This window comes from Falco rusticolus, chromosome 3 (genome assembly GCF_015220075.1).
Source record: "Falco rusticolus isolate bFalRus1 chromosome 3, bFalRus1.pri, whole genome shotgun sequence".
Lineage (NCBI taxonomy): Eukaryota > Metazoa > Chordata > Aves > Falconiformes > Falconidae > Falco > Falco rusticolus.
In genome coordinates, this window is record NC_051189.1 from 44308854 (window position 1) to 44597211 (window position 288358).

At 39.7% G+C, this 288358-nt stretch overlaps 2 protein-coding genes across 3 annotated transcripts; one reads left to right on the forward strand and one right to left on the reverse strand.

Moving 5' to 3' along the window:
• Nucleotides 1–226: 226 nt before the first annotated feature.
• Nucleotides 227–112516, forward strand: ASPH (aspartate beta-hydroxylase). Its single transcript, XM_037379130.1, has 29 exons — nt 227–454; nt 16276–16425; nt 17183–17227; nt 18500–18568; nt 32514–32558; nt 39742–39828; nt 41394–41468; nt 41963–42124; nt 43258–43317; nt 44849–44905; nt 46257–46295; nt 49917–49955; nt 51123–51167; nt 51284–51325; nt 52815–52865; nt 53847–53891; nt 63582–63623; nt 75473–75561; nt 77608–77694; nt 81120–81270; nt 82294–82430; nt 87909–88007; nt 88263–88269; nt 88544–88632; nt 92424–92561; nt 99025–99160; nt 100013–100104; nt 104220–104353; nt 110029–112516. Exons 1-29 carry the CDS (start codon nt 394–396, stop codon nt 110177–110179), a joined length of 2424 nt encoding a protein of 807 aa, XP_037235027.1. The 5' UTR covers nt 227–393; the 3' UTR covers nt 110180–112516.
• Nucleotides 112517–113585: 1069 nt separating this feature from the next.
• Nucleotides 113586–219330, reverse strand: CLVS1 (clavesin 1). Of its 2 annotated transcripts, XM_037382316.1 has the most exons (7): nt 218877–219330; nt 211947–212081; nt 207324–207948; nt 179873–180047; nt 132923–133033; nt 131794–132029; nt 113586–115536 (listed from the first exon to the last, which is right to left on the reverse strand). In XM_037382316.1, the coding sequence occupies exons 3-7, from the start codon at nt 207710–207712 to the stop codon at nt 115449–115451; spliced, it is 999 nt and encodes a 332-aa protein (XP_037238213.1). In that variant the 5' UTR covers nt 207713–207948; nt 211947–212081; nt 218877–219330; the 3' UTR covers nt 113586–115448. The 2 variants fall into 2 exon arrangements, with proteins under 2 accessions (XP_037238213.1, XP_037238212.1); XM_037382315.1 differs by lacking the exon at nt 211947–212081.
• Nucleotides 219331–288358: the final 69028 nt, after the last annotated feature.

Consider the following 288358-nt stretch of genomic DNA (forward strand, 5'->3'; position numbering starts at 1 on the left):
GCGGCGGCGGCCGCCGCGGCCCCGGCCCCTCCTGGCGCGCGCGGCCGAACCCTCGCGAGAAGTCGCCGCTCGCTCCCGCGTTGCCACGTTCAAAGGCACCGGCGGCGGGGTGCGTGTCGGACACGCGCACCCGGCACGCGGCCGCTCCCCCTCGCCCCGCGGCCAATCGGCACTGAGAGGCGCCCCGCCTCGTTCCCGTGGGCGCCCCGCGATTGGCTGGCGGCGGGCGGGCGGGACGGGCCGCGGTGCGCTGGGCGCTGCGCTGCAGGGGCCGCAGGGCGCTGCCGCACGCGGGGCTCAGGTGGCGGTGGCGGTGCTTGTCTCGTTCTCGCGGCGGCCCCGCCGGCTGCGCTCCGCCCTGCCCCCGCCCCCCGCTGCCTGACAGGAGGTGCCATGGCCTCACGCAAGAGCTCCAGAGGCGCCGGCAGCAGCCCCAGCCCCGGTTCCAAGAGAGGTGAGCGGCGCCGCTGCGGGAGCGAGGCCGCCGTTCTGGGGCGAAGGGGCGGGGGCTGCCGCGGCCCCAAGCGCTGCGGGGCGGCGGCGGCCGGAGCCCCGTAGCTGGGGGAGGGGAGGGGAAGGGAAGGGAAGGGGCCTTTGCAGCCCCTCGCCGCGGCGCGGGGGAGGCCCCGGGCGAAGCGAGGGGGTGCTGCGCCTTCCGCGCCGCCTGCGCCCCGCGGCGGGCTGAGGTGCGGCCTCCCCCGCCCTCCCCCTCCCCTTCTGTCGCGCGGCGGGGGCCTGCGGGGGCCGCGCTCCCCCCCGCGCCGCGGGGCAGGGGCAGGTTGCTGGGCTCCTGTCCCGCCATTTCCATCGTCCCCCTTCTGGGGAGCTCATGCGGAGGCGAAGCTTGCGTGGCCGGGCCTGGGCGGTGGGGACGACCCTGGAGAGCTCCCCGAAGGAAAGGCGAGCGGCGTGCAGGCCGCCTGGCTGCGGCGGGTTTCGACACCTGCGGGTATCCCGGAAAGGTGCACTCAGACCGTGCTTACCAGAAGCCGAGAGTAGAACTGGGCTGCCCAGTGTCTGGTGCTAGTGAGGTCGTTGTTATTCTTGTGTTAAAATTTGGAACACCTCCTCGGGTTCACCTGTGTAGCAGCACTGGTCTAAAGTTATTAGATCTGTTGTAGGTATAGCATCTAAGTTTCTGTGAGTTTAGAAGCAAGGAGGAATAATCTTGGAAGAATGCACGCAGAAGACTTTTTGATACAGCTACCTACCTGCCCCGATAGGGAACACCTTAGGAAATCTAACTATTCCTGAACTACTACGTGTGAACAGTTTAGGTAGGGAAAGCTGGAAAGCTCCGTGTGCAGTAGCATTTTTAAGCATAGCAGAACATGCTTGAAAGAGGAAAAAGGTATATACTTCTGGAGTCAGCATGGAACCTTGCACACTGCACTAAAGAAAGGAAGTGCTTTTATGAGAGATTGAATGCTTGCTCTTTGTAACTTCTTTGATTTTGAGCTTGACACGCACAGAGCTCTGGTGATGAAATGTGGTAATGACACTGAAGTAGTGTCTGGTTTTCCTCTTCGAATATAGCAGTAATATGGAGAACAGTATTAATTAAAGGATGAACCATATAAGATTATTTTACCTATCACATGATGAATTAAGAGAAAAAGCTTTCAAATATACTGAAATATACAAGAGTTTAGAGATCATGTTACAATATTATGATGTTCATGGAGGTGGTTTTGTTGGTAGGGGTTTTCTGTTGTTTTTTTTAATCCTTTTTTGATTGCTGGCCTATGCCAGTGTCTATATTACACTTTTTGTTTGGACTGGAGGTGCTCTGATCATCATGTAGTATTAAGCATGCTAAATACAGATTTTCGATTATAATGCATTAAGAACATGCATCCCTGGTATATCTTTCAGTACTAAACATGGTTCTGTGAATACTTTGAATATCGCTTAAAAGGTTTGTCAACCTTTGAAAAACAAATTTATCAGGAAACTGAATCTCTGGCTAAGTAAAAAAGTATGCCATAATTTTTTATTTTCGGTTTGAGTAAAAATTTAGCTCTTTATATTAAAAGATACATGGTTTGTATAATTGTACTGGGGACACTTTATTTACTGTTATCTATGAGGGGATGAAGCAGTATGAGTAATGCGTTAGGCACTTGCCTAAGATGTAACCTCTTAAACTTGGACAAACTTGGACAAGTATTTTGTTAGTTTCAGCAACTTCTAGTTAGAATCCCTTGGAGGACTGTAGAAATTACAGCGTGAAGCTGATGCTGTTTTCATAGTTGCAGCTGCAGAAAGAAGTAATGGATGATTACTCTTGTGTGAATAGAGTAACAGTTAGAGGAGCAGTCTTCACAGCAGCCAGTAAGCCTTCCATAGTTGAGGGATGTGAAAATGAGATGAGGAAGTGAATTTGACATGGCTAGTAATCGAGCCTGTGAAGAAGAAACCTCAAGTTTGAGGCAGTTGTCAATAATGTAGTATTCACTTTCACAGCAGTTCGTAGGAGAGTACGTGGCTTCTTGCCAAGGTGTTGCTCATAGCTGTGAAACCACTGAAGCTGACAGCACATCTAGAAATCTGTGCACTGAGACAATGCCTGCATCTGAATGTAGTAATCTGCTTTTATGTTTTGCATCAGAAAATATTGACAGTAATCTTACAAATAGAATAAGTCGCTAATAGTTCTAATTGTAGTTTATATAGGTGTCTTCAGATTCATTGAAATGTCAGAGCTGCAACTAAATAATTTTTAGAACTAGAACTCTACCTTTTACTTTGACAAGTCATATACTAGAAGCTGTCAAATCAATCCTAATAAAAAAAATCTTTGTACAGCTACTGATGGACACTTCTTTGAAAGTGACATTTACTGAATTGTATGAATAGGCCAATGATTTTATTTGGAGTACAGAAGTGAAAACCAGGTAAAAATTTGACAGTTTGGGGATACTTGTTGAGGGAAATGTGTTGTTATCTTTATTAGGAAGTCTGGCTTCTTGTCACTAGTCTACAGAATTCACTGTAAAAACTCTAGCCTCTCTAAAAGGACTAAAATAAATTTTAAACAGCTAGATGAAGTAATAGATACTTGCTGGAATATTACTTAAAGCTTCACTGGATGAGGGACAGTTTTGGTACAGAACAAGTGTGTGTCACCTGTCGTGAGTTAACTCCCTCAGATTTCACGAGATGGGAAATTTGGAAATGTCTTGGGCATTAGTGGCTGGAGAAGCCTTTCAGTAAGAATGAGGATAAGTAGCCCAGCTACTTTTGAAATACAAATGACTTACAAAATGTGAATTACTTTGTAAGCTATACTTACTTGCAGGAGTACTGATAGTAAGGCATCTGTCATTATATTGCTGTATGGGTATCTTTTTTTTTTCTTACGAGAATTACGTTTTTAAAATTACTTAAACGTAGTTCTCCCTGATTATGTAGTTGTGCAGTAATTGCTATTTGTTTTCTTTGTATTTCTAATGACAAGTGGGGGAGTTCTAATCTAATGACAAGCTAGACGCAATACAAAACCCACATTTCCAACACAAGACATCGTCTGTATCTACAGACAACTTAATTTTATATATATAAAAAAAAAAATAAATCCTGCCTCTGGTAGTTCTGAGGCTCTGTTGCTACACCGATTGAAGTCAAAAGTACTCTACTGTTGCTTTGATAAATTTTCTTTAATCTCCGTAATAGTGATTGAGGTTATCTTCTGACATCTCCCACTTTTCTCTGCAAGATCCCAGGACATGCTTCATTTCACTTTTTCCTGGTTAATCAGGTAGTTTCCTTAGATATCTAAGCGCAAATGTATTGCCAAGCTTTTAACTCCTTTAACTTGCCTTTTGGACCTTCTAAGGTCCCTTATCTAATCCTTTCATTAATTTCTGGCTTCTTTAACTTTGTTTGTTGTTTGTTGGGGGGTTTTGTGGATTTTTTTGTTGGATTTTTTTTCGGTTGACCTGATGTCATTGTCCAAATGCGATTTTGTACTAATAGTACTTCTTTTTCAGTTCTAGGAAGATAGTTGTGCCTGGTAGTTTGCATGAACTTTGACTTTTTATCTCATCTCTGTTGTAAAGACTATTTTATAGTGTACTTTCCCTTGATGAAGGCTTTCTATTAGCTTTTTAATTTACCTAAAGAGCAGAGAAAGTTCATCAGCTAAACAGGTTGCTTATTTCCTGCTGAAGCTCTTTTGTTGGCTCATGGAAACACTGAACTTCCCATTTAAAGCACTGGAAGTAGTAATGTGATTACCCATGCCTTCTCTGGTCTCTCTCAGCTACCCGGCTGTGCTGTGGTATAATACCTAATTTTCATATATGATGGATTCTATGTAAATATCATGCTTCTATCTATCTACAAATTCTGTCTCTCTAATTTCTGATCTGAAGTACTGGTCAGTATGCTTACTTTATGCTCTTGACATTACAATTGTGCAGTGTATAATCTGATTTATTGTGTTACAATCTATCTGTTATTTCCTTCCTCATTTTGGTTGTAAACACTTTTATGGAAAGTCGTTTGGATAGAAGAGATTGCTGTGTGGCTGGGTGTCAAGGGAGGATGAGGCTGAATTAAGAGTTTGATTGTGTCATCATGGAGCCATGGTGTGAATGTAGAAGGTGAATGGTTGGTTTGGAAATGCTATTGTAATGGCCTGATATACGGGGGCTTCAGTAAAACAAAAAAAAAAAAATCGGTAGAAGGCATGCATGTTAAGGTTGTTTCTAATTACAGAGTGCATAAAGAGGTGAGATTTCGGTATTTCTGTTTCTTTAAACTGAAAATCCCTTTACTGATCACCTGTACAAAAAGAAAAAAAAGTTTGTTTTCAGCTGGACCTTCCTGAATCACTGTGAAACATGTGATAAGTGTTCCTGTGCTAATTCTTATGTTGAATTCTTCATTGTAGAGAACTTGAGCAGTGAAGTTCTGAGTTACCCCAAGTGATTCTTTCCCGATGAAGATCACAAACTGGTAATCTGTGTGATAGCCTGCAGCAGTGTTATTCTTAACTGCATCCTACGGGCTAGCTCTTTGCATGGCAGAGTTTTGAGCTATGCTTTGAAGTGGAAATTGTAACTCTGTTGTGTCTTTAAACACACTGGAAATTAAGTATGCAGATAAACATATACTGAGTTTAAACAGACTGTAGTATATGTGGTCCAGCTTTGTGACAGCTTTATAAATGAAACAAATTTTAGTCTCCTTCATATGGAGTTGCACTATTACTTTGCATGTACTTACCCAGCGTAACAACTGCTACCGAGTTGTTTGTTTAAAGGCTTTCTTTTTAAAACCTGTAATAGCTAGGGGTTTTGTAACAATTGAGCAGCAGTTTTCTTGTTTTACAGTTTTATTTCCTGAGGTTCTGGTTGAGTAATAATAAACAATTAATTACTATTATAGCATATCTCACTTTCCATGCCAGTGTTTTTTTAAGGTGGTGTGGGTTTTTTCTGTTTGTTTTGTTTTGTTTGTGTTTTTACTATTATTAAAGAAAGTTGACATAGCAGTTTGTAACCGTGGTATTATTTCTTCCCATAGTAATTGGAGGACACAGCTATATCTTTTGAAGCAAGAAAGTTGTGAAAAGAGCAATACTTTTGCAACTGAGATCTCCTAACAACATATTTTAACAACTATTAATAAGAGTGTAGGTATGAGACACCTAAAAACTCTTCTGACATCTGTAGGAGTTGCAGATGTGTATCACCTCTTTGAACTAACACCTAATTAAATTGACTAGGTAGCAGACTTGAAAATTTGATCAGTTTTAGGCATCAAATAAAGGATTTTAAAATGTTCTTTTTTTCCCATGAGCAGAAGCCTGTGAATAGCAGGGCTGTAGGTACTTGCATGGTAACTAGATTTTTACTTGTTTCAATTTGAAACTTGCTCAGACCATGAGAAAAATAGAAAAAACTGAAACAACGTAATGTTTTCTTTATTTTGTGATTTAATTAGGACTTGTTGCTAAAACAAATTAATGTGACCCACATTACAGGATAGGAAATTGGAACAAGGAAAAAATGCCCTAAAATAAATGCCTGCGTGCTATACACAGAGATGAGGATTTTCAACCTTATGTAATAGAAACTTTTTTTAAAGGTCACCACTGGCAGAATTTGCATGTTGGGTGTTTAAGTATTTCTTGTATTTCCTTTCCACTTTTACCTTTCCTGAACTCTGCTTTGGCCTAAATACAACCAAACATTTAATTAACCTAGTAATTATGTAGGACTATTGGCTACATTAAATCATTCAAACATGAGATAGGTAGATCATATAATTTTAGATCTTATTTCCAAATGTTCAGTGACAGAGAGCTGGTTAGTCAAAGTAGCAGCTAGTTAAGATCTTTAAGTCATCTGCACAGTTAAAATCAGTATGAATTTTGTCTTATCAGTGTTACAGTCTAAACAGATATGTTGATCCTATAGCATGAGACAAACAAATTTCGTTATAAGGTTGTAGTCTTAACCTTGAACTTCTTTCTTGATGTTTTATGTATAGTGAGTTTACAAGAGGTAAGTTCTAAATCAGTTTTGGGCATTAATTCTATTTTTTTTGGTTTTATACACATAAAAACAAGACTTGAGAAAAATTGACTAAAGTGTTTGGGAAAAATATCGGAATGTGGGAATCGGAATCTATTTAGATTAGGTAAATAGATAACACAAAATGGTTTTGTTCTGTTTTTACAGGACTTTTTATTTTTTCCTGAAGTGCTATTTAAACCTGTTACTGTACTATCTTTAAGTTTGTGGATAAAAGGTTTAAAAAAAAAAAATAATCCAAACTATTCAGCTGGTATGTGATAGATGCATTAAATACTGCTTTAAATGTGTTCCAGTTGATAGTCAGCATTAATTATAAAACTCTTCCAAGTTGTAAGCAATGTCATTATTGATCATCCAAGCTGTGTGCACATTATGCACATTTTTCCTTGTAATAAATCCAAATTGAAGAACTATTCAAATAGATATTCATCTAAACAGCCAAGAAGAAAAACCCAAAACATGATGTGGACAAAATTTGACTAGCTTTTATAAATGTGCTAGACAGAGAATCATTTTCAGAAGAAGCAGATGCAGATTCAGGATTTTTTCTTAGGAACATGTATCTGTATTCATTTTTACCTCTTCTGACTTCAGCAGTTATGCTTGGATAAACAGAACTCCAGAGGGAAGTTTAACAGCAGCAGCACTTACGGGGCAAACAGCTGGTCTCCAAACCTCCCTGAAAAGTGCAGAGTTAGCACTGCAAACTGTTTTGCTGCCTCTGACAAGTCTTGCAAAACTATGTAGCATCCTAGGACAGAATTTGTCATTAAGTTTCTTTTTGTCTTTAATTTGTGACTATTTTTCTCTTAGAGAGAAAAACTTTTATTCTTTAAAAATAAGCCCAGAACTAGTAATTCCTTTGATGTTTCGTTTGTGAGTAGATTTCTTCTGAATAAATTTTTCTGATTTTTGTTTTGTATGTATGTCTTAGAAGAATCATTTAAATGTAAAGCGATCGGGATTTGTTCACTATTTACAGTCAGAGTAAATGTAACCTCATAAGAATAATAATTAAAAAAACCACCCTGGGAATGATGCTTGACATCAGTCAGCCACATGACAATCTTATTTGTGTTTTGTATTGTTATTTTTTTCGGAAGAATAATTAATTCTGACTTAGTAATAAATCATCTTAGCCTGCAACTAAAAAACTTTTCTAAATGTTGTGGTGCTTCCTGTGTACCGGAAAGGTATCTATAGGCTTAAAAGTACTTTGAACTGTAACAGCTTATATTCAGAAATGGGCTGACTTTTAAAAAAAGTATTGAGCCTCTCTCTTTATAGGCTGAATATAAAAAAGGAAAAAAGAAAACCCTACATGCATCTATTTTACCTGAAGCATAACCCCCCCCACACACACACACATATGCATCTATTTTACCTGAAGCATATTTTCAAAGAATAGGGTTTCAGTTCTGATTCTGTGTAGAACAGGGCTGGAAAGAGTGGTGTTTTACTTCTGTGCAACTTTGGTAACTAGAGCTGACACCCAGGACAGAAGAGAAAAATAATTCCATTTTCTTCTTGAAGAAGTAAAAAGTTTGGTTGACTTTCAGTGTTGCAGCTGCTGTTTATGGGGTATACTTGAACAGGAGTGAGAATGTATGTTTTCAATTCTTGTTGTTGAAACTGTTCCAAACCAATGTGAAATGAGATTCAGCCTGCTGAGACCGAGTATGATGATAGGCCTGTTATGTCTGGAGTCCCCTTTTTTACCTAGAAAGGAGGGGAAAAGCTGGGCTGTAGTCTGTTCTGTGGAGCTCCTCTCTTAGAGATTGCTGTTGTGGCCAGTTAAGATTTGACTGTGCACTAATGAACAGCTTCATTGTGGAGGACTAAAATGGCTTTGCTCTCATACCCTTGGGTATACTTAAAAATGTCTTGTATACCTCTGAAGAAATTCAAACACTGTTTCCCAGAAAAGAGAACTGAATCTCTGATCTTTCGCATCCAGATTAAGTTCTGAATTCGAGATGGTTCAATGGAATTGCCTCATTTGTTGAAGGAAGGAGCTTCCTTTCACTAGGGAAGTGCAGCAGGGCACTTAGAATCCTGGAGTTTTTTAACATACTTTGTGATGCATTTCTCCCCTCCCCACAGTTGCACTTGGTTACCCTCAGCATCTCCTCAATCAGCCTGTTTAGTTGTCAAATCCTGAATTTATGCCTTTGCTGTTGTTTTCAGTGTTTGTTATTTTTTCATCATCAACTGAAAGGCTTCAGTTGGAAGGGACCTTAAAGATCACCTAGTTCCAACCCTGCTGCCATGGGCAGGGACACCTTCCACTAGACCAGGTTGCTCAAAGCTGCATCCAACCTGGCCTTGAACACTTCCAGGGATGGGGCATCCACAGCTGCTCTGGGCAGCCTGTTCCAGTGTCTCACCACCCTCACAGTAAAGAATTTCTTCCTAGTAGCTAATCTAAATGTACCCTCTTTTAATTTGAACCCATTACCCCTTGCCCTATTGCTGCAGGCCCTGGTTTGATTGCTTGTATTGTAGATATTTTACTATGTGAAATCTTGTAGGAATTGGAAATTAGGATCTTTAAGGTTTTTGTCAGGATTGATTATATGTGGAATAAGGAAAAGTTCCTCAAATACTAAAGTAAAATCGGTGAAGTGGCAACAGGAAAGCCTATATTGCCTTTAATTTGGCTAATTTGTTATTTCAACTTTAAGTACTGGACTTTTTCTTTGAACTAACAGCTCTTTCTGTTCCATCCATTTCCCTGTTCATAACTAGTAAGTTTCTGAGTTAGTGTATTGAAGTTCTTTGGTAATGTGCACAGCTATCTTTATAACCATGTAGACTAGATTATATGAAGTGCAAAGCAGAGATCTAGTTTATAATGATGATGATGATAATAATAAAGCCCCCCCCCCCTTCTACTAAGGTTACAGTGCTGAAGAATGTTTCTTAGATACCAAAAGGAATAATCAATTTTGTATCACAAAGAATTTATATTGAATTTATTTAAAGTAAACCTTTACCTTAAACTTCAGATCTTGTCTCTAAAGACCCTGCTATCATGATTGTAAAACAAGCAAAAATTTCTAAGAGTGGATATGGCTATTTGTGAAAGCTTAAGGTTGGAATATTTAGAATTGATTATAGAAACATAGTATATTTATATGTAATATATCCTATATATAAGTACTTACACAATTTAATAGAATATTTATTTCATAAGTATTTTAGTAAAAATCTTAGTTCTGTCTTCAAGTAAACAAATAAAACAGTAATCCTGCCTCCCTTACAAATGAAGTAGAGTTTGTAAAAGCACATCAAAAGCACAAATCTGTTCATTGAAAGTGTATTGTTCCACCTTTGGTACACTGAATGAAAATTACATGTTGAAAATCTGTTGTACCTCAGGATAGCGCTTGCAATCATGGTGCATGGACTTCTCAGAACGGGACGGTTCAATACATGTGCTCATTGAGTATAGATTTCGAAATACATAACCTAAACAAATACACATATATGACCCGTCTCACGATAGTGGGGGGATGTGTGTTAGCTCATATTTTAATAGGGGGAAAATAGTATCAACAGAGAATGCTGTAGACTTCCCTTTAACAGATATTTTACTCAAAATTTTTGTTACTGACCCCACTCAAAAAAACTTTGTGTAAAAACCATTTAAAATAATTAACTGGAGTTTTATTACCGAGAATGGCTTGCAACAGTTGTTTTACTGTTAGTCATACTGGAAAATATAATTTGGTGAGTATGTCAAGTGGTAGTAGGCCATGCTCATACAAGAGAGGTTGTTTTCTGTCTTTGTGCTGCTACTAGTTCTGTTCTATTTGTGGTAGGGCAGTTGCATTTTAACTTATTTTAGGTTTACTTCTCTCCCATATCTTTTTTTTTTATCACTTTGCATTTTGCTTTTAAAACAAGCTTGTTCTAAAGTCTCCCTATGGTCTAGCTGATTGATAATTTTTACTTAAGAAATTAGATTTTTAGTTATTTCTCTGAGGTTAGTGTTTTGTTGTTTTTCCTTTTAGTGTGTTTTCCTAATTTCTAGCAGCTGCCTGCTGCAGTGCACCCTTCTCTTAATGTGATAATCCATAATTGCTTCAGTATTACTTCCTAATGCACCTTTGTTGGAAATAATTATACACATTACAAAAGCTTAGCTTGATGCTTTGAATCCTGCCTTTATTTTTGTGTTCATAATTGACTCTTTTCCCTCTAAGCCTCTCTGCTTGCAGTTTGGTAGTGATCTACAGGTGGAAGTAATCCTGCTAGTCTTGATTGTCAATTACACTTTTCTAAATTTACATAAAATTGCATGGACTACATAGTTGTACCAAAACTAACTTGTATTACTGTTTCAACTTTAAAAACTATTTTCAAGTGAGGTGAAGAATAATAATTTTGAGTTCCTTCAAAAAAGAACCAACAGGCAAACCAGCATTTGTACACAGTAGAGCGAGACCTTGCAAGAAGTCTGCACTGTTGGCTTAGCCTTCTCAATCTTGAAGTGTATTTTAAATATATATCATTCAATTTAACCTTTGTCTTTTGCAAAGCTAACCAAAATTATGTTGTTTGGTATTGGAAGCATGGCATTCAGAGAGACATGTGTAAGCTGTATTTTTCAAGGTGTGTGTTAATGTATGTTTTTCATGGGGTGTTTGTTTTGTGGCCTTTTGGTCCATCTTCCTTTTGATGAGTCTGAAGAGCTTCCCCATTTTAGTTGGAGCCTCCCCTTTCAGGAAGGAAGATGTTTGTAATTTCTTGGGAAGACATGTTCTTGCAATCAGTTGCTTTTTAAAGGGCACAAGATAAGGCTGTTGGTACTTGGTTAAGGGTCAAAATATGTGTGTTAGTTCAGATTGGGAATGTATATTTGAAACTAATTTATTGACTGTCTACACTCACTTTGCTTTTATGCATTGTACTGTTGTCCCTCAATATACTTAGGTTTGAGTGAAATGAAGCAGAAAGTTCTGCTGCAACCACTTACAGGCATTCAGCCAGGTAAGATCTAGTTTGGATCAATCCCCTCAAAATACGTAGAACATGGACTTCAGGTTCTCGGCATTGGTTGAATGTGCCATGAATCCACTTGTAGTAGGATCTGGTATCTGCAAATGCAGGTGCAGCTGAAGTGAATTTGCAACAAATTGCCTAATATAATACCAATCAAAACAATATAGGTTTTACATGCAATAGACCACATATGATTGTGTGCAAAATTATTTCCCTTAATAAGCTCTTGATTTCTCCATATATTTGGTGACTTTTACCCTTTGTTTAAATTTTCCTCCTGTCTTGCTCTAAATTGCTCGTGCATTATGTGAGTTGCTGAAATGTACTAGTCAGGAGGTCTTTCTTAGAGCATCTGTTCTGTTTGATATATTCAGGTGGCTTTAAAGATAGTTAAAACACACACCAGTTACAGAATCAACTGCCTGTAATTCCTTTGCATCCTTTTGAAATGTCTTAAACTCAGATGTTATTTCTCACTTCTTTCTCCCTTGAGCTATTGTGAATTGCTTTTGGTAATTAGTCGCTGGATGTTAAAACCACAGGAGGCATAAGTTGTTTTTCAAAGTAGCTGTGACATTCTACTGTTCACTTCATCTACCTGATCGCTGTGTTATTTAAAGAAGCATGGGAGAAGAAGGGCAGAGTGCTAGATCCTCAAGTTTTAACATAGGGTTGCTGTTAATGAGAAAGGAATTTTTCTGTCTTCCTCCCACCCACAAGGAGGTGGCTTTTGTTTGAAATGCAGTGGGAAAAGAATAGTTTGCTGAAATTGAAGATGTAAGTTGAATAGTGTTTTATGGGTTTTTCCTCCTTTTCTGGTCCTTGAGAAGAAGAGAGTATGTTCGATCATTAAGCATTGGTGTTTGCTTTAAATTGTGCAGGTAGCATTCATATTGTCAGAACTTAAAGGAGAGGTGAGTGAGATGAGTTAGTCCTTTCTGGAAAGTGAGGGCAACAAAGCAAAAACAACACCTCTGCTACTTTTAACAAGCAAGCACTAGAATTTTTTCCTGGTTTAGCTTTATGGCAAGTGGTGTATTGCACTCTAGGGAAACAGGCTTTGCTTTGGCGAAACTATCAGTAACCCTCCTTTAGGTCTGCTTAGAAGCAAGTATGAGGTATACCAGGGGAACAGTTATTATCTGAAAATTCTTTGGCAGGAATATGCATGGTTGGTTTTGAGTAACTCTTTTAGAAGACTCAAAACTATGTCTTAGAAATTAGCAGGCTTTGATTCTTAGAGTAGTTAGCAAGTTTCAAATGAGCCATCTCTACAGGATACTCGGGAAGCCTGGTAGAGGAGTGCCAACATGGAGAAAGTTTCTTGGGTGAGGGCCAACTTGACAAATGCAAGCAGGCAAGCTTTGTGTCCGGACTTGTGTTTCAGCTTATGCTGATGGATTTAATGTCCTTAGAGCTCAGATGCTGTGGCATACATTGCAGTGAAAATACTACAGTACAGTGTGCTCTGTTTCATTTGCTGCTGTGTTGGAGGATTAAGGGGAGGGGAAAGAATCAACTACCCAGGATGCTCTGTTTGGAGGAGTAAGTGAATTTGATTGTCGTCAGACCTAGATTGCCATATGAGTTCTGAAAAGCGTTTGGCTCCTGAGGATAACTGCTCTAAAAATAGATTTGGAGGAGAGGTTTCTCATGGGTCCAGTTTCGGGTTCCAGCTGAACTGGCTTTAGGAAACTTGTTTGCTCCTGTTGCAGGACTACAGTGAGGATAAATCATTTCTTATTCTGCCTTCAACATTAATTTTTGGAGATACCGACACACTCACTCTGTCTGGGGAAATCAAGCGCTGATGTTATGGCTGATGACACAGGTAGAATCCTAACGTTTTTGTCAACAAGTGGAAAATGCATAGTCTCAAATACCGGCTGTGTCTGCTTTTGTAATCAGCAAAATAACTGGCTTGCTGTGGTATGTTGGCGTTTTCTAGCCAGTTTGCTGTTCTAATCTGCATTACAGGCTGCCTTTGTTCTCTTTGATTGAATGGTCTCTGGAGTAGAGGTATGTCATGAGTTTATGGCAGGTGGTTAATTGTAACTTAAGTTTTTGCTTGAGTAGAGTACACTTTAATGTAAGAAACATAGTTTTGTCTTCAGATATCTGACTTTGAAGTTATTTGTGGACTATGTGAAATTACTAGGTGTATTTAACATAAGTAAAAGGAAGAAGGTTTTCGTACACCTTAATGTAAGTGTGACTTAATGGGGGATGGGTGAGTATAGGACTTTAAAAGATTTGCCGCTGAGGAATAGAGCACACTTTAAGACTTTCTGATGTCTGCATAAAGACATCTGGTGGTGCAAGCACAGGCTTACCAGATATGGCAAGTGACCTACTTCTGACATGGCTGGCAGCATGTGCAGAGAAAGGGCTTGAATTGAGAATTAACTGGAATGAGCTCTGAGCCAGCTTCAGTCCTTGCAACATTTTGTTCTGACCCATGTGTAGGGTTATCTGTGCATGCCATAGGTAAATTTTATGTTACATAACTTCAATTAATATTGAAGCCTTGCCTGATCAAGCTGCTGTGGTTGAATTCTTAGCAGAATCAAGAGTTTTGAAAATAATTTTCCTGTAAGATAGGAAGCCACAGCACAAAAATGTAGTGTTGTGACAGTTGTGAATGGTATTTTTATAGCAGAACTTGGTTTTGAGGGATTTGCATGCCTTTTAGACTGTAAAAAATATGAACAGCTATGCTTGATTAATTAATTGTCTTCCATTTTCCTGTTCTAATAAGTAAAGCCCCTTTCTTGAGAAGCAACTAGCAGTAAACACTAGAAAACAATAAGGTAAATGAATAAGTGTGAAATAACAGCAAAATTCTTGTTAGTGTTTGCCTCTTCTAATACCTAATATGCTCTAGAACAAAGTTGTAACCTGGTATAATTTAAATTTTTACCCTTATGGTTTAATTTTAAATACATACAAGCTTCCATTAGCTGCATTGGAACACAGGACTAGTGAAGTTCTGCTGTTAAATAGTCTGTTTATTTCTGAATATTAATATTTCCTGGTCAAGAGTACTTTAAATATTTTTTATACACAGTCAGTTCTGTTTCTGAATGTGATGACATGCCTGACGTGAGGCCAAGTTGTCTCTGTTTCTCTGAATTATTGGGCAGCCTATACCAAGGGAACTTTGTGTGTAATATAGAAAAGATACAAAATAGTTGGTATTTGATCTTTGTACAGAGTAGGCTTAATCAAATAATATGTTTTTTCAATAAAATGCTGAGCTGGCTAAGAGCTGATGTGAGTCAGTTGGGTTTTTTTATTGGTCTGATTTCAGTATATAGCACAGTGAATGTAATAAAAGGTTAGTTTATTACAGCTGTGAACCTGATTGCAAGCAGGGTCTGAAAGTACTTCTATATAATATCTAATACACAAAGAAGTCACCAATCTCTCATTACTGTCATTACAATCAATCATCTTTCAGAGCTACTCCATTTTCTTTAAAACCAATCATATTGATATTTAGCCGAGACTATTTTTGGTTTTTTCTATGATCAGTGTTGATAAAGACATCAAACATTACTTGTAATTAGTATGATAAAAATAACTCCCTACCTTATTATACTATCACAATATTCATGACAAACTTCCTTGAATATTCCAAAATATGTAAGAAATAGCTTAACTTCAATAACTAGGAGTGAACGTGGCTGAACTGGCAAAGGCCGGTGCTTAGAGGGGAATGAAGTGGAATAGACTGTTAGGCATGAAACTGTGGCCAAGTGCCAGCTTTGCGGCAGTAGTAATAGGAGGCAGAAGAGCGGATGTTTAGCTTTGGAGAAAGGCCACAGGTCTTTTTGGATGCACATTTGTTTCCTACATGTACCCCTCTTACCCTAAAATGATCTTAAAGCAATGGACCAAGCAATTTATGTTTTTTCTAGTGCTGATGCCCATTTGAAACCCCCTACATATATGCTAGGCTGAGATATTTCTTTTCTCAGTGGTTTGTCTGTAACTACTGGATTTTTTACATACACTTACTTTCCATATGTGCAGTTACAAATGAAGCTGTGATTTGCATTAGATCACTGTGTCATACTTTCACTTGTATATTCCATAGGACTGGAAATCTAAAGGTATTCAGCATGTAGTGAATCTGCTTGATTCTAAGCCAACAGGGAGGATTTTTTTTTAGTTGGTAGAGTGTCTGAACTTGGAGTCTTATCCTTAATATAGATTTTGGAGCCCTCTTAGGCTATTGGAATTTTCATGTTGATTCTGTGGGCTAATTCAACTAGCTTTGAAACTTGCTTCAGAAGAAATGCTTTTCTTCCAAAGTGGTTCTGCTGCTCATATTGCCCTCTGGTGGCAGTTTGAGAACTGTTGTCACAAATGCAAAACATCTCAAAAATGTTAAGCTCTGTATAAATATACATAAGGGGAGGAAGGGGAGATGTCCAGCTAAGTTGTTAAAATAAATTACATGCGAGTGTTTGGGTTTTGGTTGGTTGTAGAGCTTTTACTTAGACGATCATTGAGCTTCCCACCATAATTTGCAGTGTTATGAAAAGCAAGTAACAGTGGTGAAGTTTGAAAAACCAAAAAGAACAAAAAAAGTGTTACTCAAATGTCTTGTATTCTGTGTAGTCATAAGAAACACGGGTTAGAATTATATGTTGAACCATGATTTTCTAAGTCTTACACAAATATTTTTTCCTACTTGTTTACCTTATTTTAACAGAGACTAAGCATGGAGGAAGCAAGAATGGAAAGAAAGAAGGACTCTCTGGAAGCTCGTTTTTCACCTGGTTTATGGTAATTGCTTTGCTGGGAGTTTGGACATCAGTAGCAGTTGTCTGGTTTGAACTTGTAGATTATGAAGAAGTTCTAGGTAAGAATTTTAAATCTTAAGTTGCTTCCAATAATTATTATGATATGCATTAAATGGAGGTCATTTTAAATTTCTAGATAGCTGATTTGACTACTGCAGTGTTGCAAATGACCTACATGATAAGAATAGGCAATGTAGTTCAAAAAGTACATTTTAATGCTGAACTCTACTATGATGTTAAAATGGGATTCTCATAAGACTGAAAAAGGTTATTACTGCATTTGTTAAAGAATGGAAGAAATCTCCAAGGAGAGATCTGGGTCTCTTTGTAACATGTATACTGTAGTTCATTTGAAATATCAGCTAAATATGCATTGCTTCAATTTAAGCTCTCAGAAACTTGCAGCAGAAAATGGGCAGGTAATGTTACCACTCCTGTGCTGGGCTGTGTTGCCTGTGGAGTTGGGACAATTGATCAGTCATCCTCTCATGAATGAGCTGTTGAATGACCTCAGTTTAAAGCTTGTAACAGTGATAACTGTATCTCAATATGACAATGTTAAGATGGTATTGTTAATATGATATTGAAGGGTAAAAATCAATGTCTCAAATTTCAAGATGTATGTCCATAGATAGAGCTATTGTCCTGATGTCAACATGCGCTTTTGCAGCTGCTGATTTTACAAGCTTTACAGCTTTGCAGATCTGTTGGTACATGCTTTTGATTTGGACTGATTTTAAGAGAAGCTTCTGGTTTGAAACTTCTTTGGGTCTAGTGATGCAAATAATGGTTTCTATATTTTTACCATGCATGCAGCCAAAGCAAAGGATTTCCGTTATAACTTGTCAGAGGTCCTACAAGGTAGGATATTAGAGAAATAAGCTTGCTTTACAGTCCCTTGGCTAAGAATTTTGGTTTACTTTTTAATGTTTTTAATTTTTGAGACAATTACTGTTCTTCTACAATGACGTGAAACTCGGTCATTTCTCATCTGTCTCATTCTTCATGGTTTTGAAGATGATGCAATTCTTATTTCTAGAGAATTAAGTTTATTCTACCACTCTGCTATGTTTAACCATAAACCAATAATCTTCATAATTCATTGCTTCCATACAATGTTGATGGCCTTATTTTCGCCTGTTCTAGACCCAAGTCTGAACTTTTTCTTTGACAAAACTGTTTTCTGTTTTTCTAAATACCATATTAAGAACTATATTTCATTTATTTTAATGGCAATCAAGTTATGCCTCCATTTAAAGAATGTCAAATATATTAAACTGGCAAACCATAAGGACTTGCAGTTCTGCAAACAGTGTGCAGAGTTTCTATGCTATTAAAAATTGTCTGAATTTTATCAAAACTAATTAGATAGATAGCTCCCTACTCACTTGGTGATCCCAGGATGCTTCTAATCCTGGATACCACGATTCTCTGCTAAAAATTCTTTTTGAATAACTAGGTTCTCCTTTTGCCTATACTTAGGGTTGGTAGAGCTGCAGTTTCAAAAATAAAAGGGAGATGTCTGGTGTGTTGGTCACCTATAAAAGAATGGACAACTTTTTTGTCTGCAGTGAATTTTATGCAGTTGTTGATTAAAAAATTATGTATATTTTCCTTTGTCCTTCAAGTACGTTCCTTATTTTCTATTAACTTGACACTAAAAATTACATACCTATTTTTTCCTGAGAATTTAGAATGGTAAGAAGCATATAATCAGAAAACAAATGGTGATTTTTTTTTTTGATTTGGTTTATTATTCCTTTCCCCTCAAACATGTTGAATTCCCTGTGAACTTAAATTTTATTTTGAGCAAAGCATGTTCACATAAAGTGCATCACTTAATTACAGATTTGTTTTAAATCTGTGAACAACAAAAGAAATGTGTGAAAAAGACTTGTGTTCAGTCTAAAGTCTAGGAAGTGCAGAAAGGAACTTAATATTATTATTAATATTTGTGATATTTCCCAGGAAATGTAAAATGTGGTTAAGAGTTGTATGACTAAATCATAAAAAAATAAATAAATATGGTAACAGCCTGGCATTGACAGTCAACCATTGCACATTGAAAACACTGTGCTGGAAACAAACTGCTGAATCCTTAATTGTCTCTTCTCCCTCTCTTTGCATTTCTAGGCAAGCTTGGGATATATGATGCTGATGGAGATGGAGATTTTGATGTGGAAGATGCTAAAGTATTGCTAGGCAAGTACAAACGGGTGGAATAATCTATGTAATTCATTTGTCATTCATGTTTGTTTTTTGTTTAATGTCAAAACAATATTTCTGCTTTTTCCAGATTGGAGAACTTAAAATGATTAAATTGTGGTGGGTTTTTTTCTTAATGCAGGTTGTAGGATTGTGTGTGAAACTTGTTCAGGTTGTGTTCTTTTTCTCCTAATATAGCAATATAAGTGGAAAGCATTTATAGGATGATTTTGAAGTTAGGTGGTTGATGCTGCTGTAGACAGTTGAAAGAGGGCTGTGATTATTACTCAGATGCAGGGCTTAATACGCTTCAAGAGTTAAAACATTGTTTATGTAACGTGTTATGTCCATTTTTAATTTTAAATTTGACTTCCAACAGGCCTTTGTGCTTCCTAGATCACTGTTTACCATATTTTATTAGTCTTTTCCTCTGTTCAGGGTTCTCCACAGGTCTGTTGGTTTTCTTTGCGCTTCAGTGGTCATGCATGATGTGGATTTTTCTTTTTTGACTTTGAAACACTGTTTTTAGGCTTCTGTTCCTTGGAGTTTCAGAGAATGTCTTTCTGCTCACTGTGTATCTTCAAAGAGAAATTTCAATCACTATAGATGCTTCATGATATTGCCCTTCTATCTACGTCTAGCAGTTAAAGCACTACCATCTTCAGCTTCACAGTCAAGCATTGGATAGATACTTCTTGCATACCTGATGTTAGAAATTTACTTTTAAAAATTGACTTGTTCAAATGTAAATCTATTCTGAGCACACAAACCTAGCCATCTAAACATAAACAAAACGACAAAATAGTATATAATAGCTTGAGCAGAGGGCAAAGTGGAACGTCTCAAACTAGTTAGTTATCAATGGTATGTCAATAGTATATCAGGATGTTATGGCTTGCTATTTGAAGCTCATACTCCATAAAAATCAGTTTATTAACGGTTTATTTTTCCCAACTTACGTTTGCAGAAATAAGCAAATCTTCTGGGGAGGGTTCATTTGTTTAATACCTTCATGGTTTAAAGAAAACCCATGCCATCAAAATTACTGAACCAGTTTGCAGTGGTGTAAATGTGAGAGGCACTTCAGAGACTCTCCTGGGGTCTGAATGCCTTCTGAGCTACAAACTGGGTGTTAGTTATAAATGGTAGATAAGATAACACTATATAGTTACAATAGACAGAGAAAGATTAGGATTATGTAGTGTATAGAAAGTGGATATCAATCCCTTGTGGATCATATTAGTTGGATTCAGATTACCAAGGTGGTAGCCAGAAACATGCTGCTACTTTGTTATCTCTCTCTGTTTTATGCAACTTGATAGAGCTGGGAATTATGCCAGTACATGACAGTGTTTCTATTATAAGCTTGTCTTATCATACATTTAAACCTTATACTTCAAATGTGACATTAAAAGGTCACGGATCAAAAGTTATTTTTATTACTTTTGAATACTTGCTCAGAAATTTGTTTTAATCTCATTTAATTTTAAAAATATTTTCTGCAGTATGAAGAAAATGGTAAATTTTGAAAAGTTACATGACGTTGATAATATTTTCTAGTAACTACCATGTAATAGTGTTAACTGAAGATCCAAGTAAATTATTGCACTTGTTTGTATTTAATATTTAATATGAACTAAAAAATGAACGCCACCATGCAGTCTAAAATTATTTCATTGATGCAGAAACTGGTAGACTAGATTCCCTCTTCAGGAATTTGTTTCCAGAATTACGTCTTTGTAGTAAAGAAAATCATCTAGTAAGTCTACATTCAACTGCAGTAGGGTAGCTTTCTAAATATTGAATGCATAGCTTCTTTTGTATTTTATTTGTGATGATTTTGTTAATACATATGCTGTGTATGAAGACTCGTTACTTTTTTTTTCTCTGAGTCAGACTACTATGACATCAAGTGGTTTCTCTGCTAATTTATTACTGACTTTAAAAGGAAATCCTACTGTTTGATGTTTAATGCTAGGAAGTCATATGCTTTTTTATTTTCTGTTCAGTAGTTATTACTAAACTACTATATATTGAAATTGTGGCATGTGTAGTGGTTTAATGTTGTCGACTTCCATAATCTTTAGTTTTTGCTACAAATTTAAAGATTTAATTTGCATATTAATTACAAATACATTTTAAAGTTAATTTAATTCTGAGAAATGCATCTACCAGCGTGTTTATTTTATGTTTCAAAGACTGGTTTAGAAGCTGATACCTTCATCATTTTCTGTAATACTTGTGCACACCTAAATAGAAGAATTAAAAATTAGTATTTTATTTCTTGTATGTATAAGGTGTGATAGGACTTGTTCTTTTTATTTGTGTAAATCAAAGGAGGTTTGACAAATTAAGTTCTCTTGAGGTGTTTGTGTAGTTTTAAAAATGATGTGCAAGACGTGTGTTCTTCCCTGCCCCTCAAGTAAAGGCGAGGGGGGATGGAGCCCCGTGTAAAACCCAAGTAGCCAACCAACCTCAAATATTTGTTGACTTAGTTTTGTATTCATTTATTAAAAAAAAATATCCAGGGCGGAAGTGCAAGCTTGGTGAAGCTAGTTGGCAGTTACCTGGTGGATTCTTTTTCACAGGTATTTCTAATGTTCTGTTTACTGAATTCTTTTTGGTAATGGGAATAGAGGCTTCTTAATCCACTCCTTTGAGGGCTGCTGTTATCAGTAATTCTTTTCCAAGTTTTTGTCTACTACATTTTGATTAGTCTTTGAAAGAGGTTATTCTTCTAAGGAAGAGTTTTCCACCTCAGTACTTTTAGCTCAGTACAAAGAAACAGTGGCTTTAGTAGTATTACGAAGAAATACATGTATAGGGAATACCAATGTCTGTTGTAACAGAATCTTTGGAGCTGAGCCATTTTTTTGTACTTCGTCCTTTTAACAAGCAATAATATCCTGAGAAATTCTACTTAAATGGCCACAGTAGTTAGTATAATTTTGGAACTGCAGCTACAGTAAGTCATCAATATATTGTTCTTGTGCATTTGGTTCAGCATAGTCTGGCTATACAGAAAAAGGAAAAAAACCAAACCAAAAAAACCCAAAATTAGTGTACCAGCAAACAAAGTAGTAAAAAGCAGAATCCAAGCTTCTGTAAACCAGCTTTTTTTCCCTGGTGCACCTATAGTAGAAAATTTTTTTTGCAAGCAGTCATACAAAGATGGCACATTCAAAAAGTCTGTGTTGAGATACTAGGAGTTAAAAGAATGCTTTTGTATGGTTCAGCTGTTTAGGATATGTTTCATACTGTTCTCTAGTTTTCTCATGTTCTATTGTAGCACTTCTAAATATTAAAGGCTTGCGTATGCTCATTCTCATAAAAGAGATGTTTGCAGGAGAAGAAAGGCTTTGTCTTGTTAAATGAATGTAGTCAAGCCCTCTGCACCGTAGGTTGTGGTAATACTGTTGAATAGATAAAAAGATTTTGACTCCCTTAATCACTGTTTGATTTAAATTGTAATATTTAGACTTCTCTTGGAGTAAAGTAGTTACTTCCTGTGGGTCACTGATTTAACATGGTATGTCTGCCTGGTTGGGCAGTTCCAGTTGTGTCACCATTTGCAGGCACTTCTTCCCATGCTTATGTGTGCTTATCAGTACGTGAGTTTTACTTTGAAAAGCAGTTCTTGATTATGGTGATAAATGAAGACCAAAACCAGTTTGAGTATTAGTTTGGGTTCTTTTTTTTATTTTAACTCTTTCTAAGAAAGAAAAAAGATAATTCTATGAAATAGTGTGTTACTTTCTGTAACTCAGGCTGAAAATTCTTTCCCACCCTTCAGCCACTTAGATTCAAAGGCCATTATATTAATCATGAATAGTTTTTGTAAAGAACTGTAAGGAAAGGTTTTGGGGTTTTGTTGTTTGTTTGGTTTTTTTTTTTTTTTTATGGTAAAGACTCTAAGATACATTCTTCCAGTTTCTATTGTTCCCTTTGGTGTCCCAATCTTTTCAAAGAAAATATGCTGCTGCATGCTATGTTATATTTTGCAAAGAAATTTGCCCAGGATTCTTATTCTTGACTTAGTGCAAGAACAGGAATATCTATATGGTTCTTCATGTGCTTGCAGAAGGGTTATCTAAAGCCTCGTGTCTTTTGTGAGTGGTAGTTTGGTTTTTAGTTGGTTGGGTTTTTTTTAATGCCAGATTCTGACAGAGTAGATTGATACAAATCTATTGTGTTTGTAAGTTAGATTTGATTATTTTATTTTTTTTTTAAGATCCAGGTTTCCATTCTTAAATTGAGAATTTGTAGTAAAGTAAAACATACTTTATGTCTTTACATCTTGCTTGATCCGAATCTTGAAAATAAATTAGAATGATGACTGACTACCATGCATAAAGTTAAGTCTATAAAATTTAATTTTTATAGAACTAAGCCATGGAAGAAGTTGGAGAGGGATATTTATAATACCTTGATTGCCTCCTGGATTCAATCTATCAGTTTTAAGCCTTTGGGCTATCCAGTGAAAAATACTGAGAATGGCTGGTCACTCAAGTAGAGGTTCTGGACATCCAATTACAAGGATGTGGAACATCATGGACTTGGAAGTTTCCTCAGAATTATCATTGATACTTTCACTATGTGCTGTAAGAAAAACGTGTTGAAATGTGTTGAATGTCTTTGCCATGAACTCCCTTATCTTGAATGTTTCATTAACCTGCACTTAATACTGCTTTGTAGTCTGCATGTGCAATATGTTCACTTAATTTTGTCTCAATAATCTGTCTTCACACTTAATCCACCTTTCTGCTTCTCCTTCCAACACAAACAAAGGTTTGTTCTGGTTAGAAGTGGGGGAAATTCCTCCTTGCCCTGCTTTAAAACTTACCAATAATTGACGTTTGTCATTGCTTAGTCATTCTGTTGTACTTTTCCCAGAATGGAAAAGTTGAAATGTTATTTAGTAATAACTGTAAACCAGTGGACTTTAATTAAAAAAAGAAACAACAAACAAAACAAAAACCAGGAGGGGGAAAAAAAAGCATTAATCATGGCTTATTTGTGTTTTACAAACACTAGTTAGATCAGTAGGTCTCATAGCCCAGGGTAGCAACTTCTGGTGTTAGAGTTTAGAAGTGACGAGCTCTTTCTTAGCTGCTCTGGCCATCTCTACTTCAGCTGTCTTTAGTCTGCTTTAGATTTTCTATGTAACAATATATACACCCTTTGTATTGGGTACCTATTCATTTTTATCTGGTGTTCTTTATATCCTCAGATTTGGGATTAATTCCTGAGGATCAAGTATATAGTATAGAATACATATCATAGAAGAAAAATGATTGAGAAGTATGTGAAACAAATCCAAACAAACAAAGAAACCACAAAACAACACGCACACCCCCCGCAATTAAGAGTCCTCACTTTTAAGCAAAATCAAAATTCTGCATGGTAGAATAAATGTTATCCTTAAGAGTATGTCTGTGAAAAGTTTGTTAAAGTACTGTTTGCTTTTAAATGTTATTCTCAGCTATCAGTTGCAAGCTCTCAAATTTGAACATGATGGTTTAAAAAAAAAAAAGGCAACTTGGATGATTTTCAGTAGTGGAGGATAACTGTTATAAAATTGTTTAAAGGTAAATGGTGTGGCAAGAAAACTACATATAAATGGATTTGGGTTTAGGACTAGAAAGAAGGGAAAGCAAATCTGCCACCTTCTATTTAAGGTTTTGGCATAATATTGTGCATGTTTATTGTCCAGATTGGATTCTGTGCTTTGAAAGATTCAACTTTCTTAACATTTTTCTATTTCCTAATTAGCATTCCTGTAAAGACTACTGTCTGTGACATGAGATGTCTTTCACAGATCCTCCTTTTACAGTTTCCTCTTTCCACCTAACTGCTGTCTCTTTTTTTCCCTTCTCTTTGTCTCTCTCTCCCCCTCTCTCCCTCTCTCTCCTCTATTCTTGTATAGGCCTGACCAAAGATGGCAGTAATGAAAATATTGATTCCCTTGAGGAAGTCCTTAATATTTTAGCAGAGGAAAGCTCTGATTGGTTTTATGGCTTTCTCTCATTTCTCTATGATGTATTGACTCCTTTTGAAATACTAGAAGAAGAAGAGAGCGAAGCTGCAGATGATGTTGATGGTACGTCACAGAATGAAGGGGTTCAGGGAAAAAAGACTTGTGTTATTTTGGATTTACAGAACCAGTAACTGAGAGACTAAATTGATTGGCTTTCGGAAATGTCCATGAAATCATCAGTCTTAATATAACAGGAATTTATGGCATAGAGCGAAACTCCCAAGTGGACACTATAAAGATTTAGTTCAATATAAAGTCAGCCATGCCATGTAGTTTCACTAGTTGAAAGCCTATCAATGACTTTTCCATTTTTGTGAAAGGATGACAAATACTACACAGTTGTGTAAATATGTAGAATAAAACATGTATCTGTGGTTGTGTAGTTGGTTTCTGTATGTGCTTCAATTTGTGCATTTTGTGCACAAAACTGACAAAGCTAAGTGTAATAACCTCTGTTAACACTATAACATTTGTCTTTCTAGCAAACATTAACTGAAGTGTTTTGTAACAGTTTTAATTGTATTCTAGCATGACATTATGTAAATACATATTTATATGTTAATCCTCAATATAGACATGACAATGATAATTCTTTTGTGAAATATAATTTTAATAAATAATTTATTTTGTGATTCACTGATTTCTCAGATAGATTCTTTTTACATTTTCAAATAAAAGCACTTCATTTAAAAGTGCTTGAAAACTACAGAAACATTTATTTCTAAGTTAGCTAACATCTATTTTATTCAGAAGATACTATGTCATTATATGGTTTATCCCCACTGATCTGTCTGTTTTCAAACTAAGTTTTAGGTAATTTCTTTAATATAACAATCACACCACAAGGGCTGTTCTAAATATGTTTGAGATCTTTTTTTAAGGTGGGCCTTCTATGGAAGTTGGAACTTGTGATTATGTATTCCTAATGTAATACTGAATATATTAAAGACTAATTGGAAATTAGAATTTAATGTCTTCTATTTCTTGCTAAATTCAATAACTTAATGCAGTTTAGCAAATTTTAATCCTTTTCCTCTGAGGCTGTTTTATGACAGTTGTTTACAAAAATATTTTCGAAGTACATAGAATTCTATCTGCTATCATGAAATTATTGGTATAGAAATGGGAGTTTATAAGCGCATTCTGTAGTTTGTATCAGTACTGAAAGCTGAAACTAAGCTGTCTCATTAATACATGAATAATGTACTGAATCAGATTAGTATTAAAATTATATGATACTGTTTGTTGTAATGCTTGCTATGCTTAAGCTTGTATTGGTTTCCCATATAAAGTTTATACTCAGGTTTTAACCCTAGTGGATGCAGGCTGAAATTATAACATGTTTTTAAACTAATGAATTTTCATTTGCTTTGGCATGGCAATTTTAAAGCAATTTAACATTCATTGAATCATCCAACTCAGGATTCTACTCAATTTTTAAAAAGTAATAAAAAAGAAAAAATGTTAAGCAATTGAAGTGGTTAAAAAAAAAAAAAGTTGTGACATGTTAGTACTGCAGCTTAAGATTTACAAATGAAATGGAGCCACAAGAACATTAGTCACTTTTTTCTTTCAAGTATTTCAGGACCTAGGATATAAAAACGTTAGTAACATGTAAATTTAATGGCTTTTAGGATGAGATATATGAAGCATAAGGCAAAGAAAATAAAAAAACCCCACCTGTACATCATGGAAAAAAAAGCTAGATCTGTGGACTATTACTGAGAAGTTTCTTAGCAAGTGGAAGAAACTTGCAAAGTATGTGAGACATATGAAATAAGCAATTTGGTTGATTTTTTTTTTCTTCTAATTCTAGAAACAGATTTGAATTAAAAATAAAGAGTTTCATCACTATTATGGGATAATAGTGTCTCTCAGTATGAATTAGAAAAATTGTCATGGAACATTGAATTCTCTTGTAGATGCTTCAGTAGTGGAACTAGAAAGCCAAAAAGAGGAGGAAAACCTCTAGTATGAGATTTCCATATTATGAAGTTTATACCAAAAATCTTAAAAACATATTGATCATCTGATGAAGTTTCAAGTGCAATAGAGATATGTTGTTTGAACCATGAGAAAGCTGCAGGCTCTAGAATAGGTAATAATTACATCAGTAAACATTAAATTTAGCTTGGGCTGGGGAGATGACATGCAGGCCAGGAAAGTTCTGATTTGATACCATGGGAGTTCCTTGTTGATTTTAAGAGTGTGGAAGTCAGCTCAAATCAATGATGGTGGGAATAAAGAACATGTAGGAGGAGAAAATAGGTGGAGGGGTGAAGACCTAGGGGAAGTGTTGACAGCAGATAACTTTGTAGAGCATTTAGTTTCTGAAATACAAGTGGGGTTTTTTTCAGAAGTGTTCAGTCTTGCCTGGTGTTGTTCGTGTAACAATTAAAACACTCACCAGTGGTGAGCAGAGCTGTTAAAGCTCTCCTAAAGATTGGGGAAGAAGACTTTCATTTTAATGCATTGCATTAATTATTGTGATTGCAAGCAGGGCTTAGGTAGTAAGGGTGGTAGTAAGATCTAGATGTGTCTTCAGTTATGTTAGTGTGGCAGTTAAGAAAAGGCATTTTAACAGTAGAAGGGTTAAGCTGAGCATGATATGCAAATAAGCAAAGCAAACTGAACTGTGTCTCAACTCTTGCATCTAAGTTAACATAAAGTATTTGAAATTACTTGAGGAAGTTGAAGCCTCAATTTTTAGTTTGATTTATGGTAACTATCAGTTATATAAAATACAGTCAGTATATTAATGTTTTAAAAGAAGTCCAGAAAACTTTTAAAGTGGTTTTAAACTGTAGGTAGAAGGATGTAGCAGCTTTGCCTTTTGATATTATTTTAGAATAGTTATTTCAGAAGGTGAAGCTACTCCTTTTCTAACTACATTTTTTTTGTTTCAGTATTTAAAATAGGAGTGAATTAGTAGCAAACAACCTTTTTCATGAGAGAAATACATTATTTGAGTGATAGAACTTGCTAGATTTTGTAGCTAGTAAAGAATTAACATCTAGTGATTTTATGTTAAATTGGGCATGCAGCTTTCTTTCATTAGCTACCTTCATGTTCCTTACAGTTTATTTCCATTATTTTTCACAGAGCTCCATAAGTAAATGTGACTAAAGTTGTAGTCTTGCAGTTTGGCCAGCATTTTCAGAAATAATGTGGGATGTTTTGCTTGGCCATTTTCTCGTGTTGGTAAATGTTTGATATTTTAACTGCAAGTCTTCTGCAGAAGTTTACAAACCTCAAACAAAACACTGCATTAACCTTTGTAGCATAAGCTCGTCCTTGTTTTGTTTGATACTAATATAATGAAATTGCAGAGAAAAAACCCTTAATACCCATATATCTGAAATGGCTGAGGATTTATGAAAGGTTGGAACCCCAGATTTCTGTGACCACCGTCAACAATATTTAATTTGAAAGTAAGACAGTGTTTATATGGGGGTGGGGGGGATGGGAATCACAGTGCTCATAGTATATACAGTAACAGAATAGAAGAGAAAAAACCAAAATTGTTTGCATAATTGTTGAAATTCTTATTACAACAACTTTTTGCCAGTACCCTCCCACCCCCCAAAAAAATGAGCTTTTTTGAGTGCGTGTTCAGTCTTTCACTCTTGGTATTTGTTTCAAGGTAGTGAATGAGCCTTACCACCTGCAGGTTTCATTTTGTGGTAGTTTTGCAGTATTAGTTAGTCTCAATTGACTGACCTTAGAAGAAATTGAATTTTTGTGATAGTTATTCTTGTAGGTTACAGTTGGATGGAGGGATAGGAAAAGAAGCATTTGAAGGATTTTCATTTCATTTCATGGTCAGATGGGGAGGAAAAAAACACCTGTGTTGTAAACATGATTTGATTAGTATTTGAGAACTGGGGAAAAGTGGTGGGTACAGTTCAGTCATTTTGGACAGTTGCATATAATTTCCTATTCAGTTGCCATCAGTTAAGCAGCTATCATAATGATGGCACAGCAGCATGAAATGCATTAACTACTGACTGTCTTATGGTCAGTTACGATGGACTCCTCAAGATTAGACTAATAAAGGCAAGACTTGCTTGTTGGTTTCTTAAATCTTTTCATACAAGATGCAACATATGTATCTGTGACTTCAGAAAAGAAAAGGCTTTCAGCTGTTTGGCTCTGATTTAGTTTTTCCTTCTAAAATTAGAGAGATAAGCAAGAGGTATTAAAACAACTGAGAATGTATTGAAAGTATTTTTATTTTTTTTTTAATGCTAGTTGTATGAATTTAAAATGCTGTCTTGCATTTGCAAGGTTTACAGGCTTTGGTATGCCTGGTGCTCTGCATACAGGTAACGAGTTCAGTTTAAGGTAAGTGGGTGCTAGCTTTCTGTCAGTAGGCCATTTTGTTTAGTAGATGAACTTGTGTATCCAATGTAGCATATTATAAATGCACAATAATAGTAATAATTATATGCAGATGCATATGAAAACAATCACAGCTTTTTCTGACATGCAGTCCTTCTGGAGAAGGAAAACAAAAAGGAGAGAAAAAGGTTAATAATGGTTTTGGCTTACACATTTGTATTTCTTTTTTTAGTTCTGCAATTTTAACATCTTTTGCTAATTTTCTGTCTGACGAAGGACTTTTTGATGGGACCTCATGAATTAAGGCGAGTCTGAACACAAGCTCTAATGTTTAAAGCTTGATACTTCCTGTTCTGTTATCCAAGCTTTGCACAAATTACAGAAGGGTAGCAAGTTCTGTCTGTCAACTACTTAGTGCTAGCCTTGACGATATGCTTTGTATGGTAAATGTGAAGTAGCCTCTTCCTTTTTCACGTGTTAAGTGGCTAAGCCACCTTAATTGTCTTACATTTGTTAATGATGCTTCAGGTTAAAAGGATTTATGCAGATAGTTGTGCTGAAATTGATTTATAGGGTTTTTGCATGTGGCAAAACCTTTTGTTTAGAAAGGCTATAAAAGTTTCCATTATTATTAAATGAATAATATAAAAGTTGCATATGCAAGAATAAACATTAAGTTTCTCAATATATCATTAAATGTGAGAATGTTATCTGTCAGCATCTGTGAAACTGCTCAAAAAGACTGAGTGCTTTGTGTTATATACTATTTCAGTTTTGCAGTGTTTATCTTTCTGAAATGGTATTCATATATTTTTCTTTTGATGCTGAAATTCTAAACCTGTGCTCTCACTTGGGGGCTCTTTTTGTGGAGCTTGGTCTTGAAGATTTTTATGGGGAAAAATAGACAAAACTGTTTTTTGTTGTGGAGTTAGAATGTTTTGTAATAATCTAAGTTTCACAGAATCGGTTAAGTAAGTTATCTACCATTAAGCATTGTGTAAAAATGACCACTTTGACATGAATATTTAATTTTTAGTATGACTGTTTAAAGCAGTTCTTTGGAAAATACTGGAAACCTATCCAGCTATGCTAAGTTTGAAGTCTACCTTTGAATTCACTGACTCCAATAGTAGCCATTTCTGACATTCTGCTATAACTACGTGTGTGATTATAAATTCTGTATTGCTTTTTGTATTGCCAGCACTGGATAGCTGTAATGTAAGACTAAGTGAAAAAAAGAAGGAATTTTAAAATTAGCTAAAAAAAAAAAAAAAAAAAAAAGTGTGAAGACACTTGAATTGGAACTTAGAATAAGGGTCGCCAAGTTTAGTTACATGATTCATAAAATTCCAGACATTGGTTTGTGTGCCCCAATGCTGTAGGAGCCTATGTCTTTGCTGTTGAGTTTACTTAGATACCAGATATTATCACATGCCCCAGGACATTGGCGTCTTGGAAAAGTGAAGTGTTTTGCACCCATGTCTTGCTTCAGGCTATTTGGGGTTCACAAATGAGACTTCCCTGTGCTCCAGCCTTCTTAAGGACCCAGTCCAGGTGGAAGTAAGATGCAGTGGGATTTCTGTCTTGTGATTCTTACATGATATTAAGATTTTGAAATATAATATTCTATATAAGTTTCCTGTAAAAGGTATATTCACATCTGTTAAATGTATGCAGAATTTATGGAATTATGTCATGCATTGATAATTTGCTGAGTATCTTAACATTATTCATTGTATAAAAGCAGATTGAAATAAATGACTGCTTGCCTGAGTATTTAAGTGTCAATAATCAGTGAACAAGGTATTTTGTATTCTTTCAACATAGTGCATGTACTTTTATTTTAAAAGAAACCCAAATATCTGTGATAATTTTTGTGTTTACAAGCCTCTGTAAAATTGCCTCTTTTCCCTGTCAAGACATGCTTTTAGGAGTGCATCTCAAAATACCCAGTAATGTTTAAATTTACCATGAAAAGAGGGAGGAGCTGGAAACTTAGATATGGCTTTATGGAACTTTGAGTACGTTTTATATTTTCATTGATCCTGTAGTATAACAAAGGTGGAGTCTGTTCTTCCTTTTATATGAACAAATTGTTTACTTAATTTTCCATATACTGCCTAGAAGTAATAAGATTGCATAATGAGTTTAGTCAAGTTAGAAGTCTGGATTTCATCGATGATGGTAATCTCTAAGGAAAGAACTTAAAAAGGCATTCATATCTCAGGTACGATTTTGTAAGGAAATGGGTCTAAAAATTGTAATTTTACCTGGCTAACACATATTAAAGAAATTTTGGCCATGTCAATGCTTGATGCTTTGAAAAAGTGTAAGATATAAAATAGATGCAAGCTGATTAAAGAATACAGGCATTACGTTCATTGCAAATTTATGATTTTTCTTTTAGTGTAGAATTATGGGGGGTTGTTTGTTTTGCTTTTTAAGAATAAATGTTGAAGTATATTGACACAGTTTGGGTAGTTATTAGTTGTTTTCTGGAAACCTAAGCTTGAGGTTCAAATGTCCAATGTAGGTGCTTCATGTTTCTCAATGAGAAGCCTGATGCTGAGACATGGAAATATCTCTTCTAGTTTAAAAAATGTATTTACCATAACTTTTTATTCATTTTCTAGTTGTTTTTTTGGGTAGCAATGCACTTGAGTTTTTGTGATTAAGGTAGTTATGTTTTATGAGATTTAGATCTTAATCCATATCAGCGTGATGGTGATAATCCAATGTCTTTTTATGGTATTAAAAAGATGAGGTTAATTATTATTTGTATTTTGGGGAAGGCTTTTGCCTTCATGCCTTTTGTAGAACTAGCTATAAAGTACAATCAAGATGCGGGATGACCTCAGTTTCTGTTAGCTACAATGGGGAAAGAGGGTAGCACCTGACTTTAGAGAGTAAGGTTTATGCTTTTTGAATAAAAGTCTTAACAGTCTTAAATAGTCTTGAGTAAAGCAGTAAGTATTTTAACGGAAATAAAATAGCAGCTTCTTTTTGGAATTAGAGCAATACCTTCAGCAAAATACATATTTTTCATTGGATAAAGAAACACAGATTTTGTAATTCATTGTAAGAAAATACTCAATCTATATAATCTACAGTACATATGTGCTTGAATATCTTTTGAGTTAATATGTTTATTAAATATTTATAAAAGTGTATAGAAACATAAGTTAGTGGGTTTGGGAGAGAACTAGAGAACTGACGGAATACCTACCAGAGAAATCAGCTGGGATATTGGTCATAATTACATGGCATCACGTTGTCTGGAGAGAATTGGGTTAGCTCTAAGAAATAAGAAGCACCTCAAGTAGTGTGCATCTGGTAATGTGATACCTTTCTTGGATTAATTAGTCTTTCATCTCAGTATTTATGGTGGTGTTGCTACTGAAGATGCTTCATTCTTAATGAGTTAACATTTGGTATCTCTATAGCGTTGCAGTGTGCTATGGAAAGATAATTTTTTACATAGCATGGCAGATTGGAAAAATTTATGTCATGATTTTGAACATCACAGATATGTTCATAACCTATTTCCATTTTGCAACAAATCAGGTGAGGAGCCAGGAGGGGTAGCCAAGAAAAAAACTAAAGTCAAAGGTATTTTTAATTTCTTTTTCTTGTGGAACTGTATGCAGATAATGATGCCTGAAATGCATGTGCATTGCCAGTACAAATTGCAGGTTGTAATAATGTTTACTAATGCTAGCTGTGTTGGCTAAGTGTTGTCTAATGGTGCAGCAAAATATCTTCCCTATTTTTCAGTAAGGGTTTTTTTTTTTTTTTTTCTTACTACTGATTGTAATTTAGTGGCAATGTGAGTGCTTTCCTAACTAGAGATTATATTTTTTGGTGCAGATTTTTTTACAACAGTTGTGGTGTTTGGATTATACATAGTTTATAATAACTTTATATTCTGCATGTTTTAAAAAAATGTCCTGGTGTACATGCAGATTTCTTTCTGTGTGAAATCCTCCTTTAGTTATCTTCCATGAATTCATGATACTATTATTATTATATTGTAATTGAACTTGAGCACCTCAGTTTCTGCTTAAGCCTGTACTTAAATAGTTTCATTTGTTTCTTATGGGAGGAGAAATTTAGGTAAAGTTCAGTAATTTCCCCTTTAATATTATTTGCAAGATTGATGGCAGTGATGATACTGACAAGTTTTCCAAAAGCTTGAAGTAGGATAGCTTGCAACCAATCTATGCCATATATTTATTTGCAGTTACATTGTTGTACGGGCAGGACATAATGGTCTAAATGTGTTCAGTGCAACAGAGAGACTAAAAAGACTAATTAGCCTCAACAAAACACCAAAGTACCAGATGTACTTCAGGTGCTTAACTTTCTAGATGTGCTCAGTTGCCTCCACACATGATGGTGCTATTTAAAGAACAGTCTCTTTGTTGCATTAAAGACAGTTACACTTCAGTGTCTTTTTTCTAGTGGTATGTGAAAAATGCACACTGTTCATAATACAAAATCTCATTGGGAAGGCAGTGTATTTGCTAAGGGAGGCTCTCATGCTTATATGAATGTGACTTTTCTTAGCATCTTGCATGCGTGTTGAGATTTTTAGCATTTGTTCCACATTGTACTTGGTATGACTTGGTTGCAAGTTGTGTGTTTCCAAGAATGTAATAGATGTAATTTAACAATTCATTCCTGAGTTTTGGATTATTTTTTAATGTTTGATATGAGAGTGGAGAAATTATATATTTCAAATGCTTTATACCAAAAAGCAGTTGGAAGGAAGCATGATGTTATTCATTTTAGACTGAGCTGTGTGATTGAATTGTTCACTCAACAGAAATGTTTCACAGCGGTTAGAGGCAGGTGTCGTAGGAGGAATGTTGTTACTTGCCCTGCTTTTTACCTCAACAGACTGCAGTTGCTCTCAGAAGTCTGAGTAAAAATACAGCTGTTGTATTTTATATATAAAATCTTTATGGCTTTTTTTAGTAATGTGGGAGTATTAATTTTAAAACTAAACACAAATATGGCATGCGGAGATTTAATGGAAAAAATTCTAAATTTTATTGAGTTAAAAATTCCTTATTCTGTAGAATGCTGCTAGTACTGACAATTTTATTTAAAAAAAAAAGAAAAAAAACCTGTGGGTGCAGTGGAAGTAAATACTGAACACTTACATTTCAAGTATGCTGTTTTGACTGCTCTGATACATTATCTAGGCATAATGTCACAGCCAATTGAAATAGAGAAAATAAGCAGAAAAGATACAACTCCAAAAGTAAAACAAACAAAAAAGTATCACTAATAAATACTACATATAGAAAAACAAGATGTAAGAATTAATTTACAATTGTTACTTTGGTTTCAATGAATACAGTCAAACCAAGTTAACTTTTTTGGAGTTGATTTAATTCACTAGGATATTGCTGTTTCTTAACTATTGTGTACTTATTTTTGTAAAATACATACTTCAGATACATTTTTCAGACTTGTCTTAAACTGAGGGAACAATGTCAGTAAAATGTTGCAGTATACATTTGATTTGTGGTGTTACAACACTTTCATTTGTAGTTTTAAGAAAATTGAGAAGAGAGAGGAAGAAACTATTTTGGTGATGCTCTTGACATTTCTAGATCCTACAGTTGTCAAAGATTCAGAATTTGTTGTGATTTTCAGGCTCACAGACAAAACTGGTTTTAGCATTCTGCAGAAATTACTTAACAGTAAGATAACAGAGGCGTGGTTTTCACTAGATTAATGCTTTATTTGGATGCAGTTGCAGTAAACTAAGGTTATTGGCTGGCTGCATGGTGTGAGAAATTGCTAAAAGTCAAAACTAATTTGTTTAAATTGCTTAAAGCTTCAGTAGTTAATTATACAAGTTTAAATTGGCATCTAACAAACATTAAGTAAGAATTTGATCGAAGCTGTTAGGCAAGTTGTTCATAAGATGTTTTCTGGTCTAAGAATGGTTCTCTTATTGAACATTTCCTCTTTTTTAAATGAAAAACTAAAAAGTAAAAGAAGCTATTAAAGAACCGCTCAAGAAATTAAGGGAGAAGCAGGAATCCAAGAAGGAGGAAATCAAAGATGAGGAAGAAAAAAAGAAAGCCAGGAAAGGAAAAGATGCTACTGATCGAAAGGACAAGAAAGCTGTCGATATGAATAAATTAAAGAAAGATTCTGACAAGGCTAAAAGAGACAGAGGAAAGGAAAAAGGCCCAGACAAAAATGTAAAATCGAAGGAGACTACAAAAAAATCAGCCAGTGAAAAGGATGGTACTATTCAGGTGGGAAAAGACAAAGAAACAAAAAAGGTAGTTAAAAACCCATCTAAGGAAGACAAGAAAGAAAAGAAATAAACAGATTTCTGGTTCTGCTAATGAGGAACGTACCTCAAGAATGAGAAATTCAGCATATTTATATGAATGGGGTAAATATGGCAATTGAGAAGATGTTTTCTGAAATAAGTGTGAACTAAGGCTATATATAATATTTTTTTGAAAACTGTTAAGTGTATACTGGCATTGTAAACACAAAGCAAAAATGTCTGCTGTGAAACTCATATATGTACATATGTTAATATGCCCGGCTAACAGTGTGTATTGAAAATAGAAATGTCTAATTGATGCTAATTACTTCAAGAATACTTCAAGTCTGTTTGGGTTACTCCCCCCCGCCCCTCCCCCGTTTCATTGTATTGAAGTGTTATTTTCTTGATGTGGGGATGAAAGTGTAATGCTGTATTTCAAATGCAAATCTAAAAGCACTATTAGGAGGATTATCTTGACACATCTAGTGGAAACTCATAAGAAAATATTTCTGTTTCACAAAAAACAACTTAGAGGAGCATTAATGGAATGTATTGTCATAGGAATTTAGCCAATAAATTTAAATTATTTCCTGCTAAACTTTTTTTTCCTTAAGCAGACTGAGAAAAATATTTTTATATGCAAATACTCAAACCAATTTCGGTGTTGTGTTTGTTTATAAGACCTCAATGTATACTCAGCCAAAATGTTGCAACAGTTTTGTTTATTGATCCTGTGACAATATGTTTTGCTTTTCTTCCTTTGGTTTTTGGGGTTTTTTTTTGGTTGTTGTTGGTGGTGGTGGTGGTTTGTTTGGGTTTTTTTTGCTATCTTTAGGTCTGGAAACTTGATTCATTGTCACTTTTCAGTTAACTATGTCCTGATTTTTTTCCAAGTTTTCTAAGCTTCTGGTGATGAATACTTCTGAAAATTAGGCCACCTATTTCACTATTGATGGATATTGTGGGATTCCAATGACATTTTAAGAAGTGATATGCTACTACTACTGTATTCTGGTTGAACTTGATTAGAGAACAGCTTATGTATTTTTGCAACTATCGTTTTCTTCAAACAACACTTTTCAAGTACATGATACTTCTTGTACGCAAGCTCCTGTGTGACTTTGCTTTTACAGCTTCTGTATTTTTAGCACCAAGGGATGATTTATCCAGGAGTCTCATTAGAATAAACAGTTGCAAAACATATCTGCAGAGGTATTTTAGTATGTTGTTGAATCTGTACTTGCTTTCAAGTTTATATGGGAAAGGAATTTTTTTATAATTTTATCAGATGAGTAATATCACGTAGTATATTGAAATAGTAATTGCACAACAAAATTGCAGAATATTTGGAAAATACGTAATGAAAGTTGAAGATTTATTATTGTTATACTGCAGTATTATTGTAAAGAAAACAAATCTCAAGAGTGAAATTCAGCATGGGTATATTCACGTGGGTAGTGGTGTAAGATTAAAAGTCCTGAAGGTTGATTCTGTTTGTGGATTTGCTGTAACAGTGGCTTGGCAATATGCGTATCTCAGACTTTCAATAGAGCACATACATGGCTCTGTAAGATGCTTTGAATCCCTAAAGGTATAAGATGTGGTAATAGGGTAAGATAAAAATCTGATTTTCTTATTTTATAGAGGGAACTTATGAAAAATAGTTCAAATGAAAGCTGTAGAAAATAATACAGTAGCTTAAGATTCTAGCTGTAACAATTAATAGAGATGGTATACTGAGCTATTTTCTAAATATTCATGTGTGTGAAGAGGGAGGGAAAAGATTTGTGTGTTATGAACATCATAGTACTTATCAAAAAACTTGACAGAATGAGGATCTAGTAAAGGCGCTTGCATAATGAGCATTCTCTTAGGTTTTGGTAACGATAGACGTGTTTATTGATCTCTGCTCCGGTAAGTGTTAAGATACATATTTGACAGAGGAGCACTCAAATCACGCTTCTCAAGAATGGTGGCACAGTGGTATAGTGCACATCACTATATTTTCTCTCGTAATGTGGCAGAAGTTGTAACTCTCTTGGAGTAAAATTTGGAATGAGTTGCCTTTCTCATTAACATATTATTGTATCTATGACTCAAAGTTTATCTGGTTCTAAAAAAGCGTGGGGGTTTTTCTTGGGTTTTTTTTTTTTCCAAAGAACATTTTATTTGAGCAGCAATCCAATCTATATAGATAGCCACACAATAAAACGAGATTTTTGTTCCAGAGACCTGTTGTACTGGTGTATGTCTTTATGAAATATTAATGTCATTCACCTTAATGTGGTAGATTACCACAGAAGCTTAAAAAAATGCACCACACAGATAAAAGCTGAGTGCAACTTTATTTTAATGATGAGAGAAAACAGTGTTCTGCAAAAAGTAAATGACTTGACGTTACGTGCTCAGCAGGATAGAATAGGAATCAGTGATAAACACAGAAGTGTATAAAAAGCTTGAGAGCTAAGTTGAGAAATGTGCAAGCAAAAGAAAGAAATACTCTTGCTGTCCCTTCTTTCCTTTTACACAGCGTAAGTGCTTGTTGTCTGTGAAATATTTACTATCTTTTGAAATACTTTGAATCCTTTTAATTGTTCATGAAGCAGAACAAATGGTTATCTGGAATTGGAAATGTGGGCTATTGGAGGATATGAGGGCTTATTTAAAGAGGCGTATATGCAAGGGAGATGAACTGTATTTGTGAAAACAGGGTAGCTGTTTCCACACTTCCAGATTCTGAAGTGTGAGACAGTGGCTAATTTAAGTAACAGGTTTTGTCTCCATATGTAGTTAAAGATGATTGTAGAAGGAAGTAACTTCTTACTCTTGTAGCCATTAATACTACTGCAGCAAAAGATGAATGTAAGTCTTAATAATATTTTTTAAATATTTATGGTGTTTTATTAATGACACACAAGAAAACTAGCAAAAAAGTAAATCTGGCTTTTTTTTCTAGCTTCTGATCTTGACTGGATAGTACTGGACTCAGTAATCATATACTTTTAGATACAGCCTAGCTACTTGCCTTCATGTAATATAACAGATATTGAAAGGTGTAAGTAGAATTAATTCCAAGTAGAAGTAGTTCCCGTTACATACATAAGACAATGAGTTAAATACATTTTTATCAACTCTGTAGTTTACACAAAGTTGTTTTGAGGTAATACTAGTCCTATTTGCATTGACTCAGTAGAAACATGATAATTTTTTTTCATGAATTTTAACAACTGGAAATACAATACACTTACAGTTATTTTTACAAGATTGTTAGCAGTGCAGGAGTGTTGATGAATTTCTGTGCATAGAGCTTTTGGGAAGCTAGTTTGTTTTGGGCAGTGTATATGTGTGTGTTTAAGAAGGTAGGTTTATCTTAATTGACCTTGGAACTTACACTTAAATATGAACCTAGGAAAAATGGTGTAGGAGTATAGAATTTCATTTGGAAGGGACTTCAGAAGATCCTTATTCTAACATCCTTCTCAAAACAGAATCATCTCAGAGGTATGACCAGGTTATGCTGGCTGTTACCCAGTGTGGTCTTTAAAACCTCCAAGGACAGGGATGCACAACCTCTCTGTGCAATGCTTTCCACTGATCTGACTGCTGTCATGGTGGGCAGTGTGGGCGGGTATGCGTGTGTGGGTGTAAGTTTTTTCTTATGCCCAGTCTGAACCTTTCTTGTTTAAGTCTTGCTTGAATCCTTCCTAAAGGTCGAGAGGAGGATTAGGCTAATACCAATACATTCTTGAGGATTTGGTGTCTTAAGAAGTGGCATAATCTTTCAATGCTATGAATTGTCTTGATCTTGTATCGTGGCATTGAACATTGCTGTTACTGGTTGCTTTCTTTTCATTGTGTTTTGATTGAGAAAGGCTCTGTGGTAGAGACAGTAAGCATCTGAGCGGTGACAGTCCATCAGTCATAGATTTCCTGTAGTAATGTCATTGTCAAAAAAACCTGGGAGGTTGAGATTATGTTATTTTGAAGAAACTACAGTTCTCTTCATCAGATCTTCTAAGATTTAACATAGGAATTTAAAATGCCTCTTCTTACTCTGTGCAGCATTGTATAAATTTCAAATTAGTTCTTCATAAAACCTATAAAATCAATTATATGAAACATTTTTTGCCCAAAGAGAAAACAGTGAAAAAAAACCTGCTGCCTGTTTTGTTTCTGGATACTGAATAGATGTTGAGAATAGTATAGTTATTTTTTTCAGTTACTTTTGAATAAAGGCAAGTGCTTAAATTTCTGTCCCTTTTCCCCCCTCATTGTATGTTTGTCTTCAAAACGTATTTGTTTACTATCTGAATACACTTTAGTCTTTGTATATATCACTGTGTATCAGAACAGCCCTGTAATTCTCATTAGTTTTTTGAATACATTTTTGAGAGTTTAATATCAGTTAATATAATTGAAACAACTTTCTTAGTTTATAGTTAAATCAGATCAAAAAGAGCATAAAGTTAACTTTATAACTGAAAAATGCAGGCCTTAAAGAAAGATCTGTCCCAGCACAGCCAGCATCACCAGAATCTGAGACCATCCAGCCTGCTGAGAAGTCCTATGTCGAATCAGGTAAGGCCTTTCATAAAACATAGGTGAAACAAAAGACATGGTGCTTAATTTGAATTATAATTGTTTCCTTAGTATGAAAGCTCATTATGTTATTACTTTGGGTAGGAAAGTAAATCTTTCATGGATTGGTATGTTGCTTATCCACTATGGTTTATTTAATGGGAATCACTGTCGGTAACTATACAAATAACTGAGCATGACAGTTTTATAACTTAAATGTATTGAAGGCACTCATCAGCTCTTACGAATACCATTGGAACCATATCACATCACAGTAACTTTCTGCTGATGTACAGTTGTGGTTTTGATATGTATGCAACAGTATATGCAGTCAGAATAACAGCAGATTTTCCACCTTATAAAAAAAAAAAAGACCCAACAAAAAACCACCAAAACACCAAAAACCAACTGACCAAAGAAAAACCCTAACGACCAATTTTGTAAGATAAAATAATCACTTTTCCATTAAAAACAATACTATAGTATAAATAAAATAAATAGAACTTCTACTGTTGAAAAAATAATTTAAATAATTTAAAACCCACGTAGTATTAGTAAAACTTACTAAATTTAAGAAGCATTAAAGAAAAAAAAATTATGCATCAAATTTTAGATACACGATTTGCATTTTAGTGCTATTCAGAGAGTACATAGTTTTTCCTGTTCCTTGAAGCTTATCCTACTTGATGTTGATGTGAAGCTAACACAATAACCCATAAATGTGGAGCATATGGTCAATAAAATGGAATATAGAATTTGTTTTAAAAGACGTGCATTACTTAAGTTATAGTTTATAAATCAAGTTAAGATGTTGGTTAGGTTTTTTGGGGGTTGGTTGGGTTTTTTTTTTCCTGTCCCCCATAACTGGTATGATTTTTGATCTCTTATTTGAAAAATGCAGCTGTGATTTGGTTTTGTGCTGTTGGGTTGCTCAATGTTAATTTCAGGATATTTTTATGAAGGCAACGCTTCATATAAATTCTTGTAATGCCCTGGGCTGGTGTGTTAGATGACAACCACTTGTACCTGAAATAAGTTTGTGATTTATTCTACTGTGAATTGCCAAAAGAAGACCCTGATATCGTAATGCTAGTATCTGTTTTCTCTGTTTATAAAGCAAACAAAACCCTCTGTCTGCAAGTGACATTTAGTTGTCAAATATGACATGCTAGTGCTGCTGTCTAAGTTGTAGGAAAGTAATAGATGGAAGTGTTAGTAAAATAATTACTTAGAAGATAATTCTTGGTTTGAATAGTTACGGGAAGTTAATATTACTGACACTGCGAAAAATTTATGTGCAGGAAATGCAGTGTAGATAAATTCCTCCAGCTGATCTTCAGAATCTATCTGATGTCATTGACATTACTTGATGTATTGGAGAGTAAGCAACACAAAATTGTTTTTCTAATTATATAAGTTGCAAAGGTTCACTAAGTCAATCTCTACAGAACTTTTATGGGATAGAATAAGAACATATGGAGGCTACTGAAAGTTGCAAGCCGTGAGCTACTGTTTAGACTTTGCCTTTTGCACTTAACCTTCACTGCAATTTATAATCATTCTAGAGCACAAGAATGCTGATGTAGAATTGGAAGAGGAAATTCAGTCTGTTCTTCATGAAGCTTTCCATTCCCAGCCTGGTAATGCATTAACACTTAGAAATCACTGAGGAATTTATAAATACTGCCATAGGCTAGATGAATGTGTCTGATTTTAGTATGCACTTGAAGTCCTTTGGCCTGCAGAAAACATTTTAATCTGCTAATTTGTAATTTTCAAGAAAATTCAGAAAGTTCAGTCAACAGATCCTAAAACTGTGGCCTCTTACCCAGAGGTGTTCGGCAGCAGTAGCTCAAATCAGTCAGTTGACAAAAATTTCCTTAAAATACTGCATAGGATGCAAGAATGGGTAAACAGAGATCGCTTTTACTGCAGGCAAAGAAAGCACTGCAAATTGGTGTAGGTACTTCGGGTTTATACTTCTGGAAGGTGCAGACAAGTCATCTGTCTCCATCCCTGTCCCCTTTGGGGACTAGTTGAACAACATGAAAGGGTGTGCTGAAGACTGAGTATTTGCTGGTAATAGAATTTACCAAGGCTTCTGTATTATCTAACAATCTGTATTATTGATTAGGAGAGAGACATGAAGATGTAGATGGAAGTATAAATGACCAGTGGCAAGTGAAGGAAGACATACATGGAGAAACTTTTGAAGCTCCTATAACAGATGATTCGCTCAAAGAATTAGAGATCGAAATGCCAGAAGCATATGAGACACCAGACTCAGTTCAGAAAGGTATCCAAATGACTAAATATGCTTAAAATTAATTTTTGCCAAAAATAAGAACAGAGAAATGGAAATAGGTCTCATTAAAAACTTGACTCGCAATTTCTACTTGCAGTAGAAACTTAGCAAATGTCAACCACAACAAGTATTATTTATCAAATAAATAATTTTAAAATCAAAATGGGATATATTAATACAGTGTGTTTTGGAATCCAGGTGAGTATGTATTATTGTTTGATTACTGCTATATTGTCTTCCAACCAAACCAATAAATCTGTGTTCTAGGTATACATATGACTGTATGGAGTCTGCTTCTGGACTTTGTAGCATATTAAGCTAAATTTTAAGAGTTTATTAACACAGCCTTTTGTAGACAGACTTATTCTCACTGTATTTTCCTTCTAATGTGGCTTTCCAAGAGAAGGTTACTCGTGAGGTGTATTACAAGTCCTACTTAACATTATACAAAGAAGATACTCATATCCTGCTGACTTGGGGCATTGACAGGATGTTAAAAGTCATTTGTAATCAAAATATTAAAGCAGAATCATATGATCTGAGTCCAACTCAGGGAAAATATTTCTGAATGCTTTTTATCTGCACTACTGAAAATTTTATATATGCCTCTTTTTGAAAAGCTTGTGTAATGGATGTCATCTAAAAGTTTTGACTGCTGGAATTACACGGAGATTCTTTCTTCACAATGGAAGTAATTCTTTAGTCTGGGTCTATTATACTTCCTTGTTTCTATATCTCTTACTCATCCACAGTGCAAGTTAAAGTAGGAGAATGGAGGAGAAATTCAAATTCCAGTTACTTTATATCTTTAAAATGACTATTAAGAAGGCAAAGTGAATTTGTTTTAATTTCTTTGTATTTGCACAGGAATTTCTGTGGAGAGTCATCTTTTTCTGAGCAAATGTGTATAGAGTTTATGTGTGTATACACATCAGTATTACAAGAATAAAAGTGAACTTTATTCTTTCAATCTATATATGTATCTTGCTGGCATTAGAAGAAATTTGCTTAGAATTTCTGCTTGGAAATTTGATTATTTATACATAATATTCTGTTATAGGGTCTGCAGCACCATGCATTGATTGTAACATTTTAAAATTTGTAAATACATGTTTGTTTCTCAGATGCTGATCTTTTGGCAGATGATCTTGGAGCAATGGAGCCTGAACCATATGAAGCTGCAGGTATAATTCTGTTTTCCAAAATTGGTAATACTGGTTTTCTGCCTAAATGTAGCAAATTATATGAGAAAGGAAAATAGAAAAGGTTAGACTGGTTTAGGAATGTATAGTTTTGAAAATTCTTGACTGTATTGGATGTTTGACTGAGATGACTATTCTATTTTCTATTGCAAATTGTTCTTAAAAGAAACAGATGACAGGTATGGAAACGTTGCTTTCATTGGTGCAAAAACTTTATTTTTACTTTTCTGTGTGTTTCTGGATAGGCAAGAGGTGTGTGGTTGTACAGTCGTAAGAAAGTGAGAATGAGATTTATTGCTTATATTACTGTCTTCTTACAGTCTACAATGTTAAGGTTCTTCTAGCCTATTATTCCTGGCATAAGGCAGAAACTTGTGTTCTCACATGGAACCTGTGACCTTTCAGAAGCATCGAGATTGTAACCTTTCCTTCAGAACTTTGTTTCTTTATGGCTGATTATACTATTAGGGAGTGAGTCAGCATAAAGACTTCACTCTGAACTATCCTTGCACTGTCTTTCTGCACGCTCTAATTCATCTTTAAAGCTTTTTAAAGCAAAATTTCATTTGCCTCGACTAATCCAATTAGCTTATAGTCATCTTCTTATTGTATTTGATATCATGTACAATGGCATTAGTTCATCTTTCCTGTTAGGAAGAAACATTAGGTAGATATTACAGTTTCCCTGGTATCTGATAAGAATTTTCTTCTGGATGCTAACAGTGCTTGTTATAGTACAGGCAGCCTCTTCCATCTACATTAGACGTCAAATTTCTGTTTGAACTAGGCTTCTTACCTTTGGCTCAGTGTTAGTTCTGGACTTTACAGTCCTGTGTCCTAAATATGACAGAAAAATAATATTGTTTGATACAGCTAAAACTGCTTATTTCTATCTTTGTGGGAGATTAAATTGGTAACTGGAAAGCAGTAGAATCCAAGCTGTGATACTTCCAAAGTAAAAGGATTGTTACTTTACCTTCCATACCATGTGTTCTCAGATGTGTTAATGTCGCGAAGAATTGTAGTCACAGAGGAAAATAATCCACATACTTAGCTAGCCAATGAAAAAAAGTAAATTGCTGTAAATCTGTTATGCCAGAAGTGAATGTACATATTTCTTAAGGTCTGATTTCTGGCTCTTACCTTGTCTTCTGTAGATCATCACCAGTGGTCCTGCTGCACGTTAGTAAAGAAGCTACTTTAGAACTGTGAGGATAGGGGAAGATTGCGTTTTTTATTCATATTAGAAGAACTACTAAATATTGATGGAGACTAATGGCTCTCATGGATCTAGTTTTCATACAGAGAGTATAACAGAGGACTGGAAGTGAGAATGGCCCAACAGCTTCCATTAGATTGCAAGTGTCTGTAAGGTTTTTAATTAGTCACTGTTCAACTAAGCTACATTTCGCTATTGACAGCCACGTTACGGGTGCAAGTTAAAATAATCAAGTATTAAAAATAGTTCATATTTCTAATTAAAAAGATTTAATTTTTTGTATTTAATTTACAGTTTCATATGAGTATGATATGGATGTGGAAAAGACAATGAGTGATCCAGAAGCTCCAGGTTTGTAGATTTTCGTGACTTCAGGTTATAATATGATCACGTACACTTTTGTAAACATGCTTCAAAGTAACATGTCATTAACTGTTTCATCACAGTTTTATTTTCAGAGAGTTTTTGGCTAGTTTCAAATAAGCCTGATTTTTTGCAGCTTTTGTCACCGTTGCATTTGTGAACACCACATTCCACAAGTCCAAGCCACAAATACTTACAAACCTTGTTCTGTTGAAGTCTTCCAGCCTAATTAATGGATTGTCAAAGAACTACTTGTATTCCTAATTTTAAGCCTAAATACAAATACGCATGGATTTACTATATTGTGTAACTTATAGTGTACCTCCTGGATGTGCTTTACAATCCAGCTGTCACTTTCAAATAAAATATTGTAGTATTAACTCAGTATGTTTAGTTCTGTTATTCTTGAGCTAAGTATGTGACTTTTTAAACTTCTCTTGTGCTATTTAGCTGTTGCATGAAAATTTGATTGGAATATAAAATAGTTAATATTATTAAATATAGCATCTTCTATCATTAGCTATATATTATATGGAACATTATACAAGTACAGTCCAAAGTCTTATTTCTATTTATTGAAGTTGCATTGAATTTTGGCCCCAAACCAAGACACAAAAAAAAAAACCCCAAACATTTGAGCTCGTAGATAGCATCAGTGTCTTATTGTTATTACATCTGTATATTTGTTTATGTTCTGGAAAAATTCAAAGTCCTACATGAATACTACTTCTATGTAATGTCAGCCAAATGGGCAGAATAATATTTTGAGGGTTAAATTTCTAAATTTCCAGGAGAATGGATGTTGTATTTTAAATTGCATAGAACTGTTTCTGTGGATAAAAAAATAATTTGAGTTTTGCCAAAGATGTTCAAGTTAGTGTGGTGTCAGAAAAAAAAAATTTAAACAAAGCAAGCAAGCCATAACAAGTGGATTCCAAAATTCCACTGTAAAGCAAGCTGTAACAAGCAGATTCCAAAAGTCCACTGTAGAAGTTTGCTATATATAGAAATGATTTAGGAGTATTTCCATTCTGAATTGTAGGTAATCTGTAGATGAGTTTATGAACTGTGTAAGGAAAAACTTACTGATAGTGCTTTATCTTTTTTTATGTTTATCTTGTGATGCTAGCAAATGATTCAGTTCTTTTCACAGGACCTTTTGGAAATCTTCCACTTTGTTGAATACTTAACTTCAATACAGTAAAAAACACTATAGTTTTGAATATCTTTTTGTTCTGAATAAACTCGACACCCTGTTATTTGTGTGTGTGTATTGTCTTAAAATTCCATGACTTTTCATATTGTTTTGTTGTTGTGTGTTTGTTTTTTTTTTCTTTAGCAGAGGATATGGTGCATGGCAATTACAATGAAGATCATGGTATGACAACTGCTATTATTTTTGTGAACTGATGGTATTTCATTAATATCAAAGTGAAATCACATTGTCTTAAAATTTTGTATGCTGTCACATTACTTTGCTAGTTCTCAATTAAGGTTTTGGGGTTTGTTATGTTCAAATCCCCTTCCATCTTTAACACTGGAAAAGTGTAGAGTATGCATATAGGCTATATTCCCATATTGGTCCTCTTTGTCACACTTTTTACATATGTGGAATAGGAATGTTGAGGACTTCTCATGCCCTTTTCCTTATGAAACTCTGGCCAAGTCAGCTGTGGTTCATTGCATCTGTATAGCTCAGTATTACTTTCTCATCTTGTCTGTAACTACCAGTTCTTTGGAGATTACTCTATTTTAGTTTGATTTGGTTAATGATTTGCCAATGATTACTGAGACCAAATCAAGAAGCCAATGAAAAGAAGGCTAATGGTCATCTTGAAACAAAGGTATGTGGTCATGATCTTTTCTGTGAGATCCTTCTGGGGACTACAGTACTTCAGAAAAGTTAACCATATCTTCAGAGCACTCTTCTATATTTAATGTAACCTGAGCAAAGGACAGCAATTCTTAACTTCAAAATATTTTGAGACAGAAAACCTTGAATTTCATCCTTTGTCGTCAGGGGAGACATTCTGACATCCACCTTTGGGATAGAAGTCAAAATCCCACTGAAGGATATTAGTTGCCCAAAGGTGTATTTAGCCCTCAATCCATGTCTTTTTCAGTCTGCAGTAAAGAATTATTTGCCTCAGCTATGTTGCCCTTGACAAAATGTGTTGGCATCAATAGGATGGAAAAGCAACAGAGACCTAGCTTTTTTCCCTGGGCTTGTTGTTTACTCTCCTTTCCAGTGTATGCTTATTTTACAGTCAATTCCTAATCAAGAATCACTTCTCTTGCTTCTCCCACCTAGATACGAAGGAGAAGTAAAACTTTTATTCTTTACTTTTCATGCTTCTTCATATGTAGTGGTGACATGAACAGAGAATGCTTCCACAGCCCCTGCCCTTGGAATGGTCATTTATACCTGCTTTTGGAGTAAGGTGATCATGGAGGTTCCCAAAGTAATTTGCATCATTTTTTCATAGAATCGGTTCCAAAACTATTCCATGTTCTGCAGTCTCTTCTGGCACCCTAGCACAATAACAGTGAATCGCTCTGTTTTGTGAGTAATTCACGTGCTTTGGCAAGCTGTGGTTTCATATGCAATTTGAATAGTATCAGATAAATCAGATTTAGATTTTTTTCTACTCTTTCTTTACTATTCCAAATCCTCTAATTAGGCTGATGAAGAGAATAGGAAGTTCCATTCTTTTTCTCAAAAGGAAATTCCAGGGTAGGAGGTGATTGTAAAAAAAAATATTGTTGGCTACTAAACTGCCAGGCTTTTTTACACAGCAAATTCTGCCCACAGTTCAATGTAGCCCATTACAAACTGCTTTTCTTTTGATAAAAACTCATCTTTCCGTGACAGAATTTTGCCTTGCTTCCAAATTCTCCCTTAAAGACGTTCTGGTTGTGCGAGAAAGCCCAATGCTTTGTACTTTTTCAAGGGATTTCTTTTGAGAGCTCCAGCCTGGAGCGGTGTAGAAGAACAAGGCCAATCAGGTGAGGCATTGAATGTTCTTCACATTTGCAAGATGTGGTTGAATTTTTTTTTATCCCCCCCTGCCCCCCATCTTGAAAGTTATATGGATTTCCAAAGTTATTTGGAATTTCACTGTTTGTTCCAAGGGCAGACCTGTATACAGGCACCCTTATTTCCAGGCACTTATAGGTGTCTCAGAAATAAACAGAGAGAATAATGAGAAATTGTTGTCAGGATCCCTAGAAAAGATGAGACACACCACTGGGAAAGATGGTCTAATCACGCTCAGTCCTGTAAGTTCATTTTATGTTGTCAGTCCTTTAAGGTTTGAGCAAACCAGCCAACCATGGATGTCTGTGAAGATTTGCTGAAAGATGTGAGGCCATCTTTCAGTGACACACCATTTTTTCCTTCTGAGTTCAGCTATCCCGTTTTAGAGCATGAGAGTTGTAGTTTTCATGAATGTGTGCCAGGCACTATTTTAGCAGTTGGAAGTACCTAGTTTTCATCCCTGTTGTCTCCTGCCCATCTTTCTTGTTACCTTTTGACGTACTTTTGGTTGGATCAAAAAGGAAACAGATTTGCTCTTTTTCTGGAGGAGAGTTTTTAGCACCTGTTTTCTAAAGACAAGAGATGGAGGCCATCATAGAGATCTGAAGTTCTTTCTCTCAAATGTAAAGCTTGTGGTTTTGACACTAGCTCCAAAACTGCAGTTCCCATCTAATTTTAAAGTTTCAGATGCAAATATCTGAGAAATCAGCAGAAGTATAAGCTTCTTTATTCTGGAGTCAATGTATCTTCCCCATATCTATCAGATGTGTTTCCCCTTTTCTGGCAGGTGCTGTGATGCAATATTTTCCACAATCCTGGTGCTTTCTAGAATTCTCAGAAAGCTGAGCAGGCAATGCCAAGATAGCAGTTACATTTCTTTTCCAACTCTTGCTTTGTATGGCTTAGTTCTTAATTCAGGTCAGTGACCAAGTCTAACAGGACTGCAGTTCCTGTAATCACTTTCTCCGTGCATGGTGTTGGGAGAAAATGAAAATGTTTGGTAGGCTGCACCCACTTTGCTTATCTAGCACATTGAAAGGAACAGTCTTTTCCTACCTCTGGTGGTTGTTGCTGATGCTGAAAATTCTTTAGTTGAAATGGGTGTGCGTGCCCACAGTGAAATGTGTAAACAGATTGATTGTGTAACTTGGAACACAGGAACTCAGTTATTGTACACAACTTTCAGTAGTTTTATGAAGAGTTTTATACAGTTTGTAGCAATGAAGCTAGAGAAAGAAGGCAAGTTTGAGATTTTTTATTAGAAATTAAGAGTTCTGGATGTTTTTTAAAAAATATGCTCTAAGAACTTTATTTTTTAAAGGACGGAGGGGGAGCCAAGTGACTATTAGTGCCTTTTAAAATAAAACAATAGTAGAAAGATTTTATTTCTAAAAAATATCTCATGTAAATAACCTTTTCCAGTTGTGAGTCAGTTCCTATTAAGATAATGAAATTATCCAAAACACTGGATGAACGCTGAACTTCTTTAGTTCAAAAATTCACAATAAATGTATATTGAAAATTCAGACAATTAATAGGTAGCATTTTCTCTATTTTCAGACATTATCTAAAGTAAAATAATGAATGTTCTTAACCTGTTTCTTCAGAATTACAAAAACTAGACTGGCTCTTTACTCAAAGATAAGGAGTGTAAGTGAATTATAACAACTGTATGGAACGGTAGCTTTATTGTTCTCATTGTTTTCAGTATTTCGTCTGTGTAGATAGAATGCTTGAAATTTCAGTATTATGTTCACATTTGTTTTTTTTTTTTTTCCTGTAGAAATTCTACTACAAGCTCTAGTAAGGGTTGATATATCTATTCAGGCCCCAAAACTAGAGAAAGTCTTTGAGAGCTTTGCATTTATCATTAAAGCAATTAATTTTATGCTTAACAACCAGATTTTAGGATACTTTGTGCATATCAGCCACCCCAGAACTTTTATTTTTCTTTCCTTTCAGAACTAAAACATGAAAAACAGACTGAGACTCGAGATACAGGTATATACATATATATAAATGTATATATAGATGTGTGTGTGTCTATGTATATATGGGTGGGTTGTGTGTGTGTACGCTCCCACAGGCCTCTCACCATGTATATATATTTATGCATATGGAGCGTACTATAAAATCTTTGTTTTGTATGTAATTGAAGTAGAAATACCTCTAAAATAAATGTTATTGGAATATAAATCATTTTCAAAACCAGATAAATAGTTTAGTCAAGTTATCATAAAAGTCATAACTTAATCATTGGAACATGGTAGTTCAGCATAGACAACCTGCTGTCTGCTGTGAGCCTTGCTCATAACCTCGTAACCAGTGCTTAAGATCATTCAACATGTACGGGCTGTCAATACTAGCTCTGCTTTGTGCATACTTTTTGCTAATGCCTTTGTCTAATCAGCAGAAGCAATTAAAAAAACTGTCTGCAGTGCTCTCTCTGTGTCCTGTATGCTCTGTTGTCTTGAAATAACAGCTTTTTTGAGCGTCAGGTCAGCTGATTGGAAAAGACACAATTATTTAGTTTAGAACTGAAGTCAAGAAATTCTTTAGTGTAAATAAATTGCAAGTGTCTGTTTTGTCACCTTTGTGATCATAAGCTTAAGAGGACAGTCAAATGAGTTAAAAGGTGCCATATTTAAAGAAAATAATTTCATTTTCATGGAATTCATAATTTTAAGTTGAAGAACTTGGTCGTTGTCCTTCAGGAAGGAAGGTGGGACTCCTTAAGGAATTGCATGTTTATCCAAATAAAAAGACTTTAAAAGTTTATTGGTTTTAGGTTTTGTTTCGTTTGGTTTTTAATATATCTAGCAGATGAGTTGATGCTGCAAAAGATCAAAGTGGGAGTTCTTATTATGCTTAGAAAGATTAAGAAGTTTTCTTAAAAATTAAGTTTTTAAAGTTACTGTGTCTTAATCCAAACAACATTTTCTCAGAAGGTATAATATTGAAATATTTACCTAATGAATACAGTAGCAAGACAGAGAAGAAAATTTAAGAAGCAATTTCTCTTTTTTCCCTCAAAGTTCCTGTTTGTTTATAGCAGTGTACTGTTCACAGTTAAACATGCCTGTGCTAGCTGTGTTCTTTTGTGTTCTATGTAAGTTTACCAGTTGAGGACTTGACTTTATTATTGCTCTGAATTAAATGTTTTCTTAGGTGTTGAGGACCTTCCAGAGGAGCTGAATGAAGCTACAGAGCCAGGTATGTATTTTGTAACTGTGATCTTACAGTGCTTTGATGAAATATATGCATTTTGAAGTCTGATGTAAAAGGAAAAAAAGCTTACATGAATTTTTCTTTCTAAACTTCTTCTACAGATGAAATTATTGAAGATTTTGATATTGATAAAGAGCTGTCAGGTACGAGTTTTTATGGTTTGTGAAAGAAAACATTTTTTCCTTCCATTTTTGTTAATTTAATTTAAAAATAAACGAGCAAAAAACAAAGCAGGGAAGTGTGCTATATAGAGAATCATAGAATGGTTTGGGTTGAAAGGAACATTTAAAGATTGTCTGGTCCAACTCCCCTGCCACGGGCAGAGACATCTTTCACGAGATGATCTTGCTCAAAATCCAACCTGACTTCGAACACTTCCAGTGACGGGGCATCCATTACTGCTCTGGGCAACCTGTTCCGGTGTCATGCCACCCTCATCATAAAAAAAATTTTTTTCCTTATGTCTAACCTAAATCTGTCCTCTTTCGCTTTTAAACCATTGCCCCTCGTCCTGTTGTTACAGGCCTCACTAAATTGTCTTTCTCCATTTTTCTTAAAAGTCCCCTTTAAGTACTGAAAGGCTGCAGTAAGGTCCCCCTCAGAGCCTTCTCTTCTCCAGGCTAAACAACCCCAACTCTTTCAGCCTTTCTTCCTAGGAGAGGTTCTCCAGTCCTCTGATAATTTTTGTGGCCCTTCTCTGGACCCAGTCCAACAGGTCACTGTCTGTCTTGCACTGAAAACTTCAGAGCTGGACACAGTACTCCAGGTGGGGTCTCATCAAAGCAGAGTAGAGGGGTAGTAGAATCACCTCCCTCAACTACTGGCCATGCTTCTTGTGATGCAGCCCAGGATACAGTTGGCTTTCTGGGCTGTGAGCGCACATTGCTAGCTCACATCCAGTTTTTCATCCACCAGGATCCCAGAGTCCTTCTCTACAGGGCTGCTCTCAATCCCTTCATCCCTCAGCCTGGATTAGTATTGGGGACTGCCCTGACCCAGGTTGCAGGACCTTGCACTTGGCCTTCTTGAACTTCGTGACATTCTCACGAAGCACTTAGAGCTTCAATTTGAGTAATGGAGTAGGTTAATTTCCCACATCACTACTCAAAAAGGAGAGGTTGTAAATTTTCATTTGTTGTGCTGTGTCAGGGAATTTTGAATGAGTACTGTGTCAAATGTAATTTGAAGATTTTTCTCTAAAAAGTTAAAAATATCTTTAAGCAAGTTTTTTTTCTCAAATGACGTTAATTCAGTCAGCTAGAGCAAATTGATATAAGCAGTTTAGTCTGTGCACAGTGTGCACATTTGATGCTGTATTTATGTATGTTTTCTGTTTGAAAAATGTGTTCTAATATAACTAAACATTTTTTTTACACGATCAACAATTGTAACCAAAATCACTTTTGGGGGGTGTAGTAGGAATGGAGTTGGTGAAAAAGAGGAGCTAAACTTTTGGACATTAAATGCATTCAGTATCTTTTTTTCTGCTTGTAAGTTAACCTGGTTGGTTGTTCTGCAGTTTAAGGCTTCCTTTTTGTTTGATACTAATTTGCTTGTGTGGCTGGTGGGGAATAAAAACAAAGTTGTGAACATCGTGTGTGTAACTTTCAACACTTATTTTCTTTGCAACAGTAGAAAGTAAGCATAAAGAAGATGATGTGGCCACTGAACCAGAGGAATCAGGTATGTATATTATCTTTTGCATGAGTTTGCAACTTAAAACACCCAGAAATAATAAAAAAATTACAAACTATAAATATCGTAGCATAGAGTTCTATGCTGCAGTGAAAATACATTCTAGCTTTAGCTTTTTTCTTTTAAGGACAAACTATTTGGAAGCTAGCATCCTGGGTTTTTTAATGACAATATTGTAGTGGCTCACAGAGCACTCACTCTTCAGTTTTAGAAGTTGTGACTGCTCCCAGTTCAGAAAAACTTACATTGATAAAACCAGCCATATTAAGTCATAAGAAGCTGAAGATTTCTTTGCTATGCTGTTTCCCACCAGCCAATCAGTAGTGCATACTCAGGAGAGTGTATGTAAGAAACAAAATAAAGTGGAATGTGTCCCTAGCTTTGAGCAATTAATTTATGGGCTGCCCAAATCATAGTATACTTTTCCCTCTCTTCCTTTTTTCTTATTGTCTACAGCCAGTATCTTGGCTATTATGAATTCTTTTCTGGTGAGCCTGACTCCCTCCATGCGTGTGCAACTGTCAGTGTGTTAGCAGTAATAGCACTTGGTGATAAATGGCATGTTTAAATTAAACTTATATACAGAATTTAAAAAGAACTGAATTTTGAAGTCAAGTATTTCACAATTACAGCTGGGAACATAATAAGTATGTCAATGTTTTCTAAGCCCATATTGTGCTAGCATGTGAAACTGTGGGAAATTTGTGCTTTGGATAGTACAGTTTCAGAATTTTGAAGTATCATTTTTGAAACTATGCAATCCTGCAATTTACTCATTGGCCTACTCAAGTATTGACTGTTCCCCAGGAAAAACTCAGCTGAGGAAAATTTGCATTGTACTTCTGCAAAAGTAGTATTACAGAGTAGTCTTCATAGGTCACTGTTCTAAGCATAATGGAAAAAAATGCAGCTTTTTGTAGATATTTAGAGAACTGTCCAGTTTTAATTTTGTACACATTTGACTTACAGAAATGCCTGTTCAAGCCGAGGATTACTCAAATGATGATCTAGTGGGTAAGTTACTCTTTAAGTGCTTGGTTTTTTTCCCCAAAAAATGAAACTATAGCTATATGGGAAGTTTGTAAACAGATTACTCTGTGGAGAAGAGTGAAAGGGTATCAGTATTGTCATTTAAAGTTGCTTCCTGTTTTTGAAGCAATAATCATTATGTTTTCCTGTGTAAATGCTGATAATAGTTACTGGGTTATATGGAAGCGTTCCAAATAAAACTGTGAGTAGTTGTAATTTACAACTTAATTCTTAATGATTTCAGACAGAGCTGGATAAGTTGATACAAAAATTTCAGGTCTCAAACTATGGGTGTACTTCTTTTCTGGAGTAACTGATCATAAGTCTGGTAATACTGTCACTTCTCTGTGTATCAGTCAGATCTATTTGATTCCAACTGTGGCACAGTTTTTGGGCACTGATGTAGAAACAGGACTGTTTTGTCATGCCATCAAATTTTTCTTGACATAACTGATTTTAAGAATAAGAGCACTTCCAGCTCTTCCATCTGTTGCCTGACAGTAGTAAATGTAGAGTTTTCCAAAACCATTTTTAGAGTAGGTAAATGGCTTCTAAATTTGAAGACTGCATACTATTAAATTTCTTCTGCTTTTTGGATTTAATTACTACAAGTTGCTAGTTTGTTCTTTGGAATTAAGTCATGTTGAGTGAAACACTGAGTTGTATCTCTGGGCAGTAAATAACAGAAGCTGCAATCCAAGAGTCTTGACAGCTATATTTCTGTTTTGTTCTGATTAGCCTGAGCACCTCTCTGGGTTAGTTAATCTTCGCTATATGCAGAAGCTTTTATGTGGTGTGGTGCCCAGATAGTTCTGTGGGGTTTTGTTATAACTTGTAAGAAAAGAAACTTGTATTTGGTTCTTATGCATGCCAAAAGTAGCCAGAGAAGAGGCCTTTGTGGTTGCACAGTACAAATTGGAGGCATGGTTTAGTTCATGTTTTAATTTACATGCTGAACCTTAACTGAGGTGGTTTGAAATGCTCGTATCAATATGTAGCTGTGTTGTCTGTGAGGACTTTCTAACCTGTTTGTCACAACAGTCACATGGTGTGTTGAAATGTTTGAAGCCACAGGCATTCATTAATAAATGCCTTATCTAAAAATGCTTTCTTTCATAATGGATATGAAATATTCTAAACCAAAGCTTAGAACCAATGTAGGAACAAGGAGTAGTTACTTTTGACAGCACAGGCAAAAGTTCAGCAAAGGTGGTGTTCTGTTGATCTGTTGTACTTTAAGTTGGAACTGTACTAGAAGAAAAGATGTTTTCTTTCAGAAAACGTTGCTGCTTAAAATTAAAATAACAAAAAAGCTCTTACAGGACTTGCAAAATTTCAGCAGTAGGTAATTCTACTGCACAGTGTCAGTTGAATTGATATGAAGATGATCTTTGACTTACATATACTATTTTAAAACTAAATTCAGAAGCTAAGTATCAACTTGAAATCATTAATTTTTGTTTTTGTGGACCATATTTCTATGGCTTTTTGTGCTGTAATTTATGGCTCAGCCTTGCAGTGGAAGATTAATTTTCTGCCTTCACCAAAAAAGAACCGAAACCAACTTATGTGTATTGTACAGTAGAGGGAAGTTTTCCAAATACTCCATTTATAGAATTTATAGAATCAATTAAGTTGCAAAAGACGCTTAAGATTATAGAGTCCAACCATAAACCTAACACTGTCAAGTCCACCACTGTACCATGTCCCTAAGCATCACATCTACACGGTCTTTTAAATACCTCCAGGGATGGTGACTGAACCACTTCCCTGGGCAGCCTGTTCCAATGCTTGAAAAACCCTTTTGGTGTAGAAACTCAAACTAAACCTTCCCTGGCGCAACTTGCTTGTCCTGTCGCTTGTTACTTGTTGTTACCTCGCTCCAACCTCCTTCCAAGCAGCTGTAGAGCGATAAGGTCCCCCTGAGCCCCCTTTTCTCCAGGCTAAACACCCCCAGTTCCCTCGGCCGCTCCTCATAAGCCTTGTGCTCCAGCCCCTCCACCAGCTTCGCTGCCCGTCTCTGGACACGCTCCAGCCCCTCAATGTCCCTCCTGCAGTGAGGGGCCCAAACCTGAACACGGCATTCGAGGTGCCCACCGCACTAGGGCTAAGTACAAAGAGATAATCGCTCCTTTAATTGCAGGTGGACTTTCAAATAAGATTGTGGAATTGAGCCTAGCTGTGCACTCTCTTTTTTATTGTATTGTGATACAAAAAGAGTTCTTTCTATTTTCAAACACCATTAGAATCAAAAATGACTTGTTTTACTCTGAAATAGTATCTATTTCTGATCCTTTTAAAAGTTTTTTTTTAAGTTTATTTTTTTTACCTCCAGTTGTTTTCAAAACTAATGCAACACACTTAGGACAAAACAGAATCGATCAAAACCTATTTCTTCAGTAATTAAACATGCAAGTAACTATTAGATGTAGTATCATATATGCCATTCCTTGTTTAGGAAGTAGAAAATGAAAATAATTTGATAAGCACACAGTCTGCAACAGTGTGACAACATATTCAAGAATCTTTAATAATTTATGTAGTTATGGGGAATCACTTTGAAGACAGAAGAATTGTTGTTTATCAGTTCTTGTATAAAGCTTATTATTTCAGCACATAAAGTAGAATTCAAATAACATCTCTGAAATAAGTACTGACTTATTATAAACTACTGACCAGGAATAAAAATTATATTACTATTAAATTATTGTTTTTTTCCTACTGTCAAGTATGTTTACCTGCTTTTTTTGGATGTGAAACATTCAGTTTGAAGGCAATATTATTCTCACATTTTCCTCTTAAGAGTATGAAATTCATGCTTACCAGGGATTTTTTTTATTTATTATTTGTGGTGGAGGATTCAGTATGCAGTTTTTTGTTGTCAGAATTCTTTCCTTATTTGTTCATGTGATTTCATTTCATCAGATACTCAAAGCTAGTATTTTCTGTTATTTCAGCAGTAATTAATATTAAATTTCATTGTACTGGAGACAGTCAAGAACTCTCCTGATTGAAGAACACCTTTATATACATATGTGCTCTTTACATGTATAAAAGATGTACCTATTTACGTAATAAACATAACTTCAGACAGTGTAAAAGATACTCAGAAATGTCACTAGAGTCCTTATTCTTCAGTAGTATAAATTCATGCAACTTTATTTGAAACGTGGTGTCACCAGTTTGAGTCAGGTTAGGAACAGTTATTTGATTTTTATCTGAAACATAGGAACTTATTTGTTTTGGAAAGAAAACAGGAGATAGTTCAGAGCTGTGCAGAGCATTGTCACATTGCCAGCAAAGGGATCAGGTGTGGGATTTGAATATGCTGGAGTGCAAGTCAGAAGTTGTTTCCTGGCTTCAGGGCATATCACACACAAAAAAATTATGGTGTCTGTCGGTACTGTTTTCCAATTTTCTAAGCTTACTTCTAAAATTATTAACAATATTCCTTTCCAGCTGTAGGCTATTTTATCTGAGGTTATAGTCTCTATTTTTATAAATTAATGCACTTAAGTGGTATGGTAGGTCAGCTTGAAATACTATCGATTTAGAATTTTTTGCTAATCCTGCTTTACACTCTCACATAAACTGCAGTGGTTGTGATAGAGTGGTGCTTGTTGGAGACATATTTTAAGGGAGACATATTACAGTTTTCGGGATACCTTTACTCTCTGTATTTGAATTTTGATCCCTTTTAATATGTGTTGAGATTTAAAATACTTAAGGGTTGTTCGCCCACCCCCCCCACCCCTCCTTCATCACATATCCTTGACATTTTTATAATCCTGCATTTATTTTACCAACTGCTGAAATCCCCTATGTGTAGAGAAGTTTCCACTTTACAACTTTGACCCTTCCTCATTCCCTGGCTCCTCTTTTCCAATTGTAATTGTCCTTGACTTTAAAAAACAAACAAAAAAATTAAAAAAATTGTGTTAGTATATTTGTGGCATGGCCTAAATTTCCTTTACATGGTAAATGAAGTGCCATATGCTGAGAAAAAGTTTACTGCTTAGATAAATATTTAAGTTTATATTTCCCACCTTATACAGCAACTTTGTGTACATTCATTATGATAGCGCCTAGAAATCATAGCTTTCTAAAATTAACTAGTCTGATACAAAGTTGCCTTTTTTAGCATTTACAATCTTTTTTTGTTGTTTTAGAGTAAGTTGTGTTGTGGTTGGTCCTTTAATATAGATTTCCCCTTATTTTTTCAGATACTTAAAGCTTCAAAAGAAAAGTCCCTACATCAGGAGGACCAGCCCTAACCATACGCTACAAAAGGGGAGCAGATGGTTGCAATAGATCTTATGATGTAATTATTGAGCAGTTCAGGGTTTGGGGAGCAAACACTAAGATATTGTAAATGGGTTTTAGCCAACTGTCATTTTAGTAAGCTTTTTTAACACTTGGATGTTTAATTTACATTCCTGTCTGATTTTCCTGATTTTCTTTTTTTTTTTTTTCTTTCTTGGTCAAGTTTAGTGGATCCATTATTTTTTTTCTTCTGTGTTTGTGACAGAGTTGCAACTTCAGGCTGCATTTTGTTTGTGCTGTTTAAGCAATTGTTAATATTCTATTTATAACATAGAAGCAAGTACATTTTTTCAGATTTTAATATTTATCTTTTGGGTTGGATTCATACAGTATGTACAGAGCAGTTTGGTCAAACAAAACATGTAATATTATGAGCATAATAAAACATTTAAACTATTTTATAACTGCTGATATAGCATACAGCCTAACTACATTTTATTGAAAACAGTAATTGGACACACACTATGCTGTGAAGTTTGACTTAGATCTCTTTGCAGTGATGTTATGTCAACAGTTACACTACATGAATTTTCAGGTGCTTTTTAAAATAGCCTAACGAGCTACAAAATATGTATGTTTAATTCATACTAGTAAAGGGCAGATTACTAAATTAATTCTTTCAGAAACCCATTATGTGTGAATTTAGAGCTTGTTATTTATGCACATTTGATTTTTTTTTTAAAGCAAAAACGTCTAGAAATGACATAATAGTTTGGCAGGGAGTCAGTGCAGATTGCAACAAAACTTGAGTTGCTGGAATCAAGATTAATTCAGTAAAATTCTTCTGGTTTGCCTACCAATATAATGACCTCAAAGCTGAATTTAGTAAGCTTTATATTCAGTGAATTATTTAAAAATTCAAATCTGCATAAATATTTGACTTGTAAATTTTATTTAAAAAAAGAAAAGCTTTGGACATTCAAACTTAAGAAAAACAGGATATCAGAATTTAAGACCTGCAATCATAAAAGCTCTTGTATATGGTACATCTGAAATTTAGACTTTGAATGATTTAGAATTTTAATATAACAGGTGTACTTCTTACCTGTTCTGTGCTGCTGTTCCACAATTATGAAGGCATACTTTATTCTTTGGCATTTTGCATGTGTTCCTTTTCGGCTCAGGAATAATTGCTGTGATTTTAGAAAATTGCCAAGTCTGATACAGGAGCTTAGAATAAATAAAATAATACAAGGTTTTTTAGAAGAAAAATCAGTTTGGTAGCCCTAACAGTGGTTGCCTTTTGGTTGGCAGGGAGATTTTAAATTTTTGTAGCACTGTTTTGAAGTCAGGTTTTTAGTTGCTTACATTCATAGTGAAAGGGTCATCCTATATGCATGTTTCTTTTTTTGTTTGGGATTTCAGTAATACTCACATAAGTGAGTGTTACATCTGATCAACAAACGCAGATGGCCCAAAGTGATCTTCTTTAGACTTTTCAGGAAAGCAATAATATTCTTAGACTGTGACGTGGTTTGGGATGGGATATTTTAGTAAAATTACCTGTGATTGTGAATTGCAAAGCAATAATTTTTACAAAGCCATATTTTGTGAGGAAGCTTGGGAATGATTTTAGAATGTTGAATGGAGAAACTGTTTATATAACAGTGGCAGCCTATTTGTAGAATTATGGGACTGTGAGAGTATTATATTATGCTGTGATCAGATTTTAAATATTTGTGATTTTACGTGCTTCATGTTTACAAAAATATGCCAAGCTGAGCAAGGTCAAGCAGACTATTAAAAAAAATGTATATTTAATCTGTTTTAATGTTTGGCTGCAATAAAACACAGAAGAATATCTTTGTCTTTCTAGTGTCATTATTTTTCCAAAATGTGGTAGATATTAACAATGGGGATAAATGTTTGACTCAGCCACTAATTAATACTATTTTTCAAATTAATCATTTTGAGTGTTTTAAAATAAATGTGAAAGTATTACTTCCAAAGATGAAGAAATATAGCAAGTGATTTTTATTTTTGGATGATACTGTGTGAAGGAAACAGGCAGTACTCCTAAGATATCTGTGTTCTATATTTGTGTTGTGCTTTTTTGATTGGAATATTAGCTATTCTGCAATCAATTTGGCCTGAATTTTGCCCGTGATACATAATTTCTATTTTTAACTTAAAGTGGATGAGATACCACTCTTTAACAAAGGCAAATGTGTGTGTGAAGTATATCTACCTTTCATAGAGAAATATTCTAGGTTATGGTTGTAGTTTAAATCCAAAATCTGGCAAGGGTGTTGTGTCTGTGTAGTTCTCTGTTTGAAAACAAAGATGTTCCTTGGACCTTTTCAGTTTTCAAACATCAACATATTTTTATGATTAAATATTACTGAATTAAGAACTGTAGTCAAAGAAGATTACATCTTCAAAAGATTATTTTTTATTATTATTATTTTTTCATGTTGCTACATTGCTTCTTGCTATATCTCAGTGAATCTGAAATCTTGGATTCGGTTACTGTTTTGGGAAAACACAGGAAGAAATAGCAATAAGGAAAGCAAAATGTAAATAAGGTCAGGATATTAAAGTTTTATTTTAATACTGAAGATTTGCTGCAATTTTAAGTCACTTTTTCACATTCTCAGTAATTAAAAAGGTATCATATGAAACTATTCTTTCTAAAAAGTAAAGAGAATGGATGAGATAGAGGAAAAATACTGAAAAATGTCATGTTTTTACTGAATATTTTAGTAATTTTACATGCTTCAAAAATTATGTATATGTAACTAATAAATTGTATCATACATTGATAGCATTGATTGGGATTCATGTAAAATCTACAATGTCTGAAATACATTTTTAGTTTTGAATTGGGTCATTGTCACATGCATTCAGAAATATTTAGACATATTGTAATATGAAAAATAAATGTTTTCTTTATAGTAGAAACCTGCTTGGGAATACCTGGTGAACATTTCATGGTGATAGCAGTCCTAGCCTGTAGAGACTGGTTAAAACAGTTTTTTCTGTGATTTTTATCTAGATTTGTTTTGCTGGAAATGGAGAAATTGAGTACAGGATGAGAGTAGTTTGAATAGCTAAGAAAATTTTTGTTTGAGCTACAGTTGGTTTGAGTTGATGACAAAACAGTCTCAAGATTTAACTATCATATCCCTGTCTTGTAGACATTTTTAAACCTTTGTCAGAAATAGCAAGATGAAAACCATTTTGTACTGTCAAAGTAAGCTGGGATCAGTGGAGGGAACAAAGCGATATGTGCTAAATATCATGCTGAATTCTTGTTTAACTATGGTGAGACCTGAGAGAAACAAGCTCTTCAGAGCTAGCAAGATCAAGATGTGATGAATTTCAAAAGCAGCTACCTAGAAGGAGAAGCTGGAGTATTTAAAGATCATTGGAGAGGCTTTGGTGAAGTCAGTGGCAGCTAATTTTGCAGAATACAGGTTGAAAAAGTTCTAAGAATTTGGAGAATTGATCCTAGTACATAAGTGGATATAGAGAACTACCGTTATATGTTGCATGACCCTCAGTAATAAAGAAATGTGAAGTTGCGCAAGAAATGGGAGATAGAAACAGGCTTTAGAGTGATGAGCTCATACTTAGTTTTTCCTGTGATGGAAAAGAAGTTACAAAAATACACGGATGTCCAAGATGGGTGGAAGAGAGTTGCTGAGACACCTAAGAGGGAATTAGAAGAGGTCAGGTGAGACTGTCATTGTTGCTCATAAGGGAAAGATCCAGGGAAATGGATGGATAAGTAGCGTGCTGTATCGTGGTTAACTATCCTGTAATGAGTTGTTCATATGCTTTGAGTTGGTAAAAATAATAGATATAGGAATATATAAACTATTCCGTGCCTCATCCGGAGCTGCATTATTGCTCTTTTTAAAATACAGTATTTCTGATGGCATACAAATGGACACGACTACTCTATTTATTGTTATGCATACACACACACAAAAAAGCCCCAACGAATGGAAGAGCCTGTATTTTAGAAAGTACTGAACAATGCTTTCATTAGCATACTGTTATAGTAATAATATTCATTCTTTAAGTTATCCCATAGTATGTAACTGACTATAGATCTGTTTGTCATTTCTTTCCATTTAATTGGCAATCTGGATTGTATGGTGTAATTGAAGAGGTGAAAGACTTTCAATATGACCATATTTATTAAATTTACCATATCGTAATCAAGTGTCCTCCTGAAACCGGGACATCAAGTTAATACTCGTTCTGCCTTGTTCTGAATATAAAAATCGGAGTCATACTGTCCGCACATTCAGTAGTAGCGGTTGTCAGCTTGTAGTAAAGGGTGAAATTGAAATGTGAAATGCTTTCTTCATGTGTATGCGTAACCCAGGTTTTCCATGAAAAAAATATATTTTTTTTTGCATGGTGTGTTTTATTCAGAATATAATGCTTCTGAGCAGTTGGTTTAAAAAAACTGTGAAGATGGAATATTCTGATGAGATGTCTCTGACTGACTTAGAAATTAAAGAAAATGTTTTTTCTCTATCAGAATACCTCAAAACTAAAGAGTATATGTTAAAGAGAATAACTGTAACTGAAAAGCCAGCAGAGCTCTCTTTTTAATATTCTGTTAAGTTTATTGGGAGGAAATAGTGAAAACTTACTGGGACAAAACTGGAAACAGAATAATAATAGAATTTTGAGGCAAGATGCTTTAAATGTTACAGAGTAGGACAGAACCAAAAAGTCTTTAGAGAGGAGAAAAAGAGGAAGGGACAAGCCTGTCGCTGTATGTACCACCTTCGCGATATACACATGCCCAATTGTTTTATGGTGTGTAGTCTGTCTTTTGCTACAGACTGTCTTGTGCTTAGTTAATACTTACCTGTGTATTCAGATGTTTACAAAACATCTGGGTTAAATTATTTTAAAAGTTGAGGTAAGACAAAAGCTTCCAAGTGCCCAAGGAACTTCTGAAAATGATACCTAGGTTCCCAATAGATTTTCATGGATTTTACATTTTAATTATATATGTCTATATATATATATATATAAACATATATATCAAGTTAGTGTTTCCAAGAATTTTTGATTAGTATACAGGTTTTACTTTTCTTGCAAAACAGCTTGCATAAGTGTGTATCACCAAAATCTACCAAATATCTAAAGGGGAAAGTTTGAAATACTTTGTGACAGAAGCAATGATGTAATATTTGCATAAAAGGTTGTTCTCTGCAGATGCTTCCAAGTGTGTAGTTCAGACAGTAAACTATCGTTGCTTTAAAAAATAAAAATGGAACAAAAGTCTTGTTGGCTCAATTATAAGATGTAGTTTTCTTGTATCTTTCTTACCATAAACTGTTAACATAAATTTATTTCAATGAAATTATATTTTTAATATTCTAGGGAAAAGTGAAAGAGAAATTGAACAAGACAAAACAGAAAAAGGTAAGTCTGAAAGTAATATTCTGTTCTGAAATTCAAAAACATTATTTCTGGGAGGACGGATTTAAATCAGATTAAATGGTAGTGAAGCTTAGCTCCTGTGTATCTTACGTAAACTGGAGTTGAATAAACATCCAGAGTGCATCAGCTTTTGTACGTAAACACACGGTACACACACAGTTGTTTCCGAAGCTGACGTGAGTGTATTCCCCTTATGTGGTCACAGGCTGCTGTTAAAAACTTCTGCTGTTTCAGGAGAAAATGTTTGATGTTGTACTCCTAGTTTAGGACTCTGGAGGTCACAGCTTCATCAGGCTCCTCCAGCGCTTGTGGGTGACAGGCAACCTGGGGCTGCCCAGCCCCAAAAGCTGGGTTCAGCGCTGCCTGCTTTGCTAAGCTTGGCGAGGCAGGTGGCATTAAAATCAGTCCTTGTCAGCTCCATGTTTACCCAGTAAGGGTTTCTGTCTGGCTTAGTATGGGTAGGAATATACAGAGGCAGGTTTGGTGGAAAAGAAGGGAGATTTTGCTAAGAGCACTGTGAATCTGTTCTTCCTGTGATGACACTGGTGCTGCCCCTGTGCATTCCCTGTCCCTGGATGAAGTTTGCACAACCTCCTTCACTGGGATCAAGGTTGGTATCTGACCCTAGCTACATCACTACAGCTGGCAATACCCAAAAACCTCAGGGCCTGTGCCTGCATCATTTTCACTCAGGTATGGCCTGTGGAGTAGTGCCTGCCATAAGTAGCTCCATCGCTACTTCTAGATGGAGGAAAAGGGATCCAGCAATTGCTGGTGTCTGCTGCTCCTTTCTCATTCTCTGTTTCCATTTTTCTGTGTGGCTATTTTCTATTTGAGTACTTAGCAATGCTAATATATGATCTTTGGGTAAGGTTTTGTGTATTTGTATTTTAAATACAAGTTTCTAGTATTGGAAAACTTCAAACAGTTAAGTATTAAATATGTCAAATGTAAGCATTACATTTAAGAATAAATATACCATTAGCCAGTTTACCTGGAAAGCAAGGCAATTATATCCACATTCCTATTTATAAAAGGATAGATTTGGCAGGAAATACCTTAGTGCGCTGGGCTTATATACTTGATAGTAGAAAAAAGCCACCGTTATGTGCTAGTTTTGTTGACCTCTTGAAACAGTAGAATAAAATTACATACAGCAGCCATCCAGTATGGGTAAAAAACATTCACAGGTAAAAATAATAGCTTGTTTAAGAAAATGACAATGCACGGATTTACTATTATGCAACATTATTAATCAAACTTTAAGAGAACTTTATGACTTGAAAATATGACAAGGAGCCATAGTCACTTTGCACCCTAAGTGCTTTGTGGTTTTGTTTCTTTTTAAACACTGAACAACTAAATAAATGGTTCTACTGAGTCCTGCCATGACATTACAGGATTTCTGTAAGTTGGAAGAAGGGCTAGGGTGTTTTTCTGGGGTAAGTTGGTAAAATGTTGCATCCCACAGGGAAAAACAACCCTATTTTTTTTAAATGAAATTTGTTTATAGCTGAAATATTTGAATGGCTTCCAAACAATTCGACAAAATTTAAGTTGTGTAAGTTTTCATAGTTCGAACTGGTTTAAGTTTTCACTTTCACTAAAAGTGTCCAGCTGTAGATGTCCTAGTCATAGAAGGTGGTTTAAAGTAATATTGAATTGGGTTATTTTAAATTACCCAAATAAGATGCAGCCATAAATCAATGAGAGATGTATTTAAGAAAATACTGTACCGTGGCTGACTGGCACACGTAGAAAACTCAGAAATCATCAGTGAATGTCATCTCAAGTTATGTGGGTTGAATTTCACCCTTGCAAGCTCTACTTCTAAAGGTATACAAACTACCTATTGATTTACTTACATAATTGTGGCCTGCATCAAGTATAAGCTGTGGGCAGAACAACTGATGTACTTCATAGAAGTGTAGCTCTCAAAGTCCAAGACTGCTGCACAGCACCATGCTGAACTAAATTTGTAGGATAATAGAGTATTAGTGTGTATTTTTGTGCAGAAAGTCAATGAAGAAATTTATTTCTGGTCTTGTCAAAGGGTTGTTTGATTCTAGCCTTTGAATGAAGCCAGAAAACTTCATGATGAAAGGGACAGGTGAATGATGGAAATGCATACCAAAAATAAAATTATCATTCTGCAGTTGTTTGTTAAGATCAACATCCAACCAATCAACAGTAATTTCAGACAGAAAGCCCTGTAGAATACTTTCTACTGCAAGTGAAATTGTTCTGGAATAACTGCAGCTAAAGATTTATTACAGTCATTAGATTCCGTAGCTTTATTAGTCCCTAAAATGCCTCAGTTTTTATTGTCTGATTGCTTCCCCAGATAAGTTGATTATAGAGGTTTTGCCTGTTCTAGCAGTACAGTTTAGAAAGATCTTTTAATTATTGGAGTGCTACTGGTTTAAAATCGTCTAGATGCAGTTACTTGGTTTTATACGTTCTAAGTTACCATTTGTGGAAGCCCATAAAACAAGTGAATCGCTTAGGCTATCTGTATCTCACCTAATGAAAAACTCCTGTCTTTGTCCTGTTGTTTGGGAAGCTCATCATCATCAAATTCTCATTCAGGCACCCACTGAGAGGCAGCACAATTTCAAAAACTAATTTGGGTAATTATATGGGCCCAGTATAGGAGGGAGGACAATTACTTCAGCAAACTTTGAATTCCAGGTAAAAGTAGTTGATCTGCTAAGATACATGTAGGTTTTTCAGCCCATATCTGAAACTTTAAAACTTGGACTGGGAAGTTTGGAGTATTTGAGGGGGTGGGGTGGGGATTAATAAAACAGAAGGTCACAAAATTCATTGGAAGACTTCTACAGACCGTGGTTGTCGGTATCTACTTATTATTGCCTTCTAAAGTGCCCATCCACACGTTCCCAAGAGCATTATTACTAAATTTGTGTCACAGCAGGGATAGGCGACACAGGGTGTTTAGAAAACAAAGCCTATGGCTCCCCTGGAAGTGGCTTCCTTAAGTTTTGAGTGTTTAAGATGGAGAACTATCAGGAAGAGCCTTTGCTGCGAGTGACTGTGGGATTGTGTGACATGAGGTTTTTATTTCAGATTAGGTTTAGATGTGGCACCTTCCCACCCCCCACCACTTGTCTGTTTTGATCAATGTGGGAGACAAATAAGGAGGCATCATTATATAGTCATAAACTCTAAAGTTGAATAGTTACAGCTTTTATTTAAAACTTACCTGCTGGCAGTAAGCACGACATACAGCCAGTGCAGCAGGGTTGTTCCAGTATAGTTTTCAATTCAAAAGCTGGGGACCGTGTGTCCTCAAGGTGGCTGTGAAGGCTATGGTTTATCTGGAGTCTTTCTGAGTAACTGACTAAAAGCCAGAGCCCCAGCTGCTGTTTTGCATGCTGGTAGAAGCAGATGCAAGACAGCAGAAGCCACTGGGAATGCTCCCTTAACATTATAATGACAATAGGAGCAAATAAATAAATAATGACAAAAACTAAACCCCACTCGAGGTGGTTTGTTAGATAGAAAGCAGTGTCTTTCTGTCCTCATGTTCTCTCAGTGTGCCCTCAGAGAGATTGTGGCAGAGAGATCGTCTCACCATTTCTGAGGAGCTACTAATTTCATTAGAAGACGTGTTTAACAAGGAATACTCACGCTAATAGTGTAATACAGACTCTCATAATCACAGGGGAGGCCATGGCCCCTCTCAATTGACTACAAATCCTACAGCATTAGTTTCCAAACATTAAAGCAAGGCAATATAGCCAGCGTGGAAGCACCCTTCCTCCCAGACCTCCCAGTTAGACCAACCAGGATGTCTGTCATCACTACCAGTATACAGGACAGGTCCAAGGTGCCAGCAGCAGGTGAGCCTGCTCTCCCGCTCCACCACGTTTCCTAGGCTCTGAGCATAAGGGAACAGAAGGCTTAGGAAAGGGAATAGTTAGTATGGGGAGCAAAAGATGAAGGAAATGGAGAAAAGGGCAGCAAGATTGGATGGAAAGCTGCCCAAGCTAGTCCCTGTTGAGATTTCTTCCTGGCCACAGTTACACATCAGCTAACAAACTCATTGTTTGTGGTGTCCTTCTTTCTGGCATATCTATCATGTCTGAATAAAAATCGTTGAATTGTAGAATATCTGCTCCCAACTTTTTACAAGGCACAAGAGTGAGAGATGATTAGTGTTTAAGTGCATGAAAGTGCATACTAGTTTTCAGACAGAAACACTAATTGTTCCAGGATTATTAACAGCAGTGTGATATTATCTCCCACTTAATTTGCTCAGGAACAAAAATGTGCATGTATCCTTTGGTTAGAGGCTCAGAGTAGGTCAGCAAGGACAGAACAATTTATGCTATGAGTTGTGCTAAAGGTACCCCATCCTTTAAATGATCTTTTCAGAAACAACAAGTTTAAGTGGTTACAGTGTATTATAATATCAGAGACCCACTTAAAAGTTGCTTGCTACCTGTTAAAATGTCAAGTGCATGGTGTATCTTTAGGATTAAAAAAACGTGTATTAATCATGAAAGATAATTATGATAGTTTTAAATCTTTTTGTCGAATTCTGGCTAATGAAGTGTGAACTATTTTGAGGTATCGGGCTGATGTCTGATCAGAGTCAGCTCAGAGTGTTCACTCTTCTAGGGGAATAAGGCTTTCCTTAGCCTGGCTGACTGCTTTGTATTTCAGATGAAAATGTGAAATGGAGGGATAATTTCGCCCCCCTCCCCTTTCTCTCTACATGCTACACCCCACACACACCCCCCTTCCCCTTTCCCCCTTCTGTCACGGCAAGAGAGGATTCATTTACTCCATTACAGAAGTATTATTCCTAGTTATTTCTGATACAATATTTCTACCAGTCTGTTCTGTATTACTTCGGACTTATGGTCAGATTTAATATATTTTTGCCATGTACTTACTAGTCATCGCTCTTTTTTTTTTATCCAACTTTTTTTCCTTTGTTACTTCATTCAGTTGTTTTGGATGCATTTACTGCATTAATATAATTGGCTTACTTGGCATTTTACACAAGTTTCAAACCTTGTGTTTTGCGCAGTTATACAGGACTATACAGACATTTGAGTACATTTGTCTAGTAATTCTAGAAAAGTTTCATTCCTTAACTGTTATTTCTTTAGGCAGCTTTTTGCATTAGAAGTTGTATCAAGAAATTATATTTGCGTTATAATTCTGTGAATAAAATCAACATAGAAGTTGCAGAATGATTTGCCTTATGTTGTTTGTCTGGGCAGTTACTTAAAAGAAAAAGATCTGCTTCAGGTGAAGATTTACAGAACTTGATTTTTTTTAATGTTATTAGCTTTTTGGTTTTACCGAAAAAGCTAATAATAGCACCAGTAGTTGAGATTGCTTTCTGTCACAAGGTACTGTTCTGAATCACTTACAGCTTTTCTAAAATTGTACCACTGACCTGAAATTTTTAGTTGGGAAAACTAATTTTGGAAATGCCTTTCTAAAAATTGATTTTGGATGGTTTCAAGGAAAAGATTCAGTAGTTTCACAAGATGTACTTTGCACTGATTTCTTTGATTTATTCCCCCCCTCCCCCCCAGTGTTTAAATGAAAAAGAGAAAAAGCTTTTATTGCAAACATAGTGTATTTATTTTTTTTTTCTTCTGCAACAGTGTGTACTAATAACAGCTACAAAATACTAGTTCATGCATGCATGTGCTGGCTAATAATTAGTGGAGGGATATTTGAGTTTGGCCACTAGATTTGGCTGTCCATCCCCTGCCCAGTCCCTGTCTGCTGCTGTATCTCTGCGTGTCTCAAAGTATATGGCATATTCTAGTCCAGACCTTTAGACCTGAGCAGGATTTCCTCTGATGCTGTTCCTTTGCAGCTCTGAAACTTTCTGTGAGATCAGGTCCTGAAAGGCCGGAATGAACCGTTTCCTGAGTCTTTCAGTGTTCACGCTACTGGCTTCCAAACAGCCTGAGGGGGTAAGAGTTACATCTAACAGTCATGTCAGCGAGTGAGAACAACCTGGATGGGACTCTGTTACGGATCAAGACATCTGCATGTGGCTGCATGTGCTGGTGTGGTGTCCAAACTGCATTATATACAGCGGTCATTGTACAGTCAATGGAGCCTTCAGCTAAGCACCTACTAGGCGTTTACTTCGTGCTGAATTCGCTCCTTATGCTCCATTGACTGTACTGGCTAGATTTCTAAAGGTTACAGCAGGGTTTAGGTATTTACGCAGAGAGAACTAAATTTAGTTCCATTAATTTTAAGCTGTCACTGCACTGGTGACATTCTCCAAGTGATGACTAAATGGATGAACTTTTAGCTAGAGAGCAAAGAGCTGTGCCATCAGGTACTGCTGCTGAGCCAAGTAGTTGTACTGCTTCTTGCTCAGGCTGAGGTAGTTTGCAGGTAATCAACACGCTGCTGCATCATGTGTAGAAATAGGTGAGGTGTTTCTTGCAAGGCATGCTTATGCTCTGTTAGCACCATTTGATGTGGGGCACATGTAATTATGTGACAGTGGGGAGGCTTTGTCACTTGCAGACATCTTTCCTGGAGTCACTCTCATGACTGCTTATAGCCTTAATTATTTTCTGAAGTATGCAGCAGAGACTGAGAGTAGCAGTAGAGTAGATGGTCAGTAACAGGGATTTGGGGCAAGAGAGTTTAGGGAAAAAGACCCTTGAAGAGAAGGGCATGCGCAACAAGTATGTGGAAGAAGAGATATCTAAGAACAAGCTGGGGATAAATAGGGAGAGCTGGGCCGGGGAACAGATTGTGAGCAAGTGTAGAAATGAAAGGAAAGAAACGTGGTATGGCATCAAGGTTGAGAAGGGGAGAGGCTGGAGAAGAGGATGACAGGAGAAGGAAAAAGAAAGGTGATGAAAGGAAGCTTAATGGTTGAGAGATGCTGCAGAACATGAAAGCGTAATTGTTAGATAAATCAGATAATCTGCAACTGATCCATTTGTTTTTGAACTTATATTCTGTTGCTGGCTTAGTGCTAGGAGGAATCTGTCACGATGACTGGCACAGTGACCTTCTGGGGGAATTTCTTTAATTAACAAATGAGAGAATGAAAGTTCCCTGTGCAATTATAGTCTTGGCACTAAAGTGCATTGACATATAGCAGTGTATTACAGAGTATTACAGAAATGGTAGGAAATAAGACTAGGTGGGACTGTGAAGCTTGCTTTGTCTATCCTGTTGACCAAAGGCCTTACCAACTGCGTGCGTTGTTCCTGGCAGACACTTACACAGCTCGGTATTAAAGACTTCCAGTAATCAGAATTCTATGACTACCCTCAGTGATCTGTTCTACTGTTCTTGCTCAGAGATACTAGTTCCAGATGTTCAAGCCAAATTTTCTACTCTAGGAAATTTCAGCCTTTTATTCCTTGTCCTGACTATGGTGAGATAGAAGATAATTTATTCTTTTCACCTCTGTAGCTACTTTTTAGAGTGTTATGTACTCCTCTTCCAGTTGCAAACTCTTTACTGCTACCTTCTTCCCTTTTGTTCTTGCTTGTTCAGGTTAAATGTTGTGTCCCCTCCTCACCCCGATAATTAAAGACAAAACAGTTTTTAAACCATTCTTCAAAAGTGATTCTATCACCTTTGATCATTTGGTTACTTTTCCTTATTTTTCATGTGATGTTCTTGTGGTCTGAAAGAGTATCTAGCAGTGCATTCATTATTTTTCAATCGATATTTATTTCTTTGTCATTTGTAGAAAAAGACTGTCACTCCTTTTGGTGATGACAAGGTGCCTTTCAACATAAAAACATAAAATATGCCTGGTATTTTCATTTTCATATGCCAAAATAGGTATATAAAATAGCCATTTCATCATTTTTCATTGAATGACATGACAGGCTATTAAGTTTACTGCACATCTAATACATTACCACTTCCAAAATATTTTCCTTCTCAGTTTTGTGTTTTGGGGTGGTTTTTTTTCCTTCTTCTTGTCATCTGTGTCTTAATACAGAAGGGACATGAGGTTTCTTGTTGTCACTGGCTGTTGTTTATTCCCCAACAGAAAGAACTAGCATGGAATTCCTTGCAAGACTTCTTCCTAGTTTGCTGCTTTGGCAGCAGAAACTGTTTTCTCTGAGGGAGTCTTCAGCAGTCCTGTGTCAGCAATCCTAGGTAGAAAGCGTATCCATACATCCAAGGCCATTATTGAAAACCCTCAGTATTATTCTTACAAGACCATAGTATGATATATAAAAGAATTACTACCATTTTAATGCTCAGTCTTATTTGGACTACAAATCACCCTAGGAGTTATGTGACTCTGGACTACTTTAGCTATGTTGTGAAATCTGTAAGTCATTGCAGAAAAATGACGTGTTTTTTTCCTCTGAAAACAGATAAGTTAACTTCTTTGTAACATTGAATTTAATATATTGTGTCACATCTGCTAAAAGATTATTACACTAGAAGGGGGCAATGGGTAATTTATTAAAATACCCCTGCAGGGAGATGGTGGGCTTTCTGGTTAATACAGAGGTATGCTTGATGGTTACACTGAAAGCTCCCTGGTGAATTCTTTAACATAGGAGTAGAATGGAAGATGAAGATTATTGCTTGTTATATAATGTTTACTGGTTTATGTTGGTGCCTAGCAGCTGAATAATATTTATGTTAACAGCTCCTTTCCAGCTTTTCATATTGATCTCCTGCTGGTCTAGAGCTGATATATAATTGTACTGAAAATGGATAGATAATACTTTTCGGTAATGGAGGGTAGCAAAAAGATTCTTCCAAGTCAGATATGAGGGGAAAGATGTCATACCTTTGTGCCACAGACTGGTAAGATATTTCATTCTTTTTCTTCTGAACTGTTTCTGTGTCATCTCCTTGTAAATTCAAAGGCATTGTGGAAACTGTCCCACAGGCAGCGTGAGGTTCTTGGTGGGTGGGAAGGCTTCTTTCCTTGGCAACAGGGAGGTTCCTTCGGAGCAATGCTTACGGAGTTGGAGAAGGACCACACAACTGTATGTCTTTCCATGAATACTGAAAGTTAGAAAACTGACAGATAGCTGCTCGCTCTTACTGAATACTGGCCAGTCTTGGATAGAGATCATCATTCATGCCATAAGAGCTGAGAACTGACATTTTAGTTGTGGTTTACATCATTTCTTGTATATACAGCCTCCTACTTAGAGAACAGGAACAAACAAAGTGCTTGGTGATGTCCAGATGGAAACTCCCCAGATGATGTGGCCAGAGGAATGGACATGGCTCAGTTTTCCTGCTAACAACAAATGACAGTCTCATATAGCAGCTGTGAGCTGAGACGATGTAAAAAGGAACTGTGATGGTATATTTTTAGGAAAAAAAAAAAAATACAAAAAAACCTCACCACCACAAACCCCAACAAACCTTTTACATGTTAGGAATTGTTCTTTGCAGCCCCCCTGACGTTATGTCAGAAACTTCTGACCATATCTGTTAGTCACTGTGGACTCAAGGTCCAGGGTGGAGGGATCCCTGCTCTCATGATGAGCGCTGGTTCTGTGGGTTTTGTTGGATTCAAGGGGTATGAAGATTTGGAACAGAGCCAGTGCTGTGCTCCTTAATCATTATCATCATTAACTGAATGAAAATGCAGTAAAGACATTGCTTTCTTATGAAATGGATAATATTAAAGTAAGACCTAGCAAGACTGGAATTGTCCACAGATTGAAATGCATTTCTACTATATTTTCTATGGGGAATGAATAAAAGACATGAAAACCATCTGGAATGGTTAAAAAAAAAAAAAAAAGGCAACAAAAGATCTCTTTTGTCACTTCAGTTCTGTGATAACTGCATTCCTTTAATGCATGATTGTGTGCTTGAGTGTAAATGCTTGATTTCAAGTCATAAGGTACAACGAGAACCTGAAGTGGTTAGGGGAGCTAAACTAGTATATTAAAGTATCTGTTTGGTGGTTTGTCCTGAAAAAGGAGTAAACTCCTCTGTGTCAGACAGTTTTTTCCTTCTTAACTTCTTGGTAGCTAATGCCTTGGAAAATTACAGTCATTTCTATTCTAACAAGGATCAACAGGGATACAATAATCCTAATGCACTGCTTCTTTAATACCTTTCCTTTATAGATCTTAATACGTTTTTATATTTAAAGCTTCATACAGCCTTTATGAAAACGTAAATGGAGTTTAGTAACGTAGCTTCAATCCTGCTTAAATTCTATTGCCCTCCTGCCCCTGAAAAGCAATAGCATCAGTTTAACTGTGCATACCAATGCTGCAGAATGGTTTATAAAGGTAATGTAAGAAAAACTCGCTCCGTGCAGAGCTGTCTGACTTCAGTGTTGGACATGACAGCAGAAGTCTTACACAGAAAGAACCAGAGGTAGTCAAGGTTTTTTTTTCTCATACAGAAGCAGCGCAGACTCATGAGGTCCTCTAATGCTTGCGTGGGCTTAGTGTTGGTTTAGCATTAACTAAGGCATTGACCTTTCTCTGAGGTTATAACACAGGCAAAGTGATTCGTCTACCGAAAGCTCTGTGTAGGCTCAGCATCTCAGAGAGAAAGTATCATTTCATGAATCATGAGCACAGCTTCCAGTAGCATGTGCTGGCTCTTGTCATTCCAAACAGTGCGCTCCGAGGGCTTGGGAAGCAGAATAAAACATGGCCAGTTCCAGTACCTTGCTATCCAAAATACTTGCTACAGTATTGCAGCAGTCTGGTGATGTTAAGCTGTTGGTGTTTGGGCTTAGCTTTACACATACCACTTACAGCATTCCCTGTTTAAACTTCTACAGAGAAAAAAACAATTTTACTTCTTTTCGTTATATTAATGACTTATTGTCCATGTTGTCCGGGGGGGGGGGGGGGGGGGGGGCGGGAAGAACAATAATGCATAATTTAAGCAAACATATGTGCTTCTAATTACAGATACATGTAAGTAGCAGTTACTTGTATCAGCTAATATATATATTTTTTTCCTTACGTGAGTCAGAAAACGTTGAGGTGTTTTGTGGGGTTTTTTTTCTAATGAAGTGTAAAAGCAAAGTTTAGCTATAGCAAATGTGGAGAAAAGCAGTTATCTGTTGTCATATTCTTCAGTAGTGTGTTTGAATTTTTTAACACCTGGTTTACTTAATGCAACCAAATAGACGTTGTTTGAGACTGAACTGCTACGAAGTAAATAGCTGTTCAAGTTGTCACGGTTTACTTAAAATGCATTTGAAGCAAATTGGCTTTACACAATTTACTTCAAGACTGGTTTGCTCCATACCGCCACTGCTCTGCTACTGTGTGGTAGCTTGCTAAGCTGTGGACCACTTGAAAGAGGTTCAGACATTTCAGTGTTAAACCTGTTTTCAGCAGGAAGTTGGACAACGTGACTTCTGAGTCCCTCCTACCCCGAGCAACTATGATTTCTATCAACTCTTTTAATTGCTTTAGACAAAGAAGTAGATACACATATATAGGCACAACTTTAGAAATTACTGACATGTCCCGGTAGTGATATTTTTCATAATACCATATAAATGTGGAAAAATAACAGTTCTCTCTGTTCTTCCATGTCAATTGAACTATTTGGAAAACAGTCGGCTATATGAGATGAAAAATGCTTTATCAGAAACTTGCCTGCAAACTTACAGAGTCTGAATGACTGAAGATTGTTTTTGTCATACAGAAGTCTGTGATTGTAATAAGTACAAAATCAATTTCTTGTCAGTGTGTCTTGAAACTGCCTTACTTGAAACTCATGCACTTTACCAGCACAGTACTGGTTGCTAGTTAAATGTTACTTCAAACAATTGCTGTGAAATACAGAAGAAGTAATGAACTGTGTGTTTTTAAAATCTCTTCTAGCTAAAAAGAAGAAGAAGCCAAAGCTCTTAAACAAGTTTGATAAGACCATTAAAGCTGAACTAGATGCTGCAGAAAAACTACGTAAAAAAGTAAGTTTTGAATGATTTGCTCAGGACTGTAGACAGTGGGCAAAAATGAATAAAATAAAAATTAACTTAGGAAAAGGGAGAATTACTTTTAGATTACTTCCTGTGAAATTAACTTTTTAAAATTAAATATTCAACACGTGTTTGTCCTGCAAGTTTCATTTCTGCTGGATAGTTTATCTTAAATTTTTTGAAGTCACAAGTGTATGTCTGTTCAGGTATGTTTGCCCACATTTAACCTTGAAAATATTTGGCTTAACTGTTGAGTTCCTATCATCAAAAAACTGCTTAAATTAATCACATGGAACAGGGTTAGTTCTGTCCTGTCACTGTTGTCCATTTGAGTACTGAAGTCAACTACTACCATATTGAGAACTTCAATAATATAAGCATGTTAATATGGATCTCGCAGTAAGCGTTCATGTGTTTCGTGAACGTCAGGTAGAAATCTTTGTGGTCGGCATTGTTTCTGTGGGATTCTCTGAGTGTCTGTCCTCCCATACAGCTGTTTAGAGCATGAAGCAGATGTTCCTGCTTCTCATCAGTGGCTGCAAGACCTCAACATCAATCAGTCAATTTTGGTCGTTCTGAATTCAATAACTTGGCTATGAAAAACAAACAAACAAACCCAACAATAAACAAAAGCTCTTCAGTCACTCCTCTGATAACTTCTAATTTTATTTTTTCGTTGGAGTGTTTCATAAAACAAGACCTCTGCAGAGATGGCCCTTTTCCAGATGTGAGGTTAAATAGCAAAGCAAGACTATGTGACCGTTAAAAATGAGAGTCCTTAAGTCTTTTGGATGTAAATCTTGTAAAAACTCTGTTATGCTTCACAGACAGTCCTAGCGCATGGAGAAGAACTACAGGTCTTTGTTGTACCCTGGATTCAAGATACGCTACCCTCAGTATAGTACAATAAAAATTATCTTCATCATTGCAGGTGTAGGATTATTCTTGATTTTCAGAAGACTGACTGTGCAGTTTGAGCTTTGCATTGCCATCTGTGCAGCCCCAGAGTTCCTGTAGGTCTGTGATGGGGCTTCGAGGGCTACTACGTAGAGAGCACTAACCTCCGGCTGCCACTGCTGCTGCTCTTCACTAGGAGCCTTCTGTATGTGTTAAAATACAAAAACCAAAAGCATTTTCATGCTTTTTATTGCTTAAACAATTGGTTGGTCAGAGAACGATATAACAGAAAGTTTTGGTGAGCCTATGGGGTCAGTTGACTGACTCAGATTTTCCTGCCTGTGTCTTTTGCCGAGTTGCAGACGATCATGCTTGTCTGCATACGCAATTAGTAACAAACCAGGCATATGTAATACTTGAAGATAGCAAAACAGTTGTGTATAACAGTCCACTCATATTTATAAAGCTGTAAGAGTTGGAAGTGGCAGCAAGATCTGGTGCCAGATTTTGCCAATCAGTGCTTAGCTCCTGCTTAATGGTGCAGCTGGTTCTTCTCAACTTCTGTCCCTACTTGCTAATCAGCATCAATCATGGGAATGCCATAGTTACATTTGGGCTTTGTATGCAACAGGGAAGAGACACAGGGCGCGTAAGGTGTCCTGAGGGACATGGTTGTGCAAAACGTTTGGAGGAAACAGCCATACAGTGTGGATGAGTCTACAGTATTTCCCCGAGGAAAACTATAGTTACCGTACTGTTCAATATGTGAGGTATGCAGAGAAGAAATTTCTGCATATGTCTAGAACTTCCTTTATATTCTTTGTTACATCCAGTTTGGATTTTGTTATTAGCAATAACAGGTTATTGTCATCTCAACATTTTTTCAAGTCAGCAAAGGCAAAGTGAGTAAAATAAAACCAAAGCTATTCACTTTAACCATGGAAAGTAGATAATATTGTTTCATAAATAATGACAATTAATTTCTCTTAAATAAGCAGGCAATGCCACCAAAAAAATGAGTGAAAACTGTTGATTCAGTCTGCATTTTTTCTTTTCTTTTTGTTTTTAAATTGGGGAAACTAATGCATCCTTCAGCATTTTTATTAGATAGAATTGCTGATAAGTATCTCCACTTTCCAGGGAAAAGTTGAAGAAGCTCTAAGGGCCTTTGAAGCATTAGTGAATCAATATCCACAGAGTCCTCGAGCAAGATACGGGAAAGCACAGGTACTAAAATAAGCCATAAATGTTTAAAAAGATGAAATAAACCTTTTTTAACAATAGAGTTCTAAACCCCAGTCAGACTTTATTTATAATTTTATGGATGTTACCTAGGGAAAAAAGAATTATGTGATCTGTCATATTGTATCTCTTTCATTCATAGAATCACTTAGGTTGGAAAAGACCTCTAAGAATCGAGTCCAACCATTAGATAACAGCTATCAGAAGATAACTATGTCATTGCAGGTAGCTAGCACACATGTAGGGTTTGGTGGCTTTGGTTTGTTTCCTTTTTTCTAGATCATTGTGAAAATATCCCCATCCCCACTCCTAGCACCACATGCCTTTCTACCAGAACACATATAAAATGATTAAATGTTTCCCAATCCATCATCATCAAAACAAATTCTTTTCCTCATTATGCCATTTGAACAAGAAGTCCTAGGAAAAAGGATATAAAACTAAGCAGCATTGTAGTATTCATAGACCCTGTCCTTCCCCAGTTACTTTGGGAGCTTTTCTCTAACTTTAGTGGGAAGTATTGTAAATAACACAAAACTAAAATATGTCCTGTAGATCTCATGAAAACTGTCAGAGAAATGATAGGAGATAAATCCCAACTAACATCCCACTGCAGGGGCAATAGGCAGAACCTGGCTATTACATAGTCTTCGCTGCAGCTGGTACATCAAAGCATCAGTCAGCTCAGGGCTAAATGCTGCTTTTTGCTTAGTGGCCATAGGGAAGAGGATTTTGAGTTTTTATAGAGAGAGAATGTTAAAGGAACTGAGTAGTTGGGTTTTTGTTCATGTGGAGTGAGTTGTGTTTCAGGTGTTCCCTCAAAAAAAAAAAAAAAGCATCAGAAAATAAGCTCTTTGTTCATAATAATTTTGATCTGTGTTGAGATGTCTCAGAATAGAATAATCCTTGTAATTTTTGTAAATAGTAGGATAATCCCACTGCATTAGGTGTAATAAAAGACTGCTTGAACTCATGCTTTACTCATACAAGATGAGTAAAGTGAAGCCTTCTCTGTAGAAGGGAATTAGGCTGTTACACAATTAATGAGGTGCTTGAATTGGAGTCACAACCAGTTTTCACTTGGTTAATAATAGTCATGCTAAAACCAAGGCCATGATTATCCAAAAAACTCCCACACAAGCACTTGATACACAGCAGACCAAATACTTCAGTGCTCTGTGTGAGGGACAGTCTGCTGAGCTATTTGCCTTCTTACGGTAGGAGACCACTTTGGTTCGTACAGGTAATGGACTCAACTCTGTTAAGTTACACTTTTAATATTTACTTTTTTTTTATGAAACTACTTGTTATATCTAAGAGAATATGCTTCCTGCCTCCTCATTAGCTCACTGCTTTTAGAGAGGACGGCAGATCACTGAAGCCAGCTGTGAAGCTTATTCTCATTCAGAATTCCCCACTCAGTGACACAATTTCATTTGGCCCATTACAATTTATAGTCACCACCTACTACTTTAGTAATACTTAAAAGGTCATACAGACCATGATCTGAAGTCATAACATTTCCTGGGATTGTATAAAAACAACTATAAACTCATTTCCATTTTCAGTAGCCTTTGTTAGGCTCATAGTAGTCTTTTTACTCATTGTGACAAATGACAGCTTTCTTGAGTCCAGTATCTGTAAGTTGAAGCTGTTTGCATGAATGGGAAAATCATGGGCTTCACTGACAGATGGATTGTTCTTAGGATTTACATTGTAACATAGCATTACTTTCAAATGAGTATTTATGCCAACATGACATGTTCAAATTTGCTGTTTTTCATCACTAACTAAAGGTAAAACTGCAGAGAAGGGTAAGGGTAAAGGCCAGAAATTCACTGTAAGAGTGTGCTTCTCCATTTCTATGAACCAGCATTGCATCTAATTTTGTAGATTCAGTTTCTAATAAGACATGAGGATTCATTTTTCTGGATATTTTAGTAGCTTTAAAAGGCAACTGTTTTCTCCAAAATTCTGCAAAAGATTTCATAGTTAAAGTGGTTTTCAGAAATATGAGCAATTCCTGATTTGATTTCCGGAGCTACTCTTAGGCCGGGTGAAGGATATTCCACAGAAATTGTTAACGACTTTCAAGGCTGAAAAGAACAGTAGATAGGTCTTAAACCTTCTTATAGGATTTATAGCATCTATACTGGTGAATTTATGCAGATTTTATGTTGACAATTTTTACGGCCTCTTTTTTTTTTTTTATCTTTTACTATTCTTGGCCCTGCTATTCCCTCAAAAAAAGGAAAAACAAATTTCCTAGTGAATGCACACCAGAAAAAGAAATTACTGCTTAAAACTGGTTTCTGAAGTTACCTTTGAAAGCTGTCTGATCAGCTGTTTGGCTGAATAACCATATTGTTTAGTATTTCCCATACTCAAATTCAAAGTAGCTCAAGGAAAAAGGTAAAGGACTAGTGCAAAACGATTCCAGATACTTACTACAACATATACACCTAACACAGTTGAAGCAGTTTCATTTAATGTGTGTGATTGATACAGCAGTGAGTTTATATAGATCAATAAGAGCTGCTGCACCTGCAGTGCTTGCAATGCATCTACACCTCACTCTGCTAATTGACTTAAGAAAGAACGTAAGCCAATAAAAATAGAAGTATCTGGGAAGAATGCATGAAACGCCTGAAAATGCATGTTGGTATAAATAATTAAAAGTAATGGTTTAAAAGTTCAGCATTTGAGATATAATCTTATTTTTTTCAGCTGTGGAAACAAATTATGAAAATTCCATACCACATGTGAAATCTGCTGTAGCTTCCATTAGCTTCACTGAAGCTGTAATTTTACAGTAGAGATCTCGTATCCTTCGGTTTGTTCCTGAACTTGATGAACAAACTTTTAAGTTCTGCAGGAGTCGTAGGGTAGATATTCTATCAACATATGCAAGAGTAAAGCCGATTCCTAATTAGCTTTCTAAGAAAGAGTGTGAATAAATTTGTGCGAGAATATAAGAAAGAATTGTTTATTGTGTGTTTTGATCTGTGTGTTGCTGCCAGTGTGAGGCTTGGTATACAAATAAACCATAGGCAACAATTTACATTTTGTCTGTATTATTAAAACAGATGTTTTAATTTATTTTCCAAAGCAGAAATTATGAATTCTACAAATGAAATCTGTTCTAATGTATGTTTTAGATAAAAATCTTCTCCTGCTTATACTTTCAGACAGTTGGCAGGAAACAAGAATTAACAGTAATTCTAATCTGCCTTACCATAAAGAACAACCAAATCAGTGTTTCATTGTTATGCCAAAATTACATAGAGTGAAGATAATTCTTAATTATTCCATATTCTAACAATTGCAGTTTTGCCTTTTAAGGAAAACAAAGTATTTTTAAGACTAATGGATTATATGTGTTCTAGTAATGGTTTTGTGATTCTTTCTAGTCTGAAGATGACTTAGCTGAGAAAATGAGAAGTAATGAGATGCTGCAAAAAGCTATCAACACCTATGATGAGGTGGTTAGTCTGCCAAATGTCCCTTCAGATCTGATAAAACTGAGCTTGAAACGAGAAGCAGACAGACAGCAGTTTCTTGGTAAGATTTGAGGGTGATGTAAAAATTGTGGAGGTTGTGTGAGCAAGACTTTCAAAAGATTGCTAAGGAATTAAAAGTGCTGATTCTATTGAATTTTTGGTAGGACTTGTGTTCCCAATCTCTTAATTGCTTTTGAAAAAATATTTTAAAATTCTTTGAATTCCATGTATGATAATAGTGGCTGTCGACAACAGCACACTGGGGGCTATGAGAAGCTATGGGAGGTGGTCAAAAATTTTTATTGTCAGAGAAAGAAGAAAGTGTTCTTTTTCTACTGAAGCTGGGGGAAATCATGAGGAAATTGATGGCATGCACAAAGTAAACATACCCAGAATAAACTTTAAGTAAACACAGAGAAGAATGGAACTGAGCTCAGGGATAACATCTGAAAGTTTAGATCTCAGTTCTGTGATGGATGGGAAATGCTCATGAGTATAAGGCACAGTCGACTTTGGTGGAGAAAAGTGTTCTGTTCCCATGAGCAGGATTTTAGTATCAACTTGTTTTGACCTTGCTGTTTCTCAGCAAGACCTCATCCAGGAAGTCAAGGAATATACTTAATTTTAAGCACATAAAGCATGATTAATTTCATAATGGAAACATACTAGCACCGTTGCCTAACATTAGAAATGCATTTAATTACTCCATCAATTAAGACTAAGTTTATTTTGATATGTTTGCCTAGTTTTGTTAAGTACTTTTGACATTTGTGTATGAGAGTAACGGAAGCTTAAATAATGTTTCTGCTACACTGCGAAGGGTTCTCCACTAGAGGCTACCATAACACTGCATGACACGCGTTCGCAGCGATTTCCTTGCACGGCTGCACCCCCGGTGACAACCAAGCAGCTGAATGTACTGTCTGCACGCATTTTTTTGTCCAAGTCCTGCTTCTTGATAGTTCATGAAAGTGGACCACTTGGCTCTGATTTGGGTTTTCTTTGACGTTGTGTAAGCATCTTACTAGTGTTACTCATGTTAATGTTACTCATAATGTAATTAAGTCTTGTTTCATCGAATTAGGTCGCATGAGAGGTTCCCTGGTTACTCTACAGAAATTAGTTCAGCTGTTTCCCAGTGATACTTCATTCAAGAATGACCTTGGTGTTGGTTACCTCTTGATAGGAGATAACAGCAATGCCAAGAAAGTATACGAAGAGGTGAGTTTCCATTCCAGCCAAGTAAAATAACTATATGCATTCATATGTTCATTCTAAAGATTGCTTGCTTTTAACTTTGTTAGTTATTAAACATTTTGCATGTCGGGTTATGAAGGGTTAATATAGATACGATTTTTTTTTTCTAGTGCAGTTCTTAATTATATTCCAATTTTAATTCAGGTTTCATGATGTTGTCATACTAAATGTTTTTCCTCATAGAGAAATGCAGATGTTTTTCATATGCTTAATAATATTTGGTTTTCTTACACCTTCTGGTAGCCAGGTTTGGAACACATTGACAAATCGTATAGATGTAATGCTAGTTACATTATAGTACAAAAAAAGATGTCTTTTCCGCAAGACAATGAGAGGAGAAATAAGCCTGTTTCTTTACAGCAACACTGTCTCTAATTGTGTGATGAAGCAGTTCCGTACTCACACAGCTATTTAACCTTGGGTTTTTCATGATTTTTACAGGCAGCCTAAATTCTGTTTTTCTTTCATGATGCTTGTAGTGTGAACTGTTCATTGGAGTTATCTTCCTATATAATACTATGGTTATCAGGCTGGGGAAACTTCACTGCCAGGAAGGACCACCACTCTGCTCCTGTGACCTAGAAACCCTGTTAACATCTGGAAAATTCTGACAGATGTGGAGCTTGGCACTACTGGTAGAGCACAAGCTGTCAGCACCTGCTCAGAGATGATCATGTTGATGTTGGCCCACTTGTTGCAGTGCTTGTTAATTACAGGTGTGGTACAGTAATTGGGTAGTTATGTAGACTGAAGATGAGTCAGCATGATTGGTGCCGTTTCCTGAGAATAAAGGCCCGGTTTTCCATCGCCCACATCTGGGAGTCTGAGGGAATTTTCATCTCGGGTCGTTTCTCAAAGAGAAGGAGAATGTTCAACGGCATGGTTAGAAGGAGGAGCCAAACCCTTGTAATACCATCTTTTTTTTTCTCTCAAGTTCCATTGGTAGTCAGATATTGTGAGAATCGTGTTTGCTTTGCTACTTTGGCTACTTTGTAGGTCCCTCCATAAAACATTTCTGTTTGATAATTTTTGGCCTGCCTACAGAATTTCTCAGAGGATTGGAAACATCAGCTTTTAAAGATAGAATATATTAACCGAACATGCTTCTCAGGCTGCAAGGAACTCAAAAGCATACTCCTTTTGGGCAAGATTTTCCTTTGCAATTTTTCAGTATTTTGCTGCAAACAATACAGTTGTTAGAATTTCTCAGTATCAGTAATCACAGGACTTCTTATAAATGGAAGAAGGTAATGAGTTTGTTATATAATTCCTTTGATATTGAGTTTCATATACTTCAGAAGTGTATAATGCTCTGATTAAGAACAGATACACAAAATAAGATCTGGCCTGGTTTAATATATTATTTTCCATGCTTCCATAGACTTTATCCAGTGTAATTACTCTGTTTGCAGTTCGCTAACCACTGAAATAGAAAAGATCATAGTGATGTTCTGTCCTTGTAAAAGAGCAACAAATAAATACCTTTTAAAAGGAATTGGATTTATTCTTTTTAAAAATCGTGTTGGTTTTGTCCAATTTCTGGCTAGTCCTCAGGCTGAATTGCAACACAGCAATGTGATTTTTTTTTCTCTTTGTTGTAATTCAGGATAAATTTACATGAAGAATTTTAAGAAAGGAAACTTAGCCAAAGAAACAGGGAGAATCTCATGTGTACTGCTTTTATTCTTTGTATACTGAAGGCTGCTTACAACGATTTTGGGCAGATTGCTTAGGGGCCATATGGTCTGCTCTAGAGGGCTTCGCTCATCTGTTGCAATGCATATTTAAAAAGTGATTGGCATATGGTTTGGAGTTCCTATCATAGGTGCTGAGGTTCTGTGCGTAGTCAATAAAGAGAGGGGCCAAACCATGAAGAGTGGTTCTGTGGGCCTGCAGAAGACATCTTCCTCTTCCCATGATTTTTGAAAAGCCTGGGAAACTTCTGTAGTGGGATCAAATCTTTCTCACTAGTGTAGCACAAATCAGTCATTTTATAGAAAAATATGAGGGAACACAGACAGAGTGTGAACTCAGTGCTGCACAGTAGATGCCTCCAGTATTTTTGAATCTTGGGTTCAGGTTCCCACTGTAAGGATGTTCATACATTTTATTCAAGGGTTCTTTAATGCAGAAGGCATGGATACCTAGGAAGGGAGAGCAGAGGGCAGGACGCATCCCCAAGAGAACATTTCCCTTGTTTGACTACAGGCTCCGCTTTTTACTGACTCCCCTTAGTTCCCATTCTTTTCTTCATGGTTGTCTAATTTCTTGTGTACGTGGTACTTGTTTCTGCTCCTCAGGCAAGTTCCCAAGCAGTTGAACACTCCTGTATAGGAGAATCTGGACTCCAAATTTCCCATTTCCTGGGCATCTGCTAGACTCTTGGGCAAAGGTACCCATGTCCTTCTTTGCTTCCTGCTGTAACATTTTGATCTTACGTTAGTGTTATCAGTCTGTGTTGAGCACATGGAACCAGCTGGACCCTTCACAGACACTGTCCCCTACATTGGGATTAATGTCTGTACCATTTCAGACCAGACTGACTACCTTGCATCATCTCCAAGAACTGAATAGATGCCCAAGGAATCGTAGTGAATTAAATCTTCCTGCTTTACATTTAATAGCTAGTTTATTTATTTTTCATTCAATTATTATTTTCCAGTCCAAGTTTATTCTGTCTTAGCAGCTGTTGAAGTGTTAGTCACATTTTTATTTTGTAAGTCTTAAATAGGATATGTTCCTTCTTTTAGCTACAGAAGCAATGTGTATAAACGCTGAACTTCCGATCAAGAGAGTTTTGTAATTACAGCTGTAGTGTAGTATAGTCTAACCAGCATGAAATACACTTTCCTGTTATGCATTTGCCAGAATTTATGCTGAACCACAGATGGAAAATGGTGTTCAACTGGAGAGGGTTTCAGTTTTGCTGCTAATATTAAAGCATTTGCTTTTGAACATTACACTTAGGGACACAAAAACGTAACATTAAAAGTAGTCCTAGCAGAATTTAGAGCTATTTTTGTTTTCAAAGATCTACAGATTATGGTAAGATACAGGGGGAGGGAACTTAATAAGACCGGTTACTCTGCTAATAGCACTTTTTCTGCCTGCCATGCTGAGGCATGTCTGCATGGCTCAGTGCATTATGCAGACACACATAAGCCAGCTCTAAGCTATCTCAGGTACCAAAAGCAGAATATCCACATTAACACAGTACTCTTCCCTGGCTAATTAGCCATTGATAGCCCCAGAGGTTAATTTCTATATTCATGATTAATATTTAATGGACTATGAGCAGTTTAGTAAAACTTATTTCTAAACATAATTAATATTGCATGCAGCAACAGCAACAGCATAATACAATTTACATTAAATACTTCCAGTGTAATTTCTGCTGATTGTATCTCTTCACTTCTCTTTAGGGGCTCTGAATGTAGATCATGTCTTAATGCAACTCGGCGTAGTTTAAATGAACCATAATACAGAAAATTCTATTCTGTCTTAATTAATCAGATAGCTTTATCCTATAGTTAAAGGAGCAGTAATGAAATTATATGGCTAATAAATATTTCTGTCAGTCATTTTATTTCACCCTGCAGGTACAGATTCTTGGTTCAAAATAATTATACACAGAATGCTATAGTTAAAAGGCATGTAAGATGCATAAGGTGGTAGTGTGTTCTTATACTGGGCATTAAGCTCATCTTCACTATGACTTGCCAGGTTCACTTTGTGCTAATAGTATGTCATATTATGGACTTCACACTGGATCTCAAACTGACTCTTCCTTCATAGTAGCTCTTTTCTGCAAAAAGAAGTGAAATACTGATATTTTTAAGTCACTCATTTTATGCCCACATTGCACTGATTTTGGTTTTGCTTAGATGTGTTTGTACATAATGAGGTTTGAAAAGGCAGAGAATTGGCCCAGAGAAACTTGTTATGGTTTTGCTTGTAATTATTTGATTGAAAAATTAGGTTAGACAGTGACTGGAAAAAGGCAGAGGGAAGTGGCTATAATGTATGCAGACATTTTATCCATGGCATAAGCCTAGTGGCTTCAGAAATGGATTTAGACAAGAGAAGTTGCTCATCTGTCCATTGTTTTGTACTTAGCGGCTGCGCTAGGCATTCAGCGGGTATCAGCCTCTGTAGTGCACTGACTGCCAGGCTCCCGTGACCATCCTCACAGATGGGGTTCTCTCCCGATAGGACCGTCCACCCTTGCTGTGGGGAGAGAAGAGGTGTAACAAGATTAACTAGACTGTGATTGGTATCATATACAGCTACAAACGATACTGAGTATATACATCATAGAAGCATGGAGGTGGAAAGTAGATCCAGACATTCTCTAATGTCCCCCTTGGCTGAGGCAGAACAAATGCACTTAAGTTGTCTCAGTAATGTTGGGGTTATATGTTTCAGAACTCACGCCAGCCACCTTCACACCTCCTTTCCCCGGAACACTCCCCCATACACTGATCCTTTCCTACAGCTGTCCCTGTACTCACAAATCTTTCTCTTGCACAGTCCCGCACTTCTGGATATTTGTCTGAGTTTTCCATTCTGGCAAAATTAAGCTAGGTTATCACGTTATCACTGAGTACATTATTTGAATCTTGTTCAGGATATAAAATCTTTTAGCATAATTTAGCACACTTGGTCTGGGTCAAAGAGTGCAGTGTTCAACTATAAAAGAATAATTTATTCATCACACCTTCTAGTGTGAAAGCACGTTGAATCACTACTGCATTAGACCTTGCATTACCTTCTTTCTCCTGGCCTGGAAAGCTCTTCCAGAGAGCACTCCAGTTTACCATTGTGCTGCAAGTGCCCTTTGTGTTTCAGGGTTTGCACAGTCCCATTGCATGATGCAGGCTTTATTTTACAGCATCTTTCTAAATTGCGGTCACTATGTTTTGCAGGAGAGTATATTTTCTCTTTCTAAGACTAGTTTGCCACGAGTAGAAACCTATCTAATTTTAAACTATTTCAGGTATATTTCTACACGATGCTTCCCCTGACTGGTCTGTAGACTTTTTCAAGAGCAGCTTCTTTCCTTCAGATTAGTCAAACCTGGGGATAGGTAACTTTGTTAATGAATTGATGTTAATTCTGTAATGTAGCATGCTGTACCTCAGAGAGAGGGTGGAGAAGCACAGACAACTGAAAAATAAAGTAATTAAAGAGAGAAAAGAGAAGGAAAAAAAAAGATAATTTGGTTTGGAATAATTTTACTTCTGAGACTTTGGAGTTTGGCTTGTAATAGGCTTTTCTGGAGAAGTCCAAAAGTGAATAGGAAAACAGAAGTACAGCCAAGTATTTATCTGAGTCGGTGATGGGAAGAAACATCTCATTGCATCACTAAACAGTAATATGTGCACAGGTTTATTAATTTGCATAATCCATATGTGCATACTTAATTAATTTGCTTTCAAACAGGTTCTAAGCCTGGCTCCAAATGATGGCTTTGCCAAAGTACATTATGGCTTCATCCTGAAGGCAGAAAACAAGATAGCAGAGAGCATACCCTACCTAAAGGTATTTTTCTTTTCTTACCCACAGTAAATGTTTTACCAGTAAAAAATAGAATTGGAATATATAAAATGTGTCAAGCTAAAAGCATACTAATTACAAGTCACAGTTTAAGCTACTTGTTTGATTATATTGCTATATCACTGCCTATGAACTGGAATAAACTTATGCGTTGAGGCTCATCAATTCTTAAACATCGAAGTATTAGTTTTATTAGTGGTTACCCTAAGTACACAGCTGTGAGACTCAAATTGTTTTGAGGTTGGCAGTATGTGCAAACTTAAAGTTCTTGAAAGATCCAAAGAGGGCTTGTGTATACTTCTGAGTGTTTGGGGAGAAAATACCACAAAATAAAACCTTCATCCAGCTTTCTAAAATGCTTGTGTATGTATTTATAGGGTCAGGGGCAAATGTCCATTTCTGAATACACCTCTGTCTTGGGGGATCTGAGGGGAGAGGCCATGGGATTTGGAAAACTGATAACACTTCTTAATTTTTTTTTACTGAAGTATTGTATTTTTATTTATTTGGCTTTTTTTAAGGAGGACTTGAGTCTGGTGACCCTGGCACAAATGATGGACGCTTTTATTTTCATCTGGGTGATGCCTTGCAGAGAATGGGAGACAAAGACGTATGCATTTAATATGTTCTTGCTTTAAAGTCTAAACCTCTGAAAGACTGCAAAATCCAGAAAAACCTTTAATGATAGGCAGAGTGTGGAAAACATGAGTAGTTCCATTGCAACAACAATCCAGCATATGTGTGTAGAGGTCAAGATGAGCAACAGCAAAAAAAAATCTGCCATTGGATGGCAATACAATTTCTTAGCATCCCTTGCTTTAGAACTGAGCTAAATATTGAAGCTTGCATGGGGCAATTGGAGCCAAGGGATCAAAAATTTTTTCAAAAATTCAATGAAAGGTGTTTTTAGAGTCTGTTTTATGCTTCTACCACTTGCAACAAAGATTTTTATCCAGAGTTAAAAAAACCCCACAACAGTTTACATGCATATCACTGTATAAAAGTTCTCTTCGTAGGCTCTGGTGTAATTGTGTTTTGTAAACCTAACCTCTTTCCCAAAGTGACTTAAGCACCAATGAGTATCTGATAAAAGAAGACCATGGACCATGAGGGACTGAATGTGTGACCTGTTTTATGGTATTTGTTCAATAATTAGCAAACAGATCAGAAAAGAAGAAATTTGTGCAACAAATCTGTTGTGTGCCCAGCAAACATAATCATATGCCACTGGAAGCCATAGGTGTTTCTAATTTGTTAATTTAAAACAAAAATTTCATTTAAAAGCATGAATTAACACTACTGTTATGGTAGGGGGGAGAAAAAGGGCTTTTGTTGGATACTTACTAGTAATGAATTTTACTAAGGGCGTGAATTTAAAAACAACAACAAAAAACCCATGCAACTTCCTAGGTAGGAAATGTGAAAAGAATAAGAATAAAAAAGCATAATGGAAAATAGCTATCAAAATCACTAAGTCCCTGTTTTTAATTAGTTATCTAGTAATATGTCTGAAATATTTGTACCAAAAATACTATAAGAATGCTGACCTCTTGAGTATCTTGGCCCAGTCAGTAGGCGGTTCTCCAATATGATCTGTAGGCAGGTGGACTATAATGAAGCCTGTCTGTGCGTATCTTTCTCAAGCCTAATCATCAGGTTAGCTTTATTTTTTATAAATCATGGAACTTTTATTAAAATACTTTATACATGTGGTAGATCTAGAACATTGAAATGTAATAATACCTGAATTTTTTTAAGTTAGATTGCCTTCTCTGAAATATCCTTCCAATGAGTTTTTTTTTAACCTAGAAGTTCATTTACAAGTAAGAATTAGTTGGCCTCATTTTACACTTAAACACATGCACACATGTGCATATACACACTCAGAATGTTCTTCTACTCTCTTTTTCTGTCTACTCTCTGATCCTTCTCTCAACAGAAAACCAAAAAGGAAATCCCTGTATGCTTCTGTGGGATATTCTGGGTTGAATGGTAGAGCCTAGAGCATCTTCATTACAATGTTTGACTAAAGATACCGCACAGATGTAATTAACGTACATCATCCCAATCCCCAGGATAATTATGTGTTAATGTTTATGGAATTAATGGTCAAATCTGCTGTAGAAAAAGTTTTAATCAATGACAAATGAACTTCTTGGGATAGAGGAGACTTAAATTTAGCCAGTGGAAAGTCCAATGTTAAGCTGAATTTTTCTCGCTGCCCTTGCCAGACTTGCTGAACTTCAAGATTTAATCAAGGAACCGATCAATATTAAGGAACATGTGAAATTGCTGTCACTGAAAGTTTGTTGAAGGTAGATATTCATCTATAGAGCTAAATTAGGAATTATGAACGTGGTGTGGTAAGCGTTAGGTGAAACAGTGTTGAGTATGCCCTTTCCAACAATAATTTGATACAATGACAAATAGACTTAAAAAAGACAGATTAAAACTGGAAGGTATTATAGAACAAATTGCTCTTCACACAGAATGTATAAACTGAATTAATCTCAAACAATTTCTTTCCTGGAAAGAAGATACACTGTTGTAGATCTTCTGAATAATATAGTGGTTATTATTTGGTCTTTCCACTGCCAAGTTCTGCATGTTAAAAAGAAAGGTTTGTCATGGAAACTCAGAACTGGAAAGGATGAGCGAGGCACCCTAACCCTGCTCCGCTCTGTCAAAGACAACCTCATAGCACAATTCTTCTAATAGATAAGCATTAACAGTATTATACATCGTGATTATAGCTGACAGATCTTAAAGAACAGCAACATTCACACTCATCAGTCACTGGCTGAAACAAGTCATTCATCCCCTTGATCACCTGGGCTAACTCCAGACGTTGCAAATGAATGCAGGCAGTCAGCATGACCAAGCTATTGATATCCCACTGCTATTACAACTTACATCTTGGGGGACAGATGTTATAAATTGTAATGCTTCCATTTTAGAGACCTAACCAAGATAACATCAGAATGTAAAGATACACTGTGTATTACCCAAAGCTAATATATAAATACTTTTTTTTTTTTTTTTTTTTTTTTTTTGACCCATACACGATTTTACAGGGCTTCTCTAGGGAAAGAAGGTGAAAGCTCATATATGGTCGGCTGTTGAATTCTTGTCCTAGAGATGTGTTTGTTTAATTGTGTGTTTTTTCTTTCCGTTAGACCCCATACATAAAATGAGTCTTCTTTAGCTTAAGAGTTAGTACTGTTGGTTTTGTCTCAATAAGTCTTTTGGTTTAGCCTTCATGTCGCGTGTGGGCAGACTGATGGACAACTGTCATATGCTCATGAGTTAAAATGACTCTTTTTGAAAAACAAATAACAATTTAAATAGTTAGTCCTGCAGGGAAAGTACCATACCAGAATGCTACTGGGCAGTGTTCATCTTATCCAGATATTCCATACTCCTGCTGGAAAGAAAAGTGGAAGGTTTGGTTTTTTTGAGCAGGACTTGGCAAGGGGGTGGGCACAGCCAGGGAAGGCAGCCAGTGGTAAGGTGTGGGGGGAGTAGTGTTAAGTGGAAGCACAAAGGTGAAATTCTAAGCTATTTTATGTACAGTGAGGTAAGAGTCAATATTGGGTCAGGTGGAGGAGTGTGAGAACATGGTTGAAGTCTGGATGAGTGACACTTAAGTGAAAGTGAATCAGATGGATTGCAGGCTTGGGAGGGAGTGAATTTCAAGCGCTGATAGCTAGAGAGGGACTCTGCATGACCCGAGTAAAGAAGGGTTTGGACAGTTTTTGTTCAAGGCAGGGATTGGTGCCTTTGTTTTGCTGCTGTACAGGAATAAAGCAAGTTGTGCAAAGGGAGAGTAAGACAAGCAAAGGTCTAGTATTAACCTCGATATGTTTCTACCACGTGATCAGGTCTGGTGTGGCCACAAATATTTGAAGAAACTCAATACATGTATGTATTAGATGAAGAAGTAACAATTTAGACCCACAGTCAGCAGTGTTTTCATCATCACAGCATCTCCACTGGCAACAGAAGGCAGTCATGTTTAATTCATAGGTAGAGGACTGAAACAGAAGACGAGGGTGTCCAAGACAAGAAACAGTTGGATCTCCTAAGTCCAAGGACAGCGCCCACATTACTGACCCATGTTTGGTGTGAATGATTGTGAGATTATTCTATTTTGCTAATGCTGGATTGGAGAGTCTTGCCCAACTGATCTATTTTGGGATTGTCAGTATTTTTTGAGGGGGGGGGTTGTTTGTTTGTTGGGGTTTTTTTGTTCCTTTAAACTGTTTGTTACTACATTACATTGGAAGAACAGCCCCAGCATCCAAAGAGACAGTCTGTTGTCTTACCAAAAATGCATGTTACTTTTTTTCTGTGGGAGCTTGGTTGATACAGATTTGGTTGTTAACAACTGCAATCTTTTAGGCATACAAATGGTATGAACTTGGATACCAAAGAGGTCACTTTGCATCGGTTTGGCAGCGTTCCCTCTACAATGTCAAGGGACTGAAAGCTCAGCCGTGGTGGACAGCAAGGGAGACTGGTTATACAGAACTGGTGAAGGTAAGGCAGTTTGTTTCTGTACTTTGATTTTTATTTTTATAACAGCTATAATTTAAGGTATTAAGCAGATAAAATCCTTATCTATGAGGTCTGAATTATTGCCTAGGAGTACTAGACACCAGTCTCCAGCTGAGCCGAAGAGACTGTAAAATAAGCCCAGGCATTTTCAAAATTGAGAATGAGGACAAGGATGGCTGAAATTATTAATAAATACAAATTTTACATGGCAGACAACTGTAATGTCTCAAGTGCATAATGACAGTAAACTTTGGTAATGTCCGGGACACCCATTCTGAATTTTTAATTGGTGAAGGAAAGGCTGTCCTTCATACCTGGTGTAGTATTTAATGACGTCTTTGGAAGCTTTTAATTGTATAAGAGAAACAAGTATAGATTCCCAGTGATGGATTTTAAAAAAGTGAACATAGAATTCAAGTTGTTTAAAGTTTTTTTTTTATTATTTAATGCAAGGCAAGAATTCTGGTTATTATTCATAATAATAATTTGTGTTTCCAAAATGGCATGATTTTTATTATTTAATTTTAATTCCTGAAAAAATAAAAACAAAAAAGGAGAGCAGAACCTTTTTTCCCTGTATGATTTAATTATTGGTATGTGGTTTAGCAAAATTATTCTACAGAAACAGTTTAAAGCCAGAAATGTTTATTTGCAAGAGACAGCTTCTTTCAGAATGGTGATTTCTTTATGCTTAGTTACATACATGTTAAGAAACTTACTATGAAAGGATGATTTTATTTAAAAAAAAAAAAAAAAGGAAAGAAAAAAAATTTAAAAGGGAAGATTACCCTTTGTTAAGGTTTTGATGGCAGCATAAATAAGACTAGGAAATCTGGACTGAAGTGTGATTGTCCAGTGTTATATCAGTCACACAGAAAAGCAATTAGCTTTATGGACTAGGGTTTGGGAAGATCTGAAATGTGCACAAATTCAACTCGTTCCTGAGGTATGTGTAGGAATAGAGCCTTCCTGCCATAAAACAGATGGAGAAACTTCTTATCATACTTTTACCGAACAAAAAGGAAAGAATAGATATGATTTTATTGATGTTTTAGAGCTATCTGCAGTGATGTTTTACAGTCTCTTGCCTGTAAACCATTCATATTCCTGCGTCACAGAAGGTAATGTTCCCTTCGCCCTGAGCATGAGGAGACAAGTCAGCTTTGACGGGTGAAAAAATTTGGTTCCCTGTTATAAAATGGCCAGGGCTCCACCTTGAAGTGATTTTTCCTCAGCTGGATCAGACCATGTATGGAGGTCTTGCTTTGGATCAGAATGCTGCATGGCTTCTAGAAGAGCCATTCAGAAGATCAACAAGAATAGAAATTCACCCCTGACCTCCACAGCACAACTACCTCCGTAATCCAGTCACACCTCTTCAATCCAATAATTTTGTAGTACATTGTGTATCTGTTTCATTAGCAATATGTCATTGATTCGGGCCTAAATTGTGGCTTCTATTTTATTTACATAGGTGTCATAATTTGGGGGTGGTAAGATTTACATTCACAATTGCAAGTACGAATGCAAAATATGAGTTTAATGCATCAGGATAAGGATTTGTATTATTGTGTTTTGTCCATAACTCAAGAAACTGCTTGAAGTTATGAAAGAAAGCAGGTTTGAGTCTAATAAACATATGATGCTGCAAACAAAATTTGAAATAGCATTCTCCAGGAAGTGGGGAAAAAATTGTTGAAGACATTTTTTATTAATTTGTGAATATTGCAACTTACGTACCTGTTTTAATTAAAAAAATATTATTTCCGCATTCCAAGAGCAAAAACCAATCGGCAGTTATTTCTTACTGCTTTATCTCATTACATTCCTCTTACACCTGTGTGGGATGTGTGGGAAATAATACCACATCCCGGTGATAGAATTTGACATGGGAAGCTGCTGTATGAGGCGCTGGAGGCCCTGACCCTCTCTCCCCGTGTTTCACTGTTTGTTGTTAAATGTGAACAAACTATTTTCAATATCTTAGTAGCTTAACAGTGCTAACTGAGGCAGTACTAAAGCCAGATTCTCTGGCACTTCTCTTTGGTTCATTTTATTAACCAGCGCAGCTGTGGTCAGTAGCATCTTGCAGCACAGACCTGGCTTGACTGTGTTTTAAAAGGTCATGCTATTTCTTGGGACTAGAGTTGGAGATGTGAATTTTGATAGTGTTTTGCTTTTTCCATAGAAATCTTGAAGAAAAGATTGTCTTGTTTCAGTATTCTCAGGTTAATAAATTCCTTGTGAAGGGCATTCAGCTCACCCAACTGTAGTCATGCAACCGCAAGGCATATATCGTCCATGCTAGCGGTCTAGTTTATAGGTCAAAAAAGAAGTATTTTCAGAGGATGATTAATTTTTTCCTATGTTAAATAACTATTGATGGCGTGTCTACCTTTCTGGTGTTGGCTTTCCTACTGCTTTACAAAAAAATGAAGCCTAGACAACTAATTTAGGCCTGATGTTTAACTGCCTGATGGGTAAGATTAAAGAAGAAAATCTCATACTTTATTTACTTCACTATCATCTACTTGCTTGGATGTCTTAAAGGAAGAGGGTTTTGAGGATTTGGGGATGGCTGGGTTTTTTTCGGGAGGGTATTGTTGGTGGTGCACAGGGAGAGGAGAACTGAGAATATCTCAATAACATTTAGAATGTGTATGACGGGGTAAATCTTGGTTAGCTGTACTGTGCTGAAGGGAAGGGATTTTTGCATCTGTCTGTCCAGCTGTGCCCGTTATGGCTTAAGCTTTTTTTAGTTTCCTTGAAAGAATATGGAGGGGTAACTGATTTCTCAGGGAGCAGAAAATACAAGCCTTTAGATTAGGAAGGGTGTGTCAAGTGATTCATGTAGAAATGTTCTGGTAATGTTTCTGATCTACAGTATTTCAGGGCTTTGGAGATTCAAGAAACTGTTTGAGCTCAGCTAAAAGGAAACCTTACTTTTATCTTTGAAAACCTGTTCTCTTCCCTTGAGACGATTAGCTTTCCTCAGTCAGTCTTACTGAGTCATTGCATCATTCTCTGGTACTTTTTGTAGAACCTCAGTATGGCATTATTCTTCTATTCTGGTGCTCGTTTTAAAAAATAGTAAAAAGAGGTACAATGCTGTTGGATCCTACAGACTTTTCACCAGTCTGAAAATACACAGGTAATGACCTAGGTAACTTTGTCCTTTCCTCACGTTGCATCCTTTGACATTTAGAAAAGACCCAGAGGATGCTTTGCCAATAATGCACTACAGTGAATAGCTGATTGATTAAAGTAGATCTTGTATTGTCAGTTTTCTCTGATGGCCTAGATTTTATTAATTAAATGTTTCAAGTGCGGCAACAAAAGCACAGGAAGAGAATGAAAGTACTGGCAGCAGCACATGTCCGTAACATTTTCTGTAGAGTGACAGCTGGAGCTTAATGCTTTAGCTAATAATAGCTAAACATTCATATTTAATGGAGAAATTAAATCGAAGTGTGCATTTAAAGTGTGGCTGGATGCTTTAAGAGAAGCCTTGTGTTGAAAAGAGAAGAGATATTGTATAAAGTGCTGACGTTTAAGCACCGTGAGTGACCGAATGGGTACAAGGAATCTATTCTGAAGGGTTTGAAAATACTGCCCCTTACTTTGGAGGTCATCAGCGTTCCCCAGCAAAGACATAGTAACTGATCACGAATACTTTCCTACTCTGTTTCAGTAAGAAAGTGAAATAGATTAAAGTCTTCGCCTTGATTTTATTTTACAGTCCAATGAATTAAAATGGACGTGTGGTCAGTAATTATGCTTCATGTGAGGGGTAGTAACCTCTTAATCTCTGCCTGTTTCATTTATGACCATGCATTGGAAGGGTTTGACAGCACACAGTAAGGATTCTTTTAATATAATAGTCACACATAAAAATAAACCAATACTAAGAAATCCCTATTTAAATACAGTAATGTCTTTGCCAATAAAATCTACGCTATCGCCAGATGTAAAGCAACTGTAAACTTCCATTATTGTTAGGAACTCTATTTAAAAAGCCATGTGGGGAGTTAAGGGAATCAGCTGCTAGGAAACAAGTACATATGCTCTCAATGCCGGTCGCCACCTGATTCTTCACTTGAAATCAGGATATTGGACCAAATATAATATGAATTTGTTGCTCTAACCTGAGACTTTAATCCCAACATATCATGGAGAGTAAGCATATTTAACTTTTTTCTGTAGGTAACAGCTCTTGGATCAAGTGTCGTAAGTCCAAGTCCTGGACTTTGTGTTTTGATGGTGTTTTGCATTCTTACCGTGCAAGGTCTAAGAGTCTGTAAAATCAGGGAGATCACGGCTGAGCTGTGTTTGAACTCCCCACTTCATTCCTGCTTAGGACTTAGCTATTACTCATAGTAAAGCACTCTCAGTGTGTTTCATAGGTGGGGTCCAGGTTTTCAGAAGTAGAGACACTATTGATTTTAGGGCAAGTTATGTCTAAAACCATTGAGGAGCTAGTTCAAAATCAATTATATTATTCAAATCACTTTGTATCCAACATGTTCGGGAAGGAGCCTTAAAAGGCAAGGACAAACACCCGTCTTTGCAGGTTAACTTTCAGCCAGTGGTGTTTGTGAAGGGGATAGAGGTGACAAAGCTGCTGTTGCCTGCAACTCCTTGGACAACCAATGCTCATCATTCATCACCTTCTCTGGGTGAATGTTCCCTCTTACCTTTTTACAGATGAGGGAGTATGAGGAGTTTGAGGAAACAGAGAATCACTTGTAATATCTTTCAAAGTTTTCCAGTCTTGTCGATCTGTATCAATTTAAATTGAGGCTGGTGTAAACAGAGTTAACTTTTTCTTTCTCTTCTCCAGCCACTGCCAAATGAGGTACTCAAGCTGGTATTGCCTTTTGTAGATATGGTAGCACTGAATCAGTACCAGCACTGTTCCCATATTCATCTTTTCCATATTCCACCAATTAGGTGGAAATTTTCAATCTTTTTTATACCCTGCATTTTGGAAGTCAATTTTCCAAAAATACTCTAAAAGGACATTTCTACTTAATGTTAACCATTAAATGAGTCTTATGGGAACCCACCAGTGGGAAAGAATAAGGTGAATGCACCAGGAAAAATAAGTGTTCTTCCCCTTTACTGTTGGATGAGAGGGAAAACAATTTGCTGGGAAGAAGAAAAGTTTACCGTAATAACAGAAATGCAATCCTAATTTTCATAGGTCTTAGCCTACCTAAAAATGTTCTAGTGGTAGAAAGTAGCTGTATTATAGACAGCATGTTCTAGCCATGGCTTGCTTTGCTGAGCCTTTGATGATATATCAATGTACAGCCTATTTTGTGGGATCAGCTTGTCTTCTAAGTGAAAAAACTCAAGTAGAAAATGCAACTGCTTAATTTAAGTGGGAAAGCTAATAAGCATACAGAGTTTTAAAGCTAAAAAAGGGCCGTTATACCATGTAGTCTGATCAGTGTCATGCAGACTTTTGACTTTTATTCAGCTTTATGCATCATGTAAAGAGGTAGTGCGGGAACACACCTTAGCCTAAATTCAGTGTGAAATTGATTGAAAATGTCTTATAGAAATGCTTTGTTCAAGAGCACAAAAGAAAAATGAAAACTATTCACCCAAAATAAGGTTTAGTGAACAAAGTAGGTGACTGGGAAATGGAAGTTACTTTATCCAGATCCATTGTTACACTGTGGGGATTTCCCTTTGTATTGCTATAACATAAAATTGACTTACTATTGGTAGTATAAAAGGTTTTATAATCTACCTGATTTTTAAAAATAGATGTCCTAAGGCAGCAGAGAACAGAAATTTTAATTCTACTGTTCTGTGGTTTTGGTATGTATGAATTTTAAGGCAGTTTACACATTGTTAATGGTTGTGTCCATAAATCATCACCTGGCATTTCGAGTCATATTTGATCTTTTTCAATAGCATCAGCATGTGTAAGTGAATCTCTGCAAACCTTTTTGAAGGTTTAAATCATAACTTCCAACTTAAGTGTTGTGTTTACATTTGTCCTATTTGAACTTTAATGTTCTGCCAGTACCTGGAGTTCAGGTTATAGAAGTGGTTTTCTAGTTGCAGGAGTGCTTCCAGGTAACATGTGCACTGTTTAAGAAGATCAATATGCTTCTTAGCTTGCAATATAAAATGATCTGTTAAAGAGCCCTTAGGCTAATAAAAAAGCAAGTCAAAGTTAGACCTAGTCTGCAAGAGTCTGGGGATTATTGAAGTCTTACAAGCCCAGCGTAATTGAATCTGAGGAATACTGTGAAAGTTGTTTTTCCTGCCTTAACTTGTCAGAAGGGAATTAAATACAAAGAAACTTGATAATGATGATGAACGCTTTTTTAGTGCTTTTAGATTAAAAAAAAATGGCAGGGAAAAATAAAAATGGTACTAAAGGCAAACACAGTAAATTCTCAGTGCAGTAACATGACTCTTGCAACAGTCCTTAGAAAAAAACTGGAAGCTCATTCGGGATGAGGGGCTTGCTGTGATGGATAAAAAAAGAAGCCTGTTCCTGCCTGAAGATGAGAATCTACGAGAAAAAGGAGACTGGAGCCAGTTTACTTTATGGCAACAAGGTAAAACATTTTATATTTCTTCTTTCCCCAATTTCACTTTTTCAGATTAGTATAGTGGAATAAGGAGTAGCAACACAGGTAGTTTTCAGAACTGTTTTTGTAATTGCTGAATCTGGAGAAGAAGGGAACTAATAAAATAGTGTCTGGGACCCCAGTGACACTGAGCAAGAGTTCTTTATTCTAAACCATGTTGTCCCCAAGCACTTCTAAGAATCCCCTGAGTGTAATACTCCCCTTCTGCCAAGGCTGCCAGCAGTTTGCACGGTAATGTGTGGTGCAGATCAGCCTGAGCAAAGGCAGGATGGGAGAAGGTGCATCCTCGATACTGTGTTGTCAGCTAGGTGAGATCTCTCATTCAGAAATGGTATGAGTAAAAGAATATGATTTTAATAAACCTGATGCCCTGTCCCTGAGTTGTGCAGTGAGAGGCCCAACTATTGGAACAACCTTATATTCTTATGAGACTCTACATATGAGAGAGTACTATAAAATAAAACACTAAAAGCAATTTATATCAAAATATAATCTGGCGTTGAAATGCTATGATGTTGGTAGCATTTTTCATCTTTTTTTTCTGTGCAGCCTCATTAATGTTTATGCTTTTAGGATCATGTTTAAAAAATGGTAGGAAGCCTGGTCTTCACAAATAATTTAAAAGCAAAGATATGCAGGCTGTTCTGATATTGCAGCATGTTAGTACTGCTGTTTCGCAATCTGTAAAATGGGAGTAATAATGTTTACCTGTCTTTCATTGTCAGCTCTTCAACGGTTTTGTTGCTCTTCTGCAAAGCAGAGAACAAGGAAATGTTCTTTCATTGCTCTTACCAATACTCTATCCATCATTTTTACTAGGAAGAAAGAATGAGAACGCTTGTAAAAGTGTTCCGAAAACATGTGCTTTATTGGAAAGATTCCCGGAAGCTACTGGCTGCAGAAGAGGGCAGGTATCTGGAAAATTTCTTCGGTTTTGCAAATTCCTAATGCTGGGAGCAGGTGATTTTGAGGAATGCGTATAAAGGCATGCATGACCTTGCTCTTGTTAAACCAGGTATATTTAACGACGCCTCAAGCACACAATGAAGTTAACAGTAAAAATATGCCCCCTCAGCAAATACAAGGTGAAATATGTTAGCTGAAGCCTTTCTACGGGCTCTTTAGTTGAGTCATTTTACCTTGTGTTTCCTAGGAGCTCGTGGTAGGTAAATTATTTGCCATGGGTCAACCAGTAAATAATGACTTACTAAACCTCAGCCCAAAGTGACCTGATCTGACCCGTAGCTAACCCTGCTTTGTGTAGGCAGTTGGATTAGATCCTTTCTAACCTCAAATATTTTTTTCTGGTCTAAATCTAATTTTTCAAGACTAATTCAGTGAGCCACATTCTCACTGTGATAAACTTCACCCATCTACCCCAGTTTGGCTTCTTTAGAAGGAAGGAGAATCGCCTCATGGAAGCCAAGCAACAGTACTGCTGTCATATGCTTCTTTCCTAAGGTAAAGTCCATGAGCTGTGGCCTTGGGTGCCAACAAAGTTTGTTTCAAGTGCCTGGTCTACACTGACTACTTGGCTGCAAATCAATCTCATTAAATCATGCAGTGGACTTATATGGTATGGATCAATACATTTGCAGCTGAGTGAATGGCCCAACACAAATGTCATGTGATTCTGTAGGACAGAATTTTTCATTAGCCTTTTTATTTTTCTTCAAGCTGTTGTATTTTATCTGTAATGACTACATGAGAATAACCTTCACATTGCAAAATTAGGGATGCAAAAGTTGGAAAACACAGTGCTAGCATACTCCTAATTCAGAGCCTTGAGAGCAGGTGTTCAGCTTTTTCACCGGACTCTTGCTTTTGATGTGCAGAAGTGCACTAGATGGCTGATGTTGTGGGAATGAGCAAGGCTACCGTTCCATTGATTTGTTGCAAAGGCTGGTTGTAGTGAATATAACTTATGAGAGAGGTCATCATGCTCAGTGCAGCTAACAGCAAGAAAACTGCTTTTTGTGGCATCCTTAGACAAAATATCTATCCCAGAGAGCAAATTCTCTTTAAGAGTCACTATTTTTCTCATTGTTTTTTGGTGCCCCACGTGTTATCACCAAAATATGGCTTGCAGAAACATTGTGTGTTTACAGCTATAGCTGTAGTCATGTGTTTTGAACATATAAAATGTAAAATAATCTGAAAAAAGGTGCTCTAGAAATCTTAAGTTTTACATCCAATGTTAGGGGATGTCTAGGACAATTTTGTTCTTATGGTAGCTGTGCCTCAGATTCTTACTGGTAAAATTAAATTTAAAACATTATCTAATCTCTATTCATGTACTGAAGCATGTGGAAGCAATGGGAACAAACACAATGAGGAAATTAGGAATTTTGTGGTAGATAGACCGTTTGGATGCTTTGGGTACCTCGGGGACTGACAAAGATAAAAAGTGTAAAATGGTGAACTATCTGCTCAGTGCTGCTGCGAGACTGTGTAGAATAATAGCAAGTGATCATATTATTCAAAATAACGTCATTCTTCTTAAAAATAGCTGTAAACTAGAAGTAGCACAGGTAGTTTTAATCCTGGGCATTTCTTAACCCTTCAGAGTTTTACTTTAAAACCATAGTTTTAAACCCATTAGTAGTTTGGAACTACTTATATATAGTGCTTGAGTTCAATTCATACGTATAATTCACAGACTTCTAGACTGATCTATGTGGACAGGTGACATAAACTGCAGTCATCATTCTGCAGTGCTGGTATATTAGCATTTAAAAAATAGTGTCTCAGGGATATTAGTAACTATCCTGCGTAGCCAGGTATTTGCATTGCAGTAGGGTCTGACAGGGCAATCAAGTTAACGCATCTCAGTGTAGCAGAGGTGGTGGGTTGGAGCATCTGTTCACCACGGCCACTGGAGCTTATCACTTGCTGTCATAAGAAACTGCTGGTAAGCAGAAACCTCAGAAAGTGGTAACACCTACTCTGAATAGAGGGAAAGGATAACCTCCCTCAACCTGCTGCCAAAGCTCTCCTTAATGCAGCTTTTGGGGCTGTTGGCCTTTGCTGCAAGGGCACATTGCTGGCTCACATTCAAATTGTTGTCTATGAGGACCCCCACAGTCTTTTTCGGGGAAGTTGCTTTCCAGACAGTTGTCCATCAGCTTGTGTTGGTACATGGGGTTATTCCTCCCCAGTGCAGAACTTGGACTTCTCTCTGTTGAACATCATAAGATTCCTGTTTGGACTTTTCTCCAGCTTGCCAAGGTCCTTATGAATGGCAGTAAAAAAAATGTAGTGTATCAGCTGTGCCTCTCTGATTTTCTATTATCTGCGGACTTGCTGAGGGGATGCATTCTGTCCCATCATCTGAGTCGTTTGTGAAGCTATTAAACAGTGTTGAACTCGCTATTGAGCCCTGGAGTACACCTCTGATGGCTGGCCCCCAGCTGGACTTTGTGCCTCTGATCACAATTCTTTGAGCCTGGTTTAAGTGCCAGTTTTCAATCCACTGCCAGCTTGCCTCGTTTCTGTTACATCAGTTTGTCACTGAGGATCTTAATGGCAGACAGTGTTGAAAGCCTTGCTGAAGTTGAGATAAACAATATCCACTAATCTCCCCTCATCCACCAAGCTAGACATCTCACCATAGAAAGCTGGTAAAGTACAATTTCCCCTTCATAAATCCGTGCTGACTGCTTCCAGTCACCTTCTTTTCCTTCACATGTTTGGCAATGGTTTCCAGGATTATTTGCTCCATCACATTCCCAGGGATCATGAGGCTGGCTAGCCTATAATTCCTCCGATCCTTCTGCTTGCCCTTCTTGAAGATAGGAACATTTGCTTTCTACCAGTCCTCAGGGACCTCTGCTGGTTGCCGTGACCTTTCAAAGATTATTGAGCATGGATTCACAACATTGTCCAGCTCCCTCCTCACTCGCATGTGGATCCCCTCAAGACCCATAGACCAGTTTGGTGAGTTTTTTTGAATGTTCCCTAACCTGATCCTTATCCACAGAAGGTGAGTAATCTTTTCTCCAGTCTTTTCCATTGGTCTCAGGTGCCTGGGATTCCTGAAGGTCAGTCATACCAGTAAAGATTGAGGCAAAGACAGCATGTAGTGCCTCAGCCTTTTCCATGTCCTCTGTCGTCAGATCTCCTGCCACATTTAGCAGCAGGCCCATGTTTTCCCTTGGCTTTCTTTTACTGCTGTCGTCTTTGATGTTACCCTTCACTTCCATCTCCAGATTCAACACCAGGAGAGCTCTGACTTTCCTGACCTCATCCCTGAATGCTCAGAGTGTCTTTGCAGTCTTCCTGGGTGACCTGACCCTGCTTCCACCTCTTGTACACTTCCTTGTTGTGTTTCGGTTTTGTCTGGGTTGTGATGCTTCCTGCACGTGGGGATGAACATTCTTGGGCTTGGATGAGATGATACTTAAAAACCAATCAGCTGTCGTCAACCCCTCTTCTCTCCAGCAGTGTATCTTGTGGGATTTTTCCTAGCAGTTCCCTGAATAAGCCCAAGTCTGCTCGCCTGAAGTTATGGATAGTAATCCTGCTTTTTCCCTTTCTCTTTCCTGTCGTGATCCTGAACTCCACCAGCTCATGGTTGCTCCAGCCAAGGCTGACTGTGACCTTCACAGCCATGTTGTCATCTGAGAGGGGCCAGTCAGTCTGGCTGACACAGGCATTGTGTCTCCTGCAGCCCATCCTTTTAAATAATAAGACTGTCTTTAAGTCTTTCCATAGGAAAGAAGATATTTTTTCTGGTTGTAGGTAGGAGAGAAAATTTTTTTTGGTTGAAGTATGGTTATTTTAAGCAAAATGAAAAACATGCTTTTTTACACCCAGCCACCCCCCTGGATGCACAGACACTACACAGCATGGTTTTTGTAACATTGAACACCTTTAGGGCATGAGAAAGAGCAGTTGTTGCTGAGACTCTTAACAAAAGGTGATGTTGTACTTTTGGCCCATCATCAAGGATGAGACGTAATGAAGTTCTGAGCTCCTCTTGCTGTGAAGCTGAACGTGTTGAAGGCCTGCCTTTCTCTTCTTGCAGATCAAATATTCTATCATGCACCCGGGGACTCATGTCTGGCCCCACACAGGGCCTACCAACTGTCGGCTAAGGATGCACTTGGGCTTGGTGATACCCAAGGAAGGCTGCAGAATTCGGTGTGCCCAAGACAACAGGTATGGACGGGTTTTTTTGGTTTTGCTTTTCCTACCTTCCTTAAGGCTGAAAAAGGGGTGGGACTGCATGTAATTAAAAAAAATATATATATAGGGTATTTTGCTGATCAGAAGGTGTCAAATATTTTGTTGAACAGGCAGTTTGCACTCTGACTCTTGGTACAAACATGTAAATACCACTTCTCAGTGTCAGAAGACTCTTTGGAGACAAAGCTGCTCCTCTATGCAATGGCATAGAAATAACAGTGGGTTTAGTCCACAGAGTCTCTTGTGTTTACTTTTACTAGGCCAGTCTACTATAGTTGCCAAAAGTTCCTTTATTTGTTTTGATTTTGGGGGTACTTAGAATTTGTCGCTTATTCAGCAAAAGCCAAGACTAAGCTGTACCTCCATTTTCACCACTGTGACAGAATACTCTTGTATTTCTGGCAGAAGCCTCCTTCCTAGCTGGTATTGTTATAATTCAGTTTAAAATATTCCAGTTGAAGTTGACTTCAAGATGAAGACATCTATGAAGTGTTTGGCCAATGAGTTACACAGGTAGCAAATTTCTCCAAAGTGCATTTTAAGTAAGAATTCTTACCCGTTAGGGAAAAGTTATGCTAACTTGAAGACCAGTATTGTCTCTGTTTGCTCAGTGCAAAAAATGAAATAAAATGCAATAGCTTATCCATTTACTATCAGGGCATGCACTCCTCTGGGAAATATAAGAAAATGTGATAAGTTTTTGCATTATATTATTAAACACAGACAAAAATATATAGTATTAACTGTATTGCTTTTTTGCTAACAGACTTAATTTTCTGAGAGTTAGGTGCAATTTTAATGATGCTTAATATCTGTATATATTTTTGGAAGATTCTGTGTCTTGTGTGCAGCATCTGAGTGCAGCAAGCGTTAGTTTTGAATTCTTTTTATGGTAGAAATGTACAGATATGTATTTGATACTGAGAAATTAAATGCCACTCCTGTCTACGTGACTGCAATACATAGCAAAGATTTTTCTCACAACGTTTGAAAACAACTACAAGAAGTGGTCAGGATTTTTAGGATAGAAGTATCCAACTGTTAATAGCCAAAAATGTTGTCACTATAGACTCCTGCTTATTTGATAGACTGTCACAGTCAGTGTTACAATCTACCTACAGCTAGGTAGTGATGGGCGTTTGCTTCTAGCGTTCCAATCCAATAACCAAATATAGTTGGATGCAGGGAGAGGAAGCTAATGGGCTTAGAGGATTAATATAGAGATGTGGAGTCTTTTCACTTCGGGACATTATTGTGAATTCAGGTTGGTGGCATATACCATTAGGTGGCTGTTCGGTAGCTGGTGTGAACAAAGTGGTGGCTTTGATCTGCTGCCAAGAAAGCAGGTGTCCACAGCTCACCACCCATTAATACAGCTGGCACCCTTTGTCTTAACCTGAACAGAAAGAATAGTCCCATGGAAAATGGACTTAACTACCTCCTTGGTAACAACATTCCCTCTAAGTCAAGAGTGGAGAAATGCTCGTTGCTGCCGATACGCTGCAGATGGAGCACTTCAGTGTCCAGGCTGCTGAACCTGGCTCATTTGAAATGTAAAACATTCAAGAATTGACTACAGCCTGTGCTGAAATGTATAAACTTTAGTTGCTTTTGGCAAGAGCTATGCATTCAGAATCAAAGACAGGGCTTTCCCTGAAATCATTGAAAGTGCATCTTCTGCTGGCAGGAGAGGGGTTTTTTTACATCCCTTCCTCCATGAAGGAGGAGGTGGGTGAACTCCTGTGGAAGGGAATCGTGCCAGGAGGAATTCCTACCTTGGGCATTTTCTGTTCCTCCCCTCCTGGTGGTTCATAACAGTGGTAAACTAGTGGTTTCAGATAGGGGAGCTGGCTCAGATGTGAAGGTTAGGCCTTTTCTGGCCTCCTGCCCTGCTGCTGCGTGTGTGAGATAGAGGACAGAAACAATGAGGATTTTGTGCTTGGTTACCTCTGTGCCACCCAGTGCAGGTGTTTAGAGGGGCAATATTGCAATGCGACTCATCCTTTGATGGACAGGCAGGTCAGTTCTGTCTAGTACTGTGTTTTTTACTCCTTCCCTTGCAGAAGAGCCTTTCTGCAGCTGCTGGGAGCCGATACACCCCATTGTTACTCAGCACAGCTATAGCAATGTTTGGTTGTTGGGCGTTTTGGAGCCTCAGCTCTGTAAAGCGTAGGTTGCAATGCACAAAAATTGTAGGTAAACACCTAGTTATCAAAACCAAACATCTCTGTCAGACAAGGTAATCATGTTTGGAAATGAAGTTGCAGAATTACAGCCTTATGCAGCAGCCAGTCCAAGATCTCACCTGTAGCAGGTGACACCAGAGCCTTGCAGCTGATACAGAAACTACCCCAAGGTGGCTCAGCACCAGACCAGAATAATAGCGTCCCTATGGTCTCTCTGTGAAGTGTTTCTCACTCCGTGAAGGCTTCTAGAAAATATTTATTTGCATGCTAATGGTGGGGTTTGTAATCTATTCAAAAGGGGCTAATAGTTCTGTCAACTTTATGACTTTTTCTTTGTTGTGCAGAACAGCCCATCACATTATAATGCAAATGATAGATCCTGGGGTTTAACTTCTGAAGCAAATTCATTTGGGTGCTTGAAGTTTTTATTGTCCCTGAGTTGCACTTTCAGGCTACTTAGGGCAGAATTTTTCAGGCCTGGTTTCATTTAAAAAAAAAACAAAACAAAACAAAACAAAAAACCCACAAAACAAACGAAAAAAAAATCCCAACACCCACAACAAAGAGAAACCCCCACCAAAACAGAATACCTGCCAAACAAAAACAAAACCAAATCTGCCAGCCCCTCAAAACAAGAAAAAAAACCCCAAACCCACACAACCCCAAAACCCCTGAAGGTCGGCTTGATTTTTTTTTACCACATTATAGCACTGCAAGTGGTTGACTCCTGTTGACTTGAATAATACCAACGTAACTTCAGTGCAGTAGCAGGGACTCTGGTTTATATGGCATAAAACATTTTTGTTACCAAGTAACTGACATGGTAGCAGAAAAAACACATGATCATACCTGAAACCTGCAAAAGGCTCATTGTCTGGGCCTTCAAGGCTGATGTCTGTGTGCAAGCCAGCGTGAATTTTTTACGATGTTATGCTTTGTGGTTTGTCTACTCTTGCTTAAAATGTGTTTAGATGATCATTTCAGTTGAAATGATCCCATTTCAATTTCCATCTTTCTTCAGAACATTACAGCACAACCCCATAAATTTTGATGGTTAATTTTTGCTTTTGTTGAATTAAAAATACTGAAGATGTGAGAGTCTAAGTCTCATTTTCACCATTATTTGAAAAAAAAAACTTCTCTGTGAATGGACACAGCTGAATGAGCTAAGCAATGTGTTTCCATCTTTGATGCCAAGACCTTTGTTTCTTTACCATGGCTGCTGTTGATAGTTCTTAATTTCCTTTAAGGGCATCCATCCTCTTGGGCTGCTTCAGCTCCTAAGGGATCCTGTTAAAAAACTTGATAATATGGTCACTGTAGGGTGGCTGCAGGAGGTCATGCTTCTTTGACTGTTACTGACTCGACTGACTGTTACTCACCCAGTCTCACCTGAAGGGGTATAATCAGGTGCATGCTTTTGATCCACTGCAATGCAAAAGAAATTTGCTTTGCTTATACCCCTGCCTGGCTTTACAATAGAAAAACCATGCAACTCATAATCAGCTGCTGTGTCTAAATGCAGTGGGTAAGATTGAGATCTGAGGGGCAGCGACAAATGACTAATACAGTGACTTTTTGACTTGTTGTGACGTTATCCCTAGTGGCCACTGATATTTCACAGTACCAAGGACTGCATTTAACCAGACATTAAACCTCTTTTCAAATCTATGAATCCAGATCTCAGCAGGCTGGAGAAGCGTACCACCTGAAATGTAATGAAGTTCAACAAAGGCGCATGCAAAGCCCTGCAGCTGGTAACAACAGCACCGCACAACAGTACAGGCTGGGTGATGACCACATAGAAAGCAGCTTTGCAGGAAAGGATTTAAGGGTCCTAGGGGACAAGCTGAACATGAATCATAATGTGCTCTTGTCTTGATGAAGGCTAGCTGCGTACTAGGCTCTGTTAGTAAATACGTAGGAAGCAGTTTGAGGGGAGCAATTTTCCCCTTCTCTTCTGCACTCAGGACACTGCCTCTGGAGTACTACGTCCATTCTGGGGCTCTTCAGTACAAACAAAAGTCATTGATAAAACAGAGAGGCTCCAGTGGAGGATGAAAAAGATGATTAGGAGACTTGGAGCATGCAACATGTGAGGAGAAGCTCAGAGAGTTGGTTTGGAGTCTGAAAAAGAGAAAGCTAAAGGGGAGCCTAGTCGCTCACTTCAGCTACTAATGAGTGACTGTGTGAAAGACAGAGACGGACCCTTTTCAGAGGTGTGCAATTATGGAATGAGAGGTAATGAACACAAGTTAACAGTGAAAGAAATTCCATCTAGGTAGAAGAAAATTTTCACAATGGGGTTAGTGAAACACAGGAAGAGATGGTGCAATATCCATGGCTGCAGGTTTTAAAAAAATTCCACTCATCAAGAACCTGAGATATCTAATCTCGAAGTTGATTCTAACTTTGCAGTGACTCTTGCTCTAGGCAGATGCTTGGGCCCAAGGGCCTTCTGACCTAAATTATTCTGTGATTCTATACTTCATAAAATTGACAGAAATAATGATTCTTCTGACAATGTTATCTCCCTTCTACATTGCCTCTTGCCATTGCTTTTCAATCTGGTAATTTTCTTAATTATTCAAATGGTGGAGTTGCTCAAAACTGAAAACCAAGCCACTCTGAATAAATTCCGTGTATCCCTTTTTGTGCCTAACAAAAGTACAGATCTTGCAGAATTACAACTGTTTAAAACTCTGCTCCTCCATGCTGTAATGAACACTCACCCAGTGTATTTATATCTGTTCAGTGATCTGCTCTGCTAAAGCAGTACCTGGCAAGCAGAGAGGCTCTAAGTTGTGTGGTCTCAACCTTCCAGTTCAGCTTTAACAGTATAGGTAACCCACTGTACGCTATCGCATTGCAACCTTCCTCTGAAGAAAAATGTTTAGACTCAGTGCTTTGATGGATTTATGGGACAAGACTGTTAACATCTCTGAAATTTTAAGCACGATCAGGGCCTAAATCTGTTGTTCTGAGTTTTAGAAAAAACAGATTGACTTGTTGTAATTTGCTTTCAAACCATATGACCATATTACTAGTAATTCTCTCAGTTTCCATCCCTCATTATGTATGCATCTGATTAGAAAAGGGGAAGAGTTGATTACTGCACCAGTATTATACCTGCTCCCTCTTTATTGGACTCAACTCATTAAAAGTGTATAAATAACAAATATTACAAAAGTCTGAATGTGTATGTGGGCATAACTACGCAGAGTGAGGGGAAACAATCTCTCAGTAATAGGAAGGTCCATTAGACTGCTCTTTCTGTAGTTTTTCAGTTAAAACTCTGATACTCCAATCTCTTTATGTTAGGTAGTGAAAATCTGACTGTACAGTATGTACTTTTAAAATCATTCTCATATGTCGAAGAGCATCTTCAGAGCTGATATTTAGCTTGCCTGCTCCATGGCACTTCAAATACTACATTAAAACCTGTGCTTTTTTGTGTTGCAGAACCTGGGAAGAAGGGAAAGTTCTTATTTTTGATGACTCTTTCGAACATGAAGTATGGCAGGATGCTGACAATTATCGCCTGATATTTATTGTGGATGTGTGGCACCCTGAGTTAACAGCACAACAGAGACGCACCCTTCCTGCTATTTAAGGGGTTCCTTCTGATGTGTGAAGCAGAGGAGCTTTAACCCCTTTGGAGTGTGCAAATAGGATTAATTTATCCAGCATACAAAGAATACAACTATTGTAAGGGTTATAAGAGTTAAGGATGATATTTTGCAATCACAGAGGACTTGATTTAAAAAAAAGGAGAGAAAGAAGAAAAAAAAAAAAAAAGCCATGTTTTTTTTTGTACTGGTACAGCACTGATATGTACTGTTTTCCTGGCTGCAAGTTTGAAAATATAAATCCTGTCAGCCAGAGAGCAATGGATCTGGATTTTCAAATGGAGGAATGTGCAGATGTTTTTGCCCTGCCTGTATGATGTGTACAAAACCTACCCGATGTGTCAGTCACCTACCCGACCATGTTCAGGCACAAGGTTTGCGATTCTACATCTGGGAAATACTTCCCAGGGAAGCAACATGCAAGATTTTTACAAAGATATGCACCAACCAACTTTGAAAATCAGTATGCAGTTGTAATGTTAGCTGCTTTAGGCATAGAACATGTCCCTATGTTATCAACTGCAGATAATGTGAATGGGTTATATGTGTTTTGTATTTTTTTCTACCTAAGTAACTGTATTTTTCTAGCATAATTATGAACAAATCTTTAATGAACCACTTTTTTTAAAACACACACACTATATATATATATAATATATATAAAGTGTATCTCTAGCTATCAGCAGAAGGAAATCACTATATACAAACAAATTTCATTTTTGCCAGGTGTGGCCTTCTCTTGCTTTCCTGGAAATGCAAACAGAAACTTGCATAATCAGCAGCTTAGTGAAGCTTTGTTCTTCTAAAACAAAACAGTTCTCCCAGTTAGCAGGCAACCTTCAGTTTGATAATGTGATTTTGGAAGATGTTGAGCAAATGTGACATCTGTAGGCTCAGATCTTAAAGTTCTTGACAGTTCTTAGGATTACGTGGTGAACTGCTGTTTCTCCTATCATTACAAAAGCTTGTGTTGTGGTATCTGTTTTCTACCTAGCAAAGGTCTGGGGCACCTTCTTCCAGGGACGACTCCTAGGCTGCTGTTAGGTGGTCATTCAGCAGAAAAAAATGTACAAAGAATTTCCAGTGCTTCGGGCAGAAGGACAAGATCTGACTTGGTTTCCTGCCAGAATGCAGAGCAAAGAGCTTCAGGTTATTAACTTGCATTAACTTCTGCTGCCAGTGTCCTGCAGTGCTAGAATGATCCTTTAATTGACCTAATGGTGTTTTCCTAGTCTTGAAATGTATGACATAATGCTGAAGTAGTTTTATCCCAGTACTGTTTACAGTATGCTCTGTATCTGCCATACAGAATTTATTATATGGTCAAAAGGCCTATTTTGAAGAAAGAGAACTGACTGGATGTTTAAACAATTGGCTGGTCTTTTGGGTGTGTACTATAATGGGAGATGGAGGGTGCAGGACCCTTCACTGTTAACTTCTAAGAACGCTAGAAGAGAGACCTGAGGTTGCACTGTTGATGTTTATGGCTGGCTGTTACCTACTCACCCCATAACCAGCTGGGTGTGGATAGGTGTGCTAAGGATGCTCAGGGCTTGTCAAGTGGCATCATTACTGAAGGCTGAGAGAGACAAACACTAAACAAGGAGACACTGAGATTACTTAGCCTCCACAATTTTGGCTTTGTAGTCCAAGATACACTGAACAGTCATCTGATTTGTTTAATGCTCGGTGGTTTTGTACTGCAGACTACGTCACAGTACCTAAGTATCATGACCAAAATGCCACATTTACTGAAGCAAAATACAGAGCTTTGCATTCCCATAAACTGAATGGTTTTCAGATTATTTTTTTTTTTATTTTACTAGGTAATTAAATCTTGCAATGCTATGTAACACATGGTGACTGCACCATGAATCAGTGTAAGCAGTTTCTGGAGGTGCGCACCTTAATTCCATTTTTGACTATTAAACTGATTAACTCTCTCTGATCAAGAGTCAGTTTTAGACAACTATGATAATTAGGCTTTAATGTGTTGTCCATATCAAAAATAACACTGAAAATATACAAAATATAGAAGAAAGTAACAGTTCTCAGTTAATCATTGTGAAAACTGAAAAGAGATACAAGCTTCATGCTTAAGAAAATATAAAAATACTTCTGGAGAGCTTTAGAAGACTCGTGCAAAACTGGAAATAAGTTACTTGTTATTGTGGGAGGTAAACCAGTAGAACTTCTTTAAAATCTCATGGTAGTTGTTTAGTCAGAGGCTGTATTTTATATCTTTGTAAAGTGATCAAGCAGCACAAATTATAATCTATTTTGTAATTCTCCAAAATAAAGACATAGTTTGTAAAGGAGGAGTCAAGAACTGTTTAAAAGTATTTTTATTAATGTTGCATTTTAGTTTCTGTAGCTCAGAGTAAATACTAAAGGAGTGTTAAAAGCTTTGGATCTTTATTTATGAAAATCCATGCCATCCTTCAGATTGAGCCTTCAAAGGAACAATGAAACATACTTCATCTTTTCCAGTTGCAATTGGCAAATAGATAAAATTGGCAAAGAGATAAAAGTAATCTACCCAAGATGTGTGTGTGCTGGAGTAGCACTGTTTATTAAATTGTGTAGTGATATATTGGCCATTTAAAATCTTAAGTGTCTTGAATATGGCAAGTTGTATTATAAATAGCTCCTACAACACTGAAGTGAATCTACTCTATACCGACCTGTCGAGGAGATGAAAGCATATCTCTTTGTTAGGTACACTTACTAGATTAGCTAAATACATGGGGAGGGGAGATAGAGAGATATATATGTAGCAAACTACAGAAATTATGCAGTAAGTGGTATATTATTTGAGGTATTCCTGTTTGCCAACTGGTATTTCACCTTGGAGAAACCTTTTCAACATTGGAAGTGCCAATGGAAGAAGTGAATGGAAATGCTTTTTAAATGGAGAACTGTTGCAATTTGAATATATTTTTTTTCTTTAGATTTATTTACAGAGGGAAATAACAGAAAAGGGCAATATAGTCTCCTGTTTGTAAGGCAGTATGTACTCATCATGATGTTAGGAGGTGGATTCCTCCTTGCCTGTAGTTTACCTTCTTGCAAGCACAGTCTGTGTAAGATCCTACAGTTAAATACAGGCATTGTGCAGTTATATACAAGGCATCATATGTATTTATTGATGTCACAGCTAAAGAAAAAATTCTAATCCTCTGCGAGGTTTAATCATCAAGGACTAGATTTCAGTGATATTTGCACTTCTTGGGCAGAGTAAGTCCCACTCTAATGAACAGTGATTGTAACAGGTCATCGCAAAGATTCAGTGGCAGTGGAGGTAAGTGTATGAACAGAGAAGAATCATAAATCAAAGCGTTTCTTCATTAATGCTGCAGTATAATAGCCAATGCCTGCCTTTTTTTTTTTAATTATTATTTAATTTTTTTAAATCTGTTTTGAGCAAGTTTGCTGTGACAAATCCAAATACCTGTGAGTCTTTGTGAGCCCAGGCAAGGGAAGGGTGCTGTGTCTTGTTACAAGGACTTGACATCTTAGTTTTCTGTAATAGGTGGTAATGCCAGGGGAGGGGGGATGGAAGAAATCCCAAGGATAAACGGGGTCAGTTGTCTTGTTTAATGTTCCTGCAAGCTGCTACTTCTTTTTCTGACTCCTCTATTGCCTTGCTGGGACCATCCACTGCCTTAAAGGCTCACTGTCTGTCATGGTGTCCAGGCTTTGTATCAATGACACACTGCTGCAGAAGGTTTGTCTGAATGAGGCTATTCTGTGCAAATACCAGTGTGTAAATTTCAGGTGTGTTGATAGGGTCTGCCAGGATGTCCTTTCTGCCCTGTGCAGGCATAAAATGTTGTAAAGGCAGTATTTTTAGTCCATCTGTTAGGGCTGGCCATGTTGAGTTGAGCTGTATCATCACTTCAGTGTATCACTTACAAAGTCAGTGGATGTACCAGAGGCACTGTGTTGTGCCTATTATCATCTCATTTTATATATATGGTTTACACTGCTACCTTTGATGTGTTGTTGCTAACTGCTTATTCTAGTAAATTGTCAATATATGGCAATTTAATTGAACACTAAAGGTGTGTACAGTGGTTGTAACCATTTTAGGAAATAAAGTCACTGCACATGCAACTTGATAACAATTTTTCTTTTATTTCTTTAATCCGGTTTCCATTGCAATGAAGGGATGGGACTCTCTTTGCAGCTAGAGCAAATAGAGAAATAACAAACTGATCTTTGGCATTTCAGTTCTTCTATTCTTCCACATTTCCTTCTAGCAGGAGCTTGTACTGAATAATTAAACCTAAGTTTTCCTTTTTCATTTTAACCATCTGATTGCCTGCATCTGCGATCAGCATACCATTCTGGCTACACCTTTCACTGACTGCAGGAGGGAAGGGGGTAAATGACTCTGCAGAGCTTTCATTTGCTGTTGTGACCTAAATGAATCAATCTAGATTGAGCCATTAATCACTGGTGAATGTGTCCGATGGGTCTCCCTAGCACACCCCCTTCACACGCGCACACGCACATCTCTAATAGGCTCCCAAGTTGCCTGTGGAAAAACACATCATTAAAATTAAATAACTGCATTTCAAATTGTGTATGTCTGCTGCCCACATAGCTCATTCCACTTAGCTGACAGTTTTATAAGGGCTTCAGAAGTTAAGAGTAATTTTTGCTAGATACTGAAATGTGACCCCCTATAAGCAGCATGGATGAAGCAGTCACGAAGTGTCATGTTGAATGGCATTACGCTGGCTATTTTTTTCTTTTTTTTAATGCAAAATCCTTCTGTAAAACTTGAGTACTCTGTAGATGCTGCTGTTTCTGCCCTCTGAGCCAAATTAAGCTGCTGATTACAGTGCAAAGTTTAAATTTGAGATGCTTTTCTTTAAAACACACTTAACCTTTGCTTCTATAAAATGGAGCATCCCTGCTGGAGTCTTCAGGAAAAGTACTGGCACACTCTTGTTTCTTTAAACAGAGAATGCAGTTCCATTATTTCTGGTATTTTAATGTCATAAGTCAAAAAGAAAAAAAAATATTTGTATATGGACAGACTCCTGTGTCAATAGAAATTTCTCAGTTTTTGTTCAGCATCAGCTGCATGGACAGATGGCTGGTGACATTTGTTACTTGGTCAAGAAACACGAAGGACTTGTTCTCAAGCAAAACGCGTGTGTGTGTGTGTATGTGTGTCATGTGCTCGGTGGGTTTCTGGTGGAAGTCTGTTAATGTGTCTTTGTGTGCTGGGCACATGGGAGCTCAGTCCAGAGCCAGCAGCGGTTGGGTGTTCTCGCTTTCCCCCTGGTCTTCGTGTTTCAGCGTGCCGGCTTCCACCACAGACTGGGACCTGAAAGCAAGAAGACAGATGCTAACAAAGGCTGCTGCAGAAGCACTCACCTTCCTGGAGTCCCTTTGCTTCATTTTATGATTTTTGCTTTTGTCCATTGTCATCTTCGTGGCTTTTTAATTCTTTTCTGTGGAACACATAAGGAAGTTGAGAAGTATTCCTTTAAATACGAACAGGGATGTGACTCACTGCAGATCTCAAATGCTTTCAAAATATTTAGTGCTTAGCTGCTATCCATAATGCTGAATGCACTCAGTAACTTAAAGGCCAGATCCTGAGATACTGTGAGATTTGTTGGCACTTAATATCTCCCTAGGCAAAACTGCTTGTGCAGCTGCTTACTGGAAAGCAGTCATCTGTGCAAGTGCTTGCAGGGGTAAGTCTCAGCTCATGCTTGTTACAAATCTTGAGAAAGGTAAGTAGATAAATCACACTTTACTGATGCAGGGGTTTAAAGAGCAGAACTTCCATGACTTCCCCAAAATCAATGAAGAAGCTGCAATTAGTATGACAATGAGGGAGCTTCTGGTGAGCCCGGTTTTGCAATTTACCTTTATCTCCTTGTCTGTGCCCTTGAAGGAAAACTTTATTCAGGGCTAGTCCATTTTAAATTCATTTCTATCTCTAAAGTTGGAAGCGTAGTTTATCCTTCAATGCTAACAAGTTGTAAAAAATGAGAAAACACTAGAGAAAGTAGAGCACCATGATTTCTTGCAGTGACAAAACCTGAATGAGCTTAAACTAGTGGGAAAATCCAAGACTACTTCATTTTCTGATGTCTGTGTGCTCCAGTGTTTGTTTACTGAGCTATGGAAGGGGGAGCTGCTGAGGTGGTTGTTACAGGGATTTGTTATCCTCCATTTTCTCTGCTTTGGGTGAGGAGTTGCCTCCCAGGATGGAGTGGGCAATGAGCTTTAGGGCAAAATCACTGTGTGAATCAGGAATTTTCAGAAAGGGAACTTTTTCAAAGGTAGGGGTAGAGTCATCCAGCCCAGGCATTTGCAAAGTGCATAGTATTGTTTTAAAGAGCCAGTTTTCACATAGATGTTAGAATTAGGGGTAGCTCTCATTCCCTACAGGATGTGTTTGTAGTTCTCAGTTGTTCATTATGGTAACCGCAGTTCAGGACTAGGCTATTTCATGAGATTAGATATCACCTTTTTTATATATATATATATATATATATATATATATATAAGATTAATTTATGAATTGCATCCTTTAGTACTGCAGGACTTGATCAGGACGGAGTACCATGACTGTGAATAACTTTTTATGATTATTTTTCTTATTCTTATGCCTGGAGCTTTCATTAAAGCATAATAAAATTTTTCATAAAAAAATAATCTCCAAAGAGAGAGAACAAAAGCTGGATGCTCAATGGGAAGATTTTATGCCAAAATTTTCAAAGAAAATACGTTTGCCCATTTTCACTGTGTATTTTTTACAGTAATGTGACGTGCATAATATTTACGACTGTATTTTAATATAGAAAAGAAGCTGATTCAGGAGATTATGCAAAATGGCAATTTATATATTTCTAGTTTGTGACAGCAACACCTAATCATGTGGCTTTGAAACTGATACAGAATGGATTCAAAGCACAATGTCAACAGGTTTTTATTTTATTTTCTGGACTATTAGGTTAAATTATTTTTCAATCATAGCTGATTAATACTTGTCACAAATGTATTGTTTCTGCCTGACCCACTGCCCTGCAATCAACATAAGAAGTTGTAGATCCATTGCACCATTTACCAGCATACAGCTGAAAAGTAGAAACTTTAAGTCAAATGTGAAAAATCTCACAATATTGCCTTTTGTGATCACTGCTAATTACCTCTGCTGTCATCTCATTACACAAAAAAATGTTCCTGCATCTGTAACAGCAAGATGCCAGTTTCTCCCCCATACTGGTACTCAAATGCGTGCCTGGTTGGAAGCGACATAATCCCAAACTCTAGGTAGGTCCCACGCTGCTCCTTTTTCACACAGAGCCAAAATAGCCAGAGCATCAAGTAAATGCACTACAGCCCACCTGACCTCCAAAGAGATGCCAAGTGATTCAAATGCTATGCCCAGCCCTTCTGAATAACATGAAGAGGGATCCAACTGGGATTTTAATATCTGCCAAGCTCTGCAGCAACAATCACCTTTCTGCTAGAAGCTGCTTATCCCCCTGTCCTAAAATAAGCAGTTTAAACATGTATCTGAAGGGCACCAGTATTGATGTGAACAATTTTTTTAAGACATCACAATAAAGGACTTGCTGTTGTGTTTTCCATTTTCCAAATAGAGCAGGTTTTTGTTTGCTGAAAAATGTTTCCAGGGTTTTTTTAACTTCAGCTTTATGTACAAAAAAAGAAAATTACTCAATTATCAACAAGATTCTAAAATATTTTTTCATATTCTTCATTTATGGTAAATATTAAAAACGTAGATGCTCAGAAATGCACTTTGGTGGCATATATCAGTGCAGTTTACAATCTAATTTTGACAGTATTTGTCAATGGAGTTTATAATCTAATGTAATAACTCGGCATGAGAGAGATGTTTTACTGGCCTAGAACGTCCTGGAATATATATTCTACAGCTGTACTTTATTTAATGGCAAAGGAAAGATGACTTGCAACAGGCTACTGTTGCAGAAAGCATTTTCAGCTGACCAGTAACTATATTTTGTGGCTGTAGAAATTAATGTAAGACAAATAGTATCTGATCCACCCTATGTGTGGGTTTCATCTTGCTCCTGTGTACCCAACACATATATTCAGTTCAAGGAAAGCAGTTGTATTCTAGGCACAAGCTTACACAATATTTAGGTGGGGGTTTATGCTGACTCTAGTATGTTGAACCTAGGGCTAAGACTAGTTTCTGTTTTAAAAGTACTGCTACCTGTTTTAACTACATAAATACTTTCTTCATTGGACGTTACACTCACATTTCAAATTTTTAAGTAGAATCTGATCCCTGTTCTTGAAAGGTGTTTGGGTATTTAACTCCACCTTAATCTCCTGTTGAAAATTAAATTACAGTGAGGCACTAAAGTACCTTTGCCTTGACTAGTCCTTGTAATTTGCAACTACCTTTTCATTACAGACACCAAAACACCCTCTTGCACAGGAGTTTAAACCATTTTGATGTAAAATGGTAAATAAGTAGTACAGAAGTTTCCTTGTTTGGCAAGCTCAGTTTAAGTTTAGCCCCTGTAAATGCTGTGGATGCTGTTCTGTCCATACCCTATGGCAAGCAGAAGCTCATGGCACCAGAAAAAAGCATTTTTATTTTTCTGCCTTTCCATAGCAATGTTTACAAATACTTGATGGGGTGGAGTAGAGAACATGAAGACAGGCCCTTCTCGGTGATACCCGGCAACAGGCACAAATTGAAACACAGAAACTTCCATTTCAGCATAAGAACAAATGCTTTTACTGGGAGAGTGGACAAACACTGGAACAAGTTGCCCAGAGGGTTTGTGAAGTCTTCATGCTTAAAGATATTCAAAACCCAGCTGGACACAGTCCTGAGCAACCTGCTCTATCTGGCCCTGCTCTGAGCACGGGGTTGGGTAGATCTCCAGAGGTCCCTTCCTCAACGTTTTTGTGATTCGGTGCCCACAGAAACAGCAGCTTCTCTGAACTATCCCAATACATGTTTCCCTGTCCTGAGAGAGAAATGACTTTTTTTTTTTTTTTTTTCTTCCCCCCCTCCCCAAAGCTCATTATGCCTTTGGGGTGCCAACTTTGGCAGTGTGGATGACGTTTAGCTGCTAAACATAGATACCTACAGCCATTTAAGGCACCTTAGGGTATCCAAGACAACTGATCACTGACTATTATGACCCAGGATTTATAGAAGACTTGTAGAGGACTTATGTCCTTCTGGAGTAACAGATGGAGGCCAAGAGGACATCACAGTGTTAAAAATCATACAGGATGCCTATACTTAGGCAGCAGAGCCTCACCCGTGGTGTTGATTGAATGAATGCAACTAATTTGTAATGTTAAAGACATGTGCAAGTCATTTTGACCTGGGCCAGATATGAACTAATCATCTAAGCAGGACATAGTAATTACATTTGCCTTCTCCTCATATCACTACATTTTAGTCACTTGTGCTGTGATTCATCTCTCCATCAGACATCTATGGTCACTCTGTGCTATAAATGGCAGAGAGAAATGGGCATTCTCAGGGTGCAATTCATCTGACCTGTTCTAAACATATGGCCATATCATATGATTTATGAGTTACCTATGTTCCGGTCCCTGTTCTGATGAGTTCTCATCTATTAACACCAGGGGGAACAGGTTTCATGATTTATGAGGCAATGTTTTGTACGTCATAGCCATGACTGCCTCACACTGTGTTACCTTCAATACTTATCTGAAATGTGGCACATGTCCTGTGTGTGCTGCAACTTTGGAATTATTTTAAACCAGTATATTTGAATTTAAAGCCTTCTGGCTTTCCTCTTTTCTCAGCAACCAGGTCGGAAGATGCTTGGGTATGGAGGATCTGGTTGAGTTAAATTTTAACACAAGGAGGCAATCATTTGTATCACACAGGTAGGATCACTGTGTAAGGCCCTGAGGTGGCAGACCCCATGCCTGTCTTTCTTTAACGTGATACATGTGGCAGGCTCCTGTAAATGCACAACGTGATCACTGTGTGCTGGGAGCTAAGTCTGAAGTAATTAACAGATGAGTCAATGCCCATAGACTTTCCTAGCCTAGTTTCCAAGGCTGGGTAGCCTTGCTTAGGAAAGCAAAATGAAAATGGAAAGACAAATTTGTTTTCAGTCTCGCTTCTGAAGCCTAGGTACCATTTGAGTGTGGTCCATTTAAAGTGTCAATCAGCCTCCCCCCCATGTTTTTTTTACTGTTCAGCGAGAATATTTGGAAGTCTGGAAAGTCAACACTACCCAGCTGTTTCTCCAGCAGATCAGCCATATATTTCAAATGACAGCACTGCATAGGTATGTACATCAGTATCTAAGAGAGCAGATGGCTTTATGTGTGTGGCCGTATTAATGCAACTATCTCAAATTCAGTCAAAAACCATGTAAGATGACTGGATGCAGGCCCTCTAGCTGCAGTGGTGTTAGAAGGCTTTTGTCAGGGTACAGCTGGAGTGAATCAGCTCACAGGAACTGATGTCTCTTGGGTATCAGTTTTGTTTCCCATAAAAAATAAAATACCAAAATCCTGCACTGAGCTAACAGTAAATGCCATGGCATGCTTGCCTAAAAGACATCTTCCAGTTCTCTGACCCCTCATTTTATGCTTTTCATCACAGCAATGCTTATGTGCTGCCAGCCCACAGAGCAAAGCCATATTACATGTACGCTGGGCTTCCTTTAGGGGTTGTGTGGAGGAAGGTGGGATGTTTTTTTCCCCAAGTGCAGGAGGCTTCAAGGTCTCTCAGTGACACACTGCAGCCAATCAATCAGATCACATTGTGTGACTCTATTCATCTACCTCTCACCTCCCATCTGCTCACTTCCCTCTAATTCCCTTCCCATTTCACCAGCACCTCAGGGCTGTTCGTCTCCCAATTATTCATTCCCTTTACAGAACATAATAAGCATATTTTTAAAATCACACCCATGAATTTTTGTATTGACAAGGTCTGAGGAGCACTTCTTTCTCTGCCCTCCTCCCTCTCCATCAGACTGCAGAGGAGGGTGCAGCACCCGAGTGCTCTGCAACACACCTCAAGAGTATGCCTTCATACCAAGGATTCTCCACCCACCCCTACCCTGGTATTACAGAAACAATGCAGATGTGCAGGTGTGAAGTCAATGTGTTAAAAGGTTCTCTTTTCATTTTCAAGTGCTTTCGATAATAAATGCACAGGCAAGGCATCTTGAAAGACATGTATGCTCCCGCAGGTGGTGCGGGCAGATGCAGGCAAGCTCTGCTCAGCGGCGCGCAGCTCCAGCACAGGAGCCATGAAGTGTGGCTCTCTGCCCAGGCTAAGCAGCCCAGCTGAAATCTCTTGCTAACGCAACTCTGCGGCTCCTGCACTTGCCCTGGGCTCACAGCTCTGCATTAGGACAATGTGGTGGTGTGCTACTGAGACCTGCCCAGAGGGGCAGCTTTGATGCATCAGCCACAGCATTTCAAAGAGATGAAGCAGCATCCATGTCTAGGGACACAGCTAAGCTGGTTAAGTGAACCACTGACACGATGAGTCAGGGTGCAAAGCAGCATGAAATCTGACTTAACCTTACTGCCAACCTAGTGCTTAGCCCACAGGACAATGGAGACAAGCTGCTGCACTTCCCAAATGGGAGCTATCTTTGTGGCCACCATGGCAGCAGTGACCAACTTTCTCCCTGATGTGTTAGCACATCCTAGGAGAGGTCTCGAAGCTGGGGCAACCATGGCCCAGAGCTGTGCTTAACTGTATGCGTGAAGTCTCTGCGGGTGCCTCTACACTGCTAAAGAGCCATCCACCACAGAGCGAACCCCAGCACGAGACCCCTTGTCCTCCCTGTGCTTGCCAGCTCCCTCCATGCCCTTCCCTTCCCGACAGCTGCCCTGTCACAGCACTCTCCAAAATAGCCAGCTGCAACAAGGTCTTTTACCACCACATACCAGCACACTCTTCATGCCAGTCCCTCTGCTGCCTTCTCCTAGTCTCTCCTCACCCAGGGCAGGCGGGCAGGCCAGCACGCTTGCTCCCTTCTCTCTGCTTCTTCTTCTCTCTTCCTTGGCTGCCCAACCTCATAACAGAACCAGCCACAGCTGCACCTCATCTACATCAGCCAACCCACCACTGTATATTATCAATGATAATTAACCTAGCTTCATTCTTCTACACTGCCCCAGCTGCTTCTCCCCCCTGCAACCCCTGGGCACAGCTCACTGCAGGGTCTGCGCCAAAGGGTGGTAGGGATGACGCTGCAGCATGTTTGGCTCTGACCATGGCCCAGCTGGCTGTGCATCCTGTCCTGACCTGTCCCTTAGCCCACACCACACCCCACCCCAGGGAATGCAGTGCACACCCTCTGGCATTTGCTGTAAAACCATTCTCTGGTGGGCTATGACACAGCTCTCAGCTTATTGTGAACACTCTGAACTGTGAAATATACAGAATGCTTAAGTATTTGGTGTTGCATATACAGTTATGCCTTAAGGCCACTGAGACCCAGAGGAGAGCAAGAGCCAGGCACTTTGCAGAGCAAATGCAACCAGACTCCTCTGGCAGAGGCTATCCCTGAAAAATACAAACAGGAGTCAGTTTGTGCCACCAACCCTGGGATTAGGGTGCACAGCCTGGTCCTTTTTCATCAGTGTGAATGTGCCCGATACCTCCTACTCCTGAATGCTCTGAGCTTCTGTGTCAAGATCATGCCTTGGTCACATCCCAAGGCCAGGGCATGGGAAAAGCATAGGTGGGAGCTCATCCTCTCCATTTCCTTTCTCTGCTATAGAGTGACTCCTCCACATGCTTTTATTCACATAGAAGGAACAGAAGCACCTGCATCAGCCAGGAGTTCCTGGAAGACTCTTAATCCCCTGGAGTGCAATATGTCACCTATCAAAAGGTAAGCCTAGTCACAGGGCCAAATAAAGGCAACACTGCAGCAGCAGTCAACACCAATTTACAGCAGATTTGGCAAGAGCTGCTAAAAAGCGTCCAGGATATGACATCCAAACAAAAGAAATTCAGGCCAGTTAATGGAGAAAATTTTCTTCTCATACTTTGTGAATTTTACACACACACACTTGCATCACCGTTTATGCTTTACCTGCTCATCCCCATTTCCTTGTCCACCAAGTGCTCTTTCTAGCCAAACAGTTTCCAGTCCCTTTGCTCAGACACTCCAGTCCTTTACACCTGCCTCATCTTGCAGTCTGCCTTTTTTGCTTCCATTCCAGTGACTCCAATTCTCTTATCTCAACCCGATTCGGCACTGATTTTGTCCCTTCACAGGTAAGAAGAGGCCCCAAGAGCAAAGGTTGTAATCCTTCCTACTCCCCCGTCCCACATCAGAAGTTTCCTGTCCTTAACAAGAACAGTACTGCAGCATGAAAGCAACCCTGCAGATATACTATTTAGGCTGGAAAATCAAGCAATGTCACAGCAGAAGAAGCCAAAATGTAGGTTGTGGGAGAAACAGCCACTCGGCCAGGGCCGTGGGGGTGTTTTGGTACCCCAGCCCCAGGAGCACTCACTGTTATTTCCCAGAGAGCTCTTTCCTCCCTCAGTGCTCAGAGTAGACAGTGCCAAGCTAGTAAGTGGCTATTTATTTTGCTTGCTTCTAGCAGTTCCAGGTATGGCTCTGTGACACATTTGCTGCATGTTATTCCAAGCCTGCTCTGCAGGTAGCCTTTGTTAATTCCCTCCTGAGCTTTTCTGTGGAGTTCATCAACACAGTACTTGTGTGCCTCAAATGCTAATTCATTTACTGCCATAGCATGACTGTGAGGGGTGTTTTTCATTTCCATTTTGCATGTGGAGAGCTGAAGTGCAGTGAGATTAGGGTCCAAGTATTCCTCTAACATGGGGTGCCCATTTCCCAGCGCTCAGGGTCTGATTTCGCAGAGTGCTCCGCATTACATGGTAGCTCGTGTGTTCAAAGCACATGTCCCTTTGCTTTCTGTTGCAGGTGAGCACTGAGTATTTCTGGAAATTAGACCCCAGAGTCTATAACTTGGCAGGCTGAAAATAAGCAATGTGCAATCTCACCATCTGTGTGAAGTTTGATTTAAGCATCTTGCCAGACCGACTCAGGGACTCAGCAAGAGAGGGAGAGCAGGATCTGCTTCTCCAGGGCTGCACCCACCAGGCATAACCAAAGGGTCGTTCCTGGTCTCCATCAGCCCTCCCTCTAACCATCCCCATTGGTTTGCCCACCAAGCGTACCTCCTAGCCCAGCTGATTCCAGTCCTTTATGCCAGCCTCATCTTTCAGTCTGTCTTATGGCTCCCATCCCAGTGGCCCAAGTTCCCAGTATCCCAGCTGAGTTCGCCACTAAATCCTCATGTCTCCAATTCTCCTGCCAGCAGTGGGGAGGACGAAGAGTCAAGAGCATGGGGTGTCAGTCTTCTAGATCCTGGCACCTTGTCTTGCTACAGCCTGGCCTAGTGCAGGGAAAGTTGTTGCGACCACAAGCAGAAGTTGTAATCACAGAAGCCCTCTGCACCCCATGGCCTGGGCAGGAGATGCACATTGTGGGCGTTGAACCATCGGCCTGAGCTGAACAAGTTTATTTATGCTGGGAGGCCAAGCTAAAGCATAAGGCAATCCTTGGGGTCATTAAATGCTAAAATTAAATATGTGTCTACACAGCTTGTGTGAATTGCCTTTTCAAAGGCTTGTAACTCAGCCAGATGTAGGTGGATTTTTCACAGGACAGCAAAAGACATAAGCAGTGTAAAACCATTTGTTTTATTAAGTGTCGTGTCTGTAATCTAAACTACTAAACGTTTGGCAAATTTATAGCCAGCTGAAGACATAATTTACAACACAATATTTTAAGCAGCTGAACAGCACTGGTTCTGCCATTCCCACCTCCAGGCTGTGTTTGTGCACCCGTGTATTGGTAACAGAGTGCTGCGGACAGATGAAACCCGTGCTGCTGATACCCTCAGAGGGGAACCGATTTCCTGCCTTGCCTCAGGGGACCCCCAGCACCAAGCTACCTGTCCCTCCTCTCCTTGGTTCAGCCATGGCTTTGTAACTCTGATCTCTCCTGCTTCTCTCACTCCTGGCTCCCGAGGATATTCTGCATTATCTCCTTTGCAGCCTCCCTGGGACCTGCTAACATACCAAATCCACCGGCTCCTTTCCGTTTCTTTCTGATGTATTAGCAGAATTCCAGTCAAAATCTATAAATCTGTTCAACAGCTAATAATCTATGTTACTAGATAAGGCATACATTACATGATATAGATTTACCTGGCACATCTACTTTACTGTAAAGAAGTGTCTCGTTCATAATCTGTGTATGGGGGAAGCATTTCCACAGAAGCATTTGGAAATTCTTCATAACAAAATAGTGAATATAAGCCTTGCACCATAGATCTTGCTTATTATAGAGATGTTTTATCTGAAAGCTTACAAGGAATATTTCCCTTTTCCCCCAGCACATGTGGAAACAGACCCCAGCTACAAGGTGCCATCCATGGGCAGGCAGTAAGAAGTTTTCACACATTTTCATTCTGATTTTTATTTGCTGGTATTTTACTGCTTCTGCAGTAAATTGGTGCTGACTGTGAACCGGCATAAAACATGACCCATAAAAGCAGAAACATATGGTGAAGGAACATTAAGGTCACACCAAGGATAACAACTAGAAAGGTCTGCCTTGCACAGCCCAGCTGGGCATATGGAGGAACCCGTCTGAATAAATAAAAACCTTACAAAAGTCACCCCCGTGAATGGCCCCTTTTGGATCTAAAACTGTTCCAGTCGGCACTAGTGTATAACAGTTGTCATACCGCTCCTTCTGAGAGCAGGATCCCGTTTCTGAGAACCAACAATTAGTTTCAGCAACAAGTTCATTTGAAGATCAGTCCTTTTGAAAACATGCACATCAGGAGGCAATCATGGCAAACCCTAATCTGTACTTTAAAACCCTTTCACTCTAACCTAGGACATAAAAATCCACATGCTCTTATTTAACAATGTTAAATCAGGGGCAATGCATTCTAACCATTTTTATCACTGCATTTTCAAAATGCCTAATATGGGGGCTTTTGATGCACCACTAGGCAGGCCATTGCATCTTTAGGTGCTCAGATCCTTTAGGATGAGAAGAAATGGCCTCAAGTTGCACCAGAGGAGGTTCAGATTGAATATTAGGAAAAATTTCTTCACTGAAAGTGGTGTTAGGCTTTAGAACAGCTGCCCAGGGAAGTGGTTGAGTCACCAACCCTGGAGGTGTTTAAAAGACATGTAGATGTGGCACTTAGGGACATGGTTTAGTGGTGGGCTTGGCAGTGTTAGGTTTACGGTTGGACCTGATGATCTTAAAGGTCTTTTCCAACCTAAATGATTCTATGATTCTATAAGTTTCTACTTCACAGAAGGAAAAGGTAATGGTGTCTTGATGCAAAAATTATACATTTTCACAGCTTTACTTTAAAAGTTTTACCCTAACTCTGAATTTTCTGAGTCTCTAAAAAGCTTGACTTGGTGATTCTTGCAATCCATGCTATCCTAAGAAAAAATGTTAACCCCAAATTTGATTAAAGTTGTCCTTAATTAAACTCTGATTAAATAAATTTGATTAAATACCCCAGGTTGTTTGGCCAGAATGTATATGTAGCTGTTTGGTAAAATTTCCTTTCTCTGCAGGGCAATTTTAAATTGCACTAGGTTTTCAGACCTGTTTGCACTGGCAGCAGGTTAAAAGTGAGCCCTCTTTTGATGCCTGGGAGGGCAGGGAAGGAACATTTAGTTCCCAGGCTGCACTTAGTGACTGCACAGGGTACAAGCAAAGGCAGAGAACAGTCTCTGTCACTTGTACTGAAGATCAAGTTCAGACATCAAGAAGTGACCCAGATGCAGCTGTAGAAAGACAGATCTTGTAAAGAAAAGCAAGTCACAGGGAGGCAACATGCTACTGCAGGTTACTTGCTGCTGCAGGACCCAAGCCTAAGAGCAGGATGACACTGGAGAAAAAGGAAACTCTTCAAAAAAACTGAGCTCCTTCACACCCTCCCAAGTCACTGAATATGTCCCAGTTGGGGATGCTTGCTCACTGTGGTTAGGTACCCAAACAGCTACTGGCAAGCCTCTCCCACTGTGGCTGGCCAAAGGACTATGCCCTACTGACAGAGTGATCTCTGACTCTTTCACTGCTAGGTTTAACCATCCACCACAACTATTCATTACACTGCACACCCAGATAAAACCTCCAGCTGCTCCCAAAAACAACAGCTCGTCAAAAAAAGCTAGCACGAGTGCCTCAGGCAAATGCCTTGCTTTTGTGTTAGCTCCCTGTTGACTAAAGAAACTCAGGCCCCTTTCTGACCATCAGGGCTCACAGAAGGTTTGGCCACAGCTGAAAGGGAGGTGATTTTCTTCCCTGTGCTCTGAATTTTCACACATTTACATTGCTCTCAAATCCCACAGCTCCTGACAGGCTCCCTGTGTGAATGCAGGCAGTTCAGAAGAGATGGCCCAAGACAGGGGAAGGTGGCTGTTGCCATTGCTGCTCCCAGGATTATCAAACTGATGTGGCCAAGCTCAGACTGAACTGACTTTGCTATTACTGTATTGGTGCTGGTTTGAATGTTTATTGCATTGCCCATTTCAACCTTCGCTGAGCTGAATCTTGACAAACAGATATATTCTGAATGGATTTTTGTTATTGTTGCCTTTTCCCCGCACCCCACCCCCCTGGCCATTAAGACTCATTATGTGGAGTCATCAGCTGTTTTGCTTTTTTTCCCATCTGTTCATACAGTACTTGGGTCCTGAGATTTTTCCCAGGGTGTGAGATAATACTGCAGATGGGAGTGCAATTTCCACTGTTTTGATTTTGCCCCGGTGGGGCTTCATGTGACCACTGGTGGAAAAATGACAACTGCAATGGTTTTGATTAAAGATTTTCCATATTATAGAAACTTCTCAAATCTCAAGATTTTCAAGATTATGTTACTAACTAGAGTCGGTAGCAGGTTTGTTCTAAGAGTATTTTCAATAGTTTCCCTGTCTACAATGCCTCCATTCTCTAAAATAAACAAGGACTCTTTATTAAGAGCAAAACAGTACAATTTCAAGTCACAGGGAAAAACCACCTTTGCCTGTGGCTGGGGGGAACATAATGTTCTGGTCCCGTTGCTGTTAAGCTGAGCAGATATTGGAACCTAATGAGACTTTGAGGGAGCAAGTCTAGTCTCCGGTGACTACTGGTAGCCACCTCATATCTGACCTTTCACTCATGTATCAGTTAGGTCATCATATTGATAAGCTGTTTCGGTGACTCACTCCTCTGATGACTGGCAAACCTACTAAGATATCCTTCTTCTCAAATACCTGTTGTCACTCCCCAGTTTTTAACCCCCCCCACCCCCCCCCACCCCCCGTATTTGTAGAGAATGATCACATTTCAACCTTTGCTCAGCAAGGCTGAACAAGCCACTACCTTCTTCTATAGCTTCTTGCTGGAAAAATACTCTCTCTGCTCTCCTCACAGCGCTCAGGTGGCCTTATTTCAATTTATATGCATCTGTCCTGGTGGCGGGAGCAAAGCACTGCTGTCAGTCCCGAAGCCAAAGTATGGGCACGTACCTGCTCCAGATTCACTCCCTCCCACTGCTGTTTGGTGTCCCATTTTCTCCTGGTCTGTATTTTGAGACATTTTAATTTTTAGGTGATGACTTCAGTTTGGTCTCAGGCACATCTTGAAAGCACACCCTCTTTCTCCCCCTCTGCATTCATTTTCCAGCACAGATTAAATGGCTACAAAAGTACTTTGGTCAGTTATTCTCTGAGTCGGTTTCCTGGCATCTTTCTTCCAGATCTATAATTCCTCGATTTCTCAGCATCTGTGCAACTACAATTGCTAGACACTATGTTTGCAGTAGGTTGTGCCCAGGATGAGCTTCTCTCTAGATGTAGGATGGTGGTATTACATTTCACAGAGTTATTTCTCAGTGGCCACGGTGTAAGACTAAGCTATTGTAGCAGCACAGAGCTCCCAACATTAAGAAACCTTTAACACAGCACGGGTCAAGTGGCAGCTCTAGTGAGGAAGTGCTTGTATGGCTTTATAGCAGGTGGCCACAGAACCAGGAGTGGCAACCTGCAACCCTGCACCTTGTCACACAGCAGGACGTGCACCGTCCCCCCAGCCTCCGGGGTAAATCCAGCTCTCACAATCACCGCCCTTCCCTGCAGCTAATTACTGGGCAGGTAAACCTACAGTGATATCTGGGAAGACAGAAAGGAGAACTCTTAATTGTTCAGCAAGGCTTTTCATCCTTAAATTACAGAAACCCAAGAAGGCTGTCTTCGTATATTTACCCCTTTCAGAGGAATATACATGCTAAAGAAAGGGTCACCCACTTTTTCTTTTTCTTTTTTTGTTGTTGTTAAATCCAGCATTTCAGCGTAACACAAAATTACCATGTTTACACAAGAATTTAGAGATTTATATGCTGTGAGTGGACGAGGAGAAAAGAGATTTTTAATGAAACTGCAAAATCGCTTTAATAAAGGAAAAAATGATAGGGCAGTTGTGAGGGCATTTAGGAAGAAGGCTAACGCTAAGAGATCACCTGTGCCTAGTACAAACCTCCTTGGAGCATCTAGGAATCTCAGCTGTGACCTGAGACTCTCGATCTGTTAGAGATGTACGAACCTAGAGGCAAGGAGGCAGGATATATAAAGACAGGTAATGCTGGTAGAAGTCTGTAGGCCTTTTAATAGGCCTTAGATATCAATCTGGTCTAATACATCTAATAAAGCACACAGTTATGCTTCCTAAGCACAGGCTTTTACCTTGTTAGGCCAAACCATAATTTCAGGGGAAGAAGAATCAAAGCAAATACTCATAGGAGAAAATGTGTTGAAGCAGTGAACTTTTCACCTCTAACAGCTAGTAATGACCACGGGGTACAGGATCAGATGGTTCACTTAACTGCCGAGTAACAAAATTAGACTAAAAGTTAGAGCTAGTCTGCCCGGAGGCAACGTGACAAATTAGATTCATCTACTCGCCATATTTGTATTAATGCACTTTTGTACTAGTGAACAGATTATAAAAGAAGGCTTTGCCTTGAGGCAGGGTTTTCTGGCACAGAACTCATTTTCAAGCTGAGGTTCTCCCCTGAGGGCACAAGACCATCCCCTCCTTTGCAGCCAAGGACCTGATCCTCAGCAAAGATTCACCTGTGAACAGCTCTTAACACTTCCAAGCTCTGAAAACTGCAGATTTCTTCCTAGTAAGCTACATAAATTGTACACTCTTGATGTATGTTTTAATAGTAATGCAATATTTAGTTTGTACCTTTCTAAAATCAGTGTGTTCCACTGCTGATTTTAAAAGAAAAAAAAAAAAAAAAAAAGAATTGTTTTAACATCAGCTGTCTGGGACAGGCTCCCTAAACTCATCCTGGCTCCCAGTCCTGGCTGGCAGTCAGTAGTGAGAACTGCTGGCTGCACGGGTGGCCACCTCTCTTCATGCTGTGGCTGCCACGCTGCGAAGGGTTGTAGCCCTGCAGTCTCGTGGCCTTGTGAGTCGTGGGACTCACAGCACTTAACATCGGCTGTAGGTGTGTTTGCAACACGAGGCTTCACTTTGCATCTGCAGCAGCATGGCATCAATCTGACCTGGGAGGGAGCTGTGAATCCGGGATGCATTTCTTTTTTCCTGTGAAGATGAAAAACTTTTAAAATTAATTGCATGGCATTGTGGCTTGTCTGTGTTGTCACCTTTGATTTTGCTGTAGCAAAATGATGGCCTCTCCCTGTCACACAGAGTGACGCCATGTCTCTGAGCAACGGCGCTCATCAAGTGGCAGCAGCAAGTGAAAGCATCGCTGCAATCTGCACGGAGAGCAGTTTTGCAGCGTGGGGCGCGGAGGGGAGGCGAGTGCAGATGTTACGCTCCTGCAGGGTGGCCAAAAGCCATCGCCGGCTGCAGCTGCTGTGGGCTCTGCCCTACAGGTACCCAACCCTCCTCACCCCCGTCCCCGCAACCAGTGCAACCTGCTGCGGGTGGTACTCTCGAGAGTTGTGATTTTAAGCATTCAGAGCTGAATGCGCGACCACTAGATCTAAAACCAGAGATCTTAAAGGGCAGATGTGCTGCCTTAGCAGGGCTGGACAGGGGAAGCGGGAGCAGAAGCAGCGGCAGAAGACTAACCCATTTTCCCTTTAGAGGGCAGTGGTGTTCGTAGTACCAAAGCTGCATTTCCGAGGAGGCGAGAACCTTCTTGTCAACTGCTGGGGCAGCAGCAGCGAGTAATAGGGACCAACACTGGTGATGCTGCTGGCTGCGCTATGCTGTACAAAAGAGCATCTCACTCTGATACGCTTTCTGCAACGCTCTGTGCAGGGGCTCATTAATTTTCCCTCGTTTTCGTGTGCAGTAATCAGACGACTAATTACTGTTCCACAGAGAGCTTCCTTTCTCCCACCACGCCACGAGCGCGGTCCAGGGTGAAGTGCTCCCTACCGTCGATGTCTGTCAGATTACAGCCTCTCTCCAAACCAGATGAGCCCTTTCTGTCAGACTTATGCCAAACCTGTTCAGAGAGCCAAATAGCAGGTGATTTCGAAGGCAGTACTAACCTTTTCATGGGTTTGGGCGAAGCCTCCCGCTCCAGGTTGGAGGATGCGTGCTTCACATGCATGGCATTGTACGAGGTGTGAGTGTACTCATTTTCATCGCTGTAGTCAGGACCGAGTAACGTTCGTGCCCACGTCCCCATGTCGTATGGAGGAAGAGTCCCCCCAAATTCAGAAGGCAGGCATTCAGGGTGTATTAGCTGGTGAAGGCTGTTCAGGTTGTTACCGTGAAGAAAGATCTTTAAGAAATAAAAAGAAAGTTCAAAGTCATCATTGGTGCCGTACTTCATTAAGTACAACAATAACAGCACTAATGAGGTGTGGAGCATCATTAGTTGATGCTGCAGTTTCAGGTGGGAATGTCTGAAGCGCTTGGGGCTCGCTTAGGTGGGCAGGAGGGGGGGAGCTGAAGAGTTAGGCTGGCACTTTAAAACACTTCTGAAAACTCTGATTCGCTTGCTTTTGGCACATGACATTTTCACTTTTTCTTAAGTACCAGATCAAGGAAAATGAAAGTCGGGACTAATGACAGACAGATTACTGCTACTGTAAGAGAGTAAGAGGCTTGTGCGAAGAGCAGTGAGAAGAAAAGGGGCATAGCGGAACTCACTGAACTTACGGAAAGATGTGAAGAGTAGGTCCTCAGTGTCTGAGAGGGCAACCCAGCCCTGAACCCCAGGACTGACATTTCCCAGGGGTGTACCAGCCAGCGCTGCCACGTCACGCTGCTTTGGCAACATTTGTCTCCCTAATCCCTCTTTGCTTTCGGGCTGGTATTACCCTTGTCCTGTCTGGTCAAATGCACCCAGGGTGGGCTCTGGGGCCTCCCGAGGGATGATCCAGGGGTTGTCTGATAGATTGCAGAGGAGAAATGGCTAAGATGAGCCTCTCTGTCCCCAGGAGTGTCCCATTAAAACGTATCTACACTTTGTTAGTGATAACAGCTTTCAGGTCCCTGGCTGAGTTGCTGATTCAACCCAGACCATTGCAAACTCTTAAGTTTTAATAACAGAGGCAATTCTCTGAGGCCATATGAAAAATGCAGAGAGAAAAAGAAGGAAGAAAGCAGCCAGCTGCCACTCAGCTACTCTGGTTCTGTGGCTTCCTATCCCCCCTGGCCCCATCTAATTACCCTTTTCCTTGTCTTGTCTTTGAGGAACGGTTTGATTAGTGTGTACAGGGCATGGATGTACCAGGGCTGGTTGACAAAATGGACTCCTCCGAAACGGGCAGGAAAGCTGTCCTACAGAAGGAAAGAAAAGGCAGGCAGTTAATAGATGCAGTGCTTTAGTCCAGCAGTCAATAGGATGAAAGTCAGAGGAAGAGGTCTGCCTCTTTCCATCTGCAGACGAGCACTGGGCTTGCTGGGAGGGGGCAGGAGGGAGATGGAAAAAGAAAGATGCCTGGAAACGTTTGTTGTATCTGTTTCCCCTGTCAGCAGACACAGTCCCTTCTCCCCTCCACACACTAGAACGCATCAATTGCTAATGATTTAAAGCAGGCTCTCCAGCCACTTGGCCTGAACATTTTTTTAACTCCACCAGGGTATCTGACTTGGCCAGAATGGGAAGCAGAGGAGGGGGCTGGTGAACACTGCTCCCTCGAGGGGAAGCTTTCTAATTTCTCATTGTGCAGTGTAAGGCAAGCCCCCGGTTCCCACGCACATTGCTGCACACAGCTCACCTTTTCACCCTTCGGCCTCCCTGCCTCCCCCCTGCCTCCCCCCTGCTCAAATCATCATTACAAAGGCTGACCTTTCGGGGTGAGCAAGCAGCTATTACGGGGAGGAGGATGGGTGGGAAATGTTGATAAGTGAAGGTGTAGGGAGAGCGCACCATGACGGCACCATGGAAACTGTCGGAGCCCAGCTCTTGCTGCCAGGCTGTGCACAAACACCCTCGGCATTAGCATGCAGGTAGTGTCCCGCCGGGGAGGTGTTTGCAATAGCATCCTACTCTGCTCAGCCAGTGAGGCATGCTTAATAAAAGAGGAGGATGCTGCTGTGTCTTGAAAGGTTATTGTATATTGTGGTGGGTATTTTGTACCTACACTCTCATTTAACAAATGTCAGTCAGTCAGGGAAAAGCCCAGGATTTTTTCATATTGCATAAGTAGTGGGGCAACCGCTGCTCCTGTGTGCAAATACGCTTCCAGCGAGAGGAGAGGTGCCTGTCTCTCCCCTGTGAAGGGAGATACTGATGAAGCCATCCTCATCCCATGTGTGCTCCTAACCCCTACAGCTCAGCATGTAAAGACAGAGCATAATCAGGTCTATTCCTTCAGGGCTTTGGTTTTGGGACTTAGGCAGGTTCGTTCCCCCCACAATTAGCAGAGGTTGTCCTGGGGCTTTCTCTCACCTTCCTCCAGAGCATTAGAGGTTGAGCACAGCTGGTGAGGGTATGGGATGAATTTGTGAGATGTTATGGAAAATCTCCTTATACACCTGTTCAGTATAGCTTCTGTGCTGCTTCAAGGTCATTTTTCCCCCCAGATTTAGCACTACATAGGTGTCCCACAACCTCCTATCACCCGGGGTGGATTGGCAGGATTCTCTATGTTCTTTAGCACTGGTCATGGATTGCCCTGGTAATCATCTTAAACCATACTCAGGTAATGTTCGTGAGCAGCCACGGGCATTAAGTGATACCTTTTTCTATTGCTATACAGTGCTACAAGCTGCTTAGACCTCAGACACATCAGCTGGCCTGGAATTGTTACAAATCTCAGTATCAGATGCTCTGTGCAAGACAGTGGGTAGTCAGGCCAAGCCATGGGAGGCCAAGCAGTGTAACATAACAGGGCATCCCACTGTAAATCCCAATAAACTCTGAGCTGAGCTTTTTAAGGATGGCACATGCTCTGTTGAGGTGTTCATTCATGATAAAGATGACTGTATTTCCATTGCTGCTGAAATATTCATTGGAGTTTAGGGACACAGCTCTGACTGATATAAACTACTGCAGTGCTGCAGGGTGGAGTGCCTTCAGCTGGGCTGAGAAACAGCTGCAGAGGGTCTGAGCCCACCTAGAAAAACATTGACCAACAGAACTGTGAAGTGAAGCCCAAAGTGATTTTTTTACCCTGTGGTAACCTAAAATTGAGTTTTAGAGTAGACCAAAGCCAAAAATGCCCGTCTCTTGCAAAATTCACATATTCAGTTGCTTTCCTCTAGCATGGGAATGAAAATTTGAAGATCTGAAACTTTTCACAGAATATTAAAAAAATTATATATTAAAAAATATTGGAATATTTTATATTTGCTTTTTTATTATTATTTTTTTTTAATTCTATATTTGTCAGGCTGGCTGCCATCCCACAAGCTGTATCTCTAAGGGGGAATTATGGACTTCTTTGCTCTTTGGGGCTGAGCTGCCACAGCTATCCCAGGTTGTACCATAGTAGCATAGGTCAGCATAGGAGAGACAGTCTGAGTCTGAAGCAAAGGGCAGTAAAGAAATGAGAGATGGGAAGCAGGGGAAAAACTTTAGGACAGAGATTTATACCAACCTGAAAAAGAAAAATTGTTTTGCCTTCTCACTGGAATGCAGATAATATTAATCACAATCTCCAGTGAGAAATGTCAGTCAGATTTCATTTCCAAGAGGGAAAGTGTTTTTTTTAAAAACATTATTGACCAGCCTTAATGATACCACGTTACCCGGAAAGTTCTGAATGCTGAGAATTATAGGAACCGGCCAGAGGTTTAAATGGGCAGACTGGCTCTGGGAAAGGTCAAGTAAGGAGAAGAATGTACTTTCCTATATAGAAAATGAATTTTATGTCCATCCAACAGAGACTGTTGAATCCATAAACTAGATTGTCTGGTACATCAGTAGATTAAAACCATTACAGGAAAGCCCATCATATAACAGTTTTATTTAAGGACAACTTCTTTCTTTTCATTCTGAAGGCATACCTGAAAACGTGTACAGACAGACCCTTGAAAAGGCAACCTGATGGCCAGGAAAAAAACAACCACCACAGAACATTTTTTTGTGTGTAACTTTCTGCTAATTTTTGTTTCTTGCCCTGTTAAGCACAATAAACTCATTTTGACCTTCATCCCTCAGTCCACCTGCATTTGTAAGGCTGTCAATTAGAACAAGGACAAAGACAACATTTTTTTTTTTTAACCAAAGAAATTTGATATGGGATTCATCCAGACACTGTTTGGAAACGCAACATACCAATTTTGCAGAAGTCCCTAATTAGAGCAGAGCTGTCTTGGAAAAGAAAGCTCCCGTCTGGAGGTCTGCCTTGTGCAGTTCCAGGAAGATGTATGAGACATTTCCCACACCCCACTTAGTGTCTCTGCTGCTTTCCCTGGGGCAAGGTGAAAGTAGCTGAAATTGATTTTCTGCTGGAAAGCTTTTGCTTTTAGGAATTCTCTTTTGATTTCTCATGTCTTGTGATTCCTTGGGAAGGTGTATTTTATAATGAGGTACATTTTTTGGAGCCTACTGTGAAAAGGACCCTGGAATCATGGAGCCTTTGCTTAACCTGATTCTTTGTTAAAAATACCCAAACCTGCGGATATGTTTGTATTTACTCCATTGACATAAATAAAATATAGCATGCAGGAATTGGTCTAATTATTTGTGGGCGCTACCGTCATTTTATCTGAAAGCCAGGCTTGACATATCAGCACGTTGCTCTGAGATGAAATTGCAGCATAAATAAATGCATCCAACCCAGTGCTAATCTAGTTAACTTGCTACTCAGCAATAGCAGGGAAGAAACAGTGAAAGTACTCCAGATACCTTCTTGGGCAGCTATCTCACTCCAGAGTCAGACCAGGTCTCCTTCACTGGGACCTGAAGTGAACTAAAGTAAGGAGTATATCTAACCATGCTGCAGTGGCACCTTCCCAAAGCAGTGTAGGCAAACCTAGAGAGAGAAAATTGTCCAGACGCAGGTTTTTAGTTGTTTCTTTTAATTGAATGAAACTGGTGCCATAGACGGGACTTTTCTTTTGCCTGATTTGTCTTTTTTTTGACTATATACATTCCTCACTGGTTTCAGTTATTCCCCTCTGCATCGTCCCCAAAGAAAAGAAAGAAATGAACATTTGAATGCCACAAATGGAGCTGCCACAGACACCCCAAAATCCATACAAGCCTCAATATATCTTTTGTTTCGGATTGGAGAAGTGTCTCCCAGATCGCAGATTAGAGCGAAATGTTACGGAGATCATTGTTTCCCTTTTCTGCTCAGACCTCCTGTGCAGGGAAATTTCTGAACTGAAATGAGTCTGGGACTGAAAACCCTCGGTACATAATGTTCCACTAAATAGGTCGGGAGCAATAGCTACGAGGTGAACGAGAGACAGTTTTTCATTATTTCTGCCTATTCTTGCCTTCACAACATCTATTTCTTTTGGCATGAGTATGCATCAGAAAACACTTACTGTGTTGTTCTGAACTGCCTGAAAGCTAAAAATCAAGATGAACTTCCAGCATCTTCTCACATCGAAGTGTGGCAGAAAAGCAAAACAATCTCTGGAATTCCAAAATTAGGAATGAATCCAACTTGGTGGTCAAGGTCAATCTTTTTAAACTGCATGAATTGACTTCATAGACTGATGACCTAAGCTCAAAAACCAAATTATAGCATATTTTTAGGTTGTGGGACATCTGAATTTTGTGACACAAACATTTAAAAAATATTTTCATAACTTCTACCCTTTGCAATCAGAAAAGCAAACACACATCTTGCCATCTAAATACACTTTAATCTCAACGATACTTGCCAGTTTACTGCAAATCAAAATATAATCCATTTTTAAAAAAATAATTTCCTTTAGATTCAGGAAGAATTCAATCGTAAACAAAACTGTTTAAACTGAAAGGTCATCTAAACTAAGGACAAAAGCAGCATCTTCATGACTTACATAATCAGTCTCTGTGGTGGATTAAAGCTCCCACAGATCATATTAATAGTTCAGGAAGATTTTATTAATAGTACACTGATAGTTTCTCCACGGAGAGTTTCTGCGAGTGTGTTTTATTTTAATGGATCGGCACAACAATGGAAGGAGGCTCTCTGCTCTTCAGCTCTGGATCCAAGTTCAGCCTCTGAAAGAGTGGCAGTGGTTGAAAGTTGTTGTCCCTCAATTTTATGACTTTGTCAGATATTGGATAGGTTGTGGCTATCAAAAACACGTTCCTGAGCGTCTTCAGACGAATGCCACATAATGCCCTTGCTGTGGACAGAGCAGGTTGTTGTATAGTGTATGCTAGGAGAGAAGGTAAAGTGCCTCCCACCCCATCACTACAGCTTCAGCTTCTAATTTTAATGCAGCTCCTAAGAGATGAATGTTTAGTTTGGGAAATCCCAAAAGGCAGGAGGCAGTGGGAGGCAGTAGCAGGGCTGGGGGCCATGAGGAGCCCAGGACCAGGCTGCTCCCGCACCTCTCCAAGCCATCCCTGGGGCTGCGGGAGCCAGGGCTGCTCCCCCTCACCTGCTGCGGTGCCTGCTCTGAGCCCAGGCACGTTTCAAATCTCCGTTTGGGCAAGTTGCTCTTCTTTGTGTTATCTCTTTTTGCTCCCCTGTGTTTTTGAAGAGACGGGAATGCAAAATTAATGTTGCCAGTGGCAATAATTGCAAACTCGTTTGCTTCTACCTTGGCATGCCCTCAGAGTACATGGGGCTTACAAATAGCTGCAGAGTCAGGGAAAACCATTAAAAAAAAGACATTAGTGCTAGCGATATGGCAGTCCTGACCTGCTCAAATGCCACCGTAAAAAGAATTCTTGCAATTGGGAAGAACTCATCAATTCTGGGTAAGCTCTGACTGTAACTGCTCCCACCAAAACACTCTTTTCTTTGAAGCATACAGTAGAAAAGATTGGAGCAAAATCATGGGGAAATATAAGTGCTTGGTTTATTTTTACACTGCATACCCACATATGTAGATGCGTACACTCTGAAGTACTGCTGTCAGGGAAGTGAGACTGAAACATGAACATTGGGATGCATTCCCCTAGACATTTTTCATTATGTTTGTTATCTCTCCTGCTACACTCAATAACTTTTAAAATCCAGGCATTTGCTGTGGGTTTCTCCCCATCATTATTGCATATCAGTGAGGTCCTACAGAGCATCTGTTCACGGGTGTTGGCAGATGGCACCAATAAATCAGCTTATAGAACACAGATTTGCTCAGTAAACTTTGATTTGTCCTGATAGAATCATGCTGTCATATCATCTGGTCTAACAAAATAACTTGTAACCTTGGGGCAAAAGGGGGATTTCTTCACTACCTTTCTACAAGAAACCCTTTGCCGAACCAGCTCAGAATAATTTAGGAACAGAAAATTTCCCAGAAGCAGTGACTCTGTTGAATTGACATCATACCCCAGTGCTGCTTTTTCGCTTGGCATGTGCCCCCTGTTGATTCGAAAGTGTGTCACAAGCTTAAGGTAGAGACTGATGCTTCCTCCAGAAAAAAAGATGGATAAATTATATTGACTAAGAAACCATAGGTTCATTCAGGGGTTTGGTTGAGGAGATACACAGAGAAGAGAGGAAATCAAAAGGTGATTAAAAATAATAATACAAAGAACACTGACACACTGATTTGGAAGCAGTCAATGCAGGTGTGTGCAACCAGGGCGGCACAGTTTGCTCTAGGTTAGGTCAGATTAGGTGAGGCCAGCTCAGGGAGCTTCTGGTGGAGCAGGAAGAATGAAAGTCACACACTAAACTAAGGAGGGGTAGATGGGGTCACAGGAACAGGCAGCAGCATGGGAAGGGACATGAATTAGCTGGAGGCTATTTTTCAGAGTTAGTTTAGGGACTTGCTATGATCTTTGCAGCCAGCTCTAGCAAACCAGGCTAAATTGTCTCTAGTGTCCTGATTTTCGGTGTAAATTGTAGCTCAGAAAAACATTTATATCCAGCTTTCTTAAGTGAGGGTGACTGTAAGCTGAGCTGCTTCTATTCCTGTATCTCACTGAACATGAATGTCTGAAATTAGTTGTGGGGGAAGGAAAAAGCAGCAGGGAGATCATCAAAGCTGTAAGTAGTTTAGGGCTTAATTAGAAACGGTAAAATGTGCTGGGCAGAGCACAAGCCTGGCCTGGAGGCTTGCTGGATGAATGCAGGGGCTGCTGGCTGAAGTGTGTGACCACAGGCTGGCTGTGATGCTTCAGTCTCCCTGGGACACCCGGCCCTTGGCTGGCTGTGACCTACGAGCTTTGGTTGTTCACTAAGAATCCCTGGAAAAAAAGTCTCTGTGCAAACACCAGGTTTTTGAGAGAAGTGACGTCCCTCCAATCCTTTCCCTGACACTACGAGTTAAAGCAATGCTGTTTGTGTCTCGTTGGTGGGTTGTGTGGGTGTGAGCTGCTCTCAGTTTTGGGGGTGTGATAAAGAAGTGGGGGTTTTGCGGCCAGATTTTAACACAGGACCTTCTGAAGCAAAACGGCCACCAGCAGAATGAGTGTGTCCAACAGTGAAAGTGAAAGATGGCATTGAGAAAGCTTTAAGGAAAGACCACCCTAAGTCTTTTGCACCTAGTAAAAAATCCAGCCAGGAGCACTGGGGTTAAAAAGTTTGGCATGGAAAACTTGACTCAAAAAATGTTCTATTTTTAATATAAAATTTTTGAAAAAGAATAACATAGAGTTTTTTGAAAATAATTTTTAAAAGGTAAGCCCTAAACAAAATTAATCAGTGCTATTAACCACTGTAGCCAAAATCTGCTATTTTCCTTAGCTGACCTGATTCAAACCTCTCTCTCCCTATCTATTTCTATTTCCATAGAGAGGTGTCTACCCCAAAGGGCAATAGATTTGTGGGACACTGTGGTTGAAATCACAGGGAATTAAGGAGTTACGGCAGAGAAGATGGTACTGAAGCAAATCCACTAGGATTTAAAAGGCTGTTGAAAGGAGAGAGTCGAGTGCATACAAAAAAACAGTTCTGAAAAGGACAAAGTACAGCACCTTATTTCTTGTCCAGTGCTGGGATTTTAAACAAAAGACCCTGCAAAAAGGCTACCTCTTTTAATATGCGTTTTTATGCTGAGAATCTACATCATGTATGTAGAACATTTATTCTATATTTTCTTCACATTGCCACTTGCTGTATCTATGTATCTGCTCTCTGCCAAAATAGTCCTATGCCTGAGCGAAGGGGCAATGAGGGCCAAATTGTCATGGTGAGGACAAATACCCACAGTGTTAGCTAAAGTCAGACAGAAAAAAGCAATTAAAAAAGGTCTTGTGGCACTTGCCTTTCTTCTCAGGCGTCCTACTGACTTTGCAGGAAAAGCTTTCCATCTTGCATATGAAGCACCAAAGTGTACACAGAAATCACACAGTCGTATTACACTACTTGTGTTCTGATTGAAAGCTGATGATGGAGAAAAGGAGATTTTGTTATTTATGGAGTTATGCAACCTATTTAGTGCTGACCAGGAGTCTGTTGCAGCTTGGCTTGAACAAAGTATGCAATCACCTTAAAGATTTTGCATGTGCATTCATATGTAGAGCAGCATGTAAATATTATAGGCTGTTATTATGATGAGGTTATAACCTAGCATGGGTCAGAAAAAAATGATCAAGCAATGTTTTTATTAGCATTTGTTGACTGACTGAAACAAACTATTTGACAGTAAATTTCTCTGCATCTAGCAAGAAGTTCAGACAACCCTTTGTGTTGATTTCTCTATGCAGCTGCTAGAAGGTATCTTAGGTTACTAGCACTCATTTCTCAAGGCTATCTGCTAAACAGAAGTTAGTTTCCCATCTTATTTCACTAAGAACTTTAGGATTTACCCTAATTTATTTGAGATTGGAACCCCATGTTAAAATGGAAGGTCTCCCTTCCCCTAGCTCTCACACAAACCCTTTTTAAAACAGTTTCTATGGTCTGTGTCATCATCAACAAATGTGTCCCCATGGTGAAGATATTTTTTCAGTTGTTTTTTTCTCTTTCAGTGGGGGAGTTTGTGTGTGTACATGTGTGTGTGTGTGTGTGTGTTTTCTGCACTTCAAAATATTTCTATGATTACTGGAGGATGGAGATTTAAAGCTCAAAGCCTTTGGGGCATGTACCCAGCATTTCACATAAGGTTTTCCTAGTTCACATGGTTTTACTGTCACAGTGAGAATTTGCAGCTTTGCACGTGTGTATGCCAGAACTCATTCAAGGAGTTTTGGAGGTTGAGACGTTTCATAATCTGGACTAGTCATAGCTATACCCTCTTGCCTTAAAAGCTATGGTCAGTCAAAATCCTTAGAGTTCATTTGCTGTGTTCTCCCAACAAAGCTACTACAGCCCTGACCCACGGGTGGGAGGCAGAGCTCTCCCTGCAGTGGTTTTGCTTCTAGAAATACTGTGAAGCACAGGTGGAGTCAGGGACCCCTGAAGCTGTGCTTTGATACTAGGATTTCTCATTTTCTAACTGCATGACTTTGCCATTTTAATGTGGGGGGGTTTGTGCCATGTTCACCACCTAAAGCAATGCCAAGCAACAGCCAGTTCTGCTCATCACATAATCACTCAGGGCTTTTATCAGTCTGGCAACATTAAATGCTGCGTAAACTTTGTACACTTTGCTACACAAAATACAAGCTTATACTCCTTGCAACAGCTCTTTCATTTCCGCAACACAACTTCCCTTTAGTTCACACTTCTTATTCCTCACTACCTTGATTTACTGCAACCTTAACTCTGACCTCAAAACAACTTTAAAAGATAGCAATAGGAAAATTATTTCTGCTGTCTGTGGAGGTGTAAGGAAAGCAGGACACACACCACTGCAGCTTCCCAGCCTTTTCATTATTATCAGCCAAGCACGGATATCAGACTGTGGAGATAATCCCAGGATAATGTTTTATTCTTTTGACCTCTTTTATATTATCACCTGCTCCCACTACCATCCCTGAACAAGTAGAAGCTGAGGGTTACCAGTTAAGTTTACTGCCCAAGTAGTGCTTGCGCTGCCTACCCCAAAAGGTTACTCTTAATTCTGTTTTCAGGCAGCAAAGCATCAGTCTGCAAGCTAATGATTCCTCTGTTCTCCTGTTCTGCTATTAAGAATTTGTTCTGATTAATTTTTCTAAGGCCAAGAGCAGAAAAAAAGGAAGATGTCTCTAAATTTGCTAAAACTACAGGTAGCAGGAAGGCATGAGCCCATTTCTCACCCACCTCAGATTAAAAAGCCATACAGATTTTCCTCTTCCTCTTTCTTCTCTGATTGTATTAAAGTCACACATTAAGTACTGCTACATGAAGTCTTAAATGAACTAGGCTTTTTCCACCCAGAGGCTTAGAGTATGCTGTGTCATATCCCTGGAGGTCATTAAATTTGCTAGGTGGATACAGGGCAGTTAGTCTGTACCTTCTCATTTGAAAGCTTCCCATCAAGAACTCTTTCCACCTGAAGGCGTGCAACAGTCTATTCTCCTTGTTAAACTGCACACATTTTATTACTGCTCTCTGCTTGAGTACCAGGGCATTTGCAAATCAGTGGCTGTCATTTACTTCGAGTTTAGCCAGGCCTTAGGCATGGTGGCCCATATTGTCCGTCTAGCAAACTGCAGAGATTTTGTTTGGAGAAGTAGTATACAGTGTGGGTGAAAAATCGATCAGATTGCTGGGATTCAGGTGTTGAGATCAAAGGTACAAAGCCTGCCTCATGGTCATTTAGTAATGTTTTTTCTCTGGAGTGGATACCGGAGCCAGTTCAGCTCAATGTGTTTATAAACGACCCGGGTGATGGTAGGGAGCAACTAATCCTCAGAAGCTTTGTTGATGGTAGCAGGCTGTGGAGTACAGCTGATATGCTAGAAGTTTAGGCAGAGTCCCTATTCAGAGGGATGCTGACAGGCTGGAGCGATGAGTTACTGGGAACCACATCAACAAATGCAAAGTGTTTTGAGTTAGACAGAACAACCCCATGCAGCAGGACAGTCAGGCACTGAACAACTAGAAAGCAGCTTTGCAGAAGAAGACCTGAGTGTCTTGGTGGCCATGAGTCAACAGTGTATTCATATGACAAGACTGGCCAACTGTGTCCTAGGCTGTACTAACAAGTGCCTTAACCAGTGGGTGAGGGGGGTGATCCTTTCCCTCAGCGCCTGTGAGACCGCATCTGGAGTACTGTGTCCATTTCTGGGCTTCCTACTGCAGGAGAGGCTGACGTACTGGAATGAGTCCATCAGAAGTTGCCAAGATGGCTGGGGACTAGAGCACATAACCTATGGGGGGATGCTCAGAGAACAGGGTCTGTTCAGCCCACAGAAGAGGAGGTTAAGGGGAGATCTCACTGTTCCCTGCAACAAATTAATGAGCACCTATGGAGATGACAGCCAGACTTTTCTCAGGAAGAAAAGACAAGGTGATCACCAAAAGTTGCAGTTGTGGAGGAAAGCCAAATCACATACTTGGAGAAAGTTTCCCAGCAGGCAGTCTAACACAGGAATGCATTTCCTGGAGAGGCTGTGGAAACCCCATCTGCAGAGATGTTCACCTCTCAGCTGGAAAAGACCTTGAGTGACCTGATCTAAAATCAAACCTGGATCTAACGTCAAAGTTTGCCCTGCCTTAAGCCGTGAATGGGATCAGATGACTTTCAGAGATCCCTTCCAATCTTAATTATCCCATGATTCTGTGGGGTTTTATATGTGTGGGTTTGTGTGCATCTGAAGGTGTCAGATTGCTCCTGCCCTATAATTTACTTACTCATGTTCCACAATTACCACTGACCAATCTCTGGTTACTCGGGGCTTCAGGCTGCAGTTTCCGCTTAAAGCTGAAGCTTTTATCATCTTTGAAATATGCCACAGAATTTATTACAGACTAATGTGCAGGAAGGTAAGGTTTATTTATGACACGTTTTGCCCCAAACCCCATATTATGAGCATAAATGACAGCAATAAACAAAGGAAAATAATTGGTTCAGACCAGAGGAAAATCTATTATCACTAACTCCCTGCATTGAACTGTTGTTCCAAGAATGAAGGATTTCCTCGTTATTGGGAATGTGCTGGGTGAACAGAAGTCATCAGAAAAGCTGCATTCCCTACTAACTGCTACAGTATTTCACACATGCCCCAATGCATATTAATCCCACTTATGTCCATCAACTTAATTAAACCCTCTCCATTATTGAAATCTATAACTGGCACAGGAAGGTACCAGAGCTTAGGAGTGTTCATTTATACTGTTCACTGGACAGCTTTCCAGTAGTGCTACGTTATTTCTGGTAGGAATTAAACAAGTTCTGCTGGAAATTCAGCAATTTGGAAAACATTTGGGGATTGCAACCAAAGCCAACATTTGTCTGCAAGCATTAGTGACAAGTTAATAGTACTGCTGAACACTTCAAAGATGCTTGACCTGGGACTAATTTTTTTCCCTTTTCTTTTGACAATGACACACTTTTATTGTATATATGCAGTAGTGTGCATGTACAATACATCTTTGCATAAAAAAATCAAGATAAGGGCTGCTGACTACACCCTTATAATGCAGAGGTTACACTAATGTCTTGCTTCCCCACTTCTATTAAGGGTCTGTCTGGGAAAGTCAGTTCACTGCTTATTGGTGCCATCCTCCCCAAAATTTTAAGACCAAACTGTCAGCAAACATCCTTCTTTCCCCTCACACACACCCACACACACCCCCACACACCCCACACACACCAATTCTCTGCTCCAGGGACTGTATTGTTTCAATTTTGAGTTTAAAACAAATCTTAGGCACACAGTATTGTACAATCTGGTAGTCTACTCTGTTGAATAAGTTCTACTGTTTGAACTGGTTGAGTTGTGAAACAGGTTATGAAAGCCTGCTCAGTGTGAAATCCACCACTGAATGTAGCAAATTCTTCACTCATCACAATTATTGAGCAACTAATTTTCCCGAGCATAAACAGCAAGCAAGTATCCGACACAGAAAACCAGAGAAGTTAGATGCCTTGACAGCAGCAAAATTCTTTCAGACTACAGAAGGTAGTTGGAGTTGTTTGCCTAGTACTTCAGTCTATATCCATTAAGCTAGAAGTGCCACTGGAAAGGTAGCTTAATTTCTGACACAGAAGTTCTGAAGCACCTTGATTGTTAAAAATATTTTCCCATTAACTTAGGCAGAGGAGTCTAATTATGAAGGATCATTACAGAAATTTGAGCGCTACTCTCAAGGTAAAGTGGAACATGTCAGATATATGTTTTTAAATAGACATTACAAAGAAGGTGGTAAAAATAATACTATTTTTGTGATGGATAGAAAGTTTAAAAAGTTTTTCAATTTTTTGAATCAAATTTGATTTGTGATAAGACCACAGATTCTGGGAAATATCATTCAAGGAAGTACCTACTGAAATACCCAGAATCAACTTACAGCAAAGCAATTAGCATTTCTAAAGCAATGAAAGACTTGCCTGAAGTTTGAGGAGGTTAGATATTGCTTTGATGCTGTGGACATGAAAAAAAGTCCACAATATCTCTGCAAATGACATTACGACATGAAAATATAAACCTGTCAGCATGGGAGTCCACAGAGTCCAAGATTCTGAGAAACTCAGAGTGGACAAACAATTCATGCAAGGTAATAGCTGGCATTCGTGAAAGGCTCACAACACGACACAGGCATTTACAAGCATCAGCAGAGATCTGTGGAGGAAGGAAGCACACTTCATGGCAGTCAAGGAAAACAGCATAGCAGAAGGTGAATGGACTGTCCACCTGAGGGCCCACGGGACACCGACTGATTTTCCATGATGTTTAGGTGCGCCAGGGACACCATCATTAGCAAAGAAAAGTCAGTGATGGTAGGACAATGTAACTCTGGTCCTATACAGGTAAAACATATTCCATTATAGAATTCTGTCAGTAAGTGTTTGGATAAAGGAAAATATTGATAAATATGGGAAAGTCAAAATTTATAGTGGTACCAGAAGGAAAAAAAAAAATATGCTTATTATTGAGATAAAAAGATGCCAGCTTTTGGATCTCAGAGTGAATTAATTCAATGGATGGATAATTGTTGACAGCAACTGGAGGGGAAACTAAGGATGCTTTCAGGAAATACAGGAACTCTCAACAGAGGGTGGAATAGGATGAAACAGTCAAGGTGGTCCATGGCTCATCTACCCATGAAAGAAAGTTTATCTTGCCATAATTCAAGCTACAATAAGAGAAGCCTATTGCTCTAGGAATGAAAATATAACTAAGATTAACAAGTGAATGTAGTGCTCTTACAGATCACATAAAAAGCAAGCAAAAATGTTGAAAATTTAATTTGCATATGAATGACCTGGAAAGGGCATTATTGCAGTGTCTCTAATGAGAAACTGAAAGGGCAGTAACACTCTGGGACATGACCTTATGAAACTGGGGCATCCATTTGTGCATGATCATTATCTCTTTAGGAAACCTTTTTCTCAGAATGCCATTGGGTTGCAGTCAGAGCCAGAAGTTTTTTGCTTGGAAATAGAACACACTTGACAGTGTAAACAGTACTAAGTTGTGCATAAATTAGGACAGATATGGGGGGGAAAGGTAAAAAAATCTTATATGGAGGTTTCAAACAACTCAGAAAACACAAATTCTTACATAAACCAAACAAAGATGTAAGGTGTACAGACATATTCCAGAGAATGCCATGGGAATTTATCCCCCAGCAGACCCCTCTGATGGGAAAGCTGTAAGGAAATTTGCACCTCACCAAGCTGCCTGCATCAGCAGCTTGAGAGGGCTATTGAGAAGATACATGCAGGAGGGGTAGGTCACAACCAGGTCTGTATTTAACATTGTGAAATTAATGGGGCACCAGTGAGGTCACATGAACTCTGAAGACAAGATGCCTGTGCTTGTCAGCAAGCTGCCAGAGTCACTTTGGCCTTACAAGTGTCTTGAGATAGATAAAGCAAAGCAGCAAGTCCAGTATGGTTTGTGAAGTTGTGCTGGCAGTGATAAAGGTGGGAAGCAGTCAAACCAATGTGCAGTAGACTCATCCCGGATGCAAGTGATGCTGCTGCACCAGATGGACACAAGCAGAGGTGGGGGTATCTGGAGTAGGTTTCCTCAGCTGAGGCAGCTGAGCCCCAGGACGTGTGACAGTGGGAACCAAAGGACCCGGCCGTGGCAGAAATGACAGCATGGATCTTACAGCTGAGATCCAAAGGTCCACGTGACAGTATGGCACACCTCAAGAATTAATTGAGCACTGGTAACTGATGGTCTTTGAGATTCTGAATTGCATTAAAAGTCAGTGATGGTGTGCCTAGGAAGGGAAGTTGTGGGAAAATAAAGAACTTGCAGGAAGACCTTAAAATAGCCACTTAGTAATAAATTATTACTGATCCCTTCCCTTCTTCCATCAGTCTCACTATGATCAGTTTATTACCCCCACAGCTGTTGTGTTCACAACCTGGAATGGAAACGCAAAACAGCACTTTCTTTGTATCTCCTTTGAAAGTGGCAGAAACAGCCTCTTTTCCCCTGCAGGGGACAGGGTAAGGTCTCCCACGCTGCTTACAGAGACCAGATCAGTAGGAAGCAGCAGTAAAGAAGACATGAAGGAGGAAAAAGGAGGTAGGAAACACGTTCTCTCCAGTGGCATTCTCACAACTGGATAATTTCTCTGGCTTCAGATCCCTTGGTCATAATAGCAAACCATCTGCTCATGGAAAGAGCACGCTTCAAGAAAGGATCGGTGGCTTAGTCATCCAGTCACATCACAGCTATGAAGGGTTTCTCTTATTTTAGTAAACAGGGTCTCATTTTTAATCCTGTTTGTCTGTTCTTTAAAAAAACTTTTGATGTCATTTGTGTAGTTTAACCTGCCTATTCTTCTAAAAAAAAAGACATGTGAGACAAATCAAGCATCCTACAGAAGAATAAAGCTAGTAGTACCAGCAATTGAAGTAACATAAAGCACAACTGCAGTTAAAATATCCTGAAGTCAGCTACTCTACAAGAGAGTGTAAAGCACTCGTAGAGCCTTCACTATAGGAATATCAGCCATGTTAATACCAGTGACGGCCAGCGACACGCACAACCCTGGTGTTCACAGCATGGATGCAGGACTCAGCTCCCTGTGGCAGGTCCGACCCCTCTCCAGGACACATCCCCAGTTATGGACCCATGTGGGGTAGGTTCACAGGGCCAGCTCCACTCTGTGTGGCTGCACCTGCCTTATGCTCACAGATTCATCCATCTGCATGTTGCACAGTTCTACGGCTTCTCTCTGACCTTCCCTCTGGCCTTTTCTGGCATCTTCTCTCTGAGCTGCCAGCGTGATGCGGATGGAGCCGGAGGCAAAGGTGCAGGTTAGTGGGACACCAATGTTTCATTGCTCTGCCTTCTGCTGTCTTTTCATACTCTTCCAAGAAAATCCCTGTCCAGATAAGGAATATTTATTTCTGTTATGCTGCAAGGCTTGTGGCAAGTTTCAGATTCAAGCTGCAAACCATGACCTGATGCTAATGTTCCTGAAGTACCTTTTTTGTGCCTTTTTTCCCCCACTGTTGTCATTCCGTCACCCTTCCCATCATCCACAGTTTTCTCCTGGCTCAGCTGAGTTTGTTGAAGCAAAATCCTGGACAATATATTTCAGTGTGTGGTTTGCCTTTCATTTTGATTGACTTCCCATGTGTTTTTAGAGCCATAGGTCAAAAGTTTCATCACTCCCTGCTGCTTTATAAAGTATTCTTCTAAATAAATAGTACATGCCACAGAAATATCTGATCATGCTAGCAAAACATGAAGCTAGCAGTGCCAGTTGGAAGCTGAAGAAAACACCACCTGCGTGCCCGCAGCAGTTCTCTGTAATTCTAAAGACACAGAGGCAAAATGAAAAGCCTTGCCTCTGCTGAGACACAGGGAAATTTACTGTGAAGTGAAACACAGCACATGAAAATAGGGGTGCAATTCTGAAAAAGCATGACAGTTTATTGTCCCATCGCTGCTAATAACCTCCTTGAAGCTGCTGGTTACCATCCCTCACGGTACCTGGCCTCGTGAGGGTCCCTGTAGCATTACAAATGAAACTTTCCAGGATGGCTTAGGTGAACCTGAGGTATTTGCTGTGAGACATCAAAGAGTATTTCTGCTCCACAGCTGTGTAAAACTACAAGATAAGGGATGGATACTACTATGTGCCCCTCTCTGGTACTTCTCCAAGTGTATTCGAGAGGTTTGAGTTTCTTAAACTGATCTCTGCAGAACTGTGGTGGGTTAGCAACACGTACGCTGTCGTTTTTTACCTCCCCCAAACAATGTAAAGTCTTACTAATTTATATCTATTCAATCACATGTTTATTCTCTAAGTTGTTCAAAAATATCTTCCCATGTGTTTAAGTGTTTTAGAAGCCAGATCACTGAAGAAAAGGTTAAAATCTAGCTTTTGTGCATTTTACATACAGAAAATGCGGGCAATGCTTTCTCTGTTCAGAAGAGGACAAGAATATAATGCTTGCCAGTGCCTGAAGCAGTGAAATTTGCTGTGCATTGTGTTTTTTTCTGCCTGATGAGTGTCTTGGTTTTATGGCAGATTTTAATGTCAGTGGAAACTGTAGCTCCAAAGCACAGGGCAAGCTCCAATGGCTTCAGGTTGCAGAATGTCAAAATGACAAACTTCTGAATGACTTTGGCCTCAAGGGTCTGACTCCACTGAGGAGAATTAGGAACTTTCCCATCTAATTCTAATTTCCATCTGATTTCCTGCACTAAGCTTTGTTTGAGCCTTGTATCACATAGCCTAGATTCTGTGATGCATAATACAAGCCAGGTATGTTTTTGGTGGAACTGGAATCATACCAAGAGGGAAGGTTTCAGCCATGCATTCTTCTGTGCCATGCAGTGTTGTATGCCTTGACATATGCAGCAAGCAAGTAGATGGGTTTGCAATTATGAGCCAGGGGGATGGGGAGATGGCAAATATTACTTTGTATTTTAAACATACCGCAGTGGTTGGGTCTGCAAGAGCTTCACACACACACTCCTGAAGAACCTGATGTTTCTTTTCATAGCTTGTGGTACTGGACTTTGAGAAAACAACTGCAATATCATGGCAGGATATTTTAAAAGCTGCCTCCACTGTCATGGGTTTGGGATGATGAAATAATCTGACATTTATATGGAAGTCATACTGAATGCTGATTGTGTGTTATCTTGAAGGATTGTGTTTATTGGCAGGAGCCCACAAAGGACAGTTGGCAGTTTGCCTTAATGTGAGACAACCAGGGGGAATATTCATCAGACAACATGAAGAGGCATCAAACATGCCTGACAGGTGAGTCTCGTGGTGGCTTGACAGCTTGAACATTTGCATGAGAGTCTGCTCAGCCTTTGCTTTACTTTTCTTTGAATAACATTGTACATTGAAAACTCTGCCTTGCCATCTTTGGAATCTCAACCCCTCTCTGTTGCACTTGGTGGTCTCATGTGAGGCCATGTTTTGGAAGACTTCTCAGGGTATCTTCCCCTCTAAGGCTGCCTACCAGCTTCTTCTCCTCTCATGCTCCCTCCTTCATTCTTCAAAGTAGAAAGATATTCTTCAAAGAACATACTGCTCTGGCAACACTTTAAGGTGGGCCTCCAATCTGATCAATGACCCAGGTGCCCTCAGGTTTGGTACATGAATGTTGCCTGGTATTTTTGTTATCACGGAAAGCAGGAAATGCGAGAGCAGGAAATTCCCCGAGTTGTACAACTGGATCAAAACATCGCTTCCTTCTCTTCCATCATTTGACCTTACTTGCTTTTATTAATGACTGGCTGCTGACACCAGTGTGATCTCTGATTGCCTTTTCTTTCCCTCTGAGTTATCAACAACAGGACAAATATTCAGGAACTCAACACTTCCTTGCTCAAATTCCATTTTTGAAAAATCCTTTTATAAAAACATAAGAAGGTCCTTACTGAGCCAGATCCAGATATCCCAATATTCTGTCTCTGGCAGTGGTCAAAGATGGACAGTTAGGAGGAAGTACAAAATCAGGGTAGAATTTGGTATGTTCCCAGAGTACTGTCAGTCTCCAGTTAATGGCTTCCAGTGTTTGCTCTTTTCCTGAAAGATTTTTCTATCCCCAAAGACATCTCTTTTCTAATGACAATTCAGCCATGATTATCCAATCTATAGATAAAAAAAGAGAATGAACTGAAGTGACAGGAATTCTGAAGACTGTTGATACCTTAGGAGTCCATCTTGCCTGCCTGGGAATAGATGGCGAGGTTTAGCTTTCTCCTATCAAAACATTCCTTACAGAGAGAAGAGGGACCTGCTAGCTGCAACACTGTCCCTAGAAGTCAGGGTTTGTTATGAGAAGGGGAAACCATCATGATTTCTACTTCTATGGTTTTGCCTTTTCAACGTATTTTAGTATTGCCACAGTCAACAGCTCATGACTTGCTTCACTGAAATACTCTTCTGGGACTCTCGGGGTTTTGTAGGAGAATTTCCCACTGGAAAAAATAATGTAAAGCATTTCTGTGGGAAGGGCCAGACCTATTATTATCCTGAGAGCATGAATCAGGATCCCAAATGTTGCCATACAATGTCCTTCCGCCTGCTCCCCCTCCATGTCTCGGATCGGGTACCATCCTGTGTGTAACTCCATGTGTGCTCCAGCAACATTTCAGTGCTAGCCAGGAAAGTTTTACATGCACTCCTCAGATATTAGTAAATCCTGTGAGAGCTCTGCTCCCCAAGCAGTGTTTAAGCAGCAAGGCCTAAAAACTTGGGGAGGGGGTGTGTGTGGATGTGCAGAAAGAAGCAAAGCAGGATCTTCATGATCACGTTGGTTACATTGCTTTATATAATAGATAACTTTGCAAGTCATCCTTGGAGCTGAGAGTCACTGAGCATATTTTGCAGTGTGACGCTGATCTTGGGACCCACACGGTAGCAGATCTCCTCGGACTGCCTGAGAAGCTGACCTGGCTCAGCACTCTGGTGTTGAACATTTAGAAGTACAGACTCGGGACTTTCTAAAACACTTGCTTGTTTTCATTAAGTTGACATTTCCCTTTTAGCTTCACCTCCAAGCCTGAGGCATATGGCCTTTCTAAAGTGAAAAAAGGGTTGAGTAAAAGATGATGATTCATTGTAAGAAAACAATTTGCAAGGAAAGTGAAAACAACAGCACTTCATCCAGAAGCACTTGCCATTTAAGAGCTCAGCACTTGCCATTCTGTGACATTCTGTGGCAGTACTTCTGCATCTCCTGACACTGTCAAGTGTTTAGTAGGACTCAGTGCAAAGTAAAAGATAAAAATGGCATTAAAGCTATTCAGTTCACCAAAATATGACATATTTAAGAATGCCTCACAATTTGTTATTCTTAGCTATCTGGAGTGCTAGAGTGAAATGCTGACTCTGAAGAGGTCATGAGGACTACAGTGTCTTCTAACAGGAATGAAGCATCCCTTATTCCAGTGCTTTTTATTTTTGTAGCTATCTTTACTCCTGGAAATGCAATAAAGCATATTTTCTAAAACCTTCACTCACATTAGTGTCAGACTAATAAACACTGTGTGTTTAGAGCCACTCAACGTATTTTTTATGCAGTACCAAAACAGGCAAAGATAGAAAAAGCAGTCATTAAAAAAAAAAATCTATTCTTGTAAAACAGAATGTCTCATCCATAAAACCCTTTGGTTTTAGGAAGAAAACAACACCACATGAAATCCATAAAGTCTAATTCAGACTCTTAGTGGAAGCAATTCACTGCAGCTACCCAGAATGCTGAAGGGTTGCAGTGCTTGTAAAAGTCCCTGGCAAAAAAAAAAAGGTTAAAACCAGCAAAGGGGTATAGTCCCCTCTGCTTGCATAGGGTATATGGACCTATGCGCAGCCTCCCTTTAGAATCAACATGTGAATATCCCACTATAGACCAGCCCTCTGCTTCAGGATTTCTCTCTGTTGCCTAGTCCACAGGGAGCACTTAAATACTCCCCTCCCCTGGCCCTGGGAGCACCATCTGTTCTGTGAAGTAAACAAGCTCCAGATTGGGAAACCATGGGAAGCCCTTTATAAATACTTAACCATTCTTACATGACCATTTAATTGTTTAGATAGGTAAACAAGAAATGATTTTGCTGACAACATGACCAAATTGAAACCCTACATCCTTCAGTGAAGGATGTCCACTCTTCCATGCAGTGCTACCTAGTTTTTAACACTGCAAGGTGATAATGATTTGGTATCAATTTGTTCCAGGTAGTAGCAGCTGGACCACAACAGGAAAAAAAAACAAAACAAAAAAGCAAACTAAAAAAAAAGAATTTCTGCCAGGGGACAATTTCTGGCAACATCAAGCATTTGCTGTCTGAATCAGAAGTTGTTCAGGAAAGCTGCACATCTACACTGACATGGTGACATGTTTAAAGCAATGTATATACATGCATCTGAAGAGATCTTCTTAGCTCAAGTGCTTGTCACCAGAGTGGACACCCAATTTTCAGACTAGCACTAGCAAGTAGGAGTGACACAGCATCTGTCTGCCTCAATTGTAGAGACAAGGTCCATGTGGCCAAAATTTGTTAAGAAAGCAGTTTATTCCCTGAATAAACAAAAGATTGACTGAAATAACTTGTATTTATCTGAACTTGCCAAAAAAGAATAAAGAAAAAAATCAAGCAAATGCTTGAAGTATTTCCAACTTTTATTTTGAACTCTGATTTTGTTTTGATATGTAGTTTCAGTGTGATATGAAAACGGAGACAGAAACATTTCCAAATGACATGAAGCCTTTTTGCAAGTCAAAGAATGAACTGGCTGATTTCTGTCTTGGTTTCACCCACAACAATTGCTTTTCCAACTTTAATGCTGGGAGAACGACTTAGAAAATCAGTTTGTTCATCTCTAGTCGTTAAGTGAGTAATGAGGCATTTAGTGTGGTTCAGGGCCACATTGAGTAAACAACTTATTCGATGTCACCAACATTTTTAGCCTATGAACTCATACACACCCGATAATATTCCTCATTGTGCAGAACAGGTAAAATGTTTTCAGTGATTCACAAATCAGTGTCATAATTCAAAATAATCTTCTGTTTCTATTGATCATTTAAAATATTTCTTTACGGAAAAATCTTATCAAAACGGTGTGGACAAGGTGGTCTGATGATCTACATGCCTTTTTGGCCAGTGGAGAGTTTGTTGGGTTGTGTTGAATTATCCATTAAAGTAATGGGAAAAAAGCAGGTATACCAGTTATGTGATTTTGCTGCATTATGTAGATGTTTCCTGTATTAAAATGTTGCAGGCATCTTATCGTCACATTGAAGATGAATTTTAATTAGACACAGTATAGAATAATGTTAATAATTAAAATCATGAGCGTATATTTTACATGAAAAAGGTGCTATGTGCTGCATAAAATTATCATTCAATTTCCAGATAATCTTTTCCATGATAGCACAGAGGGACTGAGATTGGACCTGCAATCTGTCTAGCCTGGTATTCTGTGATAAACTCTCTCAGTTACTGATTTTATTAATGATACCGAAAATGCATCTATTATTCACACCTGTATAGCTGATACATATTCACAATCCAGCCAGAAACCAGAAACCCTCAGCGATATTCAGGCATATGACTTGAATGTATGTCAAAGGATAAGTGCCATTCCTGTGGTTTAGCACACAGGAGCTGTGGGTTATGAATTCCTGGTGCAAAGCAGACATGCCTAACTGAACACCTCTGAAATTGGAAAGCAATCCTATTCCTCTTTTTGTTTTCAGTGTTGTAAAATAAAGTGTTAAACAAGAGCTGGCCCATACAAAGTGAGTGTGAATAGAAACTGAATAGAATGTACTTCTCTAGTTTGAAAACCAATCTGGAAACAGGTGAAAATGCAGCCTGAGTGTGACTGAGAGGGCAGAGCCAGGGTCTGGTGTGAGTGGTGGACCCAAATCTTTTGGCTGAGGGTTGAAATCAACAATCTTTCCAAGTTATTTCCCACCCCATCACATGAGAAGGCTAAAGTCCCTCAAGCCCGTTTGTAAATCATTACTGGAAACTGCATTTGCTTGGCCAAGAAGTGGAGCCACATCCTCCTACCTAAATAACAAATATAAATTTGTTAAAAAAATCTCTTTATGCCATACATCCAGGCAGAGAGAGACCACGATGAAATCTGGGAGGACTGTAAGATGTGAAATACTCAACACTCGAATGTTGCATTTATCTTAAGAAATTAGCTCTTACTGGAGAATCCATTATCATGTGGGTTCCAAATTATCAGAAGAAAAATGTATATCATGTGTCATGTAACCTCTGTAAAGATACCAGAAGACTGTAAGACCTATCCTTGTATATATTCTACAGCTGGAAATGTGGACTTTCTGTGACCAAATGCCACATCCCCTTCTCATGCAGAAATGTAATAAAGGTGGCTTCATTTTGCTCAAGTGACAGGGACATATTGAGTCACACAAGGGGAGAGAGAGACATCAGGATCCAGGCAGTTGGGACCCCAGAGAACAAATTTGTCTGAAGACTTTTATCCTAGTTTCCCTCATTTCTCTGAAAAGGCTATCGCATGGATTGGTCTGAAGTTGGAGTTGTTCCTGGTTGGATGGTCCCACTTTTGCTTTAATATACAGTAGTCCTGTGTGTGGAAGCAGCAAAGCTTTGCTGTGTTACACGGACAAACTAACTTTGAAATGAATTGACATTCTTCAATTGGTCTAAATTTCTAAATTGTTATTTTACAGCTGCTTGGTTGAATTGACTTGCACAATCTCGTAATCCCATTGGCGAATTACCTTGACTGGAAATAAATGCAAACATACTCTTAGAAATCCATCATTCTCTGTTGATACCAGAATCACCTTCCCAGACATGTGCAGACATGGGATAAAATTTTGCTTTTGTTAACACTGTTATCATAAGACTTCAAATTAATTGAGCTGATTATTATCACTTGAAAATTGACCATCCCCTGTTGAGTTCAATTTCTGGTATAATGAACACATACATAAACATCTTCATTTTCCTTCTTGTCATGGCTGTTTTGCTTTAAAAACTATTTTTACCTGAGACACTTAATACGTTCATAACAATTTTCCATTCTGTATTTTACTTAAGACACAAAGCTCTAAAAATCCTGAGAAAAATCTAACAGAGGTACCAGTTAAATGAATTATAGAGTATGCCTATTTTATAACTCCACTCTCTCAAAGACAGCTCAGCAAGGAAGGTTGTCCTCAAACCTCACTAGGGAAAGGATGACACATGCCCAGAACAGTACCATATACTTGGTATTTAGAAAGATATTATGAATAAAAGGAAAGGAAATGAGTCAACAAGACAAGTCGAAGGGTACCAAAGTCATGCCTAGACCTCACCACAGACTACATCCCTTGACTAAATTAGTAAGTCCACTTGATGCAGCGTGGAAGTGCCACATCACAACTGAAGCAGTATTACTTCATTCACATATCTCTCATTTAGCTTCCTACTAGTTCTTAAGTCGATTATTTCGGAGATCTGCCCTTTCTCTTGCAGCACAGATGAGCTACACCATGGACCTCCTCTGACTCAATCTCCAATTTTGAATGACTTTTTTCTCCATCCCAGCACCTGAAGTTCCTTCAGTTGTATCCTGCACAGGCATGGGAAGGCCTCTGGATGAGAGAAGTGCTGAGTGCTTTCACTCTGCATCATTATTTTCTGAATTAGTAGGCATAGTTTCCTCTGTGTCAGTTCAGTCACCTTCATGCTAGAATAATGGGGATTTTAATTACATGATGTTAAAACTCTCATTCTGATGTAGCCATGTATTGGAAGGCTCATCATCAATTCAGCAGTTGATTGAGGAAAACTTGGATAATGAGAGTTTATTAACCCAGGTTAATGAGCCTCAGGCAAAAATGAGGGATTTTGTCCAACAGAAGAAGAGCATTGAACACAAACGTGGCTACATGAGCAGAACTCAGCCCTCTCGAGATCTGCCCACAAAATGACAGAGCATTTGGCAGAAATACCAGTGACAGGATGCTGAAAGCAGAACATCTGTGTTCTCAGGAGTTACATTTCTTAATCATGTTCGCCAGATCTTTGGGGAGAGGTAAATATCCCAGCAAGTGCACTGGCAAATGGGCAAAATGGCTCAGAGAGGCAGTGGGCATGATGGGTGTTCCTCAAGAAGTCCCCTAGACACTTTCCTCAGGGTATCCCTGAGGAGGATCCTTCTGTTGCCCACCCTAGAACCGATAATACCTCTGCTTCCAACAACACGGTCCGCATCCTCCATGGACCTCACACCCTGCCTTAGGTGCAGAGAGCTGCCAAAAATTTGTGGTGTTGAACATAAGCAACAAGCTATCTGCCTCCCCTGGAAGACAGCCTCTGATAAAACACTGATCCCATCACATAAATTCACACTGGTACATCTTCCCATAGGATAACTCAGCAGGGATAGGGAAAAAAGGGACAATCCCGTAATGCAGTAATGTTATTTCAGAGATATTTGCTTATTTGGAAGTTGCAAGCGACTGCCATTCACAGCTAGAAATAAAGACAGGTATTAGCCAACAGAGGAAAAATGCATGAACTTCATGAACTTCAGTGATGTGAAGTACTTTTTCCTGTAATAAATGCATTACCCAATGAAATTACAAATTAGTATCTGCAGTTCGAAAACACGGTAGCATTACCACTTTTGTGTCCAATCTCTTGTGATTACAAACTCTGAGAAGAACAAATAGTTCAAAATGACTCACTAGGCTGAAATCCTTGGTTCTGAAGTCAGCGAAAGATTTGCCTTTGTTGTCAGTTCTGGCAATCTGTGCAAGCAGTACATTTACTCATCAAATCTTGCTGTTGGCAAAATTCAAATGGATACAAAATCTTTAAACTAGTGGCTGGAAGAGAAGATGGCCCAAGAGAAAATGGCCCTTGATTTTCTAAACTAAAAAGTAGGAAGTTTCTACTTCATATTTCTGCAATCTATTGCAAAATATAGCTCATGTATTAAAGTATCTTACTTCTTTTCCTACAGGGTATCTTATCAATACTCAAAGAAGGGGAAAAGGGCTGTCTAAAATATCAAGTGCTATGAAGGAACAGTAACTTTTGAAATAAAAACAGCTGGGAAATGACTGAATGAATTGTATATGGCCTGAAGAAAGCTGGGTGCATATTATTCTTAATTCCTATGTATGTAAAATTGTAAAGCTGTGATTCAATGAAAATAATGGCAGCTATGCCAAAAATGTATCTGAGACATATTGGGGTAAATTTATTGTGAAGTCTGTTGTAAAATTTCCACTGTGATTCTTATTCAGAAGGCAAAATCTTGTAATTCTTTCTAAAGACCTCTACTAAACAAAATATACATACATAGACAGAAATGGTTTGCAGGTTTTGTCCCAAAATAATTAGAACTTTATTCAGGCGTGAAAAAAAAAAATCTTATACAGTTGACGACAAACAGAATCTCTGCAGGGCCACAAGTAAAACCTTGCCTACACCAGGAAAGTTCTCATTGTGATTTTTTTTCCTATAACATCTATGCAGATATCACTATGACAAAAATGCATCAGTGTATTTGTGAGGATGTGCCACTTACAAGTGATAGCAGACCCCACAGGGCCTTGAGCATGAACTGGGGGGGCTGATCCGCACACACATCCCAGTAACACGGAGGTCTATCAAGAGTTCACTGGAGCTGCAGCAGGACATCAGTGCTGGAAGAGACCTCCATCGAGCCACCATCACCTTACATATATGCATATATATGTATACATGCCTATATTTATAAAAATATCTAACAGAGACTGGTGTTTGTAGCTTAATTACTGCTGTCAGAAAGGTGCCTACTGCCATAGTGTGCTTTCATAAGTCATCTGGGAGTGTTTAGAAATGCACAGAAGATGAATATTGGATTTGCAATATAGGGTTTCTGCAGCAGGACTATGACTGCAAAAGGGGTTTTACTTTTAACCCCTCACATTATTAATCCACAAGCTGGAAAATGCAGTTGCTCTCAGTGTTGTAAGGCATGTCAAAAACTTCATGAACATATATGGTGACCATCTTTTCTGCAGTCTGGGGTATGTGTGCAGGTTGTAAAGTAATTTTCTAGCTCCCTGTGAAAGACCCCAGGAGTAAGATACTGGATGGAGGGAGGGAGGGAGGTAGAGAGGCTTTAGAGGTTTGAGTTGGAGGATATGAGGAGCAAAATAAACACATTACTTGTTTATAACACAAGGAATATTATCTAGGTCTGGGTTAAAATAGCCACTCATGGCTTCATATCTTCTGATGAACTTTAAGGAATGTACCTGCACCAGAGTATTGACAAATCAATTTCTAAAATCCGAAGGTAGTTAAAGAGCTAAAGATATTGATAAAACTGTGAAAGTATACTGTTTCTGTTTTTTATAGCTGTAGCCAAAATAAACATGTCAGATTAAAGTTCTAACTTGTTTGTTACCACCACCTGGAGAAAGCTCCAGACCAGGAGGTGAGGAAAATTAAAAATTTAGGAATAGAGAAGCACATACAGCCAATGATTGTGGGACTGGAGAGTTCAAAGGGGGAATCCTTTCAATCTCAGTAAGCAAAAGGGAAAATATAAAGAAACACCAGTTTCTTAGTGTCTACATTATGTTAAGTGGCTTACAAAGTTGTGGGCTTTTTAACTGAGAGAGGCTGACTGGCAGAGAGCAGGGTACTGTGGCGGGGAGGCACACACACTGTTATCCTCAGAACGTGCTCTGGAGTTGACACTGCTTTCAACTCCAGTTAGCTCACTTGAAATCATAGCCCTGACGTTGTTTTGAAAAGAACGCACGTATGAATACATACAAACTGTACTAAAAAAAATGTCAATTCAATAAAGTATGGTCCTGCAAGCTTTTGGTACTAGAAAAACACTACCAGGAGTGACCAAGGCCAGCCAGTGCTAAGCACTCTTGCCAGAACAGGCTCTGGGGAGTGAGAAGAAAAGACCTGACTTTTCATATAAGAGTGCCACATACTTAAAATACTGCTGGTGTTTTTCTCTGGATGTAGTAATAAGATCTTTTGGCTTCACGTGCTAAGTGAGAGAGTGAAAAAGGGATGCTAACCCACTTTATTTTAAAAAATGATATTTTCCATATTTAGGCCTGTCAGTGAAGCATAGTCCTTGTGTAGTTTTACGAATTTGTAGAGCTGACTAAATGCTTAATTGCCCTTGCAGGCTTCTTGCAGCACACTTGACAGGGCCTGGTGGCCCCTGTGGTACAGAAAAAGGCAGGTTCCTTTGCTGAATGATATAGGGTGGTGTAGTAGACATCTGTGTGTGCTCCCCACCCCAAACCAGGACCACAGTAAGAATGCCCGAGTGATGCCACATAGCTATCCCCACACAACCTCTTAAGCTTTCTCTGTCTTTTTTGGTCTAACAGCCTTGGAGACCCCTTGTCCCTTCTCCAACTGCACCACAACCTACAGCTCTTATCACTCCAAAAACCCCATTCATGGTGATTTCTAATTCCACATATCCATCTCAGATCAGATCTTTCCAAAGCTTCACAGTGCATACCAAACCACCCATCCTCTTTGCCCCAAAAAGCCATCCAGGGCACCACTCAGCTTCAAATCTCCTCAGTTCTTCCAACCTCTTGCCCCAAACCTTCTGCCAAAACCTCCCAACCTCCTTGTTCTTCTGTCCCAGGTTCTCCACTACCACCCCTCACTGCTCCATGGTCAGAACCCTCAAAGACTCTGATTTCCCAACAGTGATAGCTGCTCAGCTCTACGTCTCTGGACCCATCTCTGCCAACATCTGTACCCGCTGCAATGAGTTGCCATGGCTGGCTGAGCCCACCTTCCTCCACCACAGCACCTCCTCCCTCACCATCCAGCCCAGAAGGAAATACCCAGCTCCTGAATCTCACAGGGAATTCCAAAAAATAGGTATAGTGTGTATTCCCAGAAATGTACTTTAAAAGGATGCAAAGAACAAAAAATAAGATCTATTTCAGGAAAAAACAGATGTAGTTAGACCCTTAATTTCCTTACTTTTACTCTGCAATTAGATCTGGAACACCTCTTTTTATAGGATTTGGAAAATAAAACTGGAGAAAATGCCCATGTAGATTTTTTTCTCTTATTTTCCCCCCTTACATCTGTTTGGCAAAGAGATTAACCCCAAATAGCATTTTTACCTCTATTTTCCTCTCTTTATCCCTGTATTTGAAAGGAAGGTGGGGGACGGTAAAGGGGACTAAGACCCAAAGAATTAGAGATTACTTGATCTTCTTTGTAAATAATTGCAGTACCATTGATGAAGTGCCCTGAAGCCCAGCAGCCTGCTGACAGACCACTGCATCAGCAAAAATTTATTTTGATTTGCAGGAGTCTTAAAAGTCATCATGGGTTGAATACAAGGCAGAGTACAAACCAAACTTACTACCAATCCTTGATGACACACAGTCGCTTTCCACCAAATTCACACTTCTTTTTTTCCTTTCCACTTGCAGATTATCAATATGGTGATAGGCGCTTTATATATAAAAATATAAATATTTATGTGTATATATATAAAAATATAGATATTATTTATATACATATATATATATAACCCCAGGGGCGTTACCTCCATGGCACTTATCCATTCTTCCTTTCTCATGTAGGGTGCAGCCTTAGTTGCTTCATTCTCACAGAACCATTTTTTTTTCCATTGACATTTGTCATTGCAATCAAAATACAGGAGGTTATTTCATTAGTCACTTTGTTACAATTTGTTCTTACCTTTAAAAAAGACACTTCATTCTCCTCCATTTATAGTGCACTAATTCCTGTAAGGCATCGTGAAAATACAGTGGATCAACACTCTATTAATCTATTTTTTGTGGTAAATAACTGGGTGAGGAGGCACAAGGACAACCTGGATAACAAAACCCTGCTACATACCTCATTTAGACCTTTTCCTATTCAAAAACTCCTTGTTCCAGTACAGGAACATGTGTGCTTCCTTGTAAATTGTACATGTTAATTTGCCTCCCAGCCTCACACTCATTGCTGCCAGCGTTAAAAAGGTGAACAAAAAACAGGGTATAAGGGAGTTTACAGCAGTAAAAGTGTGTTGTGAGTTTGAAAAGCTACTGAGTGGAACTGGACAAGTAGGAGCCCTTGGTTTTGAGCTATGCAGAGCTTTAAAGGCTAGAATGAAGCAAGGTGGAAACCTGGTCTGGACTATGGCTTAGCAAAAGCCACTAAATTTTCAGCAAGTGGTTGGTGCAAACTGCCCAGTACATCCAGCTAGGGATAGCACACAACTTCAAGAAAGCCTTCAAGCCTTCACTGGCATAGCTCATATGGTGGAAGACCTACTGCAGTCATAGGTGCTGCAGTGGTTGACAGCACACATCACTACAGAGACCTGTTTTCTGTTCGGATGTGGTATTTCAACAGATAGGTTAAAGGCTTTCTGATATCACTGGAACAATTTTCTGAATTCTGGTCTCCAGATCAAACTGTGCCCATTTTGCAATGGACAAGATGAGGGTTTTTTTTCCAGCTAAACCCTGGAACCAGCAATATCACGAGGTTCTTCCCTTCTCACTCATCCCCACATCATGGGAGGTCAGGGAGAGTGCAAGTGGCAGTAAAATCTATCTTGCTGTCTCCTTTCTGGCTTGATTCTGCAGTGCTAGTAGGAACAAATGGCAACATAGCACTTCATCATCAAGGTGTGCCTTATTACTCTGATTTGGAGAGGAAGAATATGATTTCTTAAATATTAACTCTTCACTGAGCAAAAATCCACCCCAGATTGTCATTGTGAAAAAGCAAGCAATGAGGGTCTCTGTACCTCTTATACACCATAAAGAATTCTTTTGACTGCATCCAAAGAAGCGGGGAAGTGGTCTTTTGTAATGAAACATTTTACCTGAAAATAAATCGCATTCCCATGGAAAACACTTAGATGTGGACTTGAGGAAGGAAGTGCTGGAGCTGCTCACAAAACCTTGCTTAGTGCAACAGATGCACCAAGAGGTTTTACCTCCCCACCCATCTTTTCTCCTCCATCCAACCTAACCATCCCATTGCCATCACAACCATATCCAATGCAGCTGTCTCTTCTGTAAGGCCAGCAGCAGCAGCAGCGAGGTCACAAGTGGATCTTGCAAGGGAGCGAGGGCATATGTAAACCTCCTATTCTGTGGAGACACAGAAGCACCACTGACAATCAATCTTGTGATTTTCAAAGATTCCTTTAAAGCCTGAGCTTTGTATTAAAGTGATATTGCATTAAAGCTTGGCTTTCATTAAGATGGGAAGAAAATGGTTCCAGCCTTCTTGGCAGCAGACAAAATCTTGAAGACATTAACTGAATACACCTCAAAGACTCAAAACCCGGACTGCAAATGCAAAGGAAGAGTCTTAAATTTTCTGTTTGTACTTACATCTCTATTTAAAAATAAATAAATCATGACATTAAAGAGATAAAAGAGAGGAGTGTGGGGGTTTTGGATGTGTTCTGAGGGAGGTTGTAACAGTACTATCGAGCAGCTGCTCTGACTGACAGTCTCTTGCTGACCTGGAGGTGGGGACCTGCTGTGAGGTTTCCATGTGCTCCTCAAAGAGAGCCAGGTAGAGTGGAGCAGCAGCAGCAGGGTTTTGGATGAAACTCACTCCCCTTTGAGTCCTGTGGTTCGTGCAGAACTCCTGCAAAGAAGCTGAAAAGCACTGGGGAAGACTGAGCGGTTCTCTGCCAGAGCACAGCTGGGGAATCTGGGGATCTTTTGCTCCTCCTGTGCTTCAGGCACTCTATGGGACACTGGAGCAATAGTGCCACAGCCCAGCTTTCATCTTATGCTCATGGTCACCGCTTCATCTGGCCCCAGGACAGGGTGTGTGTGTAGGCTTTACTCAAGAGGGTGAAGGAAGAAGCTCTGTGATTCTTCCCTCTCTTCCTTTCCCATCAGCAGCACTCCCTCAGGCATTACAAGAGCAGAAGCAGACCTTCAGCTCAGCAGCTCCTGCCCCTACCTGCCTTGATCAGACCAGCTATCTGCCAGGCCTTCATGCTGTCCTCTACAAAAGAGGCCACCAGGATGGCAAGGGTGCTGTTTAGGAGCAGGTGGTGGATCAGTGGGGATGGCTGAATGCTCTGTGCTTTTGATCTGCCAAACTCTGCTGTGGTCATGCTTAGATAAGCACAGGAAAAAAATACAATCAGCTTTCCACTACATTTCAGAATTTACTACATTTTTACTAGCATCTTGTTTGCTTGAATATATTTTTTTTTATCCTTCAGGCAAATATTTCTGCCTCCTGTGAACCTTTTATGTAAATCAACGGAGGTATTTGGCAAGCCATATCAAAACCGCAGCTTTACAAATCACTGAAGCGGAAAATAAATGAAAATAATTACTGATGCCTCCAAGTGCACAATTGTTCCAAAATGGAACATGTAGCTCGGAGGGGGTGGGCAGTATATATCTAATGATTTCCCGTCAGCTCACACAGCATTGGCTCAGACATTTTTATTTCACTCTGTGACGTGTTTTTTCTCTCTTTTGGGGGACATCAGGGAGAGGTGGTGGTTATTTGCTCATTTTAGCCATATTGAACAGAAACAGATCTTTACTTACTTGGTAAACCCAGAAGATATTTGTAAGTCCCTCCTTTATGCTAGAAATTGGAAATTAACTGGTGTCTGAAGGAAAAGGGTGTGTGTATATATATATATATATATATATATATACTGCCATGCCAGTAACATCACTAAAAGAGCCACTGACTGAGAAAACTGTAGTTTCTATGTGATGGACTTGGTCAATATTCAAAGGGGTCAATACTAATCTGCTTTCATGTCTTTCAGTATAAACCAGTAATGCACATCCTGATACCACTGAATTGCACAGACAAGAGAACCGAGTCCCACAGTGCCCAAGGGCTGCTCCTGAGCCCTCGCCACAGTCCATTGTCCTGACAGTGGCTGCATCCCAAAGGAAAGTTTAGAACCACTTCTGCTTAGTGTCTTTGGACTCTTGGAAACAAATGCTTTATATCTGTTACCATGACTAGGCAATGCTTGAAGGAATCGCTGAGGACAGGTGTAAATTTTGCTGCTTCTGGAGCAGAAGGCAGCCATGCCAGACAGACCAAAGGCCCATCTGGCCTCATGTCTTCTCTCTAGACCAGCAGCCGAGGGAAGAGGAGGAACAGGTAAGCGTGTTTTCACTCAGCATGGTCTTAGCCTTCAGTTACTTTCATCTTTCAGAGTCAGATGTGATTCCTGCCTCCCTAGTCACCCTCGCTGGGTTTCTGTCACATTAACCTGTCCAGTGCCTCTTGAAGTCATGGCATCCATATCCTTCAAGACAAGGTCTATCAGGTCTACAGGACACTGCAGGAAGATCTGCCTCCTTTCATGACTTCCAAACCTGGTTCCAGGTAACTTCATTTGCTATCTCCTCATCCTGTACTAGTGACAAGTAACAGGTGCCACCAGTGACAGTAGTAAAGCATCAGCCTTGTGCTCATCTAGTTTTTCAGAGCGATAGTTCCCAGAGTTCAGTTATTGTAGCCCCTCTGCTAATATCAAGCCCACAGAGAGGGAGTTCGCTGTGAATTCTGATTCAGAGCTCTGTTTCTGCTGGATCTAGACTTTAAACACACCATCAATAACTGGACTTCTAGGGGGGTTACATCCCCATTGGAATTGCTACGGTTTCACAAGCCCAAATTTGTTTAATACTCCCCTGCTTGCAACCCCAGGATATAAAAATATACAGACAGCTGTATTTCAAAGGGCAACTCCAGTTTTATTTAATTTGTCCCCATTTTTATTTTGTCTTTTGCTGCAGGGTGAAAATGAATGTTTTTTTCAGAACATTACTTCTAGTGCATTCCTATGGCATCTCAGCATGTGCTGGCAATATACAAGTGCTGGAAAAGTGTATAGTATGAAAAAATTACCATCCCTTCTGCCCTTCCACTCATTGCAACTCTTTTAAAGCTTTTAAAGGTAGTAAAACTATTAAATACATATGAGCTTTGCTTACTGTAGATAGAAAATCTCTGAAGAGACAGTACCTTGAAGTTCAAACAGAAATTATCTGAGAAAAGGCAGAACACCAAGAACATGGGAGATGTGGCAACAAAAGAAAAAGTGAAATAGTGTGCTTTCTGGTGTATTTAGCAAAGCAAACTACTACAAATATCCTTCCAGTACTACCTCCTGACAGGAAGCTTATCAGTGTTTGATGTGTTGCTGCTGAGCTCATTTACATGATTCTGAAGCTGGGGGAGGAAATCAAAACAGAAAAAAAGAGGTATGGCACTAGCTGTTCTGCTTCATAAAACCTCTCATCATGGCAGTGTAACAATACTTTAGCTTGTAAAGTTCTGCTGTGCATTAGCAATTGGAGAAATGCAAGGGGAACAGTCAGCTCATGACAGAAAGGGCAGAAAGATAGATAAAAAGGTAAATAATTTCAAAGTTGGTGGTTTGCTGCATTTAACATGTACAGACAGTATTTTGAAATGTTTAAAAGGGTGCATGTCTGCTTCACATGCGACAACAGTTGAATGGCAAAGAGATCAGAAAGGTTCAAAGTCTTCACCTGTGTCATATCTTCCAAGGCTGCCCTTACTGAGGTGGCACGTTTCTCAAAAGGATGCAATATACACAAAAATCAACAGATGTTTCATCTTTAGTGAAATGTTCCTGCCAAGGGTTATTTCACATCTTCTTTTAGCATGCCAAACAGCCCAGATTCAAAAAGGTCTGCTGTGAAAACACAGCCTCCAGGGCCTGGGGAGAGGTGGCACGAGGTTTCTCTCTGGGCTTGGACACAGTCTCCCAAATATACAAAAGAAGGGAGACACTGATTTTTGCCTGTGGTTACCAGTCATGGTAGTAATGCTGGTCACATGTATGGGGATCCACTACACTGATCTCCTTGATCACTTGCCCTTGTTCGTGCCATTGGTGTGGATGTCTACTGACTGATCCAGGGCAATTTGAGGAAAGCTGGTATCTGAGGTACTGCTGCTGAGGGAAAACTGAACCTGACAGCTGCGTGGAAGTATGTTTAAGTCAGATATTTCCTTTCAACAGTGTATATGCCCAACAAAGCACTCTGCTGTTAAAAGCAAATTTCTGAAAATCATGTTCTTTTTACATGATTACAAATTACAGAATTTGCACTGTGTAAAATTTCCGATGTAAAGAAAATTATCAGAGAGGACCAACTTGTAAGATCTCCTATAAGTATGCAAGATTATTTCCTTGTTGGTTGTTTTTTCTTTCAGTCTAAACCTGGAATCCTACAGATGTACTTTCTGCATTAGCTTCAAAGAAAAGGAATGCACTACTACAAAGGGTTGCTTTTTTTTTTTTTTTTGCTTTTTTTCCCTATAAACTCACTCAAAGCTGGGCAATCCTTAGAGTTAGATACCAAATAAATTTACTCAAGCTAGCAGCAACATTCACTGACTTGCTAGTTTATCAAACATTCCTGAGCTGATTTGCCTAGAATATCTTTGCAAAACAAACAACCTCAAAATGGTGTAAGCAGTCAAAGTAAAATACTTTAAACATTTGAATTTTATCACAGATGGCAGGAATTTGCTAGTAAGGTTATTTATACATTCTCAGACAATACTGTTCAAGCATCTGGAACAGAGACAAATTTAAGTTATTTTCATTGTCTTTTAAGACAGTTCAAATGGAATTTCTTTGCCTTCCTTACTCAGCAAGCTGGATACGAGGTCTAGCCTTTTAAATGCTATTGTTCCAGTTTAAGAGGAGAGAGGCTATAAAACAGGGGTGCTTCATTAAAATACCATAGCTGGCACCTCTCAGAGACACAGGAAAAGAATATTCACCAAGTAACACATTATAAATTATAATTGAGATTCAATTCTCCCAGGGAGAAGAGATGGTAACTTGTCATTTGAAGTGTTGTGAGTTTCTGAGAGTGGACTAGGAGTTTAGAGGGTATAATGATATCATTAATAAATGCCCTTGCAAAGCAAGCAAAATTATACTGTGCTGTTTCTTGAAAACCACAGGAACTCTTTATTGTTCTGTCAGCAGTAGTTCAAAGAGCTATGTGACCCCATTAACATTCATTCAGGCATGTATAACAAATTGGTGGAGGGAAATTTCTTGAAAAGTTAATTATATTTTGTGTGTTTGAATATCTAATGCTGTTACCCATGTGAGCTCAGCACCACAAAACACACACTTGCACACCTGGTATATCTCACAGTTCTATATATCTTTTAATATTTTGAGGAAAAAGCAGTATCAAAGGTAGAGAAAGAGCAGGGAGGTTGGGAAGTAGAAAAGTCTAGGTAATGGCTAGCTGATTAGGTGTCTGTAGGTGAACTAATTTTGTACTTGCTGTGAGCAGCAATTGTTATTAGATGACCAGAAGACCGTTTGCACCCACATATCCAAGGCAGGGACCAAGTAAGAAAATGTGGGGTGATACGCTATAAGCATATAGCTAGAATCTTGCAGAGAGTGAGTTTCTCTCAGTTCCAAGAAGAGACAGTTCTTCTGGCCAAACTATGGCCAGAAAAAAGCAAAAAGTTGTGGGCTTCTTCCTGAAAATCTTGACTTTTCATAGAAAAGCTTTATTGAAGAGATTCTGATGCAGCCTCTGACCAGGACGGCAGCTTGGCTGTTTTCTGCTTCCTTAGTCCTTTGTTAATCCGGTTGTCCAAGCAGCTCTTTCACACACAATGCCAAATACTACAGGCAGTCTTCATGCTGCAGTGATCCCTGACTAGGCTTAAGCAAAGACAATGGCCAGCAACATAAACAGAAGTTTGCCTAGTTGGTTTTGAGTGCAAATGTTCTCTTTTTGATAAAACATGTTTGGAATTTGTCTGAAAATATGGAGGGTTAATTTTTTTCCCCAGAGAGAGTGAGTAATAGATACTGTCTCCAATGTTAGCAGAAAGCCCACTCACATTGATTAATTAAGTCAGAAGCTTTAAGCTTTAGCTGTATCAATTCATTAATGTCAGTTACAGTACGGATTCAGGAATCCTTACCTCTTTAGTACTGTCCCCTTGCAGCTTTCCTTACACCTAGCAATAACTTTGATAAATGATATCAAAAGACATGGTGAAGGGAAGGACCCTCCCAAAGAGGTTAATACTATCTGTGCTATACTGAGGAGATGTTATTTCCTGAGAAACATCTAAATTCAGGTTCTGTGTGTTTGTAAATCAAGTCAAATAATGTTAGGATTGCCGGCAGGACTCTGTGAAACTTCATAAAGAAATTAGAGTAGGACCCTTTGTAACTACTGCAAATGTCCATTTGCATGAGCATTCCCACCAACCCACCAGAAACTATCTCTTCCAGACTTTGAGCCCATGTCTACTAATTCAAAGCTGCTTCTAAATTATCTTGGAAAATAAAAGAATAAGACTTATATTACCCTATAAGCCTAGGCAAGCTTGAATTCTATTTTCAGTTTATTGAATGTTCTGCTGTTATCCTCCATAATTCTTCAACAGTCAACAAGTATTTTCCTCATCACATATATATTCATGGTTCTGCCTTTCTTCTGAAAAACTGTCAATGTGCTGACATTCTAAAGGTATCTGCTATTTGAAGAATATTTGCATTGTAATTATATTTGTGTTAGCTATTTTTTTTTCTTAACTGCATTTTCATTGCGCATAGATTGGAGTTGATCAGAAAGTCTCTTCTGAAATGGAAATTATTTTTATTACACTTCAGCCATGCTTTAAACTGGTTCTACTGCAGTTAGTTTGAAACAGTGGGAGTGTGGCTCAGAGTGAAAAGCAGGATGCACATTCAAATGGTCTAATATATGTCTACCAGAAAGGGATGCAAACCATGTCACAAAAGAATCTTAGGAAGGTTTGACTTACCGCGCAGTATAGCTACGGGAGGAATTTCCACTGAAATGCTCTTTGCTCAGAAAATGCCCATTTGTTGAAATCAAAGCTTAGCAGGAGCAAGGGGTAGAGAGGAGGGGAGAAGGAAGTAGAATGAATTTTTCACTCAATGTTTTCATCTTTCCTTGGAAGATTGTCATGTTTGAAATGTTTCAGGTTGACATTTTTCCATCAAGGAACCCCTGCTATTCAGGAATGCTTGTTTCAGGTGTTAAGCTCTACACAGTAAAGAGGAGACATAATATTTGAGAACAAAACAGAGTGCTTCAAGATCACTAGGCAAAAAGTTCAAATCAATGTGTTGAGGGACAATTTCTGTAAGCCTGGGAAACTCTTATGAAGCAGAAAATCATTTCCTGCCGTAGTGTAATAGGGGTGAAATTACAGCCTCGGTCAAGGCAATAGCAAAAGTCCTGTTTGCATCAGTTGAGATTTCACCTGAAGCTTACTGAATACATTGTAGTCTCTTTTGACCATGCAGCTATTGACCATACAAGCATATGTCACCATACAAAGTATTGAAGAATTTATAAGCTAGTTTTTTAGGAGGAGATAATCATAATAGATGAGGCTTTAAAGGCAATTGTTATGTGTAGCAGATGAGTCCTGGATTTCTGCATGTAATAGGAGTCAAACAACAAGCAGGCAAACATTTCTCAAAATCATTGCCTTTCTCCAGATTTTTAAAATGTTACTGTTTGCAGCAATTTGTTAAAAACTTGCACCAGAAATTATTACGTTGCCTAGAGCAGAAGAAGGGACAGCATGAACAGAGTCCTGGCAAGAGCCCATTCCTGCATCAGCGTGAGCTGAGCTGGGGGCTTTTGTATGGCAGCAGTCAAGGACCCGTGGCCAGTTCCACTGATACAGCACATCCTCAAAGACACGTGCTAAAAAGGGGACAGTGAGCTGGAGGTGTAAGGGGACAACTGATCTTACACTGTCTCAGCTGTTTTCCCAGGGGACATGGATTTCAGTCCTGCAGCTGTTAGGTTCCAGTATGAGTCCTCTCCTAGAGAGAGCCAAGTGCTTACCTACTTGTGCTCAGGGGATAATCTCTGTCACACATCGCTGTGCAGAGTCATATCATCACTGCCTCTCTTGCTCTGACTTCCTCCAGCCCACTGTCCATGTGTACCTCCGTCTCCACCCCACAAAACAGTACCCATCCCACCTCTGTTGGCAGTAGCTCTCACTGAAGTGTCACTACTCCCATACCTTTCTGGTCTAGTCTTGTATGTGCAATCCCTGTTGTAATTTTGCATAATTTCTTTATATATTCCTCATAGCAAGAAGGCATCTGTAGTAAACACTCTCTTCAGGAAGCTTTCATTCAGCTTCCATGCTAAAAAGGGCAAGGCTTTGGGGGTTAAAAAAGTTAAACAGTTATTACAGATGCATAATTCCTGAAGTCCTATGAAATTAATGAGGACAGGTAATGTAAATTAATACATCAGACCATGTTCAAATTTTATGAGAGGAAGAAAGGTTCAACATACAACACAAACTATTTATGAATATGTTGGTGGGAATATTCAAGCATGACTGATGTTAGCTCTAACTGCCTTTTTACTGGCTACCAGTAAGAAACAGCTGCTTTCTGCTCTAAGCAGACTTACTGCAATAAACTTTCCAGTTCCCTTGCTGGGGCTGAAAGAGTATTTGCTTCCTGTCTAACTCTTATCAGCAACTCCATGAGATCTTTCCTAAAATGTAGTAACTAGCATTAAAAAAACAACTTTCCACTTGACATGTCCAGCTTCTCAGGCTGTCCATATTGCAGTTTATCCTTTACTCATGGCCAAAAGCCCCAAAGCTTCCAACTGGCAAACACGGCTGGGATGATCAATTCTACTAAGCAGTTAATTCCAATTTTCAAGTGATAAATGTGAGTCTAAAGCCTACTATGCTTCTGTTTTTCCTTGTTCCAGTCAGTTCCCTAGAGATGATACGCACACAATGAGCATAAACCTTCTCTTGCAGAGAGCAAAGCCTGTTTATCTACCTTTATTTTATATATAATGAGTCAATCCCTTTTCTCGCCTCCTGTAATTTCAAAGGCACCCTCACTGACAGATCAGAGAGTAGTCACTCTACATATCACAACAGCTGTTGGAGACAGATAGCATGAACGTTTCTGGAATAATTCAAACTGACCTTCTTTCAGTGGATACTAAGCACTCATTGTTAGCTGTGACTTCATGTTCAGCAGTTCAACATAGGTCTCTAACATGAAGCACATTCTAATATTGAGGAAAAAAATTACTAGAGAACAGATTTGGGAACTGCCGAGACAGCCTTTAAGGGAAAGAATTGGTATGGTTTTTATGTGTATATATTGCAAATGGTTTAATCCAAATGTATAAATGTACAGACATGTATCTCATACAAGTAGTGGATTTGAAATCAAGAAAGGCTTTTTGCTACCAATGTTCAGGAAGCGGACTATCCCATTGCATGGTATAGCACCTGCTAAATTCTGCAGCCATTTTCCAGATGCTGAACATCATTAGATCTTGAGCCTGTTCCTTTTTATAAACAGTTAAGTCATTCTTACTGGAAGGAGTTCTGTTTCCTTCACAGACCACGTTTGTCCCACTCTGGAGGCAATTGCATGTTGGTAAAGCTAATCTTGCCTCTATGAACATAAGCTTGAGTTCTGAGCAGGTCTTCTTGAGTTTTAGCATGGAGCCTAGTTTGGGAAGCTACAATATGCTTTTCTGGACATACAAACACACTATGATTATGACACAGGAATGTTCTGCTTTTATATTCTGAGGAAATTGCCTGTCCTCTGGTAGGCTGCTGCTAAAGAAATGGTTATCCATCCTCAAGGACCCAGCCTAGAGTATTCCCTTTTCTTCAGCCTCCCTATCCAGGAACAGATCATGACAAGGCTTTTCCACAAAATCCAGATCTAAAGATTTCCTTAATTTTTTACAAATCTTTAAATTGTGGACACAAATAAAAAAGAAAAAAGAAAAAAACAGTCTGCCTTCAAGTAGTTTTTTTTTCTAACAGGTGAAGGGAAAGAGGGACCAGTTTTCAGCTGCCATAAATCAACATTACTCTGCAGACATGCATCGAGCCGGCCAGTTATACTGCCCCAGCAGCTGGCCTCAGCTGTCTGCTGGGTTTTGTCTTTGAGATTTTCAACCTGATAGACTGAGGAGCCGCCAAGCAAATGAATGAGTGACCTTTGTGTCTGCTTTTTGTCTCCCAGAGATAAACAGCTTTAGAATCTACATTGAGGGGCATTTTACACTAGGTGCTAAGGTTTTTTCACTTGTCCTTGTCCAAGCCAGTGTACACATGTACCTATATATGATTTTACTTGCCTGGCTATTACCATCTCTGTCTTTCTGTTAATATGACCAGTTATAAATACCTCATGATGCATAACAGTATTATAGGATATTTATAGCATAGACAGACTTCTCCCTACACTACAGTTTTCTACAGAAGTTCTGAGCTAGAGTAAGTCTTTTTACAGTGTTCTTCAGTTTGTGATGATGCAAATTTTACTCTAAATTTTCAAGTAACAGCAGTATTATGTTCAGAAACTTTATGGAAAGACTAGTTGTATCTCTTTCTTACTATGTAAGGCATCTTATAGCCTGCATCCTTCACATGACTCAGAGAGTTTAACTGGAAGTACTAAGTCAAAGATCACATCTACCCTGTGTTTCAGAGTATAAATGTGTTTAAGCAGAGAAGAGACAGGTCCTTGCTCCAGGGCCTGGGCTGGTGAAGGAAAGACCAAGTTTGCAGGGCAGAGGGTTTGGCAAAGTCTCCAGATGCATGAGGACTGTCTGGGCTCTGTTCAGATCCTTACTTTGACCATAACAAAGATTCAAACATGCCCATTAACACAGATCATGCTGATCTGAAACACCACTCCATTATCTCAGCTTGATTTCAACTTTGAAAAAGCGAGAAATTCTAACAAGACATAAATCAAGTACTTCTTACCACTCAAAATGGAATATTAAGTATTTTGATTTCCAGATGAAAACTTTTGAAACAAACCTATTTCCAGAAAATTTCAGTAACACATTTCACTAATACTTCTATTTTGAAAATGTGACATTCTTCCAGAAAAAAAAGGGTTTTTTCACTGGAAAACGTTTATCAGCTCTAAAAGCTTCTATTTTTCACTAAGATTTGGGAAAACAAACAAAGAAATTATACCTTTTCCATAATACTGAACTACAATATTTTTCTTCAAGCTCTGCATTCTAGTCTGCATTTTGAGCATATTTGATGTTTTAGCTGTTTCTTCTGAAGCACAACATGAAAAATATTTGCTTGTAAAAGCCAGTATCAAGACACAAGTAGTTCACTGCTATAATTTAACTGATATTAAGTTTCTCAATCCCACATAATTATAGTAGGAGGAAATTCACACACACACCCAAATTACTAATATTTAAATCTATTGTTTATATTAAAGACTAAATATATTCACATAATTCTAAGCAGGTTGAGTTTTCCTTAATCTGGTATCTCATTCCAGATTTTGAAGTGAGATAACATCCAATAATGTCCAAACCAACCTGGTTTTTTTTACTTATCTGACCTGATCTCAACATCAGAGCTAATCTGGACAAATGTATCTTGAACAATTTTCCAAGAGAAGCTTATACGAGTTTCACTTACTTGAAAGGTTTTTTCAGAAAAGTTTTATCAGTACCACTATCTGATTAATGTGTCCTCAAATCAAACGTCATTGATTTCTTTTTATTTCCCTTTCCTCCCAGAAATACTAGTTTCAAATTTTCACTGGATGATGATAAACTGAATATAATTTAAAAAAATAGAAGAACTTTAATGAACTTCCTAATGGACAGTGTTGGTCATAACTTCTGTCAGGTTATCACCAATAAATGCCTGCAGACAAATCCCTGGTTTTGGACCTTGGTTGTTGCCTGTTATTACTGCTATTGGCTGCAACGATAGGGAAATTTGAAAGCCCTATTGAACCCTAAAGATCGCTCCTGCTGTGATTCATCATTGTCACAAAGTAGGCACAGGGCTTTTTTTTTTTTGAGAGCCACTGTCCTTGCATATGTGAGCACAACTGCATGTTAGAGAATTCTGAAAGACAGAATATGTTCAGGATATAACCATTTACCCTACTAGTCTCAGTACCTTGAAACAGCCCCGGGGCAAGTTAGCCTTCGTGTAAGACAGTACTAGGTACGCTGGACTGCAAACCTGTTCTTCAGGTCAGTTCTGAATCCACCTTGCTGGTCTGTGCCATAAGCCACTCAACTGGGTCTTAGTAGACATTGACCTTCTAGCTTTGTTTTCACCAAAACAATGGCAGGCAAGATCAGACCTTGTGCTGTTTTGAAAGTTTTGGAATATTTCTGGATGCTGTTGGAGAAGTTGTTGCACTTCAATTCTGAGTACTAGCTGCAGGAATTTCTAAATTTATATATGCATGCATATACACAAACTGTGGTACATGGTTCTAGTGTTGGGTAAAGCAAAACCAAACAGTGTTCCTCTCTACTCCTTGGCAGGAACATCCCAAAATCAAAAGTCCTTCTAAAGGCAAAGCAACTACATCCTCTGAGCAACAAACATTTAAAAAACAAGTCTGGGCTTCACTGGATACCCAGGCTGTGTTCACCGTAACACTCTTCAGCCCTCATTCCCATGTTTATTAGATGTCTTCAGATGCAGTGGTCAGTAGCAAACAACCTCCATACTAAGAAGTGACCATTTTTTACATGCTTTACAATTGCAACACAGGTTTTTCACCTTTGCCATTAAACTCTGATGCTTCTAATTCTAAAACGCTCATTTCGTTATGCAAAATGCCCCAAAGTTTAGTTTCTGGGTGGCTTAAGCCACAATTAAATTTTGTGTACCATCATAGGATAATTATAAGATCAGCGTGACAATACAGAGAAGTATTCATCTTCACAGATGAAGAGAACAGAGGGGAGAAATACACTGTGAAGGGGAAAAGCTGTTCACATTAAAAGAATAAGGATCAGAAATAAAAAATCATCAAGATATTGGCAAAATAGATTGGTTTTATAAACAACTTTTTCCCCACCTTTCCATCCATGTGCCAATCTTCTCTTTAATGCGTTAAAACTCAAAAGGTCAGTAAGGAGTATGGCATGAGCTCAAAGCATACAGTAGCAATTGCCTTGTGATAAAGGAGCAGTTCTCATTAATCAGGGATGGTTTAGGCACTAAGAACATATTTGACTCTGTACTACTGTGGCATAATGAGAATTGCCATACTGTACAAATACTTGCTTAGCATCTGAACAACTGTTGTTTAAAGTGGAGACATAAGGCTACTTTTAGGTCATTAAATATCTTAACTGAGAAACAGAGTAGATGCCCTGTAGAGTTATAGTGAACTATCTTGTATGATGCAATATACACAGAAATCCAGAGTAAAGAGTAGTATTGAGCAAAATGTGGTTTCAGACATGTGGCTGATAAGTAACTCATCTACCTGAGCATTTACAGACTTTACAGTATTTGGAACTGAGCATCCTATATAATAGCAACATATTAATCTCTGCAGCCAAGTCTATTAGATTTGACTAGCGTTGGTCTTGTTCCAACACAGAATGAACCAATGCACACACCTGTGTAATGTTTGTTCTCTGCTCTTAGTGATAAAGCAGCAATTTGAAGAAAAAAATAAATCAAATACAAATAAATCAATAATATATTGATTGGCTTAAAGTAATTTGAAAGTAAGAAAAAATATTAAATGCATAAGCCTAAATTATTACAGTTTATTTTTAGCAGTTCTGAATTTCAGAAAGCAACGGTCTGAGACACTGAATCAGATGAGACCTTAACAAACCTCTGGGAAAATGGTTCAGCTATGACATTAAAATTCCTATTACAGACAAAGAGGCTAGAAGTTCCTGGCTCAGACGTCAACATGTAAACATATGGGATCAACCCCACTAGAAACTGTAAGACAATTTTTTTCCTTCCATCTACTTCACTAGACTTACACAGGACTTAATATGACCCAAGCCCTCTTCTTAGAAAGGAGGTCTGGGATAGCCGTGTAATCTGTCTGAGGTTCTGTACATGCATAGTGCCTTAGCTGTGAGAAGTAACAAGGAACTAAACCAACCTCAGTTTCAGACATCATCATCTCCCGAGAGTAGAACCTGACTTTTTCACTTTCAGTGACCTCCAATGCAACTCATATTGTGACTCTTCTTTTTCTCTATGTAGGTCTTGCCTGCATTTCAATTATATTTTACATGAATTTTACATTAGGATAGCAGCAGTTCTTTTAAAATAATAATAGAGCAAAGCCTTAATGAAGGTACTTCAACAGCAACGATGAGAGCCAAAAAAACCACATCCCTAAATAAAGCGCCACCAACACCGCTTGCTAAATATGTGCTTTATAAGCATGAATGACTTCTAAACCTGATAAACTGAGTGCATCATTCACAACTCCTACAACTTGTCAGGCCCGCCAGTGGTTAGAAAAGTCTAGGACATATTATCCTAATTTGTACTTTTTAGAGTGTTCTATTTCTGCTTATCATGGAGAAGACAACAGTAACATGACTTTAAATAAGAAATGAAATGCCGACCCACCAAAAAGAAAGGCAGCCTTCTTAAGTCACCCAGCACAGGATGTCAGGATGACACAATCATAAGATCAGCTTTGGTGCTCACAGGTTTTGGTACTTCTAGAAACATATTGTTGCCAACAACTGCAAATAAACCATATGCAAACAACCTGGCAGTGTCATGGCCAGAAATGAGGTGGGATGAAGGCTTCATTGGCCCCTTACTGGAGGGTTGAAGTGCAAAATTTGGACACGCATAAGGACACCTTGTTGGGATTTGATTCCCTTATGAATGTCATTTGTCTCTATCTTCCTTCTGACTGAAGGGGTTTTTTGAACTACAGAATGTTACTTGGTGAAGGAACGCAGATGAAGTGATAGTATCAGCAGGAGAAGATAAGATATTGTCCTAGAGACTAATTGCACAGCTTGACTTTCTAATTTGTTAGAATAGATGAAAATTCCTCACAAATGAGAACACAGGCTTAAAACTGCTGGCAGATTTTTCTACCTCATTTTTGAATAATAACCCAAAGTAGAGACAATCACGATCTAATTGTAGACAATTTATTAGTCAAAAAAATTTGTTGAACAAATTGTTCTTTCTAGTATGTAAATTGAAGTTAAAATACACACACACCCCAGAGAAGATTATTCCTGAGGTAGTTATGACTGCGGGATACCTGAAAAGTACTAAAAATAAAATGAAAAAACAATGACTTATGAAATCTTCCCTTTTGAATATGTGGATACATGAAATGTGGTCCTTAAGCAACCCAGTCTAAGATTGAAGTTATCCCTGCTTTGAGCAGGGGGTTGGACAAGGTAATCTCCAGAGGTTTTTCCAACCTAAATAGTCCTCAGATTCTATCAAATGCCCACAATTAACAAAGTTGTGTCCGACTACTTCAAATGTAAAAATCCATCTCAGTTCTAACACATTGATGGGCTCAGACTCTAGTGGGAAGGGCTGAAGTCCTCTCTGAGCACCACAGCTCATCCTCAGGTTGGCCCAACAGGCCCCAGCTGCCTTGTCCTCACTTTCCACCTAACCCTGTAACAGTGAATGGTTTTAACCTGCTCCTATTTACTTGCAAGCACCAAGTGGATATACAGCCCCTGAACAGTCTCAACCATACTGTAACAGGATCCTGCGTGACAAGTGAAGGCAGTCAGAATAAGGGCACAACGGGGAGCCTGTCCTTCCTCTTCCTTATTTCCCTCCCACTCAAATGCATCCACATGAACATGACAGCACACTTCCATCTGCTGAGGGAGATGCTCACCTCTCCTGCCACCCTTCCTCTGCACAACGATGTCCTTGCATGTGGACTTCACATTCCAGAAAGCACACACTGCTGAATTTTAATCCCCCTGAATTCTCTGATGGATTAAACCTCAAATTCCTAACACTCCTTCTTAATGCTGCAGTAAGTAACACACATTGGTTACACTGATTTACATCTGAAATAAAAGTGATAGTCAAAATGAAACATCTGAAAATCAATCTCCACTGCAAGTGGATAGGACGTTAAAGCATTCTGGGTTTTTTTCTCAGCCCTTCATCTGCCCAGTGCCTGATGAGTCAAAAATCACTGTCTGCAGCAATAAAAGTTGCAGGCACATGTCTTGCCCTCCACTTACCTGTAACCCTTCAATGGCCAGTTTAAGGATAGATGGCGTAAGCTTGGAGGCTTGCTTGAAGGAAAAGTTGCTCCAGTCTATAATTAGAATGAAGCCATTTATCTGAAGCTCCTGATCTTCGATGAGCACTTCCAAGGACAGTAGGATAGCCCGAAGGATATCTATGAAGGAGTTCCTAAAGCCAAAGGAGAAAAAAAAAAATAATCACTGGTTGCAGTTATCTTCAAACCTGAAGATGCTCAGCTTTGCTGTGGATAGGGCCTGAGCAAGGGACAGGGATTTATTCTAGTAGATTTCTTCTGAAAAAAAGAGTTGTTTCAGAGGTGCCACTAAAGAGCTCCTGCTACAAAACTTACGCTCCTCTGCTTGGTGAGATAAGTCCTGTTCACAGGTGGATAAAATAAACCCTGAACAAAATCTTTTCAATTCTGGGATTCCTTACAAAAGATTTTCGCTAACCTACTTTGGGTAAATATCTGTGATGAAATGAAATTGATTCAGGCTATGAGTTTAAATCCCTGTTCCTCTGGATAAACTTTACCATGTTTTTTTGTTTGGGTTTTCTTTTCCCATTTTCTTTCTATTACAAAGAGAAAAATCAGAAAAGGAAGTAAATCAGTATAACATTAATATACATGGTATGGTTACAACTAGGCTCCCTGGGTTCCTGCTTGAGTGGAGGGAATGATCCAAGGCTTTGCACAATTAAGTTTGACTGTTTCCCTGTTTCTGTGAGCCAAACACAACATGAAAAATAGCTGCATACACTCAAAATGGGAACTCTTTATTAATTAGCAGCTACCAGCAGGCTGACTGCAAGGCTTCCCTCAGCTCTGGGAGAATAATTAGAAATGTTGGAGGCCTTGTGGGAGATAGAAAGTAACAAAGGAGAAAATGTTTTCTTTAATGTGAAAGTCTGTACTGAGAAGCCTAGGCCACTCTCTACTTCCATCTCATGCATTTTGCAAAAGCAAGAGTTGGACACCTTAATAACTAATTCTGTATTTACATCTGAATAAGCTGAAACAGGCCCTCTCCTCATCTGTCCTTTCATTAAGAAGATTTACAAACAACAGGTTTGTCACAGCACAAACAAGCTAGCAAGCAACAAAAGAGTTTTACTGTTGGTCAAACTCTACTACCTATACTGTTTCTCCACCCTCCAGAAGCCAGACCACACTCCTCCTTGTCCCTGCTAAGCTGGGGGTTTCCCCTTCTCTAGACTCCTTCCCCACCCAGCCTCTCTTCATCCAAGGTCTCCTCACCCACTCTCATCGGAGCTATTTAACCACTTAGCAGGAACGAGCTACAGCTGCACATCATCCATGTCAATCAACCCACTGCCTTCACAGCAAAACACAGCTGCATATTATCATTGTCAATCAACCCACTGCCCTCATTCCCCTACACAGGTTCTTTTAGAGAGCAACATCAAGGATAGCTTCAGAAAGTACAGCTTAACCTTGTGTAAAATGAAATGCTGTTGCAGTCTGCTTTACTTCTGCATAATTCCCAAATTCTGATGAGGACTGAGATCCATTACAGGAAAGGTTTGCACCATACTCTTCCATGGAGATTTTAATTTCATCCCTTTCTACTGTTTTCTTCAATTTAAAACAAGGCGTTTAAGCTTGCGAGAATTTTGTTTCAAATTCTAACTGAGAGAAAAAACCCATATGCAGCACAACCAAACTTCTCTACCACCAAGACCTCTACCTCTCAATGGCAGCAACACGTGATAAATTTCTATTACAAGTAAATGGTGACATGTTTTCTTATTCTTTTTTCTCTCAGTAGGTTTTGAGTGGAAAATGGACGTTCCTTCTCTAAAGGCACAGTCCCTTGAAAAAGCTGTTTCTGTACTGTGCCTTTCTGCAAAAGTTAGAAGCTTCTCTGAAGTATAATTGCCGAGGCAACTTGCAATACCTAGGTAGAGCTTAAAGATATTCAACGTTGTTGCTGCTATGTACCAGACCACCCTTCCCTCATTTGCAGAACAGCCTTGACCTTTTCAAATCCTATGGGGAAGCTGGCTAAACAGACAAACCGAAGGAGCACTTTCCTTAGCAATGTAAGGTGAAGGCATACTGATTGGATTGGGAACTGACACTTATTTTTAGTCTAAATTTATTTCAAAACACCATGATATGGATATACTATCCGCTGTCCAGCTGAAACTGGTGATGACTTTCAAGCAGCAGCAGATTACTAGACTTTCAGTGATGAAAAAGTGAGTGCACCCCTAGACTTTATCTACCTAATATATCCAAAACTACTTCACTCCAGCACCCCTAGGCGAGGGGTCAGCCTTCCACCAGAACTGCCCCGTGGAAGCTCCCAGGGGTGTGCAGTGGCTCCAAAAGTGTCCTTGCATACATGCCAGCCTTTTCTACTCTCTTGTCATCAACACAGAACGATACCAGCATTCATGGATGGACTTTCTGCCTGGATTGGGGAAGATGGACTAATCCAGAGCTCATTTTAACCCTACATTTGCAAACCCTAGAATGAAGAAAATACTTGTTACTACTGAAGGTGTGAAAACAGGGCCACGCTATGATAAGAAAAGGTTTCATCCTTCATTTGTGGGAAGAAGTTTTCTTAATAGAACATTCAAACTCATATTCGTGATCCTGATGCTTTTAGAAGCTGTGTAATGATTCCAGTAGGGCTGTATGGAAATGGTGCATGCAAAGCATCTTCTGTAATCCACTTAAACTCTAAATCACAATGTAATATTCCATTTGACTGAGTGCAAGATCTTCCTCTGAGGCTCTGTGCTGAGAAATTCCAGTCTTTGTTTGGGTGTCTACATAAATTACCAGGTTTTGAAGCAATTAGTCACCTGTGCTTCCCTGTACTTTCAGTAAAAATTATTTTCCTGGGAGATATAGCACCCCAGTTTTCTTAGTGTGCAACTAATCTGGCTGTCATCTGCCCAGATCCCTCCCCACCTCTATGTATTTGCAATTTTAAGACATGATGTAGGAAATAACTCAAAGTGAACACAAAGACGTTTTTCAGATGAGTATGAGAAGACATGGAAGCAGCAGGCAAGTCCTCCAGGTGGGCTGTTTGCAGGCACACTGTTTTGTGAATGCAGGGTCTGGATAGAAATCAGAGTGCCACTTGAGGCTGAAGCCCTCTGCTCCCTAATCTTGAGGCTCTGAGACAAGTCATTCAGCTGTGTGACTGATTTGCATCCAAATCATTTTATATGCATGAAGACAGAACCACTTTCTATTAGTCCATCTCTTTTGTTCCTTTCCCTCCTCCAATCCCCCCTCCCCACCATTTTAACCCTCTCTCACACACACAAAAAAGTGAAATAATTTACTATTACACAAAGGGAAATGTGTAAGGTGCTGTAAGGATTCAGCATGGAGCCTACTGAAGTGAGCCACTAATGAGTTACAAAAGATACGCACAAACCTCAGAAAGACAAAAAGCAGGAGGGAGGGAGAATGCCTATCTGCCTTGGCTGAATGGAAAGGTACCACAAAAGAGGCTCTTCAAATATCCTTTGGAAAATGGAAAGTTAACCCAACAGAAGCTAGTAGTAAGGAACAATAATGTAAAACAAAAATGAAGATGGTTTAGCTGAGGGATTTGGTGGGGAGATTAGCCAAAGGCATAACATGAAAATAAATAAGAAGAAATTACTTAATTATAAGAGACGTAAGCAGGCTGAGAGAATCAAAAGGCTCAGTGGAGTACCAGGGTGCAATGGGAACAATTAAAGAGGATAAAGACATTGCAGGGAAATTAAATGATCTATTAGCATGTCTCTGCCACCAGTCATTTTGTAGAGATAAATGAATAATAAAGCTGAGGAACTGTTGGAAAATAAGGGGTCAAATAAGACACACTACAAGAAAGCGATACATTTTGGAGAACATGGCATCAGTAAAGGATTTTGCCATTACTCTGTCTCTGAACAGTTAAGCATAGGGTCTGTTTTAGGCAAGCTAGTGAAACTAATTGGATTATTCATATGGTTAAAATATGAACATACAGAAGTACTGTCAGATGAAGCCATTAAGACTGTCTGGTAGCAAGCAAAAACAAACTGTCACTAAAAATCCCCACTGTCCCACAAGACAGCAGGCTATCAAAGTTTGGACCAATGTCGTTATCTTGGCAGTTGCAGACAACTCAGCTTATCATCCTGCAGTTAGTATGCAATAACAGCTTCTCTCCTCTAGCAGTTAAAGAGTGGCCAAAGCTGAATATCACTTAGCAAGCTGCAAACACGGCATAGATGCAAATCAGCTAAGAGACCACACCTCACTTTGTTCCATCCCCATACAATAAATCAACAGAGAGCAGAAATGCGTGCTTAGCTTCTAGTGGGGGCAGAGCTGGCACTGCACTGCAAAGAGGATTCTCACTGGGAGTAGAGCACAGAAAAGGAAGCAGGCAGAAGAAGGACCAGAAAAAACATCTTCAGGGTGCCCCAAATTATTTGAGCTAATCAAAGCTGAAGAAGCTGGCCGCACCTTGAATGCTTTGTTTGGTTTTGGGCCCCCCACTACAAGAAAGACATTGAGGTGCTGGAGAGTGTCCAGAGAAGGGCAGAGAAGCTGGTGAAGGGTTTAGAGAGCAGGTCCTATAAGGAGCGTCTGAGGGAACTGGGGCTGTTTAGCCTGGGGGAAAGGAGGCTCAGGAGGGACCTTATCGCTCTCTACAGCTGCCTGGAAGGAGGTTGTAGTGAGGTGGGGGCCTGTCTCTTCTGCCAAGTAACAAGCGATAGGATCAGACAGTGGTCTCAAGTTGTGCCAAAGAAGGTTTAGATTCGATATAAGGAAAAATTTCATCATGAAAAGAATTGTCAAGGCTGGCCAGGGAAGTGGCTAAGTCACCATCCCTGGAGGTATTTAAAAGACTTGTAGATGTGGTGTTTAGGGACATGGTTTGGTGGTGGACTTGACAGTGCTAGGTTAACGGTTGCTCTTGATGGTCTTAAAGGTCTTTTCCAACCTAAACAACTCCTCAAATCTATGATTCTATGAAAAGCTTAGAAAGGGAGATGTGTATAACACAGCACATCAATGCTGGTGGAGGAGGGAAGAGACAGGAAGGAACATTTTTAATTGTTCATATACACAGCCAAGGTACACTGTTCATAGAAAAGCCCTTGGAATCCAGTCAGCATTGGGTTTTGAACCAGTATTCATAAATCATATGATGTCATTTATTTCAGCAGGTTAAATTCTCCTTTCTGCTCACAAAGTATTGATAAGAAAGCCTCAGCTTCCTTGGATGTGTTTTTAGAAAACATCTGGTTTTTTTAATGCATGTTTTATTTTAGAAATGTAAAACTCATCTCTGCTGAAAAAAGCAATGGAAATTACTGACATACAGTCCGTGGGGATTCATGTCTTGGTTCAAACTCATGATCATTAGTAGCTACCGTGCCTCTCTGGCATCAGAGGGAAAGGGCAGTCAGTCCAACCTCTGCAAGACCTGATCTTCACATTTTATGACCTTTTCCTGAGGAAAGGCCCCTCATATGAATCCTGCACAACACAGGGTAGCCCTTGGCTGAAGAGTAACCGGGAAGAGCAACGGCAAAATGAAGAATCGTGAATAAACACGGTGACTCACTTGAATAATCCTGCACCAGAGAAGATGAACAGGTGAACAGAGGAGCTCACAGCCGACTCATGTGCTGAAAAGGGCTTGTTTGTCTCATCTGTCTGAGGTCTGAAAAGCGCATATTTGTGCAGAAATTAGCAAGGCTTGTCTGAGATTCACAGAGAAAATGGATTGCATTCACAGCACATGTTCACAAGTATTTTGACCTGCCACGGGTAACTATATATTCATAGAACAATTCAAAGCCATTTAAACTCCTTAGCTGCAAAAATATGAATAATTCACCAGCATGTAAACTGGAGACATTCTTACACAATAATATGAGATCTTATTTTGTAGGGTGCCAACGCCTTCTTTGTCATGCCCAAGTTAAGGTACAGATTTTCTCATTTCCTTGTAGAAGCAGCATACAAGCACATAAAACTCCTACTGAGCAAAACACAGGTTGCGTTAAGTTAAAGTCATAGCTCCGAATTATTAATCTGTCACTTCTAGTGTAGCTATCTTTGGTTGTTCCAGTATGTCAGCTTCAGACAGGCATCTCTCTTGTTTTGTAATGAAAAGATAGCAACTTTTTCCCCACAGCATCTGTGTAAGTCTATAAATAAAATTCTGAACAAACTTTACATCCAGAATAACAGACTGGATAGGTATGTGTGTTGATTTTTTTTGTTCAGAAATACTTAGTCCAATGAGCCACTGGATACAAAGAACAGCGTAGACTGAGACCTGAACTGTATTTAACAGCATTAGAAACCCACTGCTTAGCTTATAACTGAACAGAGGCCAGTCACCCACAGATATCTGGCTGGCTTTGAATTCCTGCTTGGAGTGAGCTGGAAGCCTCTGCCATTGCCCACGAAGGGAAAATGTACCACCTTGCAGAAAGAAACTGCATCGTTTTATTTTTCTATCATGCAAAAATTGCCTCTGAGTGACTTTCTTAAAGATATAAAAATATTCCCCTTGTCATGTTTCTCCTAGAAGTTCTTCTACGTACACGTATTAGGAGGTTTTTTGCTGTTACTTTCCACTTCAGTTGAACTCCATAGCAACCAGTAGCCCCCGAATTACACACTCTGCATTCAGGTCTGTGTTACGAATCTCCTCCTACATACACTCATTCATACTGTGGGCACCCTTAGCACATGAATACTGTGTTCCTGACGTTAATGTGACTGTGCAAGGGCCCTTTCTTACGTGTCATTTGGCTGAAAAACAGGGACCTTTGCAGCCCCTGTGCTTGGGGAGGGAGAGTGCAGGTGGTGGGGCTCTTCAGACCCCTGGTAGGACCAGCTTCCACCAGAGACCTGCACAGGGGAATGGGGAGGTGACATCTGCTCTTCCCTTTGCCTCAGCCCAGGGACATGCTACAGAATCTAGCAGGGAATCAGTTCAAGGTAGAGCATAAAATTGTTACGCTCCTGAGAGTTCAAAATATCCCTCCCTGAGCATTCCAGCAACCTGATCCTACCTGGAGCAGGCAACCGATTGCAAACCATCACAGCACAAGTTAGTGACTGCTGATAAGGCGTCCGCGTGGGTGCCGCCGGGCAGAGCCGAGCCAGGGTGCTCAGCACTGTGCAGGGTGAAACCTCTCAGGAGCAGCATGCTGCTCTGCTTTGAAGCCTGCTGCTGAAAGGGAAGGCCAGAATCAAAGTCTCAGGTGCGATATGACTGTTCCTCTGGCCGTGGATTTGTTTTATTCCTTCAGAAGTTAGTATTTCTGAGCTACACACTGGTGATTTTCTTGCCTTTTTAATACCCAGAGCAATGTCAAGCTTGCAAAGTGCAAATTTCTCGAGGAGGAATGCGACAATCAGAAGCAGCGTGTTATGATACTGTGGAAATTATTAAAAACCCTACACAACAAGTCCTAAATGCAATCAATAAATCAGTTGTACAGAGCCACTGCAGTAATTTGCCTAACAGTCCCAAATGCAATGTGCCCTGTAAGGAGCATGGGAAAGATGGGAAAAGAGCACATTCCAGCATAAGCACAGTCAGGGAGTCCATGGTAGTTTCAGGTTAGTGGTCTCCACTGTTTGAAATTCAGGAGATGACACATGGGAACAGACTGACGATCACAGCTACTATCTGAGATGTAGTTTTTAATCTCCTATCATGATCTTAACGATGTTGTGATACTGTTCCTTCAAAGCACAGCTGGAGTAAAAATGAACAAAATGAATGCTGGTACATGAATGACTGATGGTTAGAAGCATTAGGATTGATGACCTCTGTTGTTTTATTTTATTCTGTGTGAATGCATAGCCTTTTCTTATTCCCTCTTGGCACTGCAATCCATCCTTGCATCACACTAAGCTATTTGCTCAATTTCTTGCATCATTGCATTCCACAAGTTAATTTTTCATTACAGAAAGGGAAAGGATTTTCTTTTGAACATTATGAAGCTACTGTTTAATCACAGAAAGCAATTATACAGCTCCTTTGTTCTGTTATTAGAAAGTACAAATGACACCACTGATTCAGTCTCCCTGCTATCGTGGTTTCTGTGTGTGATTCCATTATATCTTCTCTAGCTTTATCTCCACTTCATCTTCAATATCTTTCCATTTGAAATAGCCCTGGACTTTTTGCTCCTTCCTGATGTGATTACCTCATTTGTTCATAATGATAATTAATTCCTTTCATTGCTCTTTTTTTATTTGGACAGCTATAGTTTTTACATTCCCTTCTTTTCGAGATAATGTAAAGTGAATTCAGTATTCAAGGTGAGTTTGGAATATCAGCATACATAAAAGAATATGTTATCTTTTCCTATGTCTTCTCTGTCTCATTCTTAATGCACCTAACATCTAATTAACTTTTCTGACCACCCCTGCACAATAAGTATACTTCTTAATTGTGCTGTCCATAATGACCTGATGTTTTCCTTAAAAGGTTGAAAGTAATTGAAAACCTAGAATAAACTGCACAGAGTTAAGAGAGGATAAAGGATCTGCATACAAGATGTGACCATATATTAAAATCCAACATCTTCTTGCATTGCACTTAGACTTCTTTGCATAATAAATGCTGCTTTTCTAGGTCATTCTAGAGTTTTCCACAATTTTTGCTAATCTTCACTAACCTACACAATTTTCCATTTTCTTTTTGTCACATCACCACTTACCTCACCTACGTCTGCCAAAAGGATATTACTGCTGGGCATTATGATAACATAATTTTGCTACTTACAAATCCTACTCTCTGCCTGAAGTATCAGGGCTACTTTTATGTGCAAGGCAAGAATTCATCTATATATTTATTAACTTTTCTGAAAAGGCTTTAATACAAATTTCAAAGAAAGATTTTTTTATTAGCTAACTAAATGGTATATATAAATATTTTTACCTTAGGCAATTCTAACAAAATTATCTAATTGTCCCTTTGGTTGCAACCAGTTGTTCTTACAGCAGACCTCAATGATGACTAGATCAAATAGCAAAGTTAAAATCAAATAACTGCTTACCAGTGCATATATGCTGAGTCTCATGAGTTCAGAACTACAAAAGTCATATTATCTTTTGTGGCTATTCAGACAGCACCTGGTTACTCACACAGCACTCATTAATCCAGAAAGCTTTGAAAAATGTAGCAGAATGCCTGGAAGGTGGTTCAGAAACTCACTTCTGTCTTCCTGTTGGAAAGTGTAACTGTTCAGCTAAGAAGCAAACTCATTCTGTGTGCTTGAAATTACAGTAATGAACTTTCATCTGGTAATCATAAGCTGCAATGAACCCAGAAGGTATGTATGAAGTCACCTCCTTTCTTCTTTCCAGTATGAAATCTCTATGAATCTCTAAGGTCAGAGAAGAAACCTCAGCTATCTGAATCTCAGAATTTCAGAGGCACAGATAGCGTACAATCGGTGTGCTTGACAGATGACAGTCAAAACTTGCCTAGGAAAGAAGCCCATATTTTGAAAAATATTCTGCTGAAGAGTCTCTTTTTCATGTGCATAGAAGCATGGAAGGTACATTTGATTCAACAGGCTGAAAAGAAGTCAGAGAAAATCATAGGAAAACGGAAAATTAAGCAAGTCCAGATTGTCAGGAACAGATTGGTTACATTAGGCTCAAGAAATTACTATTTCTACCTATTTTATCCATATTCTATCTATTTCTATCCAGTAGGAAGAGCAGAGCTGAGCAAATCATGGTGAAAAGCCACAGTAAACTGATACTGAGTTATGGGTCATGCCCTGCACATGAAATTCCAGATACTGTGTGTGAAGGTGACTGTTGCGCAGTATTATGCCCCTAACAAAAGCATAACACAAAGAAGAAAAAGAAAACTACAGCATCCCAGTGGACTTTATTAAGTCAGTACAGTATCCTCCTTGGCCTGTGTTAAATGAATGCACGCACAGGGACAGACTGTTGCAGACCTTGCAGCAGTAGCATGTCTAGAATTAGTTCACATGACAATGGTGGATAATGGCTTGTGTATCTTCATTGGCAAGATCATCATGTGGTAGTAATGTATATCTCCATGAAAGATTTATAGAGTAGTTTTGGTATCACCAGATGGTATAATGGAGAACCAGGGAGACCATGGTTCTTTTCTCCTTTCAGGAAGAATGAAACAGAAAAGCAGAGCATGTATGGGTAGAGAGCAGCATCACCACCAATTAAGACAAGGAAATAATTTGCAAAGAAAGCAATCAGAAATATCACGGTATCTAGGTTTATGAGCTCTTTCCATTAAAAATCACATTTTAACTATCATAATAGAGAGGGTGATATAAAAATGATGATGTTATTAAAAAGCTTGTCCCTATGCCTGTCTGGTGGAGAGTATATTGGGGTTTTGTTAGAGCAGCAAGAATAGATGATGAAGCTATGTGGGTTGTCATCACCCAAGGCAAATGATCAAAGCTGTATCTCTTCAGAGATATTGGGTAAGAGGTTATCAAGACATGAGAAGAAATGGCAAAAGGTAGAAAAGCAAGCATATCTTAGTAAACACCTAAAACAGCTATTTCATCAGGCAAATAAGCATATAGCTGTGCTTATATCTGTACTTAAATCTGGCAGTGAAAGTGGAAGACGTTACAAAGATGTACAAAAGTGATGTCAATCACAAAAAGGGTCATACATTCTTTTAGTTGGGGGCCATCAGGGCCAGTAAAAGACAGACATGGAAATATTCTAATAATTTCTTACAAGCAAATGAAAAGATGTCTCAAGCATTATATATCAAAGAGGTTTCCCATTGGAACAATAGGCAACTTTGATATAGCTGACAAGATGGAGGAACTTGATATTATTGAAGTAGAAATGATCATTGGGGAACTCAAAACAGATGCCATGAAGATTCATAAAAAAGCAGTTTAGGAAAAATTGACTGCAGATCTCTTCAGAAACTACGATGAAGAAAATTTGCTATAATGATTCAACTGAACAGGGCAGAAGGACCAGAAAAAAATGAACCCATGGAGATTTATGAAATAGAGAAGACTGATAAAAGTGTATGGAATCATGGTGCTGCCAGCCACAAAGAAACTGCTTTGCACAGTTATGCTGAAAAGGATATGCAGTGCCATGAAGCTCAAGAAAAATGAGCAGTTTTCACCGCAGCCACTTTTGAGTGGATCATATTTCATACAATTTCACTGAAGAAAGTGAAGGAATGAAGAGCAATAACCTTCCCCCTAAGAAAGCAGGTTTTTCCTACCCAGAAATCCACTGAAAGTGGAAACGAGCCTTATCTGTAGAAGATTACAGACTTTAATATCTCATTTATCAATGAGATAAAAATGCAATGTGATCCAACGAACAATGACAGGTCTGGTCAAATGGTACCATTGGAATCAAAAAAAGGTATGTCTTCTTCCTCACATTCTCCAGGTTTGTCTTAGTCTTCACTGGGTATTGGACCTCCCGTGTGGAAAACAGCTGACAGAAGTTCCTTTGGGAGATCTGGATACCACGGACACATGACTCCACAGTTCGTCAATCGATAGAAGACTGATAACTGAATTAATTTTATAAACAGCTAGTAGAAACCAAAAGTTATGGAAGACACCATCAGTGTGAATCACACCACACTGTGGTAGAAACCTTGGGAAATTAATTCTATAGGCAGCATGAATGACAGCTGCTTCTGTAATGACTCCAGTCTGTGAGGCAATTGCTCCTTTTGAAGATCAATTACTGAATACAGAAATCAAGTATAATCAGCATTATACTATGTGGCATTACCACCCTTTTACTAAGTGTATTTTTGTGTGGATGACATCAATGGAGCAAAAGAGGTTTGCCTGAAGGAAGATTAGGATGCTATGCAAAAATGGTTGGGTAAAAGGAACAAAAGTTTTTCAGATCCAGAAACAGCTACAACCACTTGATGCTTTGCAAGTGAGGAAGTGACCTTTCCTGGGATGTGGGATGTACAGGGTTTCTTTGGCAAAATAGCCCTTTAGAGTGGTGCTTTTCTTTTTTTTTTTTTTTTTTTTTTTTTTTGGCCTTGAGGTTGCAAAATATATTTTTCTAAGAGAATTTCAGGAAAAAGGGAAAAGAATGAGCCTAGAAGGACTCCCCTGAAATTTTTCTCAAGCAGCAACCTGAGCAAATTAATGTGACTAGCTCAGCTCATTTAGAAATACAACAGTGTTTAGACTGGCTTTCTCAAAATAGACGAAGTTATTGTGGAACAAAAATATTAAAATGCAGGCTGAAAATTTTAAATTAAAAACTGCCAGGATTACAGTCATTCTCAAAATGCCCCCGGTGCAGGATCAGTGGACAAAACAGGCTTTAATCAATTTTTAAAGTATGATTTCAGATGCCATAATCACAAAGGGAAAAATTAAGCATATTTTAAAACTCTAAGACCAGTCCTTCAAAAATTATGAGTACTTCAGTTTCTGCGAATGCAGTGGATTGGTGCATAATTTCCCCATTTCAGAAACCAAAAAGAACAGGCAATCTACCCAAAACATTTAATCAATGCTTTACTTGTATTTCATTATCAGGATTTGAAACCCTAAATTTCTGAAATAAACTCTGCCTTTTGAACAAGATTGCTGATTCCATGGTCTCACAGCATGAAGGCTTTTTCCTGGATGAGACAGGGAGAATCTTCGTGTCACATACTGACAGCAGTAGCGTGTAGTAACTGTCTGAGACCCCAAAGGCAGCAGAAATAGGATCGTGGAGCTTTGTAGAAATTATATGGAGAAAGGAAACCCAGCCTGGTATCCCTTATTTCCTGGAAGCCAGTACAATTTTTTTGGTACATGACAGTAGTTCCCAGTAGGGTACAGATTAGTGTTGCAGGTGCAGTGTGATCCTTGCCTTTGAATAGTAAAGCTATGTTATTATTTTGGCAGACTACCAAATTTCTCAGGAATTGCCAGTGAAAAGCAATCTAAGTGGTTTATAAACTATTAAAAATCAGTTGAGGTGAAAACAGAATTTCATGTGAATTGCAGCGTTAGGGATTCTGAAATAAAAGTTTTGCTGATTTGTTATTACAGAAGTTATCAGCAACCTCCTAAATCACTGTAACCTTTGTACAGCAGAGTATACTTACATGTGTGGATATTTAGTCTCTGCCTTCTGGCAACCACTGTTTCAGGGTTTGCTATTTCTGGAGGAAAGGGCTGTGTTTTAGGTTTCTAAACAACTGGAAACTGTACATTGATAAAGTAACAATTCATATTTTTCTATTACTGTTTATATTGATTTTTATTGCAAAGCTAATATAATTAATTTAAAATATTTTTTTTCACACTTCTAACAAGAATTCTCACATAGTCGATACAGAGAATTACTGAAGAAATTTGATTAACTGAAGTCACTACTCATTCAATTATAAACAATTGCTCATGGAGCAACATATGTTGCAATTAAGTACAGAAAACAATAGACAAAGTTATTGTGCTTTTGAACTTAGTGCACAGTGACATCCTGCCAGAGCACACACTGGTATTTACAGGACACAGCTCTGGAACCAGACAGCTGGAACAACTGGGACCTTTACTCCAAATGCAAGCAGTAGTGATCACTGAAATAAAGATACAGACAGGAGGGAGGCCCTGTTTTGTCAAAAGTCAGCAAAAAGAGGCAGAAAAAGGATCAGCAGACATCGCCACAGCTAGTTTAGTTACGTGGCCTTGAGAAAAATGCCATAAGGCATTTTCTAATACTTCAATATTAGTGGTAAACACGGAAGTCTTGAACAAATAAACCACCCCTTGTTCTTTACTTCTTTGTTTTCTGGAAAACAGTTGCCTGCAGTCATTGGTACAAGCTTGTTTACAAAGAAACACCTGATTTTTTTCATCTGTTGCCATTAGAAATCTTTATAAAACCAGAAAATCACAATTAATTTTCCTTGCAGTCTAATTGGTTTCATGGTAAGAAAGGAAGGGATTGGGTGTTACCATGAATATATCATGTATTATTGGAATAGCTGCAACTTGAAGTCTTTTTCAAAAGTAACAAAGCCTAGTTTTTGAGAGATGGCACTGGAGATGTTTGCACCTTAATAGGGAAGATATGGCCTTTAGAAAATCTAATACATAAAACCTATAATTTGGTATCATGGGATGAGTTGTTAAGATTGCAGGGTTTGTTTATACTATGTCAGGTGTCCTTTTTTCTCTGTTACTGTCTTACAGTTTAGAATGTATTGAAAGGGGAAAGTTAGGGAGAGTCTGTTCCTAAGATCTAAGCACAGTCTAAGGACTCATTTGTTTCAACAGCAGAACTAATTTGCTTACGAGTGACTGTAGTACATACTTCTCTTTATTCTAGCCAATGCTTTGATTTCACAGAAACGTTACCAAGAAGGCCTTATGGCAATAACAGAGAAAAACTTCAAGTGATAGAGTCTTTGCAAAATGAATCCCAATATGCTGCAGGTAGTTTAGTTTCCACAAAAACACACAGAAAGCAGAGTGATTCCAGGCTCTCTGTGGTTTTTCCCCCTGATCTGGAAGAACTCTTCAGCACTCTTTTCCCTTGCATTCTGTTGACTTAGCTTTGGTTAATATTTTGCATTTTTAGTATTAATCAACAGTGCTTAACAGTCAAGTCAAATGCACTTGTTTCATTTCTGTACAAGAAGTATATTAAGCTATAAGGTACCTAAGCAAAATGTCTAATGTAAAGCATATAAATAGTCTAATAGCCTCGTTCCTGTATTTTGTCTCCGTAGTTGAATTTGTTGGGGGTGCTCACAGACAGGTGAGTGTGTGCATTGTTGAATCAGATGTTATGAAAAAAACCTTTCCTTTGTCCTCTTGTTCAGAAATACATAAACCCTTTAATGTATATGCTTTTGAAAGAATTAGAGAAGGAGGTTCCCTGGCTTCAGCCGTGCAATCTTCTAACATACTTTTAGGAAAGCTGAAAACCAGACTTTTCAGTTCACCTATTCTGACCTAGTCATGTGCACTACTTTTATTAAGGGCCCCACAACATTACCGTAGGCATGAATCAGGCCGTTTTTCATTCCAGAAGTAGGAAACATCATGACAGAGTACAGCGCTGGCACAGTGGGACCTTGTGCAAGCAGGACATTGATGAACACCTTCCTCCCCTCCGCCCGGCTGCAGCACTTCACCTCTGTAGTCTGCTGCTCCCCTGGTCCCAGCCAGAGCCTGTACTCAGAGGACACAGCTAACTGAGGTGCTGAGCTATAAATCACACCTGTTTCCTGATGCTGCGCACTTCTTCCAGCATAACCATTTCCATTTTTTTCCTTTGTTTCATTTTCTGTTACCCTGCCATGCTCATATTGAAGCAATTCGCTACATGCAGATTTAATGAGTCTTGCCCGTGGCTCGCATGCCCTTCTTAATTGCTAGGCACCAGCAGCCTGGCAAATGGTTGTTTTCTCAACATCCTGTTAGTATAGTAACACTTCTTATCTTTTCAAGTACTTCAGGATAACAAAATAATAGTTTTTCTATTGAAGATGCATTTGTAGAAATTTATAGTGAGCCATAGCCTAGGACAGGCTTAGGTAGCAGCTAAATTTATCTTCCACCACACCTTTGGGAGATGTAGAGTTTCTTCAGGGAAGAAAAAAGTAGTCAAAGGGGGTTTTCCTGTCCACGCCAGTGTAAGAGCTAGACAAGGACTGAAGTGTCTTTGTAGGTCAGGTGAGGGTCAGTTCAGGTTTCCTTCTGTATCTTTTTTGCAAGCAGGATTAAAGACCTTGTCTTCAAGGCAGTGGTGTGACAAGTACGAAACATTGAGTTATTTCTTCCCTGTGTCAGTGAATCACTGCCTGGCTGTCTTCAGCCCCTGTGACCCTCCCGCCGCCCCCCCATTAGGCTCAGAGTGCACTCCTGCCCCAAGCTGCAGCCAGCTGCAAGCTGCTTGGCCCTGCCCTGCTGCCCCAGGGACCCCCCGGTTCCCCCAGCCCTGAGAGCCCCCGACTCCCTGACACACTCTTCTTCATTTAAGGAAGGCTATTAAATTTTCATTTAAGAAATCCTTCTTTCTTTTCTCCTGTCCATTTAGGTTGCAAACTTTCTAGGGTTGGGATTAAAACTTGCTTTGTTTTTTTCATCCTAGTACCCAGTTTAGGGGTGACTGATAGCAAAAATTGAACAAATTCATGTAGGAAATTAGTTGCTGGTGAGCACAACTAGCCAATATGAGTGCAATGACCTTTTAGATAGATCATGTAATAGGTGGTCACACAATTCAACAGCCACGGTCTGGATTGACTGGGAAAGTTTTGAGATGCAGCTGCATTTAAAGTCTGCGCATTTTATTATGTTTGACAATTGCTTGTAGGTTAGCTCCCTGCATTATATTTTAATATAACCTATGCTATTCACTGTGTTTCCCTGAATGAAGTGCAGTTAAATGATGTAGCACAGTAAATTCCTTAAAGCTCAGACCTCTGCTCCTAAGACAGTATTTTTGGCCTGGTAGGTCCAGTAGTGTTCAAGAACAGCATTTAGCATCCTGGAGACCAGATACTCAGCTGTGCCAGCACCATAGTACAGTGTATTTCAAGAGTTAAAATGAAGGTGGCTTTACACTAATTAGACTTCCTTGGATGTAGGGATGTGGCTGCTTATTAACAGGGCCAGCAACAGCTCTGGAGGCCCTCCTTGTGCTGTTTTCCTGGATGGCAGCCAATAGGACAGGCCACATGGCTCCTGCATCAGCTGGAGCATTCCCTCCATAAATGTGTAGCCAACACTACGTGCGCACTGCAACAATTCACAGCCACACTCAGTACTTCAGAAACTCCCTCCCATGGGAAAACTCAATACTTATGAAAGTAAGGCAGACGTATGACAGTGCCGTTCTCACTCACTGCATCTGCACACTCCTCCTGACAGTGCGTTTGCTCACCGATAATTTCCTTAATTCTTACAGCTTCTTTTTTGGGGGTCATGACAGAAGGCCCTCATTGGAGGACTATTTCTAGGCGTATCTACCTGGAGATTCTGCAATTTTCTACATCACAGACAGGCATAGCAGCCTTTTCACAAAGTTAGAATACCTGCATTATTTAGTGGTTTCAAACAGGTTCTTATCCAGCAAGAAGGCTGCAATAGACCTTGGGTACAATAACCATTATCCCCCTCAGCACACAGTGACTGGGAGACACAGCTCCATTGCAGGATAGGAAACAATGACACTGGAACACCATAAAATATCATAACTAACCATTTTCAAATATAACTGAGACATAAAACACCCAGCATGTATTCAGAATCCCACATGGGGAAATTGCTTTTACACAGCATTTCTTATACACAAGATAATCTGTTGGACTTTTAGATACCAGAGCTTACTGATATAATGTTCATATTCTTAAACTGCAAGATGTCTTAAAGTACCATCTGACTTTATCCTCCTCAGAGGCTTTTGACAAAGCAACATTAATCCTAGAAACAGGGGATAGAAAGTTCCCTGACAGCATCTCTTGCGTCTCCTGCATTGCATCATCATAAGTACTCTAGTTTGTCTGTGATTTCTTTAGTAAAAAATCCAGTGATGAGGAGTCCATAGAGTGCCTCAGTTACCTGTTCAGGTCCTGAACCACCTTAACCATTGTAAAATGTTTTCTAATTTTTGGAAATCTAATTCTGCTCAAGATTATTCAATTTGCTTTCATTCTGTATTCCCAGCCCCAAGAAAATGGAAAACTTTTAACTACCACCTTTTATTAAGGTAAACTTTTATATACAGAAAGATTCAAATCTCATCCCTTTTTTGATTTCTAAAAAAAAAATAATAATAATAATTTAAAAATCAACTTTTATTATATTGTCATATTTTCCAGACTTCTTGTTTTACTGTTCTTTTCTTGACATAGCTCAGATTTGTCTCTTGTGCTAGTGTTTAGGTTACAGATCGGTTGAGGTGAGTTGTCCTGCAGACAACATTCCGGTAATACAGCTCAGAGACATTGCTTCCTCAATGGTAGCACCTTACTGTATCATTCCATTTGTAGTCTATCATTTACCCCCAAATCCTTTTGTGCCCAATTGGTATTTTCTCCATTAATTGACCATTGATACCCTATTTAACAAACCAAGAGGTGAGAAAATCCCAACAGAGACAAATGTGTCAGCCAGGACTAAACCAGTATGTCTGGTGTCTCACAAGGCTCGTTGGCCTTTAACACAGACTCTACATCTGATATGCCTCTTTTTGAAGTAAACCTCCAAATGATTCTGAATTACTTTTAAATGAATCATAGAAAATTTTCTATGAAAGAAAGTGAATGTACGTGTAGCTATGTATAAATTTTAAGAGAGAATAATAATAAGATGCTGGAAAAATAAAAGACATTTATTGGCAGCTACGGCATACACAAAGTGCCATTTTCCCCAGACTTACAGAGCTCTTTTATTCAAACAGAATTGAAGGTTTTGTCAGAGCAAAACTGAATTTAAGTTGCAGTAGCCAGCTAAAAGTGGCTTACATGTAAATGAGAACCTAAGATACGGAAAGATTTCCTACTGTCTCTCCCTAGGTCAGAGTTTATTCCTCCTCCTTTTTTATCTCAGTTTTCAAATTAATATTGCAGTGCATTTGGAAGGAGGATTTTTCAGCAGTCTGTTTCTCTTTCAATATAAATCACATTTCTCCTTTTGTACTTACACAACAGATGGGTAGGATTATCCCTGGGAAAACAAGGCAATACATTCTTATTCAGAAACCTCACAAAGTAAGAACAGCTTAGAGGATCATAGGTCCAAGGTAATAAGAGAGGATGGAGATGCCTTAGATAAGGTTATCACACTCTACTATGGATTTTCCTGGTCAGAAATATCTATACAAAAGAAATTCTGTGTGCTAACACATTCCCTAGCACTCTGAAGGGGTATAGGCACCACATATACTCTATAGATTGATCTGTGCATGTTTAATACACGTGACTGGCATCTCTTGGATTTGCTGTGAAAGGAAGCCAGAAGGAAGGAAAGGGCGAAAGGTTTAGCACTGGCAAGAGGAGTTCATGTTTCTGATCACACCATAGCAGTGGCCTTGTGCGTGTTACCTCTTTATTTCACCTTTATTACTTCATTCATATCTGAATGCACAGAATTCAGTTCCTCTACTGAGATGGTGTAAAACCAGAGGAGCTGAAATTATGGCTTTGTAGAAGGGAACATAGGACTATCTATGGGAAAGAACAAGGAAAGTATAAGGATGGCTTGTAACTGGCACTCAATGAAGGAAACCATATTGATTTAAAAAGAAAAAAAAAAAAAGTCTTGAACTTCCTGCTCCATTAATTCAGACCATCAGCTCACGTCTTGTCAAGTATATGAGAGCACTTGTCTTGTAAAGTACACGTGAGAGTGGTTCTGGATCAGACCAAAGGTTCCTCTGCCCCCAAATTGTTGTGTGACAGTGGCCAGCAGCAGGTCCCTAACTGTATCAAACAACAAAGGGGTTTGATACACAGCAGTTTGGCAAGGTTAAAACAGAAAACATACTAATTTGCCTCTGAAAACAAATATTTCTTACGTATATTGATGTATTAACTTCAAAAATATGGTAGTCATGCTTAAAAACTTACAGTTTCACTCAAATCCTGAATTCTGGCCCTCTAAAGATCTACTATGGTTATATTGATGTATTGTATAAATAATCCATATGCATTTTTCAAATAGATGGTTACTGACCACATAGCATCATAACATTACTTGGTGCTGTGATTTATATGGCATATAGGAAAGCTAACTGGCACCAGATGCGTTAACGCATGCAGAGACATGTGTCATCTGCTGTGTGTCTGCAGTAGAGAAGTGGAGAAGCGATGCCATCTTTCTATAAAGAAAAAGCACCTATGAAGATACTTACGTATTACCTTGCCTTGAAAAATTAATCTTTACTGATGCAAGTTTGCTCAGCATGGGCAGAAAATAGGCAGTTACATAGGAAATAGTTCCAGCAGGAGACTAACTGGCTGGCTTTGCCCTCTGTGCCCTGCTAAAAATGGACCTTCCAGGAAGTTTCAAGAGCTGAGATTATCATGCTCTGGGAGCAAAGGATAGTTGCTTTTTACTGCCTCTGTGGCTGCTGCACTTACTAAAAATAAAAACTGTGGGAGTGCAATCAGAATTTAAGACAAAAATGTCCTTTTTGTCAAGGAGTGATTCCATTTTCTTCTCTTTAGGAATCAAGTCTCCAGTCATGGCATATTAATTATGATGCTCCACCTGTTTTATTGGCTTATCCATGTCAAAAGAGGCAAAATATCCTGTACAGAAGAGCTGTAACAATTCCATTTTTAGGCTGGTTTATTGGAATGTCTTTACTCCTCCATCCTTTCCTCTGGCCTTCACTTCTAGCTGCTCTGCTAAATTTTTGGGTGCCTGTGGTAGACAGGTGCTTGTACCTCTTCTTCCCTCACATTATCAAGAGCATCCCAGAGATACATACTGAGGGCACTCTCAGCAGTGCAGCCATGGGAGCTGCCTCCCTCATCCTCCAGCCTCACCACAGCAGACAAGCACCCTGAAGCAGAGTGACCATAGTGGCAGGATGGAGTTGCCTCCAATGTGCTGTTTGGCCATTTTATGGGGCTCAGCGTGCCCCACACCATGCACATCCAGACCGAGCTCATGCTGTTCACTGTAACTCCTCTGGGATCACACATCCTGCTAACGGCACCAGTTCCTAAGCATCTCTTGTGCTGCTCTGAGGGTGCTGGAAGTAGAGGATGCTCAGCATCTACCAGGGGGTGATGAAAAAACTGACTATCTTTATGTAAAATGCAATTGATATAGAGGCTGAGAGTTCAGATGAAAGAGTCTAAAATAAACGATGGCCTAGGGAAATAATGTATCAAGAAAGTTTTAGAATTTTAAAATTCCAAATGTATTTAAAGATTCCAGCTCAATAGCTCCACTCTTTTCTGATGCTTCGACTGCATGTAGCCTGGTAAATAGCTAGTCAGAAAATTGCAGTTTTTTCCTCATCTGACTCTTTGCAGTCTGTTTCTGCTGCAATGCATGAATTTGCCTTAGCTCCTTTTAATTGTGTTGGCAAGTTAGAAACTGATTGGAATAGTAGATATTTAGAAAACTTGATTTAGGAAATGTTTCCAACAAAAAATATTTTTATCTGTTCCTACGAAGTCTCACCCCAAAAACCTTCTATTTATAAGAGCATTCATTCATGTTTACCAGCTGTTCCCAAGGATCAAAGGGACAAAGAGCCAAGTGGGATGTCACATTGTTTGGCTTCATACTGTTCTGTTGCTATAGCTCTGTTATAATGTTCTTTTGCAGAATCCAGCTGTGAGAATGACACGTACAGACCACATAGGAGTATGGGTCATTTTCTAGGGACGAGGGACAAATGCTATCATGACTGTATGCAGTTTCTCTTTTCTGTCACGGAGACATAAACCTTCACACAAAATGTGGATCTTCTGAGACAGTCTGGGAAGGAAGGGGGCGGTGTGTGTGTGTGCATGTGCATATACGTGTTTGTTCTGTACATGTGTTTACCTGTGTGTGTATTTTCCTTAATCGGCTGTCCTTCTCTCCCGTTTATAAAGCTTGGGGATTAGATTTGGTTTCTCTTCTCCACAGAAGGGAGGTGGCATAGAGCCACATTCCAGTTTGCTCTTCATTCCCCTTTGTACACACACACACACACACTTGATTTTTCCCCCCTTTCAGTTCGGCTTCTCTCATTCTTCAGCATATGCTTCCTAACTTTCACAGCTGTTGTTTTTCTTTCTCTTTTTCAGACATTTTCCCTCTTTTCTTTGATTCCCTTCTCAGCCCTACCCAGGACTGTCATTTGTGTATGTCATCCTTCTGTCATTCATATGGACTACAATTGCCTTCCCAAATGCAGCCTTCATAATAAATGGTACTAACTGAATTAGGTTGCCGCCTCCAAGCAAATTAAAACATTTCAAGACAGAGCTCCTTTTCGTCTTCTTTGTCCAACATTTAATTTGCACATCTGTTACTCCTCGAAATGAGTATTCTGCTTATGCTACACTTCTTTCCTCTACCACCCCGAATTCTGCTACCGTTTCAGACTGGCTCAGTAATATAATAATGTAATATGAATTATTTTTAATACAGTGTGCTTCTAAGCTATTTATTACTCAATGCAATGCTTGAAACACCACCTCAATCTGCATTACTCTAAGCATCTCCCAACACAGAAACATTACCTCCTAACCAAACCCCAAGACTTGCTGTGTAAAAATCATCCTGGTCTTAGGGCTGGCCATATTTCAGCTGTAATCTCTCATAATAAACAGCTATGAGGCTGAGTTATTGCCGCAGTTTGCCTGTGACTGTAAATCAGTCTCAACAGATGTTTATTCCTTCATATTCTATTAAGCATCTGAGATTATCCTTGAAATATATTGGAATAATCAGCATTTGAGACATATTAATTTATACCAACAGGATCTGCTGATGATAATATCCTTATAATTACACCACTGAGCATTCTCAGCAAGGACATCATTTTTTCTGTTGTGCTCCTTTAAAATATTTATAGCTGTTGGTTTACCATGTCAGAGTATTTCCTTGCCCTTTAGCCTATCTCAATACACTTTTCTACAGAATAGTAAGTATCTGGCATTTGAGATTCCTTGGTTAATAGAAGAGAATTTATAGCTAGCAGCTGACTTGGGAATATATGTTGTAAACAAAGCAGCAGTTTTTTCCATCTGACTTACAGAATTTTTGGAGCTATGTGGCAGCTTTTAAGACACAACAGTCCAGACGTGAAGACAGAAATTAAACACCATTTTACCGCAAAAGAAAATGGGCAACCTTCTGCCCCCTTACCTCAAGGCTGTATTCATAGAGCAACATGATTTGGGATAGTCTTTCTGCTGGGTCTCTACACAGAAATAAATTTTACTCTGGCTGAACAACCTTGAAGGAAATATCTTTACTTGGAAGATTAATGAACACCTTCTGCTGAATTGCTTGTTCACTCAAGCCCCCATCTCCCTGGTGTACAAGCAGGGTATATTAGAAGGCAGTAGCAAACCTAGGAACAGCTGTGACAATGAAGGCTTTCCTCAATCTAACAGCCAAAAAGGTACTTTTATCTGACTTCTTTAAAGGCTTCAGTTTCACTAGAGGTGCATCAGAGGAGTGAGGGTTTAGGTTTGGTGGACTGATGAAGTGAAAAAGTGTGAGAAAGATTATTTGTAATCCAGCAAATGGCAATTTGTTTTCACATGAAATCCTGGTTCAGGTCTCATCAAGACTGTACATGCGCATTTATTTGTTTTAGAAACTGGGAATTCTTATGATGCAAATTATTTTGTCAGAAAAGTCCTGACAAGATCAGTTTGACATCCTTATCTGGTTTTTTTACTCCATGTTTTCCATTTAAAAATAAGGTGCTCCATAAGCAGTGGTATATGTTAAGTCTTTATGGGTTTTGGAGAGTTTTTGTGTGTTTTTCATACCTTGAGCTCTGATCAAAGTGAATGATGGCCCTCCCCTGCATGGGTTCCCTAGTGTACAGTAATATAGCTCAACATTTTTCCTCTCCTTCAGTGCTGAACTAATCTGATCTCTTTTCAATCAATCTGCTCATTTTCACTTACTCAGTACTTCTGAAGTTTTCTGTTCTGTATCATGTGTGATTAACATTAACTAACAGATCCAAAATATACTATGCAGGACCTAGAGAGAAAGTAATGCATCATCTCCAAGAAACCTGTAAAAAATAACAAAGCAAAATTGAACCAATGCAGCACATGCTAAATGAATGAAACCCTGGCACCATGATAGATCTCAGCTAGTGATCTGACGATAAAAATTAACATTCCTCGTGTTTTTTTCCTAGTCATCAATAAGGTTTTGGTCAAAACTGTAATTATTATCTTTTTCAACGATATGGAAGCAAAAATAAAACTCTCGACAGTGAACTTTACAGATGTGACAAAACCCATGCAATGGTAATTGATGAGGAGGACAAGTTTAGCTCTGCAGAAGAGCGTGAATCACATGCTAGACTGTGCCCACATTATGGATGAGAATGTATGACACATTTACCAGTGGTGTTCGTATTTTAGGAAACAGTGACTTGGAAGCAGATTTGAGCTGAACATGAGCTCAAAATGTGATAGAGTAGCTAAGAAAGTGACAATCCATCTAAAAGGAGGAAACTACTGAACAGAAGAGATGGCACTACCACATGATGATTTATTAATGGAAGTTCATGTTCAGTTCATCCCTCTGTACATTAACAACAACACTGAAATGATAGGAAAGGTCCAGAAAAGAACAATGAAGAGTATTAGCAACCTGGAAAATCTTCCTAATTCTGAGAGTAAAGAAGTTCAACCTATTTAAGCCTCAGCAGCATTAATATATTGCAAGACATTATGCTAGGGCAATACTTTGTAGAACATTATCTTTGCTGTGCTAGATGTCGACAAGTACCTTTTTACCTTGGGGACAACACAAGGTTGTGTTGTCCTCAAGAAAAAGGGGGTCAGCTGTGGTACATTCGCCATGGTTAAAAGTGAACAGAAGAACCACTGCTGTAGAGTAGCTCATGTATTATCTTTTTGTTGCCTGACAGTAACTTACCCTACAGTGCCGCATCCCCAGTGAATTCAAAAGTAGGTTAAAAAATGATGTGGTCAGGACACAAAAGTACAAACATGGGAAGCTGTCAGATTTTTGTGGTCCCTTTAAACTAACACAATACAGCAGCTGGAAGCTGAAGCTGGAAACATTGAGACTAAAAATTAAAACCTAGTTTCTAGAGATGTTTGATCTATTGGTTACATTCTTGAAGCTGAAATTACAAATGTTTCTAGAAGCTCACACAGAAATTTTATCTTTGATACAGAGGACCCCTTAAAAGCATCTTGGATCTCATTTGTCCAAGCAATCACATTACACAACTAATGACATTTCCTTTTAAAATTCAATGTAAGACCAAAAGTTTGAGGCTGCTTCTGCTTCCTTGATATGTGATCTCTACAGCCAACATACTCCCAGGAGTATAAATGCTAAGAATGTCTGAAGTGAAAATCAGTTTATGGATTATAGTTAAGCTGATTTTAAATGATCCTTTACAAAATATGATATCTTTATAAATCATCCCTTAAAAATTATGATTTAATCATAAAGAAATAGAAGATGCAGCCAGCTGCAAATGATATTAGTTAGGAAAGACATGCTGAAGGCTGAGGTCTTATTCTTGCAAGTCAGCATCACAGCATCACATGAATTGATTTGATTAACATTTGGCTGAAATGCAAGCTTGTAAACATCTTGCCATCACTGAAGACACATCTACAGAAAGGTTGCCCTAGATACACGTATGTAACTTATACACAATGACTGTTTGAGGTTTTTTGTGAAATGTATATGAAAATACATTTCTTCTGGTCAATAACCTGCTTCCCTGCTGCTTAATAGGACATTTCACTCATCGTTTCCTATTCCTTAACAGCTTTTGCTCTTATTGATGCCTTTAGACAGTAAAAGAAGGAAGAGGTCATCCCTTTATTTACTAACAGCCCAAATCATGTCCCAGATCCCTGTTGCACTTGGAGCGCTACAAAAGCCCGCAGAAATGACACTTCTTGTCGTTTGCATCCATAGAGGAATTGATCTTCAGTGGCTGAACAGAGGTAAAATTTGCTTATGATTTTTAATTTCACTGAGGAGCCTTAGGAAAGTATATCCTATACTATTTACTTCAGCTTTTCTTCTTTGAAGGTCAAACCTACATTTTCAGAAACAAGGTATCTTGCATGCAGGATCACTGGGTTTTGCACACACACACATATACACATATACATGGATGCACATTAAAGGACTTGCAGAAAATTTGAGGCAAAATCTGAGAGGAATCAATCCTCTGTCAAAATCTCTTTGCAGGAGCTTAGAAAGTAGCACTCCCAGCTTTCCGAGAGCAGGGCCTGATGTACGAGGTTAATCACAAGGATTCATTTTGTTGAGGGATCAAAAACCCAAAGCTGACTCAATATAATACCTAAATCCCTTAATGCAACCAGCAGAGCCACAGTGCTTCTGTCCTCTAAAGCTGATACTTTCTATTAATTCAAGATACCTGTTCATTCACCTTTCTTTCCAGGCCAATTGCTAAAAGAAGGGTTTTGTGGTTGGAAGAAAGGCAAGCTCACAGTTCAGAAAGACAGGAGATAAACTGCTGGCCTCTTTGTAGTCAATAGGGCTTTTATCTCTGGCTTCAGTTCTGGATTTTACCAAATACTTTTGTATATGCAAAGTTACATTTCTGTAACTTTTTCCATACATTTATTTACCAGATCTGTACAGGCAAAGGAAAATCAGAAACACTTCTGAAATTTGTTTTCATATTGAGAGGAAAGGTTTTCCCAGAAAACAAACATGCAGGTGTATGTGTGTCATTCTCTAGTAATTTCTGTAGCATAAATTCAAATCTCCAAACTATTGACTCGTAAGGATGAGACAATTTCATGGACAACTTTTGACTGTACTAAGACAAAATCCTACCTGGAACTCATTAGAATTTATGATACTCAACACCTGAATCAGAATTTTGTTCTTCTTTCTGGCTTTTATAAGAAATCAGCAGAGCACGTGGCAATTGATTACGTTTCCCTGTCTCACTATGAAGGCAGGGAAAATAGAATGGAATGACTTCTGATGGAGAGGACTATATGAACATATACTCCTGGGCCAGCTTCTTTTCTCTGTATCACTTCAAATAAATAGTGAAAGCTGACTAATCACATTAACACTTAAGGACATAATTTTGTAACAATGGCTGGGAGATATTTTACCATTCTGTAAAGATGACCTGAACAGAAAATACGCTTTACATTAATCTCCCATTTATCACACTAATAAGCATACAGTAACCAGAGTGTGTAGAAATGATGATGCAGTTTGTGGAAATCTCATAACATAAGCTTTAATTCCTGAAAAGGTTAAAACAAAAAAACCCTGATCTGTTAAGAAGTCTGGAGACAGAATAAATATGGTCAGTTCCTTCTGCACCAGGAAAGCTATGAGACCCCCCATATGTTTTGAGATGTTTGCTTTCTGTCAACCTGTTCAGCTAGTCTGTGATATTACTGAAGTAATTATATAATAAGCATCAATGTATTTGTAGCAAATGGACAATATCTGGCCAAAACCTGGCAATGTTTATGGAAAAAAATATGAGCTACTTATCTGACACACTGCTATACCCTTACTTCTCAATGGTCTTATGTCTGAAGAATGAGAAGTGATCACATCAGATGAAAGTTTTAATGAAATAGACTCATGGCTATGAAATATTTTACTGAAAATGGCCTTGCTGCTTCAAGTATGGTCACAAATACTCGGTTACAAGTTGAGTGTGAGTGTATGTAAAAAGATAAGGACGCTATCTACATTTACCTACTCTGATCCCAGTTGGCTGCAAAAAGCAGAAGAATCTTCCTGCCGCAGTGATCGCGATTTTCCAGTACTCCCGGGAACCCATCTGTCAGAGCCCGTTTGATTCCTGGATCATCAGCCTTGAAGTTTTTGAACATATCCAGATTTAACTGGCGGTACTGGAAGTACTGAGCCAGCAGTCTGAAGGCCTCAGTTTGGTGAAACTTTCTGGCTCGGAGAAACCTCAAGATGAAGGCATCATCTGTACGTAAAAACCCGATGTCAGGCCTTGTGATGATCATGTCCCTGACTTGCTGGATGTCCTGATGCAAAATGTCTGGGTTTTCATTCAGTTCCAGGCGGGCTTTCTCTATAGTCTCTGGACTAAGTCCAGCTTGTAAATGGGTCATCTCTGCAAAAACGTGTTTTCCAAATCCTTATCTTCAGATATTTTAGTAGGGGAAGTGCTGATCCCATTCAGTTGAAGGTCTGCTGTGAGTGTCAGCCATTCAGCAGCTTTTTGCTATCAAGTTGGTATTTAACAGGTGAAAGTGAAGGGCTTTTCTTAGTCTTGCAGGAAGAGTAACGGTCAGTTCACATGTAGTATAATCCATCCAAAGAAAAGTGTTGTCTATTCCATCACTTACTGGAAGAAAAAGCAAAAATATAAAAGAAACATTAAATATGTATATAAAGCTTACACTAATTCATTTCTGAACTTTACACAGCAATAAAACCGTTTTGTGTGCTTCATATGTAAGAGGATACCAGAATGGCGCATTTAAGATAAGGCCATCACTAACACCTTGAATATATGTATTCAAGTTTTCAGAAAGGCAATCTGATTAATTGACAATTAAGACTAAGCTGTATCAAATTATCAAATTACTAACAGACTTTTTTTTTTTATTACCCTTTGCAAAGGTGTCTTACAGAGGTGTGGGACTTCCAACATTCAATAGCTTCAAGCCCAGGATGACAAAAGCAAAAATAATAGCAATTTTTTTCCTCTATCCCTAACAGGGCTACCTTTCAGCTTCCTAAATATGCAGATTGAGACTTATATTAAGTATAACAACAGTTTGCTTTGGTTTTATCACACATACTATCAGCTCATAGCTATCCTTAAATTAGCCCCCTAGCTGATTGCAAAACTGATTTTTAAAAAAAAAAACAAACACAAAACCTCCACCAACACATAGGGGTATTTTCTCCTTGGTAAAACCTCACTGAAAATATTTCCCATTGAGACTTAATACGTCTTCATGGGAAACTTTCCATGAATAAAGTGTTTGATGAATCTAATCCGACGAGGTTGGTGTTTTACTTGAAAAGACATGTATTTTATTCCAAACCCCTTTTTTCCATGTCTTGCAGCTTTCCTGAATACCTAGTTCTGAATTTCATTTTCATACCTGTACTTTACCCAGAATTTGTTTTTACAAGTGTTAGAAGAAAAGCTGTTTAAGCTGTTTTGTATGAGCAAAACGGTACAGTGAACCTCTTACATTCAGTGACACAATTAGCAAGAGGCTGTCATTGAAGTCTGTGTGGTTACATTTGTGTGAAATAAGATCAAGGTCTGTTCCAATATGATATGTGTGTGAAGAAAGATCAAGATCCATCCAATTTTTCAGCCATCACAAAAACAGACAAGCAACCAACACAACCCCACCATCCCACCCCCACCACCCTTAACTGTTCTCTCTCTCTCTCTCTAATTTCTGAAAAATAAAAATTGGTTTTAAAAATTAAAAAGGAATCCCTCAGTGAAAGACATACGCTATTTTATTTGAAGAAAGCTATTTGGAAGGTTATGAATTCTCAGTTCAATCAAAGGGGAGAGCGGCAGCCAGAGCATTTCTTCATCCAGGGGCTGCTCAGTTACACTGCAGTACCTGCAAGTCAGTTAGCAAAAGGGATGCCCAAGTCCCCCGATTTGTGAGCTTGCATTTCACTGACAAAAACTACATTTTAGATGCCACAGCTGCAAACCTTGGATGAGATCCTGAAAACTGAATACAGAGAGTTTCTGCATGTTCGCTTAAAGGACATTTGTGGCAGGAGAAAAGCTTTTCATTTAACAGCAATGTGCATTAGACTTGTCTGTGGGTACGAAGGAAAGTTTGTTGAGCAGCCTCCTCTGGTATTCACTGTGGATCTGGAGAAGATCTTGAGAAGCTTGAGAAGAGCTATCTACAGGGCAGAGTATCCGGTGATGGATCAGCCTGATAAAACAGTGGAAAAGGCAGAGCTGGGAGGAAAGAAGGCCGGCTGCCTTTGACAAGACACTACAGAGTGCAAAAGACTCCAGAAAAACAAGCCCTGAAGTTTTGAGGGATAATCTGTGGGTGCAGGTTACTCAATTTGTAAATAAATGAGAGATATATTAAAGGTGGATTGCACATATAAAAATAAAGTAACAGTTATATGCGTTGCTCTTGCCTTTATTAGACCAAATTACGGTAGCCGTGATGGTATCAACTGGATTCCACTGATGTAAAATTTATGTAGGCCATGAGGAAAACAGGCCAATATTTTGTGCTTAAGATCTGAAATCAATGGTGGCATTAGCATTTTCTTGCATACATCATGTTTTTAGTTACAATTGTCTCCATGAGCTAGTTAGGGAGCTAGGTGTATTTAAGCATGACACTGTTAGTGGGGGAGTGTAGTGTAAGGATTGGTTCCCTCCCTAGTTCTAACAGGTAGTACAGTAAGGAGGCTGTTTGTGCTCAGGGGTGCTCAGCAGAGGGGTGGGAGCAAGGAGCTTATCTCGGGTCTGCATCAGCTCTGTCTTAGGTCCCAGTATGAACTGGAACACCTTTGGAGTTCCTGTGACTTAGAATCACAAAACAATGGAGTCACAGGATGGTTTGGGTTGGAAGGGACCTTTGAAGATCATATGGTCTAATCCCTCTGCATGGGCAGGGACATCTTCCACTGTGTCTGGTTGCTCAAAGCCCCATCCAGCCTAGCCTTGAACACTTCCAGGGATGGGACATCCACAGCTTCTCTGAGCAACCTGTTCCTGTGTCTCACTGTAGAGGAATGAAGCTGGGTTAATTAACATTGATAACATACAGCTCTGGGCTGGCCTCAGGGGCGGTGGGTTGGCTGATGTAGATAAGGTGCAGCTGTGGCTGGTTCTGTTAAGAGGTTGGGCAGCCGAGGAAGAGAGAGCAGCTGAGGAAGAGAGAGGAGAAAGAAGCAGAGAGAAGAGAGAGTGTGCCCTGGGTGAGGAGAGATGAGGAGAAGGCAGCAGAGGGACTGGCACGAAGAGTATGTTGGTATGTGGTGGTAAAAGACCTTGTTGTAGCTGGCTAGTTTGGAGAGTGCTGTGACACCTCACCAACCTCACAGTAAAGAATTTCTTCATCATCTCCAATCTAAACCTATCCTCTTTTAGTTTAAGACCTTGTCCTATTACCAAGATAACCAAGACACCTGTAGAACGTTTCTGTCCAACTTTCTTATATGCTCTCTTTAAGTACTAAAATGTTGCCTTAAGGTCTCCCTAGAGCCTTCCCTTCTCCAGGCTGAACAATCCCAGCTCTCTCAGTCTGTCTTCATAGGTGTTCTAGCCCTGAGGTGTTTCAGCCCTCTGACCGTTTTTGTGTCCCTTCTCTGGACCTGTTCCAACAGGTCCAAGGACTTGTGGCAGTTAACTGACACCCCCCCACCTTGGGATCATCTTTTTTATAAGAGTTTATTGGAGTAAAACTGTCCCTTCCTCTGCTCCTTTTCTGACTCTTGCCTCCAACAAAAGGTATCTGTGGGCATAAGGCATATTCTTGAAAGGTCAACTGCAGTCTTCTTCAGAAGAAAGTGGGATTAAACCAAGGAGATAAAGTCTGGCCCTTCAGATTTTCTTACAGGACTCCCAGGCATTTAATGTAAAAAATTTTGTTGCTTGTTTTCACTGAAGTTTCCTACTGGTTTTACCTGATTTAAATGTATTAGCACCCTTCATGCCCAGGATGATCCCAAGGTGAGGGAGATAAGGTCCTCTCCTGCCAGATGTTGTTGCCAAAAAGCAACATACAAATACTTAGTCTAACGAAAGATACATTTTTTTTAATGCATTTCAGAGTTTCCTGATAGTGAGCTGAGATATAGCCATGGGTTACAGCTTACAGGAGAGGCCCTATAGGTTATCCTGATTATCATCTGGAACAGAATGTACTAAAATACTTCATTGGTGTAATGTTATATACTGCAAAATAATCCAAATTTGTATGAACAATGTTGTCAGTATCTGAATCATAGCACAAATCATGGGGTTGGTAATCCACTCTAGCACCATTGACTTCAAGGCGTCTGATTTACATCAGTGGATGATTTGGCTCTCCCACTGCTTACCTTGACAATAAATTTAATGCTCCATAGCTACCCAGTTTAATTGCCATTGTGCTTTCTCAAATGGTACTGATTTATTCTGATTCCCAAGGGTATAACAGAAGCACCTTCTCCATTTTCACCCCCTCCCACACATGGCAATTTCTCCTTCTCTTACAGTGTTGTGTACAGCTCTGATCTATCTACCAATTTTTCAGCCATAAACATCTTTGTTCTGGTTTGGTTTTGTTTGTTTTTTTGGTATTTTTTTTTCCAAATGAAGATGCCTGCCTTTTTTTCCCTTACCTTGAATATTGTTGCTCCATGTTGGCACACTAGACTCTTTGTTGTAGTCTCAACAGCTGTTTTTCTGGGTTGTGATTCTTTGTTCCCTATTTGCTCTCCCAATGTCTTTTCACAGCCATTTACAATAAATCGTCCCTCAAAAGGAACAAAAACCAGCTTTAAACATGGAAAAATAATTAACAGAGGTTTGAAACAAAGCATATTAGTACAGAAAAAAATGGAAATTTCCTCCAAAATTGTGGCATTGCGCACCATTTTGGCTTATTCATTTTCAGTCCCAACAAGGGAATGACAAGGGACAGAGAGTGGCTTTAGAATGGGTAAAATACTGAAACTGGGATAGTCTTCCGACAAACAGCTTATATTTTTGCCTGACCCTGAAAATAAAATATATAGTAATACTTACTAATTAACTAAAATGAAAATAAGGTCTTAAGGAATTATATATAGCACTTTCCATCCAAAAATCTTAATGTGCTTTACTGCCCTCTCTTCAATGACAGCTTCTGGATCAGCATTCAACCCCTATTTGCTCTATGTCCCCAGGAAAATTGGCCAAAACCTGCTCTCAGTGATGATGCTTGTCTGGATCATTTTGTTCCTGCCTGCTTAGTTGTCCCTGCAACACCGTTTGCATCTTGAAGCACTGTTCTCATGTCCATTTGGCCCTTCCCCATCCACTTTGGTTCCAGAAAGATTTTGGTTGCCTCTGTCTAGCGCATTTTTTCCATTCAGTCCAAAGCTGTGTGTCGTGTAAAATTTCATTACCACAGCTTTCAAATGGGGAAGGCACTAGGGTTTGATCCTTACCTGATATTAATAGGCATCACTGTTACGATTTATCTCATTATATAATTCCTAATTCTTAGCATTGATACATACATTAGCTTCTAAAACCATGCCAGAAAAGAAGGGAGTGGGCAGGGAGGGAGGGAAAATGGTATTCTAGAATGATTTCATCTCAGAGTGTGGGTGTCATCTCATTAAATTTCTTCTTAAAAAATATTTTGATGTTAACTGTGGAAAACATCTTGAGGCTATGTTCTGCTTAGCAGGGATTGCTCTGTAAGGGCAGGGAAGGATGAATCCATAGCTGTGCTTATAGGAATAGCTCCTATGGCACTTGGTGGCCTTGTGGTACCTTAGTAGGAATCTGTGCTGGAAATGGAGGACTCGGGCATAGAAACGGACATACCCCAGCTCCATGAACTGATTTCAAAAGAGTGATGAGAAAAACTGACTCTCGTCCTTGGCTGTGGGATCCTGGCATCCTACACAGGCAGTAGGGAGAATTACAGCCCCAAGTGATTTGCCTGAGATCATGGAGGATACATTTCACAGATCCAGGAACAACCATATGTCTCCTGAGCCACATGCTTACACATTAACATCTGGGCAATCTTTCCCCTCTACGCATAATGCTCTGCATCATAAGACAAATGTGAAGCCACATTGCACACAAGGAAATGGAGAGGTAGGCTGCAATGTTTCCAGTGTCCCCACTGTAATCCTCCTAGACTTCAGTGGCACAGTCAGGGCCCCAAAAATGTAGCATTTATTTGTTTTTGCAAAGAGCAACCCCATTGTAGGGGTTCCCAACAGGTTTATCTCATATCCCAAGTCAAATAGCCTGACTGCTGCTCAGGTTATTATAGAGTCACAGAATGGATGAGATTGGAAAGGACTTCTGGAGGGCATCTGGTCCAAATCCCCACTCAGGCAAGGCCTCCTAGAGCTGGGTCCCCACAGCTGTGTCCAGACAGCTTTTGAGTATCTCCAAGGAGGGACACTCCACAGTTTCTCTGGGAAATCTGTGCCAGTGTTCAGTTACTCTTACAGTAAAAAAGTGTTTCCTGATCTTCAGAGGGAACCTCCTGGGTTTCAGTTTGTGCTCATTGCCTCTAGACTTGTCACTGGGTGCCACAGAAAAGAGCCTGTCCCCATCCTTTTTGCACCGTCCCTTCAGGTATTTTACACATCAAGTGAAATCCTCTTGAGCCTGCACCTCTCCAGGCTGAACAGTGCCAGCTTTCTCAGCCTTTCCTCATAGAAGAGATGTTCCAGTCCCTTAATCATATTTGTGATCCTCTGTTAGACTTTCTTTCCTATGTTCATGTCTCTCTTCTACTAAGGAGCACAGAACTGGGTACAGTACTGCAGATGTGGCCTCACCAGTCCTGACTATTATGAGCATCTGCTTCCCTGTAGCCTTTCCCTAATGGACTAGAATCTCCCAGTGAACCTAAATGAGTTAAATACAAGCTTTTCTCCTTCAAGTTCTGGTGCTCCTATAAACTTTCACTAGGGAATTGTTCCTTCTCTTTGATATGAAAATAGTGAATGCTTGTGACTGTAACAGCTGTATGTGGAATTTGATAGGTTCTCACACTTTCCCAGGATGCAATCTCCTCACTCAGGTAGAAAAACTAACCTTTCTGTCAGTTTAGTAAAAACAATACACCACACATTCCTATTCCCCTCATAACACAATCTTCTTGTGAGCTTAAGTCAGTTACAGGTTACCCTCAGGCCACATCTAGCTGTCCAGTGGTGGCAATTTAGTCATGACACAGCACAAAACACAGCAGCAACTCAACAGACCTTTGCAGCTCTCTGCACAGTACGTAGGGCAGGTACATCTGCAACACTGACCTGCAGCTGTCCTGCTGTTGCTGCAAGCTGACAGGCATGAGGAGAGACTGACAAGGTTGTCTAACAGACGTAAAACAAAAAAATTGCCTCATTATCTTTTGACCTGAAATGTGCAAAACTTACTGCCTACCTGAATATTAAGGAATAGGACCACATGCCAAGGGGGGAACTGTAAATAAAGTAGCTAAACAAAGCACCTGTGAACTTAATAAGATTATTTCAGTTTTGCTCCAAATCATGATTTTGATGGTATTGCTATTCAACCACAGATAAACTGCAAAACCCTGTGGAAACATAAGGCCTGACCTGTGACATGTCAAAGGAGCAGCGGACTATGAGGAACTTCCATGTTAGTCACGAATTACTCCAAGCATCGCCATGCAAAAAGCATCCTGGCCACTATTGGACAGAGGTCACTTTCTCTAATAATATAGAAACTTTTTGCAGCAGAAATCATCAGCAATATGCAAAACATGGATTGTGACCCTCGAGACTCATAATTCAGCTATATGTAGTAATCTGATAGCACAGGATCATAATATTGGTGTCTGAAAAATCCCCAAATGCACTACAGAAGTTGCGTTACAACATCTGCTCAAAGATATACAGAAGAAGGAACAAAACGTACCATTGAGCTATTTCATCCTATATCTTTAGAAATAACATGAAGTTTATTAAATTTTACTTAAAAATGTAAAGTACCTTTAAAAAATATGAAATACAATGGTGATGTATTATTGCCCTGCAGGTGGCTGACTTCATTCTGTTTTATACACGATGCCAGAGAAAGCCATCTGTGGCATCCTGTGCGGTGGCAGTGCGGGGAGGAAGGGAAAAAGGGAAAGTCAGGGGCATAAAGGAAGGAAGGAGGAAAGAAAGGTGGGAGGGAAGGAGGGAGGCAAGGAAGGAAGGAATGAAAGGAGGGAGGGATTTCTGCACCTAGGAATTCATGCAATTCTGTTTTTTTTCTCTTATCCTTATTGAAGTTGGAACACAAACACACAGATTTGCACACAGATACTTCTCCCAAAATTATAGAAATAGAGTTTCATATAATTTTATAATAGCTCGTGAGTTTGTTTTCTCAGTGAGGAACATATGAGACTTAAGGATTTTATTTCTATAAATCCTATTGAAGGGGGAAAAAAAACACAAAAAAAAACCCCAACTGTGTGGAAATTCTCAAACTAAGTCCTCAGAGCAGTGTTATATGAAGAGGGAAAGGACTTACAACTCATCTGCCAGCAAATAGATGAACTTCTGTTCATTGAACTTCCCACTCCATAAAAGACTGATGTGGCTTAATATTTTTTTTTTTTACTAGTAGGACCTAATTGTCATATCTTGTTTGTGTATGTGCCAGATACCCCAGCAATGGGCTGCTGGAGAAAATAATACTTGCTTGCCCAATAATAGCACAATTGCTTCAGTAACTGCACACTTAAATTAACAAGTGCATTAGTTTGCAGTTCTAGTTTGAAGTAAATATTGTCCATCGTTTTATGAGGTTGATAATTCATATTTTAACTGACATGGTCCTCTTTCGGAAGATGAGGAGGCTGCTGTTGTATGTTTCAATAAAACAACCTCTGTGTTCAAAGCACATAGAGTTTAAGTAATTATGACCCAATGCTATGGGGTGGATTCTGCAGTTCCTCCATTGCTGAACTCAATTACACTACTACTCAGCAGCACTCAGTGCAATTCACTATAAGAGTATCTGGTCTCTGCACCAGATTTTAAGTTATAAATGATGATATAATAAAGTAAGAAGGTTTTTGGAAAAGGCTGTAATATCTCTCATTGTTTTGCATATGCTTTATAAGAGTCTAATTTTTAGAAAATATTCAATAGTTTTCAGAGCTGGATGAGTCAACAGAATTCTTAAAATAATTGGCAGCATTTTGTAACAGATACATATCAGACCTGATTACATTGACAACACAAGCTGCCCCTGTAAACTTCAAGCTGGGATACAGACTGCAAAACAGGGAAAGCTCTGTAAGGTTATCTGGCTTATCGTTATATGAAAAAAGCAAACCCTTACCTTTGCTATGCAGTGCCTGGCATAATACTGTTGCATAATATGTCATTTAGATGTTGGCATTGCATTAACTTTTAATACTGGAGAAAATACATGTTATCATCTGATTAAGCAGAAAGCACATGAAAGTAGCCTTTCCGTAATTTAATTTTTCTTTCCAAATACGATCCAGTCATTGTTTAGCGATGGGCAGTGAGAAGCCATCTGCTCCGTAACTTCATTATTCCTGGAGTTGTTTAGATTGAGGAATCAGCATTTTGAAAAGGGAAACCTTTCTTTCTCCTATGACCTTGCCCACCCTCCCAGGATTAAATCATTGCAAACAGAATTAATGTCAGGCCAGTAGCACACATGCGGTTTCTCCAGCCAATATTTGTTTTGTGTTTATTTTCTGTATGAAGCCCTCTCTGAACACCCTTACTGCTTCCAGAGCCCACAACTTAATTCTTGATTTCCTGCAGCAAAAGGGATCCACAGGTTAGGCATGATTCACCTCACTTCTTCTCCTCACGCATTATCCATCACTGTTTGTCAATGGGAAAGCCAAACCTTTGACTAACCCAGCACATTCCCTCCTCCCCTTAATCCTTCATCCCCCTTTGGGCTGAATATAACTGGTCAAAACAGGCATCAATTTGCTGAGAAGCAAACAGGTATCTGCTGCTCTTTGGCAAGCTCCTATCTGTTGGCACTTGGTAGGATTCCTTACTTGGTCCTCTAACTCCCAGGTTTAACCCTTTCCCCTTCATCCCTCTCACTTCTGACTCCCAGGTTTAACCCTTTCCCTTTCATCCCTCTCACCTCTCCCCTGGTCTCAAATTTTGATCTGGACTTTCCCTTCCAACCTGTGCTCTTTCCCCTGCTTGCCCAGTGCCTGAGCTGCTGAGCTGAGTTTTCCAGCCCCCATCCCTTCTTTCATGAAAGGCTGAGGCTGGTGATGGGAAAGGAAGACAGGAGGGGAAGAAGGGGGAAGAAAGTGAGGAATGGGGCTCTGTGGGGTGGGGGAGGGGTGGGGGAACAGGGGCAGGGAGAAAAGGAGGCAAGGAAGCAGGGCAGGGAGGAAAGTAAACAGAGAAGGAGAAAACAGGAAGGCAGGAAGCAGAGAAGCAGAGCAAGGAGGACTGGAGGCAGAAGAGGCAGGGTAGATAGGAGGCAGGTAGCGGGAATAGGGGCAGCGAGGAGACGCAGGGGAAGCAGAGGAGGAAGGGGAGGTAAGGGAAGTAGGGCAGGCAGGGCAGGGAGGAGAAGCAGGGCAGGCAGGGGAAGTAGGACAGGCAGAGATCAGGGCAAGGAAGAGAGGCAGGGCAGATAAGGAGCAGGGGAAGGAGGCAGAGAGCAGGGAGGTAGTACAGGCAGGGGAGGCAGCCAGGGAAGGCAGGGAGCAGGATAAGGAGGCAGGAAGGGAGCAGGCCAGGTAAGAGGCAGAGGAGGCAGGGAGTCAGGGCAGGCAGGGGAGGCAAGCAGGGGACATGGAGACAGGGCAGGCAGTGAGCAGGGGTAGGAGGCAGACAGGGCAAGCAGTGCAGGCAGGAGGCAGGGAAACAGAGGTAGGACAGGCAGGAAAGGGAACAGGAGACAGGGCAGGCAGGGAGCAGAGCGAGCAGGAGGCAGCAGGCAGGGACCCATTTGGGCAGGAGTCAGGGATCTCGGGCAGGCAGAAGGAAGGGAGCAGGGCAGGCAGGAGGCTGGGGGGCAGGAGGCCGGGCAGGGAGTGGGCAGGAGGCAGGTCAGGCAGGAGGCAGGGAGGCAGGCAGGCAGCAGGCAGAGGGCAGGAGGCCGGGCGGGGAGCAGGCAGGGAGTGAGGAGGCTGGAGGCAGGAGGCTGGGCGGGGAGCAGGCAGGGAGCGGGCAGGGAGCAGGCAGACAGGAGGCAGGAGGCCGGGCGGGGAGCGGGCAGGGAGCGGGCAGGCAGGAGGCCGGAGGCCGGGCGGGGAGCGGGCAGGCAGGAGGCAGGAGGCTGGGCGGGGAGCGGGCAGGGAGCAGGCAGACAGGAGGCAGGAGGCCGGGCGGGGAGCGGGCAGGGAGCGGGCAGGCAGGAGGCCGGGCAGGGAGCGGGCAGGCAGGAGGCCGGAGGCCGGGCGGGAGGCGGCCCCTGCCCGCAGCGCGGCGGGGCTGCGGCCGGAGCTGTCCGCCCGGCGGTGCTGAAAAGCCGCAGCCCGGGCCCGGCGGGGCGGGGGAGGGACGGAGCGCGGAGAGCCGCCCTGCCGCAAACCGAGAAAAGACAAACCCAATTACCTGCGCAGCGCCGGCAGCCTGCCGTGGGGCGGCGGGGGGCTGCGTGGGACGATTCCCCCCCCCCCCCGTAGGTGTCCTTGCTGTTGCGCTGGGTGGGTGAGAAAGATCTCCCGGCTCCCAGGTTCAGGCTCAGATCTCTCTAGAAAACTGTGAATGAGCGAGCGCCAGCTCCACGGGGCTACGATTTTTTTTTGGTAGGAGGCGTGTGCACCAAAGCTTGGGTCCTTCCACTCGGCGGCTGCCGTCCCCCTGGGTCCTAAGCCCTCCTGCCGCCCGCCCGGCTGCCTCCCGGCGATCCCAGCGCTGCCAGCCTGCGGGCTGGGCGCACCGCCGCCGCCGCCGCCACCGCCGCCGAGGGAGCGGTGACAAAGGAGCCGCGGGCTGCTGCCAGCCGGGAAAGCGGCAGCGCAGCCGGTCACTGCGAGCTCAGCCTTCACCTGCTGGCATGGTCTTCGCCGCCTGTTTGTCTCGCATCGCCCCTTTCCTTGCGAAAGCCGGGGAGAGCAAAGCCTTCCGCGGCGTTCAGGGCAGCCGCAGAAAGGGTCAGTTTAATGGGCCATGTATTATAGATGGGCTGCCTTAACGAATATGGCAGCCTGGGTTTGTAAGAGAAGTTTGGGTCAGACTACAGGTGAATCTAGCTTAGGGTGCTGTCACCACCAGCAGCCACAGCCAATGTCTAATGAAGAATGTAAGGACAGGACAAGCTTCACCCCTGCACTCTCCCAGACCCTCTCCCAAGCGTTTTAGGTTTGGGGATTTCCCCAGTAATGTGGTGCCTGTGTTTTTAGGATTAGTTTGTCCTCCTTGAACTTTTACAGTATCTCCTAGAATGCCTATACATTTCTAGAATATCCTTTCCTAATTTCCTTTGACAAGGAGCTCCACAGGCCACCTGCCTACTTCACGAAGTACCACCTCTCTTTTGTTACAGATATCTGTAAGCTCCAAAACTATCGCCACGTTTTTGTTGTAGGGACCTGTAAGCTTTAGCTAGTGTTGCAGAAAGGACGGGAGAGAGGAAATTGTCTTATTAAAATCAAGTCCTGAAAATGACTCTCTGTAGGAGCTTTGTAAGACCTGTACTAGGCTCTGCTTGGAAGACTTTGGGTGACCTAATGGCCTTGGTAACCAAATTCACACCCTACTGGTCTTATAAACACAGTAAGCCCAACTGAATGTACCAGTAAAGTGCATTTCTCCTTCTACTACCCCTGTACATTGGGGAGTACAATTCCTGGGAAGTGGTGGATTCAAGTCAGCTGTCTTTGTCTCTTTGCTTTGGACATCTCTCTTGTGTCAGTTACTGAAGGTTCTAGTACAGTGAAGAACTGGGTCATAAGTGGTAAAAATGGGGAAACACTTCTGCATAAGAAATTGCTAAAAGAAGTGGGATTCTTCAGCATGGAGAAAAGAGATGAGTAAGTATAGATAAAACAGCAGTGTGGTTTTTTCATCATTTATAATATCTCATAATAATGAGGACCATGAGAAAGATAAATTGGAACAATATGTCAACATCATTTCCAGTTCAAGGAGTAGGAGAAATGAAACCCACTAGGGGCCACCTTTCAATCAAACCAAAGGACATACTTCTTCACAAAATATTTAGTGAAGCTGTAAAACTAATTTCCACAGGAATTCAGTCTTCCGGAAGTGGTTTGACATATCCATGGAAGAAAAACTATTGAAAGCTTTTAAACATGAAGTCATGACCTCTGGCTCAGAAAGTCCCTGTTCCACAAATTGCTGAAGGCTGGGGTAATATTTGGTAAAAAATTACTATCCTTGCCCTGCTCTTCTTTGCCTTAGCCATCTACTGCTGGTCACTGGGCTAGACAGACCTTCGAGTTGACCCAGTACTGGCTGCTCTTATATTCTTAAATAGAAAGCAGAGTTTGAGAAAGTGAACACAGTAGGAGCCCTTTCAGCTTCGCTTTCTCTTGAAAGGGGAAGAGCCAGTGGTTTTATTCTATTTGAAAGAGTGTACATCCAGACAGTCACCTGCTTTTTAGAGGAACCCCACAATATTCAAGAGCAAAGGCAAAAGGAATCTGTGGGGAAGATATCTTGTGCTTTCAAGAATTATTTTCATGCACGACCATTAATTTAACCCACAGCATGTTTAAAACTGGAATACAAGGTATTTGCATCCCGTGGCACAATGACATTGACTGGAAGAGATGAAGCAACAGCTCAAAGGCAGAGAGCTGAAGATTCTCACAAGAGTATCTGTCCCAGCACTTGATGGGAGAATATTTTTCGCCCCAGGGAATTTAGCAGTCAGTTAGTAAGTAGTCTCATTAGATCATTATTTTCTGCATAGAGATCAGTTTGGAAATAAAACAATAAACACTGTTTTCATAAACCTGTTGCAAGCTTCCACTCTTGCACATATGATAAAGATTAATGTACTAGCTGCTGTAACTATGCAGTACTTCCCTGGGAATTGTTAATAATATTAAATGGAATGAACATGACTCTATAAACCAGCTGCCTTAGGCAGTCAAATAGGTTGCCAGATTTGATGTATGCTTAATATTTAGGGATCTAATATTTTTATTTGCTTTGTTAGTTGAGGTTGGTTTTTCCCTCTTTCATGCTGCTGTTAAGTGACCAGTGCTTGCTGATCCACTGGATGACTGACACGTAGCTCAATGCTATGGTAGAAACAAGTCTCTAAACGTATTACAGCAGGGCATTATATTGATCCCACTGCAAATATTCTCAGGTTTCTGTCTCATCACCACTTCACTTCTTCATCACTTCCTTTCTGCCAAGTCTACTCTGTACTTTGAGAGCATGCTTCAGGTCCTCTCATTCTTTCCATTGTCGAACTTCAACTGAAATTATGACCTCAGAAACAGCAGGACTGAAGGTATGAAACCTTCAGTTTCATAAAGGTATGTATGTCTAGGACATTAGGAACTCCCTTGCTGATGTGCACAGGCTGCTACTGTACCCGTTTCTCATTTGCAGTGTTGAATATGCAGAGCTAAGGGGACAAAAATGTGCCCGTAATCCCAGTTTATTACTGAAGGCATTAGAACTGACTGAACACGTGGAGGGAACAGATCAGTGTGGAAGGGGGAGCATATTTTATGCAGCCTTTTCTGAAAGTAAAACAGAACTTTGATATTAAATTTATCCTAACCTGGCATTCCCTGTCATCAGACATACCGATTCTGTTTTAATGAAGAGCAGTGAAAAAACAAGTTTGGGAAGACAATGTATATTTTCACCAACAGTAAAAAGTATCCATGTACATGATCTATAAAGGAAGCTATGGAAGGGCAGAGTGGCTGGTTGCTCTGTAGTCTAGGTACGATAAATAACTTCTATTGAATCTACTCCTTTTGCTGCAAAACATTTTGTCTTCACTCAGTGACGTTAAACACACAGCTGTAATTTTGGGTCTCAAGAACTGCCATGAAGCTAGCAGATAGTTTTCACATTTTTGCAGCTCTGATAATACTTTTGCATTTGACGAATCCCAAAACTGTTGAAATATTTTAATTCAGCACAGTAAGGAGTTGATTTTTCTTTTACGATTGATCCAAAGAAGAGGAAAGCTTCTCTGATTCTGCTTTCAGACTGAAACACAGATATATATCTACATTACACAAAAATATACCAATATACAGCACCTTATAGGGTTCGTGCTTGTGAATGGTGTGCATATATAAGGAGGGAAACAGATCTTTGATGTAATTCAATACATATCTACTGTTATTTACTTTTTCAGTGTGATTTCTCCAATATTTAAAATGTTCTTTACGGCTTGTGAATAGGGAATTTGAGATATAATGTAACAAAGGATGTCCCTGTATCTTTAAATTCTATTTTACGAACAATTTGCTGCAAGTTTCTAAAATTAACAGTCAATTTTAATAATTAATCGGGAGCTCATACTTTTTCCCTAATCTACAATTACTTTCTTTATTTCCTTTGAAAGTAACTGCATTGAAAGCCCCATTAGATTAAAAAATCATAATGCTATAATGCTTGGACCCAAGAAATCGTTATTCTTAAGGGAGAAGTAACTCTTAGATCACAGTTCAGAGGGATTCATGTTATAAATCCTCCCAGGTTTCCTGAACCTTTAAAATACTTAAAAATTTATACCCAAGAATGCAAAACATATGCAAATGGATTGTACGTATGATTTATTTAATGAGAAGGATCCAGTTTTTGCCATTTTTACTCTTGATGGAGAGAATTCACTCTTTTGCTGAGTTCACATGCAATCGCCACTTCTGCCACTCTCAGAATAGTGCATAACTGGGACGTGAGCAAAGTTTTGGCCTTGAGCACATAGAGGGGTGAAGCTGAAATGTTCCCAACTCTGTGGGAATTCTGGGACCTGGCAAGGAGATCCAGCACAGAGCTGGAGAGCAGCAGCAGGAATCAGGTGAAGTCAAGCTCTCAGGACTGCGATACAGAATTTGCCTCCTCAGCTCTTGCCTAACACTGAACAGGTCTAAATCCCATAGCTGGCTTATTTTGGGATCGTGAAGTTCCTGGTGTAGATTCAGGCTGAGTAGTTTGGTACCAAAGATAAAACTACAAGTTCCTCCCTAACAGCCTAATCATTTAGGCATTGGAAATGTTGACTTTAGGCCCAGATGTGCTGTAGAAGTTGGATGCAGGTTTGGCCTTGTCTTTAGTTGGTTTAATTTGGCAGCACTGACTGCGCCGTTTTTCGTGGGATACCTGAAATTTAAAACACAGGGGGACCTGCTCCTATTGAGTTCAATTACTCACAAAGTTGGTGTTACTCTGTCTAAATAGTAATGGCACTATCTTGCTAAACCATTAAGTGTCCTATTGCAGAGGGAAATAAATTATGAGATGTCACATTTTGCGTAGCTAGTGCCTAAATTATATAGCCTTTAAAGAACAGCATGGTAAAAATTAGCCTTACTGGCTAAGAAAGTGAGTATCAGACCTAATATTCTTCCTGATCCAGAAGTAAGACAACCTAAGGTAGGCAGACATGACGAAAAAAGCTCACAGGGAGGCAAGTGGTCCAGAAAGTAGATGTGTCCAGCAAGAAGATTTAGGATGGCTGTTATAGAACTAATGCAGAAAAATCCTTTTGGGAAAAACCTGGCTGCTTTCTGGTTCCTTAGTACATTGGGTTCAGTTTACACAAAAGCAACGCTTCCGTCTGAATTCTAACATACTGATCTGAGATATGATTTGTTCAAAGCTTGAAATATGTATGCTGTTTAATGTTAATTCTCCAGTGTGTTAACTTCCTTGTTCCTTAACTTCTCTAAGTCTGTTGTATATTTTCCTCAAGTTGCAACTTGCTCCTATGCATTTGTCTGAAAAAGTTTTAACTGTCAAGTTCAAAGTGCAAAAGTATAACTTCTCAAATGATTAAAAGGGTTTTGAAACTTGGTTGTTTGACTGGAATAGTTAGAGATGAGGGGAATAATAGGATACTCATCTGATTGGTTAGTTTGTTATGTGATGATTTATTTCTGAAATATTTTAAAATTAATTATGTACATAAATGCATGCAGCTTTAGTTGGCAAGAATATAAATCAGCAGCAGTAATAATGATGGTAAGCTCTTGTATGTGTAAAGAAGCATACGTCCAATATAAATTCAATTATCTCAATGTCACTGAGGATATAGAATAATTTCATATTTGTGACTGAACAACTGCAGAGATTTTTGTTGGAAATAAGAACAGATGGAGGACAATCTTATTCTGGGTAGCTGAAGTCTGTCTGTTGAAAACTGAAGTGTATGAATGTATATGCATACATGTACAAAAATAGAGGCAAGCATTATGGCTGCAACCCTCGGCAGATATAAATCAACATAACTCCACTGACTGTGTTGGAGGTGTGCTAATTTACACTAGCCAGCACAGGGGTAAGTGTGTGTGTATATAAAACAACTATTACACCTGTCAGCAGTCTGATGTTTTACACTACCATTTCATATAAGAACGTAAAGGATGCAACAATCTGCTTAAGCCACTCCGCAGTACGGTTTTATGCCTCCTGAGATGTAGCACTGGAATCAGGGTGTAAACAGCATTACCATCATCTTGCAAACACTTGCAAATGCTTTAATGTCATCGGGGAGCCCCAGCACAATCCATCTAGAATATATATCAAGCAGAGGGGCATACAGCAATCATGTACTTTTTAACAGGCAGGAGGCTTTTCACTTGTCATAGCTGGTGAGCCCCCAGGGAGGTGAGGCTGCTGCCATCCTGATTCCCAATATATGCTGATTCAGTCATTAAAATGTGCATTCATCTTCCTTCTCCTAAGACCTAGCTGTGCACAGCAGGTTTAACTAAATTGCCAATAAGAAAGACTCTTAAATCATCTGCAGTCCTGACTGGCAGCCTCACAAGCAGATGCAGCAGCCGATCCTGAGGCAAACGGAGTCTGTTCAGCAGCAGCTTTGCACTTCTGTGTGTTCCAGCTAGGGTTTTTTGTAACCATTAATGAGCTAGTACATTGAAGATGGAGGAAGGAGGGGCAGAGGAAGAGTGAGAAAAACAGTTGGGGAGGGGAAGTTGGGACTATTGGAAAATTCTCATTACCTTGTCTGCATCGATACCATCTCTGCAGCTGTAGGATAAAAGGAACAACCCCTTCCCTTAAGTGCCCTTAGCTTCAGGGTACGGAAAACTGTTAATCAGCTTGTTCTCATGCAGCAGGGACCTGCAGGAGGGCTGGCTGGAGGAGTGCCAGGGACTGTCACTTCACAGGTCCTGAGAAATCTCCCCCCTTCTACTGAGTTTTTAATGGTTTTTTGACATGTCTCATGTGTGAGAGTGTGTGTGTGCGTGTGGGTGTGGGTGTGTGCCTGTGTGGATGTATAAGAGAGAGAAGTCACTCTTCCATGTCTCACGTACACTGCTGCAAATACCTGCTCTTTCCTACGTGTACACATGAAAGGTTGTTTCAGTAACTGTTTGCAAAAGGGCAAGAAAGAAAACCTGATTCTGGCAGCAAGCCCTCCTGTCAGGTATTGCTGGAGTCTATCATGGCTCCCAGATCATTTCTGGAGAGGCATAAAGTCCCAGAAATGCTTTAACCAGGTGTTCAAGTTCAGTTATTGCCTAACTAAGCAGGCAGGCACAATTAGCCTGGCTTCCTTCCCCTTTAGTAAAAGGTCAAGATTTAACCTTGGGCTGTGATTTTCTAGAGGACTGTGTCTGGCCCTTCCTGATACAGGACTTATGATCAATACCACGAAACCATGCAGCAGTTTGCTCTATACTAACGCTAAGATTAGATTATTGGTCTGTCACTCTTCCTGTGATGTGGCGCACACTATGTCTGCATTGGACAAAAGCCTAGAAACTATCACTAAATCGAATTGGCTCTCTCCGTATATTGGATATCTTGTTGCAGAACAGGGGCTGGTGAAGTCCTGCCATTGAATGTTAAGTGCCACAGACCTGCAGCACCCTTCAGGAGGTGTCAAGTGCTCTGCATGGGTAAATAACCAGATGATGGAGTGGCTCAACATGGGCACTTGTGTGAGACAGAGTTGCAGCCTCTCTCCTCTTGCCTGTATTTTCCTCCTATGGAGCTGCAGTATAATGTGAAGAGACATCAAGTATCTACTTGTCCTAGACATCACTGAAAACCATGTGCTTCTCAGCATCTCTGAAAAGCTATAGACAAGTGTAAAACCCAGGGAAAAACAGCAAGGCATGTAAGACTCGATATACATATTAAAAAAACCCTCTTCTTGAATTACGAACTAACATCCATAATCACATAGGATTGTGAGAGCTGGAAACATTACAAAAATAAAAATAAATTAAATTTCTTCCAAAAGAAGCACTCAGGGACTTTAGATAGAGGGAGTTCACTAGGCAAGAGTTATAAATTGCCAGCCAACTTGTGTCTAGCAGGATCAGAAAGAGGAAAAGTACTTTAGGTCTCCAAAGAAACAACTCTAAGACACAGAGGGACACAACTGGTGAAATATATATGACCAAAAGAGACCCCATGAACAACATTTGTCACTACAATTGGTATCCTAGTCTTGAAAGCATCAACAATTGACAGCAGCTAGTGGAAAAATTACTTTGCCTCTTTTGCATCATCTTTAGTGTGAAAAGACTAGTTTGTTTTGGGATAAAATCTTTCTGCACTCCAGAAATTAACACCACGTTTCTGAATGCCCAGTTCAGACTGCTGACTTTTCTTCCTACAGACGAATGTTCAGCAGATACCATGGCAGATCACTGTAAAGGATGCAAAAACTACAAAACAACTACAGTAATTTAATTTTGTTTTCTACAACAAAAGTTCTGTGCCAAGTTTTCTTTTAAAAAATCACTGACACCCAAAACTTGAATCAAATATGTACTTTTCCATAAAGAATTGATAAGGTAAGTTGCTAAAAATCAGCACATTCCCTAATAAGTAGTAGATTTAAACCAAGAAGTTGGTGCTTTGCTCTTACAGAACAAATCAGAGACTGGGGGCTTTTTCTGGGTCCATTTTAGAAAAAAATGTGAATAGAGGGTGCTAAAGAATTTGAGTTCCATATAAAAGCAAGTTTAATTTCCTCCATAATTTCACATCTAAATCTCTCTTTTCTGTTGGTTACAAAGCTCTCTTTATTTTAAGCCTAAGTTTATTTAATTTTCTCCCTGCTTGCTTTTTTTTTTCCCTTAACATTGCCCTTCTTAGCGACAGGATAGCTACAAACCCCAGCATTTATTTATAGAGAGTGATCAAGTTTCTAGATAATTTTCTTTTTTAGGCCAAGAAAACTAACTCTGGGAAGACACATCTCTGTTGCACAATGGGCTTGCGCTGTCTGGGGCTGATGAATCCATCAGGTAAGGCACAGCACTGTGCAGGGTCTAGTCCCACAGGTAGCACAGGGACATCTGCATGGCTATATTGCCTTTGCATTCACGCAGAATAAAATCCCAGTAGCTGATTTGACATCTATTCCCATGTGAAACTGTCCTTTTCAAATAAGGAAAATAGGTGATATTTCATATGATTTCTGATTGCACACCCCTGGCTTTACTGACTATACCAGGAAAGGTACTTTCCAGTTGTGGCATTTACTTTTTTTATGGCCACACTCCACTGTTGGCTAACAATCCTGCTGTAATCAGCAAGTGCCCCAGGGTCTCCCTTCTTCTCTGTCATTTTCATCTGAAACTCCCAATTTGCAGAAGTTCATGTTATAAGCTCGTTAGGTGCATGGCTTTGCACATTATGCAATTAAATTTCATCCCATTTCTAATACTCTACTCTCAAGGTCATCTAGTTTTTCCTGTACAATATTACAGTCTGCCTGTCTGTTGAGCTTTGTGTCATCACCAAACTTGATTAGTACATGCCAGCTTCTTATCCCAGATGTTAATAAAGATGTTAAAAAGTCGGTCCCAAATGTTTAAGGATTCCCACTAATGGCAGTTCTTTCCAGACCAATTATTGTTTCTCTTCTTTTGCTGATTCTGAGCTCATATTTCTTGCTACTTTCTTCAAATGACCTCCATAAACAATAATTTCCTATAAGGTGTTAGTAGCTAGCTACAATACAGGTAGATGAGATGTAGCTTTGGGTTTAGTGGGTTGGGTTTTTTTGTATTTTCTGTATTTTACACAGATTTAGTCATCCTTGTTATCAAAAAGTATAATAATCATCTGACCAAACTACCACTACTAAAATCATATTATATCATCATTATATTATCCTCATTTCTAGTTAATTTCCTGTTTTTAAATATTTAGCACTTGAATATCTGTGCCAATTTTACCTCTAATTCAGACTAGATTTTTGATTCTGGATTATTTTCCTTCCCCTTTCATATATATGGGTAGTGCTCTTGCTGTTTACTAGTCATATGATACTCCTCCATGCTCCATTAAAAACTCCGAATGTTTTTCAGATTTCAGTGTGTAAATTACCTTGTTTCTCGAAAGAGCATACTGAGTATTCTCACACCCAGATGTGGCCATTTCTGCTTCTGTGCATTCCCTTCCATTAGCCATTTAACCTTTGCTTCCATCCCATGAACATCATCTTTCTTACTGAAAAATGAAGCAAAGTATTAGTTTGCATCTGGAGCCATATCATTATTACGTTTCATATTTATCCCACCCTCACTACACAGTGGATTGATTTCCTTATGACAAGAGGTTTTTACCGGTTGTTTTAATTTTATGTGCAAAGTCTTAACCTTGGTTTTTACAATTTGTACACCTTTTGCTTTATTTTTTATCAAAAAAAAAAGCTCCAAACGGTATACAGTGCCTTCCTCTACTGTTACTTCTAGTGCAGTTTCTCCATCACTTTTTTTAATAATCTTTAGTAAGATCAATGGTCTGCGGCGCTTTGTTCGTGCGGCTGGAACTACGAAGGCATCTGAACAACCTGCCCGGCCTCAGGAACTGTTGTAGCTGCCTTGGCAGAGCGGAGAGCAGGGAGCTGCGGCTGGCTGGGCACCCGTGTGTCACCCCGTGGCTTCCAGAGGGGGGCAGAGCGAGCAAGCATTTCTGCATGAGGATGGGATGACATGAAGCGGGGTCTCATTAAAACCGGTCAAACCCTTTTCAAATGTGCGCTGTTATAGCTGAGGTTTGCAAAGTCTATCCCAGAATTAATATTTTCTCTCTGCTGTTCATGGTATTAAGATACTTAGCTCAGGCTTATCACCACAGGGCATGAGAACACGTTATGTACAACAGCTACAACATACGCATTTGGAAACTGCTGGGGGAACCCATCGGTGTGACACATTTGAAGCAACAAAATTAAATTCCTGGTTTATATTCAAGGCTTAGAGGGATGGCTGAACATATGCCATGAGCATATAAAGTTGCCACCTCTCAGCAGAGAAACCCTAACATACGGGATATGAATATACTCACTACTAATTTAGTTTGTTTCCTCTGACTTTAAAGCTCAATGGAAGAGCAACACTTCACAGATGAAGCATTCTGAGAATGCACAAATGATAGGTTATTCCAATATCCTGCAACCTTGCCATAGCCTGAAGTGCATGAATCCTCAGTGTAGTTTCTGTTAATTCAGTGCCTGTTGTTACTACTTCTAATACTGTAAGGAGAATCCTTTAGTACTGTGAAGTGATCTGTATCTTATTCCCATTTGTCTCAGATATCTGCTAAATGACAATGAACAAAAGCATTACTCTGATGGCCTTAAATTTCTTGCTGCATAGGCTGAGGATAGCAATGCTAGCCTGGAGTGTGGAGATGTTATAGGTCCTAATTCTTTATATGGGTAATGTGATTTCTGAATCATCGAAAGAAGGTGTAAAAGAAGACCAGGACATTTTTATGGCAGATAGGTTACAAATCTTTGAGGATTCAATTATATTTAACTTTTTTGAAAGCCAATTTTTTAATTGTTAGACAACGACTTTTCTAAAGCAAATGCTTTTGTATCTTATAATAGTCAGAAGTGACACCACAAAACAAGGGTTTGAGACAGAGCCAAGATAATTTCTAATGCTTTAAACTGGAATGAGAATTTCTCAGCCTTAAAGTGTGACAGCCATTCAGGAGTTTATTTTTCTGGCTTTGAAATCTGAGTTGTACTTAGCTATGGGATCTGACAAGTTTCAGCTGCCTTACAGCACCCCTGCTCACCTGGCAGCACAGAAGAAGGTGTCTCACACAAATGCTGTCACGCTAAAGCTCCACTGAGAGGACAGTGATGAATGCCAGTCTAAATCTGTTGAGCTTGTGTAGGGTGAGCAATGGATAAAGGCCTGACATATGAAGCAGCAAGAATTACAGACTGAAATGAAAGACTACACTCCATATAGTCTAATTCTTGTGTAGTCAAAATGAGGTTTCTTGACTAAACAGTGATCTTTCCTAGGTCAGCTTTTCCCCACAAACCCACATATCCATAAGGTGTTTGTCTGCTTGGATCACTGGCCCTGGCAGACTGTGTCATACTTTTACTAGGAGGAATATGGTCCTGAGAAAATAATAAATCTGAAAGAAAACAATCATCCTATGACTTATATACCCCTATGTCCCACTGACTATCCTAGTGACTAATCTCCAGCTATACATGCAGGCTCAGTGTATCATTCCTTAGGTAAACAAATTTCGACCTCAACAAGATGAGCACAGCCAACACTGTAATTGCTCAGTGAATGATTTTAAAACACTTTTAATGCTGCCAAATCAAACCCAATTTCCTCCAGAGCAAGGCTGCTCATTCATGCCCCTTGAAAGATATTTTCATGACATTTATAAATAGGTTGTGGATCAATACAGTTGTACTCTGTGGGAATATTTTAGTTCATCACAAGGTGTAATTATCCATGACCACAAATACACAAAGCCAGCAATCATTGGCCAACTGAACATGTGTTAATTAGAAGTCTGGATGCTCTCAAACAACCAAGAGCACCAGTTTCTTAGATAATCACTGCTTGTGGATTGCCTTTTGTTGTGGATGCCTTTTTGTTGTGGATGCAACTAGGATGCAGGGGTTTATTCCCTACTTCCAGTTTTGAGGCACTGCTCATATTCCACGTGCTGCAAGACACAACCTTTACTCTAGATCTCATCAGCCTCTTTCAGTAAAGGGCAGTGCAACAGCCATGTGCTGTTGTGTTTCAGCTCCCTCTTGTAGTCTTTACCCGCTCTGCCTGAAGACCCACAGGACTGCAGCCCCATGAATGCCAGCTGCTGGATATTGTGATACACCAAGGACAGGACACCCTAAAAAAAGCATAAAAAAGGAGGGAGGAGGCTGTTTTGTTACAGTAGTAACATAAAATAGTACCCATTTTTTAATTGTGTTGTTTATGTTAAGCAGGTGTAGAAAGCCATGTGTGTATTAATAATACATATTTTAAATAACATAACCTAATGTAAAGTAAGGAGAAAGGCTTCCCACTTGCACAAAAGGAATTGAGCTAGTCACAACACCAAAAAACTTCTTCCTGCAAAAGTGAGAAGAAAAGAAGCTTAAGTTTAGGAAATGCTCTCAATATCAGAGATGGCTACCCTTTAGCTACGCCTTGACTACTGCTACATTTGTTGTGAAATGAGGTAGTCAAGCCAGCTGATCTGTCAGAAAGATGAAACAGCCACAGATGACAGAGACTGGCTGGATGGGGTAGACCTGCCACTTTTCTAGTTTGGGATATGTCTATGGGATTTTCAGTATTAAATATGCTAAAACATCTTCTGAAAAGGCAAACACCTGTTAACTTGAACTGGTGTTTGCCTTGTAACCAAGATGCGGTTAGGGACTTACGGGCCAGAGAAGCTCTCCTCTCCAGCTTTAGGCTCTGGATTGCTGAGCTCTGGGCAGGAATCCCCCTGGTGTCAGGGTCTTGAGCACGCTCCCCCCAGTTTGTCAGAGCCTATTTGACTATGTTAAGGAATCTACTTGACTGAGTCCAAAGTCAACCCCTTTGCTAATAAAAACTATCTGAAGAAAGCTAGAAACAATATCCTGCCCTCCAAGGCTTCCCTTGGGAGCTGCTTTCAAGCTGTGGCTCTTCATCTTGGCCATGCCTCTGCTACATTACAGCTCTGTGTGTCTGGGCCAAATATCTCCTCAGTCCTGACCCTGACTGACTTGACTTCCTGGCTTGACCCTGGACCAGCCTGGGCACGATGGGCTTGCAGGGCTGTCACTGGACTAAGGCTGACCTTGACCACTGACTGTCACTGGACCTGATGCTGACCCTGGCTGTCTAAACTTCCTGACTTCTTGTTGGGGAGGTCACAGACCCTGCCTGCCTTGCCGCCACCTTCTGCTCCTAGTTCCCCTTCTCTTGCAGAGCAGCTTGCCCTTGCTGCTTTCTGACATCTAGAAAGTGTAAACCCACGTTCCTTTTCACAATGAATAGGTGACTAAAAGACACTACATGAGTCTAAACATATCCCAAAAAATCCCAGATGTCACTATCTAAGGCTCTGTGGCTGATTCATAAGAACTGCAATGTAGCACAGTATCGTAGATTCACAAAAGCATTGTATGGGAAGGACTTCTAGAGATTTCTAGTCCAGCCTCCTGTTCAAAGTGGCACCATTGCTAAGATCAGGTCAAGTCAGCTGTGGCTTTATCTATCTCAGTTTTCAAAACCTCCAAGAATGAAGAGTCTGTGCACAACTTGTTTCAGTGGTGTATTACCCTCCTAGTGACTTTCTTCTCTTAACTTCAACCTCTTGAGCTGCTATTTGTGGTCATTTATGGTTGCAGTTGGCAGTTTCTCAGGTTCCCCTGTGTGGCATACGAAGGCATGGACCCCATGTGAGATCCTTTATTGCATACATAAGTGCTGGTTATAGACAATCACTTATCCACCCAAGTTCTGCCCTGGCATGTGCCTATGTGCAGCAAAGCACCTTTGCAGCCAGTTCACGCTCCACCGAGCTGTTTACTCCTTCCATGCCCATCTGAGGAGGTCTCTTCTTCCCAGATCAGGATTATAAGATGTGGAGGCTTTGGGCAGCCCCTCATTGCAGACAGATGTGCACAGAACTGATTTGCAGGTGAGCTCCGAGAGCCAGATTTAGTGCTAGCTGCTTCCTCACTACATTTTAAGGCATAATGACTCTGCAACCTGGCACCCAGACAATGAACAAAGTTTTTTCTTTATCTCTACATCCAGGGCTTGGGAGCAAGCAGGAAAAGCCTGCACAGATTTCGGAAAAAGCCCTTACACCCCTGGACTGAACACTGCTATTTATCATGTCAGCCACTGTACCTAATCTAATGTCGTGCATAGATTGGCTAATAGTACAGTTCTGTCATGTGGAAGGGGCGGTGGGGTGGGGGTTGATTTTCTCAACCCTTAGTGTTTGGTCTGTCTATCAGTGCCACAGGAAAGCTGAGACCCTTGTGCCCAACCAGTCTGAGAGCATCCCGTTATAGAGACCCTTCACTGAACAATCCTGCTGGATCGGAGGGCGATTCGACTGATTTGTTCAGGGAAACACACCAACAGTGTAAAAGGGACCCCTCAACAGGTCTTCCCACTTCATTTGAATATGTTATCCCGTGGCTGGTGACTACTAGCACCCACAAAGGACTAACACTAACAGTTTATGGAATAACACACTTTATTATAAAATCATGACAAATTAGGATTTGTGATTGCCCATGATAGGGAATGTCTTCAAAAATAAACTTGAAGTGATATACAAGCAAACTATATACAGCCAAACTATAATCACTAATAACAGCTAGCACAAGCTATTTAGCGCGCATAAGTCAAAGTTCTTGCCCAGTCAGCGTCCCTAGGGGGGAGAATACAGGTTCAGCCCATCGACTGATCCCAGAAGTTATGATGAAGTTTTTCCTAAATTCTCCCCTCATTCATTCACTTTTATACTTTTATGTACTCTCAGGTGGAGCTTGAGTAACTCCAATCATACATTATTTTATTATTGATTGGCGTAAGATTCTCTCCCTTCTTGTTTAAAGATATAGCCAACAAAAATATAAAGCACATGCTTAGTGAGGGGTGGCCATACCTTGGAGGTGGGTAACTTTGAGATGGAGGTGTGCATTAGTATTATAACGAGATTATAATGAGCAAGGCTCATCTAAGGAAAGTGATTTCACCATAGTTGTTGGCTCAGCAATGAACATTGTCTCTTATATCTCCCATCTGACAGCTGCTACGCAACTTTTCAGCTGTATGGTACCATCAAGTTCCCAGTCCTGCAAGGAGGACAGCAGATCCTCCACTCCGCTCCACCCTCCACTGCTCCTCTAGGATAGCAGGTTGTGTTGGCTGGGGAGCCATGGTGGATTAGATTCCATGCACATCAACTGTCCTGAAAGTGACAACTGTATTTTACCCTAAAAAGGTTTCTATAATACTACAACTTCTGTTAGGTCCCAGTTTTCTCCAATTCCCCTTCCCAGTGATTTTTCCACAACTTTATATCATCATCCAACTCTTTGATGCAGATGATTATACGGGCTGCAGTATCAGCCCCTAAATTACTCCAGTTATTTAGTGGTCTTCATCTTGACATTGAGCTTTTGATTGCTGCTCTTTGAGCCTGATGATCCAGCCAATTTTTAACCCACCTAACAGTCCATGCAACAAACCCTTCCTTCTAGCCCATGCTGCTTCATCTTCCAAAGAATTACACTGTGGGAGATGGTGCCAAAAGTCTTAATAAATTGTTCTCCACTCATCTACCTAGCAAAAGAATGCCAAGTGGTAAGCTACAGAGAGTGATTTTATTCTCCTTGTCAACCGTGCCACAGTTGCTCTCTCACACTCCTATCTATGATTGCTCCCTTCTCCACAGTGCCTTGGCTCAATTACTGTCCCATAGGCATTGGTGTCCACAGATCTGTGTCTAGTCACCCACAGCCTAACACACAGACGTTACTTGTCTGCTTTGAGCTGGCTTTCATCATGGGTCACTTCTAGTCTTTCTAATTTTGAGCTACACAGCCTGGTTTGAACCTCAAAGTTCTGGCCATGAAGCCACACTGCTGCTCCCCCTCGTTAAACAGGGAAATTCTTCCAGTCCCTCATTTCTGGGGTTGTTTAAGTCCTGCTACAAACGTCTGAGCTCTCCTCCGGGATGTGTTAAGCCTCTCTTTTGTCCTGGACACTTCACTGATGGTTTGTTGTTGTTTTGTTTTGTTTTGTTTTTTTTTTTATCTTTTAAAAAAGATTTACCATTTCTTTTTCAATGTGCTCAGAAATTGAGACACCTGCAGTACATTTATACCTTTCCAGCAGACTGCTGAGAGTGTGGGCTGCATAAAGCAGGCTACAATATTACAGTACATGAAAAGGTCCATCATACTGGGTACCTGCTGGAGGCCTGAGCTGGGTAGAGAGACGGGCATAGCCCTGGCCATAACAGCTGCTGGAACTGCCTTTGATAGATCCAAGCATCAAATCACTCATGGGTTTTGTTTGAGAGATACCCAGTTGCTCCCCTCCAGAACAGATCCCAGGACAAATCTAAGCCTGCATGCTGTGCTGCCTCAGGGAAACGGGACCCTGGAGTGAAACAATGAGTAATCCAAGTTGACATGCTAATGACCTGTTGACCCTTAGATAAAGAGCTCATTGTTGATGCTGTTAACACAGGGAAAAGAGTGATCCAAACCTTCTTAAGCATTTCCAGTAGATGGATGGTCTGTGAGAGAACAAGACATTTTGATTGACATCTCTTGGTGAGTGAAGAGAAAAGACTGCATTGGCCAAATGTCACTTGTATTTCTGTCATAGGACACTTAAGGCATACTTTGCCAATTTGTTGTTGCTGTATTTTATTCAAATGCTCCATTAAGTGTTAATTAGAAGAAATAACATAATGCTGCTTATTCCTTTGGGGTCAAATGAGGTCAGAGAACTGCAGAGTTTACTTTTCATGAGGGTTTACTGCAGACTGGTATGGCTGAGTTTTGGAGCATGGGAAAAACAGTAAGAGAGAAAAAAGTGGAAGTGTTCCTGTACAGTATTTATCATGTGAAAACCTGGGTAGAACCCTCCATGCCACTTTTTTTCCAAAAACTTTGTAACACATTTTCATAATGCAGAGATGGCTTTTGCTGAAGCTGTATGACCTCATCAACATACCTGAAGAACCTGGTGAGGGACTCTCAAGTCAACAATCAAGCTTACAGTTGCTCTTTCAGGAGGAGACAGCACCAGGCAAACTGCTATGAGGGGCTGGTGACAATCCTTCTCAGACTCTGGGTTCTGGCAGCAGTGAATACCAAACCAACACCGAATAGCAAACGGTAAGTGATCAGCTGTGGAAAGGGAAGAGAAAAAGTGCTACTGCAGAAACGCAGTGTCATATTGGGCACTTCAGACTACAATAGTCAGACTGTTGCTGGGAGTGAGAAACTGCTAAAATTTTATATAGCAGACATTTACAACTAATATTATCACTGGATTTCCTAAATGTAGGCTGTGTTCCTTTCAGGCAAGCACATTTAGTTTCTACATTATCTGTTGCACTCAATGAATCACAAATACTAACTCAGCGAGATGGGAAATGGCTTACTAACTGTTTCTCTTCTGCATTTGGAATAAAGGAGGAGCAGGTTTCCATCCCATATGATATGCTGGATAAAGGACATGTCTGTGACAAAGAAGAATGAGAAATCTGCTGAAGAAGCCCAGATAATGTAAATTAAAGAGGATGTGGGTGGGGATCTTCCTGAGCACACTAACGTTAAACAACACAAAGAATGTGGCACGACAAAAGATGGAAAGGTTATGAATCAAATCCTCATATTTAAAAGTGGTTCGAAGACTGAAGCATCTATAATCTGGCCAGCCTAACATTACCACCATGCAAAACAACTGAGTGCATTTGAAGCAATGCACAGCAATATTTAATAAAAAAAATTAAAGAAACCTACACCTTTTAAAACACACAGTAAAAAACCCTAGAAGTTTCTCTTTTTTTTTTTTTTTTTTCCTGAAAACAAAACAAAACAAAACAAAAAGAGCTTCACTGATTGATAAAGTCCCCGTGTTGAGTATGTCAGGGCACTGATTTAATGCTACGCTGCATCTTGACTAAAACTTTACACCCTGAGAACGATGTGATGCTTTGTTACCTGTTCATGTAGAAGAAATCTCTTAGACTGCATCTTCCTGTCTGGCCTTGAGAAAAGTATAGTGAAGAATAAAAACACCGTTAACAATAACATAGACCTTACTATTCTACCCAGGAAAGGAGATGAAACTTTAGGGAAGAGCTATGAAGTTTATCACAGAAGGCTGCTGCTCAGCTCAGCTCGGCTCAGCTCAGCAGTGTCTCTTTGCACTGACCACACTCTGCTTGCATTTATGGGTATTTCAATCTGCTACCCACAATTCCTTTTTTATATGTGTCAATAGAGCTGGAATCTTACCTCAGGCTTATTTTAATTTACTGCTATAACACCTGGTACAGCAGCTAAACATAAACCATAGTTAGGTCTGATTCAGCTGCTCTTCTTGGACTACTTTTTCTACCAGCCTGACAGCTGAAGTCCATGAGAACTTTTGGTAGAACTGAGAAATCTTCAAACCAGATTAATGGCAGACAGTGGTTTAAGGGTGACAACACACTTAGAAATGGCAGAAATGCAAGATTCTTGTAAATTATAAGCTCATGTAAATAATGCAGCTTATTTAGGAAAAAGACTTCCAAAGTGGAGACAGAAGTCCTTAAGAGCCAGCGATATCATTGAAAGATGGGATGATCACTCTGGAGGCACTGCTTTTTTACTGGAAGTCTAAATGAAGGTGAGACTTCAGATGGGAGCTGCTTAGCAATGTGCCCCACAACTCACTTTAAAAACGCTGGCCAAATCCTGCATTTCTCAAACATCTTGGGAATCATTAGATTAAGACACACTGTTTAAGGCTTCTTAAGATCTAGTGTAGAGAAGGACAAGCCGGGATTGGCTGATATGGCCTCTAGATCTGTTCCTGGAAGAACATAACTCCATATACTTTTTTCATAAGAGCATGGAAAAATAAGTGAGGAGAATTTAACAGTGTATTCACAAAGGGGACAGCAGGTTCTGAAATTAAACTAGGTGATAAGCTTTAAGCTCAGAAAATCAAAAATCTCCTGTGAGGTACCATTAAAAACTGCTACAGCACCAGTTAGTGTAGTGTCATCTGATCAAATGAACTGTAGGACATGAACATAACAAAAAGCTGGATCAGGTAACCAGCCTGCAAAGGACTGCTTCCCTCTGTTACAAAAATATGCACTTCATCCCACTACTTTCCTGACATTGTTATGGCACAACACATAAATGGATCGGACAAAGAAGAAATACTTTGTTCCCTTCCTGTCTGCCACAAGAGGCTTTGCTTTGTTAAAGACAGAATATGCTGCACATTAATGTGCCGTTCACCACCTGATGCCTGTTCAACATCCTTACTCACAGCAGCTAAAGAGCAGCTTCATCTGCCTGTATCTGCAGTGTATCTTTGTCAAAAGGATTTCAGATGACTGTGTTGGCAAACTCTGAGTTGACCAAACCTAGCAGTCAGAATATTCAAGCATATACACCTTAGCAGAAGCCATGAAGGTAAGTCATGCACACTAACTACAGAAATAAACAGCTTGAACAATTAGATGAAAGACATTTATGAAATTCTGGATGCTTCTACCGCTGTCTTAAATACAATCAGGATAAAAGGAAAATCAAACTTAATGAGTTCTGACAGCTTTTACAAGTCTGACAGGAAGCAGACTAGAAATTTGTATCTTATATTAAACATATAAGCATGACAGCACCCTGCTAATTGCTTCAGACTTATTCTTCTCAGTTGTCTTCCGTGTTAAACATTGTCAGTAAATTCCAGTACCAGCAACTTGCCGCCACTTTGGGTTAACACCAAAATGACTACAAGAAGTATTCACAACTATATCATGATATAACTTTAATTATTTCATAATAGTCAAATAACCAGACAGTATGGCATGTATTACACAGAGGTGCTGCTCATTTAGTAAGGTATGCACTTGCACAACCCCCAGAAGAGCATTGAGCAGTGCATGCAAAACCAAGCGTCCGCTAAGTCTGTAGTTCTTAGACACATTTAAGCTGAGAAAGTACAATCCTCTGAATGCTGCTTATCTGTCCTCCGTCACCGTGAATGATAACCAAAGAGAATGTACCATCAGTCTTTCAACAACTACAGTAAGAGATGTTCTGGTATGTTGTGCTAAAATATCATTGTGCCAGGCTGTGCACAGTGTGTTACTGGTGGCCTCACAGCCAGGGGCAAGCGGGAAAAGAAATTACTTTCCACAGGCTGCTCCAAAGAACTGCCAAATTGCTTGCAACAGCAGGAACACCCTCTGCTCCCTGGGTTTCAGAGTGGCTGCTGTGAACATTGAGTTTCACAGGACAAGGCACAAACCCTTAGGTCACAGTACCTTGTACCAGAGGTACAAGAACTGGATATAGACATGGGGTTTAGAAGACAAATTTTCTTTGCAGTCATTAATCTGCTTATGTTGAGAGACATCCGTTTTCTTCTTAACTATAATAAAACTGCTTACTAGATCATGATTTCTTGAGAAAATTAAATCAATTTGATTTCATTATGCAAGCTCTTTGAGATCATGTAAATAATTTCAAAACAAAACAAGCCCAAACACAAACAAGAAACGAGGAACCTGGATACTTCAGGTTGGTCTGTGTTGTTCCAGTTTTACACTTGTGGTTCACTGAATTGATCACAAATCTGGAGTGAATGGGAACTCAAAGATGAGGACATGTGTTCCATTTTCTCGTATCATTTATGTGCAGAGTCTGTGTGTGAAAGCAGAAGAGAGACATATTACTTTATGTTACCACACCAACATTTATCTCTCATTATAGAAATTATTCAATCATTAATTATTATAGAAAGATCGCTTTTATGGTGAGGTTATTAGAAACAGTAATTGGAGCATGCTTCATGTCATAGATTTAGTACATTGTAAATGAGTAGTTATATATATTAACATTTGAAAGAACCATTACTACTTAGCAGTAACAGAGGAGGTGCAGAAGAGGTTCTGTGAATTGATGGAGAAATGGGAAGACTTGATACTTGAGGCAAAGGCCACTTATCCCAGTCAGCCACTAATCTCCAGGAAGTACCTTGTGCCAAAATTGTTAATATAATTATCATATTTGAAAAGACATGAGAATGGTTTTCACTTTTGGGTGAGTGAATCTTGCATCTTGAACATGTTGATGATGTCACATAAAGAAGTTGTCAATTTTCCATGTTTTTACACTTAGGTACTATTAGATAGAGCTGGCTGAATAGTAGCTGATGTTCAAAGCATCTGCATGCTAAATTCAAAGATTTCCACCATTTTGAAAGGCAAAAGGTATTTTTACTTAAAGGTTGCAAAGCATTTGAGTAAGAATCAATAACCAGTTTTGATCCAGGGGTCATTTGTGATGCTCTGTAGATTAGCGCTGTGAGTTCATTGCTAAAAATCTGGAGAATGGGGATCAATAAATGCAGAAAGAGAAATTTATCAAGTATCAGTCATTACTTAAATTGCAAAGACAGTTACGGAGCATTATGCAATCCCTAGAAAAGGGAATATAGAGTAAATAACCACATAAGATGAAAGCAGAGAAATTAATTTTCAATTTATACAGTTACCTATGCCAAAGCCCTGTTGAAGTCAATGGCAGGTTTTATAATAGTATTGCATGAATAGAGCTTTATAGTAAATATCATAACCCCTGTTGATCACTTTTGTCTTAGAAAGGACCTAGCAAATGCTGAAAAGGTCTATGGTAGGATAACACAAACATTGAAACTATGAGAAGGACTAGGCACATTTTAAAAACAAAAGCTACAATTAAAAGAGGCAAGGTGATGAATATATAAAATAGCAAAACATGTCATGAAGAACAGAGGTTTGAACCAGATTTGGCCTTTAGATTACCACAAGGACAAGAAATACCCATATGGAAAGGCAACAGAGATAAAATAGCACAAGCACCCCGTTCATTGTATGGAACATTGTACAAGTACAAAGTTCATTGCCACAGGATACCACTGAAGGAAGTAGCCTAGTAAATTCCTGAAAAGTGCAGCATCTGCAGCTCTGCCTGAAATGACTGCATGATAAGAAATACAAATACTGGTCTTCTGAGGTATCAAGCCAGGGCCAGCTGGGTCTCGGGGAAAAGTTCTTTAGCGGCCCAACAGAGAAGGGAGCGGAAGCACTATGCAACAGAGGTTGCAACAGAAGAACTGCTGCTTTTTAATGGCATCACAGCTTTTGCCTCTGGTTTTAAAAATCTGGGGAACAGGACCTGCTATTTACTGGGAAATGTATTAAAATATCAGCATGCATGTCACCCCTTCTTAGTGCTTGTGACTCATATTCCTATAAATCACTAGAAAGACAAGAATATTTTTAGCTTTTTATTTAACTCAGGCAATTGAACAACTGAATGGCACTGAGGATTTTGCATTGAAATCAAGTTGGCTATGTATCATAAGTTAAATTGAGTTTGTATCTTTTAATCCAAAAGCAAAAAGTAATTTAAAAGAGATTGTAGGTTAGTGATTGAAAAGATGAGGCCTTAGTTATTCTAAATTATATTCTCAGCTCTGAGTCAGAACTCCTGTGTGGATTCAGGCAAGTTATTTAACTTCTAAGTATCGAAACTTTCCCACACCTGCAAAATGGATGTGCCTAATGAAGATGCTGCTAAATCATTATGTACATTTTGTGTTCCAGACGTGAAAATATGTTATGTAAATGCAAGATGTTATTACTGAGCTTTGTTCTGAAGCTCCTACAAATGAGTCAGATTTCTCTAGCTGTCACCCCAAATCAAATAAATGTAGTTATAAAGTGGCATCATAGCTAGGAACATTTATCTAGGTGAAATTCTCCTAGCAAGTTGTCACCTTGTATCCCAGATACAGCTTGGCATACTTACCCAGGTTTGTAGTGGGAATTGTGGTGGGCTGTTCCCTAAGTTCTCCATTTGTTTGGGTTTTTTTTTCTCTCTCTCTCTCTGTCTCTCTTAATGTCTCTCTCAGGTCACCTACAAAAAGTTCTCAGGGATCATAGGGCCAGTCACGAGGTGGTGCTTTCATGTTGCATGAAGCAACACCATGGATACTAGCTGAGTTCAGCCCAGGAGCTGCATTCCTATGCTGTCTTCCCTTTCCCAGCAACAGCCAACACAGCTCAATAGCGAGGGATCTTATGTCAGTGCTGATGATTTTAGCAGAGTGCATCATGCAAAGGCGTTCGGCAACATGTCTGCTCCCAATTACAAAAAAGAGGAATTGAAATTATAAACCTCTGTGTTACTCAGCAAATTTGATTATGCCTTGTTGCCATGCCTTTTGAATCCATGCTTGTTCTTTTTCTCCTTAGAGAGAAATATCTGACTGCTTCTCACAGGTGCTGGACGGTGCTGGAGGGTGCATTTGGGCAACCAAGAGGAGGCTCACAAGGCTTGGGATTACAGCTGTGAGCCAATTTACTTCTATCTGCCCAGGCTTGCTGCAGGGTGAAGGACAGGATGAAGGTTGCATGCAAGAGGTAATCAGAATAAATGATCCCAGCAACAGTACCAACAGGAACAGATTGTGTAGGAAGTACAAACACAGGGACACTTCAGGCAATGTGCACGGTGACTTTATGCCTGCAACTGCAGATCACAGTGTTATTCTCTATGAGCAATGCCACCTCCTTGTGTCCTGGATCAGGCTTAGGAGAAGGATCTTTGCCACAATAGATGCAAGAAATAACGAAAATGCACAGAAAGCCACCTGGATTCAAGAACCACTTCCTGCTTGTGGTGAATGTTATGATCCAAGGAGTAGTGTTTTGCGATTTCTAGTCTTTTCACATCTATAAAGATAAACCAAACAACCCTCTTGGGCACCAGTGAAGTTACTGGGAATTGTGGGTGCCCTACTCCTGTTTGTGAAAGAAATGCCAGACATAAGCACCGGTTCCAAAATTTTGGCTCCAGTATATCATGCAGGCTGCAGGGTTGATGGCCATGGAACTGCATATTTTTCTTCTGGCACAACAGAGTCATAACATAGGAACGCCAGCACAACCTTGTTGTTCAACATGGCCCAACCTCAGCCTGAACAGTGCTGCTACCAGGGGGAAGTAGGTCAGATTCTCATAAATCATTTGCTCAGATGCTGAGACAGCTGGAAATGATGTTGGTGATATGAAGGGGACAGCAGCACAGAATCCCTCATCTATTTCACACAGCTGATAAACAATAATGCCCTTCAGTCCCTCCCCAGCTGGCCCAGGTTCAGATGACCAGCTCAGTAATGAAAGTCTCCATATCCTATTAGCACTTCTCAGGCCATCCATAGTTCATTGAAGAAATGTGTGCTCTGGGCCAAGATGGATGGTTTCCTCTGTAATGAAAATAGAGTGAGAAGTAAGACTGCATGAGGAAGACCTGCTTCTATTTCATCCCTATGGGGGATGAATGATACTTGGAAAGTGGGGGCAGGGAGAGTTTTGTTTAAGTATCTGGTACCTTTGTTTCATGTAACAAAGGAAAGACAAATGGTAACACATTCATAATTCTAGCACCAGTTTTGACATAATAGGACAAAATGGTGCCTGAGGATTCCTGTGTATCAAGCAGATGGGCCATCCATTATTTTGCTTAGGGTCAGGGGTCACCCTAAAACGAGAGTCAGCAATCATTTTGCAGCATATAACAAAACCATTTTTTTGCCTGCTTCTTAATCCCAGAAAGCACTACTATCCTCTACTTTTGTCCACATACATTATCATTTTTGTCTATTATCTGCATCCCCAGAGACCTAATAGTCTTTTCTTCAGTGCAGCTTGATCTGGAGCAGCTGTAAGCTTTGCTGCAGGCAGTGTCTGACAACTGCTTGCCTCTTGGTCACTGTCAGTTCCCTGGGGGAGGACAGGCATTCACTTCATTATTAGAAGCGTGGAAAAAAATCCTATATTCATTTAGATCCAGAATAAATACGTAATATTTGGAACAAAGGACCCATGTTCCAGTCCAGCTGGCAGTGCTTTTACCATTGCCATTCTTCAAGGCCAGCTCCTGCTTAATGCATGCATTAAGGTCATTTATTTAAAAATAATGGAATGTGCTGCAAAAGCCCTTTTTTCCTCTGTCAGTCTAAATTTCACCTTCCAGCATCTCTCATTGATCCTTGAGCATTAAGAGCTTGTGTGAAACAGCACTTTTGTAAAAATAAAGACTGTTCAATTGCAGTACTTGGGAGAAGGGAGCAACAGCAAAGAACAAGCCCAGTGTTTTTTTCAAAAACAGGCCTGTGTTCTTATTTTGTCATAGAACATAGTGCTCTTATTCAGGTGTGAGTGTGAATTTTGTCTATAAATTACCTCCTCCATTACTGGGGTAAAATAAAATACTTTATTGTTAGCTTACTACAGGACTTCCTAGTACTTTCCGTGATTACTCAGGGTAAGAAGGTGCCCTTCAAACCTGTTCACATGCTTTTGCTGCCGTTGTCCAGCACGGCTGTTTATGTTCCTTTTTATTTGAGTATTATTCTATTCTATAATAAAGACATGCAAGAAATGGGCTGTGATCCAGATGGCTCCTCTTTGTTTCGAGGAGCTAACCCTGAAAAGATGCATCATTGTACAGGTTCAGGATAAAACCTTGGCCCTGTTGATGTTAATAGACATGACTGTTTACTTCAACAGGACGACAATCTCACTGCTAATATGCAGTAATATACTGGAAGTATACTATTTAAGTTAGATAAATTGTCTCGTTCGTGGACTCCAAGGTGAGTGAGCATGCGGAGGCTCCTTCTTCCAAAGAGCATGCAGAAAAGCTAACCAAGATTGAAGTGAAATGCACTTCAAGGATAAAATTAAACATCTGCACGTCCTTTGATACCAACTTCCAAAAATTTAGGCTGAGATTTGTTGGAAGCAATGGTAGCAACTAAAAGCTAAGCATGAATTCTGAGTCACCATGTCCAAAGGGTGATTTATCCTTCCACCCTTACCTTAGATGGTAGGATTATCCTTATCCTTATCCTTAGTCTTTTCTTTGTCCTCATCCTCATCATAATTTATGTTGAAATGAAACCACAGCTGTGACTTTTTTTTTTTTTTTGCTGGCTTACATTAAGCTGACTTTTGAATTAAGTTTCTTTAACTTTTTACAGAGGCCTTGTGAAATAAGCTAATCCTGTTGTAGGAAGGTAGGAAGCTTTACTTACGCTACTATTTTTATATATCCATTTTGGTAACAGAAGAAATAATTTGGGAACAAAATTCAATGAAAATATTTACTGGTATATTCTTTATAATTTGTATTTGTGCAAGTATCATTAACGTTTTATATAAAAAATACTTTTCCCCTCCTTTCAGACATGTAAGACAACATTGTCTTAAATAAGACTAATAGCAAATGTAGTAAAAAAGTGGTAAAAGAGAGACCTTCATTATCATTGTGCTAAGTATTCTCCATCATGTAGGTATCCACTCTTTTCTAACCTTTTTATTGTAATTTGAGAAGAGCTGGAGGTTGAGAAGTCGATGGGAGTGTGGAAAGGACAAGAAAGCATCTTGAGGATCAATCCTTCTGTGGAACCTCCAGCATCTTTTTTGTTCCTAACTATCTTTCACACCACACATTGGCCTTGGATAGAAATTTTTACTCAGAGCAGCAGAATTTTTGCTTGCATTTGGAGTAATGGAATAAGGTATTTTTTTAGTGCCCTGAGAAGAGAAAAAGGAACATATGCTTTCTGTTATACCATGGGTCATAACTGTCATAAAGTTAGTAAAAGCTACTCAATCTTTTTCTTATTTGGCTAATATTGCTTAGTTCTAATGATAATGCTAGAAATGTTAGTAGTGTTTTACTGGAGTTGCCTTTAAAAAATAGTTGCTGACTGAGAGCTTTCTCAAAACTGCAACTACAATGGCCAAACATGAAAAATATTTTGGAGTTTATCTCATATTTCCTTCTTGTTGAATTTTGTGGGTTTGGGCTGATTCCAAGTCAGTATTTCTTCCAGAGGACATAATTTTGCATTGACAATCAATAAGCATGGTTATTATCAAGTCATAATCAAATTCCTTATGTAAAAAATTCAAATGTGCCCCACTCTCAAATATTTCTGAGGAGATAAATCCTTACTACCCTTCAGAGAAATGTGACCCCTAAATGTGCACCCTGCATTTACAGGGATGATGAAGAAGCTGCAATACAACTTTGTAGTGTGACTTCTAGAAGTCCCCCAAACAATTAAGTGCCCACCCTGTTTCTGACTACTTTTGAAGTCATGCAGTCTCAGTTACTTAAATCAGCTTAGTGATCCTACTTTGTAGCTTCCGAAAATGGATTTTTCTGCTACTCAGGGGCTTTTAACTTTCTTTGTTTATTTAAGATGATATATTCTGTAGATCCTGTTGGATCTACTATAGCCAGTCAGTTCAAATGTCTTGCAACAGCGGAAGTGTGACTTCCTTTAAGATTTTCCTCCTCAAAGGCAAGTTCCAAACCCTTTTGAGGACATTTTGCAGGCAGATACTTCAAGCTGTAAGGTGAGATTAACTATTTGGGAGGGACTGAGACCAGACTCTCCATCTCTTCATCATTTACAGCTGTTTTCCCTCAATGCACATACTTCACTCTAATTACTGTTAATAGGAGCTGGTTGTGCAGTCTGAGGAAGTCTGAACTAGTTGCTGTTCATTCAGCAGAGATGAAGTTGTTTGTGACTAAATAAAGCCCTGCTATTCTGTATGCCTAGCACATAGCACTAATTGGACTGCCACCTTGACAATATTGAAAGGGCATGGAAGTTGGGAAATTTTGTCTTTCTTTTATATAGTCCACATGAAGGTCACGAAGACTTGCAGTTGCTTCACTCTGGGAAACATGAAAGTGGCTTCCTTCCCTCTTCTCGCTTCTGTCCTTCCAGCAAGACATGGAAAAAAAAAACCCCAAGCCAAACAAAAACACAGGAAAGGAAGGTTGGAAAGGAAATGTTTTTATTGTCTTAACTGCTATGCAATATGCCCCTGGGGGAAATAAAGCTCATCTCAAAGACCTGCAGCCCTGAAGATAAGTGGTCCTATACATGGGTGCTTGTTTCTGCCAACCCAGTTTCAGAGTTCCAGCACATACATGAGTTACAGCTGGAGCATTTATTAGTAGAGCTATAATTGCTGTTGGGTAGGCTGCTGTAGCAATAGGCTGTAAATCTGTACACCACTGTAAGTCACCATGTATCTGGGTCCCAATTTAAAGCAATATGTAAATGTTGTTTGGATATTTGTTTCAATCTCACCTTAGCTTGTTTTTTGTTTTTGTTTTTGTTTGGTTTTTTTTAATATTGAATGTTTTGTATATCAATTTAGGCTATGTCTACAAAACCTCACGATAAACTGAACAAAGAGTGCTTATTTGTATAGGCCTTAGGTCTGGTTTAACTAAACTGATGTACAGTCTGGTCTGAAATTAGATCAGTCAGTTTGCTGAAAGAGATAAGATCTGTGACGATGTGTCTGTGCTTCCCTTGGAAACATGACATCACTCTGTTAATATGCAGCTATGGAAAGCCCCACATAATTTCCTTTCTCCAGCCTAATATGATATTGCAAATATTACCTAGGAGTTCTCAAGAACAATATATATATAATGCATTTGCCTAATTCCTTTAAAATACATTTGTTTATTCTTGCCTTATTCCTTATCTTTCCCCTTGGCCTCCTTCTCTCTTAATTTGTATGGAAGAAAATAAGCTTTTCTGTCAGCAGTCCTATTTCTCTTTGATAAAAAGTTACATATTATTAATGTCTTGACTGAGTTCTTAATGAAAAAGTACAAAAAATTTTGTTAATAAACCAGAAGAAACCATTATTAACAGAAAGGTAGTAATGTTATGGCTGGCTCCTCTGTAAACTTCTAACTTCCCATAACATGAAATACACTATTAATCTATGTCCCTTTTCCCCAAATGCCCTTTCTTAGAAAGAAAAAGCCAGCTTCATATGAATAAGAAAGTATCCTGAACATTTCAGAGCATACAGTCATGTTTAACTGGCTCATTCTTCACTCTTCATAATTTTTATATCATATGCTCAACTTACTGGTCTAAATATGTAGCAACCTCAAAACAAAATCAACCTTCCTTCAGCTCCATGCGAAGCCTCCTGAAGAGCCACTATCTCACCACCAGCTCTGAGGACTGCCCTGAAGGTTACACCTCACCAAGCCCCTACCAGGCACAATGCCCTAGCAGAGCTGGGTCCTGCAGGGTTTTCTTGATCCTGATTGGAAGCACCCTCTTAAATTGGCCAGGAGCATATAGGTTTGTCTATGCTGGGAAATGAAAAAGCGAGGACACAGACTCGAGCTATGACAACCTGTACTGTTCAATAGCATGCTCCCTGCCACATATGGCTCTGGCATACAAGAACTACAGTCTCCAAACAACACTGAAATGCTTTTCACAGTGACACAGACCATGGGAGAGGCTGTACATGGATGTATACGATACAAGGATGAAGATTCCCTGCAGTTTCCTTCTTTTAGTTTTGTGGTGGAAGAAGGAGGGTGAGCTACATAGATGTGATGTGCACTTGCTCTCAGGGTCAGTAAAAGGCCTTGGACCTGTTCAGTTCAATATGACCCTTGTCTGGGGACAGGAATGGGAAGTTCAGTGAACATACCACTCTCAACTCTATATATTGCAAGGAGGACTGAAGAGTTTAGTCTTCTTTCCATCTACCTTCTAGCAGCCCAAAGTCAGCTGCAGTTTACAGTCCTGTAGCATAGCGAGTGATCCCACCACCATTCTCTGCTGGCTTTACCAACTCAGTAGGACCCAGGCTGTAGCCAGCTCCAGGCTGTCTTCATTTGTTTCAGGAAGATTTAAAACACGGTGTTTTGCTGGGGGCAACATTACCATAGGAAGTTGTTTTAATATTTTATCTGAAATAAAACCAACCAAAGCATCACTTTGAAATCAAGAAATTCTCACAAGAAAGTCTAAATCACAACCCCTGTCCACTTTATTAGAAAGCTGTTTTTTTTTAAATGCCATTATATTGGATTTTTCAGTTGTATTTATACTACCACTGGATTTAAATTTTCAGATAAAGGTATTTCTCACAAAATGAAAATATGGATCTCTGTGCTGCGCAATGAACAGATACAAGAATACAATCACTGATGTGGTCACACATGCTAATGATGCAGGGGGAAATAGTAGGCACGTGGTATGCTTTATTATGATCAAGTAACCAGTTCTTTTTGCCTAAATCTACCTGGAATCTTATTGTTCATATTTTGTTTCCCTTCAGAGTGATTAAAATGCATGATTTAGGCTACAGTATGTGGAAAAGAAACAAACACACGTGTCTGCGATTTTGACATCCATTTACCCTCCCTGGAGTTGGTGTCTGCTACAAGAAACACTGTGGAGAAAAGGGCAAAAGTAGGTGGTGAAATGTCATTATTCTGTAACCATTTCTGCAGTACCTGATCGAATTCTTGAAGTATCCAGTGAACTTATGGGAAAATATTGTATTTCAGAGAAGGCATTACATACTATGTTTGGTCAACTCTGCTTACCCTTACTGAAATGAAACACTTCCAAGACCCAGGTGACCATGGCATTAGGGGTCCAGCCCTACCGCTGAATCAGGCCAAAGTGTATAGGAGACCCTTCCCCTTTCCTGTGCCCTGGGTTTCATGTGAAGGAGTGCCCAGCACATGGTCTGGAAGAAACGAGGTACAAACTCCATCCAGGACCATGATGTGGTCACTTTGAAGAAGCCAGAATCACCATGTGTTCCCACCACTCCATCTAGATGCAACCTTTAAATTCATCTAGAAAGTCAGGATCCCCATCACTGCATTATTTTAGATTTTTTTTCCTGTCCTAGCATATTTTAAAGTAGAAATGGTCACATATATAGTCATACCTATAGTGACATATTACTTAAGGTAATTTGTGTTAGAAAGGATTTGCAAGTATTAACACTTGAAAGAAGTAGGTTCTGAAGGCAAGCTGAAGAGAAATCTGATTAGCAGGTATGTCTTAGCCATCTTCTGAGTTTGTGCTCTGGCTTTTATCACAAATATAAGAATTTCTGCCTGTTCTACTGCTGCCAGCTGCCGATTCCCTGAGCTGCTGCAGGCTAACCCACCTGCTCCATGTTCCTTCTCACCAGCTAGATGTACAAAACACCGCTGGGAAAACGATGCTTTCATGCTACAGAAACCAGCAAACCAGAAGTAAAGCAAGGCACAGCTGCTGCCTTGAGAAGCCCCAGCCTGAACTCCAGGCTGAGCACTGGTCTTAGCCACAGGCTGCAGTGCAAAGCAGAAGCAACAAAAGTGAATTGCTCAAGGGAGAGCAAAAGTTTGAACATGAGGCAAATGAAGCATGAAAAATGAAGCAGTGAACCAAACAATTATTCACCACTACAAGAAAATCCATTAAAGAAAAACAAAGCCATTTACAATAGCGCAGCTGAGGGAGGTTAGAGATGAAAGCATGGAAAACAATCCCCCCTGAAAATCTATCTTGAAATTCTCAAACTGAGGAAGAAAAGTAGAAGGGGAATGGAAGGGAAAAAAAGGGATAGGGGAAGGAAAAATATCAAAACGCGAATTAGCAAGCTTCATTAGTGGCCTCGTTCCAAAACATGCAAGGAAAAGGCTAAACAAGAGCTATTGCCTTTCTGGGCATGGTGCCACCTCATCACGCATGAGGAGAGAATCTCAGATGACTGAGATGGGATACCAAAAGATCATGGAAACGGTAAACTGAATGGTGAAAAAAAGGAGGGGGTTTTGTAGTTTTTTATTCCCTCTAATCTTATTCAAGATACTATATGTTCATCGCCACTGTGTAGTTCTGTGACTGAGTTCACTAACAAAAATATAATGGAGATGTGTGTTTGCTGTGGTACTGTGTTACTAAGTAAAATTTTGAGCGTGCTAATTCTGCAAAGTGACTTCTTCTGCAATGAAGCTGCTGCCTACTGCATGGCAGCAGCACCACCAAAGACAGCTACGGGCACATCCAGTTTTCCAGGACTGTCTCCTGTTGAACCCCATTATTGACAGATTAAGCCTTGCAGACTTTTTTCCAATGATACTCACAAATGAGAAGATGTTTGGGGCGATCCAGTCACCATTCCATGTACAATGGTACAGGGTACAAAATCATGTATGTAACTTTCTGGAATTCCATATTGTGCAGAAAAGAAGGTACAAAGGAAACAAACTGTCTATGATCCTTGATATATAGTATTGCCAGGGTAGAACACAAAAACCATCCAGTATCTATTATGTATAAGCATGAGATTGTTTTAAATGCCAGGAGGTCTACACAATAAATTACATTTATTGAATCCTTTTGATTTCCCAACACGTTTATTTGTAATTTGAAACTTTGCTGTGTAAGAGAGAGAATATTTTCTGTATGGCCTAATGGTAGCTAAAGCACAACCATGTGGAACCAGGAGCTGGGGCTTTTCCTATCATCCCAGGTAGCATGACGCTTGCCAAAAATGGTGAGAGTCAACAACATATAGATTACCATATAGGGAACCTGGATATTTATTCCTACTGCAGAACAGTGCTGGAGGGGTAACAGCAGAGATTCCCACCACTTGCAGTATGCCTTATCTAAAAAGTGGAAGAGCAGGCTTTAACATGGGAGATTTAGGAGTGAAGAGTATGATTTGGGTTCATTTTCCTGAAGATTCAATTCTCTAAAATTTGGGAAAGACCAGTTTGCAGAAATAGCATCAGGTTGAGCTGTTCACAACAGTTAAATAACTATTAGTTGCTATGAATGCTAGCCTAAGATTAACACATGTGAAAGCAAAATATGTATTTGAGCCAGCTATTAGTTAAAAAAGATAATTTAAATTTTTATTTGAACATAGGACTTTGCTGTCTCCGTACTAACAGAGGCAACATAACTTATCTAAAGCATGTTCAAATCCAACTAAGGAAACAGATCAAAGAGATCTGAAACACATGAAGTACTCAGATATTTTAACATCACTTTAAAAACAGAGATTCTAACTTCTGCCATTATTAATTCACTTCTACTCAAACTCATTCTCCTTTTCTTCTTCTTTTTAGGTGTCACATATGCTGCATCTATTCAGGACGTTTCTTCTGCAAGCACTATCAGCTTCTCTGTCTGATACACTGCCAGTATTCACCTTTTTCATGTTAGGAAACATGGTCAGTGTTGCTGGCCACAGGCAAATTCTGTAGCATATCTGTGCAGAACATTTTTTTAGGATTCATTGTCACATTGGTCCCAGATTCCTGACAGAGTTTACTGAAACATCCCTGGACCAGATGAGCACAAAAACTGCCACGGTGGGTGAGACATATGGTCCATCTAGCACAGCATCCTGTTTCCAACAGGGAAAAACCCAGCTGCTTCCAAGGAAGTGTCTGTGTGGACTATGTCTTCTGAGGAATCTGCAGAGAGCCTTTGACTAGCTGAATATGTCCTCATCCTCATCCTGAAGCACAAGGTTTTCTTAAACTCTGATGCAAGAGACTTCAGTTCTTCTTTCTTTTTGTGTTGTTAAATATTTCTTAGATTCATGAAGATATGAAAAAGCTGAGAAAAAATTCAAAGCTGGTTCTGGAGGCCATTGAGCTTGTGTCACCTGCCAGCATACCCTACAGGTGTCCCCAGTGGGTTTTCTGATCCTCCAGCAGTCCTGTGAAGAACAAGTCTGCTTTGTCTTCTGTCTAATTGCAGTAGAAGTAGAAAAAAAGTACACTACCAGTGTCAGAAACATGAGGGTTTAGAGCTGCTACTGTTGAAATTGCCTTTCTTTTAGACCATAGAATACAAAATTTATCAAGGGTGGAAAAAGCAGGTGTTGCCAGAAAAGCTTCAGCCTCTTTAACCCAGACTGAGTAAAGCTGCTGGGTTCAAGCTGCTGCTGGTGCTCTTAGCAGGGATGCTCCGTACCTTTAAACTGGACTTTGCCTTAAAACTCAGCCTGTTAGTATACATATGTCCTGCTTTTTGGCTAATTCTTTTCAATACTCTTTATTTTGTAGGAAAAAAGAAGTATATTTGCCTTGCTTTTTCCCCAAAACTAATTGAGGATACAGGTCACCAAGGACGATAGAAAACTGCATTACATACTGCATACTCTTCCTTTCCATATCCTCTGTACTAGAAAAATAGTGTTGACATGCTGATAATTATATCTGGCTTTCATATATCAAGACTTAGCTATGACTTACAGTTAATAATAATTTCTAGAATTTAGCTCACCAGGTGAACACAAATATTTACATATAGCCAAGGTTTCAATCACATTTGCATACAGGGTTCCTCTCTTTACTATATCTGTAGAAGCTCTTAACTGGAGACATTTCCTAACCCACCAATAAATATATATATTTACACTAGATATAATGTTTAATCAACACATTAAATGCAAAAAATCATTTATGTGTATGGTATTGATCATGGAATATTTTTTCTTTTTCCAACTGTATTAAGAAGGCACGAGCCAAACTACTTGTTATTTTTAAGGTAAAAATCAATTCATTTGGCTGAAGTCCAGCATATCTGCTTTATAATTGATTACTTTTAAGACACAGCCCCATGGACTATTTAGGAGCTAAGTTCAATATTTATTTCAGTACTATTTCATCAGCTGATTTTTATTGAACTGGCTGAATGACGTTACATTCTTTCATACGTGCTGAGAGACAGTGCATTAGGAATATCACCCTAGTTTCTCAAGTTAAAAGGAGCTGTACATTACGTACCACAAAAACCAGAAAGAACCCACGAGACTAATCATTTGTATACAGACCAGTGAACTATTATAGTTTTGAATACAGCACGTGGCATTTGATTTTAGAAATGATGTTAGAAAATCCACTTCATCTTCATGAATTACAGGGTTGTACAGAATTCCTTGAGCTGATTGTCTGGCCCCACAAAAACAACATCTGCTATAACAGGGGCTTCAGAACCTGCAGCAGAAGGAACCCATATTGCGAGCAGTGCAAGGCTGATAAAACAAAGCTTGCTCTGCCCTTCCAGGGCACTTCTCTTTGGGAAACCAAGTGAGCGAGTGCATTGTTCAGCACTGACCTAGCTAGCTCAGCATGTTGCTGAGGGGTCTGCCTGCACTTGGCTGCACAGGTGTATCCTCATTTGTGACTAGAGAGCAGCGCAATTTGCTTGGCTTTTGGATAAATCTTTGCTTGATAAAGGATGCTAGGACATCTGTATATCCTTATTACCACTTCCTAAATCCAGAGCTGGGCACAGAAGTACCCATGCTGATGCCTGCTGTGTTGCATCAGCATCTCCAGCAAACCAAGTGTGAAGGAGGAGACTGTGGGAAGGACACAGAGTTATTTTGTGGATCAGCAAAGCACAAGTGTTGTTCAGCTGGGATGGGCTGCGGAGCTGTGCTAGGGATTGAAATAGCATGAGTGTAGGGTGCTTGGGAATTTCCTTTTCTTTCCCACATAATCTTAATTACTTGCCTGTTTCTTGAAAAGAAATGGTTACCTTATATTCGAGACCTTCCTATTCAGGCCAATACAGGCACAGAGGATTTCAGCTGAAGGGTGTAGAAAGAAAAAACAGGCAATTCTCCTGCACTCCACTCAAATCATCTTGGCTATGTGTCTTCCAAATCATCCTCTTCTCTTAAAAAAAGCAGATCAGCTCCAATACATACTTCCCCACAGATTGCTATGTCTTGAGAAGGAAATTGCTTCCTTGTCTCCTCCTCACAAGCTGGGGGCCTCTTTCATTTCAGTCCAGCAGGTCTGCAGAGTCATGCAGAGCTCTCCCATGGAGCACAGATGTAGCAGAGAAAAGCTTCTTTCCCTTGATACAACTCCTTCCTTACCCTGTTCTGCCAAACCACCACAGAAGTAAGGGGAAAGACATATTTAACGCTTGAACATACTCTCTAGTGGCATTCAGAACTTGTTGGTGTGTGCTGAAGGGTTGCTATATTTTCTTAAATTGCCTTAAAATTTCAAAAAGCCTTGAAAGGGATTTTTCTATCTTTTTCAGATAGGTGATCTCTTCCACAGGCTTTCCAGGAGTCTGCAAGGAAGGTTCCCTTCTGTGTTCCAAACAGTTTTTATATGGTTTCCCTTTCAATACAGTATATGTACGAAGTTTCAGCACCTAAAATCCAATCCTGCTATCAAATGTGTTAGTTCACATATTGAAGAGGGTTGAAAGAAACCCAGGTTTTTCTTCATAGCTGAGAGAAAACTGTTTATCTGTAAGGGTTATAATCTAAAGCAAAGTCAATTAAACCAGTTAACCAAGGTATAAAAAAACCCTGAACAAACTGAACCACGTTAAAATTGGTTTGAACCAAAACAACAACTCATATCTAGGAACACTTCCTTCACAATAAGGGACTAAGTAAACCCCAGAAAGTTAATTCAAGATAGCTTGTCACTGGAGACCAAATCAGAAGTATTAAAAGCAGGAGCTAAAAATGCTCTGCTCATTCCTTAACAGAATAAAAATCAACATCTTTTGTTATCATAGACTCATAGAAAGGTTTGGGTTGGAAGCCCCCTTAAAGATCATCTAGTCCCAATCCCGCTGCCATGGGCAGGGACATCTTCCACTACACCAGGTTGCTCAAAGCCCCATCCAGCCTGGCCTTGAACACTTCCAGGGATGGGGCATCCACAGCTGCTCTGGGCAGCCTGTTCCAGTGTCTCACCACCCTCACAGTAAAGAATTTCTTCCTAGTATCTAATCTAAATTTACCCTCTTCCAGTTTAAAACCACTCCCCCTTGTCTTATTACTACATAAGAATTATCAAAAAAAGATAGACAAGTTCATGGTACTAGCTGAAGCATAAAAATTGATACGAAGGTCCTGACATCAGGAAATACCAGTGAATGCATACAAACATAGCCATCTCAAAAATCTTTTGAATTTATGGAAGATGATAGAAACATAAGGTCTGATGCTTGACTTCCTGGAGCCGTAGGCAAGTATGTAAAGGTGAATTTCCCTCTGTCATCTCCTTGATAAAAGCTGGGGGAGAGAACATGTTCTCTCTTCAGTAAATTAAGCATGTGCATGTTTGGCTTGTTTTAGTTGATTGATGGTATTTGTCATGCCTGAAGAGGTTTTAAACATTTTAGAAAAAACAGCCTGATTAAAAAACTTGAGTTCATCCTCATATTAGGGGCTGGTTGGCAGCAGAGGTTACCTGTTAGCTAGGGTCAGAGGTGAGCTGGCCAGTCCATCCCTTCTGCAGCGGGTGCCATGGTCAGTCACCATGAATCTGAAGTCTCAGAGGAACACAGAGCTGAAAGTTACCTGTACTTGGGTTTCTCATTTGAAACAAAGCCAAAACTGAGGCAGCAGAGTCTAATCTTTCAAACATGACCTTAATCAACTCCTGTAGTTCAAAGGGTTTAAAATTAAAGCTCTCCATTTAGATCACCTTTACTCCAAAGTAATTTTCATTCTTCTCTGGAGTTCAATGCCCTTAATAAGTCAGTCTAGCTAGCCACCCCACAAAAAAACACAGTCACACCTTTAATCCCTGCTGCTGCCTTTTTTAGAAAAAACCTGCTGCTAAAAAATCCAATAGGTTCTTAAGCCTGGACGTTCAGTATCTAGCTAGTCATTGTTCCAGTGTCATTCTGGTACTTAAATTACCTTTTAGGAGCTGTAATATTGTTTCAGTTGAGCTTTGTGTTGTTTTCAGTGCGGGTGTGTTGATTTGCAAAGGACAAAATCTTTACCTGTAGTAACCTGTAGCACAGCAAATGCCTAGACTCATAGATTCTTGAATCTATTCTAAATAGTGTTCTAATTTTTATCTTAAATGTCTTGAAAATTTCTGTTTTTACCCTGAATGTACCTATCCTAAATAAAATCTAAACAAAATATCCATTAATATTCTTTGTTTGCAAACTCCTCAGAGCTAACCAGAACACCACACCTAGGACTTTTAAACTGAGCGGGAAAGTAGAGCTAGCAAGCGAGATTCTTAATCCTATTATTCATTGAAATTAGCTAGTTCACCAAAATCAACCTGCATTGTTTTAACCAAACGCCAACAGGCTTTGAAGGGCAGGCAGCTCAGAGAGAGGGCATTTGCCAGGTTTTTTTCCAGATGTCTAGCTACCTGCAGCAGCCTGAGATCAGAGCCTGGATCTTGGGAGCTTGTAACACCAGGCACTGGATGCCTTCACCAAGGACGCCATGGTGCCTGGGGCTCTGCACCCACAGCCATCTGCTATCCTAACCCTGGACTTGGGGAGCCTGGAGACCTAGCAGCTCTGTATTGAACCACTCCTGTCTCCTGCTGGGCTGACAGGAAAAGGATGGGGTAGAGGGTGACTTTTCTCCACCCATGGTGGTGGGACACTGAAGTGGCAGGTGTCACAAGGACTGCAGTCAGGAGTTTCCGGGGTGCCTGGCTCTATTTCACTCATACAGATGAAGTGGTTGAGATCCCAGGGAACACATTTTATTTTGCAAACCACAGTTTCCTGTTTTTCCAAAAGGAAAGACCTTGGGATTTCTAGTCTGAGAACAGTTTTGAATTTTCAGGTTTCGTTCTACTTCCAAGCAATAAAACTGCCTCCCAGTCACCTTCAGTGGTGACTTTTTTGGAGTTCACCCTTCAGCTCTGCTTGATATCATAATACCATTAATGCTAATGAGCTTTTCAGCAAACATTGCATTGTTGCTCCCCTACCTACTTACTTTGGGAGGAATAAAGGACTGAAGATGCCATGGCTATTAACTTGGAGCCCTGCATTCAGTTACATTTTTACTTTAACTAGGTCTACTCACTGTAAATTCCCTTCACACTCTTTGGTGTCAAGAACACATTATCAGTTTTTCACTGATCTCAGTTTCTCAGGTGCCTATCACTGCATGTGTTGTAAAATCAGCATCTGTGTATACATGTGGCCAGGCTTAGCAGCTGCTTTTACAGGATAAACTGTGATATATATTCTGCATCTGAAATCAGATTAAGCCCCAAATCCATCAAATATTTTATTTTAAAGAAAGGCTATTATGCCATTTGCAGCAAACATATTTCTTTATTAACAGTTTCACAACATGATCCCCAGCTCCAAATTTTCTGGTTCTGGGATTACAATTCATTCACTCTAAGAGAAACACTCATTCATTTTGCATTATGCCTGCTATATATAATACTATGCTACTATACAACACTGCTAGCCTGCAGCTCTCCAGCTGTCACATAAAAGGAGCCATCCTGGTAGGGCAGCCTGTCCTGGACAGGACAGCCTGGAATCTTGCATTTGTGTCAGACTTTGCATAAAACTCTTCCTAACTTTCAGATCTTTGGTCAGATCTCAAGATGAACAGTCAAAGGGTAATGCTTGTCCTCTGGCAAAGAACCCACGAGAGTCAGAGGAATGCACCTCCACAAAAGCACTATCAATATTCGTTGTCTCTGCTGGTGCTAAAGAGAATGGCTCCAAAGAAGAATTAGGGCTCCCAAACTCCTAACCTATGTGGAAAGCAAAAGGCAAGCTGTCCATAAAATCAGCAGATGGTAAGAGGGAGATACTAATGAGTGGTGTCACGAGCAGCGGTTGCAGCTCAGCAGCCGACGCCACGTTATTGAGTGTTTGTTGTAGAGCACTGGCTGTTACAGTGGGCCCCCCAAAAGGAGCCGTCAGCTCCCTGCAGGTCAGACTCCATGCCTCCTGCAGCTGAGCCCTCACTACAGCCCCCACAAGATCAGGCTTGCAATATTTCTTCCCCCCCCCCCCCCCCCCCACCTTGGCCTCCCTGGCTACTTATAGATCAGCAACTGCTGTTCCAGGGTTTCTGTAACCTCTGGCAAGATTCAACAGTGTGGGGCCATAAACCCTCACCTGGTGAGTGTGAAAGTCAAAGATGCTGGGATTTTGGGACAAGAGTTCAATGGTAATTTCAACCACACAGAAAAGCAGAAGAGAATATCAATACATCTAAATGGTGCAAGGAAAACATGAAGAAAGAGGAATAATTCCCCAGCCTCCATGCAGATATGACAAATGCTGGAGAGCAGGACTGAAGTATAAAGCCGAAAAGAATTACTGGTTGGAGTGGAGTCAAGCTTGCCCCCTTAGGCGTTTCCTGGGTCTTTTTCTCTACAGCTCTTAAAATGACATCAACAAAGGGAAGTACAAAATACTTAAAGACATCTTTTGCTATCTACAGTCTTCCTGCCTTATCTTCTTAAGCTAGACAGGAAAGCAAACTGTTATATCTTAATAGGAACTGGGCTATAAGATTTCAAGTCACCTGTTCTTTCCCTGATTCATACTGGAAGGTCAGTTCATGACAGTGCTGTAGGTGGGGTTTTCACAAGTCCTTAGCACGCCTAATTCCTCTCTTGTTCAGTTCATTGGAAAGATCTGTGCTAAAAATAAGAAGTTATGCAAACTGCTTGTATCAGGGACAAATATGAGGCCTGGTACGAAGGGCAGGTCACCCTGTTCCCACTTGAGTCACTTCCTTTCCCTGGCAGGCCTGACACACACCCTGACACAGCACATGGAGCTAAACCTGACCCGCTGGGCTAGGATAAGCCCACGGGTTGTGGCAGCCACACTGGCACAGGTAACTCCATTGCATTTTCAATGTATGTTTTCAGCAAAATATTTCAGAAAAATCAGGGAGGTTGATCTGAGTGCTTCAGGAGGGGACAGGAATCTTGGAAACCAGTCCTGTGCAGTGCAAGTGGCAGCAGGCGGCAGGCCCTCTGGCAGAGGCGTGATGGCAGCTGCCTGGCTCAGCTCCAGACCCACCGCTGGGTGAAATCGCCAGCCTTCGTGCTGCCACAGGTGGCAACGCTTTGTCTGCAGCTATAAAGTGGCCTGTCGGTCCCCAAGATCCAGTCAGAAGAAACCACAGACTGCTGGGCTTACTCAGCCCATTTTCTTCCTTTGGGAAACAAAAGAAGAAAGGCCCCTCTTTTTATTTTGGTCTCCTCCCATTTTCTAAGTCATATCCAGATTCAGGATCTTGGAAGCTCTTATGTCACCTCTGATTTAGAATCAGAGTGAATCAGTGTTTAGAATAAACACAGATTAGTGAATCAGTGTTTAGAAACAGCCCCAGGAGTATTGCCCTGCCTGTGGATCCTATCAGTGTGCGTGCAGCATCAAGACACTCACGAAACGCCACTGGTTCAAAGGCAGAGGGCAGCCAAAGCTGCAGTCCTAGGGACACTGAAATGGGTTTGAGATCCCAGGGTGAAAGCTGGGGATAGATCAAATTGAATGAGAGAACATTGTGCTTTTATTCACAGCTGTTTTCTTAACTTGTAGTTAGTTGTTGGGTTTCCCTGGGCAGTTTTTGCTGGCATGACAGCATGAGTGATGTCAGAATTCGGTAGTGTATCCTTACTCTGACTATATCGATCTACCCATGGGCATGGATACGTACATGTATTGGCAAGCAAAATTCCTCACTTCTGCACACAGACACCAAGCTATACATGAAAAACTGCTTGTTTTGAGATTGAATTTCCTGCTCAACAAAAATGAAAGTCAGGGCTGGTCTGTTTGCAGAGCTCCAGACCAGAGACGCTAATACTGTTAAGCTTGTGGTGGGATGTAAACACATCCTTTAGAGCAAGGGCCTCCAACCAGAGCTCTGCTGGAGAGGAAATAAACCCAGAGCCCAGATGTCCCCTCCACAACTGGAGGGGAATGTAGAACATGCAACATAATCTGGAAACAGAATGTTTGGTCAAAAATCTTCCCAAAACAGCTGATGGATCCAAATTTTACCCATTTGTCTATTTTCCCTGTTCATGTGCTCTCAGTCGGGGGTGACAAGCCAGGGGCTGGGGGGGAAACTTACACCTTGAGGACCATTTACACAGACAGAATCCACTTGTCTCCTGGTCTGTCCCTTTTTTGAGAGATTTCCTGGGAGATCTAAGATCTCCTTCTGTTTACGTCATGTACAGAGTTAATCATCTACTCACAAAAGCTGTAGGGAAGAAGCCATTTATAAAAATTGTTCATATGTGTGGCTAATGCTTTTTTCAGAGACCTATTTCCCTGCATAAACATGCATAAACATCACCAATCAGATGGAAGCTAATTGAAAGAGGCAATTCTTTCACCTTGAATTTTCTAAAAAATGCCATTGCTTTTTATGATGCCTTCCTTACTATTTAGCCTTCCAGGCCTGTCCTTTCATCATGAAGTCCCTTAAGGACTGCTAAGAAACAAAAAATAATCTCTCCTTTAGCCTGTCTTCCTAGGGCAGTGAAACTCATGAGGTCCTGCTATCTGTCTGTCCTTTGCCCTCCTAAAGACTGTTGAAACCCCTGAGTAGTTTCAACTCAATTTAAAAAAAAAAAAAAAAAGGGTAGAAGTCTCAAATATGTTTATGTTCTTACAAGGTTTGTGAAAGTCAGTAGCAGAGTAAAGGTCAGACAGACAAATTAGTGCCATCAGTGAAGGAAAAGTTGCAGTGCAAATGTGCAACCAGCTACTAAAAGCAGATTCAAAAAAGAGCCATGTGAATGGGGAAAGCTTCAGTGAAAGCTAACACCCTACCACACAGGTGATAATTTAGTTGCATAAGCCCCTTGTTTACACAGGCTTAGTTTACTATCAACTGAAATAACTTGAATGTAATTTTGAGAAATATTCTGGCTGCTCATGGCTGGTCCTGGTGCAAGACCCTACACTGATATTTTTTGGGTGAAAATGGAATAACCTGGGAAACCCAGCTGACCCAAAGCTGGAAGGGATCTTCAGTGCTCTGCATCCAACCAGAGGCTGAGCAAGGAAGGAAGGAAGGCAGAAAAGGGCTCCCCACCACAGCACTAGTGTTGCTTGAGACCACCAAAAACCAGGGAGTCCAAATGTCCCTCACAGACCCTCTGGGCTACCCCAGCTACAAAGCTCCCGCATCACACTCGAGAGGCACCACAATGGCCATCCTTTTTCCAGCATATTGAACAGCCACTACAGTCAGCAGTAGGATCTGTCTTCAGTGCATGTTCAATGCTACAGTCCTAAAGACAGACCCATCCCACATAGTTTGGCCCCAGCAGAAAACAACAGCACACTAAGCTGTCCATCATGGCCCTAACCACTGTCCTGCTGCAGTGGCACAGTAGAGTTGTGCACACCCACCCATCTCTGTCCTGGGTGGTTTTCTGCATTGCGTGACTGGAGAAGTCCACTGAGGGACTTGGCAAAGCTCTAGGTCAGGGGTCCTCAAACTACAGCCCGCGGGCCAGATATGGCCCCCCAGGGTCCTCAATCCGGCCCCCGGTATTTACAGACCCCCCGCCGGGGGTTGGGGGGAAACCAAGCAGCCGCAGATGACTGCCTGCCACTTCATCCACGTGCCGGCCCCCTGGTTAAAAAGTTTGAAGACCCCTGCTCTAGGTAGTGACATGAGGACCCACTGGCCATTCACTGAAGGCCCTTGTTTTAGCTGCTATAACGGATGCTATAGCTCCACCTGCCCCTAATCCACCCTCCCATCTCTTCCTGAAGTATGGCAATTCAGCAATACCTTCCTGACCCAGCAGAGATGAAGCAGATCTAGTGACCTTGGATATGCTGATAGCAGCAGGAAGAATAATCATCAGCATCATAGCTCAAGGGCATCCAGATCCTAGTATGTGACTTAAATGCAAAAATCAGACAGGCTTAAAACCTAACCTTTCTTAAAGTGCATTTGGGAACTTTGTCTCTTTCTGTGGCTTTTGACTGCTTTTTGTTCTTTCTTTTAAGGGCTGGTTCTTGATTACACCGTTGAATCATCCTTATGTTTTCACACTGGGTGATTCTAATATAGTTGTGTTGTATATTGCTCATACTCCAGCTTGACTTTTCTCCATGTAGCAAAAGATGCTGTGATTTCATTCATGCTTTCTGACCTTGGGTGATGCATCAGACACCTGTTCAAAAATATTTTGCAGGGACCCAGATCATGACACTTTCCTCATGCTGTGCCGTCCTTGGTTGTGTTTAAAGAGCAGACTCTAACACCACGAAGGGACACAGGCATCTAACCGCCTTTTGAAGATCTGAAGTCTGAAAAACACCTCCCAGTTGCCTAGCGCCTATGTTTCTGCCAAAGACGCTTGCTGCTGCTAGACATAGAGAACTATCAAATTTAGAGGATGACAAACTGGTTCTGCAAAAGGCCTTGAGCACTGTGGTGGCTAGGGCTGCAGTGTCAGATGCTTAGGTGCTCATCTCAGGTGCAGAGCATACAGAGCTGAGTTACTTATATACCCAGAAATCCTGAAAAATGAATGTGGGAGGGTTCAGTGCTAACTCACCTAACACACCTAAGCCACAGCAGTCACAAGGTAACAGTGATGACTGCAGACCAAGATTACTAGGAATTCTCTGATCTGGTCTTACAGATGACAAGGAATGAGCCAGAGCTGATGAAAGTCCTTTTCACCCAAGCAGATTAGTAGACAATGGGCTAGCCAGACACTGGGACATCATGGGTCAAAGGACACTTATTTTCAACTTCCTCTTTTGCCTCCAGATATCTGATACCTCGTCTCTCCTAAGCAATTGGTCTCATCACCAGACTATATAACATTTGTGAATGTAACTCTCTGTCTTTCAGTTGAAGCCCTTCCAATCTGAAAAGCACAAATAAACAGCCTTTGTGCTGGAACTGGAGCCAGTGGAAATACTCCACAGACCAGAGGTTAGAGAAGTCAGCTGGGAAGAAGTCCTTGGTGTGCAGCCCCACTCCAGTGAATATTTACATATTGTACACAAAATACAGCACTGTTACCAAGAAGAAAGGAGAAAGCATCACTTTCTGGGCACGCTGAACCCTGCCAATTTGACCGAGTACCTAGTGGAATAGAGTGAGGGGGCAATGTGAGATGATCAGATTCAAGCCTTCTCAGATGTAGGTAGGATCTGAGCTTCAGGCGCTCTAGCCTCTTCAAGCTAAGCAACAAGACACTTACCAACTGATGAAAGAGCTGGCTTTTACTGCTTTTATGCATTGGTTACTTGCCCTGCAGCTATATAATGTCAGTCAGGGTGCCAAAATCTGCCTTAGGCTTTTTCCACAGTTCAACATCACACAGAAACCTTTTCCACTTGAATTCTGTCAGGTGTCAAATACCATTTCCTGAGGAATCTAATCAGTTTTTAGAAACCTTTGTGTGGTACATAAGCTACTGCCTATCGTCAGCCAATGTTTCACTAACACGCATAAAAATAACCACATTAGCAAGAATAGCAATTTAACATAGTTCATACAAAATTTCATCCAGAGACATGAGTCACATAATCAATACCAAACCTTTACAAGTAGATGTAGTAAATTTTGGAAAGGTTTGTAAATTAACACACCAAGAACAATTCATTGTAACTCACTAGTAGCATATGGAAAATTCAAGAATTTCTACTCATGAGATGCAAAACTTTCAGTGGATCTAAACCAGCAGCAAGAATATAGAGATCTAACTAGATTAAAGTGCTTTAACCAGGAAGAGGAAGGATTTCCCATGACTGTTTTAATCACTTGGCAAGGTATCCCCACAGTAAATTGACACTGTTCTTAAAATGTGCATCCTCCTTTTCCTGGGATTCCGGTAGAAAACAAGGTAGTAAGATCACCTCTGTTCTTCCTGGAAAAAAAACCAACAGAAAAAGGTCATGTGCATACTCAAGTGAAGGCAATAAAGGAGTGTTGAGTGAAGGTAGCTTTTTAAGTGCTCTTTGTGGACAGGTGTAGCCCTGCAGTCTGGGAAAAAGTTCTCTACCACTATGTATGAATTGGAGTAAGAAGCTGAATGAGCAGCCATCCTCTGCCTGGGAACATGTCCAGGGCAAATATTACCGTTTTGGTTAAAGCAAAAGTAGTACCTACAGCAGCACAATAAAATGCTATTATTCTCATTGTATAACTGCAGTTTGACAGATCTCATTGTAATATGTCCTGACTGAGGAGTTTGCCCAGCCAACAGCTTGGCTGCATATCCCAGGCAGCAAAGCTGAAGGAGACAGGAGGTTTACCAGCTCAGCTGTTATTTAGAGCTGTTGGAAGTCATTAGTCATCTCCACAGGGTAAGAGAATAGGTGAAATCCTGCACCTAACAAGTCAGTGGAGGGGGATAACAACTCTGACATGTTAGGGCACTCAACAGGGGTTTTCCTTATCGAACAGAGCTGATCACCACACTGGGGCAGGAGCTTCATGACTGAAAATGGTTATTCAGCAAGAAGTAGGCCGAGTTTCCTACCGCAGTTACTGCAATACAGCTGATAGTCACATGGGGAATGCTTTGCCTAGCACCCAGAAAACCAGCATCATGGGGATGATTCTTTCAAACCACATTGCTTGGAAGCAAAAAAGTGATGGAAAAACAGCCAGTAATGGCAAGATGTTCCTTCATAGAATCCCTGCAACACCTCCTTGAGGGGTTAGAGATGGGCATCTAAGAGAAACTCCCTGGATCTTCACACAACACCAGAAACCACATAAGTACAAAGCAAGCAGGAGAACATAAGAAGGGCATCCACAGGATGCCACCCATTGCAGTGTTTGTGAATGAGAAACTGTTACGTGTCATGAAGTAACTTATGCTTTTCCATGTTTTGTACTTATGATGAACACCTGTCTCCTGGACACAGAGCTAGCTGCTGCAGATATTGGATGCTATACAGTTGTGTAATCTACTCCCATACATACAGTCTTAACTCCCATTAACTTCAGTGCAAAGAGCAATAAAAAAAATTCCGTTTTGGAAAGTGCCACACAAGGTCAGTTATGAGCATCTATCGGTAGCATTTGTAAACTCAAGGACTGTTACACCAGATTGGAAAGCCTTTTTCCCGCTAACCTTCATAATTCATGTGAAACTTTCCACATACACCTGGATACTGCAGTTTCCCTTCTTTGATGCTTTGTATTAAGCATTTGTACACACTGAGTTTGCATTTGTAAAGGCCAAAGCTTACCCAAGTAACTACACGAGCAGGCATAAAGATTTTCACCTGTACTAGGATTGTGTTAGATATCCCTTCACTATCTTCTTGTAAGAAGCTCTCTGTTTGATAAATCACTTATCCTGCATGCTGATCATGACCTGTTACATGAATCTGTAGGCATATCAGGGTTTTTTTCTCTTTTAATTCTCAAATGCTTGCAGTCTGCCATGTTTGCTGGTAACCTTTAAATGCCTTTTCTGTCTCAAATACTGAAAAATCTAGAGCTACCTTTCACTTGCCATTTCTTCCTCCTTGGATTTTGTATTTTTAAAACAGGTATTTCAAAAGCTGGTCAGGATACAAAAATTATTTTTGGTAATTGTTTTTCTCCTTTTCTTCCTACAATGGAGAATGTTCATTCTTCTTTAAAAAAGCATCAGAAGTCTAGTCTGGTCTTGTCTCAGATATGCTCTCCTGACATATACTGAGGCATATTAAGGCATGACTTTCGATGATTTATGTTTCAGAAGGGCTTGCTGATCTGGGATTTGCTGTTATTTCCCTTGTTGTCTTTCTTCACTGATGGCAAGCCTTGTGTCTCACCTGCCAGGGCCCAGCAAAGTGGCCACTGGTGCTGTGCACCTCACAAGCTGTGAGCCAGGGGGCAGTTTGATAACTACCTTGTGTTTCAACCTCATGGAGAGCTCAGACTCTCAGGGACAAGAGGTTAATTGGAACAGATGTTATTTCAGAAATTCCATGATGCCCAGAGATCACATCCTTGCCTCTTTAAGCCTTTTCGGTGGTGTTGGACTGCATGGTCTCTTGTTTTTCTCACACTGGGCTCCTTTTCATCTTTTGAATCACTCCAAACAATGGCAATCTACAAACACAAGCCCTCCTCTTTACATCAGGCAGTCTTCCCTCTAGGGATACAAGTGAGCTGAGCTGAAGCAAGAAGTAATTAAGGCCATTTTTAAAGCTGTGTGTTTCCCCCTGTATAGCCTTAGCAAAAGTTGTGTCTAATTTATACTTTGGTGGTGTGTTTGTGTTCTCTGCTGGTTCTGACCCTTTCCTTTGGAAGATACTTGTATAACTTCAAAGAGGTATCAGATTTGCTTTAAGTGTCCCCAAAAGGGATAATGTAAAAACTTTTTGACTACAGACCATTCTGCCACTCTGAGAGTGGGAAACAAATTGAGACTTCCTCATATCTTTGAAAATCTGCTCTTTGCTGGTTTGAAAGGATGCAGCAGAAGCACCTCTGAGATTACATGCACAATTATGTCCCAGTACTACTTCTGTTAGTGGGAATGAGCAAAAAAATGTTAAGGGCTCCCCCTCCTCCCAGTGAATCATGTCCCAGAGCTCATTATTATGAACAGCAGATAGAGAGATAAGAGATGGAAACTAAATCTGAAATCATAAACTCATTAACAGACATCTATGACCATCTCCCACATGGCCATGAATGTGGGCCATCAGGTATTTCTGAATAACTGTTGAGGTCTGAAGTATACCATAGGGAAAACAAACATTTCTTCACTGAATATGCCTTCTCAGCAGCTTCATAGTGAGGCTGAAGCTGTACAAAGGAGTAAGTGTAAGCAAAGGAATAGAGCTGAGAAATATTTGTGGTCTGTCCCTCTTAGGAAAAGGCTTATGTGTTGGCCAAACCATCCATTACTGGCCGTAAGGTGCTATTCTATTATTGCAGTGCACATTTTGTGTGACCTCTTCCCTGCCTGTGGACATCGATTGAGCTTTGGGTTTATATGTTGCTGGAAAGACAAAGCCAATCTACAATCTGAACAAAACAAGAAGAATTTCCTCTGTGATATGTGACAAACTTTCCAATATATGAATGCATTTTGTCACCACATCTCTTCCAGCTGTTCCACAGGTGACTATATCACATCATGGCTTACCTCCAAGCAGCTCTGAAAGTTTGTGGGAGATTTTATTTACTCTCTGACTGCGCGTAGGGGAAATCTGTGTATGTTCAAGACAAATCTCTCAAATACAACTCATCAGGACAGAGATACCAAGTGACAGGTTTTTAACATTATTGTCTTAATATAAACCCTGAATTACTCTGCTGACTTCAATGACAGTAAGAACCAGAAATTCACGGAGCCTATTCAACTTGCAGTCTGACCCTCATATTGCCTTGCAAGCCTGCTGGACTTGAACAAATCTTCAGGTTTCTTGGAAACCTTGGGACTCTTTCCAAGCATCATTTGCAGTCATCACCTGAATCAATTTGAAGACATGTACCTAGAAAGAGAACCTATGCATAGATAATAACGTGTCATTCAATTAGGAGTCAGAAGACCTAAGGAAAAAGAGGAAAGATAGATAGAAAACATATAAAATCAGAAAAAAATCATATAAAGTCAGAATTTTTGTGTCATAATTAATTCTGACATTAGGAAAAAGTTAGATTTCATTTTGAAATAATAAAAGTCTTACAATATGAAAGAATATACCTAGTCAGAAAAATTACAAACCAGCTGTGCTCATAAAGCTATATCATTTGAACCTAGCTCCATAGCTTTTATTTGAACGGAAGGAAAACTGGATGCCATTCATTGCTTTATGTCAGAGGAATCCAACTTTACACACCACTGAATTTCCAAATCAACTGCCTTACTTTCCGTACTTATGTGACACCAAAATGAGTGCATTCCTGTACAACAGAAAAATCAAGCATCGTAAATACAGAAATGAGACTCTTCCACACAGATCATTTGAAAACCTAGGCACTCGCATCATTGAAAAGCAGAGTATTACTATGTGATGCTTTGTATCAGAGAAGTATATTTATGCAGTGAAGCCAAGAAGACTTTGGAAAATATTTATAAAGATTTATTGTTCATATAACTTTGGATTAGCAAATACACTGTCAAAGGTATTGTTAAAGAGAGCTTTTGGACATGACCAACTTCATTGCGATGAGAATGATCACAGACTGATACCGAAGAAAAGAGTACTCAGTATGTTGCTGCTACTAGTAACAACAGCAGTTATGTTGGTTTCTTCTGTGAGATAACGCTGTCAATATGTGACCTATATGTCCTTCTGAGACCTGAGAGAGGCTAACACCATGTCTTACTGTGATGGGCTACAATTTCCAGTGTACTTTATAACTCCAGGTTTCAGAAAGACTAGGTGAGATCTACCAGCAGGCAGCACTGAGGTGAGAAAAAGTTGAAGCTTCTTCTGACGATGTAAATCTAACCAAAAGCCATAAACAGGATGACCAAAAAAGGCTCTTTAATCTCTTACTGTCACCTATTCTGTCTCTCTTACCATTGTCCTTTTTCTTGACTCTGGTCTCTCTTTGCAGCAAAAGTGATTTTCCTTGTAATGTTGCCATTCTAAGCTAATTTTTGTTAACAATACTAAATTCCCCTTGTAGTAATCCTTCATGGATTCTTAGTAATGTGCTTAGTTTGTGTTCAACAAGATGTGTGAACAATAGTTGCAAGGTAAGCTGTGCTTCCAGGAGAGAAAAAGAGAAAGAAAAAAAATGTTTGTGGAAAATTCCTCAAATATGGAAGAATATTTGTGCATAATCATGCATATCTTCAAAATATATGTATTCATTGTATAGGTAAAGCATCAAGATTTAGCCTTGATCTAAAATCCAACAGTGAATGGTAGATGCATCCTTATCAAAACCAGTAATGTTCGAATTCTGCTGCTATTTTGCTGCTGCCAATTTAAAAAAACAGTCCATAAATGGCAAAGTCAGTGATATTTTGGATAGACAATGGAAACAAAATGAGTCACTACAAATTCTCATCCACGTGCATTAGAAATCTCTTGGAAGATAAGTAAATTGAGCTCTGCCTAGAGGTGGACAAAGAACAACTCGAGAATTTGTGGGTAAGGATTAAGGGGCAGGCTAACACAGGTGACACTGTTGTGGATGTTTACTACAGGTCACCTAATCAGGAAGAGGAAGCTGATGAGACCTTCTACAGACAGCTGGAAGCAGCCTCTTGATCCCAGTCCCTGATTTTCCCGGGGGACTTCAGCCACCCTGATACCTGCCGGAAAGACAAGACAGCTAGGCACACACAGTCCAGGAGGTTCCTTCAGAGCGCTGATGATAACTTTTTGATGTAGGTGGTGGAGGAGCCAACGAGGCAAGGTGCGCTTGTGGACCTTGTGCTTACAAACAAAGAAGGACTGGTTGGAGATGTGAAGGCTGAGGGCAGCCTTGGCTGCAGTGACCATGAGATGGTGGAGTTCAGGATCCCATGTGGAGGAAGCAGGGCAATAATTAGGCTTACAGCTGTGGACTTCAGGAGAGTTAACTTTAGCCTCTTCAAGGACCTACTTGGAGGAATCCCATGGGTTAGGGTTCTGGAAGGTAAGGGGGTCCAAGAGAGCTGGCTAATATTCAAGCGTCACTTCCTCCAAGCTCAAGATATGTGCATCCTTATGAGAAAGAAATCAAGCAAAAGGGGCAGGAGGCTTGCGTGGATGGGCAAGGAGGTTCTGGCAAAACTCAAAGAGAAGAAGGAAGTTTACGGGATGTGGAAGAAGGGACAGCCCACTTGGGAGGAATATGGCAATGTTGTCAGAGTATGCAGGGATGCAACAAGGAAGGCTAAGGTCCATTCGGAATTAGATCTGGCAAGGGATGTCAAGGACAACAAGGAAGAGCCTCTTCAGGTACATCAGTAGGAAAAGGAAGACTAGGGAAAACGTGGGCCTGCTGCTGAGTGAGGTGGGTGCCCTGGTGATGAACGGTACAGAGAAGGCAGAGTTACTGCATGCCTTCTTTGCTTCAGTCTTTACTGCTAAGGCTGGCCCCCATCTTTCCCAGACCCTGGAGGCAGGAGAAGTCTGGAGAAAGGCAGACTTTCCCACAGTCAAGGATGATCGGGTTAGAGATCATTTAGGCAAACTCAACACCCACAAATCCATGGGTACCAGTGGGATGCACCCCCAAGTTCTGAGGGAGCGGGCAGATGTTGTTGCTAAGCCACTCTCCATCATCTTTGAAAGGTCATGGAGAACAGGAGAGGTGCCTGAGGACCAGAGGAAAGCCAGTGTCACTCCAGGAGAACCCAGGAAACTACAGGCCAGTCAGCCTCACCTCCATCCCTGGAAAGGTGATGGAACAGCTCATCCTGGAGGTCATCTTGAAGCATGTGGAGGAAAAGAAGGTTATCAGGAGTAGTCAACATGGGTTAACCAAGGGGAAATCAAGCTTGACCAATCTGATAGCCTTCTGTGATGGAATAACTAGCTGGGTAAATGAGGGGAGAGCAGTGGATGTTGTCTACTTTGACTTCAGCAAGTCTTTTGACACTGTCTCCCATAACCCTCCCCTCATAGGTAAGCTCAGGAAGTGTGGGTTAGATGAGTAGGTGGGTTGAGAACTGGCTGAATAGCAGAGCTCAGAGGGTTGTGATCAGCAGCACAGAGTCTAGCTGGAGGCCTGTTGCTAGCGGTGTTCCCCAGGGGTCGGTACTGGGTCCGGTTCTGTTCAACTTGTTCATCAGTGACCTGGATGAAGGGACAGAGTGTGCCCTCAGCAGCTTTGCTGATGATACAGACCTGGGAGGAGTGGCTGACACACCAGCAGGCTGTGCGATCATTCAACGAGACCTGGACAGACTTGAGAGCTGGGCACAGGAACCTAATAAAGTTCGACGAAGGCAAGTGTGAGGTCCTGCACCTGGGGAGGAACAGCCCCATGCACCAGCACAGGCTGTGGGCTGGCCTGGTGGAAGGCAGCTCTGCGGAGAAGGGCCTGGGAGCCGTGGTAGACAGCAAGTTGGCCATAAGCCAGCAGTGTGTCCTGGTGGCCAAGGAGGCCAAAGGGATCCTGGGGTGCATCAGGAAGGTGTGGCCAGCAGGTTGAGGGAGGTGATGTCTCTGTTCTGCCCTGCCCTGATGAGGCCACATCTGGCATGCTGCACGCTGTGTCCAGTTCTGGGCTCCACAGGGAACTATTGGAGAGGGTCCAGCAAAGGGCTAGAAAGATGATGAGGGGCCTGGAGCACCTGCCTGAAGAGGAAAGGCTGAGAGAGCTGGGCCCTTTTAGCCTGGAGAAGAGAAGACTGAGAGGGGATCTTATCAATGCATACAAATATCCCAAGAGCAGTGTCAAGGGGGTGTTGCCAGGCTCTTGTCAGTGATGCCAAACAACAGGACAGGGGGCAACAGGCACAAACTGCAGCACAGAAAGTTCCCTCTGAATATGGGGGAAAATGTCTTTACTCTGAGGGTGATGGAGCACTGGCACAGGCTGCCCAGAGATGCTGTGGTCTCCTTCTCTGGAGATATTCCAAACCCGCCTGGATGTGATCCTGTGCAACCTGCTCTGGGTGAACCTGCTGTAGCAGGGGGTTGGACTAGGTGGCCTCCAGATGTCCCTTCCAGCCCCAACCATTCTGTGATTCTGTGATTCTGTAATGATAAACACTGTCAAAAAATCTGACAGCTGTTACTGAAAGTAGTTTTCTGTGGTGCAGGTATTAATATACCAATATTATGGCTTTTACTTCTTAGAAAAAAATGTATTGTTTAAAATGGCAGATAAAGAAGAGGCTTCCTGTAGTTATTTAAGATGAAAGCCTGGGGGGATTTTAAATGCAGCCAAACAGAATATATGTACTATAGACTTTTGGAGTTAAAAGAAACTGTGTCATTAATGGTATATTTCAGGGTTGATTATTACAGATGTGGTCAACACTCAGACTAACAATGTTTACAAATACTCTGCTTCTGCTTGAGAGTTGCATTTGTGGGTTTGCTAACACTGCAAAACCATTGTGTCAGTGGAGAGAGAGTAAAGCCACTTCCATGGCCTGCAGATGCTTCAGCATCTTCAGTGTTGGCAAGTGTTCTTGTAAGTGACTGCTCCTGTCTTGGTGTATCTTCACAAGCCTCATGCCGTGGGAGATAGGTGCTACACACACCCTAGGACTTTACTAATGCAAGAACTTAGTGGACTCCAGAGGATGATGGCTAATTGCAACAGAAGTCTAAGCCACTTGAAGGGTAAATTGTTGCATGCTGTCTGAAAGGAACTGTTGGTGGTCATAGTGGGTGGGTCGACCCTAACAGCCAAATGTCACTATGCAGATGGAAAGATTGCTATGGTCACGCTAGACCCTGTATCCCTAGAAGGGCTCTGTCTGAAGGGCAACTTGTTCAGAACCAACTGCAAAACCCACAGTAACACAATTTCACAGCTGATCACAGCACAGTAACACCGATGCCTCCTTCTCAGGGGTAGCTGGCACGTTAGCTGCAAATAACTAGGATCTGGTTGCTCATGTGACTATATTAAGTCTGGAAGAGATGTCAGGAAATAATTCTGGTTTACCTGGTACAACAATGAAAATAAAACTTACCAGTGAGAAAAACTTTCCATAGAGAAAATCTTCCTTTCAGAATAGCACGTGACTAGAAATGGCATTTGAAATCGCTTTTGAATCCCCTCGTTATCCATCACGGGGAAGCTTCACATTTGAAACATCTGATGTATGATGTAGGGGGAAAAATGTGGATGATGAGTACAGACGTGAATTGTACTGAGTGCACTGGGAAAAGATGTTTTGAGTTTATGGGATGACTTTAAATCTGCTCGTCATTCTACAGTTTCAAACGTTTCAAAAAGTTTAACATGGCCCCCAAAAAAGTATAGTACAAGAATAATTTTAACTTTTTGAAGACTATGTGGTGTTTACTTTAGAGAGATGTAAAAATAAAGCTAGAAAATAAAACCTGAGAGGTTATGTAGTCCAAACTTTAAGCCTCAGGGCAGCATCAGCTTTTTCTTAAAAAACTTACTATAGAGACATTTTCTCATCAACACTCTTCCTGTGTGCCACTACCTTTATCTCTAGAAAGCTTTCTCTAGTGTTACGTTGACTTTCCCCTGCTGCAGGGTCAGTGTATTACATACCGTGTTCACTGCAGACATGGACATCAGATAATTCTCATCTTCACTAGAGTCTTTAACGTACTGGTAGATTGTTATCATTAGCCCCTGTGATTTTTTCTCTTCCCTTAGGGTAAACAACCCCAGTCCTTTCAATCTTTCCCATAGGCCATGAGTTCCTATTATTACAAAGAAAGCCTTGGTGAGCTCTGGGGACATGTATCTCATGAACCAACACAAAGCAGTGTCCTTGTTCCGCAAACCGGAGCTGAAGAGTTCAATTACATGCAGCCTGGCCCATTGAAGGCCATGTGGCATAGGGGCTTTCTAAAGAAAGAAACCTAAAAGTGTTGAATGGAAGGAAGGAAGCTAGGAACAGAAAGCTGAAAAGCTGTTCCTGAGTTCTGAGCCCCAAGACTTCATCATGTGCCCTATCAGCATGGCAAGATTACATGGTAGAATCAGAAAATGCCACCATCAGCTACACCTCTGGTAGAAATAACCACCAGTGTGTAACTCAGCTAACTGATCAGACTGAGAGAGGGTAACAACAGTAAATTCCTCAACTGACATTTGTAACTAAAAAATGGCATGCTTGTTATTCCTATGCTATTCCAGCTAAGCATTTGAAATATTCATATTTCCCCTAGTCCAAGTTGCTCACTGCCGGACTGCATTCCTGTGATGTTAAGTGATGTGAAAGATTTACCTTTCCTCAATATTAAACAAAATCATGAGGTAGCATTTCTTTCGTGTAATGTGTGGTGGCATCTCCCTCTGGTAATGTGATTTATCATACCCACTCTACATTTTGCAGGATGATGCATGTGGCCAAGTATCTTTAATGAAGAGTGGTGCCTGGAGAAATGTTTCCCCAGAATAAAGAGTATAAAAAGCAACTGCTGACCTCTCCCCATCTACAGTGATGCATGAGTTTCTCCAACACCTGGTGAAGCATGGAGTTACATTTTCCTTATGTAAATTGAACTAAGATTTAGTGTTTTTCAGAGATCCAGTGATATTTAGTACCCATCTCTCACATACAGAATGAGAACCCTGAAGGCAGTGTTCCTTGATACCAGATTATCAATGGTGCTACCGTTTAATCATATATGTTTAGGCAAGAGATCATTGCCATGAAACAAACTGTTTGATGAAGCTGAGTTTTATTGCTGGTTCCTGCAATGCCTCGCTTAAAAGCCTTGAAGAGGCAATATTTTTCTCCATACAAAAGGACAGTTTTCTGTACAGGAGTGGAGGCGTTCATTCCTATATTTCTGGTTTTAAAAAGAAGTGGTCTACCAAATCTGTACTGAAGTCCAGCGCAAAATTATCAGCTGATTGAGGGATCGTACTTTAAGAGTCCATTCCACTCCTGCACTTCACCTGCAGGTGCCATGGGCCCAGTCCACCAACTTCCTACAGTCATATATCCATCCCTGCTGAACTGCCCATTAATATAAGAAATCAGCATCCCTCGATGTAAACTGAAATGTAGCCTGTTATCTACCTATGTAAACACAGCTGAAACAGATGTCTGGTTTGCATCCTGGTTGTCTGTGAGGTTGTAAGAGGTGAATATTGCACCCCTTAGACTGACAGACCTCATTAAGTCTATCAAACAAAGCAGTGATACTCAAGGACCCAGCATCAAATCTCCCATAGAGTGGTAAGAAGTTTGTCCCATTTCAGAGATACTTTATTTGACTATATGCTAGTTTTCTCTTCCAAGTGTGGGAAATCTCTCCACTGGAGTCTTTTTTATTCAACTCAGTATATGTGCTCACTATAATGCATTGCATGACACAGAAAGAGGAGTGAGAGAAAACCACTTTTTTTACCCTAATACAATATTCCTCCCACTTACAATATATTTCCTCTTCTGTTTTTCTTCAGGACCATGTTGATCCATCTATTACAGGAAATCATTTGAGCTCTGAAGCCCTATTGCTGACATGAGCAAGGTCTGCCAAATGTCTGAACATCAGCTTCTACATGCTCCTGCTCTTCTCTAAAATGAGTGAAGTTGATGGTCTCCAATACAAAATTTAAGACTGAAATTCTTTTATGGCAGGTACTAAGCAAGAATGAGGTTTTCTGCTTCTATTCTAAACAGGAAGGATGCAGTTAGATAAATTTATTCTCAGAGCCAAGTAAAATGAATCCTGTGGTGTGTGTGGTGCACGTGGTGAAGCATCTTGTTCCAAGGTACAATATGAAGAAAAGGCTCTCCTTTCCAGAAGTAAGAAATGTTTTAAGTCTTACAAGAGAGGAGGAGAAATCCCTTGGCATGCACTGAGGACCGCTTATGGAAATTTCTTTGATCTGAACTGATGTCTGTATCTGAATTCCTCTAAATTAAGTGATCCAATTTGGTGTATTTTTACTGATGATGCGATACAAGTTAGCCCAAGCTCCCTTCATGAACAGCATTGTATTAGGTAATGCTTACAGTCTAGTGAGACATAATCGCCTTGAACATCATCTACCTTTTTGCCTTAAAAATATTTCCAAGACTATCTGACACCCAATTATAGTTAGTGTTACTTTACTGATACTCTTCTTAGATTACAAAAGCAAACATTAGGTAAACAATAGTTTGGGTCTTTTTCCTCCACAAACAAACATTAGGCAAAACTTCTTTGCTGAATGAAAGCAAAGAATCTCTCTACTGGAAAGTATTCGATTTGTTTCTCTAGATAAGTTCGCAACCTCAATATCATTTACTACTGCATCATTGTACTCAACATATGCAGACAACATCAAGGTTATTTAAAATGGATTCTATGTTTAGTGTTTGTGTAGGGTTCTTATGATAGCTTTTGTCTACGTAGGGCTGTCAGCTGCACATTCCATTACATTTACTTTGTAGTGCAATAAAGTAGATTTTCCTGTCCTCCAGTGGTTTCCTGGTCTCCAATCAGAATTCCCACACTAAGATAATGTAGCAGGTTTATCCTGATCATAAAGTGAATATACACAAGGTGATTTCCACTGTATGGAGGATTTATTCATCTTATGGGAAAGATAATGCATATAATACTAATATATGAATGCAATGTAGTATCTTAAAGATATATATCCCCAGGAGGCAATTTATCTGAAGGGCTGTTTTTCTGGTGTTCATTCATTTATGGGAAGATGGTATTCCCAGGCTGAAAATGAAGCAAATGAAGGGACTTCCCTGGTGCAAAGTGATGGATGATGATTTTGTTGCTATTGTCAAGAGATGCATTAGACTAGTTTTCTCATTCTGAAAACACTAGATGAGAAGGGATTAATTTCATGACCATTTGGGAGACTGAATTTCCATTCTTAATTATAAAATGATGCCCTATTATAATTTTCTCTGAGGTACCTTGATGATTGAAGCTGAGTTACTTGACTCAGGGATACAAAGAAGTTCCAGAAGGAGCAAAGGCAAAACTTGAAGTACATGATTTACATAGCAGAGTGCACCATACTATGAAAATCCAAGTTCCTTTCATGACAGGAACCCAAGGAAGACTGCTACCCTAGCCCTCCACCTCCCTCCCTGACCTGGTAAGAATGGATTTTTGCAAAACAGCTGCATGTTGGGAATTGGAAAGAAAGCACTGAAATCCACCTGAGAAACTATGGAATAAAACTTTCCAAGTCTTTCCTTGATGTGTGACCCTGTACCTTTCCAAGACCGACCTATGTTTTATATGAAACATTTTATGTACAGCATCACTAATTTTTTTACCCAAGACAACCAATTTGCAGTGTTAATCTGTTAACCCTTTGCTCAGAGAAGGGCTGATGCCTAGGTCAAAGTTCTCTGAAATCAAGCAAAACATCAGTGGTGGGACTTAGCTGGCTAAATACAGTATCATTTTACAGACACTAAGCTATCCTATATGGCCTCCAGTTGCAGCCCTAGCAGGCTGCAAACCCATGAGCCCAGTGCAATCCCTGCTGGGATTCTGAGGATTTAAAATGGTATAAGACATGCCTGTCTCAACACAACTGAGTCTGCTTTTCATAAAGACAGCAATGGGTTTGAGCTAGGGGGTTCAGCTCTTTGGCATTGTCATTCCATGTCACTGCACTGGCGTCACCAGAAACATGCTCAGCCTATGTGATACTCCCTGATGAGAAGCGCTGGTGGGATCTAAGGCTGCGACTCATAAATATGTCCCAACTGACAGCTAGTTTGTGGTTTTGAGGTTTTGGGGTTTTTTTCATTGGCATTAGTTCATGTAACAGGATTGCCTGAGTGGTAAGTGACAGTTGTTTTGATTTTAGCAGGAGTCAGTTATACTAATTTATCACACTGAGTTTCTCTCTAATGTAATATGATGCGATGCAAGTGTTACCCGACACAAAATGTTGCTCAGGTCTGGATTTTCATGAAACTAATAGATATGGCTACACTTCCTTGAGAGCCAGTGATGGATGAGGTCAGGTTTCACTAATGTTCTCTGATGCATGGTGCTACGTTTCTTTAATATAAACTAATCCGTGTCAAGGGGTATCCTTGACTCCATTTGATATATGAGACTGGGATTTTTTTCTTTTTGGACATAATAAAGAATAAACAGACACCTTTTTTAGCTGTGTTAAAAAAATATATTTTGTTATGTTCAGAGAAACTCATTCTCATGCATCACTATATATTAAGGAGTTGCAGGTTTTTTTGTACTACAGTAAACCCCAGCTATATTCATAAATAGCTATCAGCAAAAAATGAGGTTGCTCCTCCGTCATTTATGTCAGTAACACCAGCTCAAAGGCAACATCTTTTGTCAAGTAGGTCAGTCTCATGCAGGCCTAAATAATAGGGGGGAAACTCAATTTATTAATCATTGTATTGCAAATTAGCAGTTTTCTTGGATATCCAGAACTAATGTCGAATGTTTCTTCTTAGCTTAAGAGGGAGCCCTACTATTTTAGAGCAGTTATTGTCTGCAGCCTTCAGTCTTGTTCTTCATCTGCTACTAGTAAATCTCTGTCATTTAGGATGTTTTACATTTTCAGGCAAATACTGATTCTGTTTATATCACAGAAAAAATTGAAAACACAGTTAAAATAGCTCTATTGATTCCAGTCCCATGTTAGTACCTCTCTCCGATGCTGCATCATGCCATGCTGGTGTGGCAGCAGGTACAAAGTTACCCAAGGTGTCCTTGCACAGAACTCATGCTGGGTATATGCGTCTTCACTGCCTTTGCATGAGACACCGGTGATGATACTCATCACTGTAAAGTTACTTGATTCTATAACTATGTCTACTGGGATGAAATGTACTTTTGCTTGGATGTTCTTATCAGTTCTTCAGAAAATCCCAGCTTCATACAACATATACTATGAAAAATAACTGTGTCTTGCACTTTATCTTGGAGAAACAGATCTAAGTTTCCATTTATAGTGTAAATGTGTGATATTAGAGAAACTCAGCCTCTTGGGATCTGGAAAGGAATCCACATGATTTTAAGCAGAGCAGTTAATCAGTTGCAATTCTTTTCAACCATGAAATCACTGGCATGATATCACTGGCATTACTTTAACCTGTGCATCACTATGGTTATTAATTAATTTCATAACTCAGTAACCTCAAGCTCACACAATTCTGCTACATACCAAGGTTCTCTTACCTGTGCCATTCTACTTCCAAAGGATATGAAGCAATCACTGTGTCTGTTTCTGCATCTCACATCCTTACACCTCACTTTTTATTCGGGATTTTGGCATTTGCCATCATTTGACCTGGAAGGAACCCAAGTTTCAGCATTGTTCACAGGAGAAACAGACGTGATGTATCACCTTACATTAGGGAAACCCAGTTTCCTGCACTAGCTTTAAATCAAGGAATCCAGGTATAAAATGATTCATGAAACAGAGCTTTCCTGGAACAAACAGCTCCATGAAGGAAGGTTTTACTGATTAAGTCTGATGAATGATATTCTGACTTTTATGTCTACAGTGATCTGTGAGAACTGATGTTGTGAAAGAAAAAGGTGCAGCAGCCTGGGCTTCCTAACAGACAGTGATAAATGTGATTTCTTCCATATTATATCAACTGTAGAGAAAGCTTTATTGCTGTGGAAGAATTCAGGTGATTTTTTCTCATATAAAGAGTTATGTCAAGCTACATTTCTTGAATTTGAAAAGCACATACAGGGCCAGAATAAAGAACCAGTATTTGCTGCAGTTTCATCCCAGAACGTATGATGGTGTGTGCTGTTAACGCACTTAGGACGGAACTCCAACGGTGTGACGGAGCAGCGCTGAAAGGGCCGCGCCACCGGCCCTGCCCCAGCGGCGGCAGCATCCCGGTGGCGGCGGCTTCCCGGTGGCGGCGGCATCCCGGAGGCGGCGGCATCCCGGTGGCGGCGGCATCCCGGTGGCGGCGGCATCCCGGCGGCGACTGCTCCATTCTCCCGGCTGTGCTGACCTCTGCTGGTGCTTCCCCGAGGCGCGACGTTTTCCCCTTCTCGCTCGTTTTCAAGCATCTCGCATCACAGTAAAGCAGCGATGCTTTTCTCTCACGAATCCATTGTTTTTCGAAAGGATTTGATCCACGATGCGTAGAAGCTATGAACTCAGTTTCTGTCGTTGGTGTGCTGAGGGGAAGAAAAACATCCTCAAGTTCAGCCCTTTTTCATGGCTCTGCTCCTTAATCACGGACCAAAAGCAAGCAAACTTCCTGCTCTCTGTTCCCCAAAAGCCATAACCCCACGTGCCCTGTGCTAACTGGAGGCATGAAGCAGGGCTTGGGCTCTGCTGTGAGCCAGGCACTCCCTCCTTACACTCACCTCCATTGCTATTCAAATGATGCTATTTGACTTGTTTGGTTGGTTTTTAATGTTGAAAGTTATGCTTGCGGTATAATGACTTGGTCACCTCTGTCATCTGCTGTGTGACTTTTCCAGTTACTCCAGCATAATGCTTCCTATTAATAGAGAAGCTTTATTTTGTTGAACAGGCTTACTGTGTAATCTGGCCTCCTCATTCATATGATAGTTCAAGTGTTCAAAAGAACAAGATTCATCCCTGGTTAATGGTTCCTGTCTGGAAATATATTTCAAAGCTCTGCATAGATACATTCAGCATGTCAGCCATTCTCTGGGTCCATTTTCAGTATGATTCATGTCATTTACTCTCCAAATACACAAAGAACTGCCTTTCAATGTCTGAAAAATTATTCCTGATGCTTCACTGGGAATTCTGCAAGTTTAAGGCTCAGATGAAGCCTGAGCAAGGACTATAGGTTGAACTCCAGAAGGACTTCGCCACCTCTACATGGACTTAATTTGTGAGTGTGTGTTATCCTACACATCTCTTCTGATTAAGCCACCCTGCAGAGAGTATGACTCAGGATTTTGGACACAGCTCCTGCGGGTGCCTCCCACAAAACCAAACTCAGCTCCTTCTTTCACTTGGAAAACTGAAATCCGCATCTCCCTTCAGCACAGCCTGGTGAGGATCTGGGTGCCAGGTCCCAGCACCTTCTCCATTGAGATTGTTCAGCAGTGCAATGAAGAATGCAAGATTCACTGTGCGAAATGAAGTAGTATCTTGTAATGTAGTGGTTACCCATTAGGTAATGCCTACATTTTTTAATGAATTTAGTGCTTCAGGTTTTGACCTCTAATTAACATCATTGTCCTTTGCTGTTACCCTTGAGTGCTCTGTTTTATTTTTGGGTATTCTCTTTGGGCCTTTCTTCACAAGGAAACAAGGAGCGTTATCAGCATGTGTTACTTTCTCCAAAAAAAGACAAGACCTTAATTTTTTTCATTTTGGTCATTAATGATAGGATAAAAGTAGCATTATAATCCAAACACCAATAATTATCAAATACCATTTCTATAATGATCTGTTCCTAAATTATAACCTTGTCTGTCTTTTGACTGTGCAATTACTCTTTCATTTCAGTTTCCCAGAAAAAATGATCTTTCTCCCATCCGTTGTTTTAAGTGGCTATCCCTTCATTCATTTGTCACATGAGTAAGGAGAAGGCTGTATCAATTAATCAAAGACTTGCAGAGCAACATTGAGCAATGTAAAGGTTGGTTAAACCTTGCATTCAATGTAAAATGCAGCCTTAGAAATTCCAAAGTAGATGTTTTCTTTTTACAGAAACAACCTTGAGGCTGCAAAACAATTCTTTCTTTTAATTGTCTTTTGGTGCCACCCTTAGTCTGGGTCAGACTAAAGAGCTGCAATAAAAATCATGTCTGTAACCTCATTTTTGAGGCCTGCATGTTAAAACAGGATACTACCACAGGCTTCTGGTTCTGTATTTTTAATTTACTGCAAGGGTAAGAAAAGGGCAAGAAAGAAGAAAACTTCTGTAAGGGTTAAATAATGGTTATGTAAATAGCAAATCCTTGTCACAGCTGTGTACTAATGCTTTATTATAATGGTTTAGTGTGTACAGTTGCAAGGTCCAGGTCTAAAAAATGGTAACAAGACAGCTCCTTACCAGATTTCCAGTTAGCGACTTCACTAGATCTTGCAAAATTACATCTAGAAAATAAAGTAAGGAGGATGCTGCTGTCAGAGAGTGCTGAAGAACTGAGGATAGTGTTGACGCTTGGAAGGGTGGCAAACAGAGATAGGATGTGCCCTCCTTGAGCTTAGAGCTGGAGAAAGGGTGTTTTGGACAAGAGATGGGATGGAAAACTTCAAAAACGGGGCACAGCTTTGATCACTACACTGAACTTAATGCTTGGGGACTAGAAATGTATACAGAAAATTAGCAGAAAGCAACTGAGAATATCTTGAGCAGTCCTTTCCCAGAAGGACTTCCAAGCGGATGAATCTACAACATCTTTTTAAACATTTATTTGGACTTAAATCTCTCCTATATTATGCACTTGATCTGAAGCAAATTCTCAATTTCTTTATAGTCTAAATGCAGCAAAATACTTCACCTGTCACTGAAATATGAGGTTATGTTCTTTAAATGCATTTCAAGAGCTATGTTAGTCTATTTCAAAAAAGTGCATCTACTCAGTTTAGTGGTATCTGATTTCAGTTTTCTTCTCTATAGTTATCACGATCTAAATACTGTATGCACCTGAATCCATTGGCCCAAATCACAGAGAGGACAGAGGATACAGACTGATCACAATGTCACCATCTAGAGCTGTGTGTAAATATTATTTCTGTATTTTTGGATGGTCAGAGCTTATATTTGGCCAGTAGTGTTCATCATCAACAAGTCATGATAAACAGTAAAAGTAAGGATGGTCTTTACACTCATTTGCTTTCTGGAATTAGAGAGGAAATGATTTTTCATGGTTCAGTAAAAGCAGTAATAATTACTGACAGGTTTATAACAGTTCATAGACAAGGTGTTTGCTGGTGGTTGATTGTCAAATGTAGGACCACATGCAAATTAACTGAATCGGAATAATAATTCTTGTGTTGTTTCTAAGAAATTTGAAAACAAAGAAAATGGCAAGGTGACAACAATGGCTGTGCAAGGAACAAAGACGTGCCAAACCAAATTAGTTTGGAAAGCATCTTGAGGAGTGGCTGTCTACTGTTCTGCCTCAAGACTGGATCAAGCACTCAGTCATTCCTGACAGACTTACCAGTTTGTAAAAGACTTTCAGTGATGCATACTCCATTACCAGGACACTTATTCTTGGGTTTTAGCAAGATAAAGGTTTCCATAAAATTCTAACCTAAAGCTCTCTTGCTGTATTCAGGCACTCTGCTTCTCCCTACTCAGTTTTGAGATGAAGAACAGAGTTTTCTTTTCTTTTTGCACCAATATCTTCTATTTTCAAAACTCCTAAAATATCCTGTCTTTTTTTTTCCCCCACCCCTCATCATCTTCTTTTTAGGCTGCAAGTTTCACTTCATCTTATCTTCCATGTTTCACAGACTTCTGACCATTCTTGATGCTCTTCCCCACGCTTTCTCTAATTAGCCCAGATTTCCCTTGGAGTGCAATACCTGAACCTGGACACAGTGTTCCAGCTGAGAGTTCCTACATCTTGCAGACTTCTCTCTAATTCGCAGCCTTTTCTGTGATACCACACTGATGCTGAATCATAGCCAGCTCACAAACTCCAGATCCTTTTCTAGGGAACCGATACTTAACTAATCAATGTTAAGGTACTAATCTTACTCTATATGCATCTTTTAAATTACTTCTGTATAAAAGCAGTATTTTGCACTTTTTTCTATTGCTTTATTCTGTTTTCACCTCTTTTCTCCAATCTATTAAAATAAAATTTCCAGGCAGTTTTTTTCTTCCCCTAGTGCTTTCCATCTTGACATTACCTGAAAGCTTAGAAAACCCCGTGTTATTCTTTGTTGGATCATCCAAACTGTTAATTAAAATATTGAATAATACCAGACCCTTGTAGAACTGAACATCACATATCCTTGGATTTTTCCAGGGAATTACTCATTTAGCTAAAGTCTAAATAGTGTGTTTTCTGGACAGTATTGTATCTACTCTATCTACATACATGTAAATCTTGTTTCCTTAAAATGACATGAGAATCAATGTCAAAAGCTTTACTAAAATCACTGTATATGATATCCACCATTTCCACTTACCTATAAGGCCTGGTGTCCTACAGTAAAGTAAATGAGTTGGGTTTGATATGATTAGTTAATGACAAATCCAAGTGCAATGTTCCTTGTCTTCTTCTTATGTTCTAAGCACTAATAAATATTCTGTTTGAGTGTTTGTTCCAGTATTTGTAAGAAAGTCGAGCTTAGGCTAATGGATATCCTATTCTCATTTTTTAAAGCTCTGTGTGCTGGTGTTACAGCATCACGGACATCTTCACAAATTCTCAAGGACTTGTAGTTGGGAGATCTCACAAGTCAGTTCTGTAGGTTCTCCGATATGCAGCTTACAGGGCCCTCTGGTTTGAAAATTCCCAGATCTCTAAGTACTAACGACTCTGCTCTAGTAACGCTCAAAGTTATGTGTGTATAGCAACATGACAGAAATTTACATATTATGTATTTTCAAAGTTTCGTCGTATGATCTTGGTAAGATAAAAGTTTCATGCATTATCAGTAACATTAAGGATTCGCTTTCCATTAATAAAAAAATGAAAGATTTGATTTTAAAAGGACTAATTTTCTCTGTGGCCGTAGATTTAAGTCTGTTTCTGGTAGATGTCTACAACTTTACAACTGCAAAGAGAGTAACTCCTTGTCCCCCTGCCTGTTTTCATTGTATTAATGGAACTGTATCAAGAATATTTTAAAATTTTACATGTGAGCTCAACTTAGGGAAAATTAATTTATTACCCATCAAATCATAGTAGGAGAGAAATAAAAACTAAACCTTAAAACACCTTTCCCCCACTCCTCCCTTCTTACCAGGCTTAACTTCACCCCTGATTAATCTACCTCCTCCCCTCCAGTGGTGCAAGGGGATGGATAATGGGGGTTGTGGTGAGTTCATCACATGTTGTTTCTGTTATTCCTTTCCCCTCAGGGGGAGGCTCCTCACACTCTTCCTCTGCTCCAACGTGGGTTCCCTGCCACGGACACGGTCCTCCATGGACTTCTCCAACGCGAGCCCTTCCCAGGGCAGCAGCCCTTCCCAGCCTGCCCCAGCCGGGTCCCCCCCCGGGCGCAGCCCCTCAGGCACAGCGGCTCCAGCGCGGGTCCCCGCGGGGGCACAGGCCCGGCCAGCAAACCTGCTCCCGCCTGGGCTCCTCTGCACGGGGCCACAGGCCCTGCCAGGAGCTGCTCCAGCGCCGGCTGCCCGCGGGGCACAGCCTCCTCGGGGCATCGCCCTGCCCCGGCCTGGGGTCCCCGTGGGCTGCAGGTGGGGATCTGCTCCACCACGGTCCTCCACGGGCTGAGGGGCACAGCCTGCCTCGCCAGGGGCTTCACCGCGGGCTGCCGGGGAACCTCTGCTCTGGGGCCTGGAGCATCTCCTCAACCTCCTGACCTTGGTATCTGCAGAGTTGTTTCTCTCACATAGTCTCACTCCTCCCCCCGGCTGCGGTTGCTGTTGCCCAGGGTTTTTTTCCCCTTCTTCAATACACTGTCCCAGAGGCACTGCCACCGTTGCTGATGGGCTCGGCCTCGGCCAGCAGCAGGTCCATCCCGGAGCCTGGCATTAGCTCCATCAGACACAGGGGAAGCTTCTAGCAGCTCCTCACAGAAGCACCTGTAGCCCCTCAGCTACCAAAACCTGGCCACGCAAACCCAATATAAAATGAAAGCGTCACAGCATGTTTTCGAGTTACTATGAGTCACTACGTGACTATGAGTCACTAGGTGAAGATTTCCCAGATGCTGTTCTTAAAGACAATGAAGATATGGGCTATACTTTGACAGCCTGAATGCTATATATAAATACATGCCTCCTCTTGCAATGTGTCAGCGGTTTTTTACAGTGTGACCATTAAAATGGGAGTGATCCAGTCATGTACATATTGGTGCTTATGACCAAAAGCTTTAATTATAAGACAAGTTGCAACAAAGAACCGACAAATTCCTTGGCTATAAATGCATTTCTTCTCTAAAAAACCAGACAGTTGGGGTATGTAAGCAGTCCAGTCTTTGTCTGGAAATCAAAATTATTCACGATTGACTAACACTTAAATGCTGAGGGCTAAATATAGGTTTCTCATTCCATTTGAGACCATAGTGCCCCTAGTAACTTTAAGAATTTAGACCTCTGCCTAATTATCCCTTAACTTGGACAGCACAAGAAAATACTACTACCTTTAAAGTCTGTGAACAATTTGGGATACACTGAATTCAATAACAAAAGCCTTTGATGAAGGCAGGGTTGTAATCAATGCCTAATAGTGGAGCTAAACCCATGTTAGAGAAGAGAAAGACCATTGGTTTGATTTCACTGTCTGATGTTTTGAGAACACTACAGCATTAACTTCAGCAGAGCTGGCATCTGAGACTGAATCACAACACTGGTCACTTGGATTATTTACAGTAAGCCAACAGGAACAAGTCACCCCATTAAGAAGCAGTGCTTATTGCTTCCAGTCTTTTTTTCAAACCACCTAAATCTTCACACCCTGATTTTCCTTTCAGGCTTTCAGTGTTTGAAGTTCATGTCTAGAACTGTTCATAAAGCAAACCTGAAAGCAGACTTTTTAAAATAAAAAAAAGGTGTTTAAAATCTCAGCCATGCAGAAGAAATGTGTGTGATGGCGGGGAGGGAGAAATATGAAAAGCTGCTCAAATAGTTGCTGCCATAAATGCAACTTCAGACCACGTCTTTGTTGCAAAGGGCAGTACTGCGAGGGGCAGAGGCCAGGTTTTGGGGTGATTCCTGCCTGCGCTGCTGAGGGCTCAGGGCTAGTCTGCCCTAGAACTACCAGTATTTGTCTGATGCGTGACGTGCTCTGAGCCACATAGAGCCCAGAGGTGTCTACATGACTTTGGGGAGGAAGGGGTCAGTTTAAAGTGCTAAGCTATTCAGGTAGGGTGACCCCATGTCCTGGGGACACATACTTGAAAGTCGCAAGGGCAATTAATCTGAAAATGTGCAGCTTGCCACCTCAGCCAGGAGCTCAGGTGGCAGGTCTGAAATCCCACCGCTGTCTGTAATGCCCCAGAGTATGGCTTGCCCTCTGCCTGCACCCCAGAGTGAATGAGGAAGGAAGACTGGCTTAGGCCTCATCCTTGTCCCTGTGGGTCCAAACTGGGGTTTTCCCCAGAGAGTCAAGAGCTCAGACCTTGCTCATGAGGGACTGAGAAACAGATCATGGACATATCTCCTTTCTGCAGGAGCAGTGGAGCCCAGCACAAACCTGTACCCATCATTTCCCATGCCACAAGGGATGAGATGCTGGTGAGTCAATACATACCAAACCATTTTGCTCAATGGCCATCTCGAATTTTGCAAAGCAGTTGGCATTGCTGCAACATGCCAAGGAGTTTGTCACTGAGCTCTGCATACATGAAAGGTGGGTTCATTCCTGCCCTCAAGGAAACTTAATGAAAATGACCTTAAATGCCTTAAATATCAGCTCAGAGCTCAGGCACCATCTGAAAACAATGAGCTTGTAGAAGTCGAGGTGCTGATGCACCGAACTAACGCAGCAGCCAGGTGCTGACATGCTACTTCCAGCTCTCCCTCAGCCTCGGGTGTCCCACACGGGGATTTCGGCAGC

What these genes read in the sequence shown, in the direction of transcription:
- ASPH (XM_037379130.1), top strand. Translation starts at nt 394, where the DNA reads ATGGCCTCACGCAAGAGCTCCAGAGGCGCCGGCAGCAGCCCCAGCCCC. An exon ending in CACTGAACCAGAGGAATCAG is followed by an intron (nt 52,866 to 53,846) that starts GTATGTATATTA and finishes TTTGACTTACAG; the next exon opens with AAATGCCTGTTCAAGCCGAG. An exon ending in CTCAAATGATGATCTAGTGG is followed by an intron (nt 53,892 to 63,581) that starts GTAAGTTACTCT and finishes TTAATATTCTAG; the next exon opens with GGAAAAGTGAAAGAGAAATT.
- CLVS1 (XM_037382315.1), bottom strand. Translation starts at nt 207,712, where the DNA reads ATGACCCATTTACAAGCTGGACTTAGTCCAGAGACTATAGAGAAAGCC. An exon ending in AAGACAAGACAAGGAAAAGG is followed by an intron (nt 132,030 to 132,922) that starts GTAATTAGATGG and finishes TATTTCTTAAAG; the next exon opens with ATCTTTCTTCACGGTAACAA. An exon ending in TCGCCCAAACCCATGAAAAG is followed by an intron (nt 115,537 to 131,793) that starts GTTAGTACTGCC and finishes TCTTGCTTTCAG; the next exon opens with GTCCCAGTCTGTGGTGGAAG.